Below are 244,118 nucleotides of genomic sequence, written 5' to 3' on the forward strand. Positions count from 1 at the left end.
ATGGAAACCACAAGGTGGTATACATTTTGTTCTCAGGAGGGAACCCATCCATGCATTGACCCAGGACACAAACCTGCTTAGCTTCAGCAATATGGTGGCCTCAGGTGCCTTTAGACCACACTCTGCGACACAGCTGTTAGACACAGAGCTCAGCACTGTTTCACTAAATTGTTTGAAACAATTGTTAGAAAGGGCTTTGTATGTTCATTCAGCTGGAAAATGGGAGTTTATTTATATGTTTGTCTATTTATTTAAAGTGTTTATATCTGGCCTCTTTGTAACCAAGAGTACAAGGTGGCTCACAATAATTCAACAAATTTAGCAATAACATTCAACTAAAGAGCTGGAAAAAGCTACAAAATTCAATTTAAAAATGGAGTAACTACAAAGATAGCCAGTCATACTTGTCTCTCTTTGCTCTGCCCTCTTCATACCTCTGTGGGTTCTGGGAGACCAAGGATGGAGGGGAGTTGGTCACAGCAGGATGGGGAGACCTTGCCTGGCTTCTTCACCAGCCTGCCTCCACTCTGCCTCTTGACTCCCATCTGCTTCTGCCTCTGTTTCTGGACTGCCCTCTGCCACAGCCTCTTCCTGCTCACTAAACTCTTGTTACCTCTTCAGATTCCGACACTTCTTCCCTGCAGACTGCTCCCTCTTCTCCCTCTGACCTCCCATCATTGTCCCACCACCAATGCCTGTGCCCCTAAGGGCATCTGGCCCTCGGGATGAAAAAGATTTCCCATCCCTGGACTGGAATGGGAAGTGGTTCCTTTGTTTTTGAAAGTCTGGTGACAGCAGTAAGCCAGCAGTAAATTACCGTATTTTTCGCTCTATAACACGCACCTGACCATAACACGCACATCGTTTTTAGAGGAGGAAAACAAGGAAAAAAATTCTGAATGAAACAGTGGATGTATCATTTTTGTGCTTCATGCTGTGGCCACAGACATGTGATCTGATGGTGAATTTGGGGTAGCTCAATGCAAAGATCCTGAGGATCCATGTGGATCCATGCTTTTTAACCACATTTTTGCACCATTGCAGCCCCAGGCAACAGTGGGTGTGTGATTTTGGGGGGGCAGGCTGCTATGTGATCTGATGGTGAATTTGGGGTGGCCCAATGCAAAGATCATGAGGATCCATGTGGATCCATGCTTTTTAACCACGTTTTTGCACCATTGCAGCCCCAGGCAACAGTGGGTGTGTGATTTTTGGGGGGCAGGCTGCTATGTGATCTGATGGTGAATTTGGGGTGGCCCAATGCAAAGATCCTGAGGATCCATGTGGATCCATGCTTTTTAACCATGTTTTTGCACCATTGCAGCCCCAGGCAACAGTGGGTGTGTGATTTTTGGGGGGCAGGCTGCTATGTGATCTGATGGTGAATTTGGGGTGGCCCAATGCAAAGATCCTGAGGATCCATGTGGATCCATGCTTTTTAACCACGTTTTTGCACCATTGCAGCCCCAGGCAACAGTGGGTGTGTGATTTTGGGGGGGCAGGCTGCTATGTGATCTGATGGTGAATTTGGGGTGGCCCAATGCAAAGATCCTGAGGATCCATGTGGATCCATGCTTTGTAACTACATTTTAAGTGGGGAGTGAAGGAAAAACACAGAAGGGACAAGAGAGCGGTGTGCAGAGAAGCAGCTGGCTAAGAAAGCAGGAGAGGGATTTTACGGGAGGGAAGAAAGAAAGGCAAAAGTTTCCACAAACCGAAGCCAGCTTTCTCTCTCCTCCTGCATGTTTTCTGGCTGCCTGCGAGGAGCACGGAGAGGAATTAGAAGGAAAGACCTCTGCTTTCCCCTCTGCTTGCCTGGAGGGGAGGGGATTTGCCTGCTCTTTGTTCCGTTTGAGCAAACACAGCAACAAAACAGAGGAGGGTGGGCAGTAAGACCCTGAGGCAGAATGCAGGAAAGCAACCACTTCCTCTTTTCAGGTTTCCCTCTCGGACACAACGCACGATTGATTTTTGCTGATTTTTGTTCCTGCGCTCCCCTAATCGGCTCCAGGGACCTCCCCCCCACACATTCGCTCCATAACATGCACAGACATTTCCCCTTCCTTTTTAGGAGAAAAAATCTGCGTGTAATAGAGAGAAAAATACGGTACACCAAGCAAGTTGAAGTTAGCAAAAAACAGGATCTGCACAGGAGGCCTAAAGAGTGCAGCAGCTCATCTCCAGCAGGTCTTGCCCCCATGAAGCAGTTGATGAGACTGAAGGCCCCCACCTCCGCACAGCTGCCCTAGTCGCCTCCCCTCCAGGGTTTTCCCCAAGTAATCTGAGACTGCGCCTGCATGAAGCTAACTTCTCTGCCCTCTTCATGCCTCTCCTGGTTCTGGGAGACCTGAGGAGAGGGAAGACTCCTCTCTGCCTCTTGGCCTTCGTCCTCTCCCACTTCTGTTTCTGAACTTCTCTCTGCTACAGGCTCTCCTAACCCCCTGAGCCCTGTTACCCCTTTAGCTTCCAACATCTCCTTCCCCCAGTCTTTTCCCTCTCTTCCCTCTGACCATTTATTGTCATCCTACCACCACTTCCCGGGTTCTGAACCTTCTTCCCCTGGGGGTTCCCCAGCTGGTTCCCCACCACCACCACTCTGTGACTACACCAGTCCACGACAACAGGATTCCTTTCTTTAAAAAATTGCCCCGCTTGCAACCTAAAGTGCTACCGCCTTTTCTGCCACTGCAGAATCCCTATTGCTTCATTTCCCGGCGGCCATACACAGCGGTCGAACTGCAGAGGGGAAGAATAAAATAATAATACCACCAGACCATAATGATCACCTCAATGAAGACGGAGAGACAGGTTGGACAAGGCTTTTGCTCACCTGCTAATTTTCTTGTCAGGCTGGTGTTTAATTAGCTGTTCTCTCCCAGCCATTAAGCCACAAATGAGGTCTCCTTATCATCCACTGCTGCGTTGTCACGGCAACTGGTATTTTTAAGTCATCCTGGGATCCCATTTCCCTTGTACTTAGCAAAAAAATAATCTCAATCACTATTAAGGATAATGGCCCTTGATGCCAGGAAGCGGCTGGAGTGGGGGGAGAGAGAAGAAATGGAGGACAGGAAGTGGAATCCCTGGTCCACTTTGTCGCTTAGACGTATCCTAGCCAGTTCAAGGCCGCATCGTAAAGATGCTTGAAAGCACAGCAGAAAGCAGTCACCTGGACCCCCCCTCTGGAAATCAGCTTCTAGATAGATTTTGCTTGGAAAGGCACTGCCCTCTTGCGGTCATAACAGGAATTTGCGAAAGAAATCATTTGCCAAATTGGTCTGTCTTATGATTGGACTATTCAAGTAGCAAAGGGGAGGGTGGTTGCCGCCAGGGCAGCAAAATGTACCTACTGAGAATGGACACCTGCCCCCCATGCAGAATAGCTCTGGGGGTGGGGGGCATTTTCTCCCCTCTGCAAAACATTACCATGTTGCAGCTAGTTCAGAATCCATGCTTTTGCATTAATCATGTATTTCCCTGCATCTGCTACCTCTGTTTCTTCCTCACATCTTTTTCTAGATTGTGAACTGCCTCACTCTTTGTAAAGTGCCGTGCTATGGATGGGGCTGTATAAATATGAGGATGGACATGGATTCACATTGGAAAAAGACAAATCAGGCCTGTTCAGAGGGATTGAGGTGTGAGTTGATGCGGGCTGAGACAGATGGACAGGTTGGGTTGGACAACCCAGAGCTATCTGGAGCTGTCGTGGGGCAGCCATCAGAGAGGAAAACCCATCTTCCCGAGAGAAGGTAGCAGGAGCCTGACTATTCCTGGCTCTCCTTCCTGCCTGATGCCCCCACCCAAAAGGATTGCTCCTCAGCATTCATCAGAGGCATCAGTCTTTTGGCTTGCAGGGTGCTCCCTCGAGGCTCCAATACTTTGGCCACCTCATGAGAAGAGAAGACTCCCTGGAAAAGACCCTGATGTTGGGAAAGATTGAGGGCAGAAGGAGAAGGGGATGACAAAGGACGAGATGGTTGGACAGTGTTCTTGAAGCTACCAGCATGAGTTTGACCAAACTGCGGGAGGCAGTGGAAGACAGGGCTCTTTTTATGTCCTAATTTGGGGACAGGATCCGAGGTGCTGTGGGTGGCCCCCAGGTTGGCCCGGGGCAAATTGACCTGATTGGAAGCCCCACATCAGAACCACAAGGCGGATGTGTACAGCCCTGGCATGTACAGCCATCTCTTCTGTGTGTGTGCTGTGTCTAGGGCCATGGCTCACTGCTTGCATGCAAAAGAGCTGGGTTCAAACTTTGGCATCTTGTGGTTGGGCTGAAAGGGGCCTCTTGTCTGAAACCTTTCAGAGCCACCACACTGAGCTAGATGGGCCCAAGGGTCTGACTCTGGTAAGGCAGGTGCCTGTGTTCCTGACTGTACAAACCAGGACTGCTGGTGGGTTCTCCCTCCCTTACATCATCAGTAGTGGTGATAATAGTAATAGTAAAGATAAAGGTACCCCTGACCGTTAGGTCCATTCGCAGACAACTCTGGGGTTGTGGTGCTCATCTCGCTCTATAGGCCGAGGGAGCTGCCGTTTGTCCGCAGACAGCTTCCGAGTCCTGTGGCCAGCATGACTAAGCCACTTCTGGTGAAACCAGAGCAGCGCATGGAAACACCGTTTACCTTCCCGCCGGAGTGGGTATCTACTTGCACTTCGTGCTTTCAAACTGCTAGGTTGGCAGGAGCTGGGACTGAGCAACGGGAGTTCACCCCATCGCGGGGATTCAAACCGCCAACCTTCTGATCGGCAAGCCCTAGGCTCTGTGGTTTAGACCACAGTGCCACCCATGTCCCTTGATAATAGTAATAGCAAGTACATAAATAGCCCATCAGCCCAGTACTGCCCACGCTGTCCAACTGGTTTTCCAGGGTCCCCCAAATGAATCTTTCCCAGGCACAACTGCCTTTTGTACCCTCTTACTTACTCACCATGCGCTTGACGGGGGCTCAGGGGAGAGAAAAGCACATTTCACCTTCTTCCTGCCTCATTTCCTGCAGATGCCAGAGGGCTGTGCGTGGGGAGGGGAGGAATCCTGCCTTGCCCAGCCTGGATGCTTTAAATGCATCTCTTTCCTCTTCCATCTACCCACCCATAAAGGACGCAGCAGGGATGGAGGGAGGGAGGCGGGCGAGGGTGAAGGAGAGGGCACCTCCCTGCTTCAGGGTTTCCCAGAGCGCAGCAGCGGCCAGCCTGCAGCAGCCGCCCTCCCGCTCATCGCTGTGTTCTGCTTGCCTGGTGTTTCCATGGAGCTGGAGAGCACAAGGGGCTCCGCAAGGCTGGGATCTTCCGAAGCAACATTGATGCTGGGGGAGGGAGAGGGGATCCCTGCCGGCTTTGTATGCGAGTGTGTGCCTGAGAGAGGAGGAGGGCCTTCTCATTTATGTACTCCTAAAATCCAGGCTTCATGTACTGCTATGGGGAACCTCTGGCCCAGGTTGAGGTGGGCAAATACTGTGGTACCTCAGGTTACAGATGCTTCAGGTTACAGACCCTGCTAACCCAGAAATAATACCTCAGGTTAAGAACTTTGCTTCAGGATGAGAACAGAAATCATGTGGCGGTGGCGCAGCGGCAGCGGGAGGCCCCATTAACCAAAGTGGTTGCTGTTGTTTAGTTGTTTAGTCGTGTCCGACTCTCTCTGACCCCATGGACCAGAGCACGCCAGGCACTCCTGTCTTCCACTGCCTCCCGCAGTTTGGTCAGCCTCATGTTGGTAGCTTCGAGAACAGTGTCCAACCATCTTGTCCTCTGTCATCCCCTTCTCCTTGTGCCCTCCATCTTTCCCAACGTCAGGGTCTTTTCCATGAGGTGGCCAAAGTATTGGAGCCTCAGCTTCAGGATCTGTCCTTCCAGTGAGTACTCGGGGCTGATTTTCTTAAGGATGGATAGGTTTGATCTTCTTGCAGTCCATGGGACTCTCAAGAGTCTTCTCCAGCACCAGAATTCAAAAGCATCAATTCTTCGGCGATCAGCCTTCTTTATGGTCCAGCTCTCACTTCCATACATCGCTACTGGGAAAACCATAGCTTTCACTATATGGACCTTTGTTGGCAAGGTGATGTCTCTGCTTTTTAAGATGCTAAAGTGGTACCTCAGGTTAAGAACAGTTTCAGGTTAAGAACGGACCTCCAGAACGAATTAAGTTCTTAACCCGAGGTACAACTGTAAATGCTCTTAAGATTTTTCTCATGCCATACACGCCCTCCACACCTGCCTGCTCCCTGGGTGTTTCTCTGCCTGGCTAAAATGTGTCGTTCAACTCTGGTGATGCCTCTCGCTTGCCTGAATGGAGGATAGAGGTAGGTAGGTTTGTGCAGGTAGAAACAAAGGTAAAATGTACATTTATTGCTCCACCCACTTTTTGCCTCTGGCTCCGCCCATTCCAGCTTCAGCCTTCAGGTTGCTGGGGGGGGTGCAGCCCCCCAGACTGTAGGAGCCTCCCTGACTCCTGACTAACACCAAGTATCTTATTTCTTGCACTTGAGTTGCAATATTGTTGAGTGCGAATGGTTTATTTACACTTGCTTCCTGGTTTAATGCTTGAGGCAGCGAATGGTTGTAGTGGTTGTGTGAAATGGATGGTTAGTATGGCTGGATGCATGGTTGGTTGGTTGTGTGTATGTTGTGTTGTTTGGAATTTTAGCAGTGCTCTCCAATTTTATATTATATTATGTTTAGGAATGTAGATATTTTTATGCATTTTGTTATGTGAATCATTTGATGTGGTTTTATTGCACTTAAACCACTTTGAGGATTTTTTTTGGATAGCAAAAAAATGGAAACAATAACAGCAATAATACCAAAGGAACAAAAGTTTGTGCAGATTTCAGGCATTATCACAAAGAAGAAGGAAACATTTAAAATAGAAGAGAAGGCCAGGATCTCTCTTGCCATCCATATAATTTTCATTAATGATAGTATGCGTGAGAAGTGCCCAAATGAGAAACTCTGCTATCCTACAAATCTTTTGCTGCTTTTAAAAAGGCTTGCATACCACATGCCTGTGCGTGACCCCAGGAGTACAGAAATTTAAGAGGCACACTCAGCCACACTTATTCGTAAAGCTGAATTATATAAAAGGGAAGCACAGGGATCACAGCGCCCGCTGCTGTTGCTTCATTCAGCTGCTTGTTCTAAATCATGGGTAGGCAAACTAAGGCCCAGGGTCCGGATCCAGCCCAATCGCCTTCTCAATCTGGCCCATGGACAGTCTGGGAATCAGCGTGTTTTTACATGAGTAGAATGTATCCTTTTATTTAAAATGCATCTCTGGGTTATTTGTGGGGCATAGGAATTCATTCATTATTTTTTTCAAAATATAGTCCGGCCCCCCACAAGGTCTGAGGGACAGTGGACCGGCCCCCTGCTGAAAAAGTTTGCTGACCCCTGTTCTAAATGGTCACTGTCCTTACAACAGGCTCCTCCGGACAGACCTATTCACTGGGCATTCATCCTGATCTGCTTGCACAAAGGTTAGGCTAAGTCTGGTCTTTACTGAGCATTCGTTCTGATTAGTTTGTGGGGAGGTTCCATCACAATGACTCATCCTGATTTGCTTGCTGCAGTGAATGAATGATGTACGCAGTGAATGGGAAGAAACAGGGGCAGGGGGCGGGAAGTGCTACAATACATACATTGCCATACAAACAAACCAGCATGAACATGCAATAAGGAGCAGATACAATCTATGTTCCAGATATGCTTTGTGCAAGCAAAGCAGGATGAATTCTCAATAAACAGGTTGTTTGGAGGAGCCCCAAGACACTCGTGGGGCAATGTGTGAAGGGCACTTTGGAAATTGAGGAAGGTAGGAGTGTTGGTGAGGGCAGTGATGGGCCTATCCCTTTCTCCTGTGAGAGTGCTAGTGAAAAACGAGGATGACGAATGGAAGAAATTGTGCCCCATTTTCCCTAATGACCTGGCCTCCACTGCATCTTGATACTGTCCTTCAGAGTCTGGAAACTTGGCCGAGAAAGCAGATACAGAAACAGAGGATGGCATATTTTACTAAGATTTTGTTTTATTATGTCTGTTTTTATATTTCAAACCCCAACCCTACAGCACTTCCCCACCCCCCAAAAAACACAACCCCCCGAACTTTTTAGCTACTGGGTCAAACCTAATGGGGGTCTTCAGCTGTGGTTAGTGATTTGGTACCTGCTGCAGCAGAATTCAGAAACCTGAACATCGTTTATCGTCAAACCAAGCCAAAGCAGTTGTCTACAATGGGTGACTTTTTCTCAATTCCAAGAGAGGCAGTTGGGAAAACAGGTGCCTGGAGAAGGGAGGAACAGGGGCAAGGGGGGGGGGTTACTCTGAATGCAGATGTGACCATCCCAGTTTCCAGGATGTGCTCAAAGATGTGGTATTGCACAGCACATAATTCTTCACTGTACTGGCCACCTGCAAACTATTCACCTTCATCCCTGGGAGACAAGCTGTTGAGTTCTATCAAAATATCTTGATTACCAGTGGGGGCGGGGGGAGAGAGAGAAATCTTCAAAGCTGATCTCTCCATTTTGGTTGCAGGTGCCTTCGTTTTTTCCTTTGGGGGCATGAGATGGGGGCACAATACTCCTCTACACCGTGTAGGCAACACGGTGGTCTGCAGATGTTGCTGGTCTGCGGCTCCATTGGCCAGGCTAGCTGGGGTTGAGGAGACTTGGAGTGCAACAACATCTGCAGGGCACCACATGGGCTACTCCTGCTTAAGCATTTTGAAAAGGAAGGTGCGTACCATGGAAGCGATGGGGCCAATTGTATTGTTGCCTTTTTACACGCACCTTGCTTAGCTCCAGATGTTTCAGGGAAGCAGGGGTGCCTCCCTCCTTTTGTCCTCACAACAACCCTGTGAGGTAGGTTAGACCAGTGTTTCCCAACCTTGTGCCTCCAGCTGTTTTTGGACTACAATTCCCATCATCCCTTGCCACTGGTCTTGCTAGTCAGGGATGATGGGAGTTGTAGTTCAAAAACAGCTGGAGGCACAAGGTTGGGAAACACTGGGTTAGACGGAAACAGATTGGCTGGCCTAGAGTTAGCCAGTGAGCTTTGATGCTAAGGGGGGGGGGGGCGGGGATTGGAACCCAGGTCTCCCTGGTCTGACTCCTGACGCTCCAACCTGCTACACTCCACAGGCCTAAGTTTAGACATGTTGAATTTGCTGCATTGCTTTCAACCTGCACTTAATCGCAACAACTAACTTTAGCTGCCTATGGCCCCTTCAAGGAAGGTCAGTATTGGCATATATTTTAAAACTAGAATATATATATATATATATGTATGCGCAGGTTTGTATGCATATGGATGCATATGTGTTTGCAGCATACACACATCTGTACACACACACATCTATATAGCTGTATTATCTGTTTTAGTAGAAAATATCCCCCTCCCCTCCCCCCCACGAGTTCCCTTGAATCTGTAAGGAAGACCGAAGCTTGAATTACACCTTAGTTCCAACCCAGCAAAGCGCTTAAAAGCAGGAGCAGCTGGCTATATTTGGGGGGCAAACATTCGGAGATAACAGGCACATATCAAGAGGTTTTTTTGTGTGTGGTTTTCTTTTTTTGCAAAAACAAAATTTTGGTATAAAATCAAGCGAACTGGGGAAAGCCCAGGGGAGCAGGAAGATTCCACAATACTATTGTTCTGGTGAGTTTTGGCACCGCTGCCGATAGCCTGGCTGCCTCCTAACTCTTTGCTCTGGATCCGTGGAACAGCAGAAAGAATCTTGGAAAACCTGGGTAACAAAGAGGAGCAGGGCGACTCGGTGGAAAACAAGGTGCAAGAGATGGAGAGGCCATTTCCCCCTCCAGGTATGCACAGACACATGTTGGAAGGAAGGTGGGGAAGCTGGGAAGATGAAAGGGATTGGTACAGGAGCAATGAGGTTGCAGCATGGGATATCTGCCCACCAGCTTGGTTTATCCATTAAGGACTTGTCTTGGGCCATGGAGACCTCTGTTGATCAGGGATGCTCAAAAATCTACCTAAAGGAGCACACAGGATGCTCCCAGCCTTGTGGGAGTTTTATTGCTCATTATCATTGTACACAGTAAAGTCTGGTTTCTGCAGCCCTTTCAAAACAGGGGCAGAAACACATATATGGCAGGGCTGGTGCAATTGCTGAGCGTGTCGTCATAAAAATAGGTATTGATGGGAGGACACCCTCAAACTCTGTGTGTGTGTGTGTGCGTGTGTGTGTGACGCCAGCTGTGATTCCTTGGTGGTGTGATGGACAGAGTGTGATGGGACTGTCAAATACATGTTCTAACAATGCTCCCTCTGCCCCCCGCAAGCCCTTGGCTTCCATACAACAGCAGGCAGCTCATCACAGCCCTGTTGCCATGCTAAGAGCACTGCAATGCCCATGGATGTGCCAGCCAGTCTGATGCAAGATGGTTGGGCGCACCTCTGAAGTTGGTGCATCACATTCGAAATGAACAGTAAAATGGGAGGTCCCTTGTTCAGTGGGCAGGCAAACGCTCTCATCATTTTGCACTCTTGGTTGTCTGTTGCTGCTAAAATTTTGGCAGGGCATAACAGGCCCATAGAGCCCCACTGGCCAACCATGCAATGATGGATACAATGGAAGAACACTGAAGGTATCATGTTTGGCCTAGAAGGAGCTTAGAAAAAAACCCCAGAGCTTCTGAAAGCAACAAATGCATTAGGAACAAAGTCTTGCTAATACCCTTCCACAAAACGCAGCAGTACTGACATCAAATGTTTTGCAGACCTCTGAATCCCAAGTTTTGCCATGTCCCAGTGTTGATTTCTGAATTTGCTTGCTCCTCCCCTCCCCTTCAAAGTCTTAGTGACGAATTGACCACTAGGTGGAACTATTTGAAGTTTGCTTGCTGTTTTCTGGGGTGAGTTTTTAAAACCCAAACACAATGTTGTGGTCCTGAGGCTGGAATCTGAAGTGAAGGATGAGCACAGGTTAGGTCGGACAAGGGGGACCTGTGACCCTCCCAGATACTGTTGGACTCCAATTCCCATCATCCTCCAGCAGCAGGGACAGTGGTCAGGGATGCTGTGAGCTGTAGTTCAATAGCATCTGGAGAGTGATGGGTTATTCCCTTTCGCAGTCCCTTCTCTGTGCCATTCACTAGTCCATTGAAAGCTATGGAGTGGAAAGAATACAAGCACTTGTAGTTTCCCCCCAGTAGGGTTCAGTGCAGAGGGCGAGGTGTTATAGGGATGGAAGGGAATCTGTCAATTTCGGTTCTGTCACCTTCTCTTCTTTTCCCAATCTTAAATTCAGTTCTCCATTTTGCAGCAATTTGTGATTTGTTTTTAAGTCCTCATGAAAATTCATCAGCATTTCCCCCATTTGATGAATTTTTGCCTGCTGTTTTGACTAATGCACATTTCTGCAAGCAATCTTCCCTAACATAATGCATTTTTTATGCTGTTGTCACAAAAATATTCATTTTAATGCACAATTTTGACTAATATACAATTACAATTGTTATTCAGTTAAGTTAGAGAACTGCATTGCAAAATTCAGGTAAATGTGAATTTTGAATAATAGCTGTTTTGGTTAGCATACTATTTCAGAAAATGTGAATTTGATAGCTTTGCCTTTAAATGCAAACTGAATCAAATTTCCCCTCCATCCCTAGAGAGGGGGATATGTGTGTGTGTGTGTGTGTGTGTGTGTGTGTGTGTGAGAGAGAGAGAGAGAGAGAGAGAGAGAGAGAGAGAGAGAGAGACTGAGTGAGTGTGTGTGTTTTCAGCAGAAAAACAACAGGGCACAGGGGTGGAATAGGTTTAAGAAACCCCTCCACAAATTTAGTGGAAAGAGGGTCTAGAGGTATGAACCATTTCAATTCTGGCAATTTGTGAAAGTTTGGTTCAACGTATTTCATTCCCCCTCAAGGGGAGTGAATTCTCGTTTCTTCTTACTTGTATATCTTTCTGAGATCCCATGTGTAACCTCTTCAGATCTAATTGGAAATTTGGCATGTGGACACGGGATTCCAGATCTTATCAACTCAAGAGGTGACCCCTAGATTCCTGGCACTGATTTACATCAATGAGAGATCTGTTTCTCCAAAGGGAGCCAATTTTCTTATCTTTATCCTTTACATCAGCTGCACATCTACTCTCTGAGTTGTTCTTATTATCATCACATATTGATTACATTCCTTCCCCCACCCCCCAATCTTTTGCTCCGTGTAGTAAAATACTCTATAAAAGAAAGTGACTCAAAATCTATAGCTCTAAGAATACCTGGTTATCTTTTTTGCTGCTGTTGTTCTCCTTATTATTTTTTTTAAACCTCTAATCATAGTTAGCTTGAAGAAAACAAAGGAAGAAAATGAGAGTCATGTAAAAGTCTATTGGGATCTAAAAAGCACAAATGAAATAAAACCGGCTCCTCCAAACTGTGGCCAAGAGGGATGGCGGCCAGAAAATGTAGGTGAGGGGGAGAGAAGGAGAGCATCTCATAAATTGGAGGGCAGTTTTGATCGGATGGGCTCTCGTTCCCCAGTGAGCCCTATAGACCCTTTCCTCCCTTCGACAGCAGTCACAACAGCAGTCAGAGGTGGGGGGATGGCGCAACTGGCCTCAAATGCAGGTGGCGGAGGCAGTGAACCTGAGGACATCTGGCGTGGTAGAGTCACTCGCCCTGGTACAGAGCTGTATGGCTTCCCTAGAGGCCTGGTCCCTCCTCCTCCTCCTGCTCCCCCTCCTCCAGAGAAAGATGAGAAACTAGAAACAGATTCCCTAGAGGAGTGGGGAGAAGAGCCTCGGCTTAAAGTCTGAGCCGTTTCGTGGGGCAGAGTTGGATGGGAAGCAGAGATGAACTTGAGGTCCTGGCTTAACCGTCCCGGTGGAAGCGGCGGCGGCGGCGTACTCCTGGGCTGAAGGACCTGTAGAGGTGGACTGGAGGTCTGAGGCATCAGCAGAGATCCATGGGAGCCCCTTGCCCCAGAAGGGGCACACTGCAAAGTCCTGGCTGCAGCACATTGACTAGGAGGGCTAAGGCCTGAGGGTGGGAACAGCGGAGGAGGGGCACCGGCGGGCTGTTTCAAAGGAGACATAGAGGCAAAGGGTGACCTTTCGTGGTGCAACTGAGCTACGGTCGCAGCAGGAGAAGCGGAAGGTCCTAATGCACTTGGCTGGGTTTGGCACGAGGCCGACGGGGAGCCTCCGGAGGCCTGTGCCAGCTGGCTTAAGCTGGAGGGCGGTGGGCTTGAGGAGGGAGGCAACGGAAAGTGTTTCGTCCCTCCCAGGGCTCCAGTTCCTGAGAGCTGCTGGGCCTGGCCTGGCTGGGCGGGCTTGTTGCTGCAAGTGGCTTGGGTGCGGCCAAGGGGGCTGCCGGGGGAATTGGAGGATAGCTGGGGGAAGGCGGTGGATGGCGAACTAGCAGGGGCCTTCTGGAAGGGGCCAAAGCCACTCAGGAGATTGCTGTCGGGAGCCTGCTGCTGAGCCACCCCTTCTGGGGAATCCGAAGGCCCCTGGTGCAACAGTCCCAGGCCTGCTGAGGACGGGCTCCCCAAGGGCTGCTGCTGAGTCGAGGCAGCCGACGGAGAGCCGGCCGAAGCCCGGTGGAACTGGCCCAAGCCGGCCGAGGCCGTGAAGCCAGCCAGCTGCTGGATCTGGAAGGAGGACGACGAGAGGGTGTCTGCCCCTGGGGTGTGCTGCTGGGATTGGGTGCTTGAAGGGGAGCCCACAATGGAAGGCCCGGCCGAAGACACCAAGGAGTGAAGTCTCCTCAGCTGCCTTGGAGTCTGGTTCGGGGCCTGCCCCAAGGAACCCAGAACAGAGACGGGCGGGCGAAAAATGGCCGTCGGGAGGCGAGGGTGGTGGGTGAGAGCTATTGCTACGGATGTGGTGGCCGCTGCGGCTTGCAAAGGGGCCTGGATCAGTGGCGTCCAGATAACCGGCGTGGGGGTCGATGCGGCGGCGGCGGCAGCCTGGACGTTATGCGCACAGTGGGCCATCTCTCGGTCGTGCTGCACGATTTGCTGGATGATCTCGTTCTCCTGGTAGTTGAAGACGCCCGAGTTGAGATCATGCTGGACTTTGTGGAGCAGGATGGAATTCTTCTTCCCTGTGAAGGAAGCAGAAGAAAATTAAGAACTGCAATGAGGGGCCTCCTAGAAGCCCAAACCAGAGATTGCCAACCTTTTGGAGGGTGGGGGTGGGTTGGGACCACACCTACATTGTAACCATGAGCACACCCCACCCTATTCTTCTTTCAAGACCAGTTTCGGGGAGGGGAGCAGTGGAAAAAGAGGTCATTGAGTCAAGATCTGAACCCCATTCTCCCAGATCCTAGTTTAAGACCCTCACCAATATACCACATTGGCTTAAAGGTAAAGGTAAAGGGACCCCTGACCATTAGGTCCAGTCGCGGCCGACTCTGGGGTTGCGGCGCTCATCTCGCTTTACTGGCCGAGGGAGCCGGCGTACAGTTTCCGGGTCATGTGGCCAGCATGACTAAGCCGCTTCTGGCGAACCAGAGTAGCGCACGGAAACACCGTTTACCTTCCCGCCAGAGTGGTACCTATTTATCTACTTGCACTTTGACGTCTTTCGAACTGCTAGGTTGGCAGGAGCAGGGACCGAGCAACGGGAGCTCACCCCGTCGCGGGGATTTGAACCGCGACCTTCTGATCGGCAAGCCCTAGGCTCTGTGGTTTAGCCCACAGTGCCACCCGCGTCCCACATTGGCATACTTGACTACAACTCCCTTCATCCCTGATTGCTGGCCATGCTGACTGGGGGCACCAGGCTGGGGAAGGCTGGTGGCCATTCTGTCCAGGGTTTCTTTTCAGCAGGAACTCACTGGGACTCAGTTCCGGCACCTCTTAGATGGGCTCCATTGCCATGGTAAGAGAACAAGGAAGGTGTTCGTGGTGAGTTCCTGGCACCTCTTTTTCTAGAAAAATAGCACTGCTTAAGTCTGATCCACTGTAGCTGCCCTTAAGTTCTTTTTTTATGTTCTTCTCCTTCCATTACATTAAGGACAAACTCGGGGAAGCATTTTCTAGTCTCTTATCTGCTGCAAAACAAATGCAGGAGAAAGAAAGAGTTTTCATTTTCTTCCTCAGCAATGTTCCCGAAAAATTGTGTGCTTTGTTTTAGAAAGCTGTTCAAAGTTGCACAATGAATTTGGGCACATTGAAAAGGGAGAGGGCGAGATTTATGAGGAATAGTCAAGTCAGGTGCAACCAGCCTCAAGATCTCTCTCTCTCTCTCTCTCTCTCTCTCTCTCTCTCTCTCTCTCTCTCTCTCTCTCTCTCCCCTCTCTCTCTCTTCCCCGCCCCACCCCCGACAGGGCTCCAGCACATAATGCATTTGGGGTGGGGAATGAAGTTATCCACAACTGTATCACTTAATCGCATTTTAAGCTTGCAATTATTAGCATTTTCCAGTGGTTAACAGCAGCCTTTGTGTGTCCCTCTGATTGTGTCCTGGTCATGCGCCTTTTGGCTGTGCTTTAGAAATCCAGACAGCTACAGGCCTCCCCCCCCACCTCAAGTCCTTTTGTATTCTTGCATTGTTCTTGGATGCCCACATCATGGAACAGCAGCAGCCCTGTGGTTCTCAAGTGGAGAGATTTGTGGAAGCTGAATTTAAAACACACACAACTCCCCTCCCCCAGTTTGGATACAGCGATGGGTTGGAATAGTGCTGGCTGCACAATTTCTATTGTGCTCTTCTGAATTCACCTGTGTTGCTTCAGCAAATAATAATAATAATAATAAATTTTATTTATACCCAGCCAATGAGTAGGGCGGCTAACAACCAATAATAAAAACAAGTTGATTAAAATACAACTTAAAAAACAAGATTAAAATACAACATTAAAACATTAAGATGCAGCCTCTTCACAGGAGGAGAAAGGAAAAAAGAAAGAGGGGGAGGGAATCAAATTGATTCTAAGCCAAAGGCCAGGCGGAACAACTCTGTCTAACAGGCCATGTGGAAAGAAATCAGATCCTGCAGGGCCCTGGTCTCATGAGACAGAGCGTTCCACCAGGCCGGAGCCAGAGTTGAAAAGGCCCTGGCTCTGGTTGAGGCTAATCTAACTTCCTTAGGGCCCGGGACCTCTGTTGTTGTTGTTGTTGTTTAGTCGTTTAGTTGTGTCCGACTCTTCGTGACCCCATGGACCAGAGCACACCAGGCACTTCTGTCTTCCACTGCCTCCCGCAGTTTAGTCAAACTCATGTTTGTAGCTTTGAGAACACTGTCCAACCATCTCGTCCTCTGTCTTCCCCTTCTCCTTGTGCCCTCCATCTTTCCCAACATCAGGGTCTTTTCCAGGGAGTCTTCTCTTCTCATGAGGAGGCCAAAGTATTGGAGCCTCAGCTTCAGGATCTGTCCTTCCAGTGAGCACTCAGGGCTGATTTCCTTCAGAATGGATAGGTTTGATCTTCTTGCAGTCCATGGGACTCTCAAGAGTCTCCTCCAGCACCAGAATTCAAAAGCATCCATTCTTTGGCGATCAGCCTTCTTTATGGTCCAGCTCTCACTTCCACACATCACTAGTGGCCGGGACCTCTAGAGTGTTGCTATTTATGAACCTTAAGGCACGGCTACCGATGCAGAACATACTCAAAACTCACCTGCTCCTGTGAAAGTGTGCAGCCCACACATCCATGCGCCTTGTCCCCAATGCCACACACAAACGTTCCACAGAGACAGTATGAGACCTACCTAAGCCAAATCTACCTAGCACTTCCTCTGGAACTTCTAACCATGCAGAGAATGCGTAGGAAGGGCTGTTGATCAGTGGCAGCCACCACTGCCTCCTGCGCTGCATGAAGAAGTACTAGGTAAAATAGTGTGCTGTTGTTGCACACACATTAAGAACACAGGGAACTGTCTTATACGAAGTTGGAGCATTGACCCATCTCATTCAGTATTGCCTACACTGACTGGCAGCAGCTCCTCAGGGTTTCAAATGGAGGCTCTTTCGTCTGCAGCAGCACAACCAGACACCTTCATCTGCTTCAGCTGCAGCAAAACATGGCTTTCCCATATCAGTCTCTACAGCCACAGCAGGCGCTGTGAGCTTCCAACAGTTCAACATCAGTCCCAAAGGCACACTCCTCCATCACCTCCTGAGACAGATGGATGCAAAGTCAACCTGAAGATGCCAGGGATTGAACCTGGGACCTTCTGCCATGCAAAAAGGATGCTCTACCACTAAGCTGTGGCCCTTCCCCAAGAAAGCAGTTCTGAATGTTACGTATGAGTTAGGACATAGATGGATGGGTGAGAAAATGAAGGACAGCACACCCACATCTGCCATACTTAGAACCAGGAGCCCATGTAACCTGCATTCAAAAATAATCAAAATTCTGCGCTAAGGTAAAGCAAATCCTGCTTTTCAAGAAAAACTGCAACCTGCAAATTTGGTTGATTAGTATAGTTTTTGTCTCTTTCTATTGAAGTCACTGGGAAGAATAAAAAGCAACCCAAGGCACTGGAGTTCTACTTCCTGCCATTCCACCTGACACCAAGAAATGTTAGGCTTTGAAGATTTCACCCGACAACAGCTACATGTTTAATGGTTTTGTCTCTGCAGGGCTGGAAGCTTAAGTCTTTTGTTTATCTCTCTTGCATGGTTGAGGGGGAAATGAGTTTGGCTTTGTTTTGTGTATTCAGATTATCTTCTCTCCTGGATTTGTTGGTGAAAGAAAGTTGAATAACGACAAGGACTAGAAACTTGCTTTTTAAAGCATAGAAGCTGAGAACCTCTGGATGCTGAATTTTGCTTCCAGTGCTTCCTTCTACCTATGAGTTTGCAGGTAACTCAATAACCATGTGAGCCACTTACCAATTCTGTCCAGTCTGTCCAGGGCCACTGTTTCAAAAGCCCTCCTCATCATGGGATACTCCTCAAGCACCTCATTAAAGTTGTCCACCGAGAGGGAGTAGAGGCGGCAGTAAGTGTCGGCTCTCACACTCGCCGTTCTCCGGCCACGAGTCAGCAGGCAAATTTCTAAAACGACATGATAAAGACAATGGCATTTATTCCTTCGTAAGTGCATTTATGTCAGGGTGCCAGCCAGCAATAAATCACAAGAAGGAAGTGAAGTTAACGCTTTATTAGAAGAAGCAAGGAAGACCTGCTTAGGGGTGCCTGGCCTAATGAGTATGGCAACTCTTCTTGGTAGGTCTTGGCCCTAGGAGGCAGTTGTGGAGACTGAAAATCCCCACCTTCCCACAGCTGACTAAATCTCCTCCTCACCAGGCCCTTCTCAAACAATCCGAGACTCCTGACAAACCTGTCTCTGCTACTCAACCGTCACACCTCTTCTGGTTCTGGGAGAAAAGGGAGGAGGGGAGATTGTTGCAGCAGGAGGGGGAGACCCCCATGACTCTTCACCAGCCTGACTCATCTCTGCCTCTTGGTCTCCCTCCTCTGCTGCTTCAGCTTCTGCCTCTGATTCTGAACTTCCCTCTGCCACAGACTCTCCCTGCTCACTAAGGCCTGTCAGCCCTTCAGCTTCCGACACCTCCTCTTCCCAGTCTTCTGCCTCTGACCACTCATAGTCATTCCACCACCAATCCCCTGGCGCTGAGCCTTCTTCCCTTGGGTGTTTCCCAGCTGGTGCCTCCCACCATGCCTCTGTGTCCAGCCAGTCTATAATTCAGAATTGCAGCCAGAGGGTCCCTATTCTCCAAAACCCACTGAGTCTTTCTCAGACCCAGAGCCATATTCCCTTCTGGACAATATTCTGGAGGGTGTATATCACTGATGAGCAGGGCAAGAAGCAAAAAAGGGGGGCAGTATGATAGATTCCACACATATTCATGCACCCCTCCACCTAGGCAAGCAAGCAATAGGGGTCATCAGAGTTCAAAGACACATTCCAGCTAGGCAAAGGGAGAGTGCAAGTCAGTATCAGTAAGGGGTGTGGCCTGGAGAGAGGGGTGTGGCTAGAGAGGGGTATGGCCTGGGGAAAGCCCCGAGAGAGCAGGGGTAGGCAACCTAAGGCCTGGGGGCTGGATGCAGCCCAATGGCCTTCTCAATCCAGCCCACGGACAGTCCAGGAATCAGCGTGTTTTTACATGAGTAGAATGTGTCCTTTTATTTAGAATGCATCTCTGGGTGATTTGTGGGGCATAGGGATTCATTCATATTTTTTAAAAAAATATAGTCCGGCCCATTTTCACACACCCCCAAATATAGTCTGGCCCACCACATGGTCTGAGGGATGGTGGACCGTACCACAGCTGAAAAAGGCTGCTGACCCCTGCCCTAGAGGGTCACAGCTTGCCCCTGGAACCTTGACCAGAGCAGGTTACTGTGAGTTTATGTCATGATGTTGTTAGGCCAGGAATGTCCTGGGCGAAGAATTACCTCTTTATCGTCAAAAGTACACATACAAGTTAGGGAAAGGCATGTCCACCCGTCCTATGTCTCTCATTACTCCTAGGTGTACACCTGATGAGACAGGAATGCAAACGGAGAGGCCCGCCCCCGGTTTATGTATTTCCCCCCACCCAAGCTGTGAGCAAGCGGGCAGAGACGGTGCCTGCGTGTAACTGCCTCTGCTTCTCCCTCTTCAATCCTCTCCTGGTCCTGGGAGACAGTGGAGCAAGAGAGGTGGGGGCAGGAGAAGGGGGTGTAGAAGCCCTTGACTCTGCACAAACTTGACCTCTCTCCCTCCATCTGCACCAGTTTTTCAGTCTCCCATCCTGCAACTTCTCCTGCCCCTGACTCTAGTTTCCCGACTGCTACAGGCTCCTCTGGATCAGGGATAATTAATAATAATAATAATAATAATAATAATAATAATAATAATAATTTCATTTTTTATACCCTGCCCATCTGGACAGGCCTCCCCAGCCACTCTGGGCAGCTCCCAACAGAATATTAAAAATAGGATCAAAATCAAACATTAAAAACTTCCTTAAAGAGGGTTGCCTTCAGATGTCTTCTAAAAGTCAGTTTTTTATTTCCTTGACATCTGATGGGAGGGGATTCCACAGGGCGGGCCCCACCACCGAGAAGACCCTCTGCCTGGTTCCCTGTAACCTCACTTCTCGCAGTGAGTGAACCACCAGAAGGCCCTCAGCGCTGGACCTCAGTGTCCGGGCAGAAGGATGGTGGTGGAGACGCTCCTTCAGGTATACTGGGCTCATTCGGGTATACTTTAGGGTTTTAAAGGGCAGCACCAACACTTTGAATTGTGCTCGGAAATGTACTGGGATCGCTTCTTCAAAGTCAGTCTCCAACCCGGCTTCTCCCGGTGCCCCCTCCCCAGTAACCAGCCACCACTCCTCAGAGTGCAGCCAGTCCGTGACATCTTATCACACCTGTTTTGAGCTGCACATGGTGATGATAGATACAGGATTTTTATACTTGTTCTTAATGTCTGGCTAGAACATTCGCTAGTGCATTTAGGGCTGCCTTCTCTGTATTTTCCTATACACACCGGTGCTGTATAATCTCTCCCCCACCCCCCTCGATTCAGTGAAGTATATAATCACACTCCTTTTTTTTTTTTTTTGGTTCTTTTGCTTATAGGATGAACTCTCTATCTGGTAATTTCCTCACTGTTCTCACCTTTCTCCTACATAGTAATTCATTCATCTAATTAGCCACTTGGGTTCTGCTATCAAGCATCGTTCCAGGCATGGCTAGTTCATTCAGCGCATGCTAATCACCTCTGCTACACAAGTGGGAACAGAAGGTCATGACACATCTTGCCAAAGCCAAGTCCCTCTGGGGCCGAGGGCTGACGGCGTTTGATCTGACTTACGACCTCATGATCAGAGCGGGTTACGATTGCCTGTCCTGGTGGCATTTGAGCCAAAGGCACTTGTGACTTCCCCTCCAAACCTGACGCCAGGTAGAGATGGAGGAGGAATTCAATCTCCTCCTGCATTTTAATGAGGAAGAACCTAATTTGCATTTTGCGAAGCAACAGGTAAAAGAAACTGAATTATCCTTCGAAGTTCACCAAATTTCTCAATTTTTCGCTCCAACCCAGCAACGTGTGCAAAAATTCATATACTGGAGGAATGTGTGTGTAGAAATGGATACCTATAAAATTTGGCAACTCTTGGATTACTCAAACCAGCAGGGTCTTGGGCAAATGATTCTTCCCTGATCCTTTTCAACTGCAGATGGACAAGACTGAGCTTGAGACTTTCTATTTACCAAGTGTGTGCTCAACTAAAACTAGCTTTTATGGCTTGGGTTTTGGCCAAAAAGAATTCCGCAAAAGCTCATCTACTCCTCCCTTTTGACCCATGAATTCTTCCTTTCTTCTCTACTCAATTTCAATATGACACGTGGCCCTTTCAAACCCAGGTGAAAGTGAAACTGGCTTCACAATTAAACTCATCTTCAGAATTGGATTTACCAATATGGCATAGCAAGCTCAATCCAGGATGCTGATAGTCATATGCAATAGCAAGCGAGACAGAGAGAGGTCTGTATATGTGAGTTTGTGTGTCCATTGGTGTGAAGGAGGGAGAGGAATTTGTGCCTGACACGGAAGGATGAGCATGATCCCATAGCCCAGCCTTCCTTAACCTGATGTCCTTCAGGTGATGTTCACCTACCGTCATGCCTGACCATTGGCCAGGCTTAGTATCTCTATTGATTACCAACACCTGGAGGGCATTAAGCTGGAGAAAGCTGCTTTCGATCTCTTTCCATCTTTCCAGATAAGGAATTTGATTTCACTTGTAGTGTAACAATTACCATGGACAATGTGGACAGATATGAGTTTGGAAGAAGATGCAGTTTTAAATATTTAAGATAGGACTCCAGGGAAGGGGGATGGAGTCCTGAGATTTGGAGAAATCTCTGCATATGGATATGTATTTGGATTTTTATAACTTTTTATTGGAAAAATCAAATAAAAATGATTTTTTAAAAGAGAGAGAGAGAGAGAGAGAGAGAGAGAGAGAGAGAGAGCTGCTTTCTCCTGGTCTAATTCTTAGTTCCAGTGTTACATCCAGGGAGGGCGGGTGGAGAGCCCTCCAAATGTTACTGGTCTACAAGTTCCATTAGCTCCAGCCAGCATAAGCAATGGTGAGGGATTATGGAAGATGGGGTCCAGCAATATTTTGAAGACTACAGGTTTCCCATCAATGTCTTAACCAGGAAATTTAGGAAAATCAGCCTAAGGCTGATGCCAGTTAAGAATCTGACCTTTCTAACCAGCAGCGCAGCTAGCCGCTCGGGGGCCTGGGGCGGCGCGCGCGTCCTGCAGCCAGGGGTGAGTGCCATGCGGGAGAGCCATGGCAGGGCGCGCTGCGTGGAGCCTTGCTGCAGCCTCCCCCTCAGCTGTAGGGAGGCTGGGGCGGTGGGCAGAGGCCAGAGCGGAGCTTGCGGGCAGTTCGCCCGCAGACGCATGGCTCAGGCACGCTGCAGGCGCCGAGGTGTGACGCCCAGTGCCCCCCGCCTCCCCTAGCTACCAGTGGCATAGGAAGGGGTGCGCGGTGGGTGCGGGGCTGAAAGGACAGACGAGGCTCCAGCAACCACCCCCACCGCCAAGTCCGCCGGTCCTGCAATCCCTTGCACGCTGACTTGGAAGTACAGTGGTACCTCGGGTTACATACGCTTCAGGTTACAGACTCCGCTAACCCAGAAATAGTACCTCGGGAGGGGCAGAGAGCTGCGAGTGCAAGTGCGCCCCCCCCAGATGTTGCGCCCGGTGCGGCCGCCCCCCTGCACCCCCCACGCTACGCCACTGTTTCTAGCATCAGGACTGAGCTGCACAGAAATAAAATCTGTACCGTGTTGGGTCACAACCAGCACTGAGTTTCCAAGGCTACCCTTCTAGAGATCTCTAAATATGAGAAGTTCTTTGAGCCACAGCTACGTTTATAGGCTGATGGTTTTCGCTGGATTAACTGCCACAGCTTCCTGTCAAGTAATAGCAGGAATGGTATTTTTGGGAAGATGCATGAAATTACCCAATGGAGTTCCTGGGGAGCCTAGGGAAGAAATCATGACAGCCCATCACAGACAGGATGAATTGCTTATGACACCTCCTGTTAGGTTTGTCGGTTTGGGCTCTTAATGTAATCCCTGCTAGCACCACTAGGGGGTGCTATGTGTCCCACGCAGATGCTTCTCCCACAAAAGCAGTGTGTATATGTAAAAAGTTAGAGATAAACCCACTGGCTTGGCTGTTATATTGTAATGTTATTTGCCTTTTGATTCTGGGTGTTTTTGGTATGGAGATAATAATTCAAATCTAGTGAAACAAATGATTAGGGGCAGAAATGGGATTTATGGATAAGCTCACAGCATTATGCAGTACATTTAAAAAAATGCATTGGTATTATAAAGGTGAGGGCCTGTTGTTCAATATATTCAAAATGAATTTGGATATAAATGACTTTGGAGTTTTTATCCAACATTCTCTGTTCACTAATGCAAGAATTCTTGTGCTGGAAGACTGGTGAGTTTTAATGTTGCACAACAGAGGACACCAATGCAACAGTTGTGCTAGTGAAAATTTGTTATGCAACAGATTCTACAATCTGTTGGGCAACAAAGTAAACTGCTTGTGCATTCTTTTTGCACAACAGTGTTCTGCTGGTGCAAAACGTTTCTGCTAAGCGACTTTAACTTAGGGTCCATTGGACGCAACCCTGTGACACTACATTTAAAGGTAAAGGGACCCCTGACCATTAGGTCCAGTCATGACCGACTCTGGGGTTGTGGCGCTCATCTCGCTTTATTGGCCGAGGAAGCCGGCATACAGCTTCCAGGTCATGTGGCCAGCATGACTAAGCTGCTTCTGGCGAACCAGAGCAGTACATGGAAACGCCATTTACCTTCCCACCAGAGTGGTACCTATTTATCTACTTGCACTTTGACGTGCTTTCGAACTGCTAGGTTGGCAGGAGCAGGGACTGAGCAACGGGAGCTCACCCTGTCGCGGGGATTCGAACCGCTGACCTTCTGATCGGCAAGTCCTAGGCTCTGTGGTTTAACCCACAGCGCCACCCGCATCCCTAAACACTACATTTACGAAGCTATAAAATCCATACAGGGCAGGCCTTGCTTACCTCCAAAGTAGGAACCATCAGCCAGCTTGGTCTCCTTGTTGCCTTTGGTGAGCACACTCACCACTCCGTGCTGGATAAAATACATCTTCTTTCCGATTGTCCCCTCCCGGATGATGTAGTCGCCCGGCTGGAACACCTCAAAACGCAGCTTGGTCAGCATGGATGTTACAAAATTGGGGTCTGCGTTGGCAAACAGAGGCATGGAGGCCACAAGTTTCCGGCAGTTGAAGTTGATGATCTCCTGGTCGTGAGAGAGAGGTTGTGGTCATTCAGTAAGCGGTTGTGGTCTTATTTGCTTGTTTAAACCAGGGGTGGTGAGTCTCAGGCCTGGGAGCCTAATGTGGCCCTCCAGACCTCTCAGACAGGCCCATAATACTCTTCCCAGGCTGCACCCACTCTCCCCATCCGGAAACAAAGGAGATACAGTGGCACCTCAGTTTTTGAGCATCTCGGAAGCTGAACGTTTTGGTTTTCGAACACTGAAAACCCGGAGGTAAATGCTTCCATTTTTGAACACGCCTCAAAAGTCAAACGGCTTCCACTGTGTGTTTTTCAGTTTTCTCAATTGAAATCGAAATTCTCCCTCTGTGCCTCGGTTTCCAAACGTTTTGGAAGCCAAATGGTCTTCTGGGGTGGTTCAAAAACCGAGGTACCACTGTACGCTTCTTATTTTAAAGCTGTTGGGATTTCTCCTTCCCTCCTATGTGGATATTCACAGATTTAACCAATCAGCAGGTTAATCAACTTAACACAAAGGTGTGAGTTGAATTATCTGTTGCCCTCTTGCTACGTTTTCTTTAATAGAGTGACACAGGCCTAACTCTTTAGTGTTCCGGACACACTCTTCAGTCCCCAATGGGGTCCCCCCTTGTTGTGTAACCCCTCAGTCAGATGCTGGCTGCCCCTCTCCTATACAACTCACCTCCCTCAGTGGCTCACTCAGTTCTCCCAGGATGCTCTCCTCGTCAAACATTTTGCCCTGGTAGCGGTGTTCGTAGTAGTCGTGGATCCTCTGGCGCATCTCAGCTGGGAGCTTGTGGAAGGACATGTACTGCTCCACTTGCTTGTACTGGGTGGGAGGAAAGCAGGAAAGGAAGAGGCTTTTAACTGGAGTGTCGAAATGGACCAGGGCATACTAGACACCCCCCTCTCCTGGGACTGCAGGAAGCCATCGCATAGCGTGTCAGAAGCTGTTTCAGAAAGAGTCGGGTCAAATTGGTCCAGCGTCCCAGAAACCTAGTGCCAGCCTTGCCTACGCATATTCAGATGTAAGTCCCACTGTGTCCAGTGAAGCTCTGGATTGCAGCCTTGACTGACTTTTATAGGCTTGGCATAAAGAGGCTGAAACCCACAGCGACCAATCTAGTAGTAGTAGTAGTAGTAGTAGTAGTAGTAATAATAATAATAATAATAATAATAATAATAATAATTTATTTATACCCCACCCATCTGGCTGGGCTTCCCCAGCCACTCTGGGCGGCTTCCAAAAAAATATTAAAATACTGTAATACATCAAACATTAAAAGCTTCCCTAAACAGGGCTGCCTTCAGATGTCTTCTAAAAGTCTGGAAGTAGTTGTTCTCTTTTACATCTGGTGGGAGGGTGTTCCACAGGGCGGGTGCCACTACCGAGAAGGCCCTCTGCCTGGTTCCCTGTAACTTGGCTTTTTGCAGTGAGGGAGCTGCCAGGCCCTTGGTGCTGGACCTCAGTGTCCGGGTAGAACGATGGGGGTGAAGACGCTCCTTCAGATATACTGGACCTAATGACCTAATCTAATGATGCACACTCACAATTTTTTTAAAAAACGCATCCCTAAAGGCAAAGAGAGGGAAATGGGGACAGTGAGTAATTTAAGAAGACCACCCAGGACCAGATCATTAGTGACGATTCCTGGTAAAACCAACAAAGAGGCAAGTTGAAGACTATCAGATAAACAGAATAATCCACCAAGAGTGGTGGTGGTGGACTTTTAAGCAGCGACTTAAGAAAGGAACTGGGGGTCGGGGAAGATAAGGGAAATGCAATCAGAGCCAGAATGTATGCAAGACAAAGGCCAATGATAAGCCCAGAGGCTCCAGTGTTGGACTGCAACTCATCAAGAAGTTCAACTCCATGCATCTGGGCCTGAATACAGAAAATGGTTTCCTTTCCCACCAAACGTGTTAATTAACTCAGCGCTGCCAAGTTGATCGTTTTAATAACTACCATTGCTGTGGTAAAGGGTCAATTATAGTTCATTAACAAAACAGAGAATTTTTTATGTCACAAAACATTTCGGCTTCCAATTGCTTTGAAATCTGAGGGTTATACTTCATGCATTTGTGAAGTGGACTCAAGCTGATGCATAAAAATTGTTAGCCTTTAGGCTCCTTGTTGCCTGTCTGGAAATTCTTCCTGATAAATATTTATGGGCAGTTGGTTATTTTAGTACCCAATGAATTGTTGTTATGGTTGCCATTATTATTATTATTATTATTATTATTATTATTATTATTATTTAACATATATCATAGAAGAGCATAAGGAGAGTCTGATGGATCAAGCCAATAGCTCCTCTAGTCCAACTAGATCTGCAAGCAGGATCTGAGAGCAACAGTACTCTGCCCACTTGCTGTTTTCAGCAACTGGTATTCAAGAGGAGCAATGCCACCAACAGATGAAGCTGGACCATAGTCATCATGGCTACTAGCCATGGATAGCTTTATCCTTCAAAAATTTGCCTAATCCTCTTTTGAAACCACCCAAGTTGGTGGCCACCATTGCCTCTTGAAGAAGCAAATTCCATAGTCCAGCTATGGGCTGCATTTCTCTGCCCCGAGTCTTCCAACATTCAGCTTTGTTCAGTGTCCATGAGTTCTTCTGAAAGAGGAAGGATAAAAAACTTTTATCCTTCCACTTTCTCCATGCCAGGCATAGTTTTCTAAACTCTTACTCGCATTTTCTCTGAACTAAGAAGTCCCCAAAGGGAGCGAGGGGACAAGACACCTCTTCTTTACAGACAAGAGAACCCACAAGGCTGGACATCATCTTGAATTTTCTTCCCTTCACTGAGCTAAAACTAAAACCCATTTTGGGGACAAATCTGCCCACAGCCCTTCTCTTGACTTTCTAGAATATGTTTGCTTAGTTGGGAAGGACACATGCCGAATGCATTCTTTCTGATCTGTTAACGGTGGAGATGTTGGGGAATGCCGGTGGGAAGGCACACAGAGTTTTGAGCTTGTTAATAAAATAAGTATTTATTAGAGCCATGGAACAATGCGCAATTATTAAATTGCATACTTGAAAATGTAGCACATGAGAAGACATGCACCCCGTGGGCCTGTTTCGTGTCCCCCCGTGCCATCATTTCCTGCCCTGGAATGAGGCCTCTGTGCAGTGCAGGATATCTGAAAAGCCAAGGCAAATCACAAATCTGCCTGGAAGTCATGACCTCAGAACACCTCTTCTCAGCTATGTGGAGGCTAGTTATAATTGCACAGTGGTGTGGGAGAGGCACTTTGCACATGCCCAAGGGCACACTTGCAGAACAAATCTCTGTATGACTAATTAAGAGCATTTCCCCCAAAACGACTCATTAGAATGGATGTAGCTTATTACCGCATCCCATGGCCCAGGGTTGAACCCTAGCTTGAAAAAAACGAATTCTAATGCATGACGCATTCTGGCTCGGATTCAACTCTACCAGTGTTTTCAGTGTTGCATTTTCATGCATTTTAAAGACCCATCTGTCTTTCATATGAACATAGGAAGCTGACTTATAATGAGTCATACCGTGGGTACATCTACTGCAGATCTGTCTACACTGGCTGGCAGCATTTGTGACGTTAACATATGAGAGTGCTGGAGGGGAAATAGTTAAACAGGTTACCCAATCAGGACCCAGGAGGTGGAGTCAGAGGGACTATAAAACCAGCTCAGGGAGGGGCAAAGGGAGGAGTTGGTTGGGAGCTGGGTGGTTGGTTGGAGTGGGAGTGAATTGGGATAGAGTCTGGGGGTAGGTTGAGTTAGTGTAGCGGAATAAGCTGAGTCAGGAACAGTTAGGAGCTAGGAAGACAAGTAAATATCTGAGAGGTGGTTTAGTGAGTGAGAGCAGGTAGCGGAAGTTATAGGTCTGGATAGGCACCCCATGATTGTAATTGACCGATACCGTTTATGAAACCACACGCTTGTTAAACCGCAATACGTAAACAAAAGTTTATGTTCCAATTTAAACCTGACTGGACTCAGTATTGTACCAGGTAGGGCCTGGGTGGTGGCAGTGAGAAATCAAGTGGTGGCACAGGGATCAATAGACTGTCCAGGGACCCTGTGTGTTCGCCACAGCATCTCCTCCAGCCCTACCTGGGGATTCAATCTGAGACTGTTTGCATGCAGAACAGATGCTCTAACCCAGCCTTTCTCAACCTGTGGCTCACCAGATGTTGAACTACACTTCCCATCACCCCTAGCTAGCAAGGCCAGAGCTCAGGGATGATGGGAGTTGTAGTCCAACAACATCTGGGGACCCACAGGTTGAGAACCGCTGCTCTAACCCAAGCTAACAACCTGTCTCCTTTCAAACACAGCCCTTCAATTACAGCAATGAAGGGTCAAACTAGATGTTCCGCATAACTTTCCCTACTCTAGAAGCAGCCACAGACACTAAGTTCTTGAATAAGGCATTGCAAGTGAAAGGAGAAGAAGGGGGAGCTTAATCTTTTCCAGGAGGTGGGTTTCTCCCCACCACCAACCTCTGGGGAAAAGATACAGGACCCTTACTTGGCCACAGAGCTGCATTGCAAATTTGGAGTGCAAATTTCAAAGGGGCTGCGTTTCAGCTCACATATTGTTTCAGAAACTGCAGGTTTGAAAGATTCAGCATTAAATGCAAAGGGAATCACATTTCTCCATCCCTCTACACCATTCTCTGCAAACATGAGTGTTACTCATTTGCTGCTGGGATGGCCTGTTCTAGCATGCCTTGCATGATAACCACCTGATGAAGCCAAAGATCAGGGAAGACGGCATAATGTATTCAAGGAGGCAGAGTGGGGGCTGATGGGCTTTCCTGGAACTTCGCTGCCTCTTGTCTCGAGCCGCCCACAGCTAAGATGGTCAGGAATATTCATGAGTGCTGCCACTAATGACCCCATTCAAATGGTTCACCTGCATTCTTAGTGGCTGGAAATCAATTACACTGCTATTAACTAATGGCTCTCTGTTGTAGGAGCACCTCACAATGCTTAACGTTGCGCTCGATGTTGGATGTGCCTCTCTCAGGAAAAAGCAATATGGCCTCCTGTCAGCCGCCTAGATGCCGTTTTACGGGCATCTCTAAAACTACAACATTGTCTCTCCAAATAGCAAACTGGGACACTAGGGTATTGCTAGCTACTTAAAAGTACTTAGGACTATGGTTGTTGGAGCAATTTGATTGAGTTTGCATTTAAAAGCAAATCTACGAATTCACACTTCCAGAAACAGGACAGAAACTGAAAGGCAGCCCATCTTTTGAAATTTGCACTTCTGCGAATTTTGCAATGCAGTTCTGCAGCCAAGTCATGTGTACAAAAATGCATACACCAGGGTAAAGTGAGGAGAAACATGCATATATTGGTGAAAGCAGCCTACAAAAATACCTTATATTAGGGGAATGCTGCTTTGCAAAAAAGGTGTGGCTTAAACACTAAAACACTGATGAATTTTCATGAGGATATTTTAAATCAATCAATCAATCACAAACTGAATTTAAGATTGGAAAAAAGAAAAAAAGAGCGAAACCAATAGATTGACCTATCCCTAGTGTGAAGGCATGTTTTCATCTCTGAACTTGATTCCAGAGAATAGATAAAGAGCTTTAAAAAATACATCAAAAAAACTTGACAGCATCAGAACCTTGTACCAGGTGAGTGCCATAATTCTTCCTGTTGCCTCTTCCTTGTACACACAGGGGACTCTCCTGTGGATGCTCAAACGAGGGTGACAGAATAGTTCTGTGAATATTTCCACTCCAAAGTGGTTCAAGGCTAGCCAATGGAGCTAGAGTCCTAAACACCTCAGGACTCCAACTCCCATCAACCCCGCCCATAGGCCATGCTGACTGGGACTGATGGGAGCTGAAATCCAACAACATCTGGAGAGCACTACATTGGCTAGCCTTGCCCTAGGAGCATCACACATTTTGCTCATTCTCCTGCCTTGCATTCTTGGCCAAAGCTGAAGAGCTCAGCTATGGCAGCAGATGGAGAGGAGAGGATGGGGCTTGAGATAAGATGGCTTGATGAAGAACACACATTTAAGAAGTTCATTTACTCTAGCCTTCCCCAAAGTGATGCCCTCCAAATCTTTTGGACTACAACTCCCATCAGCCCCAGTCAGTTTACAAAGAAAATTTGACATTCCATGAAGTGAGTGGTTTTGAACTCTTCTCCCTGAGATACTTTTGGTCTACAGTTTTTTAAATGAGGGAAGAAGTTCACGATGTGACCTTCCACTTGCAGAAATAAAGATACCCAGAGAACAACTCCCAGGCAACCCATCACTGCTGTCTCCAGCAGGGACAAGATGATGCAAAGATGACTTTTTAACACCCCTTCTTTTTTCTGTTTCAGATGCTCTGCACCAGGCCACCTCAGTCTGGTGCCCTCCAGATGCAGTTGAACCAAAAGTCCTGCCATCCCTGACCACTGGTGGTGTTGGCCATTGCAGAAGGGAGTTGTAATCCAAAACATCTACTGAGCACCTGGTTGGGGAAAGCTCTGGTTGGTCCACTCAGCTGCAAACCTTTTGAAGCCACGCTGTTCTGCTTAAAATATCCTTGGATGCATACGTGTTCCTAAACTGAATGGTTGGGACTGTAAATCACCCAGTGTCCTCATTTCAAACAAGGCTATTCAGAGTTCCAGCAAGGCCGGCTGGAAGTAAATATTCATTAGGTGTAGGCCATCCTTTGCCCCATTGTCTCCCACAGGAAATTGAATAATCTCTCTTCTCGGTGGCTATATTTCTTCAGACACCCTGGGGAAATAACATTTCTTTGAAACACATCCAAAGATACGTCTCGTGAGGCACCGTTCGATGGATCTGCTTATGCCTGAAAGATATCCTGACACAATGGGGTTGGATCCATGCAGGGCTATGTTAGCATAACGTTCCTGTTCTCAGGTGTTTGCTTTTCATTAAAACCCACCCTCCTCCTCCTCCCTCTTCCCTTGAGATCTGTCGCCTAGGAATCCATCCATCACCATTATTGACCTGGATCAAGCCAGAAAGGCAAGCTCTAGAGCTGACTTCAAAATCGGTTCAAACTTTTAAGGAAACACTCGCCTAATATGATTCACATAGCTTTCCCCTAGTCACAGTGCTCCTCCTGTATTTAAGGACACTCTGGGTGGGATTTGACGTAAAGTGAAGTGGGCTATGCATGTGTAGAATGAGATCAGCTTATGCAACATGGCATTTTCCCTCTCCCCTCCTCCTGTACACCTCCTAAACTTATTTGGGCTTTCCCTCAAACCTCCAGAGCAGATTTAGGGGGCACGGGGTGGGGGGTGACATAACGAAAAAGTTCTATTATGTGAGCAGACTTTGCTCCACTCATGAAACAACTTTGTTGTATCCCACCCAAATGGTCCCTATTTAGGGGTGGGGTTCAATCACCTAACAGCAATCTCAGGTTGCACAATTGCAGTTGACTTCTAGCTTTTGGGCAAGGAACCCACTTTCCCCTCTCCCCCAGACGTCGATAAGAAAAGTGATAGAGAAATGCACTGGGAAGTGTAGGGTATCTTTTGCTCAATGCGAGATTGTCTAACCTCCCCACAAACATCAGAACAAATCGGAACATTTTGTAAGCAAATCATGACCAGATGCTCAGGAAACAGATCATCTGGAAGCAGCCTTATTACCCTGATAATTGTATTGTTTTATTCTTTTTTAAACCACTTTGAGGTCTTCTACAATCAGGCGGTGCATGCATTTTATGAAATGAATAAATAAAATAAGTAAGATTCTCTCCCACTTTGGTTCCAGGCATAATGCAAAGTGCTGCTTCTGATCTTTAAAAAGACCTAAACAGGCTGGAACCAGAGCCACTGAAGGTTCTCTTGCTCCTGTGTAAACTGAGATGATCATCTGACACACCACTTCAGGCACCATCACCTGCAGAGGTAAAATGCATGACTACTGGAGAGAGGACTTTTTCTGTGATCCTAGGAAAAGCCTGTCCTGTTTTCTTGAAATTTCAGTGGGGAAGTTGATTTGTTTGGTTAGTTCATCTGCCGCTGACTTTTCAACTGCTGCTCTTAATGTCATTGTTGATGGGCATGTCTTCCAGTTCTATTCATATAGTTTTAATGTTTTTTTCAATGAAATTTTGCTAAGCCATCTTGAACTGCAACTATGGTTGAAAGGCAGTGCCTGGTTTATTATAATAAATCAATGCAGAAAAGGAAAATTGTAATAATGAAGGAAGATTTGGTATCTGAGGGGGACAAATATTTGATACATACACAAGCTAATTTTGCCCTAGCAACTAGGAAGCCCAAAGAATTGGGCATAAATTTGCCTTGCAAAATGGTGTACATTGTGCTGGGGACGCTCTATGGAGAAAGCAGATAGATACTAGTTTTTCTCCCTCTCAGGGACTCTAATTGAAGTGAACATTGGAAGATTCGGGACAGAGAAAAGAAAGGACTTCACACAGCACGCAGTTAGACTATGGAATTCTACAAGGGTCAGTCATGGCCACCAACTTGGATGGCCTTAAAATAGGATTGGACAAATTCATGGAGGAGAAGCTACCAGTGGCTGCTGGCCATGATACATATACAATACATTTGTGAATACCAGTTGCTGGAAACAGCAGGTTGAGATGGTGCTATTGCACACAGGTCCAGCTTGCTGGCTTCCTAGATCAGGCAACTGGTTGACCTCTGTGAGAACAGGCTGCTGGACTACATGGGCTTAATCTTTGGTAAACCGTCAGACCACTATCTCCTCCTTGTGTTTCTCCTGCACCGTATTCAAAATGTTATCTCTCTGTACCTGCAACATTTTTCCTGCAGAAAACACACTGTACTACCACTTGTACTAAAACCACAACATTGCAAATAGGTGGGGCAGGAGGCAGTGACAGGCAGAGCTAACTCATTCTGGTTTTGCCCCCATCTTCATCTCGCTTGCCTAGTTCTGCAAGGCTGAAGAGGAAGCTGGCTGGCAGGCAGGGCTACTCCTGAACGGGGTGAAAATAAGTAAGAAGGCAGGCAGGTGGCTGCTGGCTGAGTGCAGACTGAGGTTGGTGGAGAAGCACCTCACCCACCTAATGGAGCAGCCTCCACTGGCTATGGCATCATGGCCTCTCTTGTGCAAGCATTTGTGGAACAGTACCAGCAGCAATTTCCCTTCCACTCCTGGATCCAGCATGTTCTACTAAAAAATATATATGTGCATCCCTATCTCTTGTCACACACAGAGAGACATTTGGCTTCTGTCCTTGCCATCGTCAATTATTTCTACCCACTTATCACTCCTTCGAGGTGCAAAGCCACTTCTGGGCCTGCCCCAAGAGGTGGGGTTGCGGGCTTCACGCCCACCCCCCACGTGAGCGGGGGCTGGTTTCAGCCCCCGCGAGAGCAGAGGAATCCCGGCCGTGTCTGCCCTATTTAAGGCCGGTGCAGAGGGGGCTCGCCCTCTTTTCGCCGGCTAGCCCCACGGTCCCTGCTCCTGCCAACCTAGCAGTTCGAAAGCACGTCAAAGTGCAAGTAGATAAATAGGTACTGCTCTGGCAGGAAGGCAAACAGCGTTTCCGTGTGCTGCTCTGGTTCACCAGAAGAGACTGAGTCATGCTGGGCACATGACCTGGAAGCTGTACGCCGGCTCCCTCGGCCAATAAAGCGAGATGAGTGCCGCAACCCCAGAGTCGGCCACGACTGGACCTAATGGTCAGGGGTCCCTTTAGCTTTACCTAGTGATGTCTGAATGAGACCAAATGGGTGGCAGGGAACTCCAGGCAGCTCCAGCTTCTAAGCTTTTGAACTCTGCTATTCAGATACAAATTATGAGCCAACCAAGTTTTATTTTTAAAACCTATCAGAGAACAAGGAAGCATGAACCACTAAACAGCAGATAATAATTTTGGACCTTGGTAGGTGGTGCATAGGGAATGTAGGAAGCTGCAATCCACAGAGAGAGTGGTTATTTGTCCACCTTCCTCACTCCTGCCTACTCTGATGGGCAGTAGCTCTTAGGGGCCTCTGGCTGGGAGAGGTCTTTCCCATCAATTGCTACTTGATCCTGTTGAGCTGGAGATACCAGGGGTTGAAGCTGAGACCTTCTACATGCAGAGCACCACGGCACAAAGGTCCCTCCCCAGAATATGCGAGAGGGGGAAAATCAACCGGTCACAGAGTACCCAGTTATACCAAATTGCAAAGAGCCCCCACCCCAACTCACAGTCCCCCCAAATTGGAAATCACAACAAACTCAACACCAAAACTCAGAAAAAGTCAACTCAGAGCCAAACCCCACAGACTGGCCTAAATGGACCTGTTCAACAACACATCGTGGCATGAAGCAATCATAGCCAAAAAGCAGAGGCACATGGACAAAATACAGACACAAAAAACGTGTTGTATCCACACACACCCCTCCCCCCCCCCCGAAAAAATGTGTGCACCAACGCCCTTCCCAGGACACTCCAAACACCACCAATATCCCCCCAAATAGCCATCAGATTGGAATGGCTAATTTGCTAGTGTAATTTATATGAACAGGAGCTGGCATAATGATTCTGCTTTTCTGCATGCATCTGTACGATTTTCATGGGTCTTCTTGCTTGTACACGATCCAATTCTGCTTATTGCACACGACAAAGGTGTTTCTTAGTATCCAAGAGGGTGTACACACCTTACATTTAAAGCACAATTAAAGCACATGACTTCCCTCAAAGAATCCTGGGAACTGTAGCTGACCCATCACAGAACAATTCCCAGCACCCTTAACTAACTCGCTCAAATGCTCCTTCGCTTGTAGGGTAAAGCTGGCTGTTTGAACACACACACACACACACACACACACTGCAACTGTTGACAAGGCAGAGTAGCTTACCTTCTCCTGATACTGCCGACGCGAGGAGTCCAAAGACTGGATGAGGGCTGTGGCGTGGCCGATGAACATGGCATAGCAGGTGGCCCCGACAATCATGCTCAGCATAGTGAGCCATACGTCGGACATGCCCACTGGGGCTTGCTGTCCATAGCCGATACACAGCATGTGGCTCATAGCCTTGAACAGCGCATAGGAATATTGCTTCCCCCAGGAGTCATTCTAAAGAGACAGACAGACAAGAGTTACAAGACACGAGGAGGACAAAGCCTGCGAGGACTTTGCAAAACAGATCTGCACATACAGTCAAACACTGGATCCCAAACACCTTGCGAGTCGAACGTTTTGGCTCCCAAACGCCGCAAACCCAGAAGTGAGTGTTCTGGTTTGTGAACATTCTTTGGAACCCAAATGTCTGATGCGGCTTCTGATTGGCTGCAGGAGCTTCCTGCAGCCAATTGGAAGCCGTGCCTTGGTTTCCGAATGTTTTGGAAGTTGAATGGACTTCCGGAACAGATTCTGTTCGACATCAGAGGTACGGCTGTACCTCTACCACATGCCAGCCCTGTGGTGATGCTATTATTATTATTATTATTATTATTATTATTATTATTATTATTATTTTATTGATTTTGCTCAGCACACATGGCAGCACAGGTCTAGGCATGCCACTGGTAGCAAAATGCTCACCATTCCCTTTGGTGCTTGAAAGGAGTTTACTGGAAATTGGCAAGGGGCACCTTTGGGCAACTGCCAGGGCCCCTGAGTCCTGTCCTGGCAGAGTCCTGTCCTGGCGCTCCAAGCAGTGAGAGGTGGCTGGACCTGTCCACCCCTTTAATTTCCCCACAGTGCTCCTGACCTAGAATTGCTTTGGGGCATTGTGTGAAAATAAAAGAGTGGGCAGACCCCGTCAAGCAGCGCTGCTTGGAATTCTGCCTTTGCAGGCAAGTGAGCTCACCAGGGTCCACAGAGAGAGGACCTGCTCAAATCAGGAACTGGTCATGAAGAAAACCCCCCCTTGGGAAACAGAGCAGTATTTGGAGATGAGGAGCACCTTTTGCATCCTAAAAAGGGCAGGCTTTTACACAGAAGATAGGCACAAACAAATATTCCCCCACAGACAATTATGCAGACATATATGCACACAGATGATCCAATGACATGCAGCTTGACCATGTGCTAGGAATCTTTTGCACCCTATTTTGTACCTCCCGTGCAGATGTTACACCATAGATTGCAAAATCCATTTCACGCTATTTTACAACATCTATTGCACACTATTCTGAACCATCTGTTTGCAAAATCCATTTCACGCCGTTTTACGCAGCCTATTGCAAAATCTATTGCACTCTGTCAACATGCCTTTCCAAAACAGGTAGGTGCCTCTTCCAGAAGACGTCCCTGCATTAAATGGTGTTGCTTTCATTCAAACAGCCTCATGAAAACATGAACACACCTTCTCATTCAGCAAAGGGCATTTGCTAAACTTCCAGCACTTTCTAACAGTATCATCTGCACCCCCTCACATCTCATGATGGGGTATTTCCCCTGAAACCCATAAAATGTAGACTTTTTAAACCTTCCCATGTGTTAACCCCCTTTCCCACCCCACATAATGAGAACGACGAAAGGGTGTGGTCGTTGATTATGCTGGCCTCCCTGTTCTGCTTTTGTATTCCTAATTAATTCACCTGATAAAATAATGATAAATGAATCAATCTTCCCTTCTGAAACACGGAATGGCACCCCTGATACAGAGATAATTATGCAGCAGATAAAATGTGGTAATCACACCAGAGCTTGAAACCTGGCCAACTAGGGGTTCTTAAAACAATCAGTTGCTGGCTTTTGCAACTAGCAATACTTACTTTTAACAGTACATTGCAATCACCAGCCCACCTTTAAAATGCTCCTTGAATGAGCACAATTCCTAGGAGTGTGCCGAATATTCTCAAATTTCAATTGCAGGGTCAGAAACAGAAATTTTGGCAGGATAAAGATTGTCTCCCCAGAAACACTTATTTTATTTATTTTTAAAAATCCGTTTGCCGCTATTGTTCCATTTATGTACAATAGTTTCGGTATTATCATCTCCCCCCCCCCAAACCCCCCTCCTACTTCTTCATTCTGGTTTAGTCAGTCACATTGGTGAGCATCCGGTCATTGATTATGTAGCAAAAAGATATGTTCTGTATTCAAATCCAGCCATGTAACAACATCACTGGGGGCAACTAAGAGTGAAGACAGGGCTTCCCGGAGGAATCACATGGATCATAGGAGTCAACTCCTAGGGGTCGAGGTCCCTTTGTCCCCCCATAAAATATTTAAGGGGGCCGGGACTTCCCAAAGTTAATGGGCACTATGTTTACTACCCCTAGCCGATGGGGAAATGAACCTGCAGGACCTATAAATTCATGAGGGATAAGACTGTCAGTGACTATTAATCCTGATGGCAAAGCTTCTGAAAACCAGTTGCTGGAAGCTGCAGAAGGGCACAGTGCTACTCTGCTCAGGTCTAGCTTGCGTGATTCCATGGGAATTTGGTTGGCCCCTGTGAGAACAGGATGCTGGAGTTGATGGCCCACTGGCCTGATCCTGCAAGCCTCTTCGGATGTTCTCATGACCTGCTAAGCCCAACTGAAGACTTGGGGCCCTATTCTCCCCACTGCAGCTCTCAGCATTGTGGGAAGTGCTCCTGTGCCATTTAATAATAATAATAATAATAATAATAATAATAATAATAATATTTCTACCCTCCCCTCCCCGACCAGAGTCAGGCTCAGGGCGGCTAACACCAGTAAAATTACAGTAAAAACATAATAGGGGGGGGGGGGGCCAATTTAAAATACAGGTTAAAATGCAATTTAAAATGCAGCCTCGTTTGAAAGGTAGCCCTTACATCAAAATCATAAGGGGAGGGAAACATAAGGGTCAGACTGAGTCCAAACCCAAGCGGAACAGCTCTGTCTTGCAGGCCCTGCAGAAAGATGTCAAGTCCCGCAGGGCCCTAGTCTCTTGTGACAAAGCGTTCCACCAAGTCGGGGCCAGTACTAAAAAGGCCCTGGCCCTAGCTGAGACCAATCTAACCACCTTGTGGCTTGGGACCTCCAAAATGTTGTCATTTGTGGACCTTAAGGTCCTCCGTAGGGCATACCGGGAGAGGCGGTCCCGTAGGTACGTGGGTCCTAAGAATTTGCTTCTCAAATCAAAACGGAGCAGGATGGAATGGCAGGATCCACTGCTCTGTGCCCCCTGAGGCCTCCTCTTTCACTCTGGCATCAGTGGAAAGTTACTGAGATGTCATCCCAGCCATTGGCCGTGCCATCGTGTCACCTTGCAACATCAGTCAGGTTCAAGCAAGGTTTGGTCCCTTGGAGAATGGCAAGTGCCATTCAGGCAGGACAGCAAACAGATCAAGTGCTGGTGTTGAGTTACCCTGTGAACAGCCTGTTCTGATAGGCACCCTTGTTCCAAATCGTTGAATGGGCAACCCAACAAAAGGGCCACACACACACAAACTTGAGAGCTTCACAAAGAGACACCTGTCCTTTGGCGCCAACCTGTCTAGGCTAAGTTTGCTAACAATGGGGATGGCATAGGGGAGAAATCCAGGCTTGCTCTCCAATGCCACTGGGATCCTTTGGTTACCACCTCTGAAACCCTTATCAGTTCCCATCTCCAAGTGTCCTACTAAAGAGAAAAGGGCTGGAATGGGGCCATCTTTAGACCAGACCATCCCATTGCACAGCTAAGGGCAGTTAAGATTCTGGTGGGGTCTGAAGGCACTACCCTGGTGCCTTCGGGCAGAGAAGGGCTGCTCTCTCCAGGCCACCCACCAGCAGCAAAGGAGAAATCCAGTAAGAATGAGCGTGTTTGAAAAGAAAGGCACCAAGACTTAAACGTGTGAGGAAGTTGAGTCAGGTTCTCGGACCTCTTTGCTTGCATCCCCTAAGCCCAGACATGTGGAACAGGGATGGAGAACCCTTTCAACTTTGGGGACTGCCTTCCCTACTGGCCAACCTTCCAGGGGTCACATGACAGCTGTGGTCACAGCCAGAAGCAAATGTGGGCGGAGCAACGAAAGTCATTTGTACCACTGTGCACCAGGCTAGTTTCCACACACACTTGTAGGCAACTCTCTTTTCTCCACCCAGTCAACCAAAAGAAATTATCAGAATTCAGGGACACATTACATCCAGATTAAAAAACCTCAAGGAGGGTGTGTAGACCGTGTGGCTGAGGAGAAGGTGTGAACTGATCCTGAGGGCCACACTGAGAGGCTTAGAGGGCCACATTTGAGAGCTGGGACTGAGGTTTCCCACTCCTGACGTAGATGACTCAGAGTCACCCATCAGACGGCTGTTCAGAGGCGATCTCTTCTTCAGCCATGGCTGCATGCAACTGCATTCTTGAAAAGGACGGGCTGTATCCTTATGTGACCCAGCCTCACTGGATTTTATTTGTGCATCTGTTTATTTCTATTACACTCTTAATCCGGCCTATCCTCCATTGAACTGAAGGCAGCACACATGGTATCCCCATTTTAACCTCACAACGAGCCTCTCAGGGAGGCCACACTGAGAAATAGCAACAGGTCCAAGGTCACCCCGTACGACCTGTTTATCGAGCGTTCATTCCGATTTGCTTGCAGGGAGGTTAGATGACCTTGCATTAAAACAAGTGCTATCCCACACTTCCCAGCTGATTTTACCCACCTCTTTCCCCATCGTGAGAAGTCTGATCTATTGGGGGAGCAGGTTTGGTGCACAAGACCTCCCCAGTCAACGTTAATTGTGCAACCTGGATTTGCCAGCATGCGATCGAAACCCACCGGAAAACAGTGACAGTCCAGAAGGCCCTCAGCAAAGCTTTGTCTGTGAGCAGACATTTCAATTCAGGTCTCCCTGGTCTAAGAGCGGCACTCCTGCCACAGCACCAGCGCTGCATGCAAAGGTGGCAAAATGCTTCTGTTTTGTGTGCATTGTCCACAATGTGGATGTGGAGCGCTGATGGCACTTCAAAAATAGATCCCTATTTTAATGAACAGATTGTTCCTGCAGCATTATGACACATCTGTACTGCTGCTTTTATGTAGGAGAGGTGGCGGGTGAGTTCTGGCTTGGCGCCAGGGCAACGATTCCCAAGGGGAACCTTCCCTTCCTGTTAGGAGGTAAGAAGGAGACTCAAAGCTGCATTTCCCAGGGCAATTGCTTGGCACTGGGCACTGCTGCTCAGAGGAGCTAGGGCTGAAGCTGGTGGAACAGCAAGTCCCTGGCATCTCCAGCTAGAGAAGGGCTGAGAGACATTACTATTTGAAACCCGGGATAGTTGCTGCCAGCTGGGGCTTATACCAGCTCTCCCAACCTGTTGGCTTCCGGATGGTTTTGACTACAACTTCTATCAGGCTCTGCCGGTATGGCCAAGCTGGAATACTCTAGAACAGGGATGTCCAACAGATCGATCACGATCTACTGGTAGATCCTTGGGAGGTTTTGGTAGATTGAGGTCGATCGCTGGGTCCCTTTCCTTAGTGTTCGTAAAATCGAATCTGGCCCCACCCCCTCGACCCGCTCTCCATTGTTGCAGAACGGAAGATGGCGTTTACTTAGTGAGGCTGTTTGTTTCCCAGCGATTTGTTGGTGAGCGGCTGTTCCTCTTTCTACCCCCCAACCCCCCCTTAAAAACAGGGCTTTCCTCCTCCCTAAAAAAAAGCTAATTAAAGTAGCCCTGTACCCCTACTAAAAAAAGCTCAAAAACTTTGACCTGAAACCCCCCCCCCCCAAAATGGGGGTAGATCACTGCCAGTTTTTAATTCTGTAAGTAGATCACAGTCTCTTGGGAGTTGGTCACCCCTGCCCTAGAAGAAACTTGTAAAGGGCCCTGAACAAGTTTCTAGGCAACAGAAAATTTCCCCAGCAACAGGTGCTCTTATCACAGCACGCAATCAACTAAGTCTGGGTCAGTGTAAATGAGCACGTGAATGAGTCAGCATTAGGTCTCTGGCTAAAAAGATTATTGTTTCTTCATTTGTTTTTGTTTTCTGTTTATTAATGACCAGTGTAAAGCTTTGTAAATAATAAAGGCTCTGAGAAACAGAAGCCAATGGCGTTTATTTCTGTAATGGGAATTTCACAAAGAGATAGCTGGAATGCTGCTGATGTTGATGTAAATAAGTTAAAGATGCGGGGAAACTTTTCTGTAAAAAGAACTCTGCTGCAGAAAGAAAAGAAAAGCCAAGAGTAGATGCCAATGGTCAGGGATGATGGGAATTGTAGCTTGATAATGTACAGAAGGCAGTGGCGGCTGACTCCCATTGGGGCTGGTGGAGCAGAAAGCAGAGAGCCCAGCAGTAGGTGGAGCAGAGACAATGGCAGACAGAACCAAGGAATATTACTTTTGTCTCCATCCTCCACCTTGCTGAGGTCTACAAGGGCAACGCTGAGGCTAAGGAGGAGGAAGCTGACAGCCCCAGCCACCATCTGGGCTGGTTATATGCAAGAAGGCAGGTGGGCAGTACAGAGACTGGTGGGGCAGAACCCATTTGTCCTGATGGCCCAGCCTCCACTGATGGAGCCCGTGTTAGGCAAGGCTGGTGTGGACCATACCAAGCTAGATAGATCGATGGTTTGCCTTGATAGAAAGCCACTTTCTATGGTGCTGGGTCACCCTGTTTTCTGCTTCCTGCCTTAGCAGGGCCCTAGTGTTGGTGTTTCAAATTCTTATTAACATCTTTATTACGGCTACATTTACTCCTGCTATAAGGCAGTTAGCAATCAGGCCCTCCTATGTGTTGCAATCACGGTCCAAAGCCTGACAGCGATGTGTGTCCATTTAGATGTTCCAATTCACCAATTCGCCACTGGCCAGGCCTGGGCTATACCCAGGGATGCTGGGATGCTGCCCGGTTTGGTGTGACAGCCAAACAGATGAAGGACAGGCTGTCCTTCAGTTACACCATTCCATCCAGATGGTGACCCTCTAGCCTCAAACCAGGGGGAGCTAACCTGGTGCTCTCCAGGGGCTGCTGGGACATAACTTCCACGACTGGCTCTGCTGGAGTCCAACAACAAGTGTAGGGTCATAGGTTAGGCACTCCCACCTGAAATGGTTGGGGATCAAGATGTCTGCAGCACAGCACCAGAAGGGGAAAAGATGGACTCGAGTAAAATAGACTCCTCACAACGGAGCAAAGCTCAAGTAAAACTAATATCCAAGGTTGGGCAGGAAGCAAAGCCTCTGGGAGATCAGGTAAATGAGGTGAAAGACCGTCCTTCTTATGTCCTCAGGGCTCTGCTATGAATGGACAAATCACTCTGTTTCCACCTCATGTCACATTTAGATGTGTTACTCATGCGTCCATTTCTTCACATTTCTGCATTAATCTGAGACTTTGCATTGGCCTGAGATTCTGCTTTGAAATATGTATCGGAAGGTGTGTTTCTAAATGCATGGTTTTTTCCCCAAAGTACACACTTACAAATGCATTTTGATGGATGGATTTTTAGCCGAGAACTGCATTTGGGAAACGTGAAAGCTGGTGAATAGCTAAAATTCTGATCTGAACTTTAGTCTCTGAGGTAAGGTATCAGAGTTTGCAAAATTCAAAGTCCTTAAAACTCTCCATAGTCTCAGTATTAGATCTCTGGGTACAGGGCTGTATATAAAATACATACATACATACATACATACATACATACATACATACATACATACCAACTCCCCCTCCCTATATACCTAAACCTGCAATCAGTTGCCCCAGAACTGTAGCATCAAACAGAAGCACACTCTGACCTTTGACATTAGACAGGAGACTAAGGACCACTGGGGAGGCTGACCCTCTGCTTTCCAGGAAGAACATCCTACCACAGGGAAGAGGCACCTGCTCCATTACTTGCTTTTCTTCCCTCCCCATTCCCCATTCTAAAAAGGGCCATAGCTCAGTGGCAGATCATCTGCCTTGCATGCAGAAGATTCCAGGTTCAGTCCCCACTGGCATCTCCAGGGAGGGCTGGAAGAGACCCCTGCCTGAAATCCTGGCAAGCTTCTGCCAGTCAATGTAGTAGACAATACTGAGCTAGATGGACCTAATGGTCTTGACTTGGTATAAGGCAGCTTCCTTTTGCATTCTGTTTATTAGAATGTGAACCTACAAAGCATATATCTTTTAATATGTGCACGGTGCTTATAAAAGGTTTTGGTGTTTTACAAGCAGCTGCAGTACTACCCAACCTGTCACAATAATGAACATTAGATGAAGAAATTATCTGCATAATTTGGGATACGTGGATTCCCCTCCTTCCATCATTATATTCTGTGGGTTTACCTTATTCTGTAAGCTTCCTATTTTTGTTTGTTTCAAAAGCACATTTTATTCTTGCCTAGGGGGAATTTCCAAAAATTCTGAAACTGGAGCATGTACAGAACCAACCACACCCTTCTGATATATCGGCTCATTGGCAACCTGCCGTTACAGATGTGTACGTGTGTGTTGATAAAACACTTTTTTGGAAAAGAAATATCTTTCTCCCCCCAGCTCTTTATAATAGAACTTCAATAGTTTCCCAATGAAGGTGAAGAATGGGAGTTTCAGGGTGGACAAGGAATAACTTCACATAGCATATATGAAATTCACTGCTGCAAGGAGTGGTGGCCAACAACTTGAAATGGCTTTAAAAAGAGATTAACCAAATTCACAGGTGATGTGCTAAATCTATCAATGAATACCAGTCATGATGGCTCTACATTAACTCCATGGCTGAAGAAGAACACAAGAAGAGCCTTCTGAATCAGGCCAATGGCCAGATGCCTGCAAGCAGGATCTGAGCGCAACAGCTCTCTAGCCACTTGTGATTCCCAGTACATTGCCTTAGCCATCCATGGAGGCAGAACACAGGCGTCATGGCTGAGAGCTATGCCTTTGAAGGCCAGTTGCTGGCCATCACCAGCAAGTCCGCTCTACCTTACTGTGGGGAGGAGTTGCGGTGGACCGCATGGCCACCCACTCTCCTCTGGGCGAAAGGGACGAAGTCCTGCGTTGCCTGGGGGATCCTGGTCATGTCAGCGACTGGCTAGCCAATCCGCTGGCTGGTGGGGGCGTGGCCGGGGCCATTTAAGCTGAGGTGTGAGCTGGAGGGCTTCCTCTTGGCTCCCTTCCTCAATCGCCCTCCCTTCCTCCCTATTTTGCAGGTTTTCTTCATTGGCCTTGCTATGGACCGTGGTTGGTCGCCATTGAGGGGCCTGGTAGGAATTTTTCCACTTGGCAAAATGGCACGGGCCATTTGGTTTCCGCCTACCTCGTAGCAATCGCCACAACCTAGTTAGGTTGGCGGTTAGACATTGTTTGACCTTATGAGGGGGGAGGGCAGGTGTGGCCATCACCTGCCCCTCCAAGCTTAAGGTTATTCTATTAAAGGAATCCTGGGGTGTGGATCTTGTCCAAAGCCCGGGGTGGAAACACCAGGGGGAGCTCGAGTTGGTCTGCATCGATGGGGCTCCCCCTCCTGGTGGTTTACCCTTACCAGACTCCCTGCACAACGGGCAGGAGTCAGATATAGTCGGGTCCATTCAATGCCTAAGCCAATACCGCTCACATTCTGTAATCAATAAAGTTGTGGCCAAAATTTGCCCAATAACATTATCCGTGTCCTTGTGTGTGTTATTCTTCAACAAGGGGGTGGTTTCAGGGTCTTGACACGCAAGACACTGCTACTGCCATCATGCCCTGCACAAGGGCTTCTCAGACGTATCCGAGTGGCTATCGAAGGAAATGGAAAGATGCTGTAGGCAGTTCTTTGGCTGCTCTTTTTGCATGATTACATTAGGATTATTTTTATGCAGTATTTTACTGAGACACCTTCTGTGCCCTGGCTCATTGATGAAATGCCATGCAGAAGGAGCAACGTTTGTGTGTGTGTGTGCAGGAGGAGGTGGGGACAGGGAGAATTAAAGTTGGATGTAAATGCATGCGCAGAGCTCTGTGCAAAATTTGAGGGTAAGGAATTAAAAACAGAACAATAGAAGACTCTGAATCTATCTGCTCCACTTTGGAAATACGTGCAGCTAGTTCACAACACCAAAATCAGAGAAAGGGTTTCATCGTATCAGAAACAGAAGTCTGTGCCTAGGATCCGAACCAGGATAGGAAAGGACTGTGGCTTAATGGCAGAGCACAGGTTTGCATACTGAGGGTCTCAGGTTCAATTCCTGGCATCACATGAGACCCCGGGGAGCTGCTACCAGTCAGAGCATGCAGGTTAGATGCACAAACAGTCTGACCTCTTATAAAGGCAGCTTCCTGTGCAGGTTGCTGAAGGATAACTTAACAAGCAACCATCAACAAATAGTATTGCAAAGGATTAGCTGTTTGGTGTGAGATGCTGAGTCCTCTCTGTTTCTGCTGTGCAAACAGAGATGCTATTTGGCTTCTAGCTAACAGTGAGCCCCGAGTTTTCTGCTGGGTAGGGCCTGGCACTAGGAATGTAAGCTGCCTTATACAGAGGAACACCAGTGGTCCATCTAACTCGGTGCTGTCTGGTTGACAGAAGCTATGCTGGGTTTCTGATGGCGAATCTTTCCCAACCCTACTTGGAGGTGCTGGTGATCGAAGCTGGGACCTCCTGAATGCAAAGCACTGAACTACAGGATGTCCCGCCTCCCTGGCTGCTCTTTGCAGGAAGTCAATATAATGGCACTCCCTGGAGAATCTGCTTCAAAAGCTGGTATTTTCTCAAACAGCCCTTGTTCCTGCAGAGATCTCCACCCCATCCCATCCCCCTAGAGCCAGGAGTTAATCTGTAAAAATATTAAAATAATCAACACCCTCAAAAATTAGGATCCGCAAGGGCCTGACAGGACTGGGCAGGGCTTGCTTGTGAGCACAAGAAAACTGAGAGCCTAGGGAATCTGGAGACCAGAAGGGAACTCCTTGGCGTGCCATCCCTCTTATCAGCCGGCAGGTTGAGCCAGGCAAGTATTTGCCTGCATTCAAGAATTCTCCATGCTCAGTGTGCATTTATTGTCCTTTGGCCCCAAGAGCATCAGTTGCTTCAAATCTACACTCTCTCATTTCTACTGTGCCACGTAAAGCACACTGTAAGCACACTAGAATGAAAAGAGAGAGACTTCAACATCTGTCTGCACATAGAGCTGGGGTAATCCATGTGGTCCCTTTCCAGATGTTCTGGACTACAACTCCCATCATCCCCAGGCAACATGGCCAAAGGAGAGGGATGGTGCCATGCAAGAATTCCTCCACAGTCCCATCAGTGACCCACAGCATCAGGGCAAGGACCTCAAGGTCAAAGTGGATGTGGATGTGTGGCATGACCTGTGTTTCCCAGTTTGGGTCCACCCTGGCTTAGTAACTGGACTGCTGAAAGGGTCCCCAGAAATTATCACCCCACCTGTACTTTTACAGTTAAAGCATTATAATAACACTTTACAATGGTGGCTCTTAAATTTTTGGTGTCACAGATCTCTTTTATGAAAGCTACACCAGGAAAATTCACACAAACATGTACAAAATTTTGCACATAGCTTATCTTATTGTACAGTATTGGGAAAGTTGCTTTCTTGTGCTCAGTTCACAGACTCCACAAGAGTTCATGGACCACAGGTCAAGAACCCCTGCATTAAACAGTGATGGCTTCCCCCAAAGAATCCTTGGAAATGTAAATGTAAAGGTGCTGAGAGTTGTTAGGGGACTCCTATTCCCCTCCCAGAGATGCAGTTCTCATAGTTGTGTAATAATCAATCCTTCTTCCCGGGAACCTATGGGAATTGTAGTTCTGTGAGGGGAATAGGGGTCCCCTAACAACTCCCAGCATCCTTAGCAAGAAACTACAGTTCCCATATTTTTTTTTTTGAGCAGGGGGAATAAGCCATTACTGTTTAAAGTGGTATGATACTGCTGTAAGTGGGGCCTCAAGGAGCGTGAAGAGTTTGTGGATGCCATTCTGAATTGCCAGTTCAGATCACTTCTTACTTGGCAACTTCACAGCTATAGTTCAAGAGCAAAACTCTACCTGCACATAGAGCAAAAAGCATGCAAGTAACAAAAGATCACTCCCACCTGCAGCATCTTGTATCGTTTCCCCAAAATAACATTTGCATATCTAATATATTTTTCTCTAATATTCCTGAATCTGGAAGAACATGAGCAAAGCAACATGTCTCTACCTAGCACAAAATCCCACTGTGAATGACTAGAGGCCAGAAGTGGCTTGCTGGAAGGAGTGGAGCAGCCAGGATAGTCTTTTGGCTTATCGAGAGTGAGAAAAGGGGGGGGGGGCGCAGGTTGGCACAGTGGCAGCACAGGAGCAGAGCCAATGCAGTGCTGCCGCCATTGTGTTTGCACCGCGCTGATCTCCCTGTTGCCTCTCCTTCCTGGTGAGCAACAGTGACCCATCTGCCAGGAAGATAGCGTCATGGCTCTGCCCCTCCAGTGAGCTACTTCTGCAACATGCCCTATAGATTTTAAGTTGTGATGAGCAAACTGGGCAGATATTAGCTTAACACAATGGAAAACCTTCAGCCAAAAGGCATATATGCATCAGGGTAAACCCAGAACACATTTGACGCTAGCTAACCCTCTTCAGGCATTCATTATCTGTGAAGGATAGGAGTTGGGGGGGCAGTTCTCCATCCCACTGCATTAATTACCAATGGGTAATAAACCCAGGAGATAGGGCTAAAGTCTCTCTGTATTACCGACACTGTCAATAATGCCTTGCCCACAGTCCCACATTTGGCTATGCAAAGGAGCATCGAACAGGCCCTATAATCAACCTCTCTCCAAACTGCTTGCCTTACAAACATTTCTTAATATCGTTTAGAGGCTGGTCTCACTGTTTCGGGAGTATGAGAAGAGACACATCATTCCAAATCCTCTAATCGTGTCTGGAGGGTGGCGGCGGCAGCAGCAGCAGCAGCGACTGAGCCTCCATTGCTCCGCAAAAGAGCTTTAGAGTAATCAACGGTGTCTCTTCTTGGCATGAACACAGGGAAGGTATTTGCAGATGCCTGGGAATAAATATGTTGCCAAGAGCACTGGCTCGAGAAGGAAAACTCCCATAAAATTTCTGCAGAAATGCAGGTTCCAGATGCTTGGACTAATTTGCAAAGCCCCAAACGACTTGAGCCTTAAGGGGTGGCTGATTCCTTATGCTCCACCTGGATTGCTGAGATCCTCTGATGAGGCACGTCTGGTGGTTCCCCACAGCTAGGAAGTTCAATTTTGGCCTTTACTAGGGACAGAGACTTTCGTGTGGCAGGTCCTGACCTGTGGAAATCCCTAACCTGGACAGGAATAATCTACTTGGCAGAAATAACCTCAGGTATCTTCCAAACATCTTATGAAAACTCCATTACTTAGACAGGCCTTTGCAACAGAGGTCCCGTCTTGGGCCAAACATTTTTTTGGGGGGGGGGGCAGGTGGGTCACACATGTGACGTTGTGCGCATGACATGCATCATGTACCTGTAATGTCACACACGTGTTGCACATGTGTCACCAAGAGGAGGCTTGCCCAGTGCCCTATAGCTTCAATGGCTGTGACTCCTCCTCTCTCATGCTCAGGAGAGCCGTCCTTTCATGCTGTGCCATGCTCAGCTTGGTGATTCAGCCACCTCTGCCCCATCAATATTTTGGGGGGGGGGGCTGAGCCCCCTGCTAAGGAATATTGAGGGGGCTGATGACACCTCCGCCCCCTAGAGTTGGCACGCCTGCTTTGCAATGTTATTTTTCTTTCCTTTTGAACCAACCACTGTTTACTGGTGTTTTCATTTATGCTTTTGCCGATTTTATTATAATCTCAGTCCGCTGAGAGTCTCAATGGCCAGAGAGAGAGACCAGAGGGATCACATTTGACCCTCAGGCCTGTTCCCACTCCTGGCCAAAGGACTAGCAAGATGTTCCTGCATTCTCTTACCATTGGATCAGCTGCAGAAAAGAGGAAGGGAATATGTACATTTCCCCCCTTCCTGGCTGCTATTGTGACAAAAACTAAAGCCAAAATACAGCCCTGAAGCACCCCTCTTTTCCCATGTTCATGTTCTGCATGTGTAGGCTCTGTTTGTGGGTTCTGGTGAAAATTTGGAGGCTGGGAGTTGAGTCAGTGGGCACAGTCTCATTCTCCTTCTCCCCCCCACTCAGCCCCGGTCCACTGTCCCTTTTCAATTTAGCTCTGTCTGCTTCCTGATTTCAGAAGGTCTCCTTTTCCTGGGCAATGCCCACCCTGCCAGCCCTGACATGTAGGGGGGAAAGACAGAGCCCAGGACTGTGTCTTCGGAAAGTTCCTGCTGCTAACCCTTCTCGCTCACTCTCAAAACCACGGCTCTTGCCATTTACAGCAGCTCCAAATAGCCTCTTCCCTCCAATAAGCTAACATGGAGGTATTTTTAGGCTGTGATCATGCCCTGATCTAGCCCATTCTTTTTTTAGATTACAAATTTAGATTCAACCTCTTTGTGTGTGCGTGTCTGTGTGTATCCAATGCTTTGATCGCTTGGACACTTATCACCCTTCTTTGTTAGTTTTTGCCCTAGTTATTCTTATTTTACCTCCCTTATGCTCAAGAACAGAGAGGGAGCACCTGTGGTTCTCCCAGTGCAGTTAGACTCCCACTCCTGTCAGCCCCAGCCCCAGTAAGGCCAATGGTCAGGGATGATGGGAGTTGTAGTCTCACAACATCTGAAGGGCCACAGGCTCCCCATCCCTGCTCTAAAGTTAGGGTTCTCCATGTGTGTGTAAGGTAGGGGTCCTTATGGGAACATGAGCAATTGCAAGGGGAGTGGAGGTCTTGACATCAGCCTCTGCATGCCAACAACTCAACCAATTTTGATTGGGTTTTGACACAGAGTGAGGTTCTATGTACAATGCATAAATGGGTTCCCCTTTACTGCAAGAATTTAGGAGAGTCTAAATGTAGGGGGAGGGCACCCCAGTTTCTGCCACCAACCAGAGGAACAAGAACCACGGGGTGGTGAGACTCTTTTCATTCAAGGAAGGAGGCCAGGGAAAAGGGAAAACCAGTTTGGCCCAGCCTACTAAGGCATAGAGGACACAGCTGCTAAAAAGAACTCTGCTTCTGTCAGTGGCGTAGCGTGGGGGTGCAGCGGGGGGCCGGGTGCACCGGGCGCAACATCTGGGGGGCGCGCTCGCACTCACAGCTCTCTGCCCCTGCTAAAATCCATGGGTTAGGGGGCGCAAATTACTTGCCTTGCCCCGGGTGCTGACAACCCACGCTACGCCACTGGCTTCTGTTGCCAGGTGACCTGAGGATGGAGGACCAACTCTCAGCCCAGTCTACCTGAAGGAGCATCTCCACCCCCATCGTTCAGCACCAAGGGCCTTCTGGTGGTTCCCACACTGCAAGATGTAAAGCTACAGGGAACCAGGCAGAGGGCCTTCTCAGTAGTAGCACCCACCTTGTGGAATGCCCTCCCATCAGATGTCAAGGAGATCTTTTAGGGGAGATTTAAAGGCAGCCCTGTATAGGGAAGCTTTTTAAGGTTTAATGTTTTAATATGTTTTTATATATGCTGGACATTGCCCAGAGTGGCTGGGGCAACCTAGTCAGATGGGCAGGCTACAATTGTAGTTGTTGTTGTTTCCACTTTGCACAGAGTGTCCAAGACAATGAGATGCAGCCTGCGAGAATTCTCAAGTGTGCATGGCTGACTTCTTCAAACTAGAGGGGGCTTGCTGAGAGTGCCATGTCCGATGGGCTTCCAAATCCTGGAGATGGACTTCCTGGGATTTCAGAAGCAAGAGGAAGGAGGGCACTTAGCATCAAGGATACAAGGACCACTGGGTGGTTGTTAGCGCTTTTGTTTTTGTATAGCTGCAGCCCATTGTAAGCTGCCTTGGGAACCATGTGATTGAAAGGCAGGGTCCAAGACTTTAAAACAAGTCGAGCTGAGATCAAGGCATGCAACAGCCCAAGTGAAGGAGCTATATTGCCGGTCAAAAGTGTGCTTCCCAGCAGTGGCGTAGCGTGGGTTGTCAGCACCCGGGGCAAGGCAAGTAATTTGCGCCCCCTAACCCGTGGATTTGCACCCCCTAACCTGTGGATTTGCCCTAACCCCAGATGTTGCGCCCGGTGCGGCCGGCCCCCCTGCACCCCCCACGCTACGCCACTGCTTCCCAGGCAGCCCAGAGGAACCCAGGCAGGCACAGACAACTTACCACCATGCGATTCAGTGAAACCCAACAGTCGTCAGGGAAGTCCTGGAGCATTGGCACCAGAAACTGGAGGCAGCCGTCCCAGTGACACAGCAGCAGCATCATGCCGATCAAGTTCACGATCCGCACCACGGCGCTTGCCAGGTCATAGGTCATGTGGAAGATCTAGGAGAGGCCAATGCAGAGGGAGGGGGAGAGGGTTACCAAACAAGTACCAAGAGATGGAAAATGCATGCGCAGGAGATGGGAGCAACGCATGCAGCCATGCAACCCAAGATGGATTCACCCTCTTTGCTTTCATCACATGGACGTCTAATGCCATTTTTAAGCTCATAGTTGCCCTGCTTATTGTTACCTTACATCCCCTACGTTCTAAAGCCGGGATGGGGAACCTGTAGTTCTCCAAGTGTTGTTGGTCTTCAGCCCCAGTATAGCCAATGTCCAGGGGGTAGTCCAACAACATTTTAAAGGCAATGGGTTCCCCACTTTTGCTTGAGAACTCAGAAGTTTTTGGACTGCAATTCCCAGAAGCCCCAGTTCCAGTATGGCTAAAGGCTACCTCAGAAGATGGTGGATGTTTTTAAACAGAGTTTGAATGGCTACCTGCCAAAGATTCTTTAACAGTGAATCTTGCAATGCCTAGATGAACCTTGTGGTTCCTTCCAACTAAGGAATTCTATCATTCTAACAATAATAATATAGCGACAATAATATATAGCCATATTTCCCAGTGCATGTGACCTCCCATAGCCGTGGTTCCAATTGCAGCAGAAGCAAAAAGGGAAGCTACGAATAGCTAACAAAGCAGACAATGAACGCAATCTGATGTTTAGCAATGCGATGCCTCTCTCCATTCATATTCCACCCACCTCCCCTGCCAAGCACTCCCCCCCCCCGCCAATATGGGGGATTCATCTTCAATTCTCATGTGCAGCCTGGGTGTGTTTCACAGATCATCTCCCAACCTGTTAACACATTCCGGCTTTACTGCCTCCTGTGAGAGAATGAAGTGTTCATGAACAAGCAGAAATTCAAGAGGGGATGACAATGACTTCAAGATGAGTCAGGCAAATGCAAGACTCGGGATTCTAGACAAAACGCTCTCCTGGAATTCCTAGCAGCTAACGTGCATGCATTCAAATATGCACAGCTGTCCAAAATCTGCCCAGTCGTCTGATTCGGGGGAGGGGGTCCCTAGTGGGTACTCACCTATTTATTATATTCAGTTTTATTTATTAACGGGATGCGGGTGGCGCTGTAGGTTAAACCACAGAGCCTAGACCTTGCTGATCAGAAGGTCGGCGGTTTGAATCCCCGTGACGGGATGAGCTCCCGTTGCTCAGTCCCTGCTCCTGCCAACCTAGCAGTTCGAAAGCACGTCAAAGTGCAAGTAGATAAATAGGTACCACTCCGGCGGGAAGGTAAACGGTGTTTCTGTGCGCTGCTCTGGTTCACCAGAAGCTGCTTAGTCATGCTGGCCACATGACCTGGAAGCTGTACACCGGCTCCCTCAGCGAGTAAAGCGAGATGAGCGCCGCAACCCCAGAGTTGGCCACGACTGGACCTAATGGTCAGGGGTCCCTTTACCTTTTTATCCCACCTTTTCCCTAAGGAGCTCAAGGTGGGGTGAATGGTCCCCTTCTCCATTTCCCCCCACAACAACCCTGAGAGGTAGGATAGACCATGGATAGGCAAACTAAGGCCCAGGGGCTGGATCCGGCCCAATTGCCTTCTAAATTCGGCCCGCAGACGGTCCAGGAATCAGCGTGTTTTTACATGAGTAGAATGTGTGTCCTTTTAATTAAAATGCATCTCTGGGTTATTTGTGGGGCATAGGAATTCGTTCATCCCCCCCCCCAAAAAATATTATCTGGCCCCCCACAAGGTCTGAGGGACAGTGGAGCGGCCCCCTGCTGAAAAATTTTGCTGAACCCTGGGTTAGACTGAGAGATGGCGACCAGCCAAAGGTCACCCAGGGAGCATCATGGCTGAGTGAGGATTTGAACTCTGTTCTCCAAGGTCCTAGTCCAACACTCTAACCACTATGCCATGCTGCTGCTGATCTTGGGGGTTTCTATAACTTGTTTTATGCCCTCCATAGGTAACCATTCATATTTTGTCTGGTTAAGGGGAAATAATATAAATATTTAGAAATATTTTTTAATTTTAAAATGGCAGGATATACACAAGCACACATCATTTAAATAGATTATATCGGGCTCCAGAATACTTTGGATTTTTGATATGTTTGTCTCTATTGCCTCTTGGCATTTGTCCTTAAGGCTCGTGAGGAGCCACAGTCTAAGGCTGCACAGACTGTACATTGAAGGCACAATTAAAGCACATGGCTTCCCCCGAAGAATGCTGGAAGCCATTGTTCCTCACAGAGCCCTCCCAGGAAGAGAGTCATTGGTAAATGTCAGGGACAACACGATCACTGTGTGTGCTCCTTTCGAACACCAGTTTTGTAGAGTACCATTTTACTTCTGTGTTGGACATTATTCTCTCTCCAGTCTAGTCTTAAACTGTTAAATTGAGCTAGCTTAGTTGTTTTATTATCATAAGAATGTAAGAAGAACCCTGATCAAAGACCTATGTAGTTGCCAGGATACTACCAGTGGCTCCTGACTGGTTGCCCAGTAAAATATAAAGACAAGGAAAAGTTTCTTACCATCCTTTTTAATTTCAATATTACAGAGAGAGGCTATAGAACTCAGCCTCTTGGATAGTGGCATTGTCCCATGTGAATCTCCACCCTCCCTCTTTCCCACTTCCTCCTTTGTTACTTCTATGGGTGCTGCTATGTGCCCTCTGTCTTTGAGCTCTTTGCTCTCCTACTTTTATGGCTCACCAGGTTCTGGTAGATGGAGGGTCTGGGGTGCTTTCTAAAGACACAGTGTCAGTCAGCTGCCATTCCAGTCCTGCCTCCTCCTCTCCCATTAGTTCCCAGCTTTCCCCCTCATCTGCCTCTGAGCTGTGTCCTCCCTCAACACCCTGTTGTAAATCTACACTGTCTTCCTCTTCCTCCTCCCTGGAGGGGTCAGGATGGGGAGTTGGTCTCCACCATTCCTCCTTTGCCCACCCCCTGACAGTAGTCCAGCATCTTCTGCCCCACCAACCTCAGTCTTTCCCCAGCAAGGACCCACCTGCCTGCCTTCTTACTTACAATCACTTTATCGGGTTGCCCTGCCTGTCACCTTCCTCCCCCTTAGTCCTAAATGTTGCCCATTGAAGAACTCAGTAGCAGGGGCAGGATGGAGGCAAGAGTAGAATCATAGAGTTGGAAGGGTAGCACAAGTAGAATGAATTGGATCTGCCTATCATGGACTCTGGCGCCACCTTGTTGTTGTTGTTGTTGTTGTTGTTTAGTCGTTTAGTCATGTCCAACTCTTCTTGACCCCATGGACCAGAGCACGCCAGGCACTCCTGTCTTCCACTGTGTCCTGCAGTTTGGTCAAACTCATGCTGGTAGCTTCGAGAACACTGTCCAACCATCTTGTCCTCTGTCATCCCCTTCTCCTTGTGCCCTCCATCTTTCCCAACATCAGGGTCTTTTCCAGGGAGTCTTCTCTTCTCATGAGGTGGCCAAAATATTGGAGCCTCAGCTTCAGGATCTGTCCTTCCAGTGAGCACTCAGGGCTGATTTCCTTCAGAGTAGATAGGTTTGATCTTCTTGCAGTCCATGGGATTCTCGAGAGTCTCCTCCAGCACCATAATTCAAAAGCATCAATTCTTCAGCGATCAGCCTTCTTTATGGTCCAGCTCTCACTTCCATACATCACCACTGGGAAAACCACAGCTTTAACTATACGGGCCTTTGTCGACAAGGTGATGTCTCTGCTTTTTAAAATGCTGTCTAGGTTTGTCATTGCTTTTCTCCCAAGAAGCAGGCATCTTTTAATTTTGTGACTGCTGTCATGGAGCCTGGTGCTACCGACTGTTGACCTCTCTGCCTTCTGCCCTACCAGTCCCAACAGCCACTGGTACCGCTGCCTAGTTCAGCTGTGACAACCTTCCTTAGCAAATAAGGCCCTGGCGCACAGTAGAGGCATTGATTCCTCTGCGACCCTTGCAAATATAAATGAAATGGACTCCTCCCGTGATGCTTTTCCCTGTCTAGCCGAGGGAGAGCAAAGGGAGGCAGTGGAGGGAATTCCCAGGGTGTGACCCCGTTGCATCCTCTTGAGACAAGGGCATCCTGACTCGACAGCTGTGTTTCCCTGCCGTAAGCGAAGAGGGATGGCAGGAACCTCCTAGGCAGGCTGGTTGACTAGCGGGAAAGAGACTCAAGCTGCAGAGCGTGTGGATGTATTGGGGAAACGTTGTTGATTTATTTACACAGACAACCCAGCTGGTCTCAAGCAGTTGCCAGGCAATCTCTTTGCTCAAGTGATTGGAATCCACAAGGCAAAAAGAGAGAAGCTCCTCCAGTTCACCTCTAATGACAGAGCAAGGCCACAGGGACTGGAGGCGGGAGAGAAATCCAGTCTAGTTGCTCTACAATTTCACAAATCCCATGATCTAGAATTAGGAGTGAGCAGTGAGGTGGCCACGTTTGCTGATGATACTATATTGTTCAAGCCAAGGGTTGTTAAAACAAAAAGGGTTTGCCAAGACCTCTGGAAGGACCTCTCCAAATTGAGGGAATGGGAAGTAAAATAGAGAATACAATTGCATGTAAAGTGATATATGCTAGGGAGGGGGATCTTAATTTCAACTATATGGTCATGGAGTCTGAACTTGCAGTGACAGACCAGGAACAAGGTTTTAGGTTCGCAGTATGTAGTTCGAGGAAGACCAGCTGTGCACCAGCTGTGAAAAAGGCAAATTCCATGCTAGGGATCGAAAGGAAAATAAACCTGCCATAATGTCATTACACAAATATATGGCGCAACTGCATTCGGAATACTGTGTGCAGTTCTGCCTGGCTCACATCACAAGAGATGCTGTAGAGTTGACAACAGTTCAGCAATCAAAATGATCAAGGGGATAGAGCAAATCACCTATCGATTATAGAATAATAAAGAATAATATAGAATAATAATAATAATAATATAGAATAATATAGAATAATAAAGTTGGAAGGGACCATCTAGTTCAGGGGTCAGCAACCTCTTTCAGCCAGGGGCTGGTCCACCATCCCTCAGACCATGTGGTGGGCCAGACTATAATTTGAAGGGGGGGGGGATGAACGAATTCCTATGCCCCACAAATAACCCAGAGATGCATTTTAAATAAAAGGACATATTCTACTCATGTAAAAATACACTGATTCTCAGACCATCCGCGGGCCAGATTTCGAAGGTGATTGGGCCGCATCTGGCACCCGGGCCTTAGGTTGCCTACCCCAATCTAGTTCAACCCCCTGCAAGCAGGAATATTTCACTCCATGTGAGGTTCAAACCCAGGGCTCTCACATTCAGAGTCTCATGTCCCTACCAGCTGATCTATCCCTCAGGCTCTATGAGGAAAGGTTGCAAAATTTGGGGCTTTTAAGTTTAGAGCTAAGCCGAGTAAGAGGTGATGTGAGAAATGTATATGTTGTCTTTTCAGTTTGTTCCTGCAGAAGAGGAAAATGCTTTTATTGACCATAAAAATCATAGGGCTATAAGAAAATTGCAGCTGGGGTGTGTAAGGCTATAGGAATATTGCAGTCAAGGGTGTGGGTGGCTGTTGCTAGCATATTTCAAACTAGCTGTGGTCAAATGTTCTATAGGGTGTTGTTTCTTCAGAAATCATGAAGGTGGGGACTTTTTGAGACAGATAAGTTGTTGCAAATTTCTGGAGAAATAGAGTGTATCTTTAGCAACCGTGGCCAGGAGCTTTTTGCAAAACAGGTAGCTGAAACAGGTGTTACACAGTTCGGTGAAATAAAGGAAACTAGCCTAATTGCTAAAACAGTATGTAAGGGGACAGGTAAAAAGGTAAAGGTAAAGGTAAAGGACCCCTGACAGTTAAATCCAGTTGCGAACGACTCTGGGGTTGCAGAGCTCATCTTGCTTTACTGGCCGAGGGAGCCGGTGTACAGCTTCCAGGTCATGTTGCCAGCATGACTAAGCCGCTTCTGGCAAAACCAGAGCAGCACACGGAAACGTTGTTTACTTTCCCACCGGAGTGGTACCTATTTATCTACTTGCACTTTGACGTGCTTTCGAATTGCTAGGTGGGCAGGAGCTGGGACAAAGCAACGGGAGCTCACCCCATCGTGGGGATTCGAACCGCCGACCTTCTGATCAGCAAGCCCTAAGGGACTTTGGGGAATGGGAAAAATAAGTGGCTTTGGGGGACGAAAGAGGGAGTGGGGGTTGGATTTTACATTGCAATAATAGGCGGACACGATAGGTGTGAGCTTTGAATGCCCCTTCCTAGTGGACTGCAAAGGAGGGACTTGCGCTCAGGAAAAGGGTTTATATATTCATGTTTTTGACAAGAAAGTATGTGCCTGCCTTTTCAGGTCACCCACTTGCAAGTGTTTATTTTCAATAAAATATTGCTGCTTCATCAACTTTGCCCAGACTTTATTATTTCAAAGGAGTCCAGGAACTAAGTCTTTGGGACCGGTGTTGGTATCTCACAGGTGACATGACAGAAGTATTTAAAATGATGCAAGGTGAAGAGATGGGGGACGGAGAAATGTTTTCCTTCCTCTGGCATAACACTAGATCTCATTGGGCATCCACTGCAGCTGAATGTTGGAAGATTCAGATCACCTGGAGGAACCTGGGGTTTCAGAGAGAGGAAGGCTGCAGGGGTCTGCTTCCCAAGCATGTTCCCTGTGTTGGCCCAGGTAAGGTGCAATCATTGGTCACAGAAGGCCAGGGGGCGGGGCTCTGCACAGCCATCCCATTAGCATCCAGGTGTGTGTGTGTGTGTGTGTGTGTGTGTGTGTGTGTGTAAGGGAGTGGGTCTTGTTTCATTTGGTGCACAGAAAACTGACCAAAATATTTTACAAAATTCTTTGCTTGCACAAAATAAAGGAATAGGTAAATGTTTCTGGCACATCCTTCTTCCAGTTCCTTTCATTATGACAAATGGGAACTTAACCGCCCAACAAAACAGGCTGATTTAACCCACTTGCTAAATAGCTTGAGAGTTTTCACGCTTGTTTGTCTTTTTTTAAAAAATGAAAGAAAATAAAAGAAACCAGAAAGGAATATTCGTGTGAAGTGACAAAAATGCTGTCAAATCCATTTTCTATTGCGTAGAAGAATCTTACGTAAATCGTAGTATGTAGATCTAAGGCAGTCTGCATGCAGTTTAGAGTGTAATCTGTTTCCAGGGCTGGATTGAACTCTGGTGGAGTTTCCCCCCCTTTCCTTAATGGGAGGGAGCATCAAGGCAGCTGCTCAAAAGCCTTCCACAATGAATGCAGACGAGCTTCGGGAGACAGCAGTCGGAATAATCTGCCATTTACAAGCTTCCGGATTGGCGGGTGTGTATGTTTTAATAGCTCATATACATACATACATATATATAGGCCAGGGGGAAACTTGTTTTCATACACATTTGTTATAGGCTGAGAATTCCACCCCCACCCAAGAAGTGGGAGGGGGGAGACAGTTTGATAATACAAGAGCATAATCTCTGCTGATTATCTACTCTATTTTTTTATTATTTTAAAAAATGCTGGCAGCAGAAGCCCTTAAAGAGAAGACAACTGCTGCTGATCTTTTTGAGCTGTTTTAATTAATGAAAATATGGACAGGCAGACAGAATAGATAGCTGGGATTCCTGCACTGCAGGGGGTTGGACTAGATGACCCACAGGGTCCCTTCCAGTTCTACAGTTCTATGATTCTATGAAATAGAAACAATATATATATACACACACAGTCAGAACATGGGGTGGCTAACCTGTGGGACCCTCCAGATGCTGTCAGATTCCAGCTCCCACCACTCTCAGCCAAGCCAGTCAATGGTCAGAGTTGGTGGAAGCTGAAGCCCAGCGGCTTAAATTTAACATTTATAGACCTCACTGAACTATCACAAGGTGGTATGAAATGTGCCAAGCTTCTCCCGCCCCTGCTTTAAAAGCAGTAACTGAAAGTAGAAGGGGAAGTTCCTGGGTCCTCCATTCAAACAAAACAGGGCAGCAATAGGATCCCCAGAGATCATCATTTTGAGTTTAACTATAACAGCGCGGGTGGCGCTGTGGGTAAAACCTCAGTGCCTAGAACTTGCCGATCGCATGGTTGGCGGTTCGAATCCCCGCGACGGGGTGAGCTCCCATCGTTCGGTCCCAGCTCCTGCCCACCTAAGCAGTTCAAAAGCACCCTTAAGTGCAAGTAGATAAATAGGTACCACTTTATAGCGGGAAGGTAACGGCGTTTCCGTGCGCTGCGCTGGCTCGAACTGCTAGGTTGGCAGGAGCAGGGACTGAGCAATGGGAGCTCACCCCGTCATGGGGATTCAAACTGCCGACCTTCTGATCGGCAAGTCCTAGGCTCTGTGGTTTAACCCACAGCGCCACCTGCATCCCTTATCTAAAGGATAATCTATCTATAAAAAGGGAAGTCATTTTCAGACTCTTTTGTAAAAAAAGAAAAAGAAAGGAAGGAAGAAAAGAAATAAAAAGCAATGAATAAGGATGAGCCACTGACCAGGCATAATGGAAGGGCATGAGATCCTTGGCATGACACCCTGCCTTGTATTTATTTGTGAAGAAGTGGTGGGTCCACTCCTGAACGCTCCCCACAGTAGCCTCCTGGAGTGTCACATTTTTAGAGTTTTGGCAAAGAGTAATACAGCCACCCACACCCCAAGCTGCTGCTTCCTAGTATTGCTCTGTCTGGCTCCCCCCCCCCCCCCGGGAATACTGCTGCCGCCAACAGTCCCAGCTGGCCCAGCTGGCTCCCTTCTAACCACTGCTGTCCCTTGCAATGCTCTGTGCCAATTGTCAATTAACCAGGGCGGATGGGTTCAACCTCCCTCCCCCTGCGTCTCTCTCTCTCTGCCAAAAGAAGAGCCCCTGAGCACAGCAGGCCTGCCAACTGGCATAAGTAAGGAAGGGGAGCTATTGATAGATTCGGTAATAGTAGAAAAGCTACAGTCAAATAATAAGAGAAACTCAGGGCAATGGCAATAATGTGCATTGGTCTTCACACCTGCCCAGTTCATATGGAAGGAAAATAAAAAGAACAGGTGTCTACACGGGGATAGGGATGGGGAAGATGCACTTTCTGAGACAGCAGGTGAACCAAAACACAGTCATCCTTCAAAATTTGCCTTTCTCTTAATTTTGAGATGCAGCTCTCCAGCCAAGACATGTGTGCAAAGATGCATATTTTAGGGAGCATGCATGCATTAATTTCAGAGGGATGCGGGTGGCGCTGTGGTCTAAACCACAGAGCCTAGGACTTGCTGATCAGAAGGTTGGCGGTTCGAATCCCTGCGGCGGGGTGAGCTCCCGTTGCTCAGTCCCTGCTCCTGCTAACCTAGCAGTTCGAAAGCGCGTCAAAGTGCAAGTAGATAAATAGGTACCACTCCAGCGGGAAGGTAAACGGCTTTTCCGTGTGCTGCTCTGGTTCGCCAGAAACAGCTTAGTCATGCTGGCCACATGACCTGGAAGCTGTGCTCCCTCGGCCAATAAAGCGAGATGACCGCCGCAACCCCAGAGTCGGTCATGACTGGACCTAATGGTTAGGGGTCCCTTTACCTTTTATGCATTAATTTCAGGCAGCACTGCTCTGCAGAAATGTGTACAGTCAAACCTTGGCTCTCGAACACCTTCTTTTGCAACATTTCAGCTCCCAAAGGCTGAAAACTGGGAAGTAAATGCTCTGGTTTTCGAACGTTTTTCAGAAGCCAAACATCCGACTTGGCTTCTGATTGAGTGCAGGAGGCTCTTGCAGACAATTGAAAGCCGTGCATCAGTTGTTGAACATTTCGGAAGTCAAGCAGGCTTCTGGAATGGGTTATGTTCAACACCCGAGGTTTGACTATATTTTTGGCGAAATTGCACACAACCATGTGTCTATAGGAAGAAATTCCCACTGACATGCTGATGAATAGTCATGAGGATTAAAAAGGAAAATCACAAACTGACATGGAAATGCGGAGAAATGAACTCAAGACTGGAAAAATGAGAAATGGAGAGAAACCGAAATTGGCAGATTCGCCCATCCCTACATGGGATCATCACATCCTCACCCAAAGGCCTGATGATTCTGGTGGCCATTTCTCTCTGATTCCTTTCTTTCCTCTTCATCTATTAAAGGGATTTTTCTTCCTCCACAGCTGGGGTAGCCCATGTAGTGCCCTCCATATAACACTGGACTCCAGCTCCCATCAGCCTCAGCCAGCATGACCAACAGCCAGGGATGAGGGGAGTTGTAGTCCAAGAACATCTGGAGGACATCATGTTCACATTGTGTAGACAATGCTTACCTAGCAATAAGACTTGATACATAAAGCAAGTCCCCATGTTGACTGATAATGATGAGTCAAAAAAAGACGAACGCTGACAGCCCAGACTGGTCCTGTCTAGTGACACGTACATGTCTGGAGACTAAAGATAAGAGAAAAGCACTTTGCGATAAGGTTCCTTTTAGAGCACTCCATCTCCTCTGGGACCCTGAGGTCCTTCCGCGCAGAGTAGGGCAGAATACCAAGGGTCAAAGGAGAACGTGCTCCTGCATTTGCATTCCTGACACTTCAGAGGGCAAGTTCAAGAAGTTCGTGCCACGTTATGTGGATACTGGCCTCACAGGAGAGATCACACGTGGCAGAATTGAGTCTGGGAGTAGTGAAGTGGAAAGGAAGAGGGGTGGCAATGAAATTTATTCAATTGCGCAGGTGGGGTGTTTCTTCTTCTTTTTAAATGTCTTTGGGAAAGTTCCTTCTTCAGAGCTTAGATAGCCCAAGCTGGGCTCTAGCTAGGGCTGACAGCTTGTATTTGGGTGTCACTAATCAAGACATGGGGACGCGGGTGGCGCTGTGGGTAAAACCTCAGTGCCTAGGACTTGCCGATCACATGGTTGGCAGTTCGAATCCCCGCGGCAAGGTGAGCTCCCTTCTTTTGGTCCCAGCTCCTGCCCACCTAGCAGTTCGAAAGCACCCCCAAGTGCAAGTAGATAAAGAGGTACCGCTTTATAGCGGGAAGGTAAACGGCGTTTCCGTGTGCTGCGCTGGTGCTGGCTCGCCAGAGTAGCTTCGTCACGCTGGCCACGTGACCCGGAAGTGTCTCCGGACAGTGCTGGCCCCCGGCCTCTTAAGTGAGATGGGCGCACAACCCCAGAGTCGGACACGACTGGCCCGTACGGGCAGGGGTACCTTTAATCAAGACATGGTCTTCATACCCCACCAACAGAGGTGGACAAATCAAACTATCAGATCACCCAGACTATATTACACACATGTCAGACCCTCCAAATGTCCCTATTTTCCAGGGACATCCCTGGTTTAGAGAAGCCATCCCAGTTTCTGATTTGATCCCGGAATGTCCTGCTTTTCCTTAGGATGTCCCTGTTTTCATTGGAGAAATGTTGGAGGATATGGAGTTATCCAATCCCTGAGCTGTCTGTAGGTAATCCTGTATAGGGATGCTTTTTAAATGTTTAGTGTTTTATTTATGTTTTTATATATGTTGGAAGTTGGAAGAGTGCAGCTTCCAACCCAATAAGATATGTGGGGTATAAATAGTAAAATTATCATTATGGAATGGGATGTCCCTGTTTTCATTGGAGAAACGTTGGAGGGTATAACATGTCCCCACCTTGGGGAGGTGTATTATAGAAAATGCACACATTCTAGTTACAGAAATCCTGCACTCAGTTTGTTGTTGTTGTTTAGTCGTTTAGTCGTGTCCGACTCTTCGTGACCCCATGGACCAGAGCACGCAAGGCACCTCTGTCCTCCACTACTTCCCGCAGTTTGGTCAAACTCATGCTGGTAACCTCGAAAACACTATCCAACCATCTCATCCTCTGTCGCCCCCTTCTCCTTTCCCAGCATCAGTGTCTTCTCCAGGGAGTCTTCTCTTCTCATGAGGTGGCCAAAGTACTGGAGCCTCAGCTTCACGATCTGTCCTTCCAGTGAGCACTCAGGGCTGATTTCCTTAAGAATGGGTGTGTTTGATCTTCTTGCAGTCCATGGGACTCTCAAGAGTCTTCTCCAGCACCATAATTCAAAAGCATCAATTCTTCGGCGATCAGCCTTCTTTATGGTCCAGCTCTCACTTCCATACATCACTACTGGGAAAACCATGGCTTTAACTATACGGACCTTTGTTGGCAAGGTGACGTCTCTACTTCTCAAGATGCTGTCTAGGCCTGTCATTGCCCTTCTCCCAAGAAGCAGGCGTCTTTTAATTTCGTGGCTGCTGTCACCATCTGCAGTGATCATGGAGCCCAAGAAAGTAAAATCTCTCACTGCCTCCATTTCTTCCCCTTCTATTTGCCAGGAGGTGATGGTAAACCCAAATAAACTCAGAGGTACTGTACTTACTTCTGAGTAGACAGCTGACAAGTTTGCACTTTAAATAAGGAGAAACAGCACAGGGACATCGAGGTCTCTTCCTATAAGCAGCTGCTTAGAGGAGGGTGGCCTACTGAACTTCAGAGCTCTGGAAACAACTGACCTTGTCTAGCCCTGCCTGGTCACTTCAGTCCTCAGGTGAGACATTCTTAGCATGCTTCTGATATCTGTCTAATGTCTGCTAAAATAAGGGCTTTTAGTGTGGTGGCACTTACCCTTTGGAATCTTAATGAACACCAGGCCCTGGAAATTAGGCACCTGCTTGAAATTCCTCTGTTCACCCAGGCTTTCCTTGACTGATAATCTAGCTACGTTGATGTATTAAACTGATCCTCTGATTACCGGTGCATTTTGTACTTGTTTTGGGAATGTAATTTTAGTATCGATTGATACTGTTCGCTGCCATTATCTATTTCTTTCCTTGATGCCGGCAGTATAGATCTTTTGCAAACAAACAAATAACATTTGAAAAGAGATGATCAGAAAAGTCCTAAAGCTGGATAATATTTGAGATACTGGCAAAATTCAGGAAGATGGTTATAATCTTAAGAGACTATTCCAGAGGTTGCCAGCCTGCAGCCATATATATGCCTGCTGGTGCCTTTTATGATACCCACTGTAAATTGTATAAATGTGCTTAATTTCTCTCTCTCTCTTTCTCAATAGTGTACAGTAGATGGATCAATTAATTCCTAATGCCAGTGGCTTTCTGGAACAGCTGTTTACTAGACACAACTAGGTGCCTTAATTGTCCAGTCAGTCGAATTCTTACTTCTCATCTTGCTGATTATTGAAAACAATAGTTCTCTATCAAGATTAGATTTGCATCCCACCCATCCTCTAAGGTGCTCAGGGTGGTCCATAGACCCCCTCATTCCGTCGTCACTACAGCTCGTTGAGGTTCCTGAGGCTGAGAGCTGGGGACTGGGGACTGGCCTGAGGTTCACTCCCTAAGCATCCTGCAAATCTGAACCCAGGAGGTTTCGCTAGTCTAACATTTAACCATTATACCACGTTGTTTATAGTACAGGGGGATCTCTTTTTATTCTCCAGTGCGAAATTTATGGATTATGTGTGATTATACAAAGCAGTGATTGGTGGCGTCAAGAATCTAAGACTTTTAAAGTTCACATTCCAAACTATGAATGACATTCATTTGCTTGTTTGCTTGCATTTCAGGCCTGCAAAAAATGTGAGAAGTAAGAGTTTGCGTTTCAAATTCATTTCGGCTCCCACCAGGAGAAAAAAAACATGGTTGGATGGAGAAAACTGACTAATTGTGTCTTGGCTTTCCTTACGCTAACCTCCAGAGCTGAAGTGCATTGAGCTTGTGATACTTGGATTTGCTTGGGATGGGGGAAGTGTTTTAGTACTGATCCAGATCCAATTTCAGGCAAGGGTGAGATCTGAATATTCATGATCTCATGCAACTGCTGTTGGTCCTCACAACTACTCTATGACTACAGATGCCGGAAAATTCCTATGAGAAAGAAAAATTGCTGCAGTTCACATGCTCATCTGTGGTCAGGGACAGAAATTAGCTGAGCAAATACGATCAGCATTATTTATGTAATTCATGAAGGGCTTTCTTTCTTACATTGGCTTTTTATTACATTTTCTTTACAGTGAAATGAATGTAAGTGACGTAAATAGCTACATGACTTGCATTAATCAGAGAACAAGGAGATGAGCGGCAGAAGCTGAACTGCAGCAGAAGGGAAACAGTGCTGGCTGTGACTAATATAGCTCAGAGTGGAAATCGCTGCCTTCTTACATCCATCAGTGACTCCTCAATGCACAAAGTCCTGAATGTTGACCATACAATTGTACAAAGGGCAACAAAGTGCTCTTGTTCAGGGTTCTAGCCAGCCCGCCCTGTCTTCTTTCAGGGTATTCCTTTCCACACCTGGTTTTCTGTTGCCCTCTCCAAAAGGGATACTCAACATTTTGTGGCTACCTGAGCACGCTCAGCTCCCACTGGACTGTTTACCAATATCCCCCTTTGGGATTTATTTCCTAAAGGTGTTTTATACTACTTCTGCAAACCTTGCGGCCCCCCAGTGCCTACCGATACCTTCCTCTTATGAGTAGACAGTGGCATTTTGGCTGCATAAGGATCGACAAATGAGCTTGCTATGAGTAGCCAGATACGACACAACAACCGCAAAACATTTTGCTAGCATAAAGTGAAATCAGATAGTATTTGGAAATAGCAGCCAAATACCGTATTTTTCGCCCTATAGGACGCACTTTTTCCCCTCCAAAAATGAAGGGGAAATCTGGGTGCTTCCTATGGGGCGAATGCAGGCTTTCGCTGAAGCTTGGAGAGTGAGAGGGGTCGGTGCGCACCGATCCGTCTCGCTCTCCAGGCTTCAGGAAGACATCTGCAGCCTAGGCAGCCCTGCGGGAGGTCCCGCAGGGCTGTCTAGGCTGTGGATAGCAGCCTGCTTCCCGGAGCGTCGGGCGCCCTGAAAGCAGAGCGCCCGGCGCTTCGGGAACACATCCGCAGCCTAGGCAGCCCTGCGGGAGGTCCCGCAGGGATGTCTAGGCTGTGGATAGCAGCCTGCCACCCGGCGGGCAGGGCGCCCTGAAGCAGAGCGCCCCGCCCGCCGGACAGACATCCGCAGCGTGGGGAGCCCTGCAGGAATTCCCCGCAGGGCTCCCCATGCTGCAGATAGCAGCCTGCCGCCCGGCGGACGGGGCGCACTGAAGCAGGGCGCCCCTCGCACCGGGCAGACATCAGCCAGCCCCACAAGCTCAGGGGACAGCAGGGAGTCTCAGCGCCGCCATCCCGCTGTTCCTCGACATGGTTCGGTTTCCCCGACCTGCTTTTGGGGGGGAAATAAAGGGGGGGAAATTTCCTTTATTTCCCCCCCAAAAAACTAGGTGCGTCCTATGGGACGGAGCGTCCTATGGGACGAAAAATACGGTAAGTGTAATTAACTTCACTGTGGGGGTGGAGAGCAAGGGGAGCGATTCCAGACTGACTTGAACTCAGAAACAGCAGATCCTGAAGAATTAAATGCCCTGTAGACTGTAACCTTGATGACAGAAAGAGAGGAGGAATTAAAGAACCTTTTATTGAGGGTGAAAGAGGAGAGCGCAAAATATGGTCTGAAGCTCAACATCAAAAAAACGAAGATCATGGCCACTGGTTCCATCACCTCCTGGCAAATAGAAGGGGAAGAAATGGAGGCAGTGAGAGATTTTACTTTCTTGGGCTCCATGATCACTGCAGATGGTGACAGCAGCCACGAAATTAAAAGACGCCTGCTTCTTGGGAGAAAAGCAATGACAAACCTAGACAACATCTTAAAAAGCAGAGACATCACCTTGCCAACAAAGGTCCGTACAGTAAAAGCTATGGTTTTCCCAGTAGTGATGTATGGAAGTGAGAGCTGGACCATAAAGAAGGCTGATCGCCGAAGAATGGATGCTTTTGAATTATGGTGCTGGAGGAGACTCTTGAGAGTCCCATGGACTGCAAGAAGATCAAACCTCTCCATTCTGAAGGAAATCAGCCCTGAGTGCTCACAGGAAGGACAGATCCTGAAGCTGAGGCTCCAATATTTTGGCCACCTCATGAGAAGAGAAGACTCCCTGGAAAAGACCCTGATGTTGGGGAAGATGGAGAGCACAGGGAGAAGGGGACGGCAGAGGACGAGATGGTTGGACAGTGTTCTCGAAGCTACCAGCATGAGTTTGACCAAACTGCGGGAGGCAGTGGAAGACAGAAGTGCCTGGCGTGCTCTGGTCCATGGGGTCATGAAGAGTCGGACACGACTAAACGACTAAACAACAACAGACTGTAATGGAAACAGGAAATGTGGATACAGACTAACACATCCATTGCCTACTCTAGTAGTCCTTGATGCACCATGGACACAAGGGGGCACCATCGCTGGTTTCCTGGCAGCTAGTCACAGATGTGGGGAAGGGCTCTCCATCAAAGGATGCTCTTGCAGACTGAGGCTGATTCAGCTCCGCTCAGGCTCTGCCCAGCTGCCAGAGAAGTCACAAAAGACGGAGCAGCTGTTTGTTGCGCTCCTGCAGTGTGGCAGCAAATGCCATGTCCATTGGTGATGGCTCATTTGAGCCAACTGCTCTCATTAAGAACAGCACACGCCGCGGAAGCCGATGTGTGCAGCTACTTCCTGGCCTTTTATCGGGCAGCATCCCAGCTTGACCCAATGGTGTAAAGATGAGCCATGCAGGATCAAGCCCAAGAACCATCCTGTTCTCACAATGAACAACCAGTTGCTCCAATGGGAAACCCGGAAGAAGGAAAAGAGGGCAACAGCTCTCCCTCCAGTTGCATAGCTTCAACTTTCCCCTTTTCTCACGAGGAATCCTATTCGGAATAAGGGAATTTCCCTTCAAAAAAGGGAAACGTTGACAGCTATGTCCAGTTGCCATTCCCAACAACTGGTATCCAAAAGCATACTTTCTCTGACCAATTTGAACATGGTAGGGCAGCGCCTCAAGTGATTTCATGGGCAAGCTTTGCATGCATGCACATGCCAGGGCCACATCCAGTTAAGGGCTCAATCCTGGAAACATAGGGGATATACGTAAGTTAAAGAGCATCGCTGATCATGTGTGAAGTGCACTGACTTTATCCCTGAAGAAACAGAGCTAGGCTTGCAAAGGGAGTAATTGAGCTTTCGGGAAAGGAAGCCCTCTGATTGGTGCACAGTACAGAGGTTCTCTGCTACCCCAGTGCAGACGTCTATACACAAATAGCAAACTAGTCCTTAGTTTCAGTTGCCCTTGTGGAGCTGACTAGGGGGGAAGATGGGGACAACAGAACTAGGATTACTTGTATAACTCAGTGGAAAGGAGCAAGGTGCCACAGCCAGAATTAGCTCTGCCTGTTATTGCCACTGGCGCCACCTGCTGTTGATCTCCCTGCCTTTCACCCAGTATAAATCATCTGTCCAGAGGCCTGCATACGGAAGCCTTCCTGGGCATCTGTGTTTCCTGAAAGGCCCATGATGTCCTCAGCAGGGCTTCATTCTAATCACAGAAAACTAGGGAGGCATGTTCTTCATTCAGTTCTCTGTAATTGTTTTAAGTGCCTTTTTAAACTTTTAAATAAATCAGTGCAAAACTGTTGTTGTTTTTTTTAAAGGGGTAAAAGGAGGAACTTTCCTTAAAAACAACTAGCAAGTGTATCCGTCTCAATTTCTTGATATCCAGCCTCCCCAGCTTCTCACACTTTAGGCAGAGCCCAGCTGAAGACTTCATGATGTAATTCCTGTTAGCAGAGGAGCCAGAATAAAACAAAAGGAGTCCAGTGAGAAAAGAAACTGGTAGTACTTTACTGAGCTAAACTGAACAAAAACAGTATATAACTTGAGGAGAAGCTTATTTACAGGCCTAGATGAGAGCAGGGAGAAATATGCAACCACACATAATGAGGAAAACCTCATTTAGAAGCACTTTTCCTACCAACTCCTTCAACTGCCTAACAACAGCCTTTCTTCCCCACTGACAGCTAACGTCCAATTGAATAGAATCACCGAACAATCCAGACCAATAATAAACATAACCCTTTAAGTTACTAACTGAATGGTCCTGTGCTGTTGTATTTCCAATAATTCCTCCATGGAGAATCGGGAAGTGAGGGAAGCTGTGGAAACTGCAAAGTACTAGAGAAATACTTACGGTAATGGAAATAAACATGTACAAACCAACCTCTGCCATCTTCACAACAATAAGGCAACTCAACCCCACGCCCACTGAAGTTCCAGAGCAATTCTGAAGTAATGTGAAAACGAGGCAGAAAAAGAAGAGCCTCTTTTACGAGGGAAGAAAATGTTAAAGAAGTTGAATAACTGTTTTGGCACAGTACTAGGGGATCCTCGGCAGACACAGAATGTTTAGTGAGTGTTGGGCGCCAGCAGGAAAGGACGGGGAGTGGAATGGAATATCCTGGAAAAAGGGCATGGTGGCAAATTGTGAGACACTCCAGACTTTTCTTGCAGGTCCAGTTATTTTCTTCCACACAAATTGGCTTCTTAGTAAGCTATCTCCATCTGAAGCCAAAAACAGTAAGGAAGGATGTCTTCTGGCCAGTTTTCAACAGACTGAGACATTTATTATTCTTTTTTAAAGAAGCTGAACACTTTCAACGCTCTCACCCCAAACGGCATTCCAGATCCTGAGATTCCAGGGCCCAAACCTGAGACCCCATGCAATTTCACAGGAGATTCTTCCTCTGGGCACCCTCCTACCACTCAGCCTAGAGATGGAGTGTACTTGGGAGAGAATTCCCCCCCCCCCATCCCAACAGTATGCAATAATTTGGACCTGGCTCCTGCCAGGCTGAAGCTTGCAAGCTACTCACATGGTCTTCTTATTTTATTTATTTTTGAAAGGCACTCTCGCCCACCTAGAGATTCAAGCCCCAACACCTGCCATCTGGAGAGCACAAGGCAAACTGGAGATTCCACGTCAGCCCTGCAGGTCTGGCAACCCTACCACAGTGACAACGCTAGGGGAGAGCCAGATCTACAATGGCACGTGCAAACAAGTCATGATCCCCTCCTTGCCTTTCCGGGATCATGCGCCATTGCCAAGTGGCTTTCCAGCAGGTGGCTGGAGAGATCTCCCTTTTCACCCAGGCCAGCCCAAGTTGTTTACAGTGGTGCCCCGCAAGACGAATGCCTCGCAAGACGAAAAACTCGCTAGACGAAAGGGTTTTCCGTTTTTTGAGTCGTTCCGCAAGACGAATTTCCCTATGGGCTTGCTTCGCAAGACGAAACGTCTTGCGAGTTCTTGCGAGTTTGTTTCCTTTTTCTTAAAGCCGCTAAGCCGCTAATAGCTGCTAAGCCGTTAATAGCCGCTAAGCCGCTAAGCCATTAATAGCCGCTAAGCCGCTAAGCCGTTAATAGCCGCTAAGCCGCTAAGCCGCTAATAGCCGCTAAGCCGCTAAGCCGCTAATAGCCATGCTTCGCAAGACGAAAAAACCACAAGACAAAGAGACTTGCAGAACAGATTAATTTCGTCTTGCGAGGCACCACTGTATATCATATCATAAAATTGCACTGCAATGATCCATTGCAGTGCTGCAAGAGAGTCAGGGCTGACCCAGAGGTTGGCTTTGGATTCACAAAATTGAGAAGCATGTTGAAAGGCAGTCTGCCCAGCCCTACTGCCACGTTTGGGAATCCCCTCTGCTCATCCTGCTGTGAGGAACCCTGGACTTCAGGGAAATACAGTCGTACCTTGGTTGACAAACGACTTTCAAATCGAATGTTTGGGCTCCTGAATGCTGCAAGCCCGGAAGTGAGTGTTCTGGTTTGCGAACATTCATTCAAACCCAAATGTCCAGCGCAGCTTCCGCAGCTTCTGATTGGCTGCAGGAGCTTCCTGCAGCCAATTCATAGTTGTCAACTTTTCCCTTTTCTTGCGAGGAATCCTATTTGGAATAAGGGAATTTCCCATAAAAAAATGGGAAACGTTGACAGCTATGAGCCAATCAGAAACCGTGTTTCAGTTTCTGAACATTTTGGAGGTTGAAGGGACTTCCAGAAAGGATTCCATTTGACTTCTGAGGTACAGCTGTATACTCTTTTCTGCTCTGGTCAGACCTCACCTGGAGTACTTTGTCCAGTTCTGGGCACCACAGTTCAAGAAGGACACTGACAAACTGGAACGTGTCCAAGGAGGGCAACCAAAATGGTCAAAGGCCTGGAAACGATGCCTTATGAGGAACGGCTAAGGGAGCTGGACATGTTTAGCCTGGAGAAGAGGAGGTTAAGGGGTGATATGATAGCCATGTTCAAATATATAAAAGGATGTCATATAGAGGAGGGAGAAAGGCTGTTTTCTGCTGCTCCAGAGAAACGGACACGGAGCAATGGATCCAAACTACAAGAAAGAAGATTCCACCTAAACATTAGGAAGAACTTCCTGACAGTAAGAGCTGTTCGACAGTGGGATTTGCTGCCAAGGAGTGTGGTGGAGTCTCCTTCTTTGGAGGTCTTTAAGCAGAGGCTTGACAACCATATGTCAGGAGTGCTCTGATGGTGTTTCCTGCTTGGCAGGGGGTTGGACTCGATGGCCCTTGTGGTCTCTTCCAACTCTATGATTCTATGATTCTATAATTCTTTGGGAGAATCATATAATTGTAGTGTTATAAAGGACCCTGAGGATCATCTAGTCCAACTACCTGCAATGCAGGAATACACAGCTGTCTCATATGCGGATCGAAGCTGCAACCTTGGCTTTTTATCAGCACCCTGCTCTAACCAGCTGCGCTGTCCACACTCCCCGGATTTCTCCCTCTCTCAACTTATTTCCTGCCTTGCTCTTATAAATGAGATCCAAGGTGGGTAAACAAAATCAAATTAAAAGTCAATGGAAATCAATACAGAATTAACAAAGAGCGTATTGACCCCGCAAGAGGAAACCCCATAGAAACCATTAAGAACCCACCAGGAAACCATCAAAAGTGACAGGATAATCAAGAATACTGGCAGCAAATTCAACAGCCGTCAGGTTAACTGACCCCTAAGGGCCAGATCCTTAACATATATTGAAACTATAAAATGACAACTCTGACCAACAACAAAATGGTGCGGTGTGGAAGTCTTGTTTGTTCAGGATCCCAGTCATTCCCTTTCCTTTCCTGGTTTTATTTATTTATTTCGTGAAATTTATGCGGCACTTGATTATAAACACACACACACTTTTAGGAGGTTAACAATCAGATAAAGCAATACATTCACAAGCCTACTTTAAAACATACAAAAGTTAAAATACTAGAACAGATTAAAACCACCTCAACTTTCTAAGCATCTGGATAGGCTTGTCTAAACAAGAATGTTTTGTTTTTTTTGCGGGCACCGAAAGAATACAGTCTGCTTGATCTCAATAGGCAGGGAGTTCCAAAGGGTAGCACTGAATGATCGAGTTCTTACAACTGTGAAATGGGTACGAATTATGTGTCACCTTCAGTAGTGCCAATTCTGCCGATCGAAGCAGTTGTGTGGGCCCATGTGGGTACGGCAATATCGTTTTCCATTCCTCCAGGGGGACAAAAACAGTCATCATTCCACGGCCGATAAGCATGCTCAGTTCCAACTGTTACCTCCCTTAGGCCCTCCCCATAAACATTTTAGTATTTCTGCAAACATTGGCGTTCTCCCAAGCCTGCTGATCTTTTCTGCTCATGTGTGACAGGTTCCGTTTTGGCACATAAGCGACAACCCTCACGCTCGAATGTCAGTAATGGAGGGAATGATGGGGTGGAGTGGGTCTCCTTAGAGGGAAAATATGGATTTAGGTGCTGAAGTCATCAGTAGGTCGTCTTTTCTGCTCACCTGCCCAGATGTGAGCATAGTAACACTGTCCTGTTTGTTCCCCACAACTGGGACTGTGTACACACCATACATTAAAAGCCCATTTAAACCCTATCCCCCCTAAATGAATCCTGGGAACAGTAGATTTGTTAAGGGTGATGGGATTTGTAAGGGTGAACTACAGTTCCCAGGGTTCTTTTTATGGGGGGAGGGGTTGGAATGTTAAAATACTAAAACAGATTAAAACCACCTCAACTTTTTAAATATATAGGGTGTACATTCAGAGGCATGCTTGCTCTGATGATGGAGCCACCTCCAGGAACTATATTATTATTATTATTATTATTATTATTATTATTATTATTATTATTTCCAAGATTTTACTTGGAAAATCAATACAACACAGGTAGTTAAGAAAGCCCAACAGAGACTCCATCTCCTCAGAGTATTGCGAAAGAATGATGTCAATCAACATTTGATGATCTCCTTCTACCGGTCCACAATAGAAAGTGTCCTTTCATACTGCATCAGGGTGTGGTACGCTGGTTTGACATCATCTGATAGGAAGTGCCTACAGAGGGCGGTGAATACAGCACAAGATATTATGGGCTGTCCCGTGAATCCGCTGGATGAAATAGTGGAAGAACGTTGCCTCAGGAGAGTAAGGAAAATTCTCAGGGGTGATTCACACCCTGGCCGGCACTTTCTTGATCTCCTGCCCTCGGGCAGAAGATATAGAAGCATGATTAGTCACACCAACAGGGTAAAGAACAGCTTCTATCCGTGGGCTGTTAGGGTGCTGAGTGAAAAGATAACAGCAGGGCAACTGACTTTCAGGTTTGGTGGGTGAGCATCAGTAAATATATATATTCCTTTCCAGGTAAATATATTCATTTCCATGTTGTCCACTATATCAAGAACAGCATAGGAATTGTATAGGAATTTCCCTTATATTCCTTTTGCACTGTGGTGTTATTTTAAGGTTTAGCAGAAGCTGAAAGACAGAACAGCCTTTTACTAAAACCTGGTCAACTCTAAGAAATTCAGCTGTTTTAGAATAAAGGTTCAGGAATATGCTGCATCCTGGATGTACCTGTCCTTGGGGTTTAAACTGAGCCAAGGACGGTGTACATACGGTTGCATGCAGTTCTTTATATAATGAGATGAGAGGGAAGTAGTCGACAGAAGGCTTAGAAGAGATGGAGACAGGTCTGTCCAGGAGCCTGTAATTTATCTGCTGCAGGACTGAAGAACCTTTCCCAGTTCAAGGGCCGCACTCCGTCCAGGGCAAACTTTCTGAGGGCCACATGCCAGTTGTGGGTGGGGCCAGAGACAAAAGTGGGCAGAGCAACAGGTGTGAATTTTACCTGTGTATATTAGGCTACTACACGCACATCCACACATCTTTCCTCCATCCAGAGAAGCAAGGAACATTCAAGGACACATTCCAGCCAGGCAAAAACACTCAGGGTGAGAAGCAGGGCCGGTGAGGGGTGTGGTCTGGGGAGAGTTCCAAGGGCCAGACAGAGAGGACTGGAGGGCCACATTTGATCCCCAAGCCTGCAATTCCCCACCCCAAATCACTGGGTAGACAAGCTAAATACACAACTGAGAAGACTACACATTTCTCTGTCATAACTGACGAGAGGAGAAAATCCTAAAGAGAGAATGCTGTGCCTTGCCAGGGAGATTCAGAATTGTAAGTTTGTTCTCTAATTTTATTCCTTTAGCTTGCACATAATTTAGATTTGCATAAGTTATTTTTGTTTTGTTGTTGCTGTTGTTTAGTCATTTAGTTGTGTCCGACTCTTCGTGACCCCATGGACTAGAGCACGCCAGGCACTCCTGTCTTCCACTGCCTCCTGCAGTTTGGTCAAACTCATACCTTATTTTAATATTCCATTTTTTTCTATTGGTTGAAAAAGAAGAAGCAACTTTTCCTTTTAACAGGGGCCTGTTGTGGTCTTCCAAGGAAATCCAGCATTTCGAAGTTTGCTTATGTTGTTGTGAGTTTTGGTTGATGGGTGCTATCTTTTGTTTCTTCTAGGCTGCTGAACTCTGGTTTGTGATGGTCTGATGACAATATGCATATAAAATAATCTGAATCACGTCATGCACACAGACCTGACTTGGCCCACTCAAAAAACAAAACGAAAACCCCGACACAGGTTGTATTCAGTGCTAGTCCTACTCCAGGTAGACCTACTCTGGGAAGTGATTTGGGTTCATTTGCTTCAATGGGTCCACTCTGAGTAGGTAGGTAAAGGATAAAGGACCCCTGGACAGTCAAGTCCAGTCAAAGACAGCTATGGGGTTGTGGCACTCATCTCGCTTTCAGGCTGAGGGAGCTGGCGTTTGTCTGCAGACAGCTTTCCGGGTCATGTGGCCAGCAGGACTAAACCACTTCTGGCACAATGGAACACAGTGCTGGAAACCAGAGCGCATGGAAATGCTGTTTACCTTCCCACCGCATTGGTACACATTTATCTACTCACACTGGCATGCTTTCAAACTGCTAGGTTGGCAGGAGATGGGAGAGAACAACAGGAGCTCACTGCGTCACAGGGATTCAAACCGCCAACCTTCCAATTGGCAAACCCAAGAGGCTCAGTGGTTTGGACCACAGCACCATGCGCATCCCCTATTCTGAGTAGGGCTAGCAATGGATACGACCCTACAGCCTCACTCTGTGCCAGGTTGTTGCCCAATCCTTCCAAGAAATTTATTTCATGTGAACGCTCTGGGAGGGGACTTAATAAATCAACATATTTCGCCCATAGCAGGATTTTCGGTCCTTGCCAGCTTTGTCCCTCGCTCTCGCCCACCATCGCCTTCCAGCAACCCCTCTGGCTTGAATGCGTCTGCATGAAAAGAGCCAGAACTGATTGGTCAGCCCACTCTTCAAGGGATCGCTATCTGCATAAAGCACAAAGTGGCTGCCTTTGTCCATCTGTGCTGATGTTGCAGAGCATTCAAGGGCAGCCCTGCTGAGTCATCTACTATGACTCTGCAGCGTCAGAGGAGCCCGGCTTAGGCTACCACACACACACACACAGCCCACTCATCGACCGCAAATCTCTATGCCCACGGCCAGCAGGTGGAATGCAGGTGGCTCCCGCAAGACTCTCCTCCAGCGGTCTATCTTTAGTCAGCCCACACAACCTATGCCTCCAGATCAGGAGGAGGTTTGGGGATGGGGGGCAAGCAGGGGGAGGACCTCAAATAAACGCAGCGACACTTGTGGGTCTTTTTCCCCTGCCTCAGTCAAACTGCAGCAAGATAGGAATTCTGTATACAGAGGCATTATGCTGTAAGAGGGCAGCTTCTGTTTCTAGAGAGAGCCATGTGCATTTTGCAAAAACAAAAAAACACAGACATGCAAACAATTGCACAGGGTTCATTCACGCAGCTGAGAATTGCCATTTTGCTTTTGGAAAGGGGAGGGAATTGTCCCTTGTTCATGGGAATCCCCACTCAACAAATAAAAACCTAGAGGGGGCCAGAATTTAAAAGGTCTTCTCTTGGCATCCAAAAGGTATCAAAGTAGGCACAGGTCAATTCTCTTTACGTTACTTCACATACAAAATAGATAAATAAATCTCCTTGGGGTTCTGTTACTCTTACCGCACTTCACAACACAAAAAAACCAGGCACGTCATGGGAAAAGTCTTGCCTGTGGTAACTTCCAGCAATGCGCCACACACATCATGCATTTAAAGTACACTCCCCAAGGTGGGAACTGTAATTTGCCCCTGACAGAGCTAATTCTGAGCACCCTTAACAAACTACAGTTCCCTGCAACAACAGCAGCAAGAATACTTATTGCAAAGTATTGGAAGACACAAGATTTACCCACCCTGGAAGAGTGGCAGATGAAGGTGATGGACTATATGGAATTGGCAGAAATGACTGGCAGAATCCGAGACCAGGGAGAAGTGTTGGTGGAAGAAGATTGGAAGAAATTTAAGGACTACTTGCAGAAATACTGTAAAATTAATGAATGTTAAAATGATGTTGGATTGAAAATAAGTGGTACTGGTAACAAGGTTAACAAGAATATGCAAATATGGATTGATAATGGATGAAAATGCATAGTTATAATAGGTTAAGCTATAGAGTTAAGATAAATGAAAGAGGGCAAGGATTTGCTGAATTGATTATGTAAATGGAAATACAAAAAGGGGAGGTGTGAGGAGGTCAAGGAAATAAGCAAATGAACTTAAAGATATTGAAAAATGGATTTATTTTTAAATTTTTTCTTAGCTACTTGTTTTTTGTATTTCTTTTTTCTTTCTCTCTTCTATGTTTTTCTCTTTAGTATGTTAACTTCTGTTTTAATTCTTTTTATTTTGTAAACCTATGTTTTTTGTAAAACGCTAATAAATATCTTATAAAAAAACACAAAAAACAAACTACAGTTCCCAACATTCATTTTTTGGGGGTGGCAGCGATGGAGATGTGCTTTAAATTGTAAGATATGTAGGAAACCCATTATGGTTCCAGGTATTCACCAAAGGGTGCAGGTTTGGTCTTTCAGTCAGCCATCACAAACTGCCCTAGAGGGAGGTTATCAATGCCACGGGGAGTTAGCAGAATTCAACATGGGCTTTACCTGAAGCCATTATGCCTGGCAGTGCTCATGAGAATGAGCCTAAAATGAGAGGGGAAATGTTGATTATAGGTTAGTTCCCCCAAATACAACCCGGTCAAGGCTGGCATCAGCAGCTGGCATCCTTGGGCAAATGTCAGGGGCCCCGGAAAAACCACTGCTGGATGCCAGCCCTGCCCACTCATGGTGGGTAGCTTGGTCTTGAAATTGCCTCCCACAAGGCCCCAGAACACCCCATGCAGCATCACTCTGGTGCATTGTGGGAAATTTAAAATGGTAGTCGAGGGAACACTGGCGGAAGGGGCCCATGTTGCTGAGGTCCTCTATTACTGACACAGGTGAGCACTAATAAAACACCACGTAAAGCAACCATGATGCAGTTTTCTTAACATTCTCTCTATGTGTGTGTATGGCAGTTCACCAATGCACAGAGGTCAATGTGCACAGACCTGAATATGACACGATGGAATCCCTAATTCAAGTATGTTTTTAGGTTGTGGCAATTTCCCGTCTGTTTGGAGGGGAAGGCATAGAAAATCTCATGTGGTTGCTCTTGTAGAAAGAGATAGTTGTGCTCAGGAACTGCTGGAAGCTCCAGGGAGCTAAATTGACTAGTTAGCGTGTTTCCCTGGAGAGCCAACTTGGAATTCCTGCTGAGCCGAAAATTAACATTGAAAACGAAGCAGAAAAACAGTCTACTGACTGCAAGATGGGAAATGGCACCTGATCCCACATCCCAAGGGGATGAAACTTCGATCCAGGTTTCCCAAAGATGTCCTCTTGGCAAGCAGCTTCAAGTCAAAGCATCCCCTCGGGGCATTTCAGTTTTGCTAGAAAATTATGGGTTAGCAGATCAGGATGGAGCTCAGGAAATGCATCTCCAGGAGTCCGGCAGGGGATAATAAGATGTTTTCTCCAAACCAGGGGAAAGTTGCCACATTGATTTGTACTTCATAAAACACACATACAGACACAAGGCTAACTTGAATTCATTAATCTGACAAACGGGATAATTATGTGTCCTGAAATTGTCTCTGAAACAGCTCTTTTTCACAGCGGTGTTCTGAAAATAACTTCATCAATATGGCTCTCACCCATTAAACGTTCACACCTCTTGGTACCCAAGTCTGGAGCAAAGCTGAGACTTCCTTGGAGAGGTTTGCAGCACAGGGGGTGGAGGTGGATAAGGCTCACCACACTTGCCCTGAGACTAAGGAGGTAAAAGAAGCGGCACATTCTGGTCATCCTCTGCAGAACATAATGGATGTATCTCTTAGCCAGAGAAAAGATAGTTACAATACAGTGGTACCTCGGGTTAAGTACTTAATTCTTTCCTGAGGTCCGTTCTTAACCTGAAAATGTTCTTAACCTGAAGCACCACTTTAGCTAATGGGGCCTCCTGCTGCCGCTGCACCGCCGGAGCACGATTTCTGTTCTCATCCTGAAGCAAAGTTCTTAACCCGAGGTACTATTTCTGGGTTAGCGGAGTCTGTAACCTGAAGCGTGTGTAACCCGAGGTACCACTGTAATGGGAAACCTCAGGCCTGGGGGGCAAATCAAGAAGCTACAGGCATTGATTTGAAAAGCAGATACCAGAGGAAATTATGGGTGTCTGAGGCACAGAGAAACATAATAGTGCATTAGCATAACATCATAACACAAATGTCATAATAAAAACATTCTGTTGCCCACATCCTGAACAACATAATGTTGTTATGTAAAGTGGTTTAAAACATTGTATTTTTTTTTGCAACAAACATCCAGGCTGATACTATGCCTGCTCATTCGTAAGCCCTGCTAAATTCTACAGCATTTGCTCTGAATACTATGTGCGCAAAATCACAGCCTAACTCAATCACTTTCCCTCATGTCTGGAGTCTGGGAACGGCTAGCTGTTCAATCTGCGCCTCGTTCATCCAATTTTTTTATTTTTGCAGGAGCCACCCACCGCAACACACGGCAGAGGTGCAGCCTATTGGAAAACACATCCCCCAAAATAACCTGCTTTGCAATAGAGAGAAGAGAGAGACGGAGACAGAGCTTGTGACTGGGGTGGAATTGGACAGCAGCTGTTGCTAGCTGGAAAATCTACAGATGTCAGCTCTTCAGCAGCGGAGTCAGCCTTCAGCGAAAAACACTATGCATATTTACTGGGGAGTAAGTCCTACTGAACCCCGTGGGATTTCTAAATGAATGCTGCATCCTCAGCCAAAATGGGGACCTCGGCTTTACTGCTCTGTTTGCAGCTCCAAAGTTAGGAGCATGGAAACATAGGAAGATGCCTCACACTCAAATCAGACCCTTGGTCCATTGAGATCAGTATTATCGACACTGACTGGCAGCAGCTCTCCAGAGAGTCTTTCCCAGCCCTTTCTAGGGATTGAAACTGGGACATTCTGCATGCCAAACAGATGTTCTACCACTGAGTGGCTGTTGTTGTTGTTTAGTTGTGTCGGACTCTTCGTGACCCCCTGGACCACAGCACACCAGGCACTCCTGTCTTCCACTGCCTCCCGCAGTTTGGTCAAACTCATGTTAGTTGCTTCGAGAACACTGTCCAGCCATCTCGTCCTCTGTCGTCCCCTTTTCCTTGTGTCCTCCATCTTTCCCAACATCAGGGTCTTTTCCAGGGAGTCTTCTCTTCTCATGAGGTGGCCAAAGTATTGGAGCCTCAGTTTCAGGATCTGTCCTTCCAATGAGCACTCAGGGCTGATTTCCTTCAGAATGGAGAGGTTGAGCAGGGGGGGGGGTAATTTGGTGGTTTGTGGGAATTCCCTTTGAACAGGGGCAACATTTTCACCCCACTCACCAAGTCTGGTGGTCACATTCCCCAGTGAAGGTGGTTCCCATACTGCCCCCCCCTCAATGTCTGAGTATTTGTTCACAGCAGATGCTGACCCATTGTAGCAAATGGGGCACTGCCTGTCAGGGACTGTGCTGCGGAGGCCTGCACTGAGGAGCAATGGAGGGAGGCTACCTCTGCTCCTGCTCCAGATCCCGAATCTTCCCAGGAGCAGGAAGGCAGTATAGATTTGGAACAGTGGTTTGCAGAGGGACATAGTTCAGAAGGCAGAAGCTGGGAAATACTGGATGGCGAACAGCTGGGAGAAGGAACACTGGAAGGGAGAAGGTTAACAGATTCACAGTCTCTAGATAGCCTTCCTCCACCGCCCTCCCCAAAGTCGAGAAGGGCTCAGAACGTGGCAGAACAGAAAGCACAGAGGGGACAAGCTCAGATTACGAGACGTAGAAATGATGTAGAAGGGGGTGGAACCCTTAATTGGAAGCACCGCCGTTACTCGGAGATGTGTTCTTTGTTCTCTCGCTGTGATTATTAAAGTTTCTAACTGGTAAGAAGACTCCTTTTCCTTTGTTCTGCTCATCTACGGCCACAGGGGAGGAAGGCGATTCCTTGAAGCCTGACACTGCCCCATCTGCCTGCCTTCTCAACTTACACCCAGCCAGGGGGTAGCACTGCCTGTTGGCTTCCTCCTCAGTGTGGCCCCTGTAGAACTCAGCAGGGAGGAGGATGGAGGCAAGGCTAGCTTTAGTTGGTTCTGCCTGGCATTGGCTCTGGCTCTACCCACAGTTTGGCTCCTTGCTTTTACTCTGATTTAGCTAGATGTTAGCGCCACATAGCCAAGCACAGTGCCAGCACTTAGGCAGCTCCTGAGCGCCCCCACTCCAACCTGGAGACAACCTTGCTGGCCTCCCCAACTCAACCCATGCAGGCAGCTTGCAGACATCATTTTAACTTCCCACAATGCCCTCAGTATAGCTCTGCCTGCTGTCAGTAGGGCTAGGTAGGCTCACTTAGCTGCACAAATGTAAGAGGGGACTCAGAAGAGGTGGGCTTCAAATCTGCAAGCAGCTTCTGGAGGAATAGGACTTTCACACATTTTTCATTGTGTATCGTAGACTAGTGCCTTTTTGCTGTAAAGGCTCTCCAGCGTAGGAGGGTCAAAAGTTCAAGGGAAGGACTGCAAGGATATGTTTTTCTCAGGATGTTCCGCACAAGAAGGCGAAAAGTTTAAAATGGGGTGTTTTGTTTTGCACAGGAGGGTTAAAAGTGCAGCCTGGAAATTCAGCAATAAGGAGAAATAGAAACTTCACCAAGATTCTGTTTTCTTTCTGATTAGCTGCTAAGCAGTTCGGATTTTGTATGAAGGCAGAAAATAGGGTAATTGGTGGAAATAGTTGTGGAATTAGAAACCGATGTGAAGATGTGGAAACCGGAACATAATGAGAAACCAAAATGGACAGATTTTCTCATTTCTAGTGGGGCGGTTTATCACTCTCCCCATCACACATAATTATTATCTTCAGGTTTCCTGCCCTGCAGAAGCATTACAAGGCAAACTGGTTTGAGAACTGTGGGCTTGCTTCATAACCAGCCTTTCCACCCATAGCTCTATATAAACTCCCCCTTTCTTCCTAAAATCAGACCCTGATCACTTTAGCGCTCCATCCTGCCCCAGGCGATTCATTTCCCTGCCGTATCAGCTCTCCTCATTGAAAGGCACAACATTAAACTCATTCCGAATCTGACCGGACACAGGTTAGAGCTCAACGTCGAGCCTACCAAGTGGCGATAGCGACGGCGAAGAAGAATTTCTTCACCGCCTCTATTGCATCTGCAGAAAACAGCAGCAGGAGACTTTTTCAGGTGGTTCACAATTTAGCGGAACCACCTGCAACATCGGGGCCCAGTACGGGCCACATGTTCTCCTGCAATGATTTTGCAAAGTTTTTTGCAGATAAAATCGCTCAGATTCGGGAAGAAGTAGACTCCACCGTGGGAGCAGGGCCGGGGCGGGAGAGTGCTAGAGTTCTGTCTAGTCAAGTTGAGTGGGATCAATTCCAATCTGTTACCTCCGAGGATGTGGACAGGCTGCTTGGACGAGTGAAACCAACCACCTGTCTCCTGGATCCTTGCCCATCCTGGCTTATAAAAGCTAGCCGGGAAGGACTGGGCAATGGGCTTCGTGGGGTGGTGAATGCTTCCCTCTGTGAGGGAGCCTTCCCAGACCCGCTGAAAGAGGCGGTTATTAAACCGCTTCTTAAAAAACCATCTTTAGATGCGGCCACGATGGCCAACTATCGCCCAGTCTCAAATCTTCCATTCCTGGGCAAGGTGATTGAGCGAGCGGTTGCCGAACAACTCCAGGCACGCCTGGAAGAAGCGGACCATTTGGATCCCTTCCAGTCGGGATTCAGGCCTCATCATGGGACTGAAACTGCCTTGGTCGCACTGGTTGATGATCTCCGGCGGGCTAGGGACAAAGGTGAGAGCTGTTTCCTAGTTCTGCTGGATCTCTCAGCGGCGTTTGATACCATCGACCATAGCATCCTTCTGGACCGTCTTGAGGGGCTGGGAGCTGGGGGCACTGTTATACAGTGGTTCCGCTCCTTCCTCCTGGGCCGTGTTCAGAAAGTGGTGGTGGGGGATGAGTGTTCAGACCCCTGGGCTCTCACTTGTGGGGTGCCTCAGGGTTCTGTCCTCTCCCCCATGCTTTTCAACATTTACATGCAGCCGCTGGGAGAGATCATCAGGAGGTTTGGGCTGGGTGTTCATCAGTATGCGGATGATACCCAGCTCTACCTCTCTTTTAAATCAGAACCAGTGAAGGCGGTGAAGGTCCTGTGTGAGTGTCTGGAGGCGGTTGGAGGATGGATGGCGGCTAACAGATTGAGGTTGAATCCTGACAAGACAGAAGTACTGTTTTTGGGGGACAGGAGGCGGGCAGGTGTGGAGGATTCCCTGGTCCTGAATGGGGTAACTGTGCCCCTGAAGGACCAGGTGCGCAGCCTGGGAGTCATTTTGGACTCACAGCTGTCCATGGAGGCACAGGTCAAATCCGTGTCCAGGGCAGCTGTTTACCAGCTCCATCTGGTACGTAGGCTGAGACCCTATCTGCCTGCGGACTGTCTCGCCAGAGTGGTACATGCTCTGGTTATCTCCCGCTTGGACTACTGCAATGCACTCTACGTGGGGCTACCTTTGAAGGTGACTCGGAAACTACAACTAATCCAGAATGCGGCAGCTAGACTGGTGACTGGGAGCGGCCGCCGAGACCATATAACACCGGTCTTGAAAGACTTGCATTGGCTCCCAGTACGTTTCCGAGCACAATTCAAAGTGTTGGTGCTGACCTTTAAAGCCCTAAACGGCCTCGGTCCAGTATACCTGAAGGAGCGTCTCCACCCCCATCATTCTGCCCGGACGCTGAGATCCAGCGCCGAGGGCCTTCTGGCGGTTCCCTCATTGCGAGAAGCAAAGCTACAGGGAACCAGGCAGAGGGCCTTCTCGGTAGTGGCGCCCACCCTGTGGAACGCCCTTCCAGCAGATGTCAAAGTGATAAATAACTACCTGACATTCAAGAGACATCTTAAGGCAGCCCTGTTCAGGGAAGTTTTTAACATGTGATATTTTATTGTATTTTTGGTTTTTATGGAAGCCGCCCAGAGTGGCTGGGGAGGCCCAGCCAGATGGGCGGGGTATAAATAATAAATTATTATTATTATTATTATTATTAAATTCAAATTGTTGCCACAAGGCACTTGTGGCGTCAAAAAGCACTTTGCCTTCATCCATTTCATGCCTGCCTCCCAGACGAAGCCATGAAGCTATTCAAATATTTGCCTTTACTTCATAGTTCATTATGTAGCTCCCATCTCTACATATATTCTTTTCAAAATTAGGCATTTTCATGGCCCAGATGGAAAGCTTGATTTCTGCTACCAGAGTGGAGAATGGGGAATTTCCTGCTGGGAGCAAAAACATAAATAAACTCATGTTCATTTGGGGAGTGGACGAAGGGGAGCAGAACAGCTGCCTCCCCCTTATCTTAATAACATAAGAAGAGCCAGTGGCCCATCTAGTTCTCACACAATGCCTATGAGAAGCCCACAAGTGGACCCTGCAGTTTCCAGCAACTGCTTCCCAGAAGCATACTCCCCCTGACTGTGGAGCTACAACACAACCATCAGGGCTAGTAGTAGCTGAGAACCATATCCTTCATGAATTTGTCTCATCTTCTTTCAAAGCCATTTGAGTGGTTGGCCATCGCTGGTTTTTGTGGAAGTGGATTCCATAATTCAACTTCTTCTATGGCAATCCCTCATAGCTGAGTAAAATTGTCTTCCATGAACACAGTTTTAACAGTGAGTCTGTAAGTGACTGTGGAGGCCAATTCTGGATCCACACGTCCTTCCACAGTGGGGAAATAGGTTTCCAGACAGGAGTTGATCATGTTTGCCAAGGGTGCCTTCCTCTTAGCACGTTTCTCCCTTTCGTTCTGAGTTTGAGCATCTTCAAAGTCCATGACATCTTTGGTAAAGGCTGTTCTCCAATTGGAGCACTCACAGGCCAGTGTTTCCCAATTGTCGGTGTTTATACTACATTTTTTAAGATTTGCCTTGAGAAAGTCTTTAAACCTCTTTTGCTGACCACCAGCATTACGCTTTCCATTTTTAATTTCGACATAGAGTAGTTGCTTTGGAAGACGGAAATCAGGCATCCTGATGGCCAGTCCAACAAAGTTGATGTTGAAGAATCATTGCTTCGACACTGGTGATCTTTGCTTCTTCCAGTACACTGGCATTAGTTCGCCTGTCTTTCCAACTGATGTGTAAATTTTTTTGGAGACACCATTGATGGAATCTCTCAAGGAGTTGGAGATGGCATTTATAAGTGGTCCATGTTTCACAAGCATACAATAAGGTTTGGTAGCACAAAAGCTTTGTAAACAAGCATTTTTGTTTCCTTGTGAATGTCTTGGTCGTCAAACACTCTGCACTTCAATTAGGAGAAAGCTGCACTCGCAGAGCTTTCTATTTCTTTCTCTGTGGATAGTTCAGCTATGCACTGCGTGAAATATGTCCAGACAGATATTTCTGCAAAATAGGTAGACAGAAGGTGGCATTTTGCAAAGGTGATTTTAAAGGCCTGATGCTACAGCAAGCATTTATGTGGGCCTTTCTCTCTATCCACCAGAAGACAAACCATAAACAGTGGTTTGACTGGGGGCAGGTAGCATTTCAACACAGAAAAGTTCAAAAATAACAAGAGAACAATGTCTAAAACATTCAAATCATAAAGCCTCACAGCCTAGAACAACAAAAGTACATAGATACAGTACAACTCCAAAGGGATAATAGAGTATTAACGCATACAAAGACTGAGGGTAGTATTTCAGCCTAGCTTTACATCCCATATATGAAATACTAGGTAGAATCCCTGCTATCTTCAATTAAAAGTATCTGCATTGCACACAATTCCACGTGTAGTTTTGGGATTCTTAGGATTGCTGGGGGTTAATGACAACTTACAATTTTTGTCAGCTCCACTTGAGACTTTTCAAGTCTCTGTTTCGGTCAGTACTGATTGTACCAGATTACCTGAAATGCTGGTGTAATTCTATTTAAGACATCTTTTTACAATTGTCTATCCATTCTGAAGGAAATCAGCCCTGAGGCTCCAATACTTTGGCCACTTCATGAGAAGAGAAGACTCCTTGGAAAAGACCCCGATGTTGGGAAAGTTGGAGGGCCCAAGGAGAAGGGGACGACAGAGGACGAGATGGTTGGACAGTGTTCTCGAAGCTACCAGCATGAGTTTGACCAAACTGTGGGAGGCAGTGGAAGACAGGAGTGCCTGGCGTGCTCTGGTCCAGGGGGTCACAAAGAGTCGGACACAACTAAATGACTAAACAGCAACAACATGGCAACATGGCAGGTGTGAGGAAAATGCCTCTAGGGCCAATGCAATGTCCACGCAGCAGAGCAGAAATGCTATTGTGAATCTATTGCAATAAGTCCATGCACTTGAATGAGTTGTCACCTTCCTTCATAACTACTTAGGCCACATTCACACCATACATTTAAAGCACTACGATACCACTTTAAACAGTCATGTGCAACCCCCCCCCCACAAAAATATATTCTGAGAGCTGCAGTTTGTTAAGCTTTCCGAGAGTTGCTAGGAGACCCCAGTTCCCCTCCCAGAGCTACAATTCCCAGAGTGGATTAACAATCAAGCTCTCTTCAAAAAACTGTTAGTACTACCACTATGTGAATAAACAGCCTTTCAGGGGTTGCACATGAGTCTGAAGGGATGTTTATGCTCGCAAGGCTCGGCTCTGTAATTCATCATGGAAGCTGCATTGCAGTCCACTGTTGCAGCACACTGTCTCTGCCTTGCTCTTGCAATGACACTCTCCTGTCCGTCAGGGAGGAGCAGCCACACTAAGGCTTCCCTTGCCAGTGTGATCACCCAACCTTAGTAGCTCTGACCTTCTGCAATTGGGAGCGCAAAGGGGGATAGGTGGGGAAGAGCGGGCTGTGGAAGAGGGCTGTGTAACTGACGCATAACTGATAGTTCTCAATTCAGAGGGGCAGGGAAATGGACTTCCCTTCTTTTGTTCTGTTGGAGAAAAGGTGCGGATTTGGAGAGCTGGGGGCAAAACCTATGACACTTCTCCATGCTTCTTCTGGGTTGACAGCTTCCATATTTCCTTAGCAAAGCTAGCACTAGACGTGTGCGTGTGTGTGTGTGTGTGTGTGTGTGTGTGTGTGTGTGTGTTAGTTACTTGGTGCTGATAACAGGCCATCCACCCCCAACAAGGGCTGAGTAGGGCAGCTGGGAGCTGAGTTTCACTCAAATTCAAAAATGGCACCGCTGAACGGATGACTGGTGGTGTGGCTGGGTTGTGCCAGTGAAAGGCCCTTCCATGCCCAGCCTGACTGAGTGCTGATACCATCTGGTCAGTAAGATGCAGAGAAACCTGGAGAATATCAAGCCCTGGTTGCTCTAAACAGGCTCTCTCATAAGCACTGGTCTTCAGCATCTATAACTCCTGCTACTGGACCACTAGTGAGATACGTAGACAGTGTTCTTGGTTTATTGCTGGTTTTAGTTTTTTTAAAAAATAAATAAATTTATTGGAGTTTATAGAGGAAAATAAAAAACATAATATCAGATATATATTTTTATCCAGCATTAGTCTAAATAAGAGAAAAACATAGTGGGAAAGAAAATGGAAAGAAAGAAAAGAGAGAGAGAGGTAAGGAGACAGAAAAAGCTTAAAATAGAAAATAGAAAAGATAAAAGTTCAGAAACTAAAGAACTTCCCATTCTTCATCTGTTGGCCATATATAAGCTTGGTTTAATTTTTATTAATGTTTTGATTGCTTTTACTAATAATCTTATTGCTTTATTCTGTTCGTAAACTGATTTGAGGTTTTATACAATCAAGCAGTATACAATGGCACCTTGGTTCCTGAACAGCTTAGTTTTTGAACATATTGGCTCCCAAACGCCACAAACCCAAAGTAAGTGTTCTGGTTTGTGAATGTTTTTCGGAAGCTGAACGTCCGACACGGCTTCTGCTTGAGTGCAGGAAGCTCCTGCAGCCAATCGGAAGCCATGCCTTGGTTTTCAAATGGTTCTGGGAGTCGAATGGACTCCCGGAACAGATTAAGTTTGAGAACCAAGGTACCACTGTATAAATTTTATGAAATAAAACAAATACATAAAGAAGGGGCATTTGTTATCCGAAGGCAAGTATTATTTGCCGAAGGCAAATTTTGGGACAATATTTGACACTTCTATATTCCTTTGAGACAAAGGTTTCATTCACTCAACAGTCAATCCATTCATGGTGTTTTATTTAATCTCTTTGTTGTTCCATATGCTAATCAAAGTACATAAATACGTCTCAAATGAAAATATGAATATGAAACCTTTGAGCTCATGGTACCGTAATAAAGTTTAGCGTACTTAATGGGTGAGGGGTGAGTGAGATGGGAATAACAGGAACTTTAAAAAGAACCAGGCAGATGTCAAACTAGTGGGGTACACTTTGACTTTTCACTAGGTCATCATCAAGAACCCAATGCAAAATAATGTGTGCAGGGGGGAGGGGATGTAGGGCCAGATAAAAAATGGTGGCCCAGGGATGTGACCAGATGCAAAAGGATAACTCAGTTTTGCTTTGTTTTGCACCAATTGCTGCATCTATGAGCCATCCACTGGGATTCTCTGCACATACAATTACAAATCTACATCTGGGTTACTGCAGACCTGGGATTCTAGCAGTGCATTTTGAAGAGAGAAAGAACAGATTTGTTGCTTGTTTTAGACCACTGGGAGTCAGAGAAACCATTCCCAACACATTGCAAATGATCCAGCTGTCTGCTGGCTGATCCCAATCTACCCACCCTGGGCCTAGAGTGTAGATGGCAGCAGGAAAACCCACTGCTCAAGACACTTCAGCTCAAAATGTGCAGCCGCCTGGTCCCAGGGCCCTTCCCCTTCCCCTTCCCAAGAGAAGCCAGGCTCCTGCTCTCAGGATGGCCAGCCCAGCTCTTGCTCACCTCCTCCCACTGATGGATGTAGCGTATGAGCCTGGAAAGCCTCAGTAGCCGCAAGAGGCTAAGGATTTTGGTGAAGCGCACTATCCGCAGGGCTCGGGCTGTCTTGTAAACCTCCGAATCGATGCGTGTCTCCACGATCAGGAAAATGTAGTCCACTGGGATGGAGGAGATAAAATCCACCACGAACCAGCTCTTGAGGTACTTCATCTTAATCCTCTGCGGGTCAAGGATGATCTCCGTGTTGTCTTCCACCACAATCCCCGTGCGGAAATTGAGGACCAGGTCAATGAGGAAGAAGGTGTCCGAGACCACGTTGAAAACAATCCATGGGGTGGTGTTCTCGTCCTTGAAGAAGGTGATGCCCACTGGGATGATGATCAGGTTGCCAACCATCAGGAGCAGCATTGTCAAGTCCCAGTAAAACCTAGTCAGCAAGACAGAGAAATGGGAAATGAGAGAAGGACAGACCGGTGTGGCTGTCAGGCTTCAAGGAATTGGCTTCCTCCCCCTTTTGGCAGTAGATAAGCAGAACAAAGGGAAAGGAGTCTTCTTACCACTTAGAAACTTTAATGATCACAGTGAGAAAACAAAGAATCCCTTTCCCGGGAATGAAGGTGCTCCCAATTAAGGGTTCCACCCACTTCCTCCCTGGTCACCCACGTCACTGCCGTGTCTCGTAACCTGATCTTGTAACCACTGGGCTTTCTGTGTTGCCACCTTATCTGCTCTTCTTGACCTTGGGCTGAGCAGATGAACACTTTCCAGAGACAGTGAGTCTGTTAACTCTCTCCCCCCCAGTGCTTCTCCTCCTAGCTGTACTTCCCAGTACTTCAAGTACTTCCCAGCCTTCTGAAATATGTTCCTCTGCAAACCACTGCTCCAAATCTATACTGTCCTCCTGATCCTGGGAAGATTCAGGATCCTGATCAGGAGCAGCGGGAGGGGGATACCCCCACCATTCCTCCTCAGTGCAGCCCTCCTCAGCACGGTCCCTGACAGTGGCCTAGTAGAGAAAGGGCTAAGTAGATTTCAGGCTTTGGGGATCAGCTTTGCTTTTCATTAGAACCCCCAAAGGTCCACAGACTGGAGAATAAGAACATAACAAAAGGCCTGCTGGATCAGACCAAAAGGATAAGTTGCCCAGCAATCTGTCCTCATGGCAGGTCCCATCAGTGGTTGCTGGTGCCCATTTCAACTGGTAGGGGATAAGGCAGTGGGTGGAGCCAAAACCCATGACAGGCAGAGCCAACTAATTCTGGTTTTAGCCCCATTCTCCTTCCAGATGAGGGCAACACTGAAGCTAAGGATGGAGGAAGTGCATAGGCTGTTCCACCCCCCAGACTGGTTGTAGGTAGGACAGCAGGCATCTAGCAGCTGGTTGGAGGCAGACAAAAGTTGGCAGGGCAGTACCCCATTTGCCCCAAATGAACCAGCCTCCATGGGGTCCAGTCAAGAAACCCCTGTATCTCTTTCTCCAAAAGGGTAGCGGTGGAGCCCAGAAATACAATGGGGACTGCAACTATTGCTACCTGCCCTCATTTGGACAGCTATAGCTTTACAGCTTGCTAATCAAGTGGCACAGGACACGGGTGGTGCTGTGGTCTAAACCACTGAGCCTCTTGGGCTTGCTGATCAGAAGGTTGGCGGTTCGAGTCCCCGCGATGGGGTGAGCTCCTATTGCTCTGTCCCAGCTCCTGCCAACCTAGCAGTTTGAAAGCACACCAGTGCAAGTAGATAAAAAGGAACCGCTCTGGTGGGAAGGTAAACGGTGTTTCCATATGCTGCTCTGGTTTCGGTGTTCCATTGTGCCAGAAGTGGCTTAGTCATGCGGGCCACATGACCTGGAAAACTGTCTGTGGACAAACGCCGGCTCCCTCGACCAGTATAGCGAGATGAGGGCCACAACCCCAGAGTCATCCGTGACTGGACTTAATTGTCAGGGGTCCTTTACCTCTACCTTAATCGAGTGGCAAAGTTGCTTACTAAAAAGGTATAAACTTCCTGTACTTTATACAAGGCTATAGCCAGAGCTATTCCTCCACAGATGTACACCAGGTGTGGGGAACCTTTGGCCCTCCAGATATAGCTGAACTACAACTCGCACCATCCCTGGCCATTGGCCATGCTTGCTGGGGCTGATGGAGGACATCGTGCAACAACATCTGGAAGGCCACACCTGATGTACACAGACTGGAACTTCTAGAAATTGCATTTCAGAGTGCTTGGCATGCTTAACACATTACCAAATTGACAGCGAACTGCAATTTATTTCCCATGCTTAGTTTTCTCAAGGAAAACATGTTAGATCAATGGAAATGCACTTAAATTATTAGTTGCTTAGGGAGCCTATAATACACACACATTACTTTCAGTTAATCCCCTATAGCTACTCCATCTTCCAACTTATTTAAAATAGATGATGGGATTTGTAATAAGTATAGCTTTCAAGAGACTGCAGGTCAGCCGCCAACCAGCCGCCGCCGCCGTGACATGTAAAAGCTCGGAAGGCAACAATATCCCTGGAAAGAGCTTTTCAAAGAAGATTCACATACCACCATATCTTAAGAAAGCAGGGATTTCACCAATATTTGCCCTATGCTTTGACATTAAGCTAATCTTCTTTAGATGCCCAGCATGTTACAGGAAGGGTGCAAATTGCATTTTCTCCCCCTACCCCTTCATAATACTGTACTCGGGGCCATACAATGAAGCTGTATGCTGGAAGATTTAGGACAAACCAAAGGAAGGAGCTCTTCACACAGTGGCACAGAGCTGAAGTATGGAATTTGCTCCCACAAGAGAGACTGATGGACATCCACTTGGACGTTAAAAGAGGATTAAACAAATTAGTGAGAAGCTAATGGTGGCTTGCAAGCCACAATGACTGTTCTACTTCCATTGTTGGAGGCAATCTACTTCTGAATGCCAGTTGCTTGAAATCCCAAGTGCGGAGAGGGCTGTTGTGCTCAGTTTCTTATTTGGGGCTTCCCATGGGCATCTGGTTGGTGTCGGGAATCAAGCCCTTCTCATGAGAAGCTGGCAGCAGTCCCAGGCACCCGGCTTGAGTTCCCTGTTGACCTCCCTGGCTACATTCCCCAGCAGACGCAGGCAAGGTCTCGATCGCGATTCTTCTCAAACGTGAGAAGAACACACCCCTCTTTCCTGCCTCCCCAGGCAGGGGAAAGAGATAGACAGAAACGTATTTACATGCTTTTATTTCTGTCTTTGCAGCATTACAGAAAACATGACTGCACTCTTCAAATTCCAGCAGTCGACTCACTAACTCCTCCTGTACTTCCTGTACAGCTCATATTACACTCTGAGGTAATTCCGGTGCTGCACACTGAGAAATGACTGCCCCTCTGTTCCCACAGCAATCCCAACATTCCCATCATGTTTACATTTCAAGCTAGGACTTTGCAGCAGCATTGCTTCATTATCGTAACAGTTGGCTGGCTAGGATGATGGATTCAGATGGGCCACTGGCCTGATCCAGCAGGCCTTTTCTGATGTTCTTATTACAGCATGTCCCTTGTGAACAATCACTTGACCACGGACAGCACTTGGTAGCTTCTATTAAATACTTCCCCCAATAGTCCTCATGACAAGAGGGATGGCCTCTTAAAAACAGGCTATCTATAGACACGACACTTTTTATTGACCCAAACTGATGCCACCAAAAGCTTTAAGAGCCTTTCCTATCCTTGCCCTATTAACAAAGGTGAAAGCTGTGTGTGAAACTTGGCTTCGTCTCAAAGAACGGTCTGGGTTACAGCTTGCTGTTTGCCTGAAGTGAGGCACAGCATGAACACAAGATCAGACAACATGCTAAGTCAAACCATGGTTTGGTTCACAGCAGCAAAGCAGGAAGGCCAAGAGAGGAGCTCAGCAGCTGTGGTCCCCTCTCAGGAACCTGTGTGTTTGCACTAAGCCACAGTTTCGCTAAAAGTGTTGTGTGACAACCTCGGCTTTCACCTAAAAGAAGCAGCAGCAAGTCTGTTGCCCTCATACTGATGTAGAAATTGATATGATAGAATCTCAGAAGTGTGTGTGAATAAGATCTCCAGCGTTCAGGTGTTGGAGCTTTGGTTCTGACTCCCACTGGTCACAACTTGGCTTTGACCATGGATGCAGTTTTTAGCCAGCACCTAAGATGGAAGATGGAACAGTTGTGGTTGAGGTTTGGGGTTGTTGAGGTTTAGGGTGTTATTCTTTTAGAAGGCATTCTATTAAATTCTGACCCAAACACACTGATCAGTCTACTCCCAGTAAATCTTTTTTTGCTGTTTGTTGGTAGAGCAAGTGCCTTCTTAAATCTATATTTATCACCAGGCATTCCCAAAAAAGAAAGAAGTACAAGTCATTATCCTGCTAACTGCAATATCAGGAATCTCTGGAGAGCTAGTTTGCTCAGCACACTCGTTCAGAAACTCCATTGCCCTAAATTTGAAATGTTACATGCCTATTTTTTTAAAAGAAAACCCTGGCATACTTTGCTCTCCTTATTTTGTCATTCATCATCAACAACACTGGCTAAGAGAGCAGGGCAGGTGGTGGGGAGCCTAAAATGCTACAGATTATTTATTTCTTTAATATATTTACAGGCCACCTTTCTGCCATAATGGCTACCAAAGTGCTCGTGTGTGTGTGTGTGTGTGTGTGTGTGTGTGTGTGTGTGTACACACAACACAAGTTTTATTCATCACGACAAATCCCTCTCATTTCACCTTTTTCCTTTTTCCTTCCTTTTCTTTCACTTTTTTCTTTTATTCTTCAGTTCTGTATTTTGTACTCTTATAAATTCATATACAGTGGTACCTCGGGTTACAGACGCTTCAGGTTACAGACTCCGCTAACCCAGAAATAGTACCTCAGGTTAAGAACTTTGCTTCAGGATGAGAACTGAAATCGTGCTCCGGCGACGCGGCAGCAGCAGGAGGCCCCATTAACTAAAGTGATGCTTCAGGTTAAGAACAGTTTCAGGTTAAGAATGGACCTCCGGAACGAATTAAGTTCATAACCAGAGGTACCACTGTATATATAAATATGGCAGCTTCCTTTGTTCCTATGAATGACTGGGTTGGAACTCACAAAAAAATGAGAAGATACCCCTGCAGATAGCAAAGAAGAGCCCCTTGCTTCTGTTGCCAAGACAGGAGCAAACATTACCAAAAGAAAAAGAAAACACACACACACACACACACACACACACACACACACAAGAGCCGAAGGCTAAACTCTCTTTCACCCCATGATGACACAGCTTCTTGTACTACAGACAAATCTTTATTCTTCACCTCTGTGCCTAACCCTGGAGCCATTCTGTGTGTTTAATAAAAGTGGATATGCTGTAGCTCTGAGCATGCATTTCTGCATGAACCTAATGCGCCAAGGGAGCCAGGTCTGTCATGAGCCCCACGGAGATGTCATGGAAGGGATGGTCACATCCTGAGGAGGAATGAGAAGAGCTCATGGAATTAGAGCTGGACGACCCTGGGGAGGAACCTAGTGGGATGGGGGAGACAGAGCTGGATACAGAACCACACCCAGGACTGCAAACTTGCTCCTTCAGGGGGAACATGATCTCACCCAGGGGCCAATATCTCAGACATGGGAGCTGCTTGCTCAAAGTGCCTCTATCTTGCCAGGATTCAAGCACAGCTTGTTTTTCCTCATCTATCTCACCACTGGGTCCAAACAATGGACCAGGGACTGCATGGCCTCTCCTGGTTCAGACATTATGGAGAAGAACATCTTCAGCATGCGGGTGGCAGCTTGCTCCAAAACCCCTAATGACCACTCCCAGAGGCTTCCTATAGATGTTAAGTATCACTGGTGATAAAGATAGTGCCTTGCAGCAGCACCCCATCAAGAGGCCAAAAGGCGCTGTTTCAGTGCTATTCTCTGGACTACATCTTGAAGGTAGGATTGGAAGCACTGTAAATACCCCAATTCCCATTCCCTGGAGCCAGTCCAGGAGGATACCATGACCAATGGCATCACAAGCCAGAGACTGATTATGGAGCAGGTAATACGCAAAATATGTACTGTCTTCCCCTGCCTCATTCAGGATGAATCCCCAACAAACCAAGCATCTCTTCAACCGGGCTCTCACCTGGGGGAGAGTCACAGGCCTGTCTCCCAAAGTGACTGGCCTACAATTCTAGATTCTGACAGTGGGGGCTCCCTGCCCCATGACTCCCCAAAGGGGCAAACCCCTTTGGGGACAACCCCGCTACCACAGACAGGGTCCTTTGCTATCGTCAGGAGGTCCTAGGCCACAGAAACATCCCAGCTCTATCCACTCAGCCAGAAATCAATCCACTCAGCCAGAAGTCAGCTCTGTCTCCCAGGGAACTCTGATGATGGTAGCTCTGTGAGGAAAATGGAAACTGTAGCTCCATCTCAGATTATTAGTATCTGTAGTAATGTACTCCCTCATTAAAGGACATGGGTGGAGCAGTGGTCTAAACCACAGAGCCTAGGGCTTGCCGATCGGAAGGTCAATGGTTTGAATCCCCACAACGGGGTGAGCTCCCATTGCTCTGTCCCAGCTCCTGCCAACCTAGCAGTTGGAAAGCACATCAAAGTGCAAGTAGATACCTTCCGGCGGGAAGGTAAACGGCGTTTCCGTGCACTGCTCTGGTTCACCAGAAGCAGCTTAGTCATGCTGGCCACATGACCTGGAAGCTGTACGCTGGCTCCCTTGGCCAGTAAAGCGAGATGAGCGCCGCAACCCCAGAGTCGTTTGTGATTGGACCTAACGGTCAGGGGTCCCTTTACCTTCACCCTACTCCCTCATTAGTATTTGTAGTAAGGATTCAAGTCTTATCAAATGCATCTAGGTTTCTTGTTTATCTGAACAGCGCCCCCTCCTTTTTTTGTGGATGGCAAGACAGCCTTGGAAACAACACAATTGTGCTCTTTGAAATTCAAGGCAAACACATTTCCAAAAAAACCAAGAGAAAGGGCAAAATTGTGATTCGGTGTCGCTGCCCACGCCAATGCGAGCGTAGGTGGCACTCAGTCTTGGTAACTGTTCCCAAAACATTCCAAAAAAGGAGAATGCTATCAGAAGTCACCAGCAGAAGTCCTTGTAAACAAGCCACCCAAAACATATGGAAATGTATGGGCAGATTCTTCCAAAAACTTAAAAACCAGGCTTATCTCAGCAGGATGTGCCACTGTGAAGGGAATAGGGGCTCCTAGCAACTGTCCTGGCCCTTACAGTTCCCAAGATTCTTTGGCGGCAAGCCATGACTCTTTATAAAGTTCATTAAACACATTACTGAAATGTATTGTGCAGACGAAGCCTAAGTGATGATGCAACAAGTCTTGCTACAGAAAGTCAACACGGCTCCTACAACTGTAAAACTTGCACAGGTTTTCGCAGCTAGCCTTTTCAAGTTCTTTGAATATGTCGAGAAGAATAAGGACAAGGTGAGTTCCTGTAGACCGGAGCTGAGGAACCTCTTGGACTCTCTACCAGTGTTTCTTAAACTTGTGTCCCCAGCTGTTGTTGGACTACAACTCCCTTCATCCCTAACTATCAGGACCAGTGGTCAGGGATGATGGGAGTTGTTGTCCAACAGTAGCCGGGGACTCGGCTTTGAGAAACACTGTGGGCCTAACCAGCCCACGAGACTCTTCCCCAGTCACGCTTCATACTGCCTCTGCATCATAACCTTCCTGACTGTTTGGCTGGAATGCAACCTTGGCCCTTGATGATGTCTCTTGCTCGCCATGATGGAGAGATGTGCATGTGGGGAGTGTGGGTGGATGCCTCTGACTTTTGTGTGGCTGGACTGTAACATACTGAGATAAAATAAGAGTCACATCCATTGCTCCAACTATTACACCTTCAGCCTTCTGGATGTTCCATCTGGGCACACTAGTCATCAGCATATGGCCCCTGGGAGTATATCAACAAGGAAATCTGGCCCTTGGAATGAAAAAGGTTTCCCAACCCTATGGTTGTATCTAAATTCTACCATGAGTAGACCCATTGAAATTAATTGACCTACTCTGAGTCTGACTCTCCTTTTGGGAATTATAGGGACAAAACTACCCAGACATTTATGCGACTTCAGTGACAAGAACGTTACTTGCCCCAAAATGGAAAGAAGAAGACGTCCCAGCGAAAGAAGAATGGATACAAAAACTTATGGAAAATGCAGAAATGGCAAAACTTACCGGAAAAATAAGAAATCAAGATAACAAACATTTAATAAAATAATGGAAATGGTTTATTGGATATTTACAAATAAACTGTAAACAGATAAGAATATTGGCAGGATTATAGTAGTAACCGGAAGTCTTATAAGAGTATATATTTATATATATTTAAAGTAGATAAATAAATGAGTAAATTAAATTCACTTGGAATATGCAGAAAATATAAAAAATAAGTTTTGAAATGTTAGAATTATTGTAAAATTATTGAAATGTATAAAACCGAAAAGCATGAAAAGAGTATGACTATTACTGCAAACACTCCGTTGTATACCTGGACTTAAAAAAGCACAATGACCTTTGATAGCATTCAGGTGCATTCATTCCAACAGGCATTCTAAGGCAGTTTTATGGTACCTTTTTATTGTTCTGTGTGTGGTTTATTTTTATGTACATCACTCACAAATGCTAATGATTAAGTGGCATAGAAATGCATAAAATAAAGCACTCTTCCACTGTCTCTTGTGACAGATGCCAACTAAACACACATATATACAAAGTAAAGTAAAAAGGTAAACATACCAACTGGGAGGACAGGAGATTTAGAAATTGGATAATCTCATGAATGGAACCAATGCCTACTGAATGTAGTGCAACTTGCCTTCACTGCCAATTTTAAAGAGTACCACACACAAGCCGTGGCTGAAAAGGATCAACTGAGAGCACACTCTAAGCCATGTGCTGCCAGACCCTGTTTAAATGAGGAATGCCAGCCACACTGCTTTCGGAAGGAATTGGGTCCACATCGGATGTCATATGACATCAGGTGATTGACAGGCGGGCAAACACATGTGGCCCATGGAGGTTTAGTCACTTTTGGATCTAGGCCATGAACCACAGTTGGGAGAGAAATTGCTGCTTCCTTACATCTCTATTTGGAGAGCTGCTCAGAGTATGCAATTCTGGGATGGTTTAAAGTGAGCTTCTTATTACGTCCCTAATAACACAAAAATCTTCTCGCTTGGTACAGACATCTTTTCCCCCCTTTTCAATTTGTTTTTTCTGGCTCATATTTATGAGACAGAAACTGGATGGGTAATTATATATAACAGCTTGACACGGTATGGTGAATAAGCAAATGCTAGGATTAACATTCTGAGCAAAAACAGGCATTCTAATTATTGATAATGTTAATTTCTAATGGAATATGGTTCGGAATGGAGAGAAGTTGATTGGGTGATGCACAGATTGCTCCAAATGTTCCCAATTCAGGTTGCCACAGAGGGACCAGTCAGCTTCCGCCCACAGATGCACTATTTCAGCTGTAGTTGTGTTCTAACTAGATTGGGATATTGTCCTTTGATAAGACCTTTAGCCCAGCTTTCCCCATCTCATATCCTTCAGATGTTTCAGACTACAACCCCCACCTTCCTTGATCATGGGCCCTGCTGGCTGAGGCTGCTGGGAGCTGTAGTCCAACGACACCAAGAGGGCGCCAGTTCAGGAAGGCTAGTGTATCCAAACAGCCCTATGAGTAGGTTTAGCGTCAATCACGGGACTGGAGAGCACATGTTGCCATTGCACCCTGTGGAAGCTAAGCAGAACCAGGTCTGCCCACTGCCTTGAGTTCCATGATGGATGAATGTATGGTTATAAATATACCAAATAAGCAAGACAAAATAAACGACTCGCAGCTTTAGATTTGCTTAACAGTTTTTACAAGCAAACAAACCACCCTGATACGGAAGGGCAACGCCGTTTGACAAGTACATTTAATTCACTGAACTGCACTTTGTGCTTCTCAACATCCCACACGTTCCAAGGCTGCCGATTACTAATAGATTCACCCCCGATGTTTTGTCTGATTGTTCAGAGCAGACTCATTCACGTTACACATTGCAAATATGCACCCACGGGCAAGGAATGCTGAGACACAAAACAGAACAGCTGCCAATTACATAGCTGTGGCACAGCGCAACTGGCATTGGATCAGCACACATTTTTCATTTCTCCTTCTCTGCCTTCAGCGGACAGAACTGAGGTCTGTGCACAGGTCTCCAGCCGGGACAGGGGAAGCAAAGGGAAATCCTTCCTAGCCTGGGAAGCAGGAGCAGTCAGCCATAGAAGGATCAATCAAGTTGCTAATTCCACGTTAAGGATCATTGGGAAAGGGGTGGAAAACGAAACCGCCTTTATAGAAATCTATGGTGCTCATGGAATACCGGGGGACATTTCTAGCCACCGCACATCAAGAAAAATGCTGGAGAGCTGAACAACATGTAGAAAAGGGCAAAACGACCAGGGGACTCCTGGAAAATGATCAGGGGACTCCTGTACAAAGAGAGATTACAGCGTTGGAGAAATTTCGTTTAGAAAAACGGTACATGAAATTATGTATGGTGACAAGAGCAAGTCAGCAGTAAATCTCACCGAGCAAGTTAGGGTTAACTCTTTAATAGCAAAAACAGGATCTGCACAAGAGTGTCAGGCCTAATGAACACAGAAACTCATCTTCAGCAGGTCTTGCTCCCATGAAGCATTTGATGAGACTGAAGGTCCCTGCCTCCCCATAGCTGTCTGAGTCCCCACCTCTCCAGTGTTTCTCCCAAGTAATCTGAGACTGTGAAGCTAACTTTTCCTCCGCCCTCTTAATGCCTCTCCTGGTTCTGGGAAGCCAGGGAGAAGAGGAGCTCCTTGCAGCAGGAGGGGGAGACACCCGTGCCTCTTCACCAGCCGGACTCATCTCTGCCTCTTGGCCTGCCTCCTCTCCTGCTTCTGATTCTGTACTTCTCTCTGCTACAGACTCCCCCCGCTCACTAAACCCTGTTACCTCTTCAGCTTCCAACACCTCCTCTTCCCAGTCTTCTCTCTTTGGCCACTCATCATCGTCCCACCACCAATCCCCTGGTTCTGAGCCTTCTTCTCTTGGGGTTCCCCAGCTGGTTACTCCCATCATTCCTCTGCGTCCAACCAGTCCAGGATGAAGTTTGAAGAAAGTGGTTGGAGAGAAGTGTTTCCCCCTATCTCACACTACAGTGTGGGGTCCCTGGAGGAAGCTGATTCCTCCATAAAGAGGAACATAGAGAGCTGCCTTATGCTAAATGAGACAATTGGCCCATTCAACTCAGTATTCTCTACATTGAGCTCCCCAGGGTTTCTGGTAGGTTTCTCTTCCAGCCTCCCTGGAGATGCCAGGGATTGAACTTGGACCTTCTGCATACAAACCAGGTGCACTACCACTGAGTACAAACAAGAGGTAGTGCTTCACACAAGCTAATGGTGATGGCCCACCAGCTGAGGTGGCTTTTAAAGGGAACTAGACAGATTGATTGTATCAATGGCTATATGCTATCTCTGAGATCAGAGGCAGAAGGATCTGGCCATCATGGGAAAGAGGGTGCTGGACTGGATCAAGACCTTTGATCTGATACGGCAAGGCTCATCTTAAGTACCCATCAATATAGGCTTTTTGTCAGAAATCAAGGCATACTTGGTAAGGCTTTCCCACATCTATCGTTGGAAATGCCAGAAGCTAGATATTTTCCCCTCCTGGAAAATGTATTTCTGTTTGATCTGCCCCACCTTGCACCTTCCCTTGAGTGTCTTTGCCTAGCTCGAATATCTCCTTGGACTCTGATAATGCATTTTGCTTGAAAGGATTAAGAATACAGAGCAGTGTGTGGAAATTGGCTGCTGTACAAATGTAACATCTACATTTGTTGCTCCGACCACTTTTGCCTCTGCCCCCTCCAACCACTGGCATGTGGCCCCCAGAAGATTTCCCAGAAGAACATAAGGCTGGAAAAGGTCCCCCAACTCTGTACTAGCTAATATTGCAGTAGGATTCTAACCTTTCAATATGGCAAATTCAAGAGTTCGTCTTGAAAAAGCAAGAAGGAGAGAACCAACTCAAGTAACAATTTCTGTGCAATATTGTAACTTTCTACAATCACACAACCGCAGGATTCACAGTAAATTAGGTCACAAACGCGTTGCTACCACTCTGTCAGATTTTCCTTATTTAATTAGAGACATGAGGGGATTTTTATTGGGAGCGCAGCATGCAGGGAGAAGACAATGGACCATCTCCTCCCCTGCTATGATGTCAATGAAAATTGTCCATGCTGCAGTTAAGCTAATGAGGGATGGAAAACACCTCCCATTTTTCCTAATCCTAACTGCAGAATGGAGGGGGGAGGACTTCAGAAAGCAGGGGGTCCTAATGATGCAAGCTCCACCCATCCACCCACATGCTCAGAAACTGCCATGCACTGATCTCTGGAGAGTCACCCCGATAACAGAAGGCAGATCACAGCTGCTAGCCTTGGGCCAGTGGAGTGAATTCAGCTAGCTGAGAAGACAGCTTGCTTCGCTCTTGGCCAACACAAGAGCCATCAGGCAGAACAACTCTATACCAGTGTTTCCCAACCGGTGTTCCGCGGCACACTAGTGTGCCGCCAGACGTTGCCTAGTGTGCCGCGAGATGTTGCCTGGAGGGAGGCGGGCGAGTCGGCGGCGAGAGGCGGGGCGGCGGCGGCGAGGAGAGGCCGCGCCTCCTGCTGCTGCCTGGCGCTCCTCCTCGCAGCCGGCAGCGCTGCCTGGGCGCCTCCGCGCGACTCTGCCTCGCTGGGTTTGGTCTCCCAGCAGAGACGGGTCACACGCGCCACTCCCTCCCTCCCTCAGCCTGCGCGGAGGGAGAGCCAGAGAGAGGCATCGCTCCTGTGCGGCGGGAGAGGGAGCTTGGCGCGTCCGCGGCTTTTATAGGGCGCCCGGCGCGCACCAGCTCGATAACGGGCACCGGCGCGGCGGGGGGCGCCGGGCCGGGGGAGGGGGGCGGCCGGCCTGTCTCCTTGGCAACCCCATTGAGCAGCGCCGGCTCCCCCGGGAGGGCCATCCCCCCGCGCCGCCGATCGCCAACACCGCCGACGCTGTGGCTGCCCGAGCCCGAGCCGAAGCCCGAGCCCGTCAGTCAGGAAGGAAGGAAGGAGAAATGGGGAGGGAGACGAGGGAGGAAAATTGCACGCAGGGTGAAGAAAGGAGAAGGGCGAACGAGACGAGCTTCCAACCCAAAAAAGGGCTGGAAGACTGGGAGGATGAAGGATCGGGAAAGAAAGCGACGCCTTCCCTGCCCGCGACGTCGCCCGCTTGTCATTGGCAGCGCAGCGGGCGCCCAGAGGGGCTGGGCACCGGCGCAGGGCCGCTCCGCAGCCGCGGAGGACAGCTGCGCGGCTAGCAAGGTGCGCCGCGTAGAGCGCGGCCCTTGTGTGGCCCGGTGGCCAGGCAAGCTCGGGCGGGGACCCCCCTGCGAATCTAAGACGGGAGAAGAGGGCAGAGCAAAGGGGGTCCCTTCCCCAACCTCCGGCTCTGAGACTTCCCTGCACCCCAGAAAAGCGAAAGGATTTCCCCTTTTTTTATATATAAATATTTTATTAAGTTTTCAAATACAAAGTTAGAAACATACACTGAAGAAAAAAGTAAAAGAACAAGAAAAAGAAAAAAAGAACAAGAAGAAAAGAAAACCAACCATTCAACACATTTTTTATATAACTAACTGGACTTCCTCGCATCTCCCTTACCCTGCATTCTTTATAATAAAGATATCAGCAAATTATTACCTTGTTTCGTACCTTATTTTGTACTTTTCAAATACTATACCTCTAAATTTAACATACTTTTCATCAGTTACTTATATCTTAAATTAAACATAGTATTACCTTAGATTTTGACCTTTTCTTACTTAAAATATAATTTCCTGTTTCCCAAATCTAATTGCTGAAGCTATAGTTTCCGAATCGTGTAAATTTTTAACATTCATACAACTTATATTGCTTTTGGAAATAGTCCTTAAATTTTTTCCAGTCCTCTTCCGTTGTTTCTTCTCCCAAATCTCGGATTCTGCCAGTCATTTCAGCCAGTTCCATGTAGTCCATCAATTGCGTCTGCCACTCTTCCAGTGTGGGCAAATCTTGTGTCTTCCAATATTTTGCGATAAGTATTCTTGCTGCTGTAGTTGCATACATAAAGAAAGTTCTATCCTTCTTTAACACTTTCTGGCCAACAATGCCCAAGAGGAAGGCCTCTGGTTTCTTGGGAAAGGTATACTTAAATACCTTTTTTAACTCATTATAGATCATTTCCCAGAAGGCCTTCACTTTTGGACAAGTCCACCAGAGGTGAAAGAATTTCCCTTCAGCCTCCTTACATTTCCAACATTTATTATCAGACAGGTGATATATTTTTGCAAGCTTGACTGGGGTCATGTACCACCTATAAATCATTTTCATAATATTTTCCTTCAAGGCATTACATGCCGTGAATTTCATTCCGGTGGTCCATAACCTTTCCCAGTCCTCAAACATGATGTTATACCCAATATCCTGAGCCCATTTTATCATGGCTGATTTGACTGTCTCATCCTGAGTGATTTTCTCTTCAACCTGCCCTCCATCCTCTTGCGGAAAACTCTTTGCCTGCCCTGCCCGTATCTCGTTTTTGCTTTTTAATTCCACACACGCACCCTTCGGACTTCGTGGCAATCGGGCGCGCGGGTGTGTTTCCTAAGAGAGTGAGGACCCCCGCCTCCTCCCCACCTGCTCCCTCGCCAGCCAGCCAGCCGCGCGCCCTAGCCGGAGAGCCCCGGCCGTCCCCGTTGCGCATTCGGCTGGATCTCCCTTCAGCAGGCCGTGCTCACAACTCGGCCCAGGGACCCCCAGCAGCGGATCTCCGGCCCAGCTGAAGAATCCGGCAACAAGCCCCCTCCTCCCCAATCGCTCCGCCGAAATATGCTCCAAAACCCCCCAGATAGGCCGCCGGCCGCCAAGTCTCGTGGCGCCCTGAGCGAGGGTCTCTCCCCAACACCGCCACCTTGAACTGCGTTCTCCCGGCTACCCGAGCGAACCAGCGGCAGGACCCCCCAATATTTTTTATAAGTCGGCGCCCCTGATAACTATAACTCGTGGTTCTGATGTCCCAACGCTCCCACGGGGCACATTTCATTCAGGCGGAGGAGGGGGTCGTTGGCTAACGGCCAACAGGCAGAAAGGACTGTCCAACAATGCGATTATCCACACACACATCTGATCCATGGATTAACATCAAAATCCTTGCATTAAAGCTCACTCCTAAGGAACCAGTGGGCCATTAGGCTTTCAGATGCACTTTGAACAAAGAGATGTTCAAAGGGAAAGCTGCTTTTAATAACGCTGCTTTTGCAGGTACTATTGGTCTGGGTCTCATCCAGCATCTTTTCAGTACACCCAGTTAGGATTCAGCAGTCCAGTTGTACACTCTTGGGTATTCAGCATTAGCTTAAGGCGTGCAATAATCACATGCCCACTTTTGCAGCATCTTCATAGCATCCCAAGTCACTCTTGGAATGCTCTCTTTATCATACCCTGCAAGTGTTTACTTGTGTAACACATCCTACCATATCTTGCAGAGAAGCACTTCAGAGAGGGCCAAAACCCCCCACACTTGGTGCCATTTTCATCTACACATGCAGCAGAGTAAGTTGACCCAGAATAGTACCAATTCAGATGGCAGATGGGAGAATGACAGTGCTGAATGCTTTCCCATGTAGAACAGTCCCTGCAAATAAAAACCTAGCATATTTGGAAGAGGGATGCTAGCCTAACCATTACCTTCTATGCTGTTACTATTTTTTATTTTTTTTACATAAGTAAAAAGTGACCTTTCCCCATCTGGCATGGTGGTGTGCCTCGAGATTTTTTTCATGAAACAAGTGTGCCTTTGCCCAAAAAAGGTTGGGAAACACTGCTCTATACCAACCCTCTCCTTGGTTGCCTACTGAAGTGGGGGGTAGGGATTGGGCTTTGAGGAGCCATGTTCGTGGTGCTTGTTGCCCTACGTAACTATCCTTTTGGCATCAAGAAGGAGATGAACAAATGGATGATGAAAGGATGATTTGAACTGTGAAGGCAGAAGTCCTTTTTCATATAACTTCAACACCCAAAATCCATACACACACCAGCCAACACATACATACATAGGAATCTGCCTTGTATTGAATCAGACCAACTGACCACTTAGCTTAGTGTTACATACACTGACTGGCAGTGACTCTGGACAGTTTCCAGGAGGGCTCTCTCCCAGTCCTAGCTGGAGACACCTGGGATTGAACCTGGAACCTTCTGCATGCAATCCAGATGTTCCACCACTTGGCTATGGTTCTTTGGATTAATTCCAGGAGTGAAGAAACACCTTTCTCTTCACCGCCGAAAGGTTCATTGGGGGAGAGAAACATTAAAGCCCCATTATTTATCCATTGACCTTACCTTGTTATTGTTAATCAGGTAAGAGAGGCAAACATCATTCCCATTTTACAGACGGAAAGCCGAGGAGTCTATGGGTCTAACGGAGTCTAAGGCCAAATCAGAATTTGAATTGAGAACTCTTTAGCTTAAATTGCAAGCTACTAGCTTCTGGTTTTAAATGCAATATACAGATCTCAAGAGAGGAAAAGCAGGCTACATCTAGCTCTCTCCCCCCCCCTGTCTAGGTCTGATTGTTCATATCACACACTTATTAATGGCTTATCTGAGCTAACAAAACAAAAATGTAATCATGCCAAGCCAGAGGGGAACACACGGCTTTGTTTGTCAAAGCTGGCACTGGCAAAAATATATCTCTTTATTAGCATAAGGACTCATAAGCAGCTTCTTTAGAAATCATCAAGCACCAGGGAGAGACATGTGTTCTGCCATTTGGAAGCTGAAGGCAGATGAAAACAAATCAGACCATCTATCCTGATGGAAGTTATTGTTGTTATTTTTCTCTCTCTCAAATCTAAAACGGAGGAAAAAATTGGAGGTTTGCCTAACCATTATGAGGTGGGCTTTACAATCTCTTGAATTTCATTTCCAAGCCCCAAAGGATTAGATGACATCTAACAGAAGATGCCAAATCATGGAGCATTTGCGAGCTGATTTAAATAAAAAGGCTTCTTCTAAAACTACTCTTACACCTCATTGTTCAAAGTGTAGTCCAGGTCCTCATTGCATCAAGAAGCACCTCCTTCTGTAGGAGACACAAGCATCTCTCCATCTGTTCATTGGGGGCCCCCTCCATTAGATCAGGGATGGAGAGACGTTGTTCAGTTTGAGGGCAAGGTTCTCTCGTGGACCACAGTCCAGTGGTGGGCAGGGCCAGAGGCTATGGACCTGACTCTTCCTTTTGAATAGCAAGCTATATTTCAACCACAGGGAAGTCTGAAGTTTTTATATACATATCCTCCAGGCAGGCAGTGGGCCTCATCAGATTTCAAGGACACATGCCAGTCAGGCAAAAGGACCTGAGGGTGGTGTGGAGAGGGTTCATGATGCTCAGGAGAGTCTCAGTGGCAGGACAAAATATCCTGGAGGGTTGCATTTGACCGGAGGTTCTTTACACTTGCTCCACAGGGAAGCTACAAGCCACAGTGGCTATGTTCTGCCTCTGCTATCAGAGTCAGCATGCTTCTGAATGCCAGCTGCTAGGAATCACAGGGGGACAGAGTACTGTTGTACTAAGGTCCTGTTTGTAGTTTCCCAGAGGCATTTTGCTGACCACTGCGAGCGCAGGATGTTGGATGAGATGGGGGGGGGGAGGTAAAGGTAAAGGATCTCTGGATGGTTAAATCCAATCAAAGATGACTATGGGGCTGCAGCATTCATCTCACTTCAGGGCAAGGGAGCCAGTATTTGTCCACAGACAGCTTTCTGGGTCATGTGGCCAGCAGGACTAAACCACTTCTGGCATAACGGGACACTGTGACGGAAGCCAGAGTGCACAGAAATGCTGTTTACCTTCCCACCGGAGTGGTACCTATTCATCTACTTGCACTGGCATGCTTTTGAACTGCTAGGTTGGCAGGAGCTGGGACTGAGCAATGGGAGCTCACTCCGTCATGGGGATTTGAACCACTGAACTTCTGATCAGCAAGCCCAAGAAGCTCAGTGGTTTAGACCACAGTGCCTACGAGATGGAACTGTGACCTGATGCAGCAGGCTCTTCTTGGGTTTAAAGACCTGTTTGTGTGGTTCTGTCTTACCTTGTTTTTATCCTACCTGACAGCTTTGACACTATTCCATTGTTTCATCGGCTATTTCCCACCTTTTAAAAATGCAGGTTGTAATTCCTAAATGGCTTATTGTTTTAACTGATATTGCATCAACTGCCTGTTATTATCATTATTATTGCAAAGTGCTTAGAGACACATGGTTTAAGAGTTGTAGGCAAGCATTGTACATAAACAATACAAACAAAATGAGGTATAGCATTCCTAGAAACGTACACCTTCAGAACATAGGTGACAAACTATCTACACGTGTTGCTCTGGCGTTTCCTTGCAGCTAGAAAACTAGCAAGTGAGGGCTGTAACTGAGATAAAGCCCTTAGTTCAATTTGAAGCTTGAAATAAAGTCCAGACATTATTCCTATATCCATAGTCACACCTGGTATGAAAAGCTACCAAGACTGCCAGTTTCAGAATGACAGATTGTGCTATATTGCTTCTGACTGACACATATATTGTTTTTATTTGAAGTATAATAACATATCTTGCCTTACCAAACATTTAGTCCATAATCAGCTTGAACTTCCCCTTCTACTTCCCCAAGACATCCAGCCCTTTTTCATCAAAGTGTGGTTCCAATTCCAAATGTCTTTCCACCCACCCAGAGACATCTGCACTGCTTCTGATTCCACATTTATTATCTTCTGCTGAGAGGGTAAATATTCCTACAGGCAGATCCTGAATAATGACATTTCACTCTTGCCCACTTACTCCCTGAGACTCAAGGAAAACTCGACTGCTTAATTTGAAATGTGAGAGACACTTTTCAATTGTTTCTGCCTCACATACCTCTGCATGTGCCTAAATCTAGGGCAGCCCTATAGGGAAACACTGTGTACCCTCCGTCGCCATGGGGAGGTACGGTGGAACCCTCTGCCACCGTGGGGAGGTGCAGCAAGGCCCTCTGCCACTCCAGATATATACCATGATATATCAAGATATCATGATATTTAGCTGGTGATATATCATGATGTTGAAGACCAGATGTTGCCCAAGCCTACTCTATATGGCCGTCAGGCCACACATTTACTTGAGCCACACTCCTTACTAGTTTTGCCTTGCACCCTACTTGAATGTTGTTGCCTGGGTGGAAAGTGTCCTTGAGAAGCTAGAGAAGGATCTCTGAGTGTGAGGAATGTAGCCTAATCAGTCTGAAAAAGTTCTTTACCCATGCTCTCTTTGAATGGTTGTCCCATCTGCACTATAAATTGTCATATCACTTTGAACAGTCATGGCTTCCCCCAAAGAATGCTGCAAAGCAGAGTTTGTTATGGCTGCTGAGAGTTGTTAGGAGACCCTGATTCCCCAATTCCACAGTTCTCAGAGTTCCCTGGGAAGAGGGATTGATTGCTAACCACTCCAGGGACGTTGGAAATTGAACCTGAGACCTTCTGAATGCAAAGCATATGCTCTGCCACTGACCTATGGACCTTCTCAAATCACACCACACACTGCAGCAGTTTCTAAATCTGACCACAGGACTGCACTCTATTGATTTAACGATGATTCAGCCTTTGGCAGGTGAAAAAAAGAGATGCATTTACTATGTGATAATGAGCACTCAATGACTTCATACACACTGGTTTCAGTATGGTCCAGGAGGCTGTATATTTTAGTTAATTGTCTTGAATTATTGACTTGACAGGAGTGCATTGTTCTGATCGAAAAGGATTAGGTTCCATTAATCTTAAAATGAGGCAAACCAGCCCATCATTTTTGTTAAAGGATGCAAACATGGCCCATAGATTAATATCTTCGCCAAGGAGGAAAGTAAGGTCCAAATGTTGTAGATCATCTGCAACAGTGGGGTGGGGGTGCAGGTGGAATTTGTGGGCATTTCAGAAGAGCATGAATACTCAAGCAACTCATGTGAGGCTGTAAGAAGAACATGACAAGGTATGGGCATGGGCGAGACCTCCCTTGTCATGTTCCAGGTAAGGCAGAAGTCTAGCGAGAGCTGATCTGCCAAAATACCAGAGCAGCTAAGTTTCACCTGGCAGACAGACAAGCAGATGGTGCCTGGATAGCTTGATGTACCAAACCAAGATGATCAGCAGTTCAAACTGCAGGGCAGCAGGTACCGATATCACCACCAAGGGCTGCAGGACCTTGGACAGCTCCAAAGGCAGCACCTGGAAAGAGTGACAAGCTCAAGCACTCTCTCCCCTTCTTGCTGGCCTGTGTCCACAGAGTCTTTGCGGTTTGTTAAACCAGTTTTCCAATGTAAAACCAGGAAGCTGTGGTTTATGGGATTCACCCAAACAGGGCTTGCAAACTATGGTTTGATCCTGATGTGCAATATCAGACCCTTTCCTTGAGATGTCTGACTTGGCCACAGTGACATGTGCCTTTGTTACATCCCGTTTGGATTACTGAAACATGTTCTACATGGAGCTGCCTTTGGAGAGTGCTCAGAAACTCCAGATGCTTCAAGGAGCTGCAGTCAGATTGTTGACTGGGGCTGGTTATAGGGAGCAAATGACTCCCTTGGTACAAGAGCTCCACTGACTACCAGGCTGTTTCTGGGCAGAATTCAAAGTGCTTGTTATTACCTATAAAGCTCTACACCATGAGTAGGCAAACTAAGCCCCTGGGGCCGGATCCGGCCAAATCGCCTTCTAAATCTGGCCCACAGATGGTCTGGGAATCAGCGTGTTTTTACATGAGTAGAATGTGTCCTTTTATTTAAAATGCATCTCTAGGTTATTTGTGGTGCATAGGAATTTGTTCATTTGTTCAAATATAATCCAGCCCCCCACAAGGTCTGAGGGACAGTGGACCGGGCCCCTGCTGAAAATGTTTGCTGACCCTTGCTCTACACGGCTTAGGTCTGAGTTATTTGAAATAGGTCTGAGTTATTTGAGTTATTTATTTGAGTTGTTTGCTGACCCTTGCTCTACACGGCTTAGGTCTGAGTTATTTCCTCATTTGAACCTGCCTGGGTTTTGAGATTTCCAGGGGAGGCCCTTCTCTTGGTCCCACCACTGTCACAGGGATGCTTGGTGAGGACCCAGTACAGGGCCTTTTCAGTGGCTGCTCCCAGACTCTGGAACTCCCTCCCTGGAGATGCTAGACTGGTTCCCTCCTTGTTGTTCTTCCACTGGCAGGTGAAGACCTTCTTGTTCCAACAGGCTTTGAGGAACTGACTGCTTTTAATGAAAGGCTGGTGCCATGCTGTTTTTATTGGTGCTGTGGTCTAAACTCCTGAGCCTTTTGTGTTTGCCGATCAGAAGGTTGGCAGTTCGAATCCCCACAACAGAGTGAGCTCCCATTGCTCAGTCCCAGCTTCTGCCAACCTAGCAGTTCAAATGCATGCCAGTGCAAGTAGATAAATAGGTACCACTGTGGTGGGAAGGTAAACAGCATTTCCGTGCACTCTGGTTTCCGTCACAGTGTTCCGCTGCACCAGAAGCAGTTTAGTCATGCTGGCCACATGACCTGGAAAGCTGTCTGTGGACAAATGCTGGCTCCCTTGGCCTGAAGCAAGATGAGAGCCACACCCCATTGCCACCTTTGACTGGACTTAACCATCCAGGGGTCCTCTACCTTTACCTTTTTTATTATAATTACTGGTGTGGTTTTAACAGATTTTCAATATGCATATAGTTTTAATTCTATCAGTATTTGGTTTTTAATTATTGCTTTTTCTATGTTTTTAGTAGTTCCTATTTTTATGTGTAAGTCACTTTAAGTCTCATCAGAGAAAAAGGAGTGGTATAATAATAATAATAATAATAATAATAAGAATAATAATAATAATATAGTTCAGAAGCCCTGACTTTAGATGCCAGTTTAAATAAGCTAAATCACTTCCTGCTGTTCTTATGCATTAGAAGTAATCTCAGGATTCAAATAAGTTTTGCCTATGACTATAATACAGTTGTACCTCAGGTTAAGAACTTAATTCGTTCTGGAGGTCCATTCTTAACCTGAAACTGTTCTTAACCTGAAGCACCACTTTAGCTAATGGGGCCTCCCTCTGCCGCTGCATGATTTCTGTTCTCATCCTGAAGCAAAGTTCTTAACCCAAGGTACTATTTCTGGCTCTGTAACCTGAAGCGTCTGTAACCTGAAGTGTCTGTAACCTGAGGTACCACTGTATTAGTTCTCCGAATAATGAGGGACCATTTCAGCAAACAACTGTGATTTAAAACCTTCTCAAATTAAACAAACATTTTGCTAAGTCAGGGGTAACCAACGTCATGTCCACCAGGTATAGCTGGACTCCAATAACCATCTTCCTTGAACACTGGGCCATGCTGGCTGGGGCTGCTGGGTATTGTAGTTCAAAAACATCCATGAATGCAGCACATTAGCCATCCCTGTGTTAAGTGAAGCATGGTCTAGGTCCCAAGGCTCAGCATCTGTCTGCTCTGATGGGCTCCCAGTCTTGCAAGAATCTCTTTCTGCCCCTGCTACAAAGGAAGGACCACAGTTCAATGGCAGAACATCTGCTTTCCATGCAGAAGGGCCCCGGTTGGCATCTCCAGGGCATTAGTCCATGGCATCTCCTAGAATCCTGAAGACCCATCCTCACTCAATGTAGGCAATAATGAATTAGATGGACCATCTGACTCTGCGTAAGGCAGCTTCGCATGTTTCAGGACCCTTCCACTGTTGTTGTTGTTTAGTCGTGTCTGACTATTCATGACCCCATGGACCAGAGCATGCCAGGCACTCCTGTCTTCCACTGCCTCCCGCAGTTTGGTCAAACTCATGCTGGTAGCTTTGAGAACACTGTCCAGCCATCTCGTCCTCTGTCGTCCCCTTCTCCTTGTGCCCTCAATCTTTCCCAACATCAGGGTCTTCTCTTCTCATGAGGTGGCCAAAGTATTGGAGCCTCAGCTTCAGGATCTGTCCTTCCAGTGAGCACTCAGGGCTGATTTCCTTCAGAATGGATGCGTTTGATCTTCTTGCAGTCCATGGGACTCTCAAGAGTCTTCTCCAGCACCATAATTCAAAAGCATCAATTCTTTGGCGATCAGCCTTCTTTATGGTCCAGCTCTCACTTCCATACATCACTACTAGGAAAACCATAGCTTTAACTATACGGACCTTTGTTGGCAAAGTGATGTCTCTGCTTTTTAAGATGCTGTCTAGGTTTGTCATTGCTTTGCCGTGGCGAAGGGGCTTGAATAATTCAGAGAAGCTATGAACCATGCCGATCTGGGCACTCTTCAACTAGAGATGCCAAAGATAGTCACTCCAGTTTCCTGCTTGCAAAGCATGAGCTAAGGTCTCTCGCACACTAAGGGTCATGACCCAGGACAAATAAAGCAAAGAGCTCATCTTCTAGCTCCCCCCAACCCACCCCATGATGAGAAGGCACCAAGTTGAAGCCATATGTCAATGGCAAGTCAGTTATCATTGCAGCTATCAGCAATAGCCCAAATGCTGGCACCAGAAGGTTAAGTGTCAAAAATCGTCCTAATGTAGCATCTGCTCCTTGGCTGCTATCAGCAATGTCTGCGACTGTCTCTTCTCAGCTCCCACTCACGCCCCAGGGGTCTGCCAGCATGCCTCCACTCTGCTCTGAGATTTAGAGAGGGCTGATGGAATTTGCAAAAGGGGACAATGGAAAAAGGCCATCGCAATCACCTTCACCCTCCAACGGCACCCTTTAAACACCAGCTACGTTTTTTTCCGAAAGCAGGGCAGTGCACCATTCCAACGGTGATCCTGATGGGTGCCTGTGGAAATGGACCACCTTGCTATGAAATTGTGGACAGCGTGGAGTCTGCGGGAAGCAAGCCACTGTTAAGGGTGGAGACGCTAAGTCTGTCCGTATGGTTCTTTTATCAATTCTCCCAGGCATACTGGAGAGATAACTTGCCACATTTAGAGCATGAGAATTTGGAAGGTCTCTGAAATCTCTTTGGCAAGGAGAATATACATCTGCACGGATCATGCGTCCTAGCCAATATTAGTCCTACTCAGAGTAGACCCATTGAAATTAACACACGTGGTTAGCTTGGGTCCATTAATTTAAATGGGCCTGCTCTTGAGTAGAACTTAGTTGGCTATAAGCAACTTTCAAGCAGGGAATATCAAGAATAGGAACAAAAAAGCAGTCACAAACATTTGCCAAATATTTATAGATATTGATAATTTTCAGAACGCCTTCTCTCTTCAAGCTCCTTCTAACAAGTGAAGGTATAGGTGTAGTAGGAAACTGAACAAAACAGAACAACTTTACTGAGGAAACTGCACAAAAAACTGTGTATAATTCGAAAAGAAAGGAACAGAGAGGTTTTGTCTTTCTTACTCCAGGGCCTTGTACACAGCAGGAAGACACTGAACCAAACATACACAAGGAAAAGCTGCCTCAGAACAATGCAGCCAATCAGAGCACATGCTACCTCAGCAAACATCAAGTCACTTTGCCTGGTTGCTAAGCAACACCTTCAGCTGTCCCTCTCTTGTCTAGTTGGCTTTAACACTAACAGTATTAACCCTTAAGCTGCACATGGAATGATCTGTACTGTTGCACTTCTAACAGTAACATGCCCTGGGACTTTATGGTGAAGGGTGGACAAACAAGATATACTGTAAATAAATTAAATGAGCCTTGTGTGCACATATTTATAGAGTGGTTAAAGGTAAAGGGACCCCTGACCATTAGGTCCAGTTGTGGCCAACTCAGGGGATGCGACGCTCATCTCGCTTTATTGGCCAAAGGAGCCGGCGTACAGCATCCAGGTCATGTGGCCAGCATGACTAAGCCGCTTCTGGCGAACCAGAGCAGCACACGGAAACGCCATTTACCTTCCCGTTGGAGCAGTACCTATTTATCTACTTGCACCTTGACGTGCTTTCAAACTGCTAGGTTGGCAGGAGCAGGGACCGAGCAACGGGAGCTCACCCCATCGCGGGGATTCGAACCGCCGACCTTCTGATCAGCAAGTCCTAGGCTCTGTGGTTTAACCCACAGCGCCACCTGAATCCCTTATAGAGTGGTCAGAGAGGACAAAAGAAGGATGGGAAATCTGAGCCACTCACCTGGTGCAGAGGTGTGCAAGGATACCTGCAGCATTGACTTAGTGCTTCCAGCTGACTGTGTATTATCAGGCAGCATGACCAACATATGCTAATTGTGGTTATTCACCCCCCCCCCACCTCTGCCCCTTTTGCATACTCTTCTCAAAACCACCTGGCTTCTGCTTTTCCACAGTCTAGATTAAACTAAAAAAAGAAAAGTCACAGCTTGCTTTTTTGAGTCATTGTCTGCTGTGCTTGATAGAAACCCCTTGTCCTGACTTGCAAAATAAATCTGCTCAATAGGAGAAAACAGCAGCAAGAGCAGCAAGCAAGAATGAGAGGGCTCATCTGTGCGTGAGGCGCAGCATAGGCAATTCAGCAAAAAGCACTAGAAAAGTGCAGAAAGTTTGCCCCTAGGGATAGGGATGAGGAACCAGCAACTCCCCAGGTGCTGTTGGACTCCAACTCCCATCAGCCCCAAGCAAGCACAGCCAATGGTTAGGGATGGTGGAAGCTGTAGTCCAAGAGCAACGGAGGGGGAACAAGCTACCCATCCTCCTGCTGGGGCTTTATCCCCAATTTCAGGTTGCTTTAAGGTTAGTTGGTGCATTTACAGCCTTCACCGGGATGTGCGAAAGCAAATATTTCAGAGATGTGTCATGTCAAGTCAGACCATTGGTTTTTTCAATAGCTTTCTAGAGCTTGATGAATATGCCTGGAGAGGGCTGCCCCTGCTCGACCTACCTCCAAAGGTGGGGGTGCCAGAAGGTGAGGTAAAGGTAAAGGACCCCTGGATGGTTATGTCCAGTCAAAGGCAACTATGGGGTTGCGGCGCTCATCTCGCTTTCAGGACAAGGGAGACGGTGTTTGTCCACAGACAGTTTTCCGGGTCATGTGGCCAGAAGGACTAAACCACTTCTAGCACAACGGGGTGCAAACCAGAGCGCACGTAAACACTGTTTACCTTCCCACCACAGTGGTACCTATTTATCTCATTGCACTGGTATGCTTTCGAACTGCTGGTTGGCAGGAGCTGGGACAGAGCAATGGGAGCTTACCCTGTTGCGGGGATTCAAACTGCCAACCTTCTGATCAGCAAGCCCAAGAGGCTCAATGGTTTAGACCACAGTGCCACCTGTGTCCCTGGGAGTGCCAGAAACAGTCCATTGGCAGACGATGGAAGAGCCATACTTCCATCTTGTTCAACAAGGTCCTGGGTAGATAGACAAATCTGTCCATTTCAGTTCTCACCATTTCTCATTTTCCAATCTTAAATTCAGTTATTCACATTTCTGCATTATTATTAATCCTCACGAACGTTTGCCAGCATTACAGTGTGAACAAAACCCTTTTAATGCAGTGTTGACTATTGTGCACATTTCTGCAAACAATCCCCCCTAATATAATGCATCTTAGTCTATCCCCCCTAAACATGCACACTCCCCCCGCCATACACACATAGAATGCATTTTTGGCAACAGGGTTCAGTTGGAGAACAGCATCACAAAATTCAGAGAAGTGTGAATTTCTAGGGGTAACAGTGTTTCAGTTCACGTGTTGGTTCAAAATGTGTGAATTAGGTAGTTTCTCATTAAAGTGCAAAGCAGAATTGAATTTGTTCCCTGTCCCTGGTGCTGGGTTCAACCTCCTAGCATTTTTGTGAACAAGTTGGGAAGGATATAATTTAGCAATAGATCCTCTCCTGCCTCCCTGAACATTCCCACAATTTTCAATTAAGGAAGGCATGTGGAACCTGCAACCCTCCAGATATTGCTGGACTATAACTCCCATCATTCTTGAGCATTGTCCATGTAGGCTGGGGCTGATGGAAGCTGCCTACATCTGCCCAACCTTTTGGTGGCTCTTTCCATCATTTATCTTGTGCTTTGCTGGTTGCAGTTTTTCTGTTTCTACTGTAATGGGGAGACTCTATGGCCCTCTGGCTATTGACTCCAGTCAACACGGCCAATGGTCAGGAAGGAGAGGAGCTGCAGCCCAATAAAAGCTGGAGCCACAGAACCCCCATCCCTTCTTGTAACAGCAGACATTTCAAGCAGCTGTTTTGAGCTGCCTTGGGGGCCAATATTGATAAATTTAAAAAGAAGGGATATAAATGTTTCCAATAAAAGGAAAAAACCTGTGAGACAAACTTCAGTGAGCTTCAGTGATATACTCCCAGCTGGGCAAGTATGTCCAGATTTATGGACATGTATCACAATGCATGCCTAGAAGTAGACATGGATATGGAACAAAATCCAAACTTAGCATGCAGAGAGCAGTGCAGTGCGTCACCCTTTGATTATGTCAACTCCAGGCTACAATTCTAGGGTGCAGGAGCTGCATTAGTCATATGGCCTGCCATCAAGTGCAAGTATTTTTCTTCACGAATAGCCAGGGCTGGAGGGTCCCAATCTGGGGACCTTGAAAGTTTTGTCCCCTGGATCAGGCCTCCTGGATCAGGAAGAAAACATCTATTAGACTGAATATGTTGCTTACCATTTAAAGAGTCTTTAATGATCACAGCAAAAAAACCAAAGCAGCCATTCTCAGAATGAAGGTGTTCCCAATTAAGGTTCCTACCCACTTCCCCCAGTCACTTCCGCGCATTGCAAACTGATCTCGCAACCACTGTGCTTTTTGTGTAGCCACCTTATCTGCTCTACGTGACCTTGGACTGATAGGCTGGACACTTTCCAGAGAGAGAGAGTCTGTTAGTTCTCTCTCTTCCAGTTCTTCTTCACTTTGCTGTTCACCCCCCAGTTCATCCCAACTTTTGTCCAGAACTATGCCCCTCTGCAAACCACTGTTCCAAATCTATACTGCTCCACTGCTCCTGGGCAGCTTCAGGATCCTGGTCAGAAGAAGTGGGGAGGGGGAGGCTCCCACCATTCCTCAACAGAGCAGTAGACCTCAGCTTGGTCTCTGACAGAATGGGAGTTTTCCCTTCCGACCAAATAGGCTCGAGGGAGGGTGCTGATCTGGATGATGACCATATGAGGTCGCAAAGGCCTAAAGCCATGCCAAGGTTCCACTCCAGATCAGCTCTTTCTCCTCCCCAAGACACTCTCACACTGACTATAATAAGCACCATGTGTAGCTCTGGCCCTCCTCAGCCAAAAGAAGCTCCTTGGCCAGTCTTAAAGGATGGCCTGGCTGAGACTGCAAGAAACTGTCTTTTTATTTAGCACGTGTGCTGTGCTCTTCAAGAATTCAGTACATCTTTCAAAACCAAATTAAAATGATAAACTTTGGAGGCAGTAGAGCCCATTTATGCCAACTAAGAATGTTAAACATGAAGTATTGGCTCTGAACTGATCCAATCAGTCTAAATGAACCTAGACTGAACAACAATGTTTGCTGTTGGTTATTGCAATGCATATAGCATCTTAAAATTTTATATTATTTACATTTTAAAGATAAACTTCAAGTAGCTTGGGCTGAAGTGTGCATCAGAATCAACCTGGTCCTAGCTCTGTTTCTCTGGGATGGAAATTATTTAAATGGGTACATTCCAACAATGTGGAATCTCTACAGGCCACTCCGCATGGGTTTTCAGAGCAGCGCAAACTGCCAAGAGCGTCATCTTGCAACACTGGGTGGAAGGATATCACCATCATCAATTCATCAATGGACTGAGGAAACAACTTTGCTTTTGATCCATGAGCACAGGAGCAAAGGAAGCTGGCTTTTACCACATCAGATTCTTTGCCCAAGCATATGGCTTCACCACTGAGCTTTGGCCCTGTCCTGCAATGCATCAGGGGTAAGAAAGAAATTGAATTCAGTTTGCATCTGAAGGCAAATCTATCTAACTCGTACTTCCCAAAACAATGCATGAACTGAAACACAGCCATCGTCTCATGCCTCCAAATTTTGCAGTCCAGTTCTCAAGCAAAGTCACATGTGCAGACATGGACTAAGGTAAAGTGTGCATATATTAGTGAAAAGACATTAACTCTGCCAACGCTTCACTTTCTATAGGAAATTAAAGAGTCCTATTTACAATGAACATGCGCGGAGAATGCTTCTCGACTTTAGTAAACAAAGCAGACCATGCAAAAATAGCCAATCACAAAGAATATGTTGTGACATTTGGGGTTGAAAAATACTGTATTATGACTGCCACATTTCCAACATGCAGTTTGGTTTCATGTGTCCACTAAAATTGGGAGACTACAGGCAATTTTTGTTTTGCACAAGGGTTACGGGATGTTCTGGACGCCCATGCACATGGGTGGGGCCCACATAAAGCATTCCGTCCTGCCCTGCCCTGCCCTGCTCTGCCGCCATTCCACCCTTGTGGTGATGTTCTGGTGATGTTTTTGGGTCACGTCCAAGTTTGCATCCAGTCATGTGCAATTGGGTAAAATTGTGTAGAAAAATGCACATCTTAGGAGCCATGGGCATGAGAGTGCATTCAAATTTTTGAGTGAACTATTTATGAAAAGAAAAATATGCAGTTGGACATCGAAACAGGGCAAACTAAACTTTGGGTTGGAAAAAGGAGAAGGTGAGAGAAATCAAACTAGACAGATTTGTCTGTCGCTGCTTCCTTCCCATTCTGCTGACGGAGGTCTCTGCTACATCAAAGAGCCTCCTGCCAGTGCAAAGAAGATTTTTGGTGTCTCTTATTTATTTTGCAGATTTAGAAACTCCTTTACACCTAAAAGCTACCAAAGTAGTGTACAAAAAGATAAGATAAAATACAAAAGCTGCAGACTCAATAACCTAAAAATAATAAAACAGTTTCTACAGGTTCAGGTATGGAAGTGAGAGCTGGACCATAAAGAAGGCTGATCGCCGAAGAATTGATGCTTTTGAATTGTGGTGCTGGAGGAGACTCTTGAGAGTCCCATGGACTGCAAGAAGATCAAACGGATCCATTCTGAAGGAAATCAGCCCTGAGTGCTCACTGGAAGGACAGATCGTGAAGCTGAGGCTCCAAGACTTTGGCCTCCTCATGAGAAGAGAAGACTCCCTGGAAAAGACCCTGATGTTGGGAAAGATGGAGGGCACAAGGAGAAGGGGACGACAGAGGACGAGATGGTTGGACAGTGTTCTCAAAGCTACAAACATGAGTCTGACCAAGCTGCAGGAGGCAGGGGAAGACAGGAGTGCCTGGCATGCTCTGGTCCATGGGGTCACAAAGAGACGGTCACGACTAAACGACTAAACAACAACAACAACAACAGGTTCAGGTAGGTAGCCATGTTCTACCTGAATCTAGAATCATGGAAGGCACCACACTGAATTTCTTCAGGAGTACAGCTAACATTACAAAAAATGGCACGCTTTGGCTCTTTAGGATTCCAAGCAGGGAATCTCTCCCAGCCCCATCCAGAGATGGCAGGGACTGAACTTTGAACTATTTGTGTGCAAGGCAGATGCGCCACCAGTGATCTCCAGCTCTATAATACTAACAAATAATTTTTACAATTACTTTACAAGGAACGCTCGTCAACGTTCAGAATCACTTTTACATTTTCTCACCCCTGCTAGCCAGAACTCAATGCAGTACCCATTTTCAGTAAGTTTTTCCCCACGAGATTTCCTCATACCAAACCAAACCCCTTGGTATAGCTCAGTACAGTGGACGCTCGGGTTGCAAACGTGATCCATGCAGGATGCACGTTCGCAACCCGCAGCGTTCGCAACCCACAGTGGCGCATCTGCACACGTGCAGGTTTGCGATTCGGTGCTTCTGCGCATGCGCAAAGCTTGATTTAGCACTTCTGCGCATGCGCAACCACCGAAACCCAGAAGTAACCCATTCCGGTACTTTCAGGTTTTGGAGGGTGTGTAACCAAAAAAAAAAACAAAAACACAACCTGGAGTGGCTGTAACCCGAGATATGACTGTACTGTCTATTATGGCTGGCAGCAACATCCCAGGGTTTCAGAATGGGGGTATTTCCAGCCCTACTCAGAGAGGCCAGGGATTGAACCTGGACCCTGCAAGTGAGAGGCTCTGATCATCCCCTGAACCCTTGAAAGGGAGACTCAGAAAGGATCGCCAGCCAGTGTCAGAGGCAGAGATACCATCTGACTCACTGATCAGCTAAAAAAAAAAGAGAGAGGAGCCTTTTCCACATTCACGCCAGCTGAAAAATACCGAATGACACAGGGTCTTAGCTCCCTTAACACATTTGGTTCATACATAAATGTATGCTCAGAGCTACGATACATCCATTTTTATCACATGCACTCTGGGGTTAGGCACATAGGTGAAGCATAAAGATGCATCTGTAGTACCACTAGCTGTGTCATTGTGGGGTGAAAGAGAGTTTAGCCTCTGGCTCTTTGCTTCTTCTTCTTTTTATGTCCACTCTAGTCTCGAAACAAATTCACAGAGAAAATCCTGAGCAAGTCAAAAGCTAAGTCTGTCTGTGTTCAGTGGAACATAACTCACAGGCCGGGAGTAACATATCCCAATATGAAGGCCAGGTTTGGTAAGCTACCCCACATGCATCTTGGGTGTCAGAGACCATGCTGAGGAGGGCTGCACTGAGGAAGAATGGTGGAAGCCACCCCCTCCTCTTGATCCCGATCCTGAATCTTCCCAGGATGAGGAGGACAGTATAGATTTGGAACAGTGGTTTGCAGAGGGGCATAGTTCAGAAGGCAGAAGCTGGGAAATACTGGATGGGGAACAGCTAGCAGAAGAAACACTGGAAGGGAGAGAGTTAACACATTCACAGTCTCTGGATAATATCCAGCCCCCTTCTCCAAAGTCCTGCAGAGCTCAGAAAGTGTCAGAACAGAAAACACAGAGGCTCCAAGCTCAGATTACAAGACATAGGGGTGACATAGATTAATAGGGACGGAGGGAAGAGTGAACTTAATTGGGAGCACCGCCATTTCTAGGAGATGTGTTCTTTGTTCTTGTGCTGTGATTATTAAAGTTCCTAACTGGTAAGAAGACTCCTTTTCCTTTGTTCTGCTTATCTACTGCCATGGGGGAAGAAGCCGATTCCCTGAAGCCTGACGTTGGGGAAGGGCCCTAGCTCAGACGTAGAACATCTGCCTTGAATGCAGAAGGCTCCAGGTTCAGTCTCTGGCATCTCCAGGTTGGACTGAGAAAGACTTTTGTCTGAAACCCTGAAGAGCCACTGCCAGTCAGTGTGATGGCCTGGGATTCAGACTTGGATGCTGAACCTGAGGGATCCCAGCCTGCACAGGATTCTCCGCCTCCAGAACCAGCTGAGCTGGGGCTGGGGCATGAGCCTGAAGGGTCCTCACTTGTGCTGGGTCCTCAGGTGTAGGCACCAGCTGAGTCTGCTCTGGCTCCTGAGGTGATGGAGGACCCATTGCCTGCAGGTGATCCACTCTCAGCCTCGTCAGAGGAAGCTGAGGTTGCCTCTGGGTCTGGTAACCCTCCAGCCTCTCCTGAGCTACAGAGGCTCAGGGCAGAGAGACGGATGGAACTAAGTTCCCACAGGAGGACTGCTCGCCTCCAGGCCAGGAGAGGCGAGTCACCAGAGGATCGGGGCCGCCCCATGCCTTGGGGCAGATAAAAGCTGGCCAGCCCCAGTCCCAAGTTGCAGGAGCAACATTGTTGGTTGCTAGTTCCTGCCTGAACCCTGTTCTGCTTTTCTGCCAGAGCTCCTGACCCGCCCTGGCTCCCTGCTTGCATGCCTGTTCCTGACTTCACCTGACTCCCTGCCCTGCACCCAGCTTCAGCTACTACAGACTGCCTCCACGTTGCACCTTTGACCACGGACCGGACTTGGACCTCGCCTCTCGGGTAACCCACGGGACCAGCACAGTCAGTGTACGTCATACTGAGCTAGATGGACTAAGGGTCTGACTCGGTATAAGGCAGCTTACTATTTTGCTACTTAAGAGGAACAGCAGCCTTGCAGTGTAATGCTAGAAATGTCTATCCAGAAGCCTAATAGCACTTGCTCTTGGCTAAGGGAATATATTACAGCCTTACAGAGCTGGGCAGATCTGTTTCTCCTTTTTCCAATCTTAAGTTCAATTCTCCGCATTTGCTTTCTTTTTTAAGACCTCACAGAAATTCATCAGCATCCCAATTTATCCCAAGACACATATTTTTGCATGCCAATGTGCACAACGTACACATTTTGCAAAGCAGTATTTCCACTGATATTTCTATTTCTATTATAATGCATTCTTGTTTGTCATTTTCACTACTATATGCATTTTTGTCCGCGCAACTTGAGTGGAGAATTGCATTGCAAAATCTGGAGAAGTCCAAATGTGGAAGGATGGCTGTGTTTCCATTTGCAGAGCGTCTCAGCAAATGTGAGTTATGAAAGGTTTGCCTTTAAATGTGGACTGAATCAAATTTCTTCCCCATCCTTACCCTGTAATCTCTTTCTTACATCTTAAATATGGACATCCCTCTTGGTGTCTTTCTAATTGAATCTGGAATAATCCAGGTCAGCCATCACAGTCACATGGGAGGGGAAATGGCTTTTGTTTGCCTTGCAAAAAAGGAAAGAAAACCCCTTTATCACAATATTAAAACAACAACAACCCGAAGCAGCCCTGACTGTCAAAGACTTGCAAGAGATTTATCCACACCTTCATTTGCTTCCTGCTTCCATCTAAAACCCAAATCCAAGAACAGAGGGCGAAGATCCGCGCTTTACGCCAAGCGAGCTAAAAGCAATTTGCTAACATGGCTTGGTTAACACAGATCTGGCTTGACACCGGAGTGCTGCAAACTCTGGTTTCTATGCCAAGACGACTCAAGTCCAGTACATGGAACAGTGTTTAGCACTGATTTCATTTGCCTAACAATTTCTTCTGCTTTAACAATAAATCAGAAGAGCTAAAGGGAGAAGCCCAGGCAGGGCAAAGGGGCTGCAGTTGTTGGAGCAGAGCAACAGATACTAATAAGCTCCGGGTTCCTTGCAGGAGTGGCTGGCGCCCCTGCGGTCAGTGTCAAGGGCTCAATCAAACTGCTTGCAGGTGCAACTGTCCCTCTCAGCAGTGACCCTACAGAGGCAGCAAATGAGAACTGAACCCTCTGTTCTCTCTCAATGGCCCTCTCAGGCAGCCACTTATGCTCTGGACAGAGACTCAAAGCAGGCTCTGCCACAGCCCCGATATTGCTTCGCATGCAGCATTACCCAGCAGCTGAGTATTTGATGTTTTTTTCCCTTTTTTCCCATTGGACGGTGGAAACGGTCTATTGGGTATGGGGAACCTTTGGCCTCTAGAAGTTTGCTGAACGACAATGCTCAGGGCTCCCTTGGCAGAAAGGGCAGGATATAAATGTAATTAGTGAGTAAATTAATAAATACGCCCGTCAGCTCCAGCAAGCAGGGCTAATGGCCAGGGATGATGGGTTGCAGTTCAGCAGCATTTGGAGAAACAAAAATTCCTTACACCTGTTGTATAAAGGTACAGGTAAAAGGTAAAGGACCCCTGGATGGTTAAGTCCAGTCAAAGGCAACTACGGGGTTGTGGCGCTCGTCTCGCTTTCAGGCCGAGGGAGCCAGCGTTTGTCCTCAGACTGCTTTCCGGGTCATGTGGCCAGCATGACTAAACCGCTTCTGGCGTGACATAAGCCAGAGCTCACGGAAACGCCGTTTACTTTCCCATCACAGCAGTACCTATTTATCTACTTGCACTGGTGTGCTTTCAAACTGCTGGGTTGGCAGGAGCTGGGACAGAGCAACGGGCGCTCACCCCATCGCGGAGATTCAAACCACTGACCTTCTGATCAGCAAGCCCAAGAGGCTCAGCGGTTTAGACCACTTGGTAACCTGTAAACCAGGGAACCTGTGTCATGCGCATACGTGCACACAAGAAATCACACAGTAAGAGAATCATACTTGCTACAAATGTGCTACCAGGAGCCAAGCTAAAATTTGTTTTAACGGCCCTATTGAACCAGAGCTAGTGGTTTGTCTCCCCTGGACTTTGTCTAGAGTGAGACAAACCACAAGACACATAATGCTAAACCAAACTATGGCATAGTCTTGGAACAGGGAAGGAACAAAGCAGCTACTATTTCTGCAGCATTCTTGCTTGTTCATGCTAAGCCATAGCTCGGCTGAGAGAGTGTTACTTGCAAATCATGTCCAGCATTTTAAAGTAGAACCTTATTTTTAAAGTCAAGCAAGGATGCCCATCACTCACCTCCAGTGACGCCTCTGCCAGAGTCAACGGACTCCAGTTATGTTTTGGCGCAGCATATAGTGAGTCCAACTTGGGTGCAACTGCAGTTCCACAATCTTAAACTGCTCTTTTCTTTGCGGTTCTCTTCTCTCTTTTTTATTTTTGTAAGACAGTTGTCAGTATTTGTAACATTTGAAACTTGCAAAGCACCCCAGAATCGTTTTTGGCAAAAGGAAATATAAAAATGGCTTAAATAAAAATAAACAAACACAGAGCTAACCAAATTGTTTGATGATTTTGTTTGTTTCTTGCCTTGTTCATATGGTTTCAATAGGATTATAATGATTGTAATGTTTGTTGATGTTTAAGGCTTTGGTTACTCCTGTGAGCCACCGCTTTGAGCTCTGCTTCCTTGTTTCAAAAGCGGTATATAAATATTAAATCAAACCAAAATTCTCCACACCAATGAAGCTCATTTGGAACTGCTGATCAATTGGTCATAAAGCAGAAGGCAGAGGAGTCTCGTTTGCCGTCGCTCCAGAAGGCACGACGAAAGCCAGTGTGTGGAAACAGCAAGGAAGCAGTTTTCAATTTTGTGGTAAGAGAATCTACCTTAGCAGTAAGAGCTTTGTGGCTGTGGAACAGACAGCCTCAGGACACTTTTTTTGCTGGAGAGCTATCTGTTGCAGGTCCTGCATCAAGTAGAAAGCTGGATGAGTTTATCTTCAAGGTTCCTCCCACCTCTCGTGATTCTTAATAATGTTTTCTAGCATGTCTTTTTTGGGGACGCGGGTGGCGCTGTGGGTAAAAGCCTCAGCGCCTAGGGCTTGCCGATCGAAAGGTCGGTGGTTCGAATCCCCGCGGCGGGGTGCGCTCTCGTTGCTCGGTCCCAGCACCTGCCAACCTAGCAGTTCGAAAGCACTCCCGGGTGCAAGTAGATAAATAGGGACCGCTTACTAGCGGGAAGGTAAACGCCGTTTCCGTGTGCAGCTCTGGCTCGCCAGAGCAGCGATGTCACGCTGGCCACGTGACCCAGAAGTGTCTCCGGACAGCGCTGGCCCCCGGCTTCTTGAGTGAGATGGGCGCACAACCCTAGAGTCTGTCAAGACTGGCCCGTATGGGCAGGGGTACCTTTACCTTTACCTTAGCATGTCTTTATCTGAAAGGACAATAAACCCTCTTGGTTTGTAATAAGTGCGGGACAGACTGCTGCGAAATAGATCAGTCCAGCATACAGAAAAAAGATAGATGCGATCAGGGATGGGGGCTTTGGCAGGGTTGTTGACATGAGAACAGGAGCATGTTCTGCCTTACACAAAATCAGAACACTGCTCCATCTAGCTCAGTACAGTACTGTCTGCAATGACTGGCTATGGCTTTCTGGGGTTACAAGCAGAAGATATCTCCCTGCCCCACCTAGAGATTTGGGGGGGGGGGCTTCTGCATGCAATGCAATACTCCTATGACTACCCAGTGAGATCATTTCTCCTGCAGCAAAGCTACTGCCACTTTCTGTTATCCGGGAAAGAGGACAAGACACTTCCATGGCTCAGCACTGGCATATGCATAACACTAAGGAAATTAAGAGGGTTCTAGGGGGACGCAGGTGGCGCTGTGGGTTAAACCAATGAGCCTCTTGGGCTTGCCAATCAGAAGGTCAGCGGTTCGAATCCCCGTGACGGGGTGAGCTCCCGTTGCTCGGTCCCACCTCCTGCCAACCTAGCAGTTCAAAAGCATGTCAAAGTGCAAGTAGATAGATGGGTAGCACTCCAGCAGGAAGGTAAATGGCATTTCCGTGCACTGCTCTGGTTCGCCAGAAGTGGCTTAGTCATGCTGGCCACATGACCCGGAAGCTGTACGCCAGCTCCCTCGGCCAGTAAAGTGAGATGAGCGCCGCAACCCCAGAGTCATCCGCTACTGGACCTAGCGGTCAGGGGTCCCTTTACCTTTTAATAATCTAGGATTGCACATAAGAGACTGGATTGGGGAAGGAGAGCAAGTCAAGAATGTGAATCTTAAATACCAGAGACAGAGTGAGACAAAGCATAACTAGCGGGGTTTGATTCCCCTAGTTAGAATGAAAGTCAGTTAGAATGAAAGACAGAGAAACAGCAGGCACATCCCCTCAGCCGCTACCTAACCTTTACTTTATCCGGTAGCTCAGGATAACAAGCCCGGAGGTCATTTTAAACACTGCTTTGTTTACAACCCAGGTCAGCAACTAATTGTGCCTCCAGGAAACTTTGCAGAACTGGTAGGTGGTGGCAGGACAGGTCTGTTCCCCTGAAACCCTCACCCATTATCTCCACTCTCGATGGCAGAGTGAAGGTGGGGGGGGGGGAGCAAACTGGACACGGCTGGAGTCCTCTGTGCCTTTGCATTACAGGAGAGAGAAACAGAGTTGTGCACTGCCTTAGACCTAGGTGGGAGGCAACGGAGTCTGTGCAATGGCATCTTTTGCACCCCACTTCATGAATGTAATAAAAGCCCTCCTGGATCAGACCAAAGCTCATCTAGTCCAGTATTCTGGTCCCAGCAGAACTTATGGAAAATTATGGATGCTTTTTGTATTGATTGCTCTTTCTCTCCACTATGGTAATCTGCCCCGGGGCATGAGGGTGAAGGGTGGGTACAAAATCTAGCAATAACAACAATAATCTCCATAGCTCAGGGTTAGAGCACCTGCTTTGCATACAGAAGGTCCCAGATTCAATCGCTGGCATTTCCAGGTAAGGCTGGGAGAGAGCGCCTGTCTGAAACGCAAGAGAGGCATTGTCAGTCAGCACAGGCAGCACTGTGGGAATTATAGGGACAGAACTACCCAAACTGTATAGAAATTTATTCAAGTAGGCGACTACAGCGGCAAGAATGTTACTTGCCCAAAAATGGAAAGAAGAAGTAGTCCCAGCAAAAGACAAACAGATACAAAAACTTACGGAATATGCAGAAATGGCAAAACTTACTGGAAAAATAAGAAACCAAGATAACAATTTTTTATAAAAGAATGGAAATGCATTATTGAATATTTGCAAACAAACTGTAAACATTGGCAGGTTTGTTGTAATAACCTGCAGTTTTATAAGGGTATATACTTAAAGCATATGAATAAATGAGCAAATGAAGTTAATTTGGATATGCAGAAAATATTAAAAATAAATTTAAGGGACCGCAGAAAGAGGGGGGAAAGATGTTGAGTTTTGAAATGTTGAAACCATTGTAAAATGACTGAAATGTATAAAACTGAAAATTATAAATGATATAAAAAAGCACAGGCAGTACTGAGCTGGACAGACAGTCTGACGAAAGGCAGCTTCTCAAGACCCCTCTCCCACTCATCTTCAACTCATACTCAAAGGAATCTTGCCTCTAAGAATGAAGGTGGACCATAGCCAGGATAACTAGCAGCCATGGATAACCTGATTCTCTATTATTTACACCCATCCAAGTTGGTGGTCACCGCTGTACCCTGTGGTTTCAAATCACATCATTCTGTGACCTCTTGCTTCCTTCTCCCACAGCCTCAGACACCTCTTGAGCAAGGAGCAAGCAGTGGAAGTGGTGGATATGGGGCAAAGGGACCCACAACACGGGAGCCAGCGTGGTGTAGTGGTTAAGAGTGGTGGACTCGTAATCTGGTGAACCGGGTTCGCTTCCCCGCTCCTCCACATGCAGCTGCTGGGTGACTTCTCTGAAGTCTCTCAGCCTCACTTACCTCACAGAGTGTTTGTTGTGGGGGAGGAAGGGAAGGAGATTGTTAGCCGCTTTGAGACTCCTGAAAGGCAGGATATCAAGTCCAAATTCCTCCTCCTCTTCTTTACTGTGTCTGGGACTGAAAGCAATCACTGCTGTGGCACTTACTGTGCATTCATTTCAGTAAGTGCCCATCCTTATTCCCTGGGATAGGACAGAAGAGACCTGCTGCATCAAACCAATGGTCCATCTAAATCAGCTTCCTCTTTCTCACAGTGGCCAATCAGATTCCTCCAGGGAACCCACAGAAGGGCTTAAGGAAAGTAGACCTTCAGCACTGTTTATCCTCCAGAAGTCACATCTTGACGGCACTTTGCATCTGAATATGGATGTTTGGCTTTGCTATTGTGTCTAATGGAGCTCTGTCTGCTCCCTAAACTTGTGGAACACACACACCCTTTCAAAGCAATCCAAGCCACACAATGAGTTCCAAAAATTAATGACAGGTTGTGTAAAACTGTGCTTTTGATTTCTGAAATGACTGGCAAGAGCTTTCATTGAGCGGGGAAAAGATGAGAGAAATCTACTCTGTCCACAACCACCAAGCACAAGTTTATAGATCCCTGTTTTGTCACCTTTTCCCCCCTAAACTCAAGAGCTACACAAGCAGTTTAGCCATATTTGCTTCACAGAAGAAGTCCCTTTGTCATTTTGATTGTCATTTTCTCCATCTTTCTCAGCTCTACAAGATGGCTAAGGGATAGCAGGAGAACCATACATTTATATAACTATAAATGCCAATATAAAAAAATAAAATACTAGAGTAAGGCAAAAATATGCATCAGGGTATTAAAAAGGTAAAGGTACCCCTGCCCGAACGGGCCAGTCTTGACAGACTCTAGGGTTGTGCGCTCATTTTACTCTATAGGCCGGGAGCCAGCACTGTCCGCAGACACTTCCAACCCTCATCTCACTCTATAGGCCAGGAGCCAGCGCTGTCCGCAGACACTTCCGGGTCACGTGGCCAGCGTGACAAGCTGCATCTGGCGAGCCAGCGCAGCACACGGAACGCCATTTACCTTCCCGCTGGTAAGCGGTCCCTATTTATCTACTTGCACCCGGGGGTGCTTTCGAACTGCTAGGTTGGCAGGCGCTGGGACCGAACGACAGGAGCGCACCCCGCCGCAGGGATTCGAACCGCCGACCTTTCAATCAGCAAGTCCTAGGCGCTGAGGCTTTAACCCAATTCAGACACATCACTTAAGGCAGGGAGGAGGAATCTGTCACCCTCCAAATACGGTTGGACCTCAACTGCCTGACCACTAGACCGTGCTGCCCAGAGCTGGACTTAAAGGGACTCCAAGGGAATCACAGGTTCATCATCTCTTACTTATGGTCAGGAAGGTAGACTAGGGCTGCACAGTTTCATGGGAGCAAAACCCCAATGAACTCCACCAGATTGATTTCTGTGTAAACACGCGTAGGAGTGCCCTGCAGCCTGTAGATTACGCTTTTATTAGTCCCAGTTCTATGAAAACAACATGTTCCCTTGATCATCACAAAACTTGGAAGTGCCATGGGCTACAGGACTCCAGAGTGGAACTGGAGCTACCAAGGAAAGGGCCTTTGGGCCAGAGCTGTAGGTGGAGAAGAACTGGAGAGGCAGTGCAGCATAGTGGTTAGGGCAGGGGTCAGCAAACTTTTTCAGGAGGGGGCCTGTCCACTGTCCCTCAGACCTTGTGGGGGCCAGACTATATTTTGAAAAGGGGGGCAGGAACAAATTCTTATGCCCCACAAATAACCCAGAGATGCATTTTAAATAAAAGCACACATTCTACTCATGTAAAAACACACTGATTCCTGGACCGTCTGCGGGCTGGATTTAGAAGGGGATTGGGCTCCAGCCCCCGGGCCTTAGTTTGCCTACCCCGGGTTCTGGAACCTGGGTTCTGGAACAGGACTGGAGAGAGATAGGTTTGAACCCCCTCTCAGCCATTAAACTCTCTGCATGACCTTGAGCCGGTTACCGTCTCAAAGCCTAATTTACCTCACAGGGTTGTTGTGATAAAAAGCGGGATGGGGGACGGACCATGCATGCCACATTGAGATCCTTGGAGGAAAAGTTGAGAAATAAATGTAATAAACAAGTGAAAATAAGAAGGAAAAGGTGTGAGGCAGCAGAACAAGCCGTTTAAAGACTATCCCTTTTCAACAAGCCTTTTAAGCCTTCATCCCAGTCTGTGTCTGTTTTGGATATGAAACTGTCTACATATTATTATTATTATTATTATTATTATTATTATTATTATTATTATTTTAATTGTTGTTATATCTAGGAGGAGTGTAACTCTGAATGCGAGCTCCAGTATGGGAAGATGTCAGAGGATTGAAACTGGAAACTTCTGCATGCAAAGCAGTCGCTCTACCACCAAGCTGTGCCCACACACCCCGCTTTGGGGAGCATAGGATTATTGAAAAAGCGAAGCCATTCATTTCATCAAAGTCCGACACAAGCATGCCAAAGAGCCACTTGCAAAAAAAAGCAAGGCGCTTACAATGCAATGAGTTAGCTCCTTGCTACAAAGCAGTTGTGTTCCTCCCATTATTTTGAGAATTGCTGTCAAAAAGGTGTGAACACATTAGGCATACTTTAAAAAAAAAAAATTTTTAAATAAATCTAAAAAAGACAAGACATTAACAAAACAAAACTTGAGAGTTTTGCAAAATTTCACAGAAGCAGAAGCTTCTGAGAAGTAGTTTTAGGCTGGACTCCCCTATACACATATTAGGACACAAGCGGCGCTGTGATCTAAAACCACAGAGCCTCTTGGGCTTGCCGATCAGAAGGTTGGTGGTTCAAATCCCCGCGATGGGGTGAGCGCCCATTGCTCAGTCCCAGCTCCTGCCAACCTAGCAGTTCGAAAGCACAAAGGGCAAGTAGATAAATAGGTACCACTCCGGCGGGAAGGTAAACGGCATTTCTGTGCGCTGCTCTGGTTCGCCAGAAGTGGCTTAGTCATGCTGGCCACATGATCCAGAAGCTGTCTGGGGACAAACACCGGCTCCCTCCGCCAGTAAAGCAAGATGAGCACTACCACCCCAGAGTCGTCCACGACTGGACTTAACAGTCAGGGGTTCCTTTACCTTTACCTTACCCCTATACACATGCACACACTTCCAAGGGAATAAGCCCTATTTAAAATGAGTCTCTCCTTCAGTATTTATTCAATTTATATCCTACCTCTCCTCCAAGGAGCTGAAAATAGTATGCATACTATCCCCACTTTCCCATTTTATCCACACAACAACCCTGCAGAGAAGGTGAGGCTGGGAATGAGCGACTGGCCCAAGGTCACCCAGCGAGCTTCATGGTTGAGTGGGGATTCGAACCCTGGTTTTCCAGGTCCTAGCCTAGCCCCCTAACCACTACACCATGGCAATGGTCCTACACTTGTATCAAGCGTTACTGCCAAATACACATAGTCCCTTGCTACATTCTGCTGAGGGTCCTCATAGGAAGGAAATTGCCTTAAGGATTGCATTGCTAATGTATGTCAAAATCAGGTTGCAAGTGAGTGTCACATAGCATGAATGCACACATGCACACATGCACATCTCTGCAATCAGACAAGCAGGGGACACTTTCAGCAATCAAGGCCACACTACAGGCAGGCAAAAACATTCAGAGGGTGCAAAGCAAGTCCAGGGAGGGGTGTGGCCTACAGAGGGGGGCGTGGCCCGGGAAAAGTCTCAAGGGCCAGATAAAGATGCATGGAGGACTGCATTTGACCCTTGGGCTTGTGGTTTTCCACTCCAGCTTTAAGCTTTGATGTGACCTGCAGAACTCCTTCTGTGCTCAATCAGCTGTGGGTTTGGGAGCCAGGACACTTGCAAGCACCGACTTAAATGGGAAACAAACCAGACTTCCTGGTCTTTCTTCAGTGTGTGCTATCACAACCAGACACCACCAGCTGCACCATTGGTTCCTGTGCTCCTAATGGCTCCATTTCCTTCCAGACAATACAACAAAGGTGTGGATGTATGCCAATTTGTAGGGCATAATTAAACTAACCCCAGGCTGTTGTGGCCTGGTGCTGTTTAATCCGGGGGTAGCTGATCTATGGCCCTCAGGATGTTGTTGGGCCACAGTGTCCATCATCTCCAATCACTGGCCATGCTGGTTGGGACTGATGGGAGTCTGCAATCCAATGGCAATGTACAGGTCACCCCTTCTGTGGGTCTGCATCTGCTCCGCATGCAGAATGTCTGGAGAGCTTCTGTCAGTCAGTATAGATCAGGTTTCCTCAACCTCGACCCTCCAGATGTTTTGGGACTACAATTCCCATCATCCCTGACCACTGGTCCTGTTAGCTAGGGGTGATGGGAGTTGTAGTCCCAAAACATCTGGAGGACCGAGTTTACCTATGCCTGGAGAATACTGACTCGGTCTGACTCGGATTACGGCAGTTTCCTTTGCTGTAAAATTTATTTATAAACTGTCCTGAATTTACTGGCGGTCCAGGATTGTTAGATGACCCTGTGTTCCAGCGCAAAGAATGGGTGGGGGTGGGGGGGAAACACTCTGTCCACATCACGTCTCATTTTGTAAACCTTTATCATCTCCTCCAGCGCCACCCTGCTAAAGTGTAAATTCCAGAAACCTGAACGCCTCTTCTCTTTATTTCCTCTTAACGTTATTGTGTAAGGCAGTTGTAATTAAAATCAACATAATAAGGCCCAGCTCTTGATTGCGCTAAATCATTTCTTATTGATTGCAACATATTACATACATATTTAGTAGAAGAAAGTTTACCAGGCACCAGTTAATTCAGAAACGTTTGTCAGCACAGCCCCTCAGTCTCTCTCTCTCTGCTACCGAATATGTACTTGAAAGAAATTAGCTATGAAGTTAATTCATTCAACAAAAACAAAGGCTCCTCCCCCTCTGATTCCCACTCGGCAGAGTTAAGGACAGCTTTTTTGGAAATAAATAATGGCTTAATTGGTTAGTCTATTTTAAAACTAGACCTTTGGAGGGACGTCTACTGGGTGCAACATCTCTCTACTCTTTCACAGGGAAACCATCAGAGCAGGATTTGGAGGCAAAGGTCCAGGGGGACCCCACTCAGCAGAATGAGAGGGGGGGCAACATGCACACCCATACAAGGGCAGCAGGGCTGGCTTAGCAGCTAAAGGCAGCGGGAGGGGGGAGGGACCAAAGTCTAAATTTACTTGACTGCACCACTGATTGCTCATTCTATGAAGGAGACACCCTTTGATTCACACATATCCCTGGCTCAGGATGCTGCAATGCTAAATACCTGGGCTATGCCACCAAAGGCCCTTTCATCCAGGCTGTTGGGACCAGGGAGGAGAGATTTCGGGATGACTCTGCAGCTGCAGTCCTATCCACACATGCAGCCAGATCCCACACGTTTATTCACAAACATGTCCCACTGAGTTCCACCAGGCAAGTCCCAAGAAGGGAATTCTACACTTCTTAAAACCTTATTAGGAAGTAAGTGAGCACAAGGGTCTTACTTCCGAGTAAGCACGCCTGTGATCTGTTCAAAGAAGTCACAATGACTCTCTCCAAGGTTTGAGGCTTTGCAGTTGGTGCATCAGGTGCACAGAAATAAGGGAACTGGAAATTTCCCCATCACCTTGTCCTTTTGGAGTCATTGCACACATACATCTCATTCTGATATCATGGGCTGTATCCAAGCCCTACTCAGAGAAGACCCATTGGAATTAACTGACCTAAGTAAACCGTGTCCATTCATTCCAACAGAGCAGGTGTAACATTGGTGACAACCCATCATTTTGACGCCAGAAGATGGAGAGGTTGCTTTTCAAATGTGAGAGTCGAAGGATGTTGAGATGTAAAAGTTTAGTGGCATCTTCAAGGAGAGACTCCTCCACCAGTGATGCCCTCTATGCAACTGGGGAAACTGGGGCAGATGGAGTACTCTGTCAGGACAAGAGTTTGGGGGCAGAGGAAGACCATTCAAAGTCAGGGAAGGGAGTGCACAGCTGTTGCCCGTGTTAGCCCTACACAAAGTTGGCTCATTGAAACGAAAGGACCCAATCCATTCATTTAAATGGGTCTGCTCTGAATGGGACTTAGTTGGATACAACCCAATGTGTGCATCCCGACTCCAAAATTAATATGCCCAACTGCACACGGTGACTTCAAAAAGGCAACTTGGCTGGGAAATGCCTCCCGTGTGTGTGTTTTTACACCTGATGCGCCAACTGCAAAACCCCAAACGCTGGAAAGAGTCACCGTGACTTCTGCAGCCGTCTACTCTGAGTAGGACTTCGTTAGCTGGCACTAAAGAGGGGGAGACTCCCACGGCCATTCAGTGCAGAGCCCCCCCAACTGCCTAACTGCATCGCTTAGTGCCAAACGTTACCTGTGGCTGGGTAAGGGTGGGGTGGGGGAGGCGGAGATAGGGGAGGGGCTTCATCCTCCCCACTTTCCCCTTTTTACCTGAAATCGCTGTACGGGTGGATGATCCAGAAGCCGGCGGACTTAACCCTTTCCTGCTCCCTCTCCACGGCCTTTTGGCTGCCAAACATCCTCAAGGAGAATTTGTTGACCCCCGGCTGCAGCATCGCCCCGAACTGCCTCTGCATGAAGCCGGCCTGGCCCAGCCGCTGCTCGTCGTCCGGGGTGATCTGGTCGGCGCCCCCTCCCGCTCCGTCGGGACCCCCGCCCCCTTCCACTTTCACGAAGGCGGACGAAGAGGGAGGAGGCGGAGGGTCCGGCGGGGACGAGCAGGAAGAGGCTGCCGCCGGGGTGGAGGAAGCCGGGGGTCCCGGCTCGGTGTCCGACAGGTCCGGGGGGCTGCGCTCGTCGCCGGGGGACGCCGCGTCCCCTTCGCTGCTGATCAGGCGGCGCTCCTCGCCCGAGTCGTGCGGGTGGCGGCTGGCCAGAGACGAGAGGCTCCCCTTGAAACGCCGGCAGTCCCCGTTGGTGCTGCTCTTGCCGCTGCCCCGGCAGCCCGGCGCCCCCGAGGCAGCCGACGAAGCCGCCGCCGCCGCCTCTCCGCTTTCCACGAGTCCGCCGCCCGCATCCCCCACGCCGGGCCTCGAGGGCTCTCCTGCCCCTTGCCCCCGGGCTCCCCCTGGCGGCGCCGACGCCAAGGGCCTCAGCTTGATGCTTTTGCGACGGGCGTCCTTGTCGGCTCCACCGCCGCTGCAGCCGCTTCCTCCTCCTCCACCGGCTTCTTCGTCCTCCTCGTCCATGATCGACGCTTTGGGGCCGATCTGCTGCGGGAGGCTGTATAATCGCTTGCGCATCGACGGCGGCAGCCTGTCCATGGCCGCGCGCTCGGGGGGAGGGCGGGGGAGACCTGCTTGCAGGCCGGCGGCTGGTGGTGGGGACCCCCTCGGCTCTCTTCCGCGCGTGCCCAACCCGCGCCCTCCTCAAGGAGCTTCTAAAACGGGGTCTCGCTCAGCTCCGCAGCCAGACCGCCACAGCGAGGACCACCCATCCTTCTCCTGTCCTCCCGGGGTTGCGCCGGGTCGAGGATGCAGCGCTTCCGAAAGGGCAGCGGGGTGCGCCAGGCGGAGAGCCCCTCCCCGGGCTGGCTAGCTGGCGTCCCACTGAGCCGCCGCCGCCGCGGTGACCCTTCCGCCCGCCGCCTGCTGTTGCTGCTGCACAGCCCCCCGGGGCAGCGGGACACCCAGCCAGCGGCTCCTCAGCGCTCGCCACGGCTGCATCTCGGCGGCGGCGGCTTCCATAGGCGCCCGGGCAGCCGCGTCTCCGGCGAAGCAGACATAATAATGAGAAGGAGGGTGATCAGGAGGCGGACGGGGAGGAGGGACGGAGCAACACCTGCTGAGGAGCCGAGGAGGGCGATCCCCGCCGCCGGCAGCCCCCGCGCCACAAGGGCCCCTCGCCCCTCCGCGGCCTCGACGGCGGCCCGCGATAAACAAGGAGCGCGCGAGCAACCTGCAGCAGCGTCCAGCGCCCGGGCGCCGCTTACATCACTGCTGCTGCTGCTGCTGCTGCTGCTGCCATCCCTGATTCCTCATGCAGCAGCTCCTGGTCCTGGGAATATTCATGAAGCCAGCTGATCCGATTGGGTTGCCATAGGAGCCACCGCTGCCAATGGGCTCTGCCTACCTGAGCTGGCAGCCGGGCTTCTTAAAAGGGCAACGCCTCGGACGCCGGGTGGGCGTGCGCGTCTCGGGCGCGGGCTGGGGCGCCTCGGCTGCTGCCTGGAGCGGGGGATCGCGGGCGGAAGGACGAGGGAGCGCAAGGAAATCCACAAGCCCCTGATGCTCATCTCTCTCTCTCTCTCTCTCTCTCTCTCTCTCTCTCTCTCTCTCTCTCTCTCTCTCACACACACACACACACACACACACACACACACTCCTTGTCCCTCAAGTGCTACCATTTGCTCATGCAAAGCTGCAGTGCTGCGCTCAGCTAGGAGTAAGCCCCATTGAAGACCCCGGAACTTACTCCCGAGTAAAGGCGGGCAAAGTTCTTGGCTCCCCACCTTCGCCAATCCAGTTCCCTTCAGATGATTTGGACTGCAACTCCCGCCAACCTCAGCAGCCACAGATGTTTAAGTTTCGTGTTGTCCTGCTTTTGTGGCGCTGTAGCCCGTGCAGACAGCAGTGATGCAAACGGAAAGCGGGCTAAATCCACCACGGTGTCGAGACCATGCTGCACTGTACGTGCCCACTGCAAATAAATAAAAATTATTTTAAAGTCTGCAGGAACCCCTGGTGAAACTTACTTCTGAGTAGACGTGTCTATAGAATGACAGGAGCGCTAAGACCGAAGCCTTTTGTCTCTGTTGCAGCGGCACATAGCTTCGTGGTGGTTAGTGCCCGTTGGGGCTGGTAAGATGTAAGGCAGGAGGCCAACAGTAGGTGGAGCCAGAGCCAATGACAGGTGTAGTCTAGTTCTGTCCTCATCTGCCTCCCTGCTGAATTCGACAAGGGCACAACAGAAACCAAGGAGAGGGGAGTGGACAGGCAGTGCCACTTTCTGGACTGGTTGTAAGAAAAAAGAAAGGTGGGGGGGGGGGGCTGGCTGAGTGCAAACTGAGGTTGGTGGGGCAATGCCCCGTTTGCCCTAATTGACCAGCTTCCACCATAGCTGTCAACTTACAGATTTGAAAATAAGGGACCAGCAGCCTTGAAAATAAGGGACCAGCAGACAAAATAAGGGACCTGCAGCCTCACCTGTTCCAGGCACTCCAGTCTTCCTGTCCTCCTGCAGTCTGGTCAAACTCATGCTGGTAGCTTCGAGAACACTGTCCAACCAACTTTGTAACCAGAGGTTCAACTGAATAGAATCTGAATCACATGCACCACAAGGCCTATGCAGCCTCAACTTAAGATGGCTCCCCGGCCTGGCTTTGCACTGCAAAGTTTGCAGCAGCACGTGCAACAAAATGGCGTCCAGCATTCAAAAAACCCCTCAGCTTGCATTAACTAGCCACACACAAGGCATGCAAGCTCCACCCCCCAGTCATTCTTAAACTTCTTATTGGGTGAGCAACAGAGCCAAGCAACACAGTTGGAGCCTCCCTCCTCCCTGGCCGGCAGGGAGGGAGAGAGAGGACCTGCTTCCTTTGAAATTTAAGGGACATCATTTAAGGGACATCCATCAATTAGGGACAGCAGTGGGACGTGGCAGTGGAATAAGGGACTGTCCCTTCAAATAAGGGACATTTGACAGCTATGGCTTCCACCGAAGTTGTGTATTCAGAAAGTAAGCCCCCATTGCATTGAATGGTGCTTACTCCAGAGCAACTGTGCCTGCAATTGCAAACCTCAAACAGTGTCTTCTGGCACGTTAAAGGCTTAACTCAGCTGCTCCCAAGACAGCGTTCATTAACCCGATATCCTCTGTATATTACAGACTGCAACTCCCAGCAAGTGCTGGCTGGGACTGATGGGAAATGTAGTTCAGAACACCTGTCAGGAGGCAGGTTGATGAAGGCTGCTCCTGGAAATTTGGGGACCAAAAGGTTTTTGCTCTCTATCCCTTGCTCTTGCAATAGTAGAGTTTCTAATGAGGAAATGAAGATAATTGGTCAATGCAAAAGAATAAAAACAATACCCCATGCAGACTGGAAATCTGGCTTGATTGACTGGTGCATCAAATCAAGAAGGATTCTTAGAAAGGATCTTTTGAGTCCATCCAGTCCAACCTCTGACTTAAGTGCATCCTGTTTCTGGCGCCTTAAACCAGAAATGCATTGAAAAATACTGTGCATATGAACATTGCCAACTATTTTATATTGAGTCAGACCACTGGTCCATCTCTGATGGGCAGTGAGATTGGTACCTGACATCCTTCAACTGAAGGCATCAAGGATGACAGGGATGCTTTTTAAAAATTAATTTATATACTACTTAATGTCAAAATAGTCTTCTAAGAGTTTTACAAATATAACAATCCGTTGCACAAACATTAAAATACAAATTCTCATATTTAAAACGTGCACTTTTATTGTATTTGTTTAGCAGAATTTATATCCTGCTAGACTAAAAAACAAACAAACCCCAAGTGGTTTACAACAATATAAAACAAAGCATTACAAATATTGATTTAAAAACAGTTAAGCACAGGTAATAAAAATATTTAAAATATGATTTAGCACAGTACAAGCTAAAAAGAAATAAAACCCGTTGAGATAGGCTTGCTTAAACAAAACTATTTTAATCAAAAAGAGTCAAGATGTTTGCCTGATGATAATAGGAAGAAAGTTCCAAAGTTTAGGTGCTGCTAAAATAAAAGTTTGATTTCTTACAATGGTGGAACAAGTATTATGTGTTGCCTGTAAAAGTGCCAGTTCTGCAATAAAAACGATCTATGAAAACAACTCCACAATTAAAACTGGAGACTCTGTTTGAGAGATCAAGGGTTACATAGTTTTAGCAGAAATGTTATAAAGAATTAAGTAAAAATAGATTGTTAATGGGCCAAAGTGTAAAATCTAAGGTCAGATTGTGTTAAGATAAATTATAGAACAAAAATTGAGAAAGATGGAAAGGATTTGCTGAAATAGCTAATTGAACTAGAATACAAAAAAGGGAGGTGTGAGGAGGTCGATGAAACAAATAAATGAAAGATAAAGATAAAGATACGGAAATACTGGATGTGTTTTTAAATGTTTTTGTTTTTCTTATTGTTTTGCTGTATTGTTTTTTGCTTTTCTTTTTCCCCTCTTTTGATGTATTGTATTGTAAGGTATTGTTGTGTTTTGTTTAACTTTTTATTGTTCCTTTTTTTTCTTTTTTTCTGTAACTATTAAATCTTTAATAAATATCATTTTTTTTAAAAGAGAGAGAGAGAAAGAGAGATCAAGGGAATACCTGGGAGTTTTGGTAGGCAAAGGATGTGCTCTGTCCCTGGGAATGACCTCCCCACACAGCTATTTAACCTGATAAACTAAGAGAGCAATTTGAATCAGAACCGGAGAGGCTACTGCTCTAAGTAGCATCTTCTTTTTTAAAGGCTTGATTTAGTGTACTCATTTATTTCCCAACTTTCAGTATATTCAGTATGTACTGTATGATTTTTAAAAACCCCCAGAAAGCATCAGAATTAAAAATTGCTGCAGATAAATGATGACAATTGTATTAACTGATGTACTAAGATATGGAAAATGCTTAAATAAAAACAAAAATTAAAATTGCCACAGATTGAAATAATCTTTCAAGGAGGCAACAGTTCTCAGTAGCTCAATGGAACAGCATAGTCTTCCCTGCCCCTGAAAGCAGGTGGACCTCTCTAGTGGGTATAGCATCTCAAGAGGTGCGCAGGGTCAGCTTTCAGGAGATGAGAAAGCTTATCTCCCATCAGGCAGCTGGGGGTGAATGAATGCTAGAAAGACAGAGACTCTCCTTATGGTCCAGAGACATTAATATATAAACATCTTCTGGGCGGGGGGGGGGGCAGGGAGTGAAGCCCCTCCAGCTGGATTTGCTAGTAGATACAGTGGGTGAGTAATTGCACAAAGCTTCCATTTTGACCCATTTCCCCATGTGCTCTTTCCAACCTGCAACAATCCATCACTAGGCACTGAGAATAAAGCAATTATGTGCAAAAGGGTGGATTGATCGGGCCGTATGCACTTTGAATGATTTATTAGAGGGAGGAAATTCTTCTCTGACCTTATTTACAACGGGCTGAGAAATATCAACTGGGAGCAAGACTTCCATGGCAGGAATGCGACTGCATAACGTATTAACTAATATTTCTGGACCAGACGTTTGTGCTATATCACCTTCTCCGGACATCGTATAGACAGGCAGAAATCAAAATTGTGCTAAGGAAGATCCAAACTCACCAAGCTGAATGATGTGAGCCTGGTGAAAACGAATAGTATTTGAATATATTATGGGAAGGGACGCGGGTGGCGCTGTGGGTAAAACCTCAGTGCCTAGGACTTGCCGATCGTATGGCCGGCGGTTCGAATCCCCGCAGCGGGGTGAGCTCCCGTTGTTCGGTCCCAGCTCCTGCCCACCTAGTAGTTCGAAAGCACTCTTAAGTGCAAGTAGATAAATAGGGACCACTTTATAGCGGGAAGGTAAACGGCGTTTCCGTGCGCTGTGCTGGTGCTGGCTCGCCGGAGCAGCTTCGTCACGCTGGCCACATGACCCGGAAGTGTCTTCAGATGGCGCCGGCTCACGGCCTCTAGAGCGAGATGAGCACGCAACCCTAGAGTCGGACACGACTGGCCCGTATGGGCAGGGGTACCTTTACCTTTACTATATTATGAGAAATGATGACTAATAGGGTACATGAGAGAGATTTGTAAAGTTGGGGGGAAATGGAAAAGGGGAAAAAGAATATTTTTCTTCTCCTATAACACCAGGACTTAGGATCACCCTGTAAAATGGGTGAAATGGTAGATCTGGGATAGTCAAAGGAAGTATTTTTTCGCCACACTGCAAACAGTTAATCAGAGGGACTCCTCGCTGCAGGATGTCACAGCTTTCAAAGGGGATTGGCCAAATGCATGGAGAAGAAGAGACCTATCAATGCCCTACCAGCTATGACAACTCAAAAGAACCTCCATATGCAGGAGGAGTGTAACTGACTGCCAGCTGCGGGGGGTGGCAGCAAAACAGTAAGAGTGAGCTGCTATTTGCATGCCTTGCTCGTGGTTTTCCTTAGAAGCCTCTGCCCTGGTTGAAGCAGGATGCGAGAGTAGACGGGACTCTGGTCTGATCCTGCATGGCTCTTCTGTACAATGTGCAGTTTTCTCCATGTGATGCTCTGCTTGGCAGGATGACGCTCCCATGTGTTCACCACTGATAGACCGAGAGTGCATGCAGAATGTCTCTGATCTGACTACATAGGAAGCTGCCCAGAGTCAGCCCATTGGTAAATCCAGTTCAATATTCTCTGTCTGGAAGTGGCTCCCAAGAGTTTCAAGTTAGAGCTTTCCCCAGCCCAGCCAGGAGATACTAGGGACTGAAGCTGAGACCTTCTGCATGCAAGGTGGATGCCCTAGCCCTGAACTATTATCCCTGCTGCTGTTACAGAGGCAAGATGAGCTATCTGTTGTTCGTTTGCTTCCCAAAACAAAAGCTTCTGCAGAGCCTCTTCACAAATCCTGAGGAAATAATGTATACGTTTTCATAAGGCTCCTTTTCCCCCAGTAGGTTTCCACTTCTGAAGATTTGCAGGTCTCGCTTAACAGGATTAGGTGAGAGGGTTTATTTTGAAACGTATGGATCTAAAAATACCCAGTTTCTGGAGTTTTGTGAGTAATTGGGGGCGGGGATGGGATGCTAGAAGCTAGGAAGAGAGCGGCTGCCTATTCTCTTCACTTGAGCACACTTTAGGGGGTTGTAACATGTTTGCCAGTACCACACCTCATACCTAACACCAAACAGAAAAAAACCAAGAATGGCAAATGTTGTCATTAAAAACATGAACACCCCCCCCCCCTGAGAAATTGTACCTTGAAATCTTCACAACACCCACTTACTTGAGACCAAGCCCCATTGTGAGCAGCGGTGGAGGACATGTGATCCCCCCATATGTTTGTTGTTGGACTACAGAGCCCATCAGTCCCTGCCAGCATAGCCAACAGTCAAGGATAATGGTGTGAGTTGTAGTGCCTGCCTGCCCTGGCTCATATAGCTGTTGCTCCAGACTTGGTTCCTTCACCTGAGCAGATTAGATCCTGGCCATCTTGGGCCACATTATCTGTCTTGGACCCTTTAAACCTTGGTCTGTGTCAGAATCCCTGGTTGTGGCCTGCCTTGGGGGAACATTGACTTCTGGCTGGAGATGTTTAGGACTGTAAATCTGACATCAGGAATCACAAGAAAGAGAAACCAGTAGGAGAACACTTCAATCTCCCAGGACATTCTATACAAGATCTCAAAGTAGCTGTCATATTACAAAAGAATTTCAGAAATAGACTGGAAAGAGAAGTTGCTAAATTACAACTTATTAAAGGTAAAGGTAAAGGGACCCCTGACCATTAGGTCTAGTCGTGACCGACTCTGGGGTTGCGGTGCTCATCTCGCTTTATTGGCCGAGGGAGCCAGCGAACAGTTTCCGGGTCATGTGGCCAGCATGACTAAGCCGCTTCTGGCAAACGAGCAGCGCACGGAAATGCCGTTTACCTTCCCACCAGAGCGGTACCTATTTATCTACTTGCACTTTGACGTGCTTTCGAACTGCTAGGTTGGCAGGAGCAGGGACCGAGCAACGGGAGCTCACCCCGTTGTGGTGATTTGAACCGCCGACCTTCTGATCGGCCATCCCTAGGCTCTGTGGTTTAACCCACAGCGCAGGGTGGATAACCTTTGGCCCTCCCATTTGTTGTTGGGTTGGACTAGGTGACCCTCGGGGTCCCTTCCAACTCTAGAATTCTATGATTCTTTGACTCCAACTCCCATAAATCTCTGGCCACTATCTGAGGGTGATGGGAGTCGGAGTCCAGTAACACCTGGAGGGCCAAAGGTTGTCCATGCCTGTGATTCTGCATTCATGTCCCTTGATTAACCCACACCCACACCATCCTTGGCAGGATAGCTATAACAGGAAGATGATGTGAAGAACTCCTTAAATAGGATTGTTCACACGATCCTCCTATTTCGGGTAGCCTACATGGGATCCTTTCAGCATCAGAATGGCACTGAGATCATCCTGGTCTTACATGCAATCTGGCCAATCCAAGGATTTAAAGCCAGCCTCAAAAAGTCTAGCTTTTCAAATTTCAAATATGACATGAATGATCTGTGTGACGTTTTTCATCGTGCTGCTTAAAACAGGCACACACTTATTTGTTTCTGCTATTAGCCTGTACTTCTCTGCCTTTTCCTGGCACAGAGATGCATTGATGGATTAAGCTTCCCCTACTGACATGGGTACTGACATGGGTAGGGACGCGGGTGGCGCTGTGGGTAAAAGCCTCAGCGCCTAGGGCTTGCCGATCGAAAGGTCGGCGGTTCGAATCCCCGCGGTGGGGTGCGCTCCTGTTGTTCGGTCCCAGCGCCTGCCAACCTAGCAGTTCGAAAGCACCCCCGGGTGCAAGTAGATAAATAGGGACCGCTTACTAGCGGGAAGGTAAACGGTGTTTCCGTGTGCGGCTCTGGCTCGCCAGATGCAGCTTGTCATGCTGGCCACGTGACCCGGAAGTGTCTCCGGACAGCGCTGGCCCCCGGCCTCTTGAGTGAGATGGGCGCACAACCCCATTGGCCCGTACGGGCAAGGGTACCTTTACCTTACTGACATGGGTGGTGCTGTGGTCTAAACCACTGAGCCTAGGGCTTGCTGATCGGAAGGTCAGTGGTTCAAATCCCTGTGACAGGGTGAGCTCCCGTTGCTCAGTCCCTGCTCCTGCCAACCTAGCAGTTCGAAAGCACATCAAAGTGCAAGTAGATAAATAGGTACCGCTCCAGCGGGAAGGTAAATGGCATTTCCGTGCGCTGCTCTGGTTTGCCAGAAGCGGCTTAGTCATGCTGGCCACATGACCCAGAAAAACTGTCTGCGGACAAACGCCGGCTCCCTTGGCCAGTAAAGTGAGATGAGCGCTGCAACCCCAGAGTCGTTCGCAACTGGACCTAGTGGTCAGGGGTCCCTTTACCTTTACCTTTACCTTTATATACCGCTCACATACAAATGGAAAAGCACACACTTTCAGTTTGTATGTGAGCAGTAGATATAAAATAGCACAAGTATGGTCAGTTAAAATTAATCGCAAAAACAGGGAAACTTTCTTAAAATAACTGTGGAGATAGAAAGGTCTTTGTCGTGCACCTGCGGTTCAACAGGGAGAGGGGCCTGTCTAATGTTAGCTAGGAGGGCGTTCCACAGAGTTAGGCCCCCCATCCTGAGTATGCACAGCTTCTGGTGCATTTGAGCCACGGGGGACCATTCCTAGAGACTCCTCTAACGATCTCAGTGATAGGTGGTCCTTAAGGTATCCTGGACCCAAGATCTGAAGGGCCTTTGAAATTAAAACACATCCCTTGAATGTGGCCAGATAACATATCGGCAGCCACTGGAGGCCAGCAGTAGTCTCTTGCAACATGGCTCTGCCTCTGTTAGGAGTTCTAAAGCTGTCCTTCCTAACCCGGTGCCTTCCATCGGCTGCTGGCATGTTGGTCAGGGCTGATGGGAACTGGAGTCCAACAACATTTGGAGGGCACCAGGCTGGAGAATACTGCTGTAAAGGATCCTTTGGCCTTCCAAACGTTACTGAACAACAGTTCCCAGAGCCCCTGGCCATTGGCCACGCTTGCTGGTACTGAAGGGAGCTGGAGTTTGGCAACATCAGGAGGACTAAAGTTTCCTCCTACCTGCTCTCATGCAACTGGCAAGAGTGATAAGCAGGAAGAAAAACCAAATGTGAGCCAGAAAGGGAGAGAAAATGACCTTCCTTCATTTTGGCTATAATGAAGTCCTCTTTGCTTAAATTACAGCCCCTTAGTGGATAATGTGAGGCACTGCTTTATGGGTACATAACAAAGGGGAACATTGCGACATCAGAGTCTGGAAAGATGGAAAGAATCTGGTAATCAAAAGCCTGGCTTTCTGTATAATTTTTTTTTTAAAAGACGTCTAAAAGGATTGCGTCTTAAAAGGTTCAGGTCTGCATCCCTGGCAGTGTAGAAAAATCTTATGAGAATGCAAGTCTTTCTTTCTTTTTCTTTCTTTTTTGCAAGTCTTTCTTTTTTGAAAGAAAAAAGAAAGGGAGCGAAAGAACCCCAAACCTTGAAAACACATGTAGTTATTTAGATTTAAAAGCAGCATAATTTTTGTTACAAGACTTTGAGTCCACCTTCCCACTCCAGCAGAGGAGCACAGGAGGCATCTTACAATATTACAAAACGGACAGAAAGAAATACAAGCAGCACTGTAACAAGCAAGGCTGGATTATCCATGGGTGTCTCGCCTTCCTTTGTGGGGCTGAGGAGCCAATCAACCTCCTACGAAGAAAGTAGGGAAACATGGAATTAGATGGGCCAGGATGGCTGCAGCTGCCTTTCAGTGTTCTTAGCCCACAAGTGAAGCCAGAGCTGAGATTTGCTATTTGTTTTTCTATTCATTCAAGGGACGCGGGTGGCGCTGTGGGTAAAAGCCTCAGCGCCTAGGGCTTGCCGATCGAAAGGCCGGCGGTTCGAATCCCCGCGGCGGGGTGCGCTCCCGCTGCTCGGTCCCAGCGCCTGCCAACCTAGCAGTTCGAAAGCACTCCCGGGTGCAAGTAGATAAATAGGGACCACTTACCAGCGGGAAGGTAAACGGCGTTTCCGTGTGCGGCTCTGGCTCACCAGAGCAGCGATGTCATGCTGGCCACGTGACCCGGAAGTGTCTCCGGACAGCGCTGGCCCCCGGCCTCTTGAGTGAGATGAGCGCACAACCCTAGAGTCTGTCAAGACTGGCCTGTACGGGCAGGGGTACCTTTACCTTTTTTTCTATTCATTCAGAGTGATGTAACGGTTTCACCCTCAAACCTTAGTGATAAAGTTGACTCCTTACACAAGACTTGAAGATGAACCTTTACTTGTCAGAACGGCAACAATTGAACAACTTGTATATATCGAGTTCAATTCAAGGAATTTCCTTTCTTGGGGAGCTCAGTTGATTCCCCATCCCTTTTGGCAAAGTATCAGACCATCTCTATTTCCACCAGGCTTTTTGGTTGTTTGAACTTTGCACCCCACAGCTGATTTAAATGGTTTATGCTGCAGTTTTCAACCTTTTCAGACCAGGAATCCATCTTCAACCAGAGCACGCATTTGGTTACCCAAACCTTCTCCTTTTTTTGCAATATATTTCTAAGATGGTAGCACTGTGATTGTAATTCACCTTGGAGCAGGCTGTGACCCTGATGCACCAGCCGAAGACCAGGCAATCCTATTATATCTACTCTGAAACAAGTTACACTTAGTTCAGTGGGGCTTACTCCCAAGCGAGTGTTTGTAGGATTGCAGCGTTGGCCTTGCTCTGCCTTCTTTAAATGCACTTTTTCTTTTAAGTTTTCACTCTGTATTGAAATTCCTCTTGGTGGCTCTTGTGATAATAATAATAATAATAATAATAATAATAATAATAATAATAATTTTTATTTATATCCCGCACTCCCCAGCCGAAGCTGGGCTCAGGGCGGCTAACAACAATCAAAATAGTCTGACATTCTAAAAACATTCATTATAAAATTAATTAAATCAAATTAAAATCAAATTAATGGCAACCATCAAGCAAAATTCTTATGAAAATCATAATAATCATAATCATTTATTTATACCCCACCCATCTGGCTGGGTTTCTCTAGCCACTCTGGGTAGCTCCCAAAAAATATTAAAAACATGATAAAACACGATAAATTAAATTAATAAATGCTATAGACTGGTCCCCTTGTGCCTTTAGCAGCAGCTCAACATGCAGAACTTCAGCAACTCAAAACTATTTTCTGACATGGATATAAATCAGAGGGGGGAAATCCACGTTTCAGGCTCTTAAAAACACAAAAGCTGTTCCATTTTTCAAAAAGTGGCAACCCCAAGGAAAAGCCCGGGGAAACCTTGGGATAGTTTATCACACAAGTTTTATACAAACAGGTGAAGTAAAAAGAGTGATACTTTCTGCAAGTCTCGTGGCTTCATCGGGTGGGCCTACGAAAAGGATGGCACAGCCTGTCCCTGCCTAGGAGTGCCCTCTTGTGAGTGGAACAAGGACTTCCCAACTTTGCATTATCAAGCAGAAGACGTCCAAAAGCTGGAGGCATTGGCAGGCACACTGAGCCTAGCTTTCGAGTACTGAATGTGATTTGGGAGAAGCAAATCCTTTCATTTATTTTATTTTATTTTTTATGAACAGTTCTCTAGATGTCCTGGTGTATCAAAGCTTGGAATCCGAGGCTCAAAATCAGGAGGCTGATAATCAAAGGCCTGGACATCCACAGCGAAACCACACAGATGCTGTTTTCTTCCCATTAGAGTCTCCATATTCAGGAAAGACTGGACTGCTGAACCCTCAAGGCACTTTTGTGCAGGAGGGAGGCTTTGAGAGTGGCAACAACTGCACCTGAAGTCATCCCATATAATCAGCCCAAGGGTTCTCTCATGGGCTGCTTTCCAGGGCCCCACATGCTGGGGCAGGCAAGGCCGAGTGGCGGACGTGTATTTGGGGGCCCTGAAACATGAACTGTCCTAGAGGCCCATTGGCAAGCAGCACTGAAGTCTGGGCAACCCTTGTTATCTTCTTCAATGGGGTTGTTCCACTACAGATCACCACACCTTTACAATGTCCGGGCTACTGACTTTCAAAAATTGGGATTGTTGAAATATATACAACAAAGAAATTGATCAGTTTGAGTTGTGCAACTCAAATTGGGTCTACTAGACCCAACATTTTAAAACAGCACTAACACTAGGTGGTGCTGTGGTCTAAACCACTGAGCCTTGAGCTTGCTGATCGGAAGGTCGGCGGTTCGAATCCCCGCGATGGGGTGAGCTCCCATTGCTCAGTCCCAGCTCCTGCCAACCTAGCAGTTCGAAAGCACGTCAAAGTTCAAGTAGATAAATAGGTACTGCTCCAGTGGGAAGGTAAACGGCGTTTCCGTGTGCTGCTCTGCTTTTGCCACAAATGGCTTAGTCATGCTGGCCACATGACCTGGAAAAACTGTCTGCAGACGAATGTCGGCTCCCTCGGCCAGTAAAGTGAGATGAGTGCCGCAACCCCAGAGTCGTTCGCGACTGGACTTAACTGTCAGGGGTCCTTTACCTTTACCTTTTTTAACACTAGCTGACTTGGGAAAGAAACAAGCCTGAAAGATAAGATCCTACAGAAAGTTAATCAAGAAGGAATCAGAGAGGGGAAAACAGATTGCCTTTCTGTCTATCGCCCCTGGTGCTGGTAACATTTTGCAAGCATTGTTGCTTTACTCCCAACACAAATGTTTATCCCCTGGGTAGGGAGTTCCTCAAGTATGGAGCCACCACTGAGAAGGCTTTGTATCAAAATGAAATTATTAATTTAACTACACACATGTATAGATTTGTGAGCTTCTTAGAGGCCTGTTCCTTTTCTTCTGCGCATTGATAAAGCACTCTAAACAATAAATGATAATAGTAGTGGGCAACCAGTGGCCAATATGAATTGGTGCACCTATACGCTCCACTCTGGCTACAGCCTTGAAGCAGGCTCAGCAAGCCTACTTTCTCAGTGAGAAAATTACCCCAGTAGAAGCAGCCACATCTCTGTTTTCTCTCTTTCATTCGTTGGGACCAACGCAGCAATCATCTGAACAAACAAGGCCTAAGGCTGGAGATGAAACAGAGTAAGGCAGTTGCAGCCATTTCAACAAATCCCTTTGGTGCCACAGAGGAAAGAAACATGTTAATATGATGCAATGTAGTTAATCAAGGGCTTTTTCAGAGGGAAGCTTTTTGTTAATCTGTTAAGGCAGCAATGAAATTATAAAAGGCTTCCTCAGAAGTAGTGATGAACCCAGTTCACATCTGTAGGAAAAGGAGGAGGAATCTGTAAAGTTCAATAGTTTTTCTTGTAAATACCATTTTACTTAATTTTTTTAATATAGCTATTTTAGTTTATTGATCATAAAACTGCACTAGGATGCCATTGATGGGGAACGCCTTATTGCTGCCATCCCAGTGGGATGGAGCTACACTTGCCCAGGAACAATGAGGAGCACACTTTAAGCTCCCAAACGGTCATTTGCAGCCACGCTTTCACCTGTTCCCCACCTGACATACAATATTATGTCAGGTATGGTGCAGGTGGGCATGGTTTGGGGTAAATGGCCTCTCTGACCTAATTAGGACCAGAGGTTCTCCACCACTGGAACAGACTAAAATCAGTAGGTGGACCATTGGCCTGACTCAGCCTAAGTCATCTTTCTTTCTCTTTTTATTAAAGATTTTCTTGATTTACAAAAGTGTATGCAATGTCTCTCTCTTGTATTTTTTTTTTTCATGTAACATTTTTACAAATCAGTTTTATTTGTTGAGACATTGGGAAGAAAGGGGAGAAAGAGGTGGAGGGGGGGAAAGATGGGTGGGGTTGGGGTTGGGTGGCGATGTTTCTATTAATATATGTGGGGTTTTGTGACAGCGTTGCTTGTGCAGGTTCTCTGCTGTTCGCTTGTGTTCCTTTGGTGGTAAGAGAGGTTGGGGTTGTCCTAGGGTGTGGCTGTTCATTTGTGGTTGGCTGTGGTGGTCTTTGTTTTCGTGTGTGAGTGGGGTGGATGGGTGTTTTGGATCAGGTTAGCCATATTGATTTGTATGCTGTTGGTGGATTTTTGTCATTGTCTTTTTGGGCTATCTATGTGATAAAGGGGAGCCATAACGGGGTGAAGGCGTCTTCTTCTATTTGTCCCCATGTCAGTTTCAGTTTATTGGTTAATTTTTCTAGTAGTGCTGTTTCCCATACTATTTGTTGTTGTTTTTTCAAATTTTTCAAATTAATTTTCCATTTTTAACACAACACAAAATAACAAACAAATAACAAACATATATAAAAGAAAACAAACATATATTCAAAATTTCTTACAGTTAAAAATCCAAATTCATTCCATTTTAGGCGACTTCCTCAAATCCTTCCTGACTGATTTTCATTAAATTTCATTTTAGCAGTTTTCCAATATCCACTTCTAATAATATTTACTTGTTCAGATTACTAACTTCCTTTCTTTACATAATATTCTCAATCCATCATCTTATACATTCAACATAATTTAATCCTAAGCCAAATTTAGTACTTGCAAGTATTTCCTCTTATATTATTGTATTTTACTAAATATTCCTTAAATTTCTTCCGTTCTTCTTGATGTTCCTCCTCTCTCTGATCGCGGTTTCTTCCAGTAAGGTCGGCCAGCTCCACGAAGTCCAACATCTTCATCTGCCAATCCTCCACCGTTGGTATTTCCTGTGATTTCCAATTTTTGGCAAGTAAAATTTTCGCTGCAGTTGTGGCATACAAAAACAATGTAAAATCTTTTTTGGGCAATTCCATTCCTATTGTTTCCCACAATATTTGGTACCATTGGTCCATGCTTACTCCTGACAGGTCTCTCCAGTGTCTGGCTAAGATCTACCGTATTTTTTGCTCTATAGGACACACCTGACAATAGGACACACCTTGTTTTAGAGGGGGAGAACAAGAAAAAAAATTCTCCCCCTCTCTGCGCAGCGCCCCTTCAGCGAAGCGGCAGGAGAAACGGAGCCCCTTCCATTTCTCCTCCCGCTTAGCTGAAGGGGCGCTGCGCTTTAGCTGAAGGGGCATCTACCCTTCAGTGAAACGAACCCGAAGCCTCTGGAGTGCAATGGGAGCTCCGGCCACGCTCTGGCACAGCCATCCCGCTGCTCCCAGAGCTTGTTGGGGCTGGCGAGGGAAGCCCAGGTCCCCCCCCCCCAGCCCCAGGGACCACACATTTGCTCCATAAGATTCACAGACATTTCCCCTTAGATTTTAAGAGGAAAAAAGTGAGTCTTATGGAGCGAAAAATACCGTAAGTCATCTTTCTATGTTCCTGTTTTGGAGAAAAGGGCTGTGGCTCAGTGGCAGAGCATCACTGCATTAAAGAGGGTTGTACTAGATGACCTTTGGTGTCCCTTCCACCTCTTCGGTTCTAGGATTCTATGATCAGTTTTGCATGCAGAAGGTCCCCGGCTCAATCCCAGCCCCTCCAGGTAGACCCAGTAGGGACACTTGTCTGAAATCCCAGAAAACTGCTGCCCCTCAGTGTGGACAAAGAATCTTCCGCACAAGGCAGCTTCCTGCGTTCTTAACAATTATGTGCAAAAGAGCTGAGGAAAAAATCCTCGCCACCAAATTATTTTCCTCCCAGGTCCCCAGGTCTCTCCTCATCTTTCAACCGGTTGCCTGGCAATGCTGGCCTTGATTTGCAGGGAATCCCACACAAAGCTCTCCTCTCTGGTGATCTCGCTCTTCTCAGCTTTTGTTGCCAACCTCAGACAATGCAGTCATTTATTACCTGCTAAATATTTGCATGCTCCAGCAGTCCAGGGTGGGGAAAGATCGAAAGCAGATTTGGAGGAGAACCACACACACAAAAGCACACAATTGCTTCCTAGGAAAAAAGATCGAGGATAGCGGGCCTCAGGCACCACAAGGAACTTTCTTTCCGACAATGAAACATCCATCTCAGCTGCAGCGCTTTGATGCTTTGTTCTCTGAATAGACCAAGCCACAAAACTAAAATTCATCTTATTCGTTTGGGAGAAAGAAGGATAGGCACAGCCACCAGCCCAGCCCTGCAAAGCTCCTTCCCAGCCGAGTTGATAATTGCATTTCTCCCTCCCCAGCCCAGATTTGTGCCATTTGCTTTAATGGAGAAAGTTAAAGTCATTCTGGGAGTGATACAAGTATAATGAGTTTTGCAAAATGTTTATATGGGGAGGTGAAAACACTGGGTGGGAGAAGGGTTGCCGTGTGCCCTACTTTACTGGGGACGATCCTCTACTCAAAGGGCTGTCGGAGGAGAGTTCTCTGTTTGCAGGTAACCACCTTTGGAAGCACAAAGCTTCTTACACAGAGGCTATACTATGCCCAGTCTTTTTAAAAATAAGATTTTCAAATACAGTGGTACCTCGGGTTAAGAACTCAATTCGTTCAGGAGGTCTGTTCTTAACCTGAAGCACCACTTTAGCTAATGGGGCCTCCCGCTGCTGCTGCGTGATTTCTGTTCTCATCCTGAAGCAAAGTTCTTAACCCAAGGTACTATTTCTGGGTTAGCGGAGTCTGTAACCTGAAGCGTATGTAACCTGAAGCGTCGATAACCCAAGGTACCACTGTACAGGAAACAAATATTGCTTCTACAGCAGTTTTACATCTTACCAGGTGCGCAGCCTGGGAGTCATTTTGGACTCTCAGCTGTCCATGGAAGCGCATGTCAATTCTGTGTCCAGGGCAGCTGTCTACCAGCTCCATCTGGTACGCAGGCTGAGACCCTACCTGCTCGTGGACTGTCTCGCCAGAGTGGTGCATGATCTGGTTATCTCCCACTTGGACTACTGCAATGTGCTCTGTGTGGGGATGCCTACAACTAATCCAGAATGTGGCAGCTAGACTGGTGACTGGGAGTAGCCACCGAGACCATATAACACCTGAAATACCTACATTGGCTCCCAGCACATTTCCGAGCACAATTCAAAATGTTGGTGCTGACCTTTAAAGCCCTAAACAGGCTTGGCCCAGTATACCTGAAGGAGCTTCTCCACCCCCATTGTTCAGCCCGGACACTGAGGTCCAGCCCCGAGGGCCTTCTGGCAGTTCCCTCACTGCGAGAAGCAAAGTTACAGAGAACCAGGCAGAGGGCCTTCTCGGTAGTGGCACCCGCCCTGTGAAACGCCCTCCCATCATATGTCAAGGAAATAAGCATCTGACTTTTAGAAGACATCTGAAGGCAACCCTGTTCAGGGAAGTTTTTAATGTTTGAGCTTTTATCTTGTTTTTAATATGTGGTTGGGAGCTGCTCAGAGTGGCTGGGGAAACCCAGCCAGATGGGCAGGGTATAAAATATTATTATTATTATTATTATTATTATTATTATTATTATTATTACTACTACTACTACTACTAATAATAATAATAATAATACAGTGGTGCCTCGCAAGACGAAAATAATCCGTTCCGCGATTCTCTTCGTCTTGCGGTTTTTTCGTCTTGCAAAGCAAGCCCATTAGCAGCTTAGCGGGCTTAGCGGATCAGCTGATAAGCGGCTTAGCGGCTTAGTGGATCAGCTGACAAGCGGCTTAGTGGCTTAGCGGATCAGCTGTTAAGCGGCTTAGCGGATCAGCTGATAAGTGGCTTAGCGATCAGCTGTTAAGCGGCTTAGCGGCTTAGCGGATCAGCTGATAAGCGGCTTGGGGAAAAGGGGGGGAGGGGAAAAACCCTGCAGGAACTCGCAAGACATTTTCGTCTTGCGAAGCAAGCCCATAGGAAATTCGTTTTGCGAAGCACCTCCAAAACGGAAAACCCTTTCGTCTAGCGGGTTTTCCGTCTTGCGAGGCATTCGTCTTGCGGGGCACCACTGTAATAACAGTGGGTCCAATGGTCGAGAAGGCAGTTTCTGCACATGCTCGGGAAGAAGTGAGGGGCAGATGGGGCTCATCAGCCTGGGAATGTGTCCCATCAAGGAGATGGAAATCTCTGACCCTAAACCTCCACTGCCTGTAGGATATCTTTGGGAGAAGAAAAGGCTAAGGAGTATACCCTACACAAATACAGTGGTACCTCGGGTTACATACGCTTCAGGTTACAGACTCCGCTAACCCAGAAATAGTACCTCGGGTTAAGAACTTTGCTTCAGGATGAGAACAGAAATCGTGCTCCGGAGGCGCGGCGGCAGTGGGAGGCCCCGTTAGCTAAAGTGGTGCTTCAGGTTAAGAACAGTTTCAGGTTAAGAACGGACCTCTGGAACCAATTAAGTACTTAACCTTAGGTACCACTGTACAGAGGGTATTCAAGCAGGGAGGGGGACCTTTGGCTTTCTGGGTGTTCTTATTATTCCCGATTACTGGCCATGCTGTTTGGGCCTTGTGAGAATTGGAGCCGAACAACAGCTGGAGGTCCACAGGTTTCCCACCTTGGTTGCAAGGTAAGTCAGCACTTGTTATCCTTCTGTCCCCATCTCATGCTATTTCACAAGACCATGGCCCAAGCAAGAGTTCAGCTATGGACTTCCTGATTCACAGCTTTGTCTCTTAGTTACCACCCTAACTCTACTCTCTAACCCATGGGTAGGCAAACTAAGGCCCGGGGGCCGGATGCAGCCCAATCGCCTTCTCAATCCAGCCTGCGGACGGTCCAGGAATCAGCGTGTTTTTACATGAGTACCTCGGGTTACATACGCTTCAGGTTACACATTCCGCTAACCCAGAAATAGTGCTTCAGGATAAGAACAGAAATCGGGCTCCTGTGGCGCGGCAGCAGCAGGAGGCCCCATTAGCTAAAGTGGTGCTTCAGGTTAAGAACAGTTGCAGGTTAAGAATGGACCTCTGGAATGAATTAAGTACTTAACCTGAGGTACCACTGTAGAATGTGTCCTTTTATTTAAAATGCGTCTCTGGGTTATTGGTGGGGCATAGGAATTCGTTCATTTTTTCTTCTTCAAAATATAGTCTGCCCCCCCTCAAGGTCTGAGGGACAGTGGACCGGCCCCCTGCTGAAAAAGTTTGCTGACCCCTGCTCAAACCTGCTGGTGTCTCCTCTAATTCTGTGTCCAGAATAGGGATGGGCAAATTGGTCCATTTCTGTTTCTCTCTGTTTCTATTTTTCCAATCTTACGTTGTGTTCTCCACATTTCCGTATCAGTTTGCAATTCTTTCTTTTTTAAAAAAATGACAACAGCCCATCATTAATTACGTGTGAATTTCTCCTAACAAATTTCTTTATGCAATTCTGCTTAACAGACACATTTTGGCTCAGCAATATCCCCGAATACAATGCATTTTGTATGTTATTTTCACTAATATACCTCGCTGTATACATTTTTGTACACATTACTTGTCTGGAGAAATGCACTACAAAATCCAAAGAAGTGTGAGTTTTGGAGGATGTCTGTTTCAGTTTGCATATTGTTTTGGACGGTGGAGTTTAGGTAGGCTTCCCTTTAAATGCAAAGCGAGTCAAATTTCTCCCCTTCACAAAGTCCAGAATTCTGTCCGCTGCAATCATAAGAAAGGAACAGTCCGTTATTCACAGTCCTAAAAATAGCAGTTCTTCTCGCATTCAAGTGTATCCATTTCCAAGGATGAAGTCGCCAGCTCCAGCCTTTCACGCTCTGGGTCCCCCTCTCCCTCCTCTTTGTCAAGGAAATGCGAGGCGATTTAGAGACACAAACTACACCCAGTTGTCAACGCCATATGAACCTCAGGGAGGAGGGTTACGGCACCCCTCCCCTGGCAAGGAACAAAAGATCTGATTAATACTGACTGTGATGACACAAGTGGGTTATTCCGTAGGATTCTCTGTGTGCTTAACTCCGCCATATCCGACAGGGAACCATTACAAAGACGTCAAAGAAATTCTTCCTGCAAATTAAAGCAAAACCTAGTTAAGGCTGCAGAAAAATGGTCTGCCCACAATTTTTTTTAAATGAAATAATAATAATAATAATAATAATAATAATAATAATAATACCATGAGGGCCAACAGGCCTCCCAGACATCATTGTTATTACAGGTTCGTGATAATTTGTGCTCATGGATGGTATCAGGGCAGTTTTGCAAGATCCCTCTTTCAATATTACGGGGAACCAGACAGAGGGCCTTCTCGGTAGTGGCACCTGCCCTGTGGAACACCATCCCACCAGATGTCAAAGAGAAGAACAACTACCAGACTTTTAGAAGACATCTGAAGGCAGCCCTGTTTAGGGAAGCTTTTAATGTTCGATGCATTACTGTATTTTAATATTTTGTTGGAAGCCGCCCAGAGTAGCTGGGGAAGCCCAGCCAGATGTGCAGGGTATAAATAGTAAAAAATTATTATTATTATTATTATTATTATTATTATTATTATTATTATTATGATGATGATGATGTTTCTGCCTGCCAAAATTATGGGGCAGAGATGCTGCTCCATTTCCAACCAGTGCATGTCTCGTGGCTTCCTGATGAAATCCTGTAACTTTTTTATACCACAGATATTCCAGTGCAGAACTGCCCCTCCAGACAGCAATAATGCAAGGCCACTGGGGAAGCATCACAGAACAACTAATAAAGTGGAATTATGCATGTATGATCTAGCCTAAATCTGCCACTAATGCGCCATTACTGCATCAATTACATGTTTTAGAAAACACCCAAGCACAAAAATACCAGTCTTTTGGGGCCCGCCATGCAATTGCCTGGGGGGCTTGTTCCTTGTTACGGATTCAGAAGAAAATAAATCTCGTTTTTCATTGCTGCTAGCTCCATGCATTTTTTGCTTAAGGTTGATGTGCCTTTCCGCACTTTCTTCCCAGCTCTCCTCTGAATTTGGGGGAAATTCAGCATTTTTGGAAAACGCAGCTTTCTGCAAAAGATCAAGCCACTTGCAGAGAGTTTCATGCATTTTTTTATAATTTTCTTTTGTATTCAGCAGTAAGTCTTCTCAAACAGCCCACTAGCAGTGCTTCTGTGCTGGTCCCGGGGGCTAACCGTGCGGTGAGGTCCGAGTCCAGTCCGAGGTCGAGGGTGCGGTATGGAGGCAGTCCGTCAAAGCTGAAGTGGGGTCCAAGGCAGGGAGTCGGGTGAGGTCAGGAACTCTGGCAGAGGAGCAGGACAGGGTGCAGGCAGGAACAGGCTACCAACAATGTTGCTCCCGCAACCTGGGACTGGGGCTGGCTGGCTTTTATCTGCCCCGAGGCATAGGGCGGCCCCGATCCTCTGGTGACTCGTCTCTCCTGGCCTGGAGGCAAGCACTCCTCCTGCAGGAACTTAGTTCCTTCTGCCTCCCTGCCCTGAGCTCAGGAGAGGTTAGAGGGTTACCGGACCCAGAGGCAACCTCAGCTTCCTCTGACGGGGCTGAGAGTGGAGCACCTGCAGGCAATGGGTTCTCCATCACCTCAGGAGCCAGAGCAGACTCAGCTGGTGCCTGCACTTGAGGATCCAGCACAGGTGAGGACCCTTCAGGCTCAAGCCCCAGCCCTGGCTCAGCTGGTTCTGGAGGCGGGAACTCCTGTGCAGGCTGGGATTCCTCAGGTTCAGCCTCTGAGTCTGAATCCCAGGCCATCACAGCTTCAGTCTTATCTGGATCAAGCTTCAGTATGTTGGCTCTCATCCAGTCCATTACTGAAGCGGGACAAGAGTCCAACACAAGCACTGCCTCACCTCCAGATGCAAAGGAGAAGTAGAGTTGTGTGCCATCAGCATATTGCTGACAACGTACTCTAAAACTCTAGATGACCCCACTCAACAGTTTTGTTTAGATGTTAAATAGCATAGGGGATAAAACTGGGCACTGAAAACTCCACGTGCAAGGCTCTATTTCATGGGTAGGCAAACTAAGGCCCGGGGGCTGGATCCAGCCCAAACACCTTCTCAGTCCGGCCCGCGGACGGTCCGGGAATCAGTGTGTTTTTACATGAGTAGAATGTGTCCTTTTATTTAAAATGCATCTCTGGGTTATTGGTGGGGCGTAGGAATTCATTCATTTCCCCCCAAAAAATATAGTCCGGCCCCCCACAAGGTCTGAGGGACAGTGGACTGGCCCCCTGCTGAAAAAGTTTGCTGACCCCTGCTCTATGGGCCTGAAAAGCACCCCCCCCCCCAAGCATCACCCTCTGGGAGCGATTCAGAGGTTCATTGTGGCAGCTCCTACCTTTTGGAATATCCTCCCATTACATATCAGACAGGTTTTTCTCCAGCACCTATTGAAGACCTTCCTCTTTCATCGTGCCTTTCAAGTGCAGATTTTTATTCCAGTCTGTATCTGCATTGGTTTTTAAACTATTCCTTTTTCCTTTTTTGCTTGTTGATGCTGTTGTTGTTAAATCACTTCAAAATAAAAGGAAGCAATTACTGCGTGGAAATAAATAAAGGAATGAATGAATGACTGAAAATAGCATTCTAGCCTGTTCAAGCTATTTGGGCACCAAAGGAAGAAAATGCCACAAGTGTCTCTCCTGAAGGTAAAAATACAATGAAACAAAAATGCATTTTAAAAAGCAATTAATTTGCTGCCCTTTCGTGAGGCCCGAAATCAGATGACTTAAGCCACTGCTCTACTTTTCCAAATTATAGGGCCAGCACTGAGAGGCTTTCCACGTTCTCAGCGCAAGCCATCAAGCCGTCATGGGGTTAAACAAAAGAGCCCTAAAACTAGGGCATACAAAGAAAGAAAGACTGGGGAAGATGGAGGAAGCACACTGTTTGCGACAGCAAGTGGTTACTCTAGAAGGAATCGGCTCATAAGCCACCGACTCACAGCAGCCAGGAGCATCAAAGCTAGACACTGGAGGGACCTGTCAGCAGTGAACATGGACTGCTGGTATCAAACTGTATGGGAAATAGCCCTACTAGAAAAACTAACCAACAAACTGAAGCTAACACAGGGACAAATGAAAGAGGACGCCTTCACCCAGTGTGTCTCCCCTTTATCACGCTCAGAGCTCAATAAGACCAGACCCTCCAAGTGTCCCTATTTTCCAGGGACGTCCATGATTTAGAAAAGCCATCTTGGTTTCTGATTTCATCCCAGAATGTCCCGCTTTTCCTTAGGAATGTCCCTATTTTCATTGGAGAAATGTTGGAGGGTATTGAATTATCTGACCCCTGAGCCGTCTGAAGGCAGCCCTGTATAGGGAAGTGTTTGGGTTTTTTTGGTAATGTTTAATGTTTTATTATGATTTTATATATGTTGGAAGCCTCCCAGAGTGGCTGGGGCAACCCAGTAAGATGTGTGGGGTATAAATGGTAAAATTACCATTATGTAATGGTACGTCCCTGTTTTTATTGGAGAAATGTTGGAGGGTATGCAAGACAACAACAAGAACCCACTGGTAGCATACAAATTGATATGGCTAACTTGCCCCAACAACCTGTTGGGAAGCAACCAAGGAAACGGGGGCAATTTGCAAGCCCCCAGCTGGCGCCAGCCCTCCAGACGGTATGCCAGGCCATCTCCAGTCCTTGGTGCAGCATCAGCAACCCCAGTTCCAGAAGCTGGAGCTCGCTGTAATCAGCGGAGTAAATGCTACGCAACAGAAGTGGCAGCGAGAGGCTGTGATGAGCATATTTGTAAGCGGTTTATTCAGCATACATCAGGACAAGAGGAAAACATGTCTTCTCCCCTTCTTGTCCAAGCAAGCAGCATAAGCAATAGCTATACACAAAATGGAAGTTCCCAGCAAGCTGTGCTGGAGTGTAAACAGGCATGTGACACACAACAGTCATGCCTGTACTTAAGGTGGAATGGAATATCCTAACACAACCGACACCCTCACACATGCAAACAAAACTCACTGCAGTCAACTGAAGGCAACCAAGCAGGCCCTGCCCCCCGCAACCTCTCTCAACGCCAATGAAAACTAACAAATGAATAAAAAGAGAACCTTCCTACCAGACCCTACATGACGCAGATGCAAAAACCTTGCACAACTACGGTATTGAAGAGAACGAAAGTTTACAACAACCCGTCTCTCTCTCCCTGGTTCTCTCCCCCCATCTCCTTATTTTGTATACAGCATCAGTGTCTCACATCAAATATAACTGATCTGTAGGAAGGACTTTATGATCCGAAAGCAGAGACGATGGATGTACTTTTGTAACCCAATATAATCTTTACTAAAGACAAAACCTTTCCCAGGACGTTTCTGAGCACAATTCAAAGTGTTGGTGCTGACCTTTAAAGCCCTCAATGGCCTTGGTCCTGTATACCTGAAGGAGCGTCTCCACCACCATCGTTCAGCCTGGACACTGCGAGAAGCCAAGTTACAGGGAACCAGGCAGAGGGCCTTCTCGGTAGTGGTGCCTGCCTTGTGGAATGCCCTCTCATCAGATGTCAAGGAAATAAACAACTATCTGACTTTTAGAAGACATCTGAAGGCAGCCCTGTTTAGGGAGGTTTATAATGTTTGATATTGTTGCATTATTATTGTTGTTGTTGTTGTTGTTGTTGTTCTGCTAGGAGTCACCCAGAGTGGCTGGGGAAACCCAGCCAGATGGGCAGGGATAAATAAATTATTATTATTATTATTATTATTATTATTATTATTATTATTGCTGTTGCTTTATTCCCAACAGTCTCTCTCTTGCTCCACCACTCAACTAGTAGCTCCAAAAGAGAGCATAGGTACAGATGCTATCTTCCCTGTTCCCCCAGAAGCTTGAATGAGAGGGGTATGATTTACCTCAGAGTGAAACCGTAAGGGGAAAATTATTAAGCAGCGTTTTGTGGTACAGGCAGTCCTCTGTTCTATCACAGGCTTAAAAGCACCAGTTAGGAAGTGATGGTCGCTCTCTGTCACGTGCAAAGATGCATCCTTCTGATCTCTGAGGAAAACTCTTTAGCGGAATTCTCATTTCCATGCAGTACGAAAATATAGTTGCCAATGTCAAAGTAGCTTCAGCTTCCTGCTGGCTCTCCAAAAGCACCGTGGGTAGAAAGAGATGTCGGCGTAATTGCTACAATGGCTGTCATATCAGCAGTGCAAGGAAACTGCCTCCCGTTCAGCTTCATTCATAAAAACAGTGCCATCCTGTCTTCAAGTATGTGATTCATACCGGATGTCATTCATTAAACCGCAGCACTAGTTGGGCTGTGACATCCTCGCTGTGTTCAAGCATCTGAAGGGCTGGCTGGCACAGAGAAGGCAGAGCACACTTGCTCTCTGCAGGACTGGGACCAATGGGTGGGCATGGCAAGGAAGCAGGTTTTGGCTAAGCAGTAAGTAAGAGAAGAAGACTCTCAATGGCAAGAGCTATTTGGCAGTGGAATCCTTGAGAACTGGTGAGCTGCTTTAAGCAGAAGCTGAGCAAATGTATGTCAAGGCAGCTGTAGCTGCAGCCTGTATTACAACTCTTGCTTTCATCAGGGTAGAAGCAGATTGGACTGGATGCCCTCAAGGTATCCCTATTTTCAGGGACAGTCCCAGATTTACAGAAGCCATCCTGCTTTCTGATTTGATCCCAGAATGCCCCGCTTTTCCTTAGGACGTCCCTATTTTCATTGGAGAGATGTTGGAGGGGATGGAGTTAGTGACCCCCTGAGCCAAGGAGCTAAGTAACTGTACAAAATTTAGAAGACATCTGAAGGCAGCCCTGTTTAGGGAAGTTTTTTTTAAAAGTTTAATGTTTTATTGTGTTTTTATATATGTTGGAAGTCACTCAGAGTGGCTGGGCAACCCAGTCAGATGGGTAGGGAAGAAGAAGAAGAAGGAGGAGGAGGAAGAAGAAGAAGAAGAAGAAGAAGAAGGAGGAGGAGGAGGAGGAGGAGGAGGAGGATGTCCCTATTTTCAGCAGAGAAATGCTGAAGTCCAGGGTTTGCTGGACTCCAGCTCCCACCATCCCTGACCATTGGCCATACTGACTGAGGCTGATGGGAGTTGTAGTCCAACAGCATCTGCAGGACCACACATTCCCCATCCCATGTCTTCTCCTCATCCTATGTTATTGCTAAGAACCAAACATGTGCTCAGATCAAATGTGACCATTGTGACACAGCAGCACACCTCCGATTATAGCATAATTCTTTTAACTATTCCTTTAACATCATCATTAAATAAAAATTAAAAAATCAGCAAAACCCAGCCAGTGGAACCACTCCTGTGTTTCAAAGCTGGCACTGGTGGCGACTGCACCATTGTTGTAGTTTTACTGTTAAATATTGTGATGGGATGAAGCTTCCTTACGGCAGGGAAGGCGAAGCCGTGACCCTTCCAATGTTGTTGGACTCCAACTCCCATCAGCCCCAGCCAGCATGGCCCACAGTCAGAGATGATGGGATTCATAGGGATGCAGGTGGTGCTGTGGTCTAAACCACTGAGCCTCTTGGGCTTGCTGATCAGAAGGTCGGTGGTTCGAATATCCGTGATGGGGTGAGCTCCTGTTGCTCTGTCCCAGCTCCTGCCAAGCTAGCAGTTCAAAAGCATGCCAGTGCAAGTAGATAAATAGGTACCACTGCAGCGGGAAAGTAAACGTTGTTTCTGTGCCCTCTGGTTTCTATCATGGTGTACCCATCATGGTGTCTATCATTGCAAACAGACAGACAGACAGACAGACATAAAACATAGAGTTTTCTTTTCATTTATCCCAAGGCAAATGGGCCTGATGCTGTTTAGTCCTGCTGGCCACATGACCTGGAAAACTGTCTGTGGACAAACGCCTGCTCCCTCAGCTTGAAGCAAGATGAGCGCCACAGCCCCATAGCCACCTTTGACTGGACTTAACCATCCTGGGGTCCTTTACCTTTTACCATCGTCCAAGGGTCTCAGGAGGACCACACATTCCCCACCCTTGCCATAGACAAAGTCAGCCCATTAACCCACCTTGCTTTGTATCATCTGCACTGACTGGAAACAACTGTCCTGGGTTTCCAGAGCCTGTTCCTTTCAAATCCAGAGATGGTGAGGACTGAACTTAGGGCCCTCCAGATGCTAAGCATGCCCTCAGCCACTGACCTATGGAAAAGTGGGGCAGAGAGGTTTTATTAAATATGTGTGATTGCAGAAAAGACAGAATGGAACAAGAGTTTCAAGTTATCGTGACCTTTTATATTGGATCAGGTTGTTACAATTAATGTTTGATGTTTTATTATGTTTTTATATGTGTTGGAAGCATAGCTGTCAACTTTTCCCTTTTCTTGCAAGGAATCCTATTCAGAATAAGGGAGGGAAACGTTGACATCTGTCAGGGGTTCAGGAGCAGAGGCAAGGGCAAGGGAGGAAACAGAGAGCGAAGGGGAGGAGGCAGAAGAAAAGATGAGTGATGACGACGACCCGAGATCTCCGAGTCTTTCCAGTGAATCGGAGGATTCACAGAAAGGAGCACCAGTGGCCAAGGCAAGGGGGGAGTTTAGGGGGGCACCCCAGGGAGATAGAGCCAGAGGGGACTCAGAGGAGAGCAGTTGGAGATCGGGACCAGCGTCACCGCCAGAGAACAGGGAAGAGGAAGGGAGCCAGGGGGCAAGCGCTGGCAGCTCACAACAGGAGGGAGGGCACGAGTCAGGGGTGGCCACACCTCCATCTGGGAGCGAAGAGACGGTTAGACGGAAGGTGGAAGGTTGGGCGCGCGCGCCAAGTTCAAATGCACAGGAAGGCGGCGCAGTAGGCAGCCCGGAAAGAGAGCCAGGTCCTAAAGCCCGGCGCAAGGAGACAGGAGGGTCCGGGGGGTCAGCGTCAGAAGAATCCCGGAAGGAAGAGACCCAGGGGGGCAGAGGGACCCAGAGGAGAACAGTCAGGCGGAAAAGGTGGAGCAGGGCTAGGATATTAAGTTGGTGTACAAGGGGCGGAGATTCAGACGGAGCTTCGCCGATCTAGCTACTAGACGTAGAGTTGCACGCAGCAGCTTGAGAATGGAAACTGTAACTCAATAAAGACTTTTACTTAATGACCGTTGGCTAGCGTGATCCTCTGTGAGCTAGGATCTTGAAGCAACTCTGACAACATCTATGGTCGGAAGCCATATGGAAATCTTCAGTCCCTCTTTCTAGGCTCGTGGCCGCAGAAGGTGATGGTTCCCTCCACCTTCCTTAGTGGGTTGGACCAATCAAGCTGTTTCCACTCCATCTTTCAGGGACTGGGCAAAGAGGAATGGTGGAGACCCCCTTCCCAGCCTGACCTTCCAGGGAGGAGGGAGAGGAATACAGTTTAGATTTATAGCAGGGGTTTGAGGGAGGTCACAGCTCAGATGAGGGGGAAAGTTGGGAAATAATGGGATAGGAGGAGGAGGAAGCATCAGGGGGACAACAGTGTCTTTAGAAAGCATCCCAGACCCTCCATCTCCTAGAACCCGGGGAGCCTTGAAAGTAGGAGAGCAAAGAGCTCAAAGACAGAGGGCACGTAGCAGCACCCGCAGGAGAGACAAATGAGGAAGTGGGAGAGATGGGGATGGATATTCACTTGGGACAACGCCATTATCCAAGAGGCTGGGTTCTATAGTAAGGTTACCAGATTTTTTTCAATAATAGGGACGCTTTAAATAAGTAAGTAAATACATACATACATGCTACACATTCGGGATCTTGATGCTGCAGCGATGGCAGTGGCAGAGGGAAGGGAGGTTTCACACTGCCTTTCAGAGCAGCCCCATCCCAACTCCTACTTGCGTGTAAGCAGGAGGGGACGGGAATCCCTCAGCTGGGAAGGGAGTCTTCCCATTGCCTATCTGAGAGATCCCTGCCCCCTCCTGCTTGCACGCAAGCTCTGATACAGCGTGAAGTCTCCCTTCACAGTTGAGAGACCCCCGCGCCACTCCTGCTTGCATGCAAGTAGGAGTTAGGAGGCTGCTCCGATAGGCAGCATGAAGCCTCCCTTCACAGTTTAGTTGTTGGGGTCAGAGAATGTAGAGGCAGCCCAAAAGCTGCATCTTAGAGCCCCTGCACCACCATCATATGGGGACTTCTGAGCAGCTCCTGAAGCCAGCTAGAGCCAACTGCTCCGTGCTGCTGAGACTGCTGCTGTTGTGTTTCCCAGGGACATTAGGGACATTCTGGGAATGGAATCTGTCCGGGGACTTATTCACAAATCCGGGGACTGTCCCTGGGAAACGGGGACGGCTGGTAACCCTATTCTATAGCCTCTCTATAAATACTGAATAAAAAGAGGACAGTAAGAAAGATTGGAAGCCGCCCAGAGTGGCTGGGGAAACTCAGCCAGATGGGCGGGGTATAAATAATAAATTATTATTATTATTATCATTATTATTCCCTTGTCTTTGTACATTCCTTGCAACTGGCCGGGAGTTGCTGACAGCCGCCTGACACCATGATAGTTTTGCACGGGCTCTATCACAGGTCTGTCCCACACACTTTTTTCTGCAGATTTTAAAAAGAAATGTATGGAGAATCCAGATTTCCATTCTTTTCTGTAAATGTATACATTTCTGTGTGCTCACACACACAACTGAAAGCGCACTGAAAATTTTGAAGAAGCCAATCTGCGTATAAGCCTGAGACTGGTGCATGAGTCTAAAATGCAGACCAGACAGAGCTCTCCTCCATCCGTGTGCAGTCTTAGCCCAGCACACTTCTTCAGGTAGCCTAAAGCTCTACCGCTTTGCTGCCCGGGCTGTAGCTTCTGCTCTAAACATCCAGGGAAAGCCTCGGGTTTTGTGAGGCACAGGAAGATCTGCTTGTGTGTCACCTTTTCTGGCAAAGCTTGCAACTCTTACATGGCACGAAGGAGCAATTGTTGCTAAATCATTAGTGGAAAGAGCTTATGTTTGCTCCTGCGATGGAACAGCTGCTCTCTTCATGGGAGGGAAGTGTCATTCAGTCACAAGTTCTGCGCCTGGGGTTTGCCTCTGGCATTTTTGTCTACAAGGCTGCAATAAATGCAAAAGGTTCTTTCCCCTTTGCCTCCAATCAGTGGCAGTGGATTGGACCTTCTTCCTCTTCTAGCTAATTGTCAGGGGCTACCAGGACTAGATCTGGGATCTGACAGATCTGTGATGTGCTGCTTCCTGTGACAAGCATTTCTTAACTGAGAGAGGGGGAAAAATTGCACCCAATTCACTCAGTAAACTCATTGCAATTACCGGACATGGCTAACTTAAGTCCATTAATTTCAATGGGTCTACTCTGAGTAAAACACCATTGGCTGCAACTGAAGGGAAAATGCATATTAATAAGGGGAAATGCATACTAATAACGGGGGGGGGGGGTTCCTTTTATTGAGAATTGCCCTTTGGCTTTGTTTTGCAGTGTGTCTGTAGGTAGGGAGAGAAGAACTAGGAAAGTTTGTGGTTTGTGCTACAGGATGAGCTGGCTGTGCAAAATATCTAGCTTGTTGCAAAAGTCAGTGCTTGGGTAGCTTGCAAAAACTGACAAAATTGAGGACAATTGACAGTTGTCAATGTGTTGGTCAAGCTGAGAGGCTGCTGAAGACTGCCTCTTCATAATACACCTGCCCCAGGAGTTGGGGTGATGTATGCGATGTGCCATAAAATGTCATGTGTGCTCTAGAATGCTATGATTGGATGTTTTGAACCATTCCAGGTTTTGTGAAGCTATAATTGTTTGCTTTCACAAATTTCAGTGTGGTCCGTGCTCCTTGCACTCCACCTGAGTGCTCAGTAAACCCCTGCCCAGGAGGTGGGGTTGCGGGCTTCATGCCCACCCCACGTGAGCGGGGGCTGGTCCCAGCCCCCGCGAGAACAGGGGAATCCCGGTTGGGTCTGCCCCCCCAGCCAGCCAATCAGCTGGCTGGCGTGGGGGCGTGGCCTGCCCTATTTAGGGCCGGCACGGAGGGGTCTTGCCCTCTTTTTGCCGGCTCGCCCCCACGCTTTCCCACCCTCCCTCCCTTTAACTAGGCTTAGGTAGGTCTTTGACTTTGCTATGGACTTCGGTCTGTCGCCGCAAGGGGCATGGTAGGAATTTTTCCCAATTGGCAATTTCTGGCCTTTTGGGTTTTCGCCTACCTCGTAGCAACTCGTCACAACTTCTCGGCATTGGCGGTAGGCATTGGTAAGAAGGGGTTAAGAGGATGGGGGTTGGGGAGGAACGCCATCACCTCCCCCCAGCGAGCGAAGGGTGGTCCGTTAAAGGACTCCGGGGGGGCATGGCCCTGTCCGAAGCCTATGGAGGTGAGGGCCAAAGGCACGCCCCAGAGCGGTGACCGGGGGAGCTCCTAGTCAACGTGCCTCGGCGGGAGACTCCCCCGATATAGTGTTAACCCTTCCCCGTGTCTCCAGCAAATGGGCTGGAGCCGGATAGTCGTTAGGACCAATACCTAAGCCAATGCCTCTCATTCCTGAATTCAATAAAGTTGTGGCCTAATTCACCCAATTAACCTTAAATGATGGTGTCTCATGTCTTTATTTATCCTGGTGGGGGGCAGGAACTCGCCACGCAAACTGTTTTCCCCTTCAAGGATGCCTCTTCTCTGGGGCCCCAGCTGACGAACAGTAACAATTCTCAGACACAACCTATAGCTTCTAAGAACATAAGAAGAGCCTGCTGGGTCCAGCCAATGGTCCATTCCATCCATCATTCTGTTCTCACAGAGGCCACAGGCAGGATTCAAGCACATCGCTAGGTCAATAGTCAGGGACAAAATACACCTGGTGCCAGGTTAATTTCAAACGCTGATTTGAGGAATGCTGTTCTTTGCTGCCTTCTCCATCTTCTTTTGTATGCTGTTATTGAGCTGCTGGCAGCCTTTTGCTGTTGCTGCTGTGTAGATAGGGGGTGTTAAGAGAATTACAAGGTCTAAGATATAAACTAAATTTTCATAAGCATACCAGGCAAACACATACATAAATCTATAAACCACATGTCTAAAACAGTACAGTAAAACAGTCCTAAAGCATTTTGACTCTTTCAGTGACCTCAAATATTCCTCTGCAGTTTGGATGGAAATGAGAAAAGTCTCCCCATGTCTCTGTGCTCACAAATCCTGCCTTAAGGGCACATTTGTGTATGAATAGGGTGAGCCTGTCACCTGGACTCAGGAATTAAGTATTTATCATCACAAAAGAATGGCCAGCCTGTCCAGGTAAACCTATTAACAGGTTTCCTGCCAGACAGGATTATGTGATTTATGTATGATATGTTGGGGGGTGGTCTTGAGATAGGTTGCAGAAGACTCTGGGGTTGCGGCACTCATCTCGCTTTACTGGCCAAGGGAGCCAGTGTATAGCTTCCGGGTCATGTGGCCAGCATGACTAAGCCGCTTGTGGCGAACCAGAGCAGCGCACAGAAATGCTGTTTACCTTCCCGCCAGAGCAGTACCTATTTATCAACTTGCACTTTGACATGCTTTCAAACTTCTAGGTTGGCAGGAGCAGGGACCGAGCAATGGGAGCTCACCCCGTCGCGGGGATTCGAACCACCGACCTTCTGATCGGCAAGCCCTAGGCTCAGTGGTTTAGACCACAGTGCTACATAGGGTGGAAATTTCAAAAATCTATATAAGGGCTTGCACACCATGGGTTCCTTCTCCCTCCTGGGGGGGGGGGTGAGACCCTGTTGCAACAGTTTAATAAAGATCAGGCTTGCTTAGCTGCTTTGCTTCTCAATATTCTCTGGTTGACCTCTGTTATTTTCTTCTACAGATAGAGAACCAACGTAAGGATTCTATACGGGCTCTTGGTACCCCATAAGGGAAAAGGAACAGGTTTATTTTTCTTATAACAGGGGGCCTGCCATTTTCATCTAGCACCTTCTTCATGCATGCTTCCTTAGGAGTAAGTCCTGCTCTGCTCCACAGGAGTTGCTCCCAGGCAGGAGTGCCAAAGGATTGCTACCTTAAGCTCAGCTTTTGCCTCTCTTCCGTGTCACTGTTTGGCAGGCGTTATGTAACTAGCCAAGGAAGAACTACTCCGATAATGCAGTTTTTTTAGAATGGGGGGATTATTGGTGCTTCTCTCCTGCTATGGCGCCTCGCCAAATCCCTTCCGGTCCCTGGACTATTGACCCGGTGTTGTGAATGGCTCCCTCGCAAGGCATTGTTCAGAGAGGCAGGGAAGCTTCAGAGTGCAGCCACGAGAAAGGAGAGAGGTAAAACAAAGCAGGGAACAGCGGACAAAAGAAAGAGCCCAAGAGATAAGTGGAAGAATGGAAAGGCATTTTATTACTTCTGCTAAAGCAGAATCCCAGGGCTTGAGCTGAAACTGATCTCCTGATATTATCTTCTCAGTCTCTCGGCTTCTAAAGATGTCCCAGCTAATCTCCCGGGGGACCAGAGCATCAGGCCTGCAAATCGGTGTGCCTGTCGCAATAGGAGTTAGAAGGTCAGCTGCTTTTGACACTTCCATCAGCTTTCTTTACCAGTTCTTTAGCCGCTGGCCAGATAGAATGACAGAGAGTCTTGCGGCCTCTTAAAAGAGGAACGCCTTTATTACGGCAGAAGCTCCCTCAAGTGCTGCTGCTCTTGTTAATTAACTAAATTAATTAATATACCGCTTATGTGCTGGAATGGCTTCTAAGTAGTTTGGATATTATGAATTTGATTTTAAAAATCCCTCCATAATTAAAACACTCAATGAAACAACCCCACCAAAGCATTAAAACACCCATCTTTTTTATTACAGTGGTACCTTGGGTTACAGATGCTTCAGGTTACAGATGCTTCAGGTTACAGACTCCGCTAACCCAGAAATAGTACCTTGGGTTAAGAACTCTGCTTCAGGATGAGAACAGAAATCACATGATGGAGGTGTGGCGGCAGCAGGAGGCCCCATTAGCTAAAGTGGTAAAGGTAAAGGTAAAGGTACCCCTGCCCGTACGGGCCAGTCTTGACAGACTCTGGGGTTGTGCGCCCATCTCACTCAAGAGGCCGGGGGCCAGCGCTGTCCGGAGACACTTCCGGGTCACATGGCCAGCGTGACAAAGCTGCACCTGGTGAGCCAGCGCAGCACACGGAACACCGTTTACCTTCCTGCTAGTAAGCGGTCCCTATTTATCTACTTGCACCCGGGGGTGCTTTCGAACTGCTAGGTTGGCAGGCGCTAGTGTTAGTGTAAAGCAGAGTCCCGTGCCCAGCAGAAGGATGAGGAGTACGTGCTGCATACTCTATATTGCTTTATTTATAGTTCAAAGCTGGTATATTACAGAAAGACATCTTGCCTCTGCCGGAGCAGAAAATGCATCCTCTCTCCTCGACAGCTCGGAGAGAAACACAAAGTGAAACTGCAAAGAACAGTGAAAAACAGGAAAACCAGTGTACGTCACATCCAGTCTCCCTTTCCCGTGAGAAACTCCAACAGTACAGACTGTGGAATGTAAACACCTGTCTCGTGACAAGCCCTTTCGCTGCACAGTGAAGGAAAGCAGAAACCAACATCCTCCCCCTTTCTGTGAACATCACTGGGCAGCGTGTTCGTACAATATCAGTACAAACCCAACTTCTGCACATAGGTACAGTGTTGATCCCTTGATACAATCTTGGACAATACATCAGCAGGAATTTCATTACCTGGCATATAGGACACCGTTACGAGTCCCTTCTGAATACATTCCCTAGCATGCTGCAACTTTAATTGCAAGTGCTTCGTGCTTTGCTTACAACCTTCAGACTTCAGCAAAGCCAAACATGCTTTGTTGTCCTGGTAAACCTGGATTGGACATTTGACAGGAATTTTCATATCTTTGCACAATTGTACCAACCATTCACAATCCTTAAGTGAATAAGACAGTGCATTCAGTTCGGCTTCACAAGTACTTAAGCTAACTGTTGTTTGCTTCTTGCATGACCAATCAAACAGACCCTGATTGTACATGTAGCAAACTCCAGACGTACTTTTCCTGTCTGTAGTGTCACTTCCAAAACTTGCATCTGCAAATATCTCAAGACCACCAGACTTCTGATTGTTAAATCTCAGTCTGTAATGCATAGTGCCTTTCAAATACCGCGCTATGCGTTTCAGAGCTTTCCAATCCTTGACACTAGGATTGTTGACTTGTCTGCTTAGCAAATTACAGCTAACAGCAATGTCTGGTCTTGAACATCTGGCAATGAAGTTTAGCTTGCCTAGCACACTTCTGTACAGTGTAGTGTCAGAAAATGCTTCTTCAGTGTCATCTACCTGATAACTTGTTGTCATCGGTGTGTCTACAGGGTTAGCATCCATCAGATTTAGTTTGCTTAACACATCAGCAATTTTCCGTGACTGGTGTACTAGAATGTTACCATCTTGATCTCTCTCTATTTCCAGAGATAGGTAGTTGTTTACCTCACCAAGATCTTTCATGTCAAAGTGCTCTTTCAGTTGAGCTAGGGCGTTATTGTACATTGCGACATCTTTCCAAAAGAATAATAAATCATCAACATAAAACAAACAGTACAGTTTCTTTTGCCCCTCCTCTTTGACAAATACACATGGATCAGCTTTCCCTTGCTGAAAACCTAGAGAAAACAATACTTCAGTGAGTTTTGTGTGCCAACACCGTGCACTTTGTTTGAGACCATAAAGGGATTTCTTCAGAGCACAAACAAATCCCTGTTTTACCTGTACGCCATCAGGTGGAAGCATATAAAGTGATTCATCTAGAGATCCGTACAGAAAAGCTGTATTAATATCATGGTGACTAATGTGTAGATTTTCCTCTGCAGCTAGCTTGAGCATAAGCCTAATGCTTTCATACCTCACTGTGGGTGAGTAGGTCTCGTGATAGTCTTCACCTGGTACCTGTGCAAAACCTCTGGCTACCAATCTGGCTTTGTGTCTGACTATCTTGCCATTTTGATCTGTCTTCGCTTTGAAGACCCATTTGCTTCCAAGCAGTTTCATTCCTGGAACTACTGGAACTAGCTCCCATGTTTTGTTCCTTTCTAAGGAATCAAGCTCAGCCTTCATGGCATTTAACCATGGCTCAGCTTCCTTTGAATCCAAACCCTGGATTTCTTGGAAACTTGAAGGTTCAAATACCTTCTTGGAGCTTTTAACAGCTGTTACTGCTATCGTAGCAAACTCATCAGCAAATCTCTTTGGAGGTCTGCCTTTTGTGGCTCTCTGTGACCTACGAATTAGCCTTAAGTCTTCAACACTCTCCTCTTCCTTCTTAGGAGAAAAACGACCTACTGTGAACAATGGTTCCTCCAATTCTTGATCAGAGCTTTCAGAGGGTCGCATAGAGGCTTTCGCACTCTTGAAATCCTCTGAATCACCCGATTCAGTTTCAGATTCAGACTCAGAACCTTCATCAGTGGGTGTGGGTTGTTGTGGTTGCTTTTGACTATCCTCAGTCTCATCACTGTCATCAGGATAACATTGGAAAATTCCCACATTCTCCCCCCACTTTGCATTGTACTCAACACTTCTCGTGAGCTTAATTGTCTTAGAGTCAGTCATCATTATTCTGTAAGACCCTTTCTGATAACCTAGAAAGATACCATGCAATCCACGCTTGTCTAACTTGGAATTTTGTGGTGAGTGAATCCACATGTCAGAACCAAAAATTTTCATGTGTTTGATGTATGGCTTCTTGCCAAACATCTTCTCATAGGGGGTACAACCAATCGCTGAAGATAACCTGCGATTGTAACTGTAAACAAAACACGAGAGAGATTCGGCCCAATAACTCTCTGGAAGATTGGCATCATGCAGCAAGGTTTTTAACCCTTGTAGCAATGTCTGATTTGCCCGTTCCGCAAGTCCATTCTGCCATGGCGAGCGAGGACTAGACAAATCGTGTTGAATTCCTTTCTCAGTCAGAAAAGCTTCAAACTGCTGAGAAGTGAATTCTCCCCCGCGATCACTGAAAAGAGTCTTTATCTTCTTACCATGCACATTTTCCAACCAAGCACAGAATTCCTTGAACCTAGGAAAAGCCTCTGATTTCTGCTTGAGATTGCACACAAAAATATATCTTACCTGTCGCAGCCATTTTCACTTTGTTTGCTGCGCATGCTTTGCACTTCATGTGGTACCTACAGGGTTTAATAGTCATACCTTCAACCAAGGCAGGCATTTTAGATACTGCCTCAAAATGCAAATGACCAAATTTTCTATGAAAATCGTGAATACATTCTGCATGCAAACTTTTGTTAGAACCTGCAATGCAACAAGTGTCATCCTGCACAACATCATCATAATACAAAACAAACAAACGATCAACATATTCAGCATGCAATACATAATCATTTTTCTTTGTGATGATGCACTTCTTGTTCTTGAAGGAAACGTCAATGTTCCGCTCATTCAGCTGTCCAACGCTGAGCAGATTATGTTTGGCGTCTGGCACGTAAAGCACATTCTGTATCGATAAGTCCAAACTGTGAAGAACAACAGTTCCGTAGCCTTTACTGGGAATAGTGTGGTCATCCGCCTGGTGAATCGCACCTTCCTGCGGTGTAAAAGACACAAACAGTCTCTTATCGTTGCACATGTGGTGGGTCGCCGCTGAATCAACAATGAAGAAAGATCTAGACGTCTCCTGGACCTCTGCAACCTTTGGAGTGAAGCGTGAAACCATAGCCTTGTGCTGCGTTGTCCTAGACACCGGACCTTTGCCTTTGCCTCGGCCTTTTCCGCGCGATGAGCTTTCGCTGCGCTGCTCTGTCTTGGCCCTGGGATATCTGCATTCCCTCTTCATATGGCCTAGACGTCCACACGAGTAGCATTTCACTGCCTTCAAAGCTCTGGCGCCATCTGGTGGTTCCACTGCACTATGGGACGACGTCTGTGAAGACTCCCCCTTGCCCATGCAGCTAGCACCCCGGCGATCTGCTTCATTTAAAATCACGGCAGTAACATAGTCCACTGTCAGCTGAGCAGTTGGCTGCACAGCAATCTGGGTTGCAACAGACTCCCAACCTGAACCCAAAGATTGTAGTATCATGAAAGAATACACAGCCTCTGGAAAGTTGAGTCCTCTCTGTTGCAGCTCATGTCTCAGATTTTGCATCTCCATCAGATGTAAACGCACATCTCCACCTTCAGCAAGAGCCATATTATGCAGCTTGTTAAAGTAAAACATAGTGGATCCAGCTTCTGTCCTTAAGTGAGCCTCTCTCAAAGCGTCCCAAATTTCTCTGGCTGAGGTCTTATCACGCAATAGACAGAGCTCTTCCGGGGATACTATCAATGTAAGAGTTCCCCTTGCTTTGGAATCCTTAGCTTCCCATGCATCTGTAACTGGAGCTGGGGGGGTTTCTGTAATCACCTCAAACAAACCCTCTTTCCGCAGAATTGCCTCTGCATACAGAACCCAGTCCGCATAATTTTTCTTGTTGAGCTTAGGAATCCCACAAGCATCCTGAAGGGCCATCATAACTCTGGCATTAGCCTTCAGCGTCATATATGCTGCTTTAAATCTTGCTGCGTCACTGCTGCAGCTGCCTTATTCCAAAAGCGCACTTAAAAGTTACTTTCGATTTCCCCAGCATAGTAACTTGTGCCTGGGAGCCTTTTGCCTATTCCCGGCAAAACGGCTTTAAAAGTTCAAAGTCCAGCCATAAAGCCATTAACTAGAAGCTGGCAGGCTGCCCGGAGCAGTAGCACATACCTCATCAATCACCTTTATGCGCAGAGCAGATTCCGATCCGATCTGTCCCTCTGCATTCCGATCCTTTGCCGGCACTCCGATTCGACTTCTGGGCCCATAACCACGTGTTAGTGTAAAGCAGAGTCCCGTGCCCAGCAGAAGGATGAGGAGTACGTGCTGCATACTCTATATTGCTTTATTTATAGTTCAAAGCTGGTATATTACAGAAAGACATCTTGCCTCTGCCGGAGCAGAAAATGCATCCTCTCTCCTCGACAGCTCGGAGAGAAACACAAAGTGAAACTGCAAAGAACAGTGAAAACCAGGAAAACCAGTGTACGTCACATCCAGTCTCCCTTTCCCGTGAGAAACTCCAACAGTACAGACTGTGGAATGTAAACACCTGTCTCGTGACAAGCCCTTTCGCTGCACAGTGAAGGAAAGCAGAAACCAACAGCTAGGACCGAGCAGCGGGAGCGCACCCCGCCGCGGGGATTCGAGCCGCCGACCTTTCGATCGGCAAGCCCTAGGCGCTGAGGCTTTTACCCACAGCGCCACCCGCGTCCAGCTAAAGTGGTACCTCAGATTAAAAACAGTTTCAGGTTAAGAACGGACCTCCAGAACGAATTAAGTTCTTAACCTGAGGTACCACTGTATTATTATTGCAATAAAGCAGACAGATAGAAGAGCATAACAAAACAGTTTCTTGTTGTCTTCATTCATTGATTCCTAAAGGTGGTGTATGTAGGTCTCCTCCTGCCCATCTCATCCTCACAACAACCCTGTGAGGTAGGTTGGGCTGAGAGGCAGTGAGTAACCCAGCGTCACCCAGTGAGCGTCATGGCTGAGTGGGGATTCAAACCCTGGTCTCCCAGGTCCTAGTCCAACACTCTAACCACTATACCACACTGGTTCAGTTGAAAAAGCAATTAAAACAATTAGATCACAAGTTCAGGGGAAAGCTCTCTTGTACAGGTGTATCTTCAAGAGTGCCAGTGCTGATGGGGCTTCTCATATTTCAGCTGTGCAGGGTTCCACAACACTCCTGCAGTCGTAGTCCTGCAAGCTAATAATCATCAGGCATATTACAGCTCTGTCATATATGATGAGTTACAGCTCTATAATATAAACACATGGTTTGGTGGTGGAAGAGTTGTCAAGAGCAAAGTCAGAGGAAAAGGAAATGCAGAAAGTACAGAGACAGTGATACTTATAACATAATTAACAGTAGTCATTCACAGAACAGTTGTTGATAGCCCAGACATTCTGGCATTGGCAGTCAAATGGCCATGTATAGTGTGGTAAATGTCCTTTTTCTCAATTTAGTCCAAGAGTGATTGTGTCAGTGCTTTTTTTTCCCTTAAAAAAATATTTAGGGGTACTCTCATTTTCCTACTCATATTGAAATACTGCCCCTCAATGAGGCCAAACAAAATGTTTAGGGGTATGCATTGTCAGGAGCTCAGCCTACTCTCGAGTAGGACCCTGGTAGAGACACATGCCCGACTGGCATGTTCCCTCCCTCCTGGTCAATCGTTCGGGAGCTTCAAAAGCTTTCTTCTGCCCAAACATCACAGCGACCGATGCCAACAGACACCGGCACACTTAGGGATCCGCAGAGTCTTCTAACAGACCTCAGCAACTCAGCATTTGGGCTAATCTACTTTATTTACATATAAACACACACGGAGCACTGCAACATGGCTCCCTCTCTCTAGCATCAGACAGCAAAGAGAAAAAGAACAAAGGACAATAGTCCCACTTCACGGAACATAGTAACACAAACATCCTGTCTCCGTCACTTCCCACTCTGTGGAATCAAAACATACACCATCATAGACAACAATCCCATGACTGCAATCATGGAGCAGGAATTCTAACATGTGTACCCCTGCATCCCCCCAGAAAAAAAGCACTGGATAGCGCTGAACCTAAACTAGAAATCATGTGGTTTCTAAACTAGAGGCAATTCATATCCAGAACCACTGTTTCCAAATGCAGATATCAAGGCTTACTGGTTTAGGGAAGAAAGAGGCAAGTCAGCTCCCGCAGGCCTGGAGCTGAGGCCAGTCTCTGTGCCAAAGAATAAATGGACACAAATGTGGTATCAAAACTGGCAATTAGCGCTTTCCAAAACAGTACACAAACCTAAGCACAGACAGTTTTCAAAATTTGCAGTTCTCTGAATTTTGCAATGCAGTTTTTGGGCCAACTTACGGGTGCAAAAATGCCTATAGTAGGGTAAAATGTGAATACAAACGCATACTTCTATGAAAATAACAAATAAAAATGCATTTTATTCTGGAGAACAGCTTTAAAAATGTGTCTATGAGGCAAAATTGCATGCAAGCATATGTCAATTAGGAGAAATGCTAAAATGCTGGTGTATTTTTAGGAAGTGTTATTTTACCATCACAAACTATTGGCTAAATTGGGAGGAGAACTGAATTTAGGTTTGGGAAAATGACAAGCTGAAATAGACAGATTTGCCCATTCCTGGGTACCATCCATCAAAAGTCCAGTGCTTTTCAATGGGAGAGCTGAGGATATTTCTCCTGTTGAAATCAGTGGGGTTTTTACAGTGGCTGGATGTTTTGAGAGCTGGTCTTGCACTCTATTTGCCTGTATTTTGTTTCTGCAGCAGATGCCCTCAGAGGGAGAACTCACCTGCTTCTTAAATAGGTCAGTCAATATGCAAAGGGGAATTGGAACTGGCTATTGCAGGTAAGAAAAATCGAGATTTTCAGTATCTGCTGAGGCAGCCCATTGGGAAAACAACATCAAAGAGGGGAGGAAGGGAGGAAACCATCCACTTTTATGAAAAGAGAAATAGCAAAGGTGAAGGAGGAGAATAATAAGCTATAAATAGTGCAGACTCCCCTTTTTTTCACTCAAGCCTTTGCAATGGTTTTGCAGAATTTACTTCTATAAAAATTGATTTGCTGTCCCTATTTCTGTTTGATGGAGGCTTCATTTTTTCTCCAACTCTTCCCATGCTGTGGCTGATGAGCTGTATGGAAGGTGATGTCAGCAGGCCTGGTGGGTGTTGGAGCCGTTGACAGTGTAGACACGACTGTGCTAGGAGAACCATTGGTCCAACTCAATATAAGGCAGTTTCCTATTCTCCGATGGATTGTACTTTTCTTTTATACACATCCAGTATTCATTCTCTCTCTCTCTCTCTCTCTCTCTCTCTCTCTCTTTCTCTCGCCAATTATGGATTTGGGGTTTGCCTCTTTAATTGACATCTCTACTTGTACTGCCTCATTTCAGAACAAGATAGGGAGACTTGCAAATGCAAGACAACCTTGCAATCTCATTAGCAAAGAGCATGGAGTTGTTATTAAAGTTGTCAAAAGAATAATGGGCGTCAAGCAAAACAAAGCCAAAAAAGCGGTACCCAGGGCCTATTAACAAACAAATTGGGGTAGACAAGTTGGCTCCTGCCCACTCTTGTTTTCTGTCTCCAGCATCATTTGTTTATTAGCACCAGGACAAGGCTGCATTTCACGCAAAATCACCTCGTCACAAATGAACAAAAAGAGCCTTCCTTATCTGGAGAGTGAATGTTGTTGTTGTCATAATGGTCTTGGGCTCTGACTTTCCCTCTGCAAGGAATGTGGACTTGGCGTAGCGATGGCTGGTACCCACTGGCACTGGCAGGGCCAAATGCAGGGAGGCCAGTGGTAAGTGCTAGCAACAGACAGACACAACTAGTCCTAGTTTGTCCCCATTCTTCACCCTGCTGAGTTCTACAGTGTGGTGTAGTGGTTAAGAGTGGTGGACTCGTAATCTGGTGAAGTGGGTTCGCTTCCCCGCTCCTCCACATGCAGCTGCTGGCTGACCTTGGGCTAGTCACACTTCTCTGAAGTCTCTCAGCCCCACTCACCTCACAGAGTGTTTGTTGTGGGGGAGGAAGGGAAAGGAGGTTGTTAGCCGCTTTCAGACTCCTTAGGGTAGTGATAAAGTGGGATATCAAATCCAAACTCCTCTTCTTCTACAAAGGCAGCACAGACACTAAGGTGGAGGGAGCTAACAGCTAGGAGCAGTTGTATGTAAGAAGTTAACAGATGGAAGGCAGGTTGAGGTCGGTGGGGCAGTTCTCCCTAATGGACTAGCCTCTGTTGACTTGCAGGTCTAGTCAGAGAGTAAGAGGGGAATTGCCCAGGGGTCCCCCACACCCTCAGAAGTTCCAGCACATGAAGAAATCATTCTGCCAACACCTTTCTAGTCTGAGGAGGTTGCACTGCTGCGCTCTGAGGACTCCAGTCCAGAAGCTACAACAGAGCTAGCATCTCCCATGTGCCCCGGGAGTTCCTGGCTGCTGACCCAAGCAAGGCTTCTTTTACTGGAGTTAATAACTCAGACCAAGCTGCTGAAGCAACGTTCTCAACTTGCCCTGGCTGGAGCTGTACACAGAGCTGGCCACCCAGAACTCCTTGCCTTATCTGTCTCGGTGGAACAGGTCTCAGTGTTTCGATTTCTGGGAATGGAGTTGAGAGATGACCTAACTTGGGGAGAAAACAGCTAAGACCTGATGAAGAGAGCACAGCAGAGGTTATATTTTCTGAGAATCCTCCAGAAAAATAATCTCTCAAAGGACCTGTTGATGGCATTTTACCATTGTACTGTTGAGAGTGTATTAACTTATGGTCTGTGTGTGTGGTTTGGGAGCTGCATGGTCAGGGAAAAAGCAATTCTGTCCAGGGTTGTAAAGACTGCGGAGAGAATAATTGGGTGCACTCTTCCCACCTTGGATCAAATCTATGCTTCCAGGTGCCATAAGAAAGCTGCAGAGATAGTTCAGGATAGTGCACACCCTGGAAATGATCTCTTTCAGCTTCTGCCTTCTGGAAGAAGGTACAGGGTTATAAAGTCTAGGACTAGCTGCCTGAGAAACAGTTTCTATCCAAATGCGATTTTGGTTTTAAACGCAGTGTAAGGTAGTCTTTTTGGGACGCGGGTGGCACTGTGGGTAAAACCTCAGCGCCTAGGACTTGCCGATCGCATGGTCGGTGGTTTGAATCCCCGCGGCGGGGTGCGCTCCCGTCGTTTGGTCCCAGCGCCCGCCAACCTAGCAGTTCGAAAGCACCCCCGGGTGCAAGTAGATAAATAGGGACCGCTTACCAGCGGGAAGGTAAACGGCGTTTCCGTGTGCGGCTCTGGCTCGCCAGATGCAGCTTCGTCACGCTGGCCACGTGACCCGGAAGTGTCTGCGGACAGCACTGGCTCCCGGCCTCTAGAGTGAGATGAGCGCACAACCCTAGAGTCTGGCAAGACTGGCCCGTACGGGCAGGGGTACCTTTACCTTTAAGGTAGTCTTTATGTTGGTATATTGTATTTACGGTAATTATGGGGTATCAGAGTTTTTAGGGGCTGACCAGGCTGGGAAAGCTGGGACAGCAGGCTTGTGGGTTTTTGAATGTCAGATGTAGATTTTTTCAATTTCGTTGTTCTGTATGGGACAATGACAATAAAGATTATCGTATTGTCTGTCGGAGCCATTCCTTGGATCTGAACAAGTACAATCAGGCCCAAGGTCCATCTGTTCCAGCATCCTGTTCTCACAGTGGCCAACCAGAGATTCCTAAGTAAAACCTGCAAGGAGGACCCTTGCAGCATTTCCCACACTTTCATTACTGAAAAGGCTACAGAAAATTGAGCAATTGCACAGCCTGATTAATAACCTGCTCTTTTTATTAGCATGTATACGTGTCATGCACATTTTGCCAGCTTATTTTTAACACAGTCGTTTGCCCTTCAGATCCAACTCACAACAGGTGGAAAATGAAATGTTTAAGTTTTACAAGGGGTTTCCCCCCCATTTATCATCACTGGACTGATCTCATCTGCTCAAGGACTCATTTGTCCAAGATTGAGAGCCAGAAGAATTTGCCTTAAAAAAATCCACCTAGCTATAAGTGATGTAATGTAACTCTTCCATTTATGTCCTACATACATCATCCTATATTCTAATTCTGATTCAATTCTCTTGAGTGCCATTGCTTCTGCAGCCAAAAGGGTAGCAGGCCTCATGAGAAGGAGACAGCAGTAAATTCAGGGTAAGTCAGAGGAGGAGGAGGAGGAAGATGCTGACTGTCTGTTAGGGAGTGGAAATAGCTGGTGGTCACTTATTTCTCCTGTGTCCAGAATGGAAATCAACCCAGTGAATACAATTGATATTCAGTTGTTGTCGCTGCTTTCAGTATGCAGGCAATATATATTTGATTACGTGTCCTGCCCCCAATTTGCATTGCATTTCCTTTGCATTGAAATGAATGGGGTAGAATAAAATAATGACAACATAATTTTTGCAGTATACATAATTATGCATGTGACCTCATTGCACCACAGTGGACAGTGATCGTTTTCAGCAGAAGATGAATTGTAGCAGAATAGAAACAGTGCTGCGTGAATTGAATCCAACACAGATTTAAGATGAATCCAACACTCATCTTACTGCCCAGATGAGAAAACAAGGGCCAGAGTGTGGCCTGCCACAGGTGCTGGGCCAGTGACATTTGTGACAGCCCCATGGTCATCGTGGCAGTCATGAAGTCCCAAACCACCCGCCTTGTCATGGATGTTGAAGTCCCCTAGAACCAGCAGTCTGGGAGTCCTCAACACTGCCTCTGAGACCAGCTCAGTCAGATCAGGCAGGGAGACAGATTGTTGGGCAGCGAACCAGCAGAAAGGGTTGTATCCAATGCCAGTCCTGCTCAGAGTCGGTGGTGGCAGGTAGGTTAGTGGGAGAAGGGAAGAGACCCCAACCAGGAGGTGGAGCCAGAGATAACCACAGGCAGAACCAACTCAATTCTAGTTTTGTCCCCATCCTCCTCCTGCCTGCTGAGTTAAGGGGAACACTGAGACTAAAGAGAAGGAAGCTGGCAGGCTGTAAGTAAGAAGGCAGGCAGGTGGGGCAGTGCCCCTTTGCCCTAATAAATCAACCTCCAGGAAATTGCATCAATCATTGTGCCATCCAGCAGAGCTTTTCCGGGCAGTGTGGGGCCTCTTGCAGTCTGGCCTGAAGGAGGTGGCAGAACCGACAGCAGCTCACTGTGACTTGTTAGCAAAGCGTTTTGAGGATCACATTGCTTGCATCCACTGGGATCTTGACTCCACTGTTACAGCAGATGAATTTCATGGGGTGTGCAGAGCACTGTCTAGTCCTGTTGCACTGGATGAGTTTCAGCTAGTAAGGCAGGGCTTGGCAACCTGTTGCCCATGGGCCCCAAGTGGCCCACGGGGGTCATTTAAATGGACCCCGAGCCAACCCCGAACCAAGCCGTCCGCTTGGCGAGTCTCCACGTTCTCCTCTAAACCAGCGCAGCGCGGAGTGGGGACTCACTTCCACGGTGCCGGAAATCGCATCTGTGCAGATGCAGATGCCGAAAATCGTGTCTGCACAAACGTGATCCGGCCCATGGAGCGATCTCTGCGGGAGTGAACCGGCCCAGGCGAGGTAAACCTTGCCGACCCCTGGAGTAAGGCTTGGGGATTTGGACATGCTGCTTGAATTGGTCAGGGCAACCAGTTGCGCTCTGGAACCTTGCCCCTCTTGGCTCATAAAAACTAGCAGGGAGAGGGCAGTTGACTGGGCTAGACAGGTGATTCATGCCTCCTCCTGAAAGGGGTCGGCCTCTGCCTGCTTGAAGGAGACAATAAGACCACTCCTGAAGAAACCCTCCCCTTCTTGGGCAAGGTTCCTGAGTGGGTGGTTGCAGGCCTGGAGCGGGTGCTATTGAAAGAAACTTAATATCCATTTCAGTCATGGTTTTGACACACAAACTGTTTTGGTTGCCCGCAATGATGACCTCTGTCAGAAGGGAGACAGGGGAAATGTGCTCCTCTTAATTCTTCTTGACCTATCAGTGGCTTTTGACACCATCAACCATGGTATCCTTCTTGAGCAGCTGTCTGAGTTAGGGATGGGTGGCAATGTTTTCCAGTTGTTCCAGTCCTACTTGGATGGTTGTTTCTAGGTGATGCTTGGGGAATGCTCATCGGCCCCATGAAGCCTTCAATATGGGGGTTCCTCAGGGTTCAATTTTATCCGCTACGCACTTTAACATGTACATGAATCTGCTGGTTGGGGTTATCTGGAGGTATGGAGTACATTGTCAGGAATATGATGACAACACACTGATCTACTTCTCCATTACATCTGCAGGTGGGGCAGTGGAAGTGCTGGACCAGTGTCTTGCCTCGGTAATGGACTGGATGAGAGCCAACAAACCGAAGCTCAATCCAGATTAAGAGTGAGGCACTGCTAGTGGCTGCCCTTGACTGCAGCTGCTATCATCGCTGACCATTGGAGTCCAGCATCATCTGGAGGAAGGCAGGTGGGGGAAGGCTGCTGCCAATTGTTCCCAACGTGAGATCTCACCACAACGTAAGGTCCTCTTTCTGCTGAAAAATGAAAGCTGCAGAGTTGACTACTATATCAGCCAAACAAATTCAATACAGGGCAAACAATTTGGCTGGAATAGCAGAAAATTTAGCAAGGATGACATCTGTCACCAAGGGCTAGCTTTGCTTATGGAGACATAAATCTGAGGAGACAAACGAAATGTTGCCGTTTTGGTATGTGTAGCTTTCTATATTTGGCGTCTGAGGTCAGGATTTGTTTTTTTTATAAGGCAATCATTTATCCAAAAATGTTCAGCAGCACGCAGGTGTTTTTTCTTTAAAAGCGGTAATTCGCTTTGGCTTTGTACAAGAGAAATTCCAAAGAACATTCCTCCTTTTATCACATTAAATGTGGGGGTGGGGAGCAGATGTTTAAGGGGCTGAGGGGCAGCCCAATCCTCTAAGTCCACCTTTAGCTGTCATAGTGCAGTGATTTGTACTGCTGTTGTGAAAGCAACATCCATTACATGGCAAATATTTCCTCTTGCATTAAATCTGAACCACTTTGCAAAACAATACAGACTGAAACACAACCACCCTCAAAATGCCCATTTCTCTGCAATGCAGCTCACCAACCAAATAACGTGTATGAAAATGAATGCACAAGGGTAAAGTGCGCGATAAAACATATAATCGTGAACATACAATACAAAGTGCATTAAGTTATGGGACATTGTTTTGCAAAATTGTTTATATTAGGCAAAATTGCATACAAAAATGTGTCTATTAGGGAGAAATTCACACTAAAATGCTGGTGAGGATTTTTTTTTCCATTAAAAAATGAAAACTTATGTGGAAGTATGGGGAAATGGGTAATGGAGAGAAACTCAAACTGTTAGATTCATCCATCCCTATTCCTGACAAATTATCCATTTATCCATTAAGCGCTGTGGTCTAAACCACAGAGCCTAGGGCTTGCCGATCAGAAGGTCAGTGGTTCGAATCCCCGCGACAGGGTGAGCTCCCGTTGTTCGGTTCTTGCTCCTGCCAACCTAGCAGTTCGAAAGCATGTCAAAGTGCAAGTAGATAAATAGGTACTGCTCCGGCGGGAAGGTAAACAGCGTTTCCGTGCGCTGCTCTGGTTCGCCAGAATCAGCTTAGTCATGCTGGCCACATGACCTGGAAGCTGTCTGTGGACAAACGCCGGCTCCCTCGGCCTATGAAGTGAGATGAGCATGCAACCCCAGAGTCCTCCACGACTGGACCTAACGGTCAAGGATACCTTTACCTTTTATTATTGTTACAGAGCAATCCACACATCCCTGATGCTGTGCCAGGCTGGATAGACTAGGTGAAGGTACTGCCCTCTAAAGCACAGGAGCAGCCCCCTCCCCTCCAATGGCAGCCTTGTTTGCTTGTCAATAAGCTCCTTGTATATGAAATCTCCAGCCTTTCAAGCTGCTTGACAGGCAGAATCGCAACAGGTAATGAAGCATTCCGTAGCTTAGAGATGCAGCTGAGAAAGCCGCATGTTTTCATCTCTTCTCCTTGCAAAGCTTTAGATGCTGTTCCAGAAAAAGAAAATGGTAGCAATTCTGGGCACAGTGAGTAAAGGAGTCTGTGGTTCTCTGGATGTTGCTGAACTCCATCTCCCATCATCCCTGACCATTGGCCATGTGGGCTGGGGCTGGGGATCAGACAACATCAGAAGGGGACCACAGTTTCCCTGCAGAGTTGCCTGTCCAACCTTTCAAATAAATGTTCTTATGACTTGAACTTCAAAAAGGGCTAAGAGTGGAGAGGAAGAGGGTTTCATGATTGTCATGAGTCAGAGGTAAAAAGGTTAAAGGGTCCCTGGACGGTAAAGTCCAGTCAAAGGAGACCATTGGGTACGGCACTCATCTTGCTTCAGGCGAAGGTCTTTCCGGGTCATGTGGCCAGCAGGACTAAGCCCAGTATTGTCAGCTTCAAACAGGTCTCTTCTCTCCTCAAACCCAGGGGAGGTTTATGGCTGACCAAAATGCATCCAGACCCATTTGCCTTAAGGGATAAATGAAAAGAGCAACCTGTTTCTCTCTTTGTCACCTGTTTTATGTCTGTCTGTGTGTCATCTGAACACACCCTCTTCCTGCCAGCCCAGGTGCAGATGACTTGCCCCAGAAAATTTCTCCCCACCTCCTTACATTGCTCTGTCTTGTCTAGTTCTTCCTCCCACTTGCCTTTTCTCTCTCCCACCCTAATAATTTCCCTTCAGGCTCCCCCTCCCCACAAGGTCCCTCCACACCTGAAATCGAGCAAACCTTGAGGAAGTACAAATTGAAGGGCATACAGAATTTAGAATTCTTCAGCACTGGAGCTTGAAGGGGGGAAAGCTAAGCGATCTTGCCGATTTTTTGCTCTCTTCGTCTTCTGCTTCCTGTCACCCACTTTCCAAACCTACTGCCCGCCCCCGCCCCCGCGAAAGAATTATCCTCGTCAAAGAAACATGAGAGATAATCAGTGGGATTACGGGCTTTAGAGAAAAGATTGATAAAAACCAATCGGTTAACATTCACTCAGTTTATATTGAATTTTAAGGGAAAGATGAAATATTTTAGAACTACCGTTTTGCAAATGGTCATGCAGCAGTTCCAAGGACACTGTCCAGAGGATTATTGGGGTTTAAATAGAGAAATATACTTAAGTGAGACCCGCAATATGTTGTCATGTGTCCTGGCCCCTAAAAGGAGTGTTCCTGTTGAGGGTTTCCACCAGCCTTGTAAGTCCACCAGAATAAAAGCTGCAAGGGGTTTAAAGCTGCTAAATTTATCCCTCCCTACTTTCCCATCAGTCATTTCCAGCTGGCACTGAACGGTTCATGTCTCCTGGAGGCCACCCGTAAGTTCAGTTTTCACTGGGCTATGTTTTTTCTTTTTGGCCCCTTTTGGGTTTCCCTTTTTAAAATGTTCTGTATTTCTCCATAGGTCAGGGTTCACCCAAGAATGCAAATACGCCTTTCATTTTTCATTGGCCCTGTTGTGGCTCCAATGCTGTTGGCACAAAACCACAGTTCCAAGTGTTTAAAGTCCTAAACAGCTTCAGCCCTATATACCTGAAGGAGGGTCTCCACCCCCATTTTTCAACCCGGACACTGAGGTCCAGCTCCAAGGGCCTTTTGGCAGTTCACCCACTGTGCAAAGTGAGATAACAGGGAACCAGGCAAAGGGCCTTCTCGGTAGTGGTGCCCGCCCTGTGGGATGCACTCCCATTGGATTTCAAGGAAATAAGTAACTACAGTCATATCTTGTTTTGCCACCAGAATCCATTCCGGAGCCCCGGCCGCTGGCCGAAAAGGATGCAGGGCAAAGCGCCGCGTTCCAGTACTTCCAAGTTTGCCACAGACGTTCACTGAAGTGGATGCTAGACAAGGTGGACGTTCGCAGAGGTATTACTGTATACAACCAAGTAACTATACAACCTTTATAAAACTGTCTAAAGACAGTTCTGTATGTATGGAGAAGTTTTAAACGTTTAACATTTTACCCGGTCAGATGGATTTTGTATGTATGTATGTATGTATGTATGTATGTATAAATTATTATTATGTCCACATGACAAACAGTACTGATTCATTAGATATTGTTGACAGCAATTTCTCAGTTGTGGTCTTTGCCTAGCAGCTTGAGATAACAAAAAAATACGGGTGCAGGAAGACAAGAACTGCAACAAGATCACAGGCAGCTTCTGGGCAATGATAGTCATATGAACAGTAGTGCTTATAGTAAGACCAAGTTCGAATCCCCACTCGGCTGCAAAGTTCATTGCTTGACCTTGGGCTGGTCACAATCTCTCCGCCAACCTATCTCAATGTGAATGTGAAGATGTGGGGAAAGAGAAGAGAGCAATTCAGGCAATTCAACTGAATGTCTGGATAGAGTTCTAGTAAAAAAGCTGCTTCGTATTTTCATGCTTAAAATTACTACCGGAAATATTGCAAACACTCATATATGTGTGTGTTATGATGGATAACAGAAAAACAGCCTCAAAGTCAGGCTTTTATCAGTGTTTTATTTTTAAAAACAGGTGAATCCACTTTTTTATACACATCATTGCACTTCAACAAGTACACACATCACAAGTTCATGCATCTACAGGTATGCCACAATCTAAGAACCCTGTTATGTCTGTGACTCTACAATCAATCTTTAAATCAACATGAAAACTTAATGTCAAACGGAAACAAACCAGTTGCATAGAGTATCACCATGCTCTAACATTAGCATTTAAGCAAAGTAAATTATAAAATTCTGCCTGAATTGAATGTACAAGAAGAATGTGAACACATCAGTGCAAAAGGATGAGAAATTTACATGATTTAACAAAAAAAATCACTTAAAAAGTAATCATAATATTTATAAACTAAAGATTTTTACTGCAGCTCATCACCACCAATCAAACTATTCCAGTTCTTGCAGTCTTTGATAATATAACCAAGCCTGTCATAATAGATTAAGCCCTTAGAATAATTTATGTAACTTCTCTTAAGTACTGGACATAATTCACTTATCTCTCAGACATAGAATATAAGGAATGAATTCAACATCTTAAAAATCAAACACTTACTGTAATTTGGTTTCCCCTCCCAAAAATATAAATATATACTGTATATATTTTAGGTTTTGCTGTACTTTTACAAAAGTTATCACTAGATGGCAGCAGTGCATCTTTGAGCTTTGCTAGTCTTAACAGCTACATTAAGTAAAAAATGCTGCATGCATGATTGGACTTTTTTACTTGTAATACTTAATAGTCTCAAAGAAAAGAAAGCAACAGTCACAGCACATCAAGCCAAAAATTGTTTACACCCTCTATACTGAAGCATTATTAAATGTGTTGGCTAGGTCATCCTTACTGGAGAGGCTAAATAAGGCATGCTTTAGACAGTCATTGTTGCTCACTTGAAAAGAAAAAAACATCAGAGATGGGACTGGAGTGTGAAAACCAACCATTTCAATTATCCAATTTAGCCGGTGATATTCCCTTCAATCTCTCATTCTTAAAGCTCTGAAAAATGAGAACAGTTCAGTGGTTAACTACATCACAAATATGTCATCCTAAAAAGCACAGTAGAAAACATCTAAAGCCAAGCAAACTTCATTTATATCTGTTTTTAATGGTTCTTTACCATATGGTATCTAATCACCTGAACTACCAGAAAGGAAAGTTATGTAGTAAAAAATATGTTCAGAAAGCACCAGATAAAAATTCCAAACTGTTTACAGTTTGCTAACATGTTAATTGCTAAATAGTATTACAAAAAACGCAGGGGGGCGCGGGTGGCGCTGTGGGTAAAAGCCTCAGCGCCTAGGGCTTGCCGATCGAAAGGTCGGCGGTTCGAATCCCCGCGGCGGGGTGCGCTCCCGTTGCTCGGTCCCAGCGCCTGCCAACCTAGCAGTTCGAAAGCACCCCCAGGTGCAAGTAGATAAATAGGGACCGCTTACTGGCGGGATGGTAAACGGCGTTTCCGTGTGCTGTGCTGGCTCGCCAGATGCAGCTTTGTCACGCTGGCCACGTGACACGGAAGTGTCTCCGGACAGCGCTGGCCCCTGGCCTCTTAAGTGAGATGGGCGCACAACCCCAGAGTCTGTCAAGACTGGCCCGTACGGGCAGGGGTACCTGTACCTTTACCTTTATTACAAAAACACAGTATCACATGCATGACAAAAGTCTAATTCTATTTGTTCACTGTTGTAATAATTGTTTTCTCAAATTGTACCTTATGTGCCATGTAAAATAATAATAATAATAATTAACAAGAAGTATCATACAATTAGAGCAGGAGGATAAAAACACTCAACCACACTGAAAGCTGAACAGTATAAAAAGGTCTCAAGAGCATGCCTGAAGCGTAAAGGGAACCGACTGCCCTGTCAAGAGTTCTATAGGCTCATGTGGAAGGAGGCGGCCCTTCAGGTACTGTGGTCCCAATCCATTTAGGGCTTTGCAGGCAAGAGCCAACACTTGAATTAAGCCTGGTCACAAACTAGAAGCCAGAGCAGATGAAACAAAACTGCATTCCGGAGACAAGTGTTGCAGCCACATATTGTAGCTCACATTTCCAAATGCTTTTCAGAGGAAGGCTCACATAAAGCACATTACTGTGAACCAATCTGGGTGTGACCAGGGCATGTATAACAGTGTCCATATTTGTTTTATCTAGGAACAGCTGGTTCACCTGTTGAAGCTTTGCAAAAACCACTCCTGGCCATAGCCAGCACCTGGCATCAAGGAGCAAAGCTAGGTCAAAAAGTACTCCCTGATCTATGCACTCGCAGGGCAAGTACAACCCCCTTCCAGAAAATTGTTTCCAAAGCAACTTTTCTAGTTCTTCCCAACTTCTGAACCATTTTAGAGTCTGTCCTGTGCAGTTACTGGCGCCTTTGCGCACTGATTTCAACAAGTGTGTTGAGACCTAATGCTGCAATAGATCGGGTTCCCTCTCTTTGTCTAGTTAAGTTTGTCCCTCATTTCTTTACCTAGGGTTTAAGAAAGTCTCAATACAATATATATAAATATATAGATGACAGAACTCAGATTTTAGAGACAGGCTTACATTAGCATTATTTTAATTTGTGTTTCTCTGGCGTAGATTTTTGTCTTTATGGTTGTTTGTGGAGTTGGTTTTCCTGGGGAAGAAAAAAAGGCATGGAATTAAACTTGTGAAAAATAAAGTCAGCATGAATAAACCTTTTTAAGATACTGAATGGAATGAAAACAGTACAAAAGAAAAACAGCATTTGTACAAAAGTTGCAAGAGTCTTATGGATACAAAAGTGGACAGGTTCCGTAACAGTCCCTTTATAGCAGTCAGGCAGCTGAATGAACAATTTAAACTTTCCACACAACACATCAGGTTCTGGGCGATTACGGGCAATAACTGGTTCAATTTGCATTTCCTTGCTTCTCAGCCTTTAATAAATGGCCCAACCTTATATGTCAACACTATTTATTGATGGCGTCACCTTTGGATTCCTCCTGGCTATGTCAACTGTTAAGCCACCTGGAAAGGGGCTTGTCACTTTTATACTTTAACACAGGATTGCTCAACACCAGCAATTCTATTGTGTTGACCGCATAATCCATCTATTATGCTAATCTTTCCACAGTAACTTAATAAACAAGTCTCTTAAATTATTATGGGATTTGTAAGGAACATGTTGCCCTGGAAAAGAGAAGTTATTTTCTCAGCAGGCTTTGCTCTTTGCAAATTAAAGAACATTAAGAACTGCTCTGCTGGATTAGTTCAACGTATTGCTTTTCCAGTGGCCATTCAGATTCCTTCAGGAAACCCAAACTTTGAAGACAACAGCCCACCCTGTGCAAACTACCTGTGAATCTGGAGATTATGCCTAGTATTGTAGTTATCAATAGATGCTACCTTAGTGGATCACCCTTTGGAAGCTATCAATAGTTAAAAGGAATTTGCTGCATTCTATAATGGTGAAATTGCTGTATTCTTTTTTTATAAACCTTCTTCCTCACTTCTCTAACTCAGCCAGTTAAAGATAAAAACAAAGTATTAGTGTTAGTTGAACAAGACAAGACCAACAACACATAAAACAGCAAAAGCCACACTGAAATAAACTCAGAAATCCAATTCTAGCATTTGTATTCTGGAAAAGTTTTAACTGTTGCACGCTCTTAACTTTGAACTGCATATTCTATTTTTATATTGTTCTGTGATTAAGTTATTGTGCTGGGAAATTTTGAACTATTTCTGTTTTTAACTCTGATATTGTATTTTATAGGGTTGCGTTTTGATGTTTTGAAAACATTATGTAAGCAGCCTTGTGAGGGCAGTGTGTCCTGAAAGGTTTAGTAAAGGTATATTAAATAAGCAGCAATGCCAACTCTCCAAAGATCAGCTCTTCTTTACTCTCTGAATTCAGCATCAATTTAGGCCACTGGCATTCCTATGATTTATTCTAAGGCCTAACGCAGCAATTTTTCAAACTGGGTTTTGAGCTCCCTGGGTTCCTTGGATGATTCAGGGGTTTCTGAATGGGAAGTACAATTGTGCCAGAGAAACTTCCTTGGAAGATAGCTTGTTCATCATTACCAGTCGTCCTTTGCAATGTGAAGCCATGGAGTGTAAAATGCAAGCTCAGCTCACACAAGGCAGTGTCAAGGTCTAAAACACTTGCCCAAAGCTCTCCAAGACCCATGTGAATGCTGTTGATTAAATTTATATTTATTTAAAATATTTATACCCCACTCTGCATTACCCCAAATGAAAGTAATTCATAATTACATAAGAATACATACTGTGAAATAAACCAACTGAACAAAAACAACATATAAAGCTACTAAAACAATACCAAAACACATCACTAACAGGAGTTTTAAAGTACTTAGGTAAACAAAATAATTTTTTCCCTAGCACCTGAGCAATAAAACTGGGCCTCCTTGGGGATGGCATTTCCACAGTGGAAAAAGACTTCCTTGTTGACATCTGTTTCACCTCTGACTGGGACAATTTAGCAGAGATCTTGGAATGCAGGCAGTTTGATACAAGAGCAGAGGTTTCATCAGGTCCCTGGGCCCCAGATGTTTATGGCTCAAAAATTCAGCACTGCCAATTTTTAACTGAGCTTGAAAGTGAGCCTGTAGAGCCAGTGAAGCTCTTTCGGGGCTGGCATGATATGGTCGAAACAAGGCATGCCAATCAAAAATAATTTTAATAATCAACGTTTAACTATTTGTACCCCACTCATATGACTGGGTTGCCCCAATTCTAGAAGGTTCTGGAAGATGTATCTCACTGAAGCTTTTGTAACACCTTAAAAGGTAGTTCCACAAGTGATGCAGTGCTTTAGAAGCATGGTAGACAGGTGATCATAGGATGGGTTCCCTGGAAGGTGGAAAGTCTAAAAGTCATTGCCTCCCATATGAAAAATATGCAGTCAGTTATGAAATACTTACATTGGCCCAGCTGGTTCATCATCTGCAGCAGGAATTCATTGTGATCCAGTGAAGGAAAGAGAGAAGGAAAGAAGAGTCTAGTTAAGAATCCATAGTAAACTTTTACTGGGCTGCAAACAGTATTATCTACATACAGCATTTATTTAAAGGCCATTCCATTTGTATTGCAAAGATTCATGAAGTTATTTTTTCTGGCTTTGAGTTTAGATGACAAGTATGTTGTTCAAAATGATTTCAGTTAACACTTTTAATGCTCATCATGAAAAACTGCAACTGTAGTGGACAGATTGTTGCAATGTGGTCATACTCATCTTGTCCCCAAGTTCCAGTGGTTCAATCTTAACAAGATAGATGAGAAGACAAACCAACATTTCAGTTGTAAAATCCTGCTGTTTTGTTTCTAAAAATAAAGGTTTCCCCCCGCCTCTTAACTGTTGATGGACAAAACACAGGAAATCATATACCACCCTAGACCATCTTTCACACACTTTTGCCTGATCTCTTAATAAAATTAAGTTCCAGAAAGTGGAAGAGGCAATTTTGATTGATACTAAAAAGGCAGTCCTTCTGATAGCAGCAAACCTCTGTGATTCCATGTATAAATATGAAAAAAAAAAAGTTTCTGGCGAAACAGCATAAAGGTTACACTAGTATTACAGTTCACATAGACTTCAGCTTGCGAGATGGGAGAGCCAGAAAGTTGTCCCATTTTTAAGGTATATTTTTTAGAAAACAGAAAAAAGTCAACATGTGGCTTTTCACATAGGCTTCTTTATGATCAACTGAACATTTCATTGATGCTTTAAAATGATGCAGTACATTAAACAACAAAAAGGCATTTTTTGAACAAGGAAAATCCCAATCCATAAACTTGTGCAAAAACTTCTGTAGAATTTCTACGGATGACCATGTTTTCTGCATTTCATCATTTTTCCAAGCTAAAAAAAACTCTCTCTAAAATCTTTATTATTATTTTTTAAACTCAGCAGGATTCCACAAGGGGTCTTAGGGCACACAAAGCAGTTATGGAAACTACAGTCTTAACAGTGTTGGCAACCGCATGAGCACACACTAGGAGTAATGTTGATCAAAGCTGAACATTACTCCACCTGTACCTTCGAGGCAACGGATAGGCAAAGCCACCGCCAGCACAGTTATCAGAACAAAAATAAATAAATAAAACATTCAAAATAAAGAGAGCTAACCACAAACCAACAGCTTGACAGCCAAAATAACACACTAGCAACACACTAGTGTCCACAAAAGTCTGTTACTAACAGTAAACTATCAGAACAAGGTACAGAAAGAACTATGACTAGTAAGGACAACCAGACATCAATGTGCTGTATATACAGTGGGGATATACAGAGACACATCAGGTATTGAAACATAAAGCACATTACAGCAAAACTAAGTCTCCCCTCAAAATGAACACCTTTCAGTTCCCAAAATATTTCAGAGGCACCCTAGGCTATAGACTCTACATTATAAACGGTAGATTTAAGAGCCATTTACTAGAATCTGTGACACCTTGGTGAGAGTTCTTAGGTTTTTGTTTTTTTTAAAAAAGAAATGAGCAGGGTTAGTAGCACCACATTAAAGCAGTCATTCTACTCAAATCCTTGCTTTGGTCACGACAGCCTACAAAAAGACGCTTGAAGTTCTTTCCCCTATGCGGTTCTGGGAAAAAATGCAGGCTCCTGTCCTTCTCTTAATCATTCTGCAAGCTCTAATTTGTACCACCTGAAACATTGATCCTCAAGCATTCTGGGTGGTAAAAGACACCTTGAAAGCAGAGGTTTTATTGAGTAAGTTTAACCAAAAGGTTTTGCACTTTACAAAAGAAAGTCAGGTGAGTGCTCTGGCACTTATGCATTAGGTGCTGGAGCGTGGCCTGCATTGTTCACATGCGACAATCCTATTGGACTGGCAGGACTTCCATCACCTCCCTCTGCGTCCAGTAAAGCATGGTTGTCAAGTGAAAACCTTAATACACCACTAGCTTGTGGGTCAGCCGCTTGAGCATTACAAAATCGGCCCCAGCACGGTACAATACGTGACAGACAAAAGGACCGAATCCTAGAGAAGTCGACCAATAAAGGGGAGGAACAGAACTACAGAAAAATGGTACAAATTAGAAAATGAAATTCAACAGCAAACTTAAACCCAAATTAGTTGTGAACGTGAATGAGTAAAACTAAGAAAAGTGTTAACATTATGAACTGTGCATTGTATAGACTGAAGCGGAGATTAAACAAACTCCAAAGCATGCAGATCTCTCACTTACCACCATTTTTAAAGGAATGATGCAATTGAAGGGGGGAAAAAAAGAAGTCATAGTAACTGACATATAACAATACAACTCAAACAGCATGATCTAGTAATAATCTAATTTGCTAGTAGTTGAGCTGGTGGACACACAAGACAAGATGTGCCTCTGTATTCCAATCTGATGGGTGAAGGTCCAGAGTAATGTACCTTGCCCATTTTTTGGCCGCTGACAAATATGCTTCCATCACAGAAGGTACTCTGCCAACTTCTTCATTAGATTTGTAAACTATAAAAACCAACTGCAGGCACAGGATACATGTGCATTTGAGAGAGATATTATATGCTCAGCAGTTCTTAAGGGTCATATTTAAAAAATTAAAAGCATGCATTGTGTAGCTTAGTGGTGGTGAAGGCTTTGAACAGCGTTCCTACCTGTCTGAAATTCTGACTTCTCATTTTACACTTTTGTGTATCTAAACATAAATACAGCAACTCTGAACTAGTTTGAAGAACAAAGGTATGTTCCCCCCCTTTTAAAGTCCCTTAAAATCCTCTGAAGGCCCCAATGACTTCCTGCCACTTAAGAATATTTCTAAAAAGAAACATACACCAACTTTATCTATAGAATCTTACGGATACACCTACACACCCCTTGCAAACCTGTAAATTCAGATTTTTAAAAGAGATGTTTGTAGTTGCTTTGGGAAAATTATAGTTGAAGAGCAAGAAAAAAGGAAAAAGATCAAAGTAATGGATAAAACGAAGTGCCTCTATTTTGTTCACCAGCATCTGTACCAGAGAAACAATACAAAATGTAAAAGTGAGAATCCACGCCAAGAAGCCAGAGCACACAATGCATTGTCTTGTGGTTGTGTGATGGAACAGCACTACTCATTGACTCTCCCCACTGGAGGAGCTAGATATGCAGCAATTGCTGATGAACTCTCTCTCTCTCTCTCTATATATATATATATTTACAGCTTTTGTACCCTGCTCTTAAGCTTAAAACGCTCCCAAGGTGGCTTTCATACTATCATTTAAAACAAGACATCCCTGGCCTGCAAGCTTCTACTTGTAACAAGCAGCAATCCAAGGGCTAAAACTGCTCCCTCATGTCTTCAAATAGCTGGCGGGTGGGTGGGTAAAAGAGGAGAAAAGTGATAGAAGCAGGAGAAAATGAACAAAAGGAATCACTCACTTCTTAATGGCATACACAGGCCTGTATATGCATTAACCACCATCCCCCTTAATAGGAAGGGAGGCAGTGTTGAGAACCAACACCAGCAAAAGTTCATTCCTTCTGCAACTGTGCTCCTGTCTGTGCCCCCATTTTCACATAGTGCAGTCTGGATTTACTGTGAACAGCAGATCCACCAGGAATGGGGATGGGGGACTTTAACCTCACTCCCTGAAAGGGTAATCAGTAAAAGTAGTTGCCAACTGAGATGTTATACAGAGAGGGAAATATTGATGAAAAGACAGAGTACATTAAGCTAAAATGAAAGCCCTAATTTTGTGGATGTTGTGCTGAACCAAATTCTGAGCAAGGAACAGGCAGGTGTTTGGGGTGGGGAGGGGGAGAGAGGGTGGGTGGCAGCTGTAAAGAAGTACCCTGGAAACCATTAAGATATGAATTTGAAATGTTTGCTTCGATTAGCCATATTATTGGTTAATTTTTTAAAAAATTAACATTTCAGGAGTCAAAGAAAATGTCTGGCATCCCAAATATATTTTGAATTTTGGACTATTTCCCCAGTTGCAAAGTTCTAGCATGAACAGTGACTGAAACATGCATAGGATTCAATCACATTACACATTTGTGGGTTGCACTTTCCCCCCACAAAAGTATGTTTCACATAAAAACAAATGTCCAAATGCAATGATCCTATGCATGCATTGGCTGCTCAAGTGTACAAATTCCATATCAGATTTTTTTCAAAGAGAGAAGCTACAGAAGGATAGTCCATAGACTTTTTAATTGAGATTATCTCCCCCCCCCCTCGCCAGTTCCACAGCATTCTAACATATATCGGGGGAGGGGCATTTGAAGAGCATCCAAGCCTGCTCCAGATTAACACCAAGCTCTACCTTCTACACTGAAGAGCAGAAATGCTTTCAACTCATTTTCCTGTTTGACTCCAAGAATCACCCCCCTCAGCAACAACACTGGAAATAAAATGGAGGAAGCTTGAGAGAATAACTACTGTATTTTTTGCTCTATAAGACTCGCTTTTTCCCTCCTAAAAAGTAAGGGGAAATATGTATGCATCTTAGGGAGCAAATGCAGGCTGCGTAGCTATCCCAGAAGCCAGAACAGCAAGAGGGATCGCTGCTTTCGCTGCGCAGCAATCCCTCTTGTTGTTCTGGCTTCTGAGATTCAGAATATTTTTTGTTTTTGTTTTCCTCCTCCAAAAACTAGGTGCATCTTATGGTCTGGTGCGCCTTATAGAGCAAAAAATACGGTACTCTAAGACTTAACACAGCTGAAAGTTTCAACATAAAAAGGAACTGTTGAGAGATGCCATTAAAGGGCTTTTGAGAAACATTTTACAAGAGCTTTTGAGTCATTTTTTTATCAGTATATTGAAATATACTGATACATAAATGGCATTCTGTTGAAGAAGATATCCACATACCAACCAGTGCAACCCATCTGAAAGAGAATGGAGGGGCAAATCTCTAGAAGTGGCAATGTCTGGCCACAGTCAGTCTAAATACATGTGAAATAGCACCTACCAGAACTAACAAGTTAGGGAAGGCAATTAACAAAGCTATGCTTTTGGGGCTGCTAGCATACTAGAACTCCTAGGCTGCAAGCAAAATTAGTTCCTATACTTTCATTCATGAAGTATAGCTACCTTTTGCTAGGGAGATTAGATGTGCACAGAAGTGAAGGATAGGAAGAAAGGGGGGGGGGGGAGAGAAGACAATTAAAAGTTTTCTTAATGTTACTATTTATAAACTAGGATCAAGGCAAAAAAAATTGAATATCAGAATGTAAGTAGGACAGTGGAATGAGACTGTTGCACATCCAGCGCAGAAGTACACACATGAATTTTTATTATACCAATTAGGTGTAATTAGGTGTAAGTTCACAAATTAGGAAAAATAATAATAAAAGCAGTTATCACAGTTTAATTAACTAAAATATATGAAGCAAAAAGGATTCCAAAGTAGAAACCATGTTTGCCATGTATATCTGGATAAAAATAAGGAGTCTTTATTTTTTTTACTTACCCCCAAAACACATTAAAAAATGGGAGTGTATGCCTATAAACTAATCCAATAAACAGCATTCCTTCCATTAAAACAATCATATTGGCATGTTGCACAACTCACTATTGATTGAGCAATTATTACTGTGTTCTTGGGGAGAGGGGAATCACCGTAAGAGGAAAATGCCACATGCCACCATGTAAGCAACAAAGGCTACATTCAGACAATGGCCATGTTTGGACAATAAAATCCTATCTTAATGAGACAGGATAGGCACAAGTTCCACGCACCCCTTGGCAGATGTGGGGAAATAAACTGGAAGCTGCAGTTAAAAACAGAGCTTCTCAGTATGTCCAAACTGGGAACTATGCTTAATGGTTTTGAAGCAAGTCAGGATTCATGAGCCCACTTTAAAGCATGGCTTTATATCCTGGCTTGTCTGCAAGTCATAGTTTCTTAGTTTGGATTTATCAAGGAGCTATGGTTAAATGTGGCTTCCTGGCTTGTTTCCATGCTCATGTGTGAGTGCATGGAGCATGATCAAATCCTGGGCAATGTAACTACATATTTTAGCACTGCTTAAAACCCCTTTGCCCTGCCCCCCCCATCCTGAACGGAAAGAAAAGCAGCCAATAAAAAAGGCGCCAGTCATGTAATAATGATCTTCAGTCATGTAGGAAGCTGAGGAGGATCATATTATGAGAGGCAGTTGTATGTTTCAGTCACTTAGTAACACTGAATTTCCAAATGACAAGCATCTTGCTGCCTCTGTGACCAGCGTATCACAGAGAATAACAGGCTGCAGGTTCTTCATGTTGGAGCTGCAGGCAAACAGCACAGATGTGGGGGTGCTTAGCTGTGCTTATCAAGGCTGGATTGGCAGATTTCTTTCTCAAATCCTGCCCCCAAAGCAGTAAATTCAACGATGCATCATCAGTAGAGGATAGAACAAGAGAAGAAGCCGAGAATGAATTTGTCACTGTGGAACATTGTACTTGCAGGAAGTACAATGCTCATTCACTACTGGGGGTGGGGTGGGGGACTTCAACAAACATAGCAGAAGGCCAAGTGCTTCATTTACTAATCTGCCAGGATACCAATTTTCACAGAGCATAATATACACCAGTATTAGGCATTCAAGTGCCAAGGTATAGAATACTCAGCCACTTGTAAATTAGGACACCAATTGCAGCAGCATCACTCAGGCGGTAGCATCTCTCAATTGAATCTGAAGCTAGCATACTTCAGGTGAACTGTCACTGGAGGGGTAAAAGGAATATACTGATCCTGGCCTGATTCACAAAACCATTTAAAACAGTGTTATAATGAGTTGAAGAACATTTCTGACACAAGGTATGTAACTTCTTATTAGAAGTCATAAGGCACCAATATAAGAAAAAGGCAGAGGAAGAAACCTTTTGAGTACTCTTTCATTAGAAAACTGGCTGTTCTAACTTTGTTGCTCTGGATTATGTCACTCTTTACAGTAGTATGTAAGATGTGCATGGAGAGCTGATGATAGACTGGTCAGGCTAACAGGTTAACTACATGACATCAACCCAAGGGTTCTCTTCTCCCGTTGCAAATAGATGATTTTGGCCGTCTTTGCACAGGCCAGTTAGCTCTGAAAAATGAAATTTTATGGTTGAAACTTTATTATTTTGGGAGGGGGGAAAAAGAAAAATGCTTGAGAAATCTCTTAGCAGGAGTGAATCACCAAGCAAAGGCCTTCTTCTGAGGCGGTAACTGAAAGTCAAAGTCAGCATGAACATAGCGCAATTCAGTCAAGTAACAATGAAACATTATTCTTTTGCTGAGGGAGAAGCAAAGAGAATGATCACCAATTTATGTTTGGAGTGTGAAAGGACAACATACAAACAACATACACCCTTAAGTGTTTTTCAGAAATCAATAATATGTAGCTAGAGCAAACATGGTGCATGTTGGTATTGGTTTAATTGTATTTCAAGAAACCTCCCTTCATGTGATTATGCTGATGTGCAAACAAGATATTGCAGGTAAAATGGAAGTATCCATAGGCTATGTAACTCTGGCAGTAATGGTAATGTTCTTGGTGGAAGCAACCTTACACTGAGTCAGACAATTGGTCCATCTACCTCAGTATTCTCTACACTGACTGGCATCAACTTTCTAGGTTATCAGACATGGTTCTCTCCCAGCCCTAACTAGATGTGCCCAAGAATTTACCTGGGACCTTCTGCATGCAAAATAGATACTCTACCACTGAACTATGATCCTTCAAAGTTCATAAGCAAGAACCTATACTCATATGCAAGAGTATTTGTAACATAGAAAAAGCTTTCCCAATATATGTTTCACTTTGCTACATTCGTCAGAAAGTATATTCTTTGTTTACTTTCTGATTATCATCCAAGGGGGTTGATACTGACATTCCTGCACAACAAATTACAAGGACATTTGGACATGAGGATGGACCTAGAATATTATGCAGAAATCAGCCCTAAAAGTGAAAAACAAATATACATCACCTGTGGGAAGAGACAATATTATAAACTATTCACATCACCTGTTACAAACGGATGAAATCAGAGGTTATATTAGAACTGGCCTGGTTAGGCTGTAATCCACAAACCAATTGAAATGGCATATGCACTTGATCCATTCAGTTAACTTAACCACCAGTGAGGAATGCAATGGATAACTCAGGTTACCTATCGGGCATGAGCCCACATAAGCAGACTATCCACAAGGATAATGATTCAAGCTCTCCTTTTGTTTTATTGACATTATCAATTATTGGGATTGCTAACTTGGCTTAAGGAAAGCTAGCTTCCCTTTTATTCCCCTCGTGAACCACTCTAAATTTGGATGGCTTTCCTCACGGCAACAGTTGAACAAACAAACAAAAATATTTATGAAGCCAAAAGGAAAAGGCAGCCAACTCCTGACAGGTACACAACACGAAACCTACTCCCGTTAATGAAAGGGGCAATGCAGATACTGGGATTTCTTCAAAGCATGCAGCCTTGATGTTTCAGAACTTCTATTAAGCTTAGAAGGAAGCATCAATTCCATAGCTAGGAAATATTGCTATGTCAAAATAAGGATTCCAACTGTGAGCTATTTGGCCAACCCCAACAGCAACAGGATGCCATCCATATCAGGCAACAGCCCCCCTTACCCGCTTTCCCCGAGTTCTCAAATAGCTGAGAACACAACAGGGAAACCCATGTTTTCACACACTTAATTCCTGGCACATGCATCTTTCTAAGAGTGCATTAAAATGAACCCAGCACAGTGTTGGCAAATGCTTATAATCTGATCAAACAGTAACCAGCATCTTCCAAATAAGGCCATGCACAACTATTTTCATGCCAGACTGCAAGCTGCAGCCAACCAATCTGGCTCTAGACCTGCTTGGGTCTTGTTAAGAGGTGGTAAAAAGCTTTAGCATTAATCAAACACTTCCCTACAGAGAAGCCATCTGCAGAGGAAGCGGCAATCAAAATAACACAGCTTTCTCCTGCTCCTAGCCTTTGGCCAAGTGGGGAGGACTTGCACAAAGACACACTTTTCCACGTTAGTATGCGCGCGCGCCCACACACACACACAAGCAATCTTCTCAGAGCTGTTCTATAGCCATCCTGCAGTATTAGCTCTACATAACCATAGACACATATGCCTAGTAATACCACTGCTAATTGCACTTTGAAGAAGCAGAGCAAAAGGAAAAGAAAGGTAATATCTTTGGGCCTGCTTAAAGTTGCTTGTATACATCTGGGGCTAGTTTCCTCCAGTCTCAGAACATGCAGTCCACATGAGCAAGCATGTCAGGGTCAGTCTTCCTGTGTGGCCACACAGACATTTTTACAGCTGGGAGAAGCAAAATTTACACTGCAGGGTTTTACTCAAAAATGTTGACCTTTTTTTGCTACAAACTTACCCAAGAAGCTTCCCTTTGAGCACCAGACATGTTCATCTTAAATAGGTGAATATTTTGACAAGTTAGCTGTGCAAAAACAGGACTATAGGACGGAATCCATTATGAGATCTTAGGCTGAAGCACTAGTTATGTCTATGATAGTAATAATGCTTTTTACCGTGTCCTATACACCCTAAGCAGGCCAGAATTATTACATTTTATAGGCAGCATTTACCCCTATATATTTCCAGTAGCTATTTAAAAGCATTATACTGCCCACATGATACCCAATATCACTCACCCCTGATGAGGCAACGAAAAGTTATCTTACACAAGACCCTCCAGCTGGTGTGCCCACCACTAGGTGTGCTTCCATAATAATATTTGGTTAATTTTTGTTTAATTTTGTTACAAAATATTTCTAGGGTGCCTTTCCTTTAAGGTTATACCTTTTTAAGGTGGCTTACAATATGAAAAAAGCTGATTTTGGGGATTCAATTCTAAGTTCTTGGCTTGATGTTTATATATATATATATAAACATAATTACAAATCTGGGTGTTTTAAAAATAAACAAAAATAAAGTGTGAATGAACAACAGTTCTCTCACTACAAAGAGTTGCAGGTGCTTTTAGGTAACCAGTCTTTACACTACATGTGCAAAAGGTAGCCTTGTGAGCATATTTGATTAAACATCTGTTTTGTTAGAAGTATCCAAAATGTTGTTCTGCAAGACACCACAACGTTGAACTGAGGAAAGCAAGCTGCATTTGAGCAAAATCAACTAAGTAACTTCTAATGTTACCTTTAAAACTGTTAATTCCCCTAGGATTATTTCAAGAGGCAACAAAAACCATTCCATGTAATATGAGCCCTCCCTCATTTCTTAGTACTGCCCAGCAGCTGGGCTAAGCAATGCTTCCAAAATGATCTCTGCTGAATACAATTTCAAGTTATCTCAACTACAAAGACACACGTAACCAAGCAGACTCCTTGTTCTGCAAACCACATTTTATAAAGTTGAAATTATGGTCCTATACTTAACCCATTATGAGGCAGAAGAGGGGCAAAGTTTATTATTTAGCCTGCAGCACTGTGGATTTCTGAACTACTGATTTATGAGGTTCCCACATTTTGAAAGGAAGTCTCCCTGAAGCAAAGAGGAGGGGGCTGGCTCCCCTAGGAAATACAGTTAGTTGAGAAAACACTCTTACCGTCAGGGACCTCATCTGGCCGCTTCCTCTTCTCATAAACCACAATGATAACAACAAGAATTATAATCTCCGCCAGAATCCCCAAGAAGGGCCACAGAGGAGCCAAGTGACTGCGAACACGCAGGATGGTTTCTTCAGCCTTCCAGCCAATCGAGTTGGTTGCATTGCATTCATACACGCCAGGATCCTCATCGATGTGCAGGTTCACTATGACCAGTTCAGTGTAGTTCTCTTTATTGGTAATGAAGAAGCGGCCAGTAACGTTTTTGATGGGCTAAGGAAAAGCAGTAAAAGAACAAAGGCCAAAACAATAATTGTTAGCAAGTGTTGTAGATAACTGGCTCATTTACTACACACACACATTTTTTAAATCATTCTTTGTGTTCTCTGCCATGCAAGCTTAACACCAGTCATATGGGGAGGAGCGAAGGCGTCTTACAGAAACAATTCAAGGATTTGACTGGCTTTCTTCTGAGTGTTTAAACGTATAGCAATGCCAAGCTTAGGCCCTATTACCACCACCTGCTGGCAACAGTGTAATCACATTTCAGTCACAACCTCTGAGACTTGTATCATTCATGCACTGCTATAAAATCTCCAACACAAAACCCCAGAGTTCCGTCTCTGTGGGAGCCCCCACAGACAAATCTGTAATGTCCAAACCACAAATCCTATGAAGGGAGAGGCCCACTGTCTTTCACATACCTCAAACAATCCCATGAAATATGAGCAACTGTTTCTCCCACTCCATAAAACTCACAATATCTAGTCACAATCCTCCTAGCCCGATAAAAGGCACTCTGAAAAGCGCTATGCCCCATCAGAAATCTGTACAGATTAAATTGTCTCTGCCACTGTCTCAGTTTAAACATTCAGAAACCCTCAAATGATGGACAAAATGAAAATATCCTCCTACCTGTAGAATCAAACACCCACTGCCTGTGCCATTCACCTAACAGTCTCTTGAAACCAGCTTTTAACTTTCAAGGAGGACAATGGCAGCACAAGATCTGTATCCCTGTGTCCCAAATTCTTCCTAGCCACCTAATCAGCCCTCTCATTCTCAAAGATGCCCACTCGAGCAGCATTCAACAGAACCAAACCAGAATGCCCAATTACTGGCTTTTCCCTACCTTTTTGCAGCTTTCCGATGAAAAATAGAATTTGTATCAAACAGACTTTGATTCAGGGACCATTATAACAAGGGAGCACAGATGCTTTGCATGTAGCAAGTCCCAGGTTTGATCCCCAACATCTCCAGCTAAAAGGAGACCAGTGGTAGTGCTGGGAAAGATCTGTGTTTGAGTCCTTCAAGATTTGCTGTCCACTGGAAATGATACTACTGGTATTGTCTAACTCATCGTAATGTGTTTTATCTCCTAACTGAAATGTCAGCAGCATCACATCTTATACTCACCTCAGAAAAACCATTATTTTTCTTATACCATGTCCATTCAGGGTATGGGAAGCCTACAGACTTGCAATACATCAGTGCTTCCTGTCCTTCATTTTTGTTCTCACTTCGTTTGTGCCCGGTAATATCAGGAGCAGCTAATACATACACACGTACACAAAAAATACAGTGCTCTTAAAAAATTATGTTTTAATAGTAGGTTCAAGATAGAGTTAAAAGCTTTGATTATGGTAAAAGCCTCAATTATAGATTGTCATTATCTTGTAGTAGGTTCATATTTTACATTAGGTTTTCCATGTCACCAGCTCTTGCAGATTTCTCCCATTAGAAACTGTTGTATTTATTTAGCAGTAGTTCCTTCTAAGTCAAAAATGAACTGAGTGCTATGAACTTAAAAGCCAAGAGAGATGCAAAGAAGCTCCATAGTTCATGGACAGTGAGAACTAAATGTCTCTAGTTTGTAAGATGATCTCTAATTAGTTGCCTCTTTGACGACATCAACTAAAGTACAGAAGAGCAAAAGAAACACTTGTTGGATAAATTTTTAGGAAAGCTTATTAAATTTGTAAGACCCTGAATACTGGTTTAAGATAATCAACTGTATAAATATTCTCTTTTGTATTACTGAATAAAGATTTTTTTAAAGTTTATTTTAATTATTAATAATCATTAACCATGGGAGCTGAATAGAGAAAGCATTTATATAACCAATAAGATGTTACTGATGTTATTCTTTTAAAGCATGGCAAACACCTGTAAGATGTAGCAAAGGCATATGAAAATAACTAGAAATGTTTATACATATATAATGTATAAACACTACCATCATTATTTAATATAATGAATGAATTCTCAGGTGTGACTCATAAGACATCCTGAATTAGTCATCCTTCTACAGTAGAAATGTTAGCTTTATCTATTTTAAAATCAAGCAATTTATTGTGAATAGCCAAAAGCCTTTACAATGTACAGCAGGGGATAAGAATAACACTTTCCTCTGAAATTACACAACAGGACCTGTAAAAGTTCACAGCATAAAAATGTACAGCATAGGGTTATAAAATTAGGAATCATTAAGCTATCTAGAATGCAGATTCTTAGCTGCCAGAGCAAATTTGGGTACCAGGTGTGTAATCTAAAGATCTTTATCAGCTAAGAGTTCAACTGCCACTTCCTGGGGGGGATCCGCCTGAGAAACAGTTAAGAATAGATGGTGAAAAACTTTCTCTCGGCGTTGTATATAAGGCACAAATCAGCAGGTAATGCATTATAACCTCGACCTGATTGCATCCATAAATGCATTTGCGTTCCATATGGGGAATTCCCAGATATCTCCCCTCTAAATATGCTGAGGTTTATCTAACGGGGCCTGCTAGGGCCTGATCTGTTAATCCAGCCAGAGCCCAAGCCCCGGTCTCTGACACATATCAAATACACATCACAGCATACCAGGAATCCTGGCTTACTGTTAACACGCAACTTGCTAGTGCACATTGCCGATTCACTCACATTTCATTCCTTTTTTGGCAAGACTGGGTAAAATAAACCAGGAAGCCACAATTATGTTTGCCTTCCCATGACATACAAACCTGGCATCCTGGTTTGTTGTTCCCAAACAAGCCATGATCAAGCCAATATAGCAAGTGGTGAAGTTGTATAAAAAAATTCTGGCTTATCTGGAGCAACAAACTGGAAGCAGGGTTTGTACATAATGGGAAGTCAACCTGCTTATTGGTTTACTTTACCCACTTGCATGAAGGAATGAAAAAGTTACGTGCAGCAGCACACTCTTCTTTTACAGTAAATCCTGCCTTACAATGGTGTGTGAAAGTGGCCTTTGCAGCCTTTTTTTTTTTCGTCTTTCCTTTTTTTTAAGAGACACCACTGAGTAATAGACCTGCACATTTAGGGATATGAAGAGTATATAAAAGCCAGTATTTCTAGTGCATAAGAAATAATTATTCAATATATCTTTTGTATACAAGGAAATTTTTCACACCAGGAAAACTAACTGGACACTTATAAATGTATATTGCTTCTTTTCTAAACAAGTCTGTAAGTTGTCTCCAGAAGCATCCGCACATCTATGACTCATGTTTAATGAGTAATTCCAAAACAACTGAATGTCTGACCTACAACAGAGTGACGAGTAAATGTTGAATGTAAGAAAGAAGGGGACACACACAAATTATATTTTTATAACATTCTACTCAGTAATGTATTTGTTTAAACCAGCACAATTTTGACACTTGAAAAGGTGAACTTTCATGTGAAGCAAAGAACTTCTTCACTGTTGAGGACCCCACACCAGCACACTTGTTCCTGCCTAAGCAGGTCCACTGCCATTCACTTGGCCATTTCTTTAACTCCCAAGACCTGTTGTAGAGTAATACTTTTGAGAGATTACGTGAGATCAATGAACTGCCTGAGATGAACCTTCATTAGCAGATGGCTTGGTATGCTTGTTACCACCTCTAAAACCCATTCGCTTTCAAGGCAGCTAATTTTGTCACACGTGTCCTTCTAGGCGACTGCTAGGGCCTGATCTGTTAATCCAGCCAGAGTCCAATCCCAGGTCTCTGACACATATATCAAATACAATGGAAGTTATTCAAGGGCCCATTCATTCTTTACTACATACAAAAGAATGCAGAATCATGAAGATTTGCAATGTTTTGGGTTTTTTTAAAGCTCACTGCATAACCACAAAAATAGAGTCACTGAATACCCGCAAAAATATAGTCCACAAAAATATATTGCTGCTTGTCCAGTGGGCAGAATGATGGGCGTTGTAGACCAGCAATAACCAGAGGGTCACAGGTTGCCAGTAGGAGGACATGAAAAATGAAGGACTAATAAATTGTGACTGAATCCTAAAAAGACACGCCCTATGAATGGGTGGTTCCAAGTTCAGAGATCTACAGCTGACATCTGTGAGAAATTTTTGTTCTGGTGAAGTATGAAACAAGATGAAATCCAGGATATATTGTCTAACAAACTGAGGTGTTCGGATAAATTGTTATTAATAGTCAGAAAACCTGGGGGGAAAATGGAATGGATTCAACTATCTTGAAAAAAAGCATGGCTGAGTGGCATGCATACTGAACAGGAGAACTCACACAGACATTTTATTGCACTTGTAAACATGCTAAATCTCATCTTCATTGTTTTAGAGTAGTGGAAAATCCTCATATTTTTCCAAGAAGACCCATGCATCCAGAAGGGTTACAAATAGAGGCAGGAAGAGACAAATAAACACACACATTTGAAGAATCTAAAGTTTGAAATGAAAGGACCAAAGGGAAGAGACATGGTCACATTGAAAGTTGAAGATATGGAAGGTTGCAGTCTGGACAACAAAGATTTTCAAATAAGTAAAGAGATCCTCAATTAAGTAAAGAGATCCTATTTTATAATAATCGGGTGTAGATAAAGTAAGTGAACAGAGTTCAAGCTATCCTTTGAAAAGCAATAAAATATTTTCAGAAAGCTGATTAGAACCTGAATTTGTAGCGAAAAAGGCAAAGAAGCATCAAAGATCACGGATACGTTCTTGTCACAAAATATCAACAGGAGTTAAACAGAAGCAGGAGAGAGAGGAAAAAAGAACTTGCATTTTATAACAATTCAGCAAAGCATGATCATTCAACAAGAAAGGACAGCAAATTGAAGATAAGGCAAAACCTTTGCTAGAGAACCAAGTCTAATGAGTGTAGAAATTATAGTTATTACAAGAAAGTAGTCCAGGTGGCAACAGGTGAAAAAAAAAGTTTCTGCACAAAACGCTGGAAAGTAGGACTGTTAGAAGCATGAAAATCAGCTGATGAGCCCAAGAAAGGGAAAGATAGAAGGTGCTGGAGGATGAAACAAACCATTAAACTTTAAGGGGGACGGGAACCTAAAGATGGTAGAGAGAAAATTAAGAAAGTAAATGGCACTGTGCTGAAGCAGAGATGGGGAACTTCAGTCCTTGGGGCCAGATGGGAACACTGTGCAAGCAATTGAGAGAATTGAGTTATTAATTTACACTTCGTAATGATTAAGCAGACGAGATGGTTGGATAGTGTTCTCGAAGCTACCAGCATGAGTCTGACCAAACTGCGGGAGGCAGTGGAAGACAGAAGTGCTGGCGTGCTCTGGTCCATGGGGTCATGAAGAGTCGGACACGACTAAACGACACAATGATTAAGCAGTCATGTGGACAAAATACAAAATCTATAGGAAACAGTGTACTTAACTATTTTTCAACTTGCTATGTGTAACATTTACGATTCAAAGTTAGAGACTAGATTTAATGTCCTGTGTCCTATCGCTCTTTACAGCTCTAAATGATCACCATTTAAGCATCAAGGTAGTGGTGACTGTCATGTCCCCAAGCTTTTCAAAGTGCTGTAGAATTACTTTCTGCCTCTCTTAAAAGAGAAAGCAGATTGAACTCCTTTGAAATGTTGTGGGGCAGAGAAGGGGGAGCCTGGGATTCACAGAGCATTGGACTTCTGCAATACTGTATGACGCACTCTTCTAGAACCAATGAAGATGCACAGTAAGATATTTACAGGAGTCTTTCCCATTCACTCCTGAACTGGCCCCACCCAAAACTCTATTCTGAACCTAAGGAGAGATATGCCATTTTCTACAAGGAGAGACAGGAATTCTGAAGAGAGCTGAAGCTTAGAGAGACTGATTCTTAGCAGCAAGGAAAACTGTTAGTGGGCAGCCTATTAAGCAGGGTAAAAGAGTACAGCAAGGAAACAATACCAATGTACACACTATTCTAAGAATACAAAATTTTCTGTGGGCAATTGACTAAACAATTCAACAGACGATCCAAATTTATTGAGACATGTGTGGAAGATGACCACGCATGCAGTAAGATGCAACTGTGAGATGGCAAGAACTAAATAAAGTGATTGAAAAATAGTAAGAAACAATTAGTAGAAATTAAGCTTTTTTAGAAAGGAAGCAGAAAATAAAAATAAAGGCATACCTTTCACTTCTATAGTGGCATTTGCTACAGGGGAACCCGCAAATACGAACACACACAAATATTCCCCTGAATCATCTGCTCTGGGCTTTGGAATTCTGAAAAGAAAAGAAATGTGGATCCAGATAGTTAGCTCACAACTGGCAACAAATCAACTCTGGTTGCTGAGAAGCAATAGCTCAATCATCTATGTTTCATTCTGTGAATGAAAAAAGTGACTCTAAACCACTCCAAAATGATTATGTTGCATATAGTTTAAGTTTTCTTCTACACAAGAAAATGCAGGAGCCAAATAATTATGCATCACACATATTTAAAGCGGGATCTTGTCTAATTTTGTGCATTTGTTTGTTGGTTTAAGGTAGCTTACTGGGAGATGCTTTGGTTGGAAATTAAATAAAACCTTTCTAGTGTTCAAGATGGTTAAGAGTGATTTTAAATCACTTGCCCTACCTTTCTGCAGAGCAACCTCACTAGATTATGAGTTATGGGAATCACTAGCAATCTGGCAAGTGCTTTTATAGATCCTTGTTGACAAACCATTTGTCTCCTAAAGATACAATGCCACAACTGAAAAAGTTCTGCTATGTGGAAAGCAGAACTCCCTGTTCTGGTTGAATTTTAAAGCAGGGGCTCCTCTGTAGATATTAACAGTTAGAAGACAACTGGGAATTTTAACAAAATGTTGCATAAGTGCTCCTGTTCACTGTTTCAGTCAGTCCTACTCTCCTGCATGACACACCATCCCACTCCCAGGTGGTTTTCAATTTCCTTTTCCAGTCAGCCAGTATCCTGTGGGCAATGAGCACACTTGGGTGCTTTGACAACCTCTGAAGAGCTTTTCAAACAGCAGCCCCGCATAATAATCTCCTCACACCAATATCTCACTCCAGATCACCATGTTTTAAATCAATTTCACATCCACTAAACGCCACCCACCCACCCCAGCGATATACTGTAGTTATTAAGCACACATCAGTTATAAAGACTGTTTGCCCCGCTCTGAAGTTAAGGACTAGAATATGAATATTTCTAAAGTGACCAACAGTGCTAACCAAGTTGTATTCCAGCTTCTATTCTTAAACTCAAAATTAGTGTAGTGAGTCGGGCAAAATTACCCAATTTTAATATATATTGCAACACAAGGCACAGATCCATATACTTGAATTTTAAACATTGACAAATACTATACGTTACCCCAATGATCATGAAGACCAGACAATACTCTTGTGTGAAGTCACTGCCATGTTGAGGATGCTAGTAGCAAGGAAGTAGCTGATACCCCTTAAACCATAAACTGGAGTACACCCTTAGAAGTTCTCTAGCAGGAGCTAAAGGTACCCAAGGTTCTGTCAGTACTATGCCCTAAGCATGGACCAAACCTTGAAATAAGCTGCAAAAAACTGGGCAGCAACTGCTAGCTCTAGATTTGATCCACTGTTGGAACACAGAACAACCCAACTGTCTGATCTGGAGCATAGAACAGAAATATGCAATCCTAGCATATAGTATTGCCTAGATTGGACTTCTCACATGCTACAATTTAGAAGAACTGGACCAAGGTAACTCAAATTCTATATGAGTCTTACACATACTACAAACTGAGGAGGTTTGCATGTGATTATGTTACAGAGTTTACTCTTATTATTAAAGGAAGATGAGATAAATTATACAAAAAAGAATATTTAAAACAAAGAAAACGCAACTTCTGACCAGCAGAAACTGTATTATTTTGAACATTATTCCTGATGACATAATGCTCAACATGAATCCACAGTAATGAGTCTTAAATGTCACCTAAAATTTATTAGCCACACATGTCAAGTTTCACTGGAAAAAGTTTAGCTATACTGTAGCTTCATTCATTTTTTAGGGACAATACCAAAGCCACTTCAAGGCTTACCTGTACTGAGTAGTGTCTGTGTTCTCTCTAGTATCCGAAATCTCTACACCATTTTTCACCCAATAGCTGTCAGTGAGAGGGCTGGGAAATGTTGTGAGGTTGCACTGTAGTGTGATGGGAGGTGTAGATTGTGGAATGATGATTGTATCATTACTGGCATTGATCCTGGGCTCTAAAAAAGAAGGTACATTAAAAAGAAGAGTAATCAGTTTCTGCACACTAAAATACCCTACACATCACAACTAAATGGCAGAGGAACTGGGAGAGGGAAGAGAACTACACATGGAACACAGCTTCACTAGCCTAAGAGACATCAAGAAAGTCATACAGCGAACAGCTGAGCAGCAGAGAAAGGCAACAAGGACCAGTCCCCCTATATGAAAAGGGAAAAAAGAAAAGAATGAAATACATTCTGGAGTTTCTCATATTTAATATAATCACACGTAAGGTTAAGGTTAGTAACATTTACGCCTTATCAGACTCAACAATGGAAGAGGCATAGTTAACAGCTACGCAAGCAAAATAAGCTCCATCCAAGTAATAGCCAATTCACCGTTGTGAAGTTTTGACATGTACACATAACATCAGTTTGAAACACCTTCATCGTCATTTATGCAAGCAACATTCAGCCTATTCCACTAAAATAAAATAAAATACAGAGTTGCATCCAATATAGCGCTAAGTAACTTGTTTCATTAGCCCAAGGATTTACACTTGCGCAATGGAACTGCCCTCACCCCACATGCCCCATAAATCTGTTCTGGGGGTTTCCTCAACCCTCTGGATCAGGGGTCAGCAAACGTTTTCAGCAGGGGGCTGGTCCACCGTCCCTCAGACCTTGTGGGGGGGCCGGACTATATTTTGGAGGGGGGGAAATGAACAAATTCCTACGCCCCACAAATAACCTAGAGATGCATTTTAAATAAAAGCACACATTCTACTCATGTAAAAACACCAGGCAGGCCCCAGAAGTAAGCCAGAGATGCATTTTCAATAAAAGGACAAATTCCACTCATGTAAAAACACACTGATTTCCGGACCGTCCGCAGGATTTAGAAGGCGATTGGGCCAGATCCGGCCCCAGGGCCTTAGTTTGCCTACCCATGTTCTGGGTCATAATTGGGTTGTGCACAGTGGGAAGAGAGGATTTGAAAGTTGAGTTGTACAAGCATAAATCATTGTGCTGATGGGACGCAATAGTTGGATACTACTGATATTTTGGATGCTCTCATATACACCATTATAGATAAAATGCTGTTGCTGAAACAGGTAAATATCCTATTAAAGATATCAGTAAAGCACAATAAGCTGTGTCTCTGCTAAAACCCTGTATAGAGTTTTCCAAACTGAGTTGCCAATGCCAAACTTCCAAGAAGCTAACAAAGAAAATCATGTCATTATCAGACACTTAGATTGCATATAATACTTACATAACTTAAAAATACCAAGATTGTATTATGGTATCATAATACAATCTAAGAGAGATCAATGCACCACTTTAAACCACAGGCACACACTGGTGTTTTGTTTTTAAAATACGTGGCAGGTTATGATAGAAATAGAGAAAAATTATAATGTTTGCATGCATATGCACATGCAAACAACCCCACACATTATCTAGGACTAAAGAGGTAACTCTGGAACAAGCAGCAACTAGTTCAACCAAACAGGCATGGAACAAATCCATTTGCTCCAGTACCTTAACCTCAAATATTATGATATCACTTTGGATCCCTCCAACATTGTTCCTTTACCTTTTTAAATTTGCAATTATGGGTTCATCCACAATGTATTTTGTAGTGTGCAACTAAAACTGGTGCTTGCATACTAATGCATCACATATTCAACATGAAATTACAACATAGGATATGTGAACCACAATTTATATATAGTAAAGTGTCGTTACAAACACAGCCTTGGTTTATGGGGACTCTAAGTTTTATATACCATAGAACTGAAGTGCATTAAGTTCAGTTCCCAATAACAGTTTTCATTTCAACATTCAAAGGAAAAAAGAATGGGAGTTTTTCTGATCCCTCTTCGTTATACTTTTAAGTTAAAAACAGACATTCTATTGAGACATTTCCAGAATAAATCTAGCCATGGCAGTTAAGCAGTGTGTAATTTTTTTTTAATGTTATATTTTTGAGCCCTTCAGGGCTCTGGGGCTAATTTATACAAGGCATAGGAGATCCATAATCAGGTCTCCCAATGTTTTTATTCAGGTTTTTTTCTTCAGCTGGAACTCAACAGAATTTTGTTCTGGCACCTCTCAGGTGGGCACCATTGGCATTATAAGAGAACAGGGTGAGTTCCGGAACCTCTTTTTCCTAGAAAAATAGCACTGTTTTTACTTTTATTACGTATGAAGTGCTAATAGGCAGCAATGAATGTTTATTCTGAAAGGTTCTACAAAACTTGTGTCCAGCTTTAATATGGTCCGAAATCACACCAGAGAAGATTTATAAGGTCCATCTGCGTAAACACTCTGAAAGCAACGTATTAATTCAAAGGAAGAGAAATTATTTCAATCGTTGTTTGCATTTTATGCCTCCATTAACAAAACCTGTCATTTTTGTCAGTCTACAGTGAGAAATTGCACTGTTTTAAATGTTTCATTTCTTTTCCTACCCAGCTGCCTGCCTGCCTGCCTTTCCCTTAAGAAAAATGGTAAATGTCAGAATAAGTTAGATTTTTAAAATAAAGTTTTTGTATTTCCAATTTAGGATCACATGTAGGAACTGATCTAGGTACAATTATGGCCCAAACAACTACAGGGTTTCTAGTGCAGGATCCTCTTGAAGCCCCTCCCTTGGTGCTATGACAGGTGCTATTATGCAGACTTGATTAAAGAGGAGAACAAGAACTCTAAAACTCACTTTCACCTTTTATAATCTGGTTTATAGTTCATAATTTATTTTAAGACTGATATTTAGGAGACATAGTTTTATTAGGAAATATTTTCCTTTTCCTTTCATTTGGCAACATGTGATTGTCAAAGGGCAGCAGTCAGAGCTATCAGCAGGTATTTCCCAGGATTCCTCTAAGTCCAAGAGATAGAGCTATATTGCATTCTCCCGAATTGCAAGTTATTTGTTACACTTTTCCTACTGCAACCTGAACACCAGAAATCTAAAACTCAACTGAAGTTGAGAGCTGAACATCAGCAACTAAATGTTCTCCCAGCTCCATTCTTCAGGTGCTGTTACCTTGACGTTAAAAGGTTACACATTCTTGCTACCCACAAACCCGTGATCAACCAAACTCACTCATATAGTTGAAGTAATAAGAAAAAATAAAATGAATAGCAGTTCTAGATCAAAGATACTTGGTGAGCCAGTTATTACTGCATGTAAAAAATGGTGCACTGTCAATACTTGCAAAGGACACACCCAATCTCTATTAGGAAAAGTTGTAAATGTATGAACAATGTTCGAGTGACTGTTAAGCAGGAAAACGTGGAAACCAAAGCAGAAGGAAGGGGGCAGGAGAAAGATGCACAAGACTTTGGGAGATATCAAATCGCATAGTTACTAGTTTGTCTCTTGGAATTATCCAGCTTAAACTGCAGAAGGATTTTATAGCATTGTTTTGTCACAAGGTTGTTATCTGTATTTTGGAACATTCTCATTACCATAATTGGAAAGAAGCATATTTATAAATCTGAGCTCAAAACATGAAGCCAGTACTGTAAGTCAAAATATCCTAATCAAATTGTTTACCATCTACATTATTAGCTTTACTCATGACTTGTATGTTGACACATAGAGCCATTTCCCATTTCATGTAGGAAGATTCTGTAATCCAACGCAATATGCTGGTTGCTTTCTTTTAATGTCTTTTTTTTTTTTAATTGCAAGAGCTGTTACCTTAGATAGCTTTACATGTTTCCACATCCACTATCAGTTTTACATAACTGGAACACCCTTCAAGTGCTCTATAAAGCATAAGTCTCAAAGTTACAAGTGAACACAAAGCATATCTTCCTGACGTACAGTATTAAACTTTGTGCTTTGAGTTTATATGAAAGTTATACACAACACTGAAAACTGCATTTCAGAAACCCAAGTAATCCATAACAGAGAAACTGGACAATGGCAAAACAGATGGAGCGTGATATTTGACTAAGTTTTACTCAGAATAGTCCTACAAGAATTAATGGATCTAACTTAGTCATGCTAATTAATTTCAATGGGTCTACTCTGAACAAAACAGTCCTCTTCTGTGTGTTTATTACTGTCTTTGTAGGGCCTAAAATGGCTAGCATCCACCTACACCAACTCTATTACAGAGAACTACAATATTGTCTTGCTCATCACTGTCTTGGCAAAGCAGCACTGTTAAGTAGGTATGCTGGGGATGGCAATTGAAGCTTTGGCTTTACCAGTTCCTTGTCAACCAAGCTGCCTGCCTGACTATGTTAGCCACTGCACATTATCTAGCCCCTATCTGTAACTAATGGTGACCCTATTGCTTCACCCTATATGGGCTTCCACTTTTTTGACCAACACCTCTTCCGTCCACCCTATATTTAACACAGTATTTTCTTACACTTAAACCATAGAACTCTGTACCCACATTTGTTCCCTTGCTAGCTTGTAGCTCCAACCATTTCTTTTACTGTGGTATTACTCACTGTTGACCCTAAAATGTACCTTTCTTTGAAGCAGGTTCTGTATGTTACTGACAAGACACTACTGTAAAAGGCCATGACTGCACTGTATAGAAGTGTAATTTCTGGCCTGGACTACCAGTTTTACCCAAAACTCTATTCCTCAGGCAGAGGGACCACAGCAACTAAGGCTAGTTATTTTCCAATGGTATGGGCTATATGAGAAGAAATGAAAGAAATGCTGGTGAGCTAAAGGAAGAAGTGCCTAGAAAAGAAGAAGGCCATAACTGCACACTCATCAACATACAAATTTCACACAAGCATGACACCTTCTGCCATGCCAGATTCTTCTTTTACCCATTTGCCTTTGAGATTCTTTGGCATACTTCACTTCCTCCCATCCATGTTCCCAGCTACTATGTTCTCGAAACACATACACATTTCCCCCCCAAATATATGTCTATGCAACAGATATGTACACACAAACCCAGATGTTACATTACTCACTCATATGCTCTTTCCAGACAAATTGCAATATTAAATGAAGTAATTATTTCTACAAATTTTTGATTTTTTTGTGTGACTTTATTTTTCTAGAACTGTTCTATTTTTGTGTTAAGATAGGAAACTTGAAGCTATACTTTAACAATAACAAACATTATGGAATGACGTTTGCAAATAGGTTGTGCTAAGGACTATAAATTAAGAAAAACAAAGGCTCAAAATTTTCAGGTGGAAGAAACGGCAGCAAAAATGTTGCACCACAAACCCTGTATGCTCTCTAAGGTAAACTGGAGAAGCTTGTTTGGGGTCATTAGATTTTGATGAATCATAAGCTGGGGTACCGTGAATGGAGTTGAGGTTTGTCTGAGGTGAAGCAGGATTGGTGCTAGAGCATTCAAGTCAGAGAAATGAATTCTGACAAGCTTCATGGTGCCTCAGCAATCCAGACATCTACTTTTGCTGCAGGTGAGGATCTACTGAAACCAAAAGTATGTCTCCAGGTTTATCATGTATAAGGAAAATGTGAGAACGTTTGGGGGGAGGAGCAGCATTGCAAAACCAAAACCTATTATTTATTAAATTTATATACCACCCTTAATCTGAGGATCACAGGGCAGCTCACAGTACAAAACCACAAAAATACGTAACATAATAACAAACAAAACAATAATTTTCCCCAAGCCATCAGAATGTAAGGGAGTTAAGCTCCTTTGTAACCAACAAGTTTAGCTTGTAATCAAAGTGAATGACTTTTCCCGGATAGCTCATCCTTTTAGATTCTTCCTCCTCAAAATCAATTTTTGAAAGCTGCCTAGCACAAAAGTCCCTGAAACTATTCAACTGCAATTTGAATGTTTTGTTTGTTTGTTTGTTTTTGACCCAGGAGCACCTTTTGGGTCTGCAATTTTTAGACCAACTTTCCATAAAACACTAGGGGAAATTAAAGAATTCCTTCTTTTTTACACACCAAAAAACTGTGACAGCTACGCTTGTAGGGCAACCACTGCAGCTGCTCTTCTGAACTTTGGCAGGATTTATGCCCTGGCAACCTTGCTTGCAAATGTCACCCAACTCCTACACAAAATAAAGTTACAATATTTCTTGTTTTAAAAAGGTCCAATTTCACAACTGCCTAATACAAAAAGGCCTTGGACCTATTTGCCTGCATTTGAAAAGCTTTATCCAGAATGGAGGGGCAAGTGAATTGGCTAAAACGCCACCCATTTCTCTCAAAAGTTATAGCCATTTTCTAATTTCCCAATAGTGAACTGGAGGGTGGGGGACAAAGCAGAATCAGACCCTGAAACAAACTGAGTATCCTTCCAAGAACCTTGGACAGCAAGCAGGTCTGAACTGAAGACTGTGGTTGGTTGGTGTAGACTTTTATAATTTTAATTTGGTTGTCAGCTTAGCATGAGCTGCTGTGGGAGACATAGCAGAATAGTGGTATAACTCTTCTGATGAACAAGACAAATGAGAAATGGGATCTATGGGAAAGATAATATGAAAAAGTTCTAATAATAACCTTGCCAATATTTTATCTTGGTTATTTCGGAGACCAAATTCCATTCTCTAACTGGCTCCGCTCTCTCACATATTCACTACAATAATTGCCTGTTTTACAGAAGACTGAAAGCAGAATGGCCTTTTTTCTAACATTGGCTCGTGAAAATATTCATAGCTGAAAATGTACACAATACATATTTGACAGTTCTTCACTGTGAATCCCAGCTCAGCCTTGTACTTACAGGCTGGCTTGGGCATGTTATTTTCTCTGCCGCAGCTCACTCATTCCCAATGGGGAAAGGAGCCATTCATGGAAGGGAATCAGGAAATACTGCCAATATTACCGGTAATTTAAAGGGAGTGGTGGCCTTCAGATACAATCAGCCAAATACATTAAATGAAACCAAGTTGAACAAGAAGATGCCCATTTTAAATCCTGCAACTGTGAGAGGACTTTCTTTTCTTCAAGTTATCCGTCAACATTTTACTATAGCCAAAATGTTGTGTTTATCACAAGTTATCATTCCATTCAGCAGTGACAGACACTTGATTCTTCCTGCTTTAACATTCTCTTAAAATTCTTATTAATAATATCAATAAATACAACCGATCCAGTATTTGATCCTCTACTTCTGGTTCATCTACCACTGCCAGGAATAGGATGCATGCTCTTAAACCAATGATCAAAATGTCACAGCTTGGGGACACCGGGTTCTCAAGACTGCTTTCCAAAAAAACTGGGTGAGATCAGAATACAGTTTAATAATAAATGGAAGCATAAAGTGTTTTATGTTATTGTGGGCACTCCCTCCAAGTGTAGAGTCTCATGAGTATGTGTCATCTAAGCTGCAATAGAAAACCAAAATGGAAGCCCAGGATGTGATGCCTTGGGACACAGCAGCAATTCTTAGAGGGAGGTAAATAATATTTTAAAACAATCTGACTGAGTAAAAATTCAGCATAAATTTCTATCAAAATATATAATTTGTTACAAGATGGAGAGCTCAATGGTAGCTTAACACTGCAAACGAAATGTGTATGTGTCAGTTCTATTCCTGCTTACTTTATAGCATTGTCTAATTGATTTACCTGTCATTTGTACCTGTCATTTGTTACCTGTCATTCAGCTTTCCATGTAAAGATGCTTAACGCATGCTACAAGCATGAGAAAGGGGAGATTCTTGGCTACCACTTCTACATGATAAGTAATGACTCACTTTTATATCCTGGGGCAAAAGCATCTGCATCAGTAATCAAAGGACCAACTTTTGAGAGGTCTGGGCATATACATATATGCTATTTATAAAAGTAAAGTGCTGTGACTTGAAGGGAAAATCCAGGCTTTCACATATAACAGAATTCAAATGGGAAGGATTTATACAGAAGTCTATGAACTCAAAATCATGTGAAAAAGAAAGGCATTCCACGAGATCCCAACAAAAGAAAAAAAATGGTTAGAAATGGTTAGATCAGGGAACAACACAAAGTAGAAAGGCACTCAATGAAGAAGCCAGCATTAGGATAGCAGGAAGCCTAATATAGAAAGTAAAAGGGAGGTAACAAACAATCCAATACTGGGCTTGTTTTCACAGAGGAACTAGAAGACAGTTCCAGAGATTCTCCCCAGTCCTTTGATCCTAGGAAGGAGGAGACACAGTAAGAAGGTGGCAAACACAGTAAAGCACTACAACCAGAGGAATAGTTTTGGGTTCAAAACCAAAAAATGTGACAAAGACAATGGGTGGGTTATACCAGGGTCACAGGAGGGGTAAGGGTCACTTGACTGCCTCTAGATACTACAGTACTACCACTGTAGGGTGCTGAACTCACTCTGAAGGACGCTTATGGTAGCCTGGGCTCGTATCCACGTTATGGCAGGATTTTGCCTCAAGTCATTCCTTCTGGGATCGTTGCTCGCCCTGCACTCATAAGTCCCAGAGTCTTCCAAGATAAGGCGAGTAATTCTCAGCACGCTCACGCCATTCACCCCGTAGGCAGTGTTAATGGTGACACGGCGCTTTCGAGCACCATCCCATAGCTGTTTGAAAGATTCAGCCCGGTTGACTTCAGCATACCACCACTGGATCTCTGGAGTGGGATTCCCAACCACGTCACAGTACAGCTCAAAGGCGTCCCCCGTGAGTTTAGTTTCTGACATGGGCGACTTGACAAACCCAGCTAGAGGGAGGGGCAGCAGAAATGTAGTGACAGACCAGCAGAAAACAGATCTTATAAAGAATAAAGCAAATGAATTGCAGAAAAGAAAAGAAAAACAAAGAAAGACATGCTCATCTGCAATAGCAGCTATTACATGACTTTTAGAAGAAAAGAGACAGAGCTTACAGCTTGCAGAAAGCTTTTATTTTGTTTGCAACCTTGCAAAAAGCTAAGCTCTCGGCAGATGAGCCATCAGGTTTTAACAATTTTACTGTCTATGAGAATAAACTGGATTGGAATAAAATACTGCATCTGGAAAATGCACACATTTTCTCTTTACTTTCTAAAATGCCTAACAAATGGCTAGCGGGGCATATAAAATAATACTTCAATAACAATTGCTTTTGTTGAACACAAATACATTCTCTTATTAAAACTTTCGGGTTTAAACGCAGGTATTAGGAAAAGCTGTCCATCATAAGAAATGCTCTGCTATGACTCTGCTTTGACCTCAACATGATGTATCAGGAATTCAGAGATATAAAGTGACCTAAATTTCCTGCAATGGCCAACAGCCAGATATTCTAAGTTGCAATCCTACCAGTACAAAGAATATAATATTACATTTATTTAAAAGCTATTGTTCCACAGAACCTATCTAAAAAAGATTACACAAGTTGTCATGCTACAATGTTTTTAATTTATGAACTCTATGTAATTGTATATATTAGACAAGCTCTCTGAAAGTCTTGGTCATTATTCATGATACTCAGTTTCCTTTAAACAATTTTGGTAAAAGTAGAGATTTAAAAGGTATTCTCCATACACAGATTTCTAGGGAAGACTGCTGATCACACAAACTATGTAAAGAGACTTATTAGAGCTCTGTATCAGTTATCAAGTCCTAAAGAACCAGTTACTAACAGTTACAACCAGGGTCAACTCCACTCAGTGCTACGCACATGGGAAAAAACTGAAACCCTCATTATTCCTCACATATACGATGTAAAGTTGTTTTGACAAAAATAAAATCCATAAAATAAAATCCAAATATCACGTTACACTCCTTTTATTCAAACAGGCTCATAAACTGGATTGTCAAGCTCAAGAGAACTGTTATACATATGTTTGTGCAGGAACTACATAGCCCTTATAAGAGTTGGTTTTGTCAGATGGCCATTTTTACAAAGGAATGTGCTGGGGTGGGTCAAATATCTATCTGCCCTCTGGCACCCTGTGACCTGCTTCCATATTCCTGCACATCCATGCTAGTCTTGTTCCTCGGCTTGGCAAAACCTGAACATTGTTTGTTGCCAACTTCCTGCAGTATAATAAAGTTGTCTTTAAAGACAGAGAAAATGCTATCATTCTACAAAACAATAGCTAATACCAGAAAACATGCAAAACTAGAGAACCAGTGAGATACTATTCACAATTTTTTTTTACTGGATATGACACCACAACAAGTATTAACAATTCGTATGTCTACTTAAACATGAAACTCACTGGCTAACCTTGGGCGAGTCACTATTGTCCAGCACATTTCAACAAGTAAGAGGAGCCCTCTAATTCTGCAACATTTTTGATTCCCTGGAAGCAGGGGTGTTGTCAGTGGATGGCCCCAGGGGCTCAGGTTTTTTGCACTGGGCCATTTATCTCCTTCCTCTTACTTCTCTTTTTTAAACTCATGAAAAAATGTTATTCACGGGGTGGATTTCTCCCTGAAAATCAGCCTATAATAGCATCTATACTTACAAATTAGCACATGCCTATTTGTGCCATGAGCCTGTGCCTCAACACCCAACCTGCAGCCTGAAGGCATATTGTGAACTGAGATGCTACCCATCTCCTCCCTCTTTGAATCGGCTTGTTCCCAGCAGCTCTGAAACTTAGCGCTTGCCTAGTTCTCTTTGAAGCGTACCAAAAATGAGACATCCACATTCCAGCAGCTATCCTGCCAACAAAACCACAGACACACACTATTATGTAGCAACAGTTATATGTTCCGTTTCCCATAGTCTTACTCTGTTTGATATTAGAATACCAAGCCTATGGACTGGGTATTTCAGATTGTTTCCCCCAGTCTCCAGACTTTAAAATATAGGCATATATTAGGAAACCTACTCTTTGCAACTCCTGTAGCCAAGCTGGCACCAAACGTATTACTCTGCTTTCCTCTGGACTACATCAGTGAGAGTGAGAGAGGCAGCCCAGGACCTCCGTACATACAGCCCAGGCTTGCCACTCGGGGTGATCACTTTGGCCCTGCTAACACAGCGGTTTGACTTCACCCCCAGAGGCGCACTCCAAGGTAACTCGAGACAGTATGTCAAAAACTCCTTGTTAAGTAAGTCTGGATCACTTTAAAGACATCAACCTCTGTATTTTTCTTGATAGAAGTTTAGATTTGTTTATCTTCTAATGGAAAGGAACACTGCAGTACTGTACAATTTAGTCACTTGCCAAACATACACATTCATGCAAGAACCATGGCTGGCATTCTGACTTATTAAAAATTAAACATTATGCTGGGGTTTTAATAAATTCAGCAGAAGTTTGAGTAATTTGTTTAAAATTTGTATTTATAAGCAGAAGAAAAGGATGAAAGGTCCTCCAATGTGAATATAAATCCCAACATTAAAACATAATGTGGTTCAGTTCTCAATTTCTACCTAGCTAGTCATGAACTGGGTCACATTATGTCTTCTTAATAAATTTATAATGTGACAAAAAGGTATCATCTTACTGAGAGCTTTTCTGGATACCATTAATGCTGCAGAAACATAATACATGCCTGTGCTGCTTTCCTATCATGCTGAGCCATTTCCATTCAGTTCTGAAGAAGCTGCTAAAATATACATAGCCTAAATATAAACACAAATGTATTTTTCATCTCTTGGGTTCCAGCTCAAGTACTAACCTTTGCATATGATTTAGGAACCAGTTCAACTACTTCTAATACATTTCATAAATACTTATGCAACTTATATGGCTGAAGTGCAACTCCTTAAATCAGAAGTGAGTATTGTTTAAAAACAGTTTATATGCATGCATTAATACCACAATCTCCAGGACTCTGTCAAGCCATGCCTGACCAATGAGAAGAAAGAGTAAATATCAGTCTCCAAAATGATATTTCTATGCCAGCACACAGAAATGAAACAGCAACATTCTAGCATCAATAAGCTTGGATCTTAAAAGTTAGTTAACTTTAGCAAGTTCACAGAAGGAAAGTTTCCCATCTTCTCTTGCCCACTGAAGCCACCTGTAAAAGCCTCTACAGAGCATAAGGGAGAAGGCTCTTCTGAATTGTGTGGGATGGGGTGCTGTGGACTAAAGGGCTAGCAGAAACTTGTCATATGGACTTACAGGTTGTTGGAAGCTGTTAACACTCAAGGCAATCGGTTCAAATAATTAAAAATAACAATGAATATGGTTGGGGGAATCTGGGTTCATTTTCATTCTTGTCTACATAGACTGCTTTTATTCCTTTTTCATATTTTAATTCTAGTGAAGCACAGAAGGCTAAACTGAACTTCTCCAAGAGCATCCAGTAACGTTTTTAATGTGAGCACTGTAAGTGACAATTAAGCAGCCCAGTCAGCATCAGGATAGAGATTGAGGAAAGCCCAGCACGTGGCAGGAAGCAATGCTCGCAGTTTGGCAGCAAGAACATCCTCCCATTGAATGTGGCAGAAACACTGCCAAGCTGAAGCATCATTTTGAAATCTGAAAACAAAGCCCTAACCTACTGCTACACACTTACAAAATTAAGTCATGACGGCTGTTAAAGACATAGGAAGAGTTCAAAAAGAATGCTAAGACTTCATAGATTCCGGCCCTTGCAAATCAAATCACCAGAGGCAATAGCCCCAACTCAGCAGTACACATGCCCCCTCTATGCAACACATAGGTCTTTGGCCAGAAACAGCATGAGAGACTTGCACTAGTTCTGAACAAAAGAAGTTACCTTACACTGAGTCAGGCTACAGGTCCCTATCAAAACTCAGTATTGCTTTCACTGACAGACAATACTGTCTCCAGGGTCTCAAGCATGGGTCTTTCTCAGCCCTACCTGGAGATAAGCTAAACCTGGCAAAAGCAGAAGGTGCTCTGTGTGGTGGTAGGGAGAAGAAAAGCTGGATGGAACTCTAGGTCAGACCCAGCAGTGCTCACCTTACCCTGCGCCTCTTTTTTTCCTTTGAGGAATTAAAAATGATGATGATGGCTATGTCTCCATTTATATCCTTCCTTCCTCCCAAAGAAGCCCAGTGTAGGTCTGAGTTGGCTGGTATTGGGGAAAGTACTCTTTTAAACACCTGGGTCCCAAGCCATGTAGGGCTTTGTATTCCAGTACTATTATCTTGTATTTATGACAAGTGAGACTCCTCCATCAAAGTGTAAGCAATTGTAATGGGTCTGTCTTCCGTATTGTGTGACTCTTGGCGCCTTCCCTCCTTTCCTGCAGACAGAAGCTGCATTATTTCTTCTTTACAGTTGATTTGATTTTGACCTTTGTGTCACACCCTTCATGGTAGCTCCCCTCCCCTTTCCTTCTCTTTTTTAAGAGATCCAACTTTTGGGTTTCAGTATTGGAGAAGTAGAGAATTGAACTTTGGTGTTCATCTTAAATCATATTTTGCTTTTCTTTCAATCCTGCTCCTTTCCAATCCTACCAACTTCTGAGACAAAGTAATTCCCTTCCTTAATTTGTGCTGTTACCTAAAAGATATTTATAGATCAGTTATATTCCACTGAGCCTTCACTTTTTGCAAATTTAGTTCTTACTCTTCACCAGTCTGTTGTGATCATTTTATACACATGTTGCCTTTATTAGCATTTTGCCCAGCTTTCTGGATAGCCTATCACTGTGGCTCATTCCATGGCAAGCCATAGTTCACACTAGCCATGGCTGAGAATCAATGCACAATTTGTTTACAACATTTTCATGCCACTTTGCAAGAGACTGAAAGCAGCTTCCATAATGCAAGTAACATTTGAGCTTCCAAACAAAGCATCTAGAGTCACAGCAACAACCATAACTATAGTTTGTCAATTCAATCATGCCGAAACATAGTTAATGCAAATCATGCTTACTAGTTCAGGTTTATCACTTCCAACAATCACTGCCAAACTATTGTGGTTTTTGGCACAGTCTGTTTGGAAGCAACTACATTGGCACCACAGAGCGGTATTAGTTTTCTTACATGGACCCCAGGTACCCTCCTGTGTATCCTGTGATGTGCAACCATTCTGAAATATTGTCAACCACTCAATCAAATAGTAGAGAGTGATATCCAACTCATTGGGGGGGGGGGGGAGTTTAAAATGAACTATGGAAAATTCTTTACTTCCAGTTATTCTCAGAGCTTTTAAAAATGCTGACAATAATTCTGAATCTTTTAATTTAAAAAATCAGCATAACTGAGCTAACTCACCTACCTGCTTTGCATTATGTGTTAAGAATTTTATTTTAACAAAACCGGCTGTAGGGTTGTTTGGGAAGCTGGAAAGAAATGTTTTAAATAAATAAATGCCTTATTAATGGCATATTTTAATTTTTGAAACACGATCTCAAACTTTTGAAAAAGCTTGCAAAAGTGTTCTAGTGATTCATATTGGGAGGTTACAATAAAAGGACCCCTGGACAACTAAGTCCAGTCAAAGGCAACTATGGGGTGCGGCACTCATCTCTTTTTAGCCCGAGGGAGTCAATGTTTGTCCACAGACAGCTTTCCAGGTCATGTGGCCAGCATGAATAAACCGCTTCTGACACAACAGAACACCATGACGGAAGCCAGAGCACATGGAAATGCCATTTACCTTCCCACCACAGTTGTACCTATTTATCTACTTGCACTAGCATGCTTTTGAACTGCTAGGTTGGCAGAGGCTGGGAAAGGGCAATGGGAGCTCACCCTGTTGCACGGATTTGAACCACCAACCTTCTGATCGACAAGCCCAAGAGGCTCTGTGGTTTAGACCACAGCGCCACCCACATCCACAATATTGCTTCCAAAGAACAAATGCATGCTTCAAGTTTGAGAAATTTGAAAATAATCATGTTACATGGGCATGAATGGATAGAATGAGACAATGTCCTTCACAGGCAGCTCCACCTATCACAGAAGCAGTGACTTTGCAAACTGAAAGAGAAAGGTTCTTCCCAATGAAAGCCAGTGTGGTTAGTGTGTCTGTAAGACCAGGACCTGGGAGACCAGTATTCAAATCGCCACTCAACCATGAATTTCATTGGGTGTTACTGTCCTATACGTGCCTAAATTTAAGTCCCACTGTGCTCTCTGTGTGACCTGTTTTGCTATGGCTAGTTACAACCCTCCAAATACCACAAACAGCAAAAAGAACCAAATAAATTCTACATGAAAAAATGAACAGAAAGTGCTGCAGCATGGGAGGGGGTGACCACTAGCCATTCAGTTTTTGGGCCCATAACATAGGTTCCAGGAGCCATGTGACAAATAGCTTTTCTATCCCAGTTTCTAACACTGGTCGCAGGTGGTTATTGGAAAGACTGCCTCTCCCCCCACATCCCTGCCCATTCACTACATTCAGCTGGAGAATCTTTGTTGGGTACACCAAATGCAGCAGTTGACAGGAAAGGGGCACAGGGCCTTTTCTGGCTAGTTCCCTTTATGGAACACCCTATGCATATAAGCCACAAAATGACTTCTGCTATTAGTAACCTTTTACACAAGCCTTTTCTGATTAAGGTTTAACCACAATTGTACTTTTATCTCTTCACACATTGTTTCTGGTGTTAATACATTTATTTATATTGTAACTGGGATCTTTATCTTAACCTATTTGCACTGCATATACTGTATTGAGTTCACTGTATGCTGCTTAGATACATTAGTTAGAAGTGGTATCTGAATTCATCTCCAGTATCCAAAGCTGAACTCTGTACATAATTTTGCCGTCTACTTTGACTTTGTACACCTTCAAAACCAAAGATATATTCTGATCTCATTTTGAACAGTAGAACTTAAAACAGTGCTGATAGAATGCATGGTACCCCAATATAGTATTTTGAATCTGAAGTGACCAGGATAGAGTGGACTGAAAACCAGGGCCCATTTATAATTCTTATAGTTCTTTGTATTATTTATTAATCTTTCATTTTATAGTTCTTTTGTTTTATTTATTGTTTTATTTGTTTTATTTAACAGAATTTATATACTGCTTAATCATCAAAACCTCTAATCAGTTTACTTAGCTGATTAACAAATGTTCTGCCTTGAAGAATTCAGTAATGAGTCAAGTCCAAGCCAGTGAGAATAATACAGTATCACTGGCATGTACTGTAGTAACAAAGAGATTTCTGAGCAGACCAGTCTGGACAAGTGGTGTTCTCAAGCAGAGTTTTATTAGAGATTATTTAAATGAAGATTAAACTGCATAGGGGCTAGAGCACACCCATGTCATCCATTAGGGGAAAGAAATACGATGCTGTAATTATAATATCTGCATAGGTAAAATCATCACCAGCTTCAGGAGTTATAAAAAGTTGTGTGCACAGGATTGTTGTTGTATTTTTTAAATGATTCAATTGGTTATTTTCCAGCTAGAAACAAAAGACAATAATTAAATTCATTTCAATATGGCAACAACCAAAGGCAAAAATATGAGCATTGTAATCTTCCAATTACTGTTAATAATAGGAAAAAGAAAAACAAACAGCAGCATCTGATAGTGACCGTTAACTATAATACTAATGCACAAAGAGAGGGTCTAATAGTCCATTTCAATTCAGAGATACTGGCATGAAAAAGTATAGATACTACAAAAGCATATGGGAAGGTTGCCTCAACAAGGAGACATCCAGATCATTGCCTCTTGCCCCATCAGTGCTGGCAGTCTAGGGGCAAACCAAATGTTCCGCAAGAAAACAGCTACGGGCAGAGTAGCTTGGACTTCACCTCAGTGACGAGACACTCAGTGAGGTAAAAGGACTAAATCCAAGGCTTTATAAGAGCCAGAGCAGGTCTACTAGAAACCAGTGTCACCTAACCACCATGCAGAGTGCTGAACCCTGCAGTGACCTGGAAATGTCCTAAAGGATGCCACTAAAAGGACAGAACATGAGAGAAGCAGGTTGTTTGCAGTTTTTTACAGAGGTTTTTTTCAATTACAGGTGATTTCACAAAAGCATGTGATGACCCAGAACACAAGACCCATGTAAACTGGGGGTTGCCTGTATCAGCAACACTTGAGTGCAGTGCGGTATCAGCAGCCCCTCTTCTGCAAATTGTTGTGGTATCACAGGTTGCAAGGCACAGGGGGAAAGCCTACACTCTTCTACTCTCAGAGCCACCCTCAGCCCATAGTAGCTTCTTTTTCCTTCCTAAAAGTAACTACTAGCAAATGCGAACTAAACCATGTCTACATCAAAGACTTGTCCCAAAGAAGAATGGAGAGTATACCTAAAGTAGACATTTTTAAAATATTGGGAAAGCAAACAGAGCTTATATTTTCTGTTCAAATCGGTGCTTGGTTCTGTTATTTAAGTCCAACTGATAAGGGTATTCTAAAGTTTACAATTTGTTCTACGACTTGGTTGCCTGCACCATATTCAGTGGGGATTTTACCTTTGCTGTATATGGCTCACAAGAACACAAGCTGAAAGATCCAAATGAATATTTTGCTTTACTGTTCACTCTAAGTCTTTACTGCCTTCCAATTCTACTTTCACAGGGGTGTGTACATGAGAAAATTATGGTGGCTTTACTGTCAGCAAGGTTCTTCGGGCAGTTTCCAGCTGCAATCTAAATAGCCATCAGTTACGGTATATAGGAAAAACCCAACCCACTGAAGGAAAAAGCCTGAGGGCAGAGACTAACTTACCACTGATTTTTATAATTCACTCCAGGAAAGTTTTTGGCTTAAAAACCAGGGAAACACACTTTAAACCAGGCTTTCTCAGCCCTCCCAGATGTTTTTGGCCTACAACCCCCATGATCCCTAGCTAGCAAGACCAGTGGTCAGGGATGATGGGAATTGTAGTCTCAAAACATCTGGAGGGTCGAGGTTGAGGAAGCCTGCTTTAAATAAATAAAATAAAGGAGGAGGGCACACCACATTCATCCAATCTACACATCACAGGTGCCAATGTATGCAATACTAAGAGGCTCACAATGGCAGGTAGCTTTATATTAATTAAGGCAAGGACTTATTCAGCAGTTGGATGTTTTTTGAAGACTGAAAGGTAACTTTCAGAACAGCCACTCTTGGAACTGAGTGCGTTCTTACTTTTAATAACCATCCTAATCACTGCAATAAAGAATTTGAAACCCTTCTCTTCTCTTCCAAGCACAAAAAATACAAAACTTGTGCTTTATGAACTGTGCATGCCAACAGGGGGTTTTCAAGTCCAGCTACAGCCATTTGAATGCAGGCACAGGGCTTCTTCAGCCTGATTCCCCTTCCATGAAGAAATATATTGCCTCTCCTGCAGGCATCTGCTCACTATAACAAAGCAAATGTTTGCAGAGGTCCAGTCTATTTTATCCTAACAAAGTCAAATGCCATCACTTTATTCAAAGCCTACAGACACATTCATTATTTAACTCAAATGTGAAGAGACTGTTCACCTCATTTCACTTAAACAAAAGAGACAGCATAAAAGATGAACACTTCAGACAACAGCTAGCATAAAAATCTCCAGATCTTTATTGTCAGGCAGCATGTCTGACAGAAGTAGAATATAGCCAAATTACACAACTGTGAAGTTATATAAGGAACGAGTTCCCACTAATTTTCTGAGACATTTCTACACTTATTTCCAAATCCATGTCTCCAACCCTACAATTCTCTTCTACCTTAAATGGGGTTGCACTAACCTAGTCCAGATTTTCAGGCATTGCTTCTCTTCCATTCTTACTTCCTTTTGCTAGCCAACTTTTTCTCAACAAGATTGTCTGAGTCAAGGTCCAGAAATTGCGTACTCACCTAAGCTAAAACCCAACAGCCCAAATTACAGGAAAAACACAGTAACTGAACTGCTGTACATAGCAAGACAAAAAATATTCATACACAGAGTCATTTGACTTCTTTAAAAAGCTACCCAAAAAGCCATTGTGCAACATTAGAAGATACTGTCCATTCAAATATATATTTTCAAGCTAGGGAAAAAACCTATGCTTCTACACCAATAAAACAGTTTACATCTGTTTTCATCATGTAATACTGCCCCACAAGTACACAAAGATGAGCAAAGATGATACTGGATTTTATGTCTAAATACATGTTCCTGCTGAGCCTTCTCAAGTATGCTAAACTTGCCTTTAATCAACCTGTGCTCTATTGGCTTCACTAATAATCATTATGCACTTGGTGCAAACCAATGTCAAGGAGGAGACATATACAATGCTAGATTTCTTACAGCACTCTTTAGAAAGAAAAAAAAAATCCAGGGTTTCCATCACAGACCTATCAAAAGAACGCTTTAGTTGCTAAGAAACTAAAAAAAGCAATTGCTTTATAAATCATTTAAAGAAAACCAAAGATGCAGTAGGTGGATAGAGATGTACCAGGAGAACTGCACAGACTGTTCAAAGTGGCACACCCCAAGAGGGAGGAATGGCTACCTAAAGCTTGCACCTACAGACTCCTTTTGGTTTAGAATTAGATGTATCTAAGGATTTTAACAGCCCTCTGTTTCTAACTTGATACGTTAGGTACTATGACAAATTATCAAAAAGAAAAGCTCATGGTGAGAGAAAACAAAAGGCTGTATGAGAGTTATGAAGTGCTCACTCATTAAGCATGTATTGACATACTCTGCCAAAACCCTATTGCAAGTCCCCTCAATCCCTACCTTATCATGTTCACCAGACTGTGAAACAGCAGTTTCATTGGCCATCTGGAGTAGCTCATGACTACATGTTTTGGATCCTTGGTTTTCTTCTTCCACGCTCTTCCCTGACCCACCCCAAGGCTTCCCTCTTCACAGCTTTCTACAATTCATATTCTCTCAGCTGCCATTTTCGTTTATATCATTTTTATTCTTCCCCTTCCCTCTGCTCCAATGAACTTAGGTCAGGACACACTGCCCTGCCTCCCCCCTTTAATCCTCACATCAGCCCTCTAAGTTATTATCCTTATATTGCAGATGAGAGACACAGTCCAGCTAAAGGTCAGTCAGGAAGCTATACGGCAAGGTGGAAATTTGAACTAGGGTCTGCGTAGTCACAGGCCAACATTCAAACCACTCTGCCACACTGATGATCAGCAGTCCTTGAGCACGCTTAATGCACTTCAGGCAATTACCTTATTATTCTTACAAAAAACTCTGCAAGATAGAACAAAACTGCTCTTTATATCCATATATTTAACTTAAAGCATTTGTATATCACCTTCCATAAAGTATCCCCTCCAACAGTTAGCAGTCGGTATTTTTTTTTAAATAATAATAATAATCCACTGTAAACAGCATTAATAATTATAACAATAGAGCTTGTCTGATCCAAGGTCACCTGGTGAGGGTCCCTTCCTGCAGCAGAATTTGAAACCACGTCCCTTTGGTCATCTCAGGCTCACCCCCCTCCTTCTCTTCCACACCCACCCCACTGCCCAGTCTACAGAAAAACCCCCTACCCAGGCTTGCCGGCCCTCCCGTCCCCCCCAAGCTAACAAACTACCCTGCTAATGCAGAACCACCAGAATGGTCCAAGGTCACTATCAAGTTAATCCAGTGGGCTGAGCCAGCATTTGAACCCAGCTCCCGCAGGGTGGTGCTCCTCCCCTCCCCCTCCCTAGGCTCCTCCCCCACACACACCTGAAACGCCCCGCCCACCGCGCGACAACCTCCCACCCCTTGCGGCATCCCCCGCCGCGGGACCAAGGCGCCCCCTCCCCCCCCACCTGTCAATCACCGCCTCAGGCGGGTTTCGCTCTCGGGTTCGCCTCCCGCCCCCACCCGCCCTCCCCTCACAGGCCCCGGCCGCCCTCTCTCACCGTTCTGCGCGCCGGCCGGCGTCGGAAAGAGGCTCCCCGCCGCGGCCAGGAGGAGGGAGAGAGCCGCGGGGAGCGGCCCGGAGCCCCGCAGCAGCATCCCGGTCCGCAAGCCGGCTGAGGAGAAGGAGGGCGAGGAAGGGCGGGAGGGAAGAGAGAGAGAGAATGAGAGGAGGAGGAGGAGGAGGAATGAAGGAGCGCGAGAGCGGGGGGGGTGGAGGGAGGGGGCGCTCAGGCAGCAGCAGCCGCTCGCTCAGTCTCCGACGCCGCCGACGCCGCCGGGCGAGGTTCCTTCTCCGCCGTCCTTCCCGTCGCCTTCGCCCGCCTTTTTCCCTCCCTTTTCGCCTCAGCGCAGCCGAGCAGCTCCTTCTACCGCAGCGCCGGAGCCTCGCGAGACTTGGGCCCCCACTTCTCGCGCGAGGAGGCGGAAGGGTGGAATCTGCAGGGCTGGAGGGAAGCGTGTGGGCGGGGCGAGGGCGCGGAAGCTCCGCCTCCCGCCGCTTTTTCCCAGGGGGGGGGCACGTGACGAGGCGAAGGGAACCGGTTCTGGAGCAAGTGCAGAGGCGGCGGCTGCAGCCTCTGCCCGCCTCCCGCCTTTAAATAGATATATTTATATATATTTCCTCCCACTATATTCCTCTGGAAACTATATATTTTCCTCCCACTAATATATTTTCCTATATATTTTCCTCCCACTAATATATTTTCCTATATATTTTCCTCCCACTAATTCCTCTGAAAACACCCCAACCCCTATATATATATATATATATATAAACACCCCAACCCCTCTCTCACCGTTCTGCGGAATTCAGAGGAATTAGTGGGAGGAAAAACTCTGCAATAGGAATAAAAGAGGAATGGCCAGCCGCAGAAACGCCCGCGGACCTCATCCGGGGCTCTCTGCACAGATGCCCATGGCAAATTGGCGTGAGATCATGTGAATGTATTTGCATACACGACTGGGAAATTCAGGCGGAGGTACTGCCTGCCCTCCGCTTTGCGGTCCGCCACCCTGTAAGCAGACGTCTGTGTGTTTTCAATGGCTTATAATTATTGGGAAGAGGGGTCGCTTGGGAGGAGATCTGGGCTCCAACAAACCGAATTGGCATCTGGATTTGTGGGGCGGAGCTGCATCTGACAGAGACTTGAGGCAAAGAGTAAGATTCTGACTCTTTTCCCCCCACCCACCCCCCAATTTCATGCATAGAAGCTGCCTGAATTGGCAATTGGCTCTTTCTTCACATCGTTCTTTCAACCAGACAGCATTTTGCACCTGAGAGAAACCGGGTAGCTTAGGGGGCACAGTCTTCCAACATCTTGCTGGCTCCTTGTCATCGCCAACATCTGAGCCATTGCCACACTCCGCCTAATGGTAGGACTGGTCCTGACTGGGGTGAGCAGCAACCCTGTGCCTGAGCTTCGCCACATCAAGCTGCAGGTGAGGACATGTTCAGGACAGCTTTGCTAAATAGATAAATATCATTGTGCATCAAATAAGAAGGTGTGTGCAATTGTGGAGACTACGCTCGGTGTTGGTTCTTGGTCTGGTCCTACAGGACTCTTAAATTCAAGGGGGAAAGGTAGGCTGGGTGGAGACTCATAGGACTGAATGATTCCTACTACAGAATAAGTAAACTGTAAATAGAAAATAAGCATCTTGGGGAAACCTAGACTGTTAAAACATTTTTCAAAAGTGGGCTCATATAAAGCATGATGCAGTAATCCCATCTAGACCAGGGGTCAGCAGACTTTTTCAGCAGGGGGCCAGTCCACTGTCCCTCAGACCTTGTGGGGGGCTGGACTATATTTTGGGGGGGAAATAAAATGAATGAATTCCTATGCCTCACAAATAACCCAGATGTGCCTTTTAAATAAAAGCACACATTCTACTCATGTAAAAACACCAGGCAGGCCCCACAAATTATTATTATTATTATTATTATTATTATTATTATTATTTATTATTTGTACCCCGCCCATCTGGCTGGGTTTCCCCAGCCACTCTGGACGGCTTCCATAGAAACCAAAAATACACTAAAATATCACACATTAAAAACTTCCCACAAATAACCCCAGAGATGCATTTTAAATAAAAGGACACATTCTACTCATGTAAAAACACGCTGATTCCTGGACCATCATCTACCATTTTGGTAGATGAGACAAAAAATAAATAAATCCAAATATTAAGCTTGCTCATTATTTTGTGAAATTTTGGTTAATTGCAAAAAAGGGATCTATGAATCTTAAAATCTTAACACTAACCCAGCTGCCACCCTTGGTAGATGAGACAAAAAATAAATAAATCCAAATATTAAGCTTGCTCATTATTTTGTGAAATTTTGGTTAATTGCAAAAAAGGGATCTATGAATCTTAAAATCTTAACACTAACCCAGCTGCCACCCTAGGATGCTTAAAGAGCCCAGTTTAAGTTCTGTGTCTCTAAATCTCTAGACTGCAGCTTGTCCCCTTCAATTTCTTATCAGAAACAGCACACTCACTCAACCTGATTTGTTTGAGGGGTCTTGCACAATTTGCAGGAATGCGACTGAATTCCACAAAAAATAGCAATAGTTTGGAAGCCCCCTAGAAGACTGGTCTTCAATGGGTGGGTCAGGACCAGCTTGTGGGTCACAGCCTGATCCAAGCTGGGTTGCAGTGGGAGCTTTGTCTCCATGCACATACATGGTAAAAGATTAAGAAATGGGTCCCGTAAAAAAATGCATGTTTTGGTTAAAAGTGAATTACAGCTCTGAAAGGGTTGAGGAAATGATTAAAAACAGTGAGCAGTTAAAAAAAACACCAAGCAAATAGCAGGTATTAAAACTATTTAGAAGATTATTAAAATCAACTCTTGCATAAAGAAATAACATGTAACTTCCATGTGCCTTGAAAGGATTGCCTGAACAAAAATGTGTTAAGCAGGTACCAAAAAGAGTACAGTGAAGGCTCCTGGCAGATGTCAATATGCAGGGAGTTCCGAAGAAGAAAAGAACAATTTATTACCATTTGCTGACTCTCATTGTTTCCCCAGAATCTGTTCCCTGAAATATGCTACCCACCTATGCCTATAACCAGTGAAGATGCTGAGGTGGCCCAAATTACTTAGACTGAGGATGGTTTTACTGAATGGTCAGCCTCTAGATTCCTTGCTTTTCTCAAGATTTTTTCTCTTGTCAGTTAATCCTCACCAGTTCTCCAAATGTCTGCAGAAACCATGTAGGGAAAAACAACAACCAAACAATAAACACCCATCGGTGTTTCTCATTCATGTTCCAGGCAGGGAAAATATATTTGGACACTTCACAATGTATCTTGTAAGAACGTGGATGTACAATTCTTCACAGCCACTTCTGCATCTTCCTGCTGTTGGCTGCTGAACAGGAATTGCTCTCATTTCTAGATATTTACCAGCACTGAAAGAAAGCTCCTGCTAGGAGATTGCCTGAAAAGATCTCCATCTGTTTTGTAGGAGCAGACCTGCAGACAGTGCAGCACAAATGAGCCTATGGGGAAGAGCTCACAAATACTATAACATAGCCAGGTGCCTCCCTGCTTGAAATTAATAGATTAGATCTCTAAATTTCAGTGGGTCTGAGCAAAATTTACTTGGATACAACTCTTAGACTGCAGTACAGTGCACTTACTAAGAGTAAATCTGATTGACACCAATGGGTCTTATTTCTAAGTAAGCATGGTCTGGATTGCGATTTTAGTTACCATATTTTTTGCTCTATAAGACTCACTTTTTCCCTCCTAAAAAGCAAGGGGAAATGTGTGTACGTTTTATGGAGCGAATGCAGGCTGCACAGCTATCCCAGAAACCAGAACAGCAAGAGGGATCGCTGCGCAGTGATCCCTCTTGCTGTTGTGGCTTCTGGGATTCAGAATATTTTTTTTTCTTGTTTTCCTCCTCCAGAAACTAGGTGCGTGTTATGGTCTGGTGCATCTTATAGAGTGAAAAATATGGTAATTATACTTGTGTTTTAGTTTAATTGATTTATGGAGCAGTTCAGTTTGCACACAAGCACTATAACAGGTTCACTGAAGAAAACCTAACGCTTTCGGCTTTCTTTGTTTTTAGGTGACAGAGACCTGTTATAGTAGGTCTATTGTCCAGCTGGTGGCCTCTGCTGGATGGGCTTCAGAGGGATCAGAATTCATTTCACAGAGTGGGGCAAAATACATTAGTGCAAACAGAATGGTACCTCACAGGCTCACTTTTGACACTTTCAGGATGCAGCAGTAGGTGGTGCATAGAGACTTACTTGAATACATGATAGGATAGGACTGAACTTGTGAGAAGGACATATGGGTAAAATAATATTTTTTTTCAAACAGCAGGAATGGGATATGTGAGAAGATAAAATGGGGCCATGTCTGGAGACTCATTCCACTGGGGAAGGAAACCATTCCAAATGGAAGTATTACACCTCAATTATGCGTATAGCCAGTGCTTTTTTGGGTGGGGGAATTGCAAGTATTCACCATGAAGTTGTTACAGTGAGTGCCACACTTAACATTTTTTAGGGGAGTGGGAAAATGTGCTGGTACTGTGTATCTTTGTGTACCCCCATAAAAAAGCACTGCATATAGCCCATCTAAGATGATATAAAATCATTTACTGAGTCTGAGAACATTTACTCTCCAAACTGCCCTAGCCTAGACCATTTCCCCAGAATTCACCATTGCTGTCTTTGGTTCACTTACAGTTATACTGTAGGGAATTCATACAGACCCTTTCTTAAATCATTGTATCCCCTTGTTTTATGTGTTTATGTGTTCTCTAACACACACACACACACACAGTTCTTATTTTTAGGAAGTCTTTTTTCTACTTTAAAACATCCTATCCAGAGTGGAAAGGCAAGATGCTATGAGGGCTTTAAACTGAACTCTTCCTTGAAAACTGATAGCATTTTTGTTTGCACATTCAGATTGTTTGCTGCTGTGCAATAAGACCTGAATTGCCCCCTGATTGCCCCACATTTTGTTACCTTCTGCTCCCCAGGTTTCTTGCTATTTTTCTCTCTCTTCTCATTATAGCAAATAAGAGGTAATTTAGCCCTAATCCCTCAGCCACAAAAAGCAATGAAATAGGCTGAATTTGCAAACAGGGAGTTTTCAGTCAGTACTGGAAAGGCGCATTACTGAATTGAAGCTACTTGTGATTAGATATTAAAGAAGGATCTTGGGAAGTCCTGTGAGCTTCTCAGTAAGGTTGCCACATTGTTTTAGCAGGGTTCCTACATCTTTCTGGGCAAACCCTTGTCTCGGGGTAGAACCTTTCAGGTTTGATCCCCAGCATCTCCAGGTATGGAATGACTCCTGCACGAAACCCTGGAGAATTGTTAACAGACAGTACTGAGCTAGATGTTTTGAATCAGCATAAGACAGCTCCCTAAGGGACGCAGGTGGCGCTGTGGGTAAAAGCCTCAGCGCCTAGGGCTTGCCGATCGAAATGTCGGCGGTTCGAATCCCCACGGCGGGGTGCGCTCCCGCTGCTCGGTCCCAGCGCCTGCCAACCTAGCAGTTTGAAAGCACCCCCGGGTGCAAGTAGATAAATAGGGACCGCTTACCAGCGGGAAGGTAAACGGCGTTCCGTGTGCTGTGCTGGCTCGCCAGATGCAGCTTTGTCACGCTGGCCACGTGACCCGGAAGTGTCTTCAGACAGCGCTGGCCCCCGGCCTCTTGAGTGAGATGGGCGCACAACCCCAGTGTCTGTCAAGACTGGCCCGTACGGGCAGGGGTACCTTTACCTTTAAGACAGCTCCCTATTTTCCCATATCGGCAGTTTGTGACAGACAGAAGTTCAACAGAAGAAGAGGAGTTTGGATTTGATATCCCGCTTTATCACTACCTGAAGGAGTCTCAAAGCGGCTCACATTCTCCTTTCCCTTCCTCCCCCACAACAAACACTCTGTGAGGTGAGTGGGGCTGAGAGACTTCAAAGAAGTGTGACTAGCCCAGGGTCACCCAGCAGCTGCATGTGGAGGAGCGGAGACGCGAACCCGGTTCCCCAGATTACGAGACTACCGCTCTTAACCACTACACCACACTGGCTCTCACAGGTATTCTTTCTCATCACTGCGCCTCCATGCCACAGGATTCTTGACCTCCTGGTTTTTTTTGTATGTCAAGAAGCTGTTAAAGGGGAGAGGGGGCCCAGTGAATGAGGCATTTGCTGCTTGGATTCTCCTTAGAGTGAACTTTTGGTAAGCAAATTGGCCTGACTGCTGCTTCCATTCTTCGTCTTGCACAAAAGGACTGTTTTTCACACTTCAGCTCAAAGCAAAGCAATTATTTGACTATTTAATATGCATAAAGGTAAAGGGACCCCTGACTGTTAGGTCCAGTCGCGGATGACTCTGGGGTTGCTCATCTCACTTTATTGGCCGAGGTAGCCGGCGTACAGGTTCCGGGTCATGTGGGGCCAGCATGACTAAGCCACTTCTGGCGAACCAGCACACGGAAACACCGTTTATCTTCCCGCCGGAATGGTACCTATTTATCTACTTGCACTTTGGTGTGCTTTCGAACTGCTAGGTTGGCAGGAGCAGGGACCGAGTAACAGGAGCTCACCCCATTGCGGAGATTCGAACCGCCAACCTTCTGATCGGCAAGTCCTAGGCTCTGTGGTTTAACCCACAGCGCCACCCGCGTCCCTTACATACATGTTCACAAATTCATGGATGCAGAGGGGAAATGCAATTCATGGTATTCAGAGGGCTAATGCAAAGCATGCATACATAGGGGTAAGGCAGAGGAAGAAGGGCCTCTCACACAGGCAGCAGGAGGGGTAGGCAGCGCAGCAATTGCAGCTCATGGGCCTATCTATGTCACTGAGCAGCTTCTGAACCACACAGTTGATTGCCTTTCTCTGCGTCCTAACTGTACATCGATCTGTGATGGAACCAGCCATCCAGAAACGCCAATACTTTTGCTAAACGTTTTTAATTACAGTGAAATAAATACAATCAAGCATCAGCATGCTTTTTGAGAGGCGGCTGTTGCCAGCTGGTCAGTACTGTGGGTTGTAGCCAGCTAAGTTATACTTGTGGCTTAGTTAGTCAGTGGCTCTGCTCTGAGTAGGACTAACGTCGAATACCACCCTGAGATTCTGAGTTGTATCCTCCAGCACCCATTCAGTGGCTGACCACTTAAAGCTGGTGTAATGTTCCCAGGGTCCTTCAAAAGGTCCTGCTCCCAGGTGGTCTCTGACGTCAGTCCATCTGTTGCTCCACTAAATCCAGACTTCCCCCATAATATCTGCTGTCATGACCTACAGACTTAAACCAAAATAACTGTTATAAGAATTTTAAGGTCTTATATATATATATATATACACACAGTGGTACCTCGGGTTAAGAACTTAATTCGTTCTGGAGGTCCGTTCTTAACCTGAAACTGTTCTTAACCTGAAGCACCACTTTAGCTAATGGGGCCTCCTGCTGCCGCCGTGCTGCCGCTGTGTGATTTCTGTTCTCATCCTGAAGCAAAGTTCTTAACCCGAGGTAATATTTCTGGGTTAGCGGAGTCTGTAACCTGAAGCGTATGTGACCCGAGGTACCACTGTAATAGATGTTCATAAATGTACCAAGCAAACACATACAAATATGTAAACCACATGTCTGAAACCCACAGAAAAGTACTGAAACCATTTTCTCTCTTCCAAATTGACCTCAAATATTTCTCTGCAAGATCGAAGGAAATGGGGAGCCTCCCATTATCTCTTTGCTCACAAATTCTGTCTCAGGGGCACATTTAAGATATGAATAGGGTGAACCTGTGACCTGGATTCAGGAGTTGAGTAGTTATCATAACAAAAGAGTGGCCAGGATGCCCAGGTAATCTAATCAAGTAACTTAGCAGACAGGAGAAAACAACAACGCACTCAGATTTCTGTTGTAGTCCGCCCCTTCTGTGACGTATTAAGGGGGTAGTCTTTGGCTACACCCCTTCTGTGATGTAGGTATGATGTATCTGGGGGGGTGGTCTTGAGCTACAGGGTGGGCAATTTCAAAGTCTATATAAGGGCTTGCAGACCTTTGTCCTGGGTCCCTCCCCCGCTCCTTTGTGTGTAGGGGAGCACCCTGTTGCAACACCTTTAATAAAGATCAGGCTTACTAGCTGCTTTGCTTCTCAATATTCTCTGGTTGGTCTCTGTTATTTTCTCCTAACAATAGAGAACCTACAAAAGGACTCTATATGGGCTCTTGGGTACCTCATAAGGGAATAGGGGCAGTTTTCCCCCCCTCATAACATAACAAAGATTTGTTCTGTGCCCTTTTCCTTTAAAGTTCTGGTTAGCAAACTCTTGGACATTTCAAGGCTTCACTAGATTTATTACAGAGTTTCCAAAGTGCCACAAAGGTGTAATCCATGCACATTCAAATTTCCCATATTCTACCTTCCCGAATTCAACTCTTATAGATTAATACAGTGGTACCTCGGGTTACATACACTTCAGGTTACATACACTTCAGGTTACAGACTCCGCTAACCCAGAAATAGTACCTCGGGTTAAGAACTTTGCTTCAGGATGAGAACAGAAATCGTGCAGTGGCAGCAGGAGGCCCCATTAGCTAAAGTGGTGCTTCAAGTTAAGAACAGACCTCCAGAACGAATTAAGTACTTAACCTGAGGTACCACTGTATTTCCAAACTTTTCATCCCACAGCACTTCTAAACTCTGATTCTGTCTCAGACATTCAGATTTCTGCCCCCACCCTACTAAATCATGATTGTATTCAGTGTTTTAATTCCTGCAGATCAGTGGTACAGTTCGCCACATAATTCTGAGCCACACCATGGTTTAATTTGCGCACCGAAAGGATGGAGAAGATATTTACTGTCAGTGTCCTTATGGGATCTGAATAAATTGCTCCTTGTAGGATCTGAAATTAGACAGGAGGCATGCAAGAACAAGGCACTGCCTCCTCCAGCCTCTTCAACATCTCCACCCAGCTGAGATTCTGGGCTGGCTGTGGCTACTGCTGAATCAGGGCATCATGTGGTCTGCTTACAAATGAGCTTCAACATGTCTGCAGGGCTTCCTCCGTTCCCTGCTCCTCCGCTCAGAAATCAGTCAGCAGCGAATGACTCAGATCCAAGATGCTTCTAAAGGAGCTCATTTCTTCCTCATGAATTTAATTCATAGTCTCAGCCACAGGCAGGTTTTTTTTAAGGACCTGGCACAAACTATAGTTATATGGCTGCCATGAATGGCTTGGTGCTAGGAAGTTTTCCTCCATGCTTTTCCTCTTTTGCTCTTATAATGTCAAGATGTTTATAAATTCAGTTCTGGAAATGGAACATGGGCTGTTCGTTCACTTTAGTTCATCTGTGTTGTTTTCCCACCACTCTCCCAGAGCCAGATTCCTGATATACAAGCACATGTGTTCCTTCACAGGTAAAGGTAAAGGGACCCCTGACCATTAGGTCCAGTTGTGGCTGACTCTGGGGTTGCGGCGCTCATCTCGCTTTATTGGCCGAGGGAGCCGGCGTACAGCTTCCGGGTCATGTGGCCAGCAGGACTGAGCCGCTTCTGGCGAACCAGAGCAGCACACAAAAACGCCGTTTACCTTCCCGCCGGAGTGGTACCTATTTATCTACTTGCACTTTGACGTGCTTTCTAACTGCTAGGTTGGCAGGAGCAGGGACCAAGCAACGGGAGCTCACCCCATCATGGGGTTTTGAACCACCGAACCTTCTGATCGGCAAGTCCTAGGCTTTGTGGTTTAACCCACAGCGCCACCCGTGTCCCTCAGACTAACTTGAGCCTTTGGCTAATTTGTAGCAGACAGCAGCAGGAACCAGCAGTGGCGTAGCATGGGGGGTGCAGGGGGGGCCGGCCGCACCGGGCGCAACATCTGGGGTTAGGGCAAATCCATGGGTTAGGGGGCGCAAATCCACAGGTTAGGGGGCGCAAATCTAAGGGTTAGGGGGCGCAAATTACTTGCCTTGCCCCGGGTGCTGACAACCCACGCTACGCCACTGGGAACCAGGGCCAAGGTGAAACTGCATTCAGATCCCCTTGTTTATTTTCCCCCTTCTGCAAGGTAGTGTCATGTTGCTCCATTTTGATATGCTGTTGTGTTTACTTTATGCGGCTGTTTTATGATGGCTGTTATAACAACATAGTTCTTGCAACTGTTGATTTTGTGATGTATTGCTGATTTTTGTGGTGTATTGGTCTCATTATTGTAAACCGCTTTGAGCATTATGTATTGTGGAAAGGCAGCATACAAATAAAGAGGTGATGATGCAGAAGTTTGGTTAATCATGAAATGGGAGCCAGGTCATTCATTAAGTGCATAGTGCATAGATAGCCACAGTTTTCCCCACCTGGGTGAGCTGTGTTGCATTTCTGTTTAAATGATAGCAATTGGCTTGTTTCCAATGCAGCGCTCGGTAGGCATCCTGTCACTGCAAGGATTTACACTTCTGCAAGGAGACTTTCCTTCTCTCCTCCCCCATGCAGGCCCAGCCCCGTCCCCAGATCTACTCTGGAAGGTCGGGGGGAACCCCCAGAACATGTTGAGGAATCATGAAGAGAGGCAGAGAGTGCAGGAAAGTCCCATTGCACAAGCAAAAATTATTGTGTTGATGGGACAGATACTTAGCACCACATTCAATGTGGGCCATTGTTCCTAAACTTGCATCTATGTATAAAAATCAGCACATGCCATTTTTTATAGAAATGTGCATCTTCTTTTGTCGTCCTTTCTGCACAAGTGACCCTCCTGGGGTTCTAGCAGCAATTCAAAGATGGTAGGCCTGATTTGGAGCCCATGCGATGGGAGCCTACGATAGACTTTACTGTATGGGAATTGGAAAGCTACAACATTTGCCTACTGGATTCCTAAACCATTTCCCTTGGTTTATATAACACTTCTTGGTGGTCGGGAGACTTGCCAATGAGCTGGAGGCATGCAATAGAATCGCCCCGATAGGGATGGCTGGGAAAGTCTGCTCCCCTTCTGACTCATAGAGGCCCCGTTGCTTTTAACATCTCTTGCGAGGGAAATTGTGGAGACGATGCTTAACAGAGGGTCAGTGGCTGATTGAGAGCAGCATGGGCCGAAAAACTGAAAAGGGCTAGAGGAAAAGGCGAAACACACTGAGTAATATTGAGCATTTGGAAAGGGATGCACAGAAAGCCCTGTATAATTGGGTCAATATGACAGTTCTTGTTGATGGTGCAAACAAATGCATAGGACATGGTGTGGAAGGAAGGGTTGCTGTGCAGATTGGTAGGTTTAGAGATAATGGGGTCAAGTCCTTGAGCAAATGGCAGACTTTTAATTTATTATTATTATTATTATTATTATTATTATTATTATTATTATTTGATATTATTACAACATGTTAGTCGCTTATGACACAAAAAGGTCTCCAAAGAAAATGCTTTGGCTGCACAACTAGCAACAAATCTCCATCTCTGTAATCTCAGTCTCAGTCAGTTTTATTGCACATAGCCAAAGGCTGCTGCAATGTACACAGAATTATTTGACAATTAAAAGAAAATATACTGAATTGATAAAAAAAGTCTTAAAACATTTATATTATTAAGACATTATGTACACTAAACAGAGCTATAAAAGTACCCCAATGTACAAATAAAAACATCAAACAATAAAATTCATAAGCTAAAATCATCACATGGTCACTAATGTTAAAAACAATATCACATCTCTGTAATCTACTAAAAAGCAAACAAACCTAGCACTGAAAAGATGTCAGCGAAGGTGCCAGGTGGACCTCACTGGGGAGAGAATTCCACAAATGGGGAGCCACAATCTGGGACCTTCTGCATGGAGCCCTTTCCCACCCCTGCATTACAGCAGACTGGTCTTTTTGGTGAGCTTTGAGAAATGCCGTGTCTGAAAAGCAAACCACAGATTTCAGTAAAGCAAGGAGCTATCTGTGCAGTAGATGGCGATAGTGGGGCCTATTTTGATTCTGCATAGGTCAACTGGCAAAGAGGGGAACCACAGTCCAGCCAATGGGAGCCTCTGCAGGGAGGAATCCTTGTGAGATCATTTCAGAAAAAGGCGTTCCTTACTCACTCATCGGCAGGAGACAATAGCAGGCTAACAGCTTCTTTGTCTGCAGACCAGGCTTCCTGGTTACTTTCTGCAGCTGTTCCTAGGAGACAGATTTTTCAGCAGCCTCCCTGTCCTCTCTTCCCAACTGGAAAAAGAAAATAATAAAAGACATGAATAGGGTGTTTCAGATCATCGCAAAATAATTATTTTATTTTATTAAATTGCACACCACATTCAGTTCTACTCCTAGAATTTCTACAGCAATGCCACAAATATAGTCCACTGTGATTGTCTTTCTATTGCATCAGGGAAGGGCCAATTTTGACAGATCATGAATTACAACAGCTCTTCAATGCAGACCCTTGCCATCCTCTCCATATTGCTGGTTCGTGAGCTTGAGAAACAGTGGTTTATTGCCTACTATACATTTTGGGAAATGGTTTGTACATTTGCTCCTGATAGGTTCAGCCTCCTCTGAAGGGTTCCCAATGTGGGTGTGGCAGGCTTTGTCGTCGTTTGGACACCAGCCACCATTTTGAATCAAGATGGCAGACTCAAGTATCACTATGGTGTGACTTTGCCTGATTTTTTTGGCACCATTTTGAATTCCAGCAAAATCACATGCATTTTCTTCAGGGCAAACATGTTTAACCTTGTAGCATTAAGTGGATACCACGTATCATACTGTTTCCTCTGACAATCCAATACAGAAAACTGTGGAAACTTCACAAATAATCACCAAAATTCAACGGCTTGACTGATTTCCTTGGTTCCAATGGCTAATGACTCTTCTGGAAAAGGGGAATCCAGGGATCCCCCTGCCTCCACAATCCCTTAGGCATAAGGTCACATACTCCTTGCCCTTCCATAAAGTGCAACCTTAGCCTCACAATAGGAGGCAGAAAGCACATAACCCAGACAGAAATCTGGGACAGGATGGTGGATTGAATCCTGAAAGCCTTGCAGCTAGGGGGCATGTGTAAACA

General features: G+C 45.7%; 2 protein-coding genes across 4 annotated transcripts; both read right to left on the minus strand.

Moving 5' to 3' along the window:
* Positions 1–8,001: 8,001 nt before the first annotated feature.
* On the minus strand, positions 8,002–135,477 carry HCN4 (hyperpolarization activated cyclic nucleotide gated potassium channel 4). Of its 2 annotated transcripts, XM_028706172.2 has the most exons (8): positions 134,553–135,477; positions 89,054–89,477; positions 51,291–51,452; positions 35,108–35,326; positions 24,941–25,087; positions 24,019–24,259; positions 17,810–17,974; positions 8,002–14,071 (listed from the first exon to the last, which is right to left on the minus strand). In XM_028706172.2, exons 1-8 carry the CDS (start codon positions 135,383–135,385, stop codon positions 12,459–12,461), a joined length of 3,804 nt encoding a protein of 1,267 aa, XP_028562005.2. In that variant the 5' UTR covers positions 135,386–135,477; the 3' UTR covers positions 8,002–12,458. The 2 variants fall into 2 exon arrangements, with proteins under 2 accessions (XP_028562005.2, XP_028562006.2); XM_028706173.2 differs by lacking the exon at positions 35,108–35,326 and having other exon boundaries at positions 134,553–135,407.
* Positions 135,478–186,489: 51,012 nt separating this feature from the next.
* On the minus strand, positions 186,490–231,489 carry NPTN (neuroplastin). Of its 2 annotated transcripts, XM_028707020.2 has the most exons (9): positions 231,083–231,489; positions 218,780–219,127; positions 210,328–210,499; positions 208,428–208,522; positions 203,444–203,577; positions 202,027–202,300; positions 191,424–191,445; positions 189,055–189,127; positions 186,490–187,505 (listed from the first exon to the last, which is right to left on the minus strand). In XM_028707020.2, the coding sequence occupies exons 1-8, from the start codon at positions 231,177–231,179 to the stop codon at positions 189,067–189,069; spliced, it is 1,203 nt and encodes a 400-aa protein (XP_028562853.1). In that variant the 5' UTR covers positions 231,180–231,489; the 3' UTR covers positions 186,490–187,505; positions 189,055–189,066. The 2 variants fall into 2 exon arrangements, with proteins under 2 accessions (XP_028562853.1, XP_028562855.1); XM_028707022.2 differs by lacking the exon at positions 218,780–219,127 and having other exon boundaries at positions 231,083–231,483.
* Positions 231,490–244,118: the final 12,629 nt, after the last annotated feature.

The sequence above is a fragment of the Podarcis muralis genome, chromosome 14 (assembly GCF_964188315.1).
Source record: "Podarcis muralis chromosome 14, rPodMur119.hap1.1, whole genome shotgun sequence".
Lineage (NCBI taxonomy): Eukaryota > Metazoa > Chordata > Lepidosauria > Squamata > Lacertidae > Podarcis > Podarcis muralis.

Bases quoted from the DNA above. Each gene is read 5' to 3' on its own strand.
- NPTN (XM_028707020.2), bottom strand. From the start codon at position 231,179: ATGCTGCTGCGGGGCTCCGGGCCGCTCCCCGCGGCTCTCTCCCTCCTC. The intron at 219,128-231,082 runs GTGAGAGAGGGC...CCCTCCCTCTAG, and splicing joins GCCGGCCGGCGCGCAGAACG to CTGGGTTTGTCAAGTCGCCC. The intron at 189,128-191,423 runs GTAAGTATTTCA...TTTCTTCCCCAG, and splicing joins GATGAACCAGCTGGGCCAAT to GAAAACCAACTCCACAAACA.
- HCN4 (XM_028706172.2), bottom strand. From the start codon at position 135,385: ATGGACAGGCTGCCGCCGTCGATGCGCAAGCGATTATACAGCCTCCCG. The intron at 89,478-134,552 runs GTAAAAAGGGGA...CTTGCTGACTAG, and splicing joins CACCCGTACAGCGATTTCAG to GTTTTACTGGGACTTGACAA. The intron at 25,088-35,107 runs GTAAGCTACTCT...CCTCCCACCCAG, and splicing joins GTCGGCAGTATCAGGAGAAG to TACAAGCAAGTGGAGCAGTA.